The 241679-nt window shown below is 46.3% G+C and overlaps 6 protein-coding genes across 16 annotated transcripts; 3 read left to right on the top strand and 3 right to left on the bottom strand.

Moving 5' to 3' along the window:
* Positions 1-4728: 4728 nt before the first annotated feature.
* Positions 4729-19316, bottom strand: NDUFA8 (NADH:ubiquinone oxidoreductase subunit A8). The gene is made up of 4 exons (XM_019731233.3): positions 19153-19316; positions 12639-12802; positions 9140-9305; positions 4729-5042 (listed from the first exon to the last, which is right to left on the bottom strand). The coding sequence occupies exons 1-4, from the start codon at positions 19201-19203 to the stop codon at positions 4905-4907; spliced, it is 519 nt and encodes a 172-aa protein (XP_019586792.1). The 5' UTR covers positions 19204-19316; the 3' UTR covers positions 4729-4904.
* A 59-nt stretch (positions 19317-19375) lies between these two features.
* MORN5 (MORN repeat containing 5) lies at positions 19376-46564 on the top strand. The gene is made up of 5 exons (XM_019731235.3): positions 19376-19546; positions 22698-22845; positions 24562-24673; positions 27922-28053; positions 46368-46564. Exons 1-5 carry the CDS (start codon positions 19500-19502, stop codon positions 46445-46447), a joined length of 519 nt encoding a protein of 172 aa, XP_019586794.1. The 5' UTR covers positions 19376-19499; the 3' UTR covers positions 46448-46564.
* A 2257-nt stretch (positions 46565-48821) lies between these two features.
* Positions 48822-73978, bottom strand: LHX6 (LIM homeobox 6). Of its 5 annotated transcripts, XM_019731237.3 has the most exons (10): positions 73634-73972; positions 72447-72518; positions 71933-72115; positions 71442-71563; positions 62464-62684; positions 59690-59790; positions 59381-59476; positions 58993-59167; positions 55393-55496; positions 48822-50968 (listed from the first exon to the last, which is right to left on the bottom strand). In XM_019731237.3, exons 1-10 carry the CDS (start codon positions 73715-73717, stop codon positions 50948-50950), a joined length of 1179 nt encoding a protein of 392 aa, XP_019586796.2. In that variant the 5' UTR covers positions 73718-73972; the 3' UTR covers positions 48822-50947. The 5 variants fall into 5 exon arrangements, with proteins under 5 accessions (XP_019586796.2, XP_019586797.3, XP_019586798.2 ...); XM_019731238.3 differs by lacking the exon at positions 55393-55496 and having other exon boundaries at positions 73634-73978; XM_019731239.3 differs by lacking the exon at positions 72447-72518 and having other exon boundaries at positions 73634-73973.
* A 9933-nt stretch (positions 73979-83911) lies between these two features.
* Positions 83912-104642, bottom strand: RBM18 (RNA binding motif protein 18). 2 transcript variants are annotated; one of them, XM_019731242.3, is made up of 6 exons: positions 104505-104642; positions 101479-101607; positions 94036-94162; positions 90962-91048; positions 89153-89238; positions 83912-85877 (listed from the first exon to the last, which is right to left on the bottom strand). In XM_019731242.3, exons 2-6 carry the CDS (start codon positions 101589-101591, stop codon positions 85718-85720), a joined length of 573 nt encoding a protein of 190 aa, XP_019586801.1. In that variant the 5' UTR covers positions 101592-101607; positions 104505-104642; the 3' UTR covers positions 83912-85717. The 2 variants fall into 2 exon arrangements, with proteins under 2 accessions (XP_019586801.1, XP_019586803.1); XM_019731244.3 differs by having other exon boundaries at positions 101479-101597; positions 104505-104622.
* On the top strand, positions 104589-158041 carry MRRF (mitochondrial ribosome recycling factor). Of its 6 annotated transcripts, none has more exons than XM_019731241.3 (7): positions 104589-104727; positions 109716-109927; positions 113265-113420; positions 117416-117534; positions 123853-123944; positions 146097-146256; positions 153948-158041. In XM_019731241.3, exons 2-7 carry the CDS (start codon positions 109744-109746, stop codon positions 154023-154025), a joined length of 789 nt encoding a protein of 262 aa, XP_019586800.3. In that variant the 5' UTR covers positions 104589-104727; positions 109716-109743; the 3' UTR covers positions 154026-158041. The 6 variants fall into 6 exon arrangements, with proteins under 6 accessions (XP_019586800.3, XP_074187064.2, XP_019586799.3 ...); XM_019731240.3 differs by having other exon boundaries at positions 104602-104727; positions 109719-109927; XM_074330960.2 differs by having other exon boundaries at positions 104674-105039; positions 153948-156279.
* A 39869-nt stretch (positions 158042-197910) lies between these two features.
* PTGS1 (prostaglandin-endoperoxide synthase 1) lies at positions 197911-219113 on the top strand. The gene is made up of 11 exons (XM_019731246.3): positions 197911-198041; positions 198133-198222; positions 204847-204963; positions 205342-205482; positions 205676-205819; positions 208415-208596; positions 208688-208771; positions 210470-210716; positions 213023-213309; positions 216597-216744; positions 217975-219113. Exons 1-11 carry the CDS (start codon positions 198035-198037, stop codon positions 218328-218330), a joined length of 1803 nt encoding a protein of 600 aa, XP_019586805.3. The 5' UTR covers positions 197911-198034; the 3' UTR covers positions 218331-219113.
* The last annotated feature ends 22566 nt before the right edge of the window (positions 219114-241679 follow it).

The raw sequence follows: 241679 nt of genomic DNA, 5'->3' as shown, positions 1-241679 counted from the left end.
AATGTGGGAGATGAAGCTAGAAGGTTCTGAGTCAGGCTCTGGAGACCGACTATCACACTAAGGAGGATGGACTTTATCCAGCAACTGTGGGGACACCGGTCAGGATATGTCCCTATCAGGTTAAAGACAGGAGTAAGTAAGCTACCAGGGCATTGGGCTTATACCCACGAGACCACACTCCAGCCACACTTTCTGGAGCACCGAGCTCCATCCTGCCTCAGGGTTTTGTTCCTACTATTCCCTCAGACAGAGACACTTCTTACGTCGGCCTTTAACTGGCTGGTTCCTTTTCACCCTTCAGAAGGAAGTTCAAATACCACGCCCCCTGAGTTTCCATGGCCTCTCTTCCTAAACTCATCCTCACCTCCTAGCTCTTCACTTTCATATTAACCCCATTCCGTTCCTTCACAGGACGATCACAACCTGAAACCATCTTGTTTCTGTGTTTACCTGGTTCGCGCCTCCAGCACCGGCATGGAAACCCCACGAGGGCAAGGCCCTGCCTGTCTTGTTACTCACCCATGCTGAGAATGGTAACGAGCACCCAGCAGGCTGTAAAATATTTGCCCAATGAATTAATGAGGTGATCAAAGAATTTCCAGGGTTCTGGCTGCAATTATATCCCTTTTTCTCCCTCCAAAGAAAGTATTTTTGAGTATAACTGAGCAAGAGTCCTGTCATTTATTACAAACTCTGTATGTCCAGGCCACACCGCAGACGAATTGCACCAGAATACCTGGGGTGGGATCCTGACATCAGCACTTGCAGGTCTCCAGGTGATTCTAGCATGCACCCTCGGCTGACAGTCAATGACCTCAAGGGACAAGTGTGGCCATTGGAACCAGACAACCTCCATTTGTTTCCCAGATGGACCACTGCTCAGAAACAAAGCCTAGGGTTTCTAACTTAATCTCTCCCTAATCTCTTAAACCCGTTCTAATTTATTTTTCCAAAGTAAATAAATTTGCAGCTTTCAGTATCTTATTAAAACAAACTACATGTGACACATATTATAAATGATCAAAACACACAAAGGCATCACAACCCCAAACTGAGACTTACTATGTGGTAGAAGCAACCAGTACTTTTTAAAACCCAAGTATGTCATGATCCATTTCAGGGCAGAAGAACACATCTTTTATTATAGCCAAAGCTTTTCAGCTAGGATTTGATACCTACAAAGATAGCAATTTACCTCAAAGAACTACTCCTTTTTCTACAAAATTAACTCGTTTTTTTGTTTTGTTTTGTTTTGTTTTTGTAGCAAATAGAGGGTTTAGATGTTCTTTGGAAAGATAAATCTGGCATAATCATTTCCTGATGTCTGTCATGAGCTGGACACTAAAATATAGAAATATAAATAAAAGTCCAGATCTTACAATACTGAGGCCAGGAGACATACAATATATCTAGTGCCATGACAGGTGTTACTCAAATAGGGTGCATAACAATGGCTATCATTGACCAACCCTGTACTAAGCAGTTCATGTGTATAATTCATGACATGCTCAGAGCCATCCCAGGAGATATTATTGTCCTCCCATTTTACAGATAAGGAAAATAAAGTACACACAAGTTAAGCACTTGCCTAGGGTCACACAGCTATTACATGACAAGAGCCTGGATTCAGATCCAAACAGCACAACTCCAGAGCCCTCGCGCTCAACCCTCATGCAATAGTGTATCATGGGAACAAAGGGACAGGAAAGACCACTTCTGGCTGTAGGAAAGGGACGCTTCCTGGGGAAGACAGCATTAGTGTTTGCCTTAAGAGATGGGTAAACTTTCAAGAGGCAGAGATGAGGGAAGGGTTATTTCCTTGCAAGTGGACGGTGGCATTAGTGAAGATTTGGAAATTGGAAAACACACTTGAGGAATGATATTTGGGAGTCTGTACCGTACACCATAAGGAGAAGTGAGATAATAGTGGGAAAAAATGGGCTAGGCTGAGGCCAGATTATGGAGTATCCAAACGTCAGTAAGGATTGGGCTTTAGTTAATAGCTATTCAGGAGCCACTGTAGCAAGCTGGAGAATGAACTGGAGGGTGAGATGAACGTAGGAGACCAAATCGGAAGTAGCATTCATAATCCAGGCAAGGGAACAAACACAGGCTAGGACAGTGACAGTGAGATAAAAGAGGAAGTCACAAATGTGAGAGGTTATAGAAGGAACTCAACAGGACTTGGTGTTGGATTGAACACAGAGTGAGCGGAAGGAGTCAAAAGTGCATCTTATGTTTTGACACTGGAAGGATGGAGACACCAGTAACTCAGATAGAGAAGGCAGGAACAGGCTTGGCCAAGGAAAAAGGCAGATAAATTTCCTTTGGGAATGTAAGGAATTAGTCTCTTTATCCTCAAGCCAAACCAGCAGTTAGATTTTCTGACTATCATTTGGAGCCCCGCTCAGGGATCCTTCCCAGGAACTGCTTCCAAATTGTTCTATGACCTTTTACCCACTGAAATTGCGAGATGCGTTTGTTGTGAGAGATTTTAGGAATTTTATCTTCACTTAGACTCTTCAGCCCTAGAAGGCTATGAAGTGGTGTAATTCCATCAGGAATACAGGAAAGCCAAGTCAGTTTCTTTGTTCAAGGAATTCAAAGCAAGGTGGGGAGGAGGGGAAGGCAAGAACTGCTGTCCAACTTGGACAAAAGTTAAAACATCCTAGAATTGAATTTGAAGCCATTAACAGTTCAGGACTTGTTGCTCTAATTCTAAAGAGGTGAATTAACATTCTTGGAGTGCCGGCAGCTGGACACTGCAGCAGGATAGGTTTGTCAGACACAGATCCTGCACTCACACAGGCAGTACGGTTTATCTCCTTGTTACCCAAAGTGTGGTCCACAGACCAGCAACAGTAGCACCAACCGGCAGCACCAAATCTCAGATCCTACTCCAGACCTACTGAATCAGAATCTCCATTTTAACCAGATCTCCAGGTGATTTATAAGCAGTGGTGTATATATATATATATATATACACACACACAAACATACATACATACATATATATGAAGAGTATGGGCTTTGGTGTATCAGGTGTATCTGGGTTTAAATTTCAGTTTGGCACTTAGGTTCTACTCACTAGCACTTCACCTCCTGGGCCTTGGTTTCACATTAGAATAACCTAGGGAGCTTTTAGAAATTCCATGCCCCCACCACACTGCAGACCAATTACATCAGAACTCTGGGGGTGGGATCCAGACATCAGTATTTAAAGGTCTCCAGGTGATCGGCTGCAGCACGCATCCAAGGCGAGAACTACTGATGACTTCGAAGGACAAGAGTACGGCCATTAGAAACACTCTTCATTTGTATCCCATTTCTACCATTTCTAATGTAAGACTGGAGCTTCTTAACCTCTCCCTAAGCTTTAGTGCCTTCATCTGTGAAAGAGGCATGACATAAAGTAGCATCTCTTTCAAAGGGCTCTGAGCATTGAAGGAGACATGGAAAGCACTTGGTACAGTGCTTAATGATTGTTTAGTTATACAAGTCCCAGCTTCCTTTGCAGAAGGAACCTAGGAAGCAACACGCAGCCTGAGGTATCCTATAAATGCCACCTGTCCATACTTTCCCCACCAGAGGCGACTTCCAATTACTTGGCCACTAAGAGGGTAATGGATGTTGACTTCGATGTTTTATAAATGTGAAAACCTATTATTTTTCTTCATTAAATTGGAGAATGAGGCAGAACAGGTGGGAGTAAGTTTCACCCAAAATGTTCCCAACTGTGGGGTCAGGGAATGGGGTGGGGTAGGGGGAACGCAGACCATGCGGTACTTTAACTATCCTGACACCTTGGGCAACAGGCCCTGCACCTCAGCTAACGCCTCACAGCAATCTCCCCACTTAAGCGTATCTCGAATGGGGGTAGGAAAGGCCTTTCCTCTTCACAACTTCACTTTTTAGAGCTCTGCACGAAGGCACCCAAGGCCCAGGGAGTCACGATGACTTACGCAGGGTCATATGCAATTTAATGCCACAACCAGGTGTCAAGTGACCCAGTCAGATGAAGAGGAAATAGCCTCATAGTGAAAAAGAAATTGAATGAAAGGGAAAATGAAGACATAATAGTGCTTTGAACCAGAGCCTTATAAATCCTGCGGCTTTAACCTGCCCAGGAGGTAGATAAGCACGTTCCCTTTAGTCAGTCCTCAAATTCAACCTCTCGCAAGAGGTTAAGGAACACACCCAAGGCTGGAACTGACACTCAGACCTCCCGACTTCCTGGCTTTGGAGCTGAGAGCTCAGCCTCCACCTCTCTCGTCTATCAGGAAAAACATCTGGGTTGTAACACTTGAGGATGGGCTATCAGGGGAAGTGGTGGAAGTTTGGTTCTTTAAGAAACTCTGAGCAAGACCTCCTAACACCGGGCCAGGAGGCACCTCCCATGGCCTGAGTCATGGGCTCAGAGTTTCTTCACTTCTCCTATCCTGGATGCTCCCCTTGTATGACCTTTAGGGAAATCTATTTGTCAGAGAGGTTGGATGGGAGCAGAGCTCCTCCAAAATGTGTGAACACAGACACACCCCGAGGAGCTGCCTCAGGTAACAAAGCCTTTCCTTTACAGTCATTTCTCTAGGATCTAACGGGGCTCCCGGCCACACTGGCGAATGCCTACTTAATGCAAGGAGAGGAACAGGCAGAACCACAAGAAGAAAAGCAAGGGGAAGTCATCTTTAAAGGCCAGAAGGTTATATAAAACATAATAAAATACAACTGTTTCCTTTAAATTTTTTAATGGCCAGGAAATGGTATAGAATAACTGCCAAGTCACATAAATTAACTTTTTTGTTAATGTTTGTGATCCCGGAAAGAACTCTGTCAGTCGATGCAAACCGCATGTGAGTTTTCATCAGTTGTCTGGGCACATGACAGTGTGGGCCATGGGCCCATCTTTACATGGTCCAGAAAAAAAGGCGGCTGCCATGTTTGGCAGGCTTCAGAGCTCCTTCTATCTCAGGGTTGGGCTCTGGTCGTGATCTTGAGTGATAAGGATTATCCGGTAAAGGTCGATCTGTTTTCACTTTGGTGACCTGCGAGGGGTGAAGAGGAAAGACGCAAAGTTGGAAGCTAGATGGAGTAGTCTGTGACCATAAACGCACCTCCCACTGTCTCCCGCTGCCCCAACTTCTCCTCTTCCTTGAAGCCCCAGAAAAATCACATCTAGACTCACTTAACCCTTGAGTAAACATTTAAGACAGCTCGCTTTGTGTCATTCCACATGGCAGAAGTTAGGGATACAGAAGGGTACGGCTCACAGTCTAATGAGGGAGTCAGACAAGAAAATCAACCAAGACTTCCTAAGCAAATTACCATACCTGAGCCGTGAACTGAGTGCTGGGGGAGCAGGGACCCCACACACCTGATCCGTCCTGAAGGCGAGGGGCCTGGACTATTTCTGAGGGGGCAACATTTAGCTTAATCTTGAAGAATGACCAGGAGCCAGCCAGGACAATTGGGGAGGGAAAGACATTCCAAGAAAACAAACAGTACACATGAAAACAGAGGCACGTCTTTAGAATGGCCAAAGCAAGGGCTGCAAGAAAAGGGGCAGGAGATGAAGCACCTAACCACGCACTAGCGCTGTTAGAAACGAGGCTGGGCATGCTATTCCATCTCATCCTCACACCCCTATGGGTCATTTTGCAGAGTTCAGAGGCCACCTAGCTAATAGTAGAAGAACTAGTCCTCAAAGCCAGGTCTGCCCACACCAGAGCCTGTGCTTTTCAGTAACACGCTACGCGGGGGGGCAGGAACCAGGTGAGGAAGGGTACTGAATGATATGCAAAGGTGTTCGGATTTTGACCGATGGTAACCTGAAGCAGGAAAGTAACTCAATTACGTCCGCAGGATGGAAGGTGTAGAAGCTAGACTGGACAGTGGCAAGATCGCAAGTAGAGAGCTGAGCCAACAGGCCTGGCGAGATGGTGGAACACTGAACCGTGGGTATCAGGGAGAGAGCTGGACTATGCCCCGATGGCCACAAAAGTCTCCATCGGAAACCCAGCAGAAACTGTTCTCATTTTAACGATGAGGAAACAGGCCCAGAGAAGTGGAAAGACACAAAGCCAGTTATTAACAGCTGGTTACTTCGTGGTCTGAACTCTGAGTCATCCATGTAGTAATTGGACCAGATTGGTCTTCCTACGTGTACAAATTCGAAAGCCATTTATTATGAACAGCGCTTTCATGTACACAGTTGCACAATTACTGCAACCCCCCCTCTGAGGCATTATCATCTCTGGCTCACAGATGAGGACGGGGCGCTCACTGGTCTCAGGTAAAGACACATAGGAAGTGTCAGAGTTGGAGCTGGAACCCAAGTCTTCTGACTGCAAGTCCAGAGTAGTCTTTTGTATGTTTTTAAAACAGTGTTCTCATCTCTCTGCTATAATTAGAGATCACTATGGTTCCTCACTGCTCGACAGAGTAACTCCAAATGCCTCCAGCAGCCATTTGAAGCTCCTTTAAGGAATTCAAGATATCTATGAAACAAATCAAGAAAAATCTTTCTCAAACTGAGAGTAATAAAAGGACCCCTTTAAAGGACAAACTACTGTGGAAAGAACAATAAAACAACTTCCACTCTGCGTCACACTCAAAAGAGAAAAGGAGCAGAAGCACGTGGCCGAACTAATTGCTGGGTAAACGAGGCCGGACAGCCTGCTTAACTTTCAACTTCCCACCTCTAAAATGACACGACTGTCAGGATAACATACATCCAGTGCCTGATGTATAAATAGCAGATGTTCCTTAAGTTATTTTCAATATTAGTATTATAAGGATGATGGAATTACAGATGGGAGAGCAATTCAGCCTAGGAAAGTCAGAAACGTCAAAGAAGGACATGCCATCTTGAGCGGAGGTTAGACGAGTGAGTAGGAAGAATTCCCCAGGGGAACACAGGAGGACAGGGCAATCCAGAGGAAACAGAACGCAAAGTGAATGAAGCTCAAATTTAGGCTTCATCCAGCTGATTATCACGTTACCAGGAAAAGACTGGGTACTGGTTTTAAGTACACCTAAAACTGACAATCCTCTTAAAGAAATACACTTTTTGAAGAGCTGAAACAATGATATTTTTTTTATTTTATAGGTTTTCTAAAAATGTTAATATAAAGATTCCGGAATAAATATGCTTTCTTAACAGTATGATTTTTTAATTCTCCTTTCATGAGACAGAAATGAGAAAAGGTAGTTTTCATTATTAAATATCTTAAGTTCCACACCACTTCCTAACTTAAGAATTACCAACTATTAAAAATAATTTGTTCAGAGGTGGCCAGATGGCTCAGTTGGTTAGAGCGTGAGCTCTGAACAGCTGGGTTGCTGGTTCGATTCCCACATGGGATGGTGGACTGAGCCCCCTGCAAGTAAAGACTGAAAACTGGACTTGGAGCTGAGCTGCGCCCTCTACAACAGGACTGAAGGACAACAACTTGGAGCTGATGAGCCCTGGAGAAACATGCTGTTCTCCAATATTCCCCAATTAAAATAATAATAATAATTTGTTCAAATACCATATGATCTCACTTCTATGTAGAATCTAAAGAACAAAACAAACAAACAAACAAACAAAACAGAAAGACTCATAGATACAGAGAACAACTGATGGTTACCAGAGGAAAGGGGGGTTGGAGGGAGAGGGTGAAAAGGTAAAAAGAGTAAGTATAAATTGGTAGTTACAAAATAGTCAGGGAGATGTAAAGTACAGCATAGAGAATATAGTCAATAACATTGCAACAACTATGTGTAGTGCCAGGTGGTCACTGTGTAAATTATATAATGTCTCACCACCATGCTGTACACCTGGCACTAATACTGAATGTCAACTGCAAGTGAAAAAAAATAACAATTTGTTCAGTGTAGCAAAAAAAAGGTATCTGAACTGAAATAATTAACCCAGATACAAACATCAAAAACAAATTGCTGAGCCATTCATCTACTTATGACACCATGCTGAAGACCCGACTATCCACAAATACTATACACAAACAGAAGGGAAGGAACATAACTGCGGAACAATATGTCAGGCATAAGGCTAGAGATTCACAAAGGCTCTCCAGCTCACAGAAAACTAGGGATTAATTCTGGTCCCATTCTGTGGACGTGGTAGGATAGGAAATGTTAAGCAATTTGCTCAGGATCCCATAGCAATTAAGTAGTGGAACTAAGATTCACACCTACTGTCTGTCTTCATTCAAGCCCTGGGTTTATCCTCAATGCCTTGGTACCTGTGCTGTCCCAGAGGGAATGGACGGTGATGAGGCTCGAGAAGCAGGGCTAAGTCAGGTTGTAAAGGGCCGTGTATGCCACGGTCTGGGGAGGATGCTTCATCTGGCAAGCTATAGGGAGCCCCTAACAAGCTTTTTAAAAGAAAGTGACATTGGATTTATTTTCCACACAGATCATGCCTGTAGTGAAGATGTAATTATGTCCTGAATTCTTTTTCAATTTCAGAGGATGTGCTGTCTTCTACAATCTGAATTGATCCAGCCTCCCCTCCCAGAAATTCACGTAGCCCAGGTTAAGAATTGTCCAAGAAATGGGGGCAGGGAGAGGATTCAAAAATTTTTCTAGGAGATGCTGATCTATAGGAATTGACAGAATAAAGGAAAAAAGAGTAAGAAGTGAAGAAAAAAGACACTCAAGTTTTCAGCTTTGATGCTTCAACAGATGGTGTTATCACAACTGAGATAGGAAATGTAGGAGGAAGTTAGGAAAACATGCTTTTTAAACTACAGGCATGTACTTCTTTTACCTTCGGTATGTTCCTGAAAACGCTGGCATAACCCTGATCCTATTTCCCCACTGAATTCAACAATTACATCAATGTTTTCAACTGACAGTGTCCCCTGACATTTTGTTTATCCTCATCTACTCCCTTCTGTTCTTCAATTAGCTAATTAACCACAAACAAATCTGCACATGCTGCAAGAGCTATTGAAAGGAGTACCTCCGCTAAATAAACTCCCTTCAGGATTGTGTATAATCGCTCCCTAATTAACCTGTTAGGTAAATTTGGATTTCTCGAATCATACCTGCACTCTCTGACCCTTTTCAGACCACCTCTTGCCTTTACCCATCCCTCAGTGAGCGAGTGAGCCTGCCAGCAGGAAACACTGTTTACCTTGGACAGCTCTCCCAGGTCAGGTCGCACCCAGCCCAGCTTGTCCAGCACACACTCGTCAAACTTTGCCTGTTGTTTGCGACAGCGACGAAATAGCTGCAGGCCAGAATAATCGATGCAGGTCCAGTATTCTGTAAAAGGCTCTGCACAGTGACGTTTTATCTGCCTGGAAAAGAGGGCTAAGTTAGGGGGAGCTCTTCGCAAAACAATGAAAAACAGAAACGTGGGGGAAAAATAGGTACAGACCTCAAATACAAAGCCTTGCTTGCTCTTTGAACAGCATGGAAATAAATACTCTTACCTCACTTACAAGACAAATTGGAGAGCCTTAGGTCGAGAATCAATAAGGAAAAAAAGACTTCTGAGGGATAAGACCTAATTTCTTTATGCAGCAAAAATAAATGAGAAGAAATGCCAAAAGACCGTGGTCAAACATGCATATACTCAGAGGAGAACACCTCATTTTTTCTTCTTGTCTTTAGATCCAATTCTAAAGATTAGCAGCTTAGCAAGTTTAGAAGAGAAGTAGGCATAATCAGAGATGGGCATGCAGACAGAGGTGACCGATAATGGCAAAGAAGGAGACAGAATTATGAAAAGCAAATACACAAACTACCAAGCAGAACATCCCCGGGTCACTCAGTGCATATGCAAACTGCCCTACACTCCTCAAAAGCTCAAGGTCTTCCTTCTCTTAATGCACTGAACCAAAACAGAGATTACCGTTGTCATTAATAACGTTAAATTATTTTGGTGCTCTCTGTTCAGAAGCAAGGTAGCATATGAATTCATTCTGCGACCACCAAAAAAGGCTGAAGAAAAAGTAACTCTTGTGTATCAAAGGGATAAGCCACAATTATTTTGCAGAATTCCTCTTCTCTTACCATTCAACCTTCCTAGTAATCAAATAAATGCAAACTAAAGCAAGAATAAAACACCATTATTTTACATAGAAGCTGTATTTGAGGCAGTGGAAGAAATGCAGAACACGTCCTTCCTCCAAAGGAGTAATTACGAACAGCTTGCTTGTTATATTCCAAGAATCTAGCTACACTCAACACAGGAATCTTATTTACCATGGCTCAGGAAGAATCTCAGAGATGGTCTAAGGAAATACATAGTGAAAACTCTGCCCTCCATTCCTGCTTCGTTCCCCTCCTGGGAGACGACCATTGTTACCCGTTTTTCATGTACCCTTCCAGGTATTCTAAGTATAACCTTGGAGGTGGCGGGGTGTGCAAGAGGAAGGAAGAAGGACTATCAAAGCCGTAGGGGGCTTTTCTGAAATAGCTCTAGCCCCATTGAGCTGGATTTCTATGGTACACAAAATTGCACCCACCAAACCTCTACCTGAGAATCACTCTGGTTTCCAATGGGAGTTTCATATTCTTCCAAAATGTTGCGGCACAAGGCCTGCAGACCAGTACTCTAATACTTAGTCTCTGTTCTGGACCCTGTCACCCTGGCACCCACACCCAACAAGACAGTTACGTACCAGTGCCTACAACAAGCAACTTCAGCAGTGAGAAATTCCTCTCATGGAGGCAGTGAGGTACCTCGGAAGCTTGTGAAATCCAAACATTTCCCACTTAAACGTACCACGTCTGGGCCAAAGGAGAAATGCTTTGCCAAAATTCTCTTAGAAAATAAAAAATTTGGAAGCATTTGAAATCTTGCTTCCTGGCAGTGTTGCCAGTTTTGGCTCAAATAAACTCTTACTTAAAAAAAAAAAAAAAAAAAAGTTTAAATAAAAAATTTAAAAATAAACGGTTAGCAATCAAATCAATGCAAATTCAAGCAAGAATTCAGTGCCATTTTGTATCTATCAAATATTTAAATAATAGGTGACACTGGTACCAAGATATCGTGCTGAAGACAGTGTAACTGACTCAACTTCAAAAAATGGCAACTGTTGTTGAAGAGCCACAAAACATGTTGAAAGCCTGTTATAAAATAACCTCACTGCTGGGAAATCTATGCCAAGGAATTGATGAAAAAATGAAAAAGCTCTCCACACAAAGGTAATCACTGCAGACTTATGCAAAACCATCAAAGCTGGAATCAACAGTGATGCTTAGTAACAGGAATTGGTCAGGTACATGGTTGGTTTACCGACTGATGGAATATTACACAGCCAGTGAAAATGACGATCATGAAGACAATACAGCAATTTGAGAGAATGTTCCCAATAGTTTCAAGTGAAAAATGAATTTTAAAAGACACACTATGACTTTAACCACAAAAATATCTCTACACGTGGACACAGACAGCAGAAGCCAAGAAAGGAGAGCAGCTATTATGCAAAGAAATTTGATTTTTCCCTCTAACGTCATTATGGCAGACATCTGTGGGTTTTGCCTCGCCAGCAGTCACTCCCTATTCTTCTCTAACATCCTTCTCATTTTCATCTGGGAAACAACGCCTCCCAACCTCCCAGCAATGCGGTTCCGATGAATCAAGTCTACTCTCACTTCAGGCCTGACCAATCACAGCATTTTATCTCCTGAAACACAACTGATTCAAAGACGTGCACATGAAATCAACCCACCAGGCCAATCGGACTCAGTCCAGGGACCTCTGCCCACATTACTGGAGAACTGGCACTCTTTAGCTACAGCTGCGAAGCAAGGAGCATAGCAGCTTGGAGTGGCTGGTAACCATTTTTGCTGTAGCAAGGAAAGAGGCTGTCTGAAAAGGAGTCTGACAGAGAAAAGCAGAAGGGGAAGAAGAGGAGAGGCAAAAAGACACCAATCACTGTGAAATTATTTAAGCCCTTGAATCCAGCCCTGCCTGCTACCAGTCCCATTTCTGGACTTCAGAGTTACACGAGCCAATTCCCTTTGAATTGAGTTCCTGTCCCTTTTAATAGAGATCTGACTAATATGGCTGTTAAAACATTTTTCTACAATTATAATTTCGATTTTTTTTAACTTACAGTATCAAGCACAGAGACCTACCCAAAAACTTGGCTCTGAATACACCTTTCTTTCCATAACTGTGTGTTCCGTGGTAATCATAACAACCATGTTTCCCTGAAAATAAGGCCTAACCGGAAAATAAGCCCTACCATGATTTTTCAGGATGACATTCCCTGAACATAAGCCCTAATGCGTCTTTTGAAGCAAAAATTAATATAAGACGTGGTCTTTTTTTCGGGAAAACACGGAATCTAGTGATTTCCACTAGCAAGCACTGAGCTGAGTTGTTTTTAGGTGCCTTTTCAAATTTTTCATAACAACCCTGTATAAGACAGGAATTATTCTAACAATTTGGAAACTGAGATTCATGGTGATGGAAGCACTTGCCAAATAATAAAGGACAAATAACATACCTGTAGCACTTACTGTGTGCTTGCTTTGGTCTACCTGCTTTCCAAGCCTCGCATTTCCTACTAAAATGAGTCACTAAAAGGCCCTTCCCTTTAACTAGCTGGATGTTCACCGCGACACTTACGCCTTGGTGTTTCACCCAAGCAGGTGTGATGTGAAAAGACTCTTACTTGAAGAAGTCCAGAGCGCACTTGTTGACAAGCTTGCCTTCCTCCAAACACCGCCGCGGGTCCTTCTCTTCCCAGCGGCACAGCATGAACTCCTTGTTGGGCTTGTCGCACTGCGCTCCATAGTGATGGGCCGCCGCTTTAAGCACAGAGGAGCTGACCTTGACCTGGGGAAAGGCACGATGGGAGAAAGCACACAGCTGTGTGACTGGGACATCACTTCCCCAACTTCACCTCACACTGGTCAAAACAGAGAGAACACAAAGGTAGCGGCTCAGACGGTGCCGTGAAAAGGAAGGCAGGGGACTGCCCAAATAACCCTTTAGAAGCTTCCGCGCTTTAGAGATCCCCAAGCTCTTGCAAATGGCAGCCCCAACAGAACCCTTAGGTCTTTATGACAGAGAAAGTGGTGCTCCGAAGGAAGATGGCAGCTTCTGGGACATAATGGGAGGAACCAACTCTGGGGGCTTCTTGAGTCTCCTCAACAGGAACAAAAGTAATAGAATATTAGAACATATGAGAATATTAGATAGTACACAGGGTACAAAAAAAATGTATACACATTTTAAGAAAGGAAAAAACTGTATTAAAATTGTACTACAAGGAATGATGCTAGCGTTCATTTGATGAACGCCATCTTTTAAGCAAACGTCATGCTACACATTGCTACCGTAACTCAACTTCGAAAAGTTACATAGGTAACATCTCTTAAAATGTATACAGTTTTTTGGCACCCCCAGTATATATCTAGTATTAGAACAATAAAACATATCTAATAGTTGAAAGATACAATACTAATAAAGTATTAAAATTTGTGACTTTTTAAAAATTACAGTGTATATCCATGGTAGCCATCCCTACAACTATGTCAGTCTCACTCACATTCCAGTTCATTTTCTGGAGAAACAGTGTGGCTACAGCTAAACTCACAGGGAAATGCACACAGTCCCAGGCCTATGGAATCGCTGCTGCAGCGACAGTCCCGCTGGCCTTTTCTGTACATACTACCTTTTCCAGGGTCAGTACCACAGTTTTAATTACTGCAACTTTAACAGAACACTTTGTTATCTGGGAGGACCATTCTCCTCATTATTCTTCCTTTTCAAAATTGTCTTGGCCATTCTTCCAAACGAACACCACCCCACCTCACCTCCCCAAAACAACTAGAGTTGTAGTAAGCTTAGTTATCTATTAAATGAGAAGGGAACAGGGAATTCTACATCACTGGGTCTCTGCTCCAATTTGACCTCCTCAGAGTCTTCCCCTAGTCACTTTATACAAACCAGCATTGGTGCTCACTCCGAGTGCATCCACTAGAACGTAAGCTCCCAGAGGGCAGGGATTTTGTTTTCAACAGCAATCCAATAGTCAAGATGTCAGTTCTCCCTAAACCAAACTGTAATTGAATTAACGTTTACTGTGGTTCACCAGGCAGTCAAATAATACGGAGCACGAGCAGCGGCTGAGCACTGACTCTGTGCCAGAGACTGGGGATATGGCAGTTACAAAAGAGATTAGAATCCAGGACTTATGCCCTCTCGTCCAGAACACGGTGTGCCTCTCCATTTATTTAGGTCATTTTGATGTGCTTCGGTTAAAATTAGTTTCCTTCATATAGGAACGATGCACGTCTTTTTTATTCCTCAAGTATGTTAACATTTTTGATACTATCTAAGTAGGAATTTTCTTCTATTAGATTTTCAAATTGGTTACTGCTTGTTCGTACACTGCGTCTTCTCTCTAGCCATATCTTACTGAATATCTTACTGATCTTGTTAGTTCTGATACGAAACTAATGAGAATTAACGGGAAAACTTCCATTTACAAATAAAACTGTCTCCCTTCCTTTCTGATATTTATATCTTTTTCTTCTTCTTCTCCTTCCTTTCTTTTTGCTCTGACCAAAACCTCCAGGATAATACAGACGAACAGCAATGGCAGCAGGCATCCTTGCCTTTTTCTAAACTTTAAAACACAGTTTTGGAATGACATTTGTTTGGGAAATAGTTGTTTGGCTATTCCTCATCAAGGAAGTTTCTTTCTAATCCTAATTAGTAGTATTTTACTATTGCTATTTTGTCCACCAGGAAAGTCTGAAATGTGCAGGTTTCTTTTTCATTAATCTATAAATGTAGTATAGAGCACTTACACATTTTCTAAAACTGACCAATTATATCTAGAATAAAATCTAGCCTGTCATAGTGTATTATGCTTTAAGATACCACTGGATTTGATTTGCAAATATTTTTCATGGATTTTTATGCGAGAATAATTTTATAATTATTTCTATTATAATAAAAATTTTATTTTTTATGAATTTCACACAGCTTAGGTTAAACTATTAGTAAGATAAAAGGCAAGGAAAAATGAAGAAAGTAATTCATCTCTACACTACAGGAAGAGGAGAATAAAGTTACGACTATGTCTACTAATGTCACACCTGTTATAATTATCAAAGCAAAGGTTAACTTATGATGTAAGTGACATCTGCCATGTCAACTCTCATAAATCTGTTTAAAATCTGTAAAATTTTATATTACAGTTTTTAGTAATAAGAGTTTATCTAGGTTCAATGAGTGGTAAACACTTGTTTGCTATATTATCCATAAAGAGTTGGGAGAATAAAAATCAAGACTTGAACTGATTTAATAACTCAAATGCTTTCACAGCTCTCATGCCCAAAAAGCCAATGACATGCTTTGCTTTACTTTCCTACAAATGTAGAGGTCTTATAAAAATATAGGTATACCCACGTTGCTGAGCATGTAAAATAAACTGTCACAGGGAATTAAAGGATGAGAACCCCACATTGAATCTATCCTGAGGAAAAAGAGAGCCGTTCTCTAGATGACAGGTCAGTGGCAACCAAATAACTGGAATCCAGAGACTGTGACCTCCAATCAGGCCTCTTCCCATTATATCGCCATTACTGAGATGGCAAAGAACTTCAGATGTCACCATCGCCCTTCACCTGCTTCTTCACTAAGACCGATGGATTCCGACAGAAACAACATCTTTTCACAGCTGCTTACCGTGAATACCCTCTCAAACTCATTCAGCTCCCTTTGTCTCAAAGAACACAGAATTTCAATGTCCCTCCTCATTTATCCTCACAATAGCAGGTTGGTATCAGTCTGCAGGTGTAGAAAGGGAGGCAGAAAAGTCTTACAATCTAGTATACAGTCTTCTAGTCCTCTTCTCTCTTTCTTAAACCATGTCTGTACCTCTTTTTATAGGACTCAATTTATGCTATGCCTTATATTTTACTTAATTTATGTAAAAGGGAGGATAATAGTACTTATTCGGTGGAACTGTTGTGATTAAATGAGTTACTACATACAAATATATTAAGAACAGTGCCTAGCACATAGAAAGCACATCCTAAACGTTAGCTCTGGTTTCTGCTGAAAACTGTCAGTGTGTACAAGGAGCTTCCAGCCCAAAGCTCTGCCTACTTCTCCCATCAGGATGTGTCATAACTCCAAAGTCAATGAGTCCCAAAATGTGTTCAACGTGCCCCTCGAGCCTGCTCCTTCTTCTGGCTTCACTCAACCTATCGTCAAGGTGCAAATCTGACATTGATTCCTCAATTTTCCTGCCTCTGATACCTAAGTTGTTGCTAAGTCTGATCAATTCTGAGCAAATTTGTCCTTGCTTCTCCAAGCATAATCACCAGTGATGGTGAGGTCATTAAAATCTTCCCCAATTATTTCAACGGCCACCAAGGCTAGTCTCCCCACTTTTCTTGTCCTCCCTTCAACCCATTTTTCACAGAGCTGCTGGAGTGATCTTCCTGAAAGACAATTCTTATCTTACTCTGCTACCAAAACAAATTAGCGGGGGGCCAGCCCAGTGGCTTAGGCGGTTGGAGCTCCGTGCTCCTAACTCCAAAGGCTGTCGGTTCGATTCCCACATGGGCCAGTGGGCTCTCAACCACAAGGTTGCCAGTTCAATTCCTCGAGTCCTGCAAGGGATGGTGGGCTCTGCCCCCTGCAACTAAGATTGAACACAGCACCTTGAGCTGAGCTGCCTCCCGGATGGCTCAGTTGTTTGGAGCGCGTCCTCTGAACCACAAGGTTGCCAGTTCAATTCCTCGACTCCCGCAAGGGATGGTGGGCAGCGCCCCCTGCAACTAAGACTGAACACGGCACCTTGAGCTGAGCTGCCGCTGAGCTCCCAGATGGCTCAGTTGGTTGGAGCGCATCCTCTCAACCACACAGTTGACGGTTCGACTCCGGAAAGGGATGGTGGGCTGCGCCCCGTGCAACTAGCAACGGCAACTGGACCTGGAGCTGAGCTGCGCCCTCCACAACTAAGACTGAAAGGACAACAACTTGACTTCGAAAAAAGTCCTGGAAGTACACACTGTTCCCAATAAAGTCCTGTTCCCCTTCCCCAATAAAATCTTTAAAACAAACAAACAAAAAAGTTAGCATCAAAACCCTTGACAGATTCAAGCATCACAGCAGCATAAAGCCTAAATGTGCTATGAGGTATTCAAAGCCTTCTGGATCCAGACTTTTCACTCACGACACTTCAAACAGGAATCTCTTGTGGTTCCCAGAACCCATTTTGGGTCCCCTGCATTTCCCCATCTCCTTACCTTTGCTCAGATCCCACCCTGGCTTAGAAAGCTTGTCTCCATCTCTGCCTATAATTCTTACATTATGCCCAAGAAGTGCTTTCTGTTCCCTTTATAGCCTCAGAGAATTATACAGCTAGAATCACTTCATCTTGCAAATAAAACAGTGCCTATAAATGCTAAAAGTGACTAATCAAGGTAACCAAGCAATTAGGTCTAGAATTTAGATACAACTTCAAATCCTACTCTTTTCTTAAGCCATGTCTGCCCCTCTTCCATAGCATTTAATCATACTTTGTCTTGTACTTTATTTATGTAATTATCTGTTTCTCAATTCAACTGTGTGAAGCCTAAAGGCAAATTTATTCCAGATATAGAATACTCGCAGGAAGTAAAACCTCAGATGTTTGTTGAACCAAATTAAAGTTCATGAAAAATACAGCAACTTGAGACTAAGCCAGCTTCACAGTGGGGCAAGAAACAAAAGACTGACTGTTGGCAGCACACCCCCACCCCCCCTTTTAGCAAATGTCAGTTTATTATAAAGTCCATGAGCACAACTAAAAATTTCTTCATCTGAGGAAAATAATAGTTGCCATTCGCACAGGCATATATTAAGTGAAGTAATGCAGGTAAAACACTTAACACGTTGTGTAAGGCGGGGTTTAAATCCCTCGTGAAGATTCTCGTGATCCGTAACCAATGTGTTAATATGGTGCCTGGGATATAATTTCTGGCACACAACTTTTAGTCTTGCCCTCCCTCTCCTCCAATGTCGCCTGATCTTCCCGTCAGGCCATGATACTCCTCTGCCTTAAAACTTTCCACCTTTCCCCATCACCTTACTTATAGGATAAAGTCCAAATTGCTTAGTCTAGCCTTGTGGAAATTGTGTCCTGGTCCTTTTTGAGCCCAAGATACCTCTTCTGGCTCAGCAACTGCCGCTTCCCACCAACACTAAAGTCTCATCAAACAGGACTTGTCTCACGAAGCACAAAATGGTTCTGTTAAGCTTTCCCACTCGTTTGAGCTTTTGTCCATAATACAGTAATTTAAAAGCATGGGTTTTAAAATCAGGCCTGGGTTCACATTGCAGGTCTCCCACCTACCAGCTATGTGACCTTGGGCCAATCACTTCTTCTCTCAGGACCTGTTTCCTTAGGAGAGACCAATCGTATCCTTCCTTACAGTGTTGCTAGGAGGATTTAATGCATGTAAATCCTGCCTGACATCTAGAAAAGGCTTGATCATGCTTGCTGTAATTAGTGTTGTACTGTCTTCATTTCTCAAGCACTAACTACACTGTACTATAATTGCCTCTTTATATGCCTGTCTCCATATTACATTATAAGTTCTGTGAGGGCAGGGGCATTAGCTCTTACTTTCCAATGTCTGTTCACATGGTACTTATTCATATGATATCTCTTGAATAACTAAATGCTTCCAATGTCTTATTACCAAACACCTTCCCAGGGCTGTTAAGCAACTGCACTCTCCAAAATCATATCCTTTTTCTGGGCTTCCCAGTTCCACTCTAATGCACTCTGCACTGACGATGCTTTTTAAGGTAACTGTCCCTCTGTCTCTCGACTGCGAGCACCCCGGGTTGTATACTCACTTCGCAGGGAGGTTGGAGTATTACATGGCATAAAGCAAAGCGTCCCTGGTAGGTGCTTAATAAAAAGTATCACTATCATTCACCTAAAGAAACAGGTCGCTGTGGGAGCAGGGGGCAGTTCTCAAGCCACTGCGGGCTGAGGGGGGGCGATTCCGGAGCTGAGGAAGGGGGTCCGGGGGCTGACCTATACACGTGTTGGGTGGGCATGGGGTAGGGGCATCCGGGACCTGGGGTCCGCTGAGTCGAAGCAGGGCTGGGCCCAGGCCCGGGAACTGCAGTCCTATGCCCCGCTTGCCTGTCCTCCGGACGAGCCTCACCTCCTGCACTTTCAGATCCTCCACAGTGGGCAGCTCCACTATCCCCGGCATGATGGCTGTTGCCCTGAGGCGGACGAGGCACCCGCAGCTGCGTCGCCCCCGTCTCCTTGAACTCCCCTTTCGACCGCCAAGGGCCACCTAGCGCCTGCGCATGCGCAGCCGGCGGTACGCAGGCGCACTGCTCTGCCCCACTGCGAGCCACGGAGCGTGCGCATTGCTAGGACATTCTGTAGACCCTGGGGGCGAGGCTTCGCTTCGGCTCCGCCCACCCCTCCTGGTTGTCATAGTGAGGCGGTATTTATTGACATTCTTGAAAGCCCAACCGCTGGAAGCCAGGGGCAGGCGCCATGCAGTACACCGGGAGCAAATATATTGGGGAATATGTAGATGGGAGGTAAGGGTCTTATTTGATTCACTATGTCTTGAACATCTGACTGGGACAAGACATCTATTTTTTTTTTGCCTTTGAAAAGGACCTGTACCCGACACTTGCACAAACTTTATCACTTTTAACTTTCAGAACAATTTCAGGTAGGATTGTTCATTCCCATTTTACAGTTCAGAAAAATGAGACCCAGAAAAGTGAAGTAACTTGCTCAAGCGGCAGAGCTGAGATATATTCATTCCATATGTCCTTGTGTGTATGTGTGTTTGCTCTCTACCAGTTTTAAATATGGGGATAAGAATATTAAAAATGTCCAGATCCTTGCTCTCATGGAGCTTATAACCTAGTTGGCATATTGCCAACAAATAATAAATGAGGAGATGATTTCAGATAGTGGCTTTACCTGAATCTTTCCCTCCTCACAGCAAACCTATGAGATAGCGTCATCTCCAGGTGGGGAAAAGTGAGGCTCAGAGTAATTACGTAACTTGCCCAAAGTCACCTAGTCCGCATTTAGCAGAACTCTCTACTATAGAGTCTCTGCTGCCGGGCCCTGCAGAGGCTGCACTGAGTTGGGGTCCTTGAAGGCTTCGTGGAGGAGATAATATTTGAATTGGGCCCTGGAGGCTGGGAAGGACTTATGTGGGTGGAAATGCAAGGTGAAGAATGTTTCCAGGCAGAGGGAACAGCACGAGCAAAAACTCAAAGGGTTTATAAGAAGAGTAGGCCGTTCAGTTTGGCTGGAGTGTCGGATGTGCCCAGAGGAGAGTGGGAGCGGAAGCTGGAAAGATGGGTCTGGGCTCTGGCACAGAGGGATTTCAATACTGTGCACAATTCTGTGGGTGAGAGGAGCCACTGATAGATCCTTGGCAGGGCTGGGCATTAGAAATCTAATTTATTTTATCTCTGCATCCCTCATAGTGCCTATGTCTGCTAGGCACTCAGGAAATGTTGGCTGAATAAATAAGAGAATGAATGAATGAATGGTATTTGAGATATGGTCATTGTATCCTCATTATGGATTGAAGTCTTCATGATAAAATAGCTCTCTCTTTGTTCTTTTTAACTTACTTGAATTTAGAGTGACGGCTTTTCGCCTTGAATAAATTAAAGAAAAATGGAAGGGAAGGAGAGAGAGAAGAAGGGAAGGAGGGAGAGCGGGAGGAGGGAGAAGGGAGGGATGCAGAGTGGAGATGGGGAGATCAGGTCAGAGCCCATTGCAGATGTCCTAGTAAGAGGCAGCAGGACCCCAAACCAAGGCAGAGGCAGTGGGGCTTCCGGAAAGAGAAAAATTAAGGAGAAGTTTGGGGATTTCATTGCCAGGACTTGGCAACTGATTGGCTCCCAGTCCCACTGAGAGACTGCTTCCAGTCCCAGCCCAGTGCCCAGCTCCAGGATTTGAACTTGGAGGATTCTGATGCCACTCATGGAAATTGAAAACTCTGAGGAGGGACTGCTTTGGAGGAGGAGAGGAGTTCCATTTTGGGTGAGCGGGCGATGTCTGCAGAAGGTCTGTGGAAGGACAATAATGTCCAATTTGCAGTAAAAAAAAAAAGGGGGGGTGTCTAATTTCAAAGAAGGATTTATATAGAAACTATGCTTAGAAATGATGTGATCTCAAGCAAAGAGGTAGAGGAAAGAAGGGCTACTCTCTCCTCCAACGTCTTGCAGTAGAGTAAAAGCAAAATCGTGTTTGAGCTCAGTATATGCCTTGCATTCTGCTATAGTTTCCCAGCCATTATCTCACTTAATTATCTCAACAACTTTAGGGGATTGTTGTCATTATCCCCATTTTCACAGATGAGAATCTCAGGCTCAAGGGAGGTGAAGGAGCTTGTCCAAGGTCACACGGGCACAGAGAGGTGGAGCCAGACCTGGACGCCAGGTCTGCATGGCTCAGAAGCTGTGCTTTAACCACAGCGCTCTCCTGCTTTGGGCCTGTGCCACAGTGGCATGTGTCATCCATTCAGTCAGTTCACTGGCCTTTCTGTCTCCTTCATTTCTCACTCAGCAGCTGTTTATAGAGCACCTGTTTAAGAAGAAACATGATTCTAAGAGCCAAGGATACCAAAGTAGTTTTTTCAAGATGCTTTGATTAAATAGGGACGGTGAGGTATACAATTAAGATGTGAGGCAGAAGGTGCTAGGCATCCAACAGAGGCACAAACAAAAGCCTAAAGAAGTTAGGGGTGATGACCTCCAGTTAATGGCGAAGAATGGAGAATGAAGGAATGAATGAAAGCACGTTGCTTAAGCGTTCACTATTATGTCAGGCCCTTGACTAGGAAAACTGTTACACGTTATCTGGGTTAATCTTGGGCAATTAAACTTAGCCTTTCACGTGAAGAAACTAGTCAACTGATCAACTGGTTGAAGTGTCTCTGCCCACTGCTCCTGTGGGGGCCTGTCTTGCCCTGGCATGGCACTTACCACACATTATGTAATTGCTTAGTTGTGCCCCCCAATAGACTGTGAGCCTGACTCCAAGGGTAGGGATGGTATTGGCTTCAACACAGTTGTATCCACGTTATATCCAGCAGACCAGACTCAAGAAGACACCTGGCATATAGTAGGTTCACTGTAAATATGTGTTGGAAAAAAGGAAGACACAAAGGAAGGAAGGAAAATAGACAAAAAGAAAGGTTTAGGAAAATCTCCAAGATAGAACATCTAGGAAATGGCAATGTAAGATTCAAACCCATGCATTCTATCCAAATTTCATACTTTTCCACCTATCCCACTCGTGGTGTAATGGGTAGGGGTGAGCTGGTCTTGGCAGGAAAGACACAGAGCCAGCTGCCAGGAAATCTGGCCCTAGTCTCTGCTGCACAGTGCTTACTGTGTGGCTTTGAGCACATCAGTCCCCTCTCTGGGCCATCCAAAGGGTGTTCCTGGGGAAAACGTGAACTCCAGGACAGCCTGTAGGTGTAGGGAAGGAGGAACAGACCAAACTCTGCCCACCCCCCTTCAACAACACAGCCCCTCTTATTTTTGAGCTTTTGAGGGGAACAAGCACAAATTTTGGGTTTGAGCAGAATATTGCTGGGACATGAAAGTCTGAGGCACCTGAGGATGGGGTTCCCACTGGGTCTCCCATGCGTGCCAGTTCTGATCCTCTGGCTGCCATGCAGGGCTCAGTGATGTCCCTTTGTCCCTACAGGATGGAGGGCGATGCGGAATACATCCTCCCTACCGAAACAAGATATGTTGGAGAAATGAAGGACGGCATGTTTCACGGCCAAGGAACCCTGTACTTCCCCAGCGGGAGCCGATATGAAGCCATTTGGGAAAAGGGATTGGTTGTTAAGGTGATCAGCCTGGGGAGGGGGCTGGGGGGGGAGCCTCAGACAGGAAGAAGCCCTGCTGACGCACGCAGCACCCAGGCTGCCCCACCAGATACCCTCTTCTCCCCTCCTCTCCATCTCCAGGGCTCTGGGTCCTCTCCCTCTGGATCCAGAGGGGCCCCTCAAGAGGCCATAATGAGTCTGAATCCTGTTAAACCACTAATTGTGTGACCTTGGGCCCATGACTTCCCCTTTCTGAGACTCCTGTTCCTTGTTTAATAAATTGGGGACAAGAGTTGTATTAGTTTCCTATGGCTGCTATAACAAATTACTACAAACTCAGTGCCTTAAAACAACAGAAACTTATCTTACAGTTATGGCAGTCAGAAGTCTAACATAGGTCAGCAGGGCTGTATTCCTCCTGGAGGCTCTATGGGAGGATCCATACCCTTGCCTTTTCCAGCTTCTGGAAGCTGCCTCCATTCCTTGGCTCGTGGCCACTCATCACTCTGATCTCCGCTTCCGTCATCACATCTCTCTCCCTCTGCATTTGTTATCACCTTGTCTTCTATCACGCTGACTCTCTTGCCTCCCTCTTATAAAGACCCTTGTGATTACATTACCCCTCCCCCAAATAATCCAGGGGAATCTCACCACTGCAAGATCCTTAACTGAATCACATCTGCAACATCCCTTTTGCCACATATAGTCAACAGATTCACAGGTTCCAGCACTTAGAGGTGGGTAAGTTTGGGGACCGTCATTCAGCCTGTCACAATAGTACTCGGCACCTCCCAGGGTGGCTGTGGGAGTCAATGAGGCAGCATATGTGAGTGCTTTGCTCAGTACCTGCTCACAGTAAGCACTCAGCAAGTGTTTGCTTGTACTGTTACTGCCACCACCACCTACTATCATGATACGTCATCTACTCCAAAGATTCTTAATCTTGAATTTGTGGGGCCACGGATAGAATTGACGGAGTCAGTAAAAACTCCTGATTTGTACAGAAAAGTTTCTCTGAGTGTGGGACCGGAGTTTTCTTTGGGGGAAGGATGCATAGCTTTCATCAGTTTCACAAAGGGTGTGTACAGGGCCGGCTCATGACCTAAAAAAGATTCAGAAACACTCCTTGTTTTATAGATTGGAGAATCTAAGCCCCAGGAAGGGGATGTGATTTACCCAAGGTCAAACGGTGAATTAATAGTATTGGAATTTCCACCCATGTTTCCTGATGCTCAGGCCAAAGCGATGTCTGCATCCTGGGCTTCCTCTAGCATGAAGGCAGCAAAAGCAAAATGTACGTGTTTGGACAAAGGGCTGTGAAGGATGATGGCTCTGACCTTTATAGCTATAATAACCTTAAAAGGATGATAGCAACTTAACATTCATTGAGTGCTTACTATATGCGAGGCACTATGCTACATGCTTTACAGGTACTGTCTCGTTGAATCAACCCTATTAAGTAGGTACCATTATTATCCTAATTTTACAAATAGGAAACCAAGGGCTAGAGAAGGTAGGTCACCTGCCCAGAGTCACATAGTGAGTTGCCATTTTTGAGTGCCAGGCACCGAGCTGAGCACGTTATATCCATTCCTTCTCATCGTCAGAGCCATAATAACTATGATGGTATCACTTCTTTTCTGTGACAATGAGAAAGCCACCTCTTCCCTGACGTACATCCATCCTTGGCAAAGGACAGCCTTCCTCAAACACCCCCGTGTGCTCCTTGGCCTCCAGGGCACGTACACCTTCTCGGATGGGCTGCAGTACGAAGGAAAGAACTGGCATTACTGCGACACCTACGATCGAAGGTTTTACACCGAGATGTGCCATGGCCTGAAGCCTACAGGTACCCAGGCACCCTCCCTCTCCTTCACACCCAAACTGAGAGGGAAACGAAAGACGGTTTTAAATAAGTGGGCCAGGGCCTATTAAAGTAACCCAAGGGAGGAGAGGAATGGGCCAGGGGCCACAGAACACCAAAGAGCCAGGTTCTGGAGCCAGAAAGGGCAGACAGTATATCCAAAATGGCAGATGGGAAAATGACTTGGCGAACTGTAAAAATTAACTTATGAGAAAACGTGGTGTAGTTGACAGAGCGTGGAGCCGGAAGGTCTGGGTTAATAGCCAAACAGCCTGAGCAAGTCCACGTCTCTGAAGGCAGAAGCGTCCAGAATGCACCGGGGTTGGAGTCAGGCTCACCTGAGCTCAAGCCCTTGCTGTGTGGCCTTGGTCAGTTAGTTGAGCACGTGAGCCTCCTTCTCTCCCTGTGCTTTCCTGACACTCCACTCTCCGGTTTTGTTCCTATCCCCAGACTCTTTGCCAGCTCCTCCCCCCAATTATTAATTGTGGGGTTCCCCGGGGCTCTCTGGCTGAGGCCTTCTTCTGTAATCATTCTGTACCCTCTCCCTAAACAAGCGGATTTACTTCTAAGCCTTCAGTTACCATCAGCTTCCAAACTGAAATCAAACTCCCGAGCCTCAGATTCCTGCATCCAGTGTCCCCAACACATATATTTGCCCATCAGTCAACTTGTCTGCACTCAATTTGTTACCTCCCCACCAGCCCACTGTCCCCCAGGGATTGTTCCCTCAGAGACCATCACTCCCAGCCCCCCACTCACCAGACAAGCCTAATCCTGCAGTCCAGCACCTGGTCCTATGGATTCTGCCTCTTAAATATATTCCACTCATTGGTTCATTTACTGAGCACCTCCACATGCCAAGCGGGTTTCCTTCATCTTTTCTGCCTCTGCCCTATTCCAGACCTCCATCCCTCCATCCTCTCCCCTCCTTTACCTGGTCTCCCAAGATCCATGCTTGGCCCCCCTCTGGGCCAATCGCAACTCTGCAGTCATTTTTGTCTTTGAAAAACTGGAATCTGATTGCCAACCTCCCCTCCCCCCCCGTCCCCCCCCCACACACACACCCCCTTCGGTGCTCCTCACTACACTGAAGATAAAGTTCCAGATTCTTAAAATGACTTGCGTTCTCTGGCTTCTGATGTCCCCAGCTTCATCCCGCGCTACCCACCCTTCTCAAAGTTTCTCTCTCCTCCCTTGCCAGGCTTGCTTTCTCTCTATTCCTTGAAAAGACCATGCTCTTTCCTGCCATTCCTCTGTCTGGAATGCTCTAACCCTCTCTCTTAACCTAAGTAACTCCTTCCCATCCTTCAGGTCTCAGCTTAATGGCCCTTTTTCTCGGACGCCTTCCCAGACTAGGCCAGGTCTCCCTATGGCATATCACAGAGCAGCCATGGCTTTCGCCCAGAGTTCTATCATGAGTACTCCATGTCTCTCTTCCTGAGCCGACTGTGAGCTCCATGAGGGCAGGATCTCTGTCTCATTCACTGCTATGTCCCCAGTGCCTAGGACACTGCCTGGCACCTAGTAGGTGCTCAATAAAGAGTTGATATCAAACAGGGGTGGTAATATTGACATCACAGTGGGGGGTGATGGGGTGCACTTAGCAGAGTTAAGGTGATGACATTTACATTTCCTGAGCACCTGTTCTGTGTCAGACATTGGCTGGGCCCCCGGTGACCAAGAGCTGAGAGGACAGTCTCTGCCTTCAAAAAGCCGCCAATCCAGATGCCACCTGAGGAGCTTGTAAATGGCTCCTCCTGGGTTAATTATGATGGGGCTGGGACTTTGTCTCAGGCTGTTCACCCCAACCGAGGCCCTCAGATCTCACACAGCGGCTGGTTTTGCCATAGCTGGGCCTCTGCCAGACTTGGAGGCAGTGCCACACCTTCCCTGTACCCTTCCTTTCTCCTTCTGTGACTCCCAGCAGAGCAGCTTGATCCTAGGTACCCGCTTCTTCCCAAGTCACTCAGCACTCTGCAGCAGACCTCTCTAACCAACAGCCATCTCTAGACATTGTTAGGGGAGGGAGAGGGTTATGGCTGCCCCTTCACCTCTCTGAGAATCTGTGAGATGGGCAGGAGCATGAGGCTTTAGGGAGAGAATGGCTGGAAGGCACTTGGCATGGAGTATGTGCTCAGTAATCATTAGCAAATGGTGTATTAGTTATCCTCATTAACCAACATAAGAGCACCTACTATGTGCAGGACCCTGAGCTGTGAGCATAGTGCCGTGTGCTCGGTAGGCATCCAGCCCTCAGTCCAGAGGACAGAGAATTATAGGAACCACAAATTAGAACCCCAGAACTTATTTATTCTAACCTGTACCCTTTGCGCAGGCCTCTGCATTCCAAGATATGTAACACACAGAGTGGCATGGCCTGAAAGGTGCACCGACTTCTCGTTCTTTCATGGTGTTTCCAATGTCCCCAGTCCTGAGGGTGGTGCCCAGGCCCTCTGCTCCCCTGATGTTGGCAGATTAACATATAGGTTACAAAGCTGGGTATCTTCCTAGCTGGATAACCTTGGCCAAGTTACTTGACCTGTCTGAGCTGCTTCCTAGCTGGATACCGTTGGCCAAGTTACTTGACCTGTCTGAGCCTCAGTTTTCTTATCTGTAAAATGGGGTACAGGGTTGCTGTGAGAACTAAGTGAAATAGTAGGAGTCAAGCGCTGAACACAATACCTGCTACATAATAAGCACTCAACAAGTGGTAGCTATGATGGTAATTCTGGTGAGAGTCAAGGTTCTCCATTACCTGATCCCTGTCAGCTGACCCGTTTCTCTCCTACCATCCTTCCTTATATGTGCCCTGCTCCACAGGACTTCTGAGTAAAGCGTGATGGCTCGCGCCTCCGGCCTGTGCTTACACCTTGACTGCCATCCCCTCCTAGACATGCCTTCTATCCATAGACAGGTCCGACTCGGAGGGATGCTCAGGCTCTCTCGGACTCCAGAAATTGTGCCCTTGTCATGGTGTCCCTAGAAATGGAAGATGGCATCAAAGAAAGATGACGGAAGTCTAGTTCCCAAGACCCACCTCACGGAGCCATTTTCAGGAAGCTCCGTCAGGGCGCTGCTCCTGCCGCTTTTGCTCCGCGCCCTCAATGGGGAGCGTTTAGACCGACAGAAGGACCAACATTCACATGGGCTACCAGCCAAAAGTGGGCTTTCGCGGGGACCGGGTTTGAATCTGGCCTTGGTGGTGAGGTAATTCTCCATCATATCCTTTCAAGGTATCTCTCAACTCACCAATGAGGACCCGCCTAGAAAAATCCCTGAGGGCTGTTACGACTGTGGAGACGGCTTCTATAACCCGACCACGAGGATCGTCAAGGACTATAAGAATCGCTTTCTGAGAAATGCAGGTATGTTTCTTCTGACGCCCCGTGACACATGTTCTCCTCTCTCATCCACACACAGGTTTGTGTATGTGTGCACACACATGCATGCATTTGGTGAGAAAAGCTTTTGCTGACGAAAGACAAAAATGGGTTCTCTGACTGTTTCGCTATTTGGAATTCTCATGGCTGTCAAATCTATACATAGTCATAACATTAGTGGTCTATGACAGCACGTAAGGATAGCACTGAAAAGATTAAAATGCTTATTTTTGCATGCTCCCCTTCAACTCATATGTAATGAACACCTACTATGTGCTATATCTATCTATGCTAGATATTAGCACCGAAACCTGGCAAAGCTAGACACGAACCCCCTTCCTTCATGTAGTGGGTAGCAGACAAGTGCTATAAACAGCTGATTACATTCCAGAATAAGCACAACGAAAGGGAGAAACATGGCCCTCATTGGGGGGACGGGAGGAGGGGTTGGCGGGTCCCAGAGAGGTGGGAATGATGCTGTGGCAGCACAAAGAAGGGCTTCCTAATCGAGAATTGGAAATTCAGAAAAGTTTTCAAGAAGGAAATGACAGAGAAGCTGAGGCCCAAAGAATAATTGGGAGTTGACCACAAGGCTGGGGAAGAGGTTTTCCAGCCAGAGGAGACAGCACACCTACAGGCCTAAGCATAAGTGATACATGAGGTCCAAGAAGGCTGGCTGGCCCCTCAGCCAGGAGAGGACCTTGGAGGTTCCAGAACCTCCGTTTGGTGAGTGAACACAAGCTGATTGTGACCAAACTCACAGGAGGCCACTATCCACCTAAGAACATGAACATTTTCCTTTTACATGGTGATTCCTAAACTTTCTCTTTTCTGGAGTCACAGTCCCACTAGGAATAACAAAAACTGGGGACGGTTTTCCTAGAAAAGCGCCCACACATGCACACACAAAAGCATACATGTGTACACACACACACACACACACACACACACACACACACATGAGATCTGCATATAATCTTAGAGGTTAATGGTCCCTCTAATGACCCAGGTCCAGAAACCCTGCTCTATAATGAAAAAGAAACTGCCAGGTAGACCAGAAGGCCGTACTGGCTGCTGAAATCTCTTCTCACTATGCAGAAATTTATGCAGTAAGGTGGTATTTCCTCTCCCACCCACCCCCGTATAAATTAGTTGGGAGATAGGGAAGCAGCATTCCAAGGAACATATTTGGGGAATTTTATGTTAGTATAATCTTTCTTCAGTTGTAGTACAATGCAACTGACTCATTTTTAGCTTTGTTTTTTAGTTTTGAACTGTATTCCAGCCTTGCCTCACTGAGATGACATCCTGGTCCCATAGAAATTTATGGTCTAGTGGGGGAGACAGACACAGAAACATACAATCACAACATAATGTGATGTGGGCCCTGGTGGGCGAAAGGCCGGGAGGATGAGGGGGTATTGAGGATGAGTAATAGATCACCTGGCTGAGATGGAGGGTGTCAGTCAGAAAAAATGGTCCCAGAAACAAAAGTAATGGATTTTAAAGAATGAGTAGGATTTCATAAACAGGAATGGTGGGGAAGGACATTCCAGGCAGCGGTAACAGCATGTGCAAAGACACAGTGTAACTGAGGAATCAGAAATTGTGTTACAAAAATCCTGTGGGCAAAAGCCATGCTTGATGATAAACTTTAAAGTGCATTATGCGAAAGAATAGATGGAATTTAGAGGATTTTTAGGCCAGTGAAAATACTCTGTATACTATAATAGTGGATACAGGTCATTATACATTTGTCCAAACAGAGTGTACACCATAAGAGTGAACCATGACATAAACTGTGGCCTTTGGGTGATTACAATGTGTCAGTGTAGGTTCATCAATTGTAACAAATGTATGGCTCTGGAGGAGATGTCCACAATGGGTGAAGTTATGCATGGGCGGGGGCAGGGGGTATATGGGAAATATCTGCACCTTCCTCTCAATTTTGCTGTGAACCTAAAACTGCTCTTTAAAAAATAGTCTTTAGAAAAATGTGTCATGGGAAGGGAAGGCCATTCTTAGGAAGTTTGGAGAAGGACGGACTCTGGTGATTGGTCCACAGATACTTGCTGACTACTTGCTGTGGGTCTAGCTCAGTGTTAGGCATGAAGCTGGTAGCAGTGTCATAGAATCTTCTCTCAAGGAGCAGGAGAAATGGACAGTGAAATGGATCCTAACAACACAGAGTTGCCGCAGGGGAACCTAGGAGGGATACCTAACCCTGGAGGCCAGCAGGCTCGGGAGGGTTCCTGGAAAAAGCATGATCTAATGTGAAACCTAAAGAACAGCAGACAAGTGCAGCAGGGTGGGGAAGAGTGTTAAAAGCAGAGGAGCCAGATAGCTCAGCTGGTTAGAGCGCGGTGCTCTTAACAACAAGGTTGCCGGTTCGATCCCGGCATGGGCCACTGTGGGCTGCACCGTCCACAACTGAATTGAAACAACTACTTGACTTGGAGCTGCTGGGTCCTGGAAAAACACACTTAAATAAATAAAAGTTAAAAAAAAAAAAAAGAAAAAGGCAGAGGGAACAGCATGTGCAAAGGATTAGAGATGGGAGAGAACTCTGCATTCTAGGGGGCTACCAAGTAGTTTAGGAGACGAGATAATACGTCAGGGGAAGGAGGCAAAGGAGGAAGCCCAGAGGTGGAAAGGAGGAAATATGGTGGGTATCTTTTCATTTGAGGGCAGTGGGGAGCAAGGAAATGTTTCAGGCAGGTAGATATACTGTCATTGATTTGTCCTTTAGAAAGATTTCTCTGGTTACATATAGAGAAGGGGCCAAAGGGGGTAAACTTAAATAGGAGACCCTTCTGGCAAGATGTCAAGCAAGGGGCATCTAAAGGACCCCAGACCCCTGGTAGAAGCAGAGAGACCTGCGTTCCAGGTCTTGGCCCTGGCTCTCTGGCTGCCTGCTCACTGACTGTCCACCAGCGTCTTCCCTCTCTGGGCCTTTCCCTCCGTCTGTAAAACAAGGGTGTTAGACTGAAGAATTTCTAGGGTCCTATGAGAGTCAATGACAGTGGAGAAAGGTAGCCAAGGGGTATTGTGGTCCTGCTGTTATAGGACAGATCAAGTTCAGAGTGTCCTGCAAACCACTAAAAGGGAGTCTCTGTTCAAGGGCACCTAGCCGTTACTCTGGACTCAGCTCACCCTGCCAGGGACTGAGTCAGGCCTCTGGCCACTTACTGTCTTCCCTTTCTCCCCTGCCTTCCGGTCTGCCCCACAAATAGTGCTTCCTGTTGGCATCCTGAAGGCACAAGGGTGCTGGCCAGTGAGGGCCTGAGGTGGGTGACTGGGGCCATCCCACAGTAAATACAGCAGCCTGAGTACGTGCCGCCTGGGGGCTCATTTCATAGGCGTCACGGGCTGCGGCACAAAGAGGGTTGCCTGTGGAGCCTGTGGGGATGCCTCAGCTCCACCCCTGCCTGGCGCTGGCTTCTTTTCCCCACTTGGTCAGCTCCACCCCTGCCTGGCGCTGGCTTCTTTTCCCCACGCAGAGAAGCAGGCTTCAGACCAGACTGGAAATCCCTGGACTGCGAAGCTGCAAACTGCCAGCGTGCTTGACAGATCTAGGTTTTCCAGACCTGGGTTTTCGAGAATGGAGAATGCCTTTCTTAACTGGGGAGGATGGTATCTGCTTGCTGGATTGCTGTGAGAATTTAAATCCATCTTTCCACTCATCCAAAAGTCTTTGAGTGCCTACAATGTGCCAGGCTTTGGGGATCCAGGCAGGCAAGAATTCTCTGGGATTGTGATTGTCAAACCTCTGGACCCTGGCTGGTAGTAAGGAAGGGTTTATATCATGACTCAGTACACACACAGACACACACATATGTATGTATTCTTCGTACGTGTGATGGACTATATTTTCTATTTAATTATTTTAAATGCTGATTGCTATTGCGCTAAACTGATTTTACAACCCTCTTAAGGGTCTGAACCCGACATTGGTAGGCCATTGTTCTAGGCAGCCTTCCCAAACCAACCTCTGCCTCCTTCCCTCCCTCCCTCCCTCCGTCCCTTCCTCCCTCCACTACTCTGTCTGGGTTAGATGGCCCTCCTCTCTGCCTCCTAACAGCACTTAGCCTGTGACAGTAGAAGTAGCTTTATTTGCCTGTCTCCCCCACTAGACTGGGAGCTTCTTGAGGGCAGTCACTCTATGTGACTATGTCTGACTGATCACACTGGGTCCTCTGTACCTCGTACAAGTCCCACAAGTCAGCGCTGATTAAATATTTATGACAGCAGGCAGGGGGGCAAAGGACCTGCCTACCAATCCCTCATATTCTTCAACAAATTACACAAAATTCAGCCCCTGGCACATAATAACTTATTCTTTTGAGTAATAAAAGCAATCCATTACAGTCACGCACCACTTAATGATGGGGACACGTTCCGCGAAATGCGTCATTAGGTGATTTCATCGTTGCGCAAACCTCACAGAGTGCACTTACACAAACCTGGATGGGACAGCCCACCACACACCTAGGCTGTGTGGCACGGCTGCTGCTCCTGGGCTACAAGCCTGTACAGCCTGTTACTGTACAAAACAACATGAGATTAAGTCAAGCACAGGAGAAAATGATGCAATCAAGAGACATGGTAAACACGCGACATATGAGCAAACTCTGAAGTAACGAGAAAAAGTATAGTACATACGTAAACCAGTTAGCACCATTGTCAAGTATTATATACTGTATATAATTGTGTGTGCTGTACTTTTATACAACTGGCAGTGCTGTGTTTATCAAGCATTGCCACAAACGTGAGTTTATGACCTTACGATGGCTGTGATGTCACTCACTAGGTAATAGGAATTTTTTAAGCTCCATTATAATCTTATGGGACCAGCATTGTGTATGTATGTGGTCTCTCATCGACCGAAATGTCATTATGCGGCGCATGGCTGTGTGATTTCTCTGCACCTCAAAATGCTCAAAAGCTTAAGCATCAGAAGTCTCCGACCAGTGGCTCTCATGCACAGTGGTCATTGTGGGGGATTCTTGCCAGGCCCGCGCCTTACCTGCTCATTTCCTCTGTACTTTCCCACCATCCCCAGTGGGTCATTTTCAGGAGCCACGCTTTGCAATGAGGACACCTGGTGTCAGACAGGTTAATGACTTGCTCCAGGTCACAGCTGGTGACAGAGTCAGAGTCAAACCCAACCCTGCCCAAACACCGTTCTTTTCATTCTTGCCAGCTTTGTGTCATCGTTTAGTCTTCCCTCAGCTGTCTCCGCTCCTAGACAGGGCCATGCCTCATTCACAGTTTTGCTCCTCCACCAAGCACAGTTCCTGGCACCCAGTGGGGTCGCAGTGATGTTCCTAAATGAATGGAAAGGTCCATTTTTAGAATTGTAAGACAAAAATAATGCAGTTCCCAAAATGAGATGCTACTGTTTGATAAAGGGTCCTCTACACACTGTGGGCCAATAAAGAAGCATTTGAAGATATTTGGGACAATTACCTTTGAGATTGGTGGGAAACTGGGACATGAACTCTAACCCTTCACCCCTTCATGCCTCTCAGAAAGGATGAGCCAGAGCCATGCTGGCAGCTTGTACGCGTGTGTCTTCGCGAAGCTGTTGCTTGCCTCAACGTTACTAGCAGGAATCATTTGCAAACTAACTGCATCACTAATCCTTACTCCCTCCCCGCAATTAATGACACCCCAGGCGAGTGTCTCAGATGAAAGGCACATTATTAATATTCAAAGGAAAAAAAACCTCGTAACCATTTTAACATATACAACGAACAATGAGCTAAATTTGCTTTGTGGAAGACAGAGAGTGAGCATCCCAAATGAGTTTATGTGAAAGCCGAAATTCTTCCCCGAAAGGTCTCAGTACCATCCTCAAAGAATATCCTGATCATCAGAAATGCCGTCGAGATTCCCGCCAACATTATCCCCTTTGTTGTCTGAAATGCCGAATCAAGCACATCTGGCAAATGTCCTAGAGCTCACAAATCTTTCAAACAGCGTGTAATTCCCAATGGTTAAAGAGATAACGCCACGCTTAATGCTTAATCGCTTAATCGTGCTGCTCTTCAAAATAGCACCAACTTTCCTTCAATCAGAAACAATGGCTTGGGCTTCTTAAAAATATCACATACAAGTGATTATTCGTAGAGGGCCGCTTTGCGTTTGAACCTGTGGGTTACAGACGGAATCTAAAATCAAGATTACAAGTCTCATTTGAATGCATGCTCCGTTAAGTGGACAAGGAAGAAGGGGTGTGAATTGGGGTCCAAAAAGGGGCCTGACCTGTGTGATTTGCGGTCTTTGGGAGGTGACTCTCTGGCCGCCCCAGATGAGGAGAGAGAGGATGAAGATGAGACCTTGACTGAGCATTTACCAGGCACCGGCGACTCAACCGAGGGTGAGGGGAGTGTTCGCACGATCCCTGTTTGACAAGTGAGGAAGCTGAGGCTCAGTGAGGTTAAAATATTGCCCCCAGGAAATTTGGCAGGATTCGCACTCAGGCCCCCGCCTCCAGAGTTTTTCATTTTTGTACTCTGCCAGGCAAGGTCCAAGATTATCTGTCCACAGAGGCAAGGACACGGCCATGACCAGACATGGGTGTCTGTCTGCTCCTATCCAACTGTACGAAAGGTGTGTTGTGAACACCTATAATAGAAACGAAAGACCACGTGGTCTTCTGAAGTCTCTCTTGGATCATTTAAACAGCTGAAAACTGGAAACATCCCAAATGTCCAACAGGAGGGAACTGATTAAATAATAGAGGGTGTGTTCTTACAATAAAATACAATGCAGCTGTTAACGTGATGGTGAAAGAATGGATCTATTGATATGCAGAAGTGTCCATATTTTCTCTCAGGTGGAAAAGCAAGCTAATAATGGTAACCAGCACTTGCTGCGTATTCACTGTGTTCCAGGCACTGGTTTGAGCACTTCACATATTTTATTTTATTTCATTTAGTCCTCACAGCAACCCTGTGAAATAGTAGTCTTGATTATGGTATTTCCACTTTACAGATGATGAAACTGAGGGTGGTCCCATAAAATTATAACAGAGCCGAAAACTGAGGCTCTGCCCACAATTACACAAGCGATGAGTGGGAGAGCTGGACTGTGAACCCAGGTCTAGCTGACTCACAGCTAAAGATGGCGCTTGAGCTGCTTCTGAACAAGAAGCTGGGGTTTACTAGTGAAAGAAACAATGAACTGAGGGCCTTCCTTGCAGACCAGAGATATAAAAATACCCCAGGAGTGTAAGATGGCGGGGCGGCGGGGGGTCTTTTTCTCTCAAGAGTTCTCTGCCCACTTTATTGCTCAAAATCTGGCCAAAGAACAAGAGTCTTTTAACATCACTGACAAACCAAGACTCCTCTAATCTTGAAGCCACTGTCTTCACCTGGCAGGTGAGAAACCAGAGAGCCAGAGAGGACAAAACGCCTGCCGGACCCCACACAGCCTGTCTGTGATAGAGCCCGGGCTGGACCCCCCCTTTCCCACTGCCAGCCAGGCCTGCTAAGGAAAACCCAGGCTGTCTGTCCATGATGCTTCCCTTGCGGGTTCTGCAAAATGGCTGAGCGAGTCTCCTGTACAGCCCCTCCCACCATCATCTCTCCACGAGACAAAAGGCAATTTACCCAAATGTTATAATCACCTGGAGGCTGGCACACAAGAGCATCGCTGCCTTATCTGTGGTATTGTTCGCAGCACCATAATGAAGGCTTTGTGAGGGATAATATCACACTTGTAACTGCCAAATACAATGCCCACACAGATCACACACCCCGCCAGCAGACTTGGGCATCTGCCTCAAGCAAAGGGGGCACAAAAGGAAATGAGGAGTCCTGAACACCTCCACTGTGCCAGGGCCATGGCCCTTCCCCATCCTTTGAGGAATACGTCAGCATCTCTATTTGGCATATGGGGAAACGGAGGCTCAGAAAGTAAGTTATTTACTGAAAGAGGCAGCTAGTACAGGGAGGAACGGGGATTTGAACCCAGGTCTCTCTGATACCAAAAGCCATGCTCTGAACCAACGAGATATGCTGTGGTCATTTCTGAGTCATGAACCTCTCTGAGAAGCTGGGCAAAGCTATGGACCTTCTCCCCAGAGAAGTACACTTGAAGACATGGACAGAATCTTGCTCTAGGAATAACCACCTGCCCCAGCTTGCTGCCTCAGCCTGCTTGACCTGCGGGAATTGCCCCTTGTCCTCCTTTCTGCCCATTCCAGTTCCAAAGGCCCTGGAAATCCCCCTAGCAGCCTGTGCCCATCTCATTCTGGTAACACTACGTCCCCTGCCCCGCCCGCCCCCCTCCCCGTGGTAGCCTCCTGGAGGCATCCAAATGATACAGCTTCCCCTTCCATGGCTGCACCGCAGTGGTTTGTTTCATCTCCTTTAATAGAAGCGAATGCAAGGCCAGAACACAGCGGGCAGGAGTCTCACTTCTATTCCTCAGCCTGAGCTCCGGACCTCAGGGCAGTTGGCTGAGAGCCCCACTCCGCCGCCGGGCCTGGAGAGCCAGGCAGGGTTAGAGGCCCGGCTTGAGAGACAAACATCTGCTGCCAGATCCCAGCTCTGCCGTTTGCCGGCTCTGTGACTTACGCTAGTCTCTTAACTTCTCTGAGCTTCGCTTTCCTCAGCTGAAAAATGGAGGTAGAAATAGGACCTTCCTTCCAGGGTTGTAGTGAGCGTCACTGAGATGATGCAGGGGACACAGCAAGAGTGTGGCTGGTCCGTGACGCGCCTAAGGTCCACCCGCGATCACAACTGGGATTCCTCTGCACCCAGTGTGAGGGTGCTGGTGGAGAAGCAGAGGCTCCCGTAACCCCAAGCCCCAAATGGAGGAGCTAGTGTCGCTTTGGCACACTGCCCTCTGGCCTCCTTCACCTGCTTTTGGTGCGGGTGCCCAGACTGGGCTGCAGGCCGGTGGGTCCCTGACCTCTGTCCAGCCCTAGGCCTTGTTCTGAACGTGTTGCTCATCCTCCTCCTCATTTTCTATCCACCCAAGACCCCCCCAGACCCAGGCCTTCACTGAGCCCCTGCAGGTACCAGGCATCGGCATCTGGCAGCTAGAGGACAGCGGGCCAAACTGCCTGTCTCTTTCAGTCCATTGTCCACATGCAGTGGGAGAGCAGGGGCAGAGGTCAGAGCAAAGGCGACGGGGTCAGGCCAACCGAGTGACCCTGGCCTCGGCACCTTGCTCCCCTGAGCTGCGTGTGTACAGTGGAGCGGTAGGCATCATGCACACGTTTAGAGAACACACATTCAATGATGAAAACTAAAAGCGGGGGTTGGCGAAGCAGGAAGAATAGCAGTACCGGTGTTGGGGTTGGGGACTTGGCATCCTCTCCCACTCAGCGCGCACTAGCTCCGCAGTGAGTGTGGGGAGACGTGAATCAGCTGGTCTCCGGCCCGTGTGCTTCCTGTCACGTGAGCACCTTGCCCCACACAGGATGATTCTAGCATAAAGGATTTTTTTTTTTTTTTTTAACCAACATGGTCTGCATCTGGACCTCAACAGCATTGTTCCAGCAATGTCACAATACTGTGTGGCACTTAATGAGATGTCCTTCTCCAGATCGGGGGCTTTCTAAGAGATCCCCAAGGGTCATTATGGTGATGGGCACTTTTCCCTTTACCTGCCGACTGGAGGACCTGAAACTCCGGCCTGAGACAACACCAGCTGTGCCTTCCGCAGGGTGTTTGTAAGGATTGCACGAGATCAGGCCTGCCAAGTGCAGGGCATGGCGCCTGGGACATGAAAGCGCTTCCTAAAACTGGGTAGCGAGGGTCCTTGCCCAGTCACAGCCCTAATCCAGCCCAGGTCGTTTCAACATATTAAAACAAAACACATCCATACTCCCACAGAAATACATACATATATATGTGTGTGTGTGTGTATTTGCTGTTAAAACTTTCAAAGGATTTTTAAAACTCTGCTTGGTAAATTGTTTGACTACCAGTCTTTAACAATTGGCTGTGATTTCTGGAGAGCCATGTGCACACTGGAGAACGCTTGCAAAATGAGGAAACCAAGCTTACAAATTGGTTTTAAGTATAATAAAATTGTTTTGATTTCTAAATTTAATAATTAATTAAGCCTGAATGCATTAATTATAACATTTATTAATTTCAGCTTTATAGTTTCTCTTTTCATATTTTAGAGTCAATCATTTTTCCATGCCTCTTACATGTGAACAGGCCTTGAAAAGCTTGTGGGTGCTGGGCCCTGCACCTGTAGGTGAAGCAACCTGGACTAATCCACGCCCCACCCCCAAGCCCTCCACCCACCCCGCCCAGAAGATGCTCTTTACAGCAGAAAGCAAGAACAGCCCCAAGGGCCACCCCGCTCCTTCCTTATGGCAGGCTCTGCCTAGACAATGACCCCTCAGTCAATACTGGTGATGCCGTGACCTTGGCCTCTGGCCACCACCACTGGCAGCAAAGTTCAAAGCCTCTTTCTTGTCAGGAGTTGTGACAAAGATGCCAGGGCGTTGCCACCCTCACTACAGTTCACTGGCTCCATTCAGGGTCTTGGCCTTGCCCCAGCAGCTCACATAGTCCTGCATTTGCACAGAGGGTGGGGCCAGGCTTTGGGGACAGGCACCTGTCCACAGGCTGGGGCGCCGGGTTTGCCATGCACCTCCAATCCCAGCCTGGAGCCATGGTTCACACAGGAGCCCTCTGAGAGCAGCCGTGACCCCAGGACAGGAGGGCAGCCCTCACACTAGAGCCTGGCCCGCCTGGCACTTGGAGGAGCACTGGACGTCTCTGGGGGTTGGATGTGCCGCCTCCCTTGGCATCTGATCACACACACACTCAGAGTCAGGTACTCACCCAGCCGCACTGCATGTCACATGCCCGGTGACCATTGCCATGCAGGCACTTTCTCCTCTTCGCCCCACACCTCAGGCACAGCCACTTGCACACTCACAGCACACATCTATTCACATCTGCACACACACGCTCACACTCAAATTCCCACACATGTTCATCCAATTGGATGGAAACAACGCCCATGTGTGCCCATGCACACATAGCCTCATTAAGTGTGACTTTTACACCAGCACAGAGCCCTTCCCCTCTCTGCCCTGGTGGAATGAAGTGGGAAAATCATGTCACCCCCTCTAAGCCTCAGTTTCCTCCTAGGTGCTCAGCCAGAGTGAGCTTCCCGAGGCAAGATGCCTTGTTCCATCTCGGTCCCCTCCCTTTCCCAGTCCCCACCCGAGCCACCCCCGAACCCCGCCACAGGGTGGGAACTGCATAGCACTAGTGACCGCAGGTGTGCTTGGCTCAAAGGCGTGCTGAGAGGTAGCAGAATCCGGCTTATGGGTGCCCATAACCTGAGTCTGCCTGTTTGTCCTCTCTGGGTTCTCCTGCCCTGGCCTGCCTGCCTCGCTTTGAGCAAAAATCATTAGCTGAGCCGCAGCTCTTGATCCTTAAGACGCTGATCCTTTTGTAAAGGCCTCCTCCTCCCCTGCAGGGAACCAGAAGTCCCAGGCTGCTCTGAGCGAGTCCTTCAAGATCTCGCTCTTGATGGCATCCAGCCTGGGAATTAAAGACCCGTCAAAATGATGATCCTAGCTGCCACTTCCGGGGTGCCCGCCAGTGCCCTTCATCCTGGCCAGTCCTCACTCTGCCCTTGCAGGAGTTCTGGTGAGAGCCACTATGTAGACAAGGAGCCCAGCTCAGAGAGGGAGAGCAATGTGTCCCCCATCACCCAGCAAGCTGGCGTCCGGGCTCAGCGCCAGGCCCAGAATTCCCCGTCTATACTGTGCTCTCACACGCGACCTGAGGGCCCACCTCGCAAAGACAACTTCGGGCTTTTCTTTCGGTTTGGGGCATTTCCTGCACACCAAGCACTGTGCTAAGCACTTTTCAGGAATGATCTCACTTGATCCTCACAGGAAACCTTCCAGGCAGGCACCTTCATCGATAAGGAAGAGGCCCCGAGAGGGGCTGTGAGCTGCTGGCGGCCGAGCTCCAGGGCCTATGCTCTTAACTAGTATCACGTCACACTGCCCCTGCCAACCGGCCAGGGGACTGATAGTGCTTTGCATCTGTTGTGAGGTTTGCAGGCTCTGTTCTCCCTTTAGCACTGCATGACCTGAAGACGGCACGAATGTCACCCTTGGTGACCCGGGCCCTGCTTGGTGGCCTGTGCTGGCCTGCTCCTCCCGCCCTCACTGTGAGGCAGGCCCCAGGCCAGCCAGGGCTTTGAGCTTCCCGAGTGCGGTTGGCGCCCAGGTATGAGCCCAGACAACCTATCTTCTCCACATGGTAGGGCTGCTCAACCCATGGCCTCAAGACAAAAGAGGAAACAGAAGCTGGCGGCCTTGGCCCTGCACTTGGCATGTCTGCTTTGCCCTCTCAGGAGCTCCGTTTGCTGAGGGAGGGAAAGAAATTCTTCCTCCTTTGTCCAAATCCCACAGGGTAAACCTATTACTTTTATGTACCCAAATTTACATTACTTCATTCATTCATTCACTTTATATTTATTCAATACTTTTCAAGTGCCAGATCTGTGCTGGGACCTGAAAACCTGAAGTGAATCAGACATGGCTGCTCCAGGCTGGTGGGGGCAACTATGACCGACAACATGAACTTGGCCTGGGTCGGGGAAGGTGACGTCCAGGCAGGGCCCATGGGGATGGAGGACAGCCAGGAGGGCACGGGCCCCAGCCACACACATTCATAAGGGGCCTTAAGTTTGGATTGTGACAGAGCTAAAAGAAGAGAGCGCTAAATTCACACCCCATTTCCTGACCACACAGCCCTTAGTGCACTGTGGATTTATACTTCTTTGAAAGAAATCCTGGAATGGCACACTTACATTTGGTTGTTTATGACAAAAGCGTTAATTTGCCAAATGTACAGGTTTAAAATATACTGCAATTGTCATACTCTTGTTTGAGCCTTTCTTCACTTTTATGTGCACTAAGGCCCAGAAATGGGAGGTGCCCTGGGCCTCTCTGTTGAGCCCCAAGAGACCCTGTACCTCAACCAGGTCCTGAAAGAAAGGGTGTTCCCTTCAGAGGAACAGCATGTACAAAGGTACAGAGGCCCACGGGTAACTGCATTACCTCAGGGTGTCTGCATTTTACAGTGTGAGGCAAGTGGGGGAGGGAGGCAGGCTGGGAAGCAGGAAGGACCAGAGGGTCTTGACATTTAGGTGGAGGAGTGGGGAGCCTTTTCAGGGAAGGCTTCTCAACAGGGGAGCCCATGGTCAGATCTGAGGTCTCTCTCACAGCCAGCTCCTTTTCTCTATAATAATCCCAGTTCTCCTAGTAATTGGTGAGACTCATTGGGGATGGGGGTGGGAGGTGGCTATGCAGGTGGCAGCAAGGTCACTTCCAAAGCTTCAGAACAAGAATAAAGAAATCTTTCTGCCCCAAAGGCAGACAGACCTAAACCTAAAGAGGGCCTGAGTCAAACCTTTGCACAACACTCCCCGCTGAGTCTCAGTCACCTCTGTCCCCCAGAACTGGGCTCAGGGCCCATCACAGGATTGGGTTGTTGATTCATTCGTTCATTCATTCGTTCATTCATTCAACTGGTGTGAACTAAGCACTCCCTACGTGCCAGATACTCATTTTAAACCCTGGTGACACCACAGTGAACAAGCAGACAAGACTCCTGGAGCTTGCAGTTTGCACGGGAAAGGCAAGTGACATATAAACAAAGAATTGCAGAGAGGCGTGCTATGAGGAAGATAAAATGAAGACAGGTTGGAGTGACCGGGAGTGAAGGCAGTTAGATTAGGAATCAGGGAGGAAGTGACATTGGAGCTGAGACCTGGATGCCGAAAAGCAGGTGCTCAGGTTTCCTCAGTCTTGCCCTCATGTCCTTTTTCTCTTTGAGGCGCCCACATTACATTTAGTTGTCATGTCGCCTTCGGTCCTCTTGACTACGACGGCTTCTCACTAGCCTCGTTTTTAATGACAGTTTTGAGAAGTACTGGTCAGGGATTCTCCAAATGTCCCTCGATTGGAATTTGTCTGATGTCTTCCTCATGATTAGACTGTCGTTAACGGTTTTGGGGAGGAAGAACCACAGAGCTAAAATGCCATTTTCCTGATATCGTGTCACAGCTTCAACTATCCACACGGCTGATCACTGTTGATGTTGACCTTGATCACCTGGACGAGGAGTGTGTTTGTCAGGTTTCTCCACTGTCAGGTCACTGTTTCCTTTCCACGCCTTTTCCATACTGTCCTTTTTGGGAGGGAGTCACTATGCAGCCCACACCTAAGGAGTGGGGAGCTATGCTCCATCTCCTTGAGGACAGAGCACACACATAAATTATTTGGAATTCTTCTGCACAGGAGATTTGCCTATTAGGCATTTTTACCAATTTTTTTATGCCGGGTCTTTTTTACTGTTTAGAAGTTCAAGAACCCTACTGGTATTTCTAGGAACCTAGAAATATTTTATTTCAATTACTAAAATGCATGAAATTACCAAGGCATTAAATTGGAGGGTAGGAAAAAAAGCCAATAATTATTTTTATTTTTCCTATTGTCAGTACACATTAATGACAGATTTGGGAAATACTAAAAATAGAAGAACCTCTCCACTCCCACTGCTCACAGCCGACGATTATTCACATTCAATTTATTTTTCTTCATTTTTCTTCTGTGCACAATATTTTTTACACAGATTATACCATCTATGTAATTTTGTTTCTTGCTTCTTCCCACTTTTTTTTTTTTGCTTATTATCGTATCAAAAACACTTCTCCTGTGTTGCAATATAGACTTCCTAACCATATGTTTTCAGTAGCTGCTAAATATTTCCTCACATGGCTCACCCCTCCACCCCCAAAATGCTTAACTCAATGCTTGGCCACATAGTCACTGTTTAGAAATAATTTGTTAAATGAATGAATATATGACAAAGTCATCATTCTTTTGTTTTTAGAAATGTAGGTTATTTCAGTTTTCTTGATTCTAAATAGTAGTGAGACAGATTATTCCCTTAGGACAGCGTCCCAGAGTGGAATTACTGGGCCAGTAGGGTGCAAAACTTTTCAAGATAAATGCACCAAACCAGAAATGTCCCTCCCTTCTCCTGGAACCACTGGCAATTGTGCTGAGGGTAATAATTTACAATTGATTGAAGAGTTTGTGGGGTGGTTCCTCCCCTCTGTCTTTTTCCCCCCTCTGCTCCTCCCCTCCTGCCCGAAAAAGGGGAGAAATTATCTGAGAAAGTGAAGATGTTCTCACACAATCATATTAACATATTCCAACAATTGCAATTTGCAAAATAGTAATCACAACTCCCTGGATCTGGGAGGCATTAATCAAAGCTGCAGGTTTAATTCCATTTTAAATATTGATGAAATGTGCTTAGGATGCCTCACCCTGGCATGGCGGGCCGGGAGCTCCGAGGGCCACGGGAGGCGGAGGGAAAGAGGGGTTGGCGAGCAGCTGCTGGGAGAGGGAGGCATCTGTGATTCAAATTGGTGGCTATGCAGCCAGGTAGAGAGTGAAAGGGGTACTGAAGAGGCTGTTAAGTCCATTGCTGTCAATCTGTAACCATCGGGGAGGGGACCGAGGACTGGTTCAGCACAATAAACCCAGTTTGTCTGGTTTCAGGGGTTACCACTGAAGAGGTTGCAGCTGCACTGATTCGAATAGCCTGGAGACTTCAGAACTGTAATTATCAACCAGGCTGCTTGCGGTGTGGCAAAAGTGGGCTTCACCAGTGCTTAACTCTTTGTGTGCCACTGCTCTCTCGCCCCCGGGGTTGGCAGACATTTTCAGATTCCCAGGCAGCTGCCTCAGGGGAAACTGAGGCCCACCGGCTACTTAGGGCAGTCCTCAAAGCCTGCCAGGTAGCCAGCCTTTTCCCTTAGGTCACATACGAAGAAAGTGAGGGCGGGGGATGGGGCGAAGGAGGCTCTAGCTCTGAGGGCAGCCTGGCCTCTGGCACCTTCATATCTGCCCTGGAATAGGAAGTCGGGCTTTGGAGTCTGACGAGCCTTGGTTTGAATTTCACTGGACGGGGACGTGGGACAAAGCTCATCCCCTCTCTATGATGGGGGTAATCTTCCCTACTCTCCTGGGCCATCACAGATTCAATGAGATCTGGTGTTTGTAAAGCATGGAGCACACAGTAGGCTGTTAGTAAGCCTCCATCTCCCTGATCTTGTGCCTGGTACTTTCACAGAAGAGGAAGGTGAGCAGGGGGATCTCATTTGGAGCACAGGATCTCTGCTGGCGCTCCACATTTCAGCTCTCAGGGAGTTCCCTGGTTCTCTAGCTACCGCCATTTGGCACCCAAGGAGGATGGGTAGTCCCACCCTCCCATCTCTTAGGCGGGAGGCACTGGGTAAGGAGAGGAGGCAAAGGCTCCTCCACTGCTACAGCCCTGAGAACTGCTTGAGGGTAGGGATTTGGGCTAGTCTCTTTGACCCAGGGCATGGCACGGAAGGAAAGCAGGAATGAGGGGGGGACAGCAGGCAGGCAGTGTGGTGCTAAGGAAAAAACACAGGCTTAGCTGGGAGTCATGGGGAATGAAGTATGTATACAATCTGGTGACCCTCCTCCTGGAATATAACCCCAGAGAAATTCTTCCACTTATCTGTGAAGGGCTGTGCCCAATGTTTGTCCCCGCCATTATTCGTGGTATAATACCAGGAGGCAGAAGCAACTTGTGTCTCCACCACTGGGAGGATTGATAGTAAAATGTGATGAAAGCCCACGTGGAATATTAGGCAGCAGTAAGAAGCCAAAAAGAGAAAAAAAAGGACAAGAAGAAGCTATAGAATGGGAGAATTAGGAAAGATCACCAAGAGCAAAGATACGTCACTAGAGACCAAGGTTAAGATCACCCACACCCTCGTATTCTCAGTTACTATGTGCAGATGCAAAAGTTGGACAGGGAAGAAGGCTGGTAGGAAAAACAAAAAAAAAGCTTGATTCACTTGAAATATGATGTTAGAGGAGAGCTCTGCGGACACCCTGGAGAATCAAAAAGATGAACAAGTGGGTCCTAAAGCAAATTATGCCTGAAACATCACTGGAGGCAAAAATGACCCAACGGAAGCTGTCCTACTTCGGGCACATGGTGAGAAGGCAGGGTTCTTTGGAAAAGACAATAATGCTGGGAACTAGATGGCAGAGGAAAAGAGGAGGATGAGATGATTGACTCCACCCAAGAAGCCATGGGCGTGAGTCTACAGGAGCCGAGCAGGGCTGTGAGGACAGGACATGGTAGACCTCAATCATTCGAAGCTGACTCAACGGCATATAACACACAAGAAGCAAACGACTAGATGTACTTGTAGCAACAAGAATAGATCTTAAAAATTCAGTGTTGAGTGAAAAAAGTGAGACAATGAAATTCACAGCACAATGCCATTTGTGTAAATTAAAACCACATTTGCACACAAAACAACAGTACATATTTTACAGAGCTGCATGCATTTTTACGGGTATCTATCCACCATTAGAGTCTCTGTCGTGGTTGGAGGAGGGGCTGGGTGTGGATTCGGGGGATAAAGGGGAAAAATAAAGCCAGTCTGCAGAGGGACCTGGCACAGAGAGACGACGGTGACATGCTACAGGCTGAAGAATGTGTTTCACTCAGCTCTCTCTGAAGCTCAAAACACAGCCCAGGCTTATATTACAGGCAGACACCCCTAGATACAAGTTCTGGGCTTTCCCACGTACTAAGCCTGTGGCTGTGAACAAGGGACTTGACCTCTCTGAGCCTGTTTGTCCATCCATGCAATGGTGAGATCGCTGCCATCGTTTGGTCACGAGGATTAAATTATGGGAGATAAATGCGTGTAGAACATCAGCTCCTACATTCACCATTCAAAGAACCTGAGTAAACAGAGGCTGTCAGCTCCCCGGGGGAACCGCAGGTACTTTGAAGGGTCCAGCGTGGAAAGCCCAGAAAGGAAACTAAGATCTAAAGGGTCTGGCTCCTAGCACTGCTGGCAAGGACTGGACCGCCTGGAGGTGCCGTGTGTGGATGTCACACTGGGCAAGTGCCCTTCGAGTCCCTGTCAGGTCTTCCCAGATCAGAGCGGCCATTCAGTGTCACACCTGCCTCCATCAGCAGCATCTACCATCTGTAACCCCTTTTGTGTTCCATTTCCCCAAGGCCAGGCACTCACAGGCGACTGAAGGATCTGGTTTTAATGAAAGGTCTGTTCCTTCCCAACACGGAGCTAAAGAGACAGGCCACCAAGGCCACTCCCCTATTGAAATGCACCCGCTTCCCGAGACCCGACCTGGGGGTCCCCCAGGGCAGGAAAGGCCCAGCAAGCCCCAGGCATGTCCAGCTCTCCCTCTTCCCTTGCAGATGACGATGAGCATGAATGGATTATCCGGACGTGTCGCAAGGGCTGGGACGAGATCGTGGGTCACAGGCCCAAGCTGTGAGTGCTGCAGCTGCCTCTGCCAGGTTTCCTTCTGCTCCACTGGCATTGGCTGGCCCGGGGGCAGGCTGTAGTTCCAAAACATAACTTTTGACTCGGCAATAAAGGCTTTCTGCATTCAGCGGTCTCGAGAGTACTGTCCATAGACTGTGTCTTGGAGCGGAATCCTGGTTTCACCTGCATCAGAATCCCCTGGGCAACACTGTGAACGAGATATTCCGGGGCCCCACCCTAGACCTGCCAATCAGAATCTCTGGGAATGGGGTCGAGCAATTTTCACTCCCAGGTATGTATGATGCACATGGAAGCTTGAGAACCATCACCTTATAATAGTAGATATATGTAATCAAATGAGCAACTAACCTGTGCAGGCAGTATGTGTATATAATCTCTGCTTCTCACAATAGCCTTGTGAGAAAGGGCTTAGCATCACCTTTTACAGATGGGGAATCTGAGGTTCAGAGAGATTGAGTGACTTACCCTAGGCCACACAGCATTTGTCCTTCTGAGGACAAAGCCCAGACTTGTTTGTTTTACTACACTGGGTTGCCTGCCTTCGTGGTCTTGGTCTCACAGGGCAGTAGGACGGGGTGACTGTGCCCAGACTCACAGCTGGTACCTTCTGGTAGGCCCAGGAATGATTACCCAGGACTGCCTGCCTCTCCTTCTTGGCAGCTGCCCAACTTGAGCTTCATACCCTAAGCACAAAATCGGTATAGTGCATTGAACGAACTTGGCTCTGGCATCATACACGACCGGGTCCAAATCCCAGCTCAACCACAGCTATCATGTAATCTTGGGCAAGTCACTTCACTTCCTGAGCCTGTTTCTTCATCTGTAAAATGGGTAAAGTGCTGCTGAAAACAATAGGGTAGCTGTGTGGATTGAATGAGATAACACAGGAGCTCGCACTTAGCAGGTATTCAATATGTGCTTGTTTTAAAGAATAGTCTTAGCTGTGCATCCAGAGTAATTATTTCTCAGAATCACACCCCAGAGATCACATGTGTCAGCTGAAAGCCAGAAAAGGAAGTGGAGACATATTCTAGAGCCACAGCCTCCTGGATCTTTACATAACTGTCCCCCATTAGAGGCTGCTGGATCCTGTAACCCCCTCCCTGCCCACCCAGGCCTTGTCCCCTGGTTCACCAAGAGCTGCCCAGGAGAGAGTCAGGCCTAGGAGGGCTCTGCTGAGTTCTGGAGCCAGGAAACTGGCGCTCAAACTAGGGAGCCAGAGGCAGCATGCTGGGACAGAGCCAGGAGGCCTGGACCCTCTCAGCTGCGCCATTGAGTTCTGGCAGGGTCACCTCTCCTCTCTGAGGCAACAGTCACCTCCACAGAACGATAGGGTTGAGCTCCATTGGGGGTTTCCAAACTGGGTTTTGAAAACAGAAGGTACATTCATGTAAAGAAACACACACACACACACACACACACACACACACACACAAATACACACACACACAATTAAAACTAAACTACTTTCAAAGATACATATATATCTAGATCGACATTTGATAAATGGATTGGAAGAATGGAGAGGGAAGGGGCAGAGATGGGGTTAGGGATGGGGTGATACAGCAACTAATAAAGAGAGGGGCCGTGGCGGGGCGATGGCCATGGATACCCTGAGCTGAGGTTTACAAGCAGCTCTGCAGGGCCAGGGTGCGGGGCGGGGGGAGGGGTGGGAAAGCCTCTGTCCCAGGCACGGCCGCTGCACTCCCCTCCTCACCAGCTCTGGCTTGAACAAACTGTTCTGCTGCTAAAGAAAAAACTTGGCACCAGCTGACAGGTGCTCTCTCTCTCACTCCCCAGATTACTTGGTGGCTCTGGAACCCCTCGAGGCCAGCATGAGACCCATACTGTGCCAAAACTCAAGCCCAAACGTCCTTCACGTCACGTCAAATTCTCCCCATCTTTCAAACAGGCTCCTCTGTGCCTCACTTGTTGGCTCCCCAATACCTCCTGGTTTGCACTTAGTCTGTGAACTTCTCATCTGATAAGATCCAGCTCCAATGCCCCCCAAACCATCTTCCAGAACATTGAAGGGACCTGTTTGTTTGCAGCATTTGCCAGATTGAGAGCTCCCCTGAGGCAGTCCGCTGGGAGGCCCAAATCCCAGCTCAACCACAGCTCCCCAACTTGAGCCCTTAGCACAGGGCTCAGCCAACCACGCATGTTCAGGAGCAAGACGGAGGATGACAGCTAGCTTGATTTCCTACAAAGCTTAGATTAGAGAAGAAATCCACCCCCACGCCTTCATGACGCTCATTGTACTAACCGGGGAACAGTACCAACTTTCTAGGAAGGAGAATGCACTGGGGGCAGGGGCCTGAGCCCTTAACCAGAGAGCAGGAAAGAAATGGAATCCCATCGCGTTCTGGATGTAAGTGCCAGCACTTCTACTTGCATTAACTTTATTTATTACACAAATAAGACATTTACAAAGCACAACATGAAAGGTATGTAACAAAACAGACATTGGTTTTACAAAAAAGTGCTTACAATTTTTTTCCATGTGTGTGTTTTCCCCTTTTGTTTTGTATTTAAATAAATAGTCTTGATGGCCTGTACATTCCCAGGCTGCTCTAACAGGTTAGTGGAGACATGTCTGAACTGCAACATGCTATGACCACATGATCCACGCAAGGAACAGACCCTGGCGGGAGGCTCAAGGCAAAATAGGTACTGGGTGACCCTGGGCAGGGCTCAACTGACCACCAACTACATGGTTGCACTTGGGACCTCAGGAGCAAAAACCAAAGGAAAGATCAGAGTTCTCCAAGGCCAGGGATCGAGCCCAAGCCACTCCTGTCAACATCAGCCCCTGGCACAGGGCCGGGGACGCCTTATTCACTGGATGAGTTCTGAACTGAGCTGTACTGACCATATCTTCAGTGGTGCCTTCTCTCTGCCCTGAGTCAGCAGGAACCATCTTCAGAAGAGAAAGCGGGAAGGTTTTCTTCTTGGGCTACACGCATCTCTCACCTTTCTCCAGGTCCCAAAGCAAGAATGGCATATAGGCTTTCATTTTAAGTGCCAACTTCAAGCATGTGGATTCTGCAACCTTCTCCAGACTCAGTAAAATGGAGAGTGCTGTCATTGACTAGCAATGTCTGCCGTGGGTAAAAACAGGGACAGCCGATATGCATGTGCCATGGACTTGCTTTCCCTGTCCTAGAGCCTCCTTCCGCAAGCAACATATCAGGTTAACCAGAGCAGAAAGGAGGACTTGGGCTAAAACATGCCTACTAGCAGCCTCTAGTGGGAAATGTATCAGGACACCAAGTACTTATAAAACTACGGGATAAACTCACTCGGGACAAATGGGCATCCCCTGAAAACATAAATCATGGACTTGTGTAGCCCAAGCCCTTTTGTTTGGGGTGGAAGAGCTGCAGCAGGACAGGGTGGATGTCAGCACGGCTGTGTCTAGCCTCCGTTCTCACAAGCGGGTGGGAGAGCCCAGAAGTACCACGTGGAATCCTGGGCTTGGCATGCTCACCTAGGCAGGGGCACCCTCTCTCTACTCAGAGTTACCATGCTGACTGCCATTTCCCTGGGCTCTGTTCCCCAGCCCTCTATAAGCGGTCCTCCCAAAAAAGACATGACCCAAGCACCCCTACCAGGAGTCAACAAGTGACCGACAAGGGCCCCCAATTGTAACCTGCCCAAACACTCGGAAATGTCATCACGCAGATCCAACACCATCTCTGCTATGTCGCCTGTATACATGCTGGATAAGTAGGTGGGAGGAGGGTCTCACACACACCCCCCGAGTTGTCTCTTTCCTCTCACAGCGCAATGTGCCACATGCTTCTCCTTGAACTCCAAACCAATGGGGGTCTTTGTCCCCCCAACCCCCCTCCCCAGCTCCCTGCCTGCTGGTCTAGGCAGGCCTCCATCTCTGCCCTACTGGGCCTCTCAGGGTTGGTCAGTGTCTCTTCTCTTTCTGAATTAACTTGACATAACCAGACAGATGGAAATGATAAAATTAGAACACAGCTTCCCTTTGGGGACACCCCACAGACACTGTAGAGTTTTCCAGACAAAAGCAACAGAGTGGATAACATTGGGGGTTGTCGGCTATTCAGAATTCGGAGACAGTTCCAAGGAAGTAGTGAGTAAAGGCCAACATGGGAGGAAAGAAAACCTGTCAATTAAAAGGCTGTTGGCGTTGCACAATTCAATTCGGCCTTTTGCTATTGTAATCAGCCTAAGCTGAAGACGAGTCCTGTCTAAATGGAAAAGACTGACTGTTGTTTTCACCCTGATTTCAAATTTCAGGGAGCTCTGCCTTCCAAGAGGCGGACTCCAAGGTGCTCCTGGCGGGTTCTGGTTCTCAGCAGGAGAGGGGATGGCCAGGCCCAGGGGCCCAGCTGGTGGCGGGCAGGATGGCGTTTGAGGGGTGGGTGGATCCCTGGCAGTGGCTCGGACACTGGATCTCAGCGGCTGAGGGGCAGCTGTGGGGTGCCCATGGACAGATACGGAAGTGCCGGCAGCGTCAGTACTGGAAAAGGATGACCTGCAGAAGGAAAGCGGGGAAGATGGCTGAGCCCGGAGCCCACTCAGCAGCCCCCAGAGGTCCTCACACGTACAGAGAATGTGGGTGGCTCAGGGTCCAGAGCTGGCTTCACATCCTAGCTCTGTCACTTGTTGTGAGCGTCTCACTTCACCTCTCTGAGCCTGTTTCCTCATCTGTGAAATGGGAACGACAAAACCTCTCTCTCAGAATGGGGAGGCTTCAGTGAGACACAAGAGCAGCAGCAAACGCTCGCTGGCCACCGCACCCTGCGACCGGCACCGCATAAAGTGCCGGACAAGCATTATTTCACGGAAGCCTCGCCTCAACCCGAGGGTGCCCCACCATTACCTCCATTTTACAGGGAGGGCACTTAGGCTCAGAGAGGTGAAAATCAGTGACCCCACGCTCACACAGCCAGGGAGAGGTGATCCGAGCACTGCAGCCCAGGCCTGGGTCCAGAGCGATCTCTCTTCACTGTATCCCACAGCCTCTACCTCTCCCAGGCCGCCACGACAGCAGTCATTGACGCTTCCTAGGCCCCAGGCGACGGGCCAAGAGCTTCATGGGCACTTAGTCTTCAGAAAGCCGAGCGGCAGGTCGGTGGCTCAGACACGCCAGGTGCCTGACACAACGTGGGTGATGAGGGACTGTCTGCCCCTGTCCTTCTCCCTCTTCCACCTAAAGTGCCTGGCTGACCTCTTATTGCCATTAACACAGCCAGTTCCCTGAAGTTCTGGTCGATTCCTGGCTGTCTGGTCAACGGGATGTATCTTTTCACAGTGAAATGTCAGGAGGAGGTTTCAAGTGGTCCAGGGACAACAAGTGGGTACGGCCACATGGCTGTTCCATTTTCTTATCAGGAATGTTACATGCCCAGATCAGTTACCATGAGGAGGAGATGGAGGAAAGCAACGGTGATGGTCTCCATCAGAGTAACCGCCATCTATGGAGCACTTTCTATGTGCCGGGCCCTCTGCTAGGCTCTTTACATACATTACTGTCTTAGCTCTCAGCCACAGGCTTGCATGGGGGGACCTATTATTATCCCCATTTTGTGGATGCAGGAACTGAGGCTCCGAGAAGCTAATTGTGTTCCCAGGTCTCCGAGTGAGAAGGTAGCAGAGGCTGCCTAACTTGGCGCTTATACTGCATTGCCTAACCCACTCCCCTAACCTCGGGCAGTGCTCTCCTCCGGCCTCCTGAATGCCTGGCTTTGGGCTCTTAGTAAAAGAAGCTCTCTTGAGAAGGATGACTCTGGTAAGACCTTCCCCTCCGCGGGCCTCAGTCTCTATCCGATCCGTGACAGCTTGGCTCTGATGTTCTACAAGCCTTCCAAGCTCTGGAATTGTGGGGTCAGAGGCCATGACCAGGAAGAGATGTGGTTCTGGAAACTCACAGGTATGTGTGGCCAAATGATGTGATGGGAGCAGAGGGTGCTACCCCCAAATGCTCAGACACCATTCTCCTGACCAGGCCAGTGCTGGCCTTGATGAGTGGGTTCATGGGCCTGCCCCAGGGGGCTCTGGGTGTCCTCATAGCTAGGCTGGCTCAGGCCTGGAGGCACTTGGGAGAAAGCCCTGCACCGACTGACTACATACACCTACCAGGCCCAATGGGTTTGGCAAGATGTGGACAGAAAAGGTCCCCAGGAGCTGGCAGGAAGGTCAGGCACTGAGGGGCAGAAGGTCACGAGGGGGGAGACATTGTTCTGCAGAGCTGCTGGATGTGAAATTAGGGACGCAGCCCGGCAAGCGAGAACTCTAGCTAAGCAACCAAACCCAGGGGCCAGCAAACTTCTATAGCCCAAATTGCCAGACCCCAGCCTGTCTCATCCTTCAAGCTGAACCAGACATAACCACAAGCTTAGCTGAGCAACCAGAAGGCATGGGCTCAGCTCCAAGCTCTGAGCCCAGCCCTAAATACTTCCAAGACTCCCCCCGCCCTCCAGATAACGCCCAAGCCCCTCACCCAAAGGGCCAGGCCCTTCATTATGTGACCCGTCAGCTCCACCCACCGCCCTGCACCTCAGCCCCACTAAACACCCTCAAACCCAGGTTCCTCTGTGCCCCTGTCCCTAGCATGTTCTCCTCTCCCGAAGCTTCTCTCCTAGAGCTTTAACTCCCTCTTCTGGGTCCTCAAAAGCCATGTTCGCCCCTCACCTCAACTGCCCTGTCACCCTGGGGTGTAGTTGCCCAGCTCCTGCTCTAAGCCACACACGCCCTGAGGACAGGGACGCCCACGCCCACAGGCCTCTGACGTCCCTGTGCCATCTGATAGGATGAATGCTTTCTTGCAGGAGAAAGGCAGCTCCAAGGCAGACAGTCCTAGGATGCAGGCCAGCCCTGCCGTGCTCTCTGTGTGGCCTTGGGTGAGCTACTGCCTTCTGAGCCTCAGTGTCTGCAGGTGTGACACGGAGTCAACAGTAATTACCCTCCCCCAGGAGGCTGTGGAGGGTGAGGTCCGAGAAAGCACTTTGTAAACTGTAAAGTGCTGCACGAAAGGAAGTGGTTATTGAACCAGGTGGCCTTCCGAGTCCCACAGACTCACCGCATCCCTGTGTCACCTCTCTGAGCCTCTGTCCCCTTATCGTTACCATGAGGATGCCATCCTCATGCCCGTGAAGTGTTTGGGAAGTGTCACTCAGTAAAGTGCCTGCCGTGAACAGAGGAGCTGCTCAACAAACTGCAGCTCTTGCTGTGAGTATGGCAGTCCAGAGGGGCCGTTCCTGGGGCCTGCCTGCCCCCCACCAGGTGCTGCACGATTCTGCCTTGAGCACTACCAGTTACTGATAAACCTATCTGTCCAACTAGGTTGTCTGTGCCTCCTCAACCTATACCTTCCCCCATGCAGCCCAGCATTGAGCGTAGCACACAGTAGGTGCTCAATCAGGAGACAGAGTCAGAGGGGCTGTCCCAGAGGAGTGGTCCCCACCCCTGGCTGCCTGCCAGAATCACATGGGCTGGGTATAACACTCACAGGTCCCTAGGCCCCGCCCCAGACCACCCCATCAGCTCTCTAGGGGTGAGGCTGGGGAATCTGTATCTTTACAGACTGCCCAGGTGGTTCTGAGAATCACACCAACACTGTGTTCTGCTGGACTCAAGGGCTCCTGGGGCCCCTTCCAGCTTGAGGGCCCCAGCCCTCTCTCCCTGGCCGACCACACCTGCTGACTCCCGGGGTTTCCCCCACCTGTCTGAGGACCACTAAGTGATGTTTCCTACGCCCTGGGGCAAAGGCCATACTCCCCACCTGGCAGCCCAAGCTCCCTCCTCCACCCCTCACTGTTCTTCTGCCAAATCTGTGCCAGCACACAGCGCCACTCAGTGTCCCCTGCAGCCACCAGGGATCTCATGCCTTCCCTCACAAACTGATTCAGCCTTTGGGCCTGGGCTCAGACCTTGCTTTCCTTCAGGAAGGCTTCCTTTCATCTCTCCTAATTACACCCCTGCCCTTCACTCCCCAGCTCCCTTGGCTCCCCCATCATAGTTTGATCTCACTGTGTTGTAACTGTTGGGAGGTGGCTCCCCCTCCAGACGGTGGCCTCCTCAAGGTCAGGGACCATGCTTTCCTCATCTCTGTGCTCCTGGCAACTGACTTGGGGCCCCTGGGTATAGTCAGTACATAGCAAATGTCAGCTGAATAAATGAATAAGTGAATGAATACACACACAGGTTTTCACTTAGTCTCTGTGACCGTAAGCTACCTGGGCCTCAACTTCCTCTTTTCTAAAAAGGCGGGGAGGTCTTAGAGCTGTGGCTTTTGGGCTAACTGGGAGATATCTTGGAGCTGAGAGGGAGGTAGGGGGCTGACTCCCTCTGCAGTTTCACCCAGATCAGCTCCATCCTCTTTCATCTGCGTTATGGGTTTTGGAAAAGATTCAACAAAGGTGCTTAAAAACAAAGCTCACAAGCCACTGGATTAGCTGATTCCCAAGCACCTTTGTGGACATTCAGTCCTAAAGCTGGAGACAATCAGAGACCCAGATTCCACAAAGGAGGCCTTGCCAGCTGACCAAGGTCACTTGCTGACCTACTATCCCCGAGCCCCACCAGCTCAGGATATGCACTGCCAACAGACAGGAATAAAAAGAAGGAAGGAGGAAGAACCAGGGATGGTGGGAGGCAGGGTGCTGTGTGAAATGAGCCTTCTTTGGGACCACCAAGTAACTAAATTCACAAATCGAAAAAGAGGCCAGCTGTCAGTGGGGATGCTGCAAGGAGGCCTTTGGAGTGCCCATGCACATAGAACACACTGGCACCTGCTAGAGTGACTGCCTCGGAGGCACAGTGGGGGCCTGACTATGCTGGGCAGAGAGGCTCTGCTACAAGGCGGTATGGTGCCTGCTCGGCGACGAAGAATGCTGCCCAATACCCAGCCCCAGCAGGATGGCTCTGACCCATCAGACCCAACCTGGCTCCATTTACCTTCTCACCCCGGTTGGAGAGCGGCCCATCCATATCGGCTTTGAGGTGGACGGGGGGTGCGGTGTAAGGCAGCCGGCAGTGCACCTGCCCGCACTGTACCTGACCTGTGGATGAGAGGATGCTTGGAGCCCATACCCAGCCTCCGTGCAGGATCCCACCTGCCCTGTGCTCCATAGGCTGGAGCCCTGGGACCAGTTTCTCCTCTGCTACTTACCAGTCAGCTGACCCTGGGCAAAATTTCAATAAGGTCGTTTGCAATGGTCTATGTGAAAGTCTTTACAGAGTGCTATATACTATGATAACTGTCCAGCTCACTGATAAACAAACACTCATAAATGAATATGTATTGAACACCTTCTACATGCAAGCACGCTCTCTCGGACCACTCTATTTACAAATGCAACCTAACACCAACGCTCACCTCCGCCCTCCCTGTCTTCTTTCCCAGCATTATTTTATCTCCTTAGTACTTAACCATCATCTGACTTACTATATATATTTTTATTTTTTATTTGATATTATCTGTCTTTGCCAACTAGAACACAAGCTCTAATGAGGGCAAGGATTTTTGTCTGTTTTCTAGATTCTAGATCTTCGTTAATTTCCAGTACAGTGATACCTCGGTTTTCGAATGTAATCCATTCCGGAAGACTGTTCTAGTTCTGAGACGTTGGAAAATAGCCGACAGCTAGGCCTCAGGATCTTGGACTCAGCGGAAGCCCATGTGACATGTTCGACTTCCGAGGCATTTTTGAAAACCGAAGTATTTACTTCTGGGTTTACGGTGTTCATAAACCAAAATGTTCATCAATGGAGACGTTTGAAAACCGAGGTACTACTATACCTAGACTAAGGCATGGCATCTAGTAGGTAGTCTTTAAATATTTGTTGAATGAATCTCCGTACCCTATTCTAACATCTAAAACTGTGGGAGAAAGTCCATTCTTGCGTCTGACCCAAATCTCTCACATTTCCATCTCTTTATCACCACAGTAGAGAAGAAGGCCACGGTCTCTCTCCCCAGCACTTCAGCACCTTTGGTAACAGGAGAAAGAGCCCTCCATAGAGACTTACAGTTGACATGCAACTTGGAACTAGTCATGTGCCTTTCTGAGCCACCGTTCCCTCTCTACAGAATAAAGTGGTTATATAAGATTGGGGATCCTTAATCTGGGGTGTCCTAGGAGTCCACGAACAGCCTGAGATGACATGGAAAACTATGCATGTATGTGCATTTTTCTGGGTTCTGGTTCCAAAGCTTTTTATCAGATTCCAAGCTCTAAGGCTCCAGGAAACTCAGGATCCTGTGAATTTAGTTAACTGCAAAGCAAACTGCTAAGGGGACCTTCAGCCATACAAGAGGCAGAAGGTCCAAACACCCTTGACGCCTCCTGCCCGAGCTGGATTCCACCTCAAGGTGAAAAGGAAAGAGCACCTCAGTCCCTTCTCTAGGCATCAAAGACAGATCTAGGCTCAGTCAACAAAGTATATAGGCAGATTCCTGGCATGACTCTGGAGGCCATGGTCCCCCTCCCAAGAGGGTCACTTAGACCCATTCCCAACTCCACAGTAGAATGCTAGCTGGTAGCCCAGAGTCGTACCTACAGAGCCCCTGGTCCTTGTTGCCTTTAACAGATAAACTAGATCTTCAACGAGCTCTGTGCAGCAAATAAATCATTGTTTAGAAAAGAAAGGGAGAGAAACTCCCTCCTACTGAGCAGATGGTTCAGAAATGGAACAGGACAAAGAGACATAGTTTCCAACTGGCAGCCTGGTGCAGCAGGCAGGACTCTGCACCCCTAGCTCTGCCAGCCAAACCACCGTCACCGTCAAAAGAGCAGCTAATAGTTATCCAGCACTTACTAAATGCTGAAGACGTTAAGTCCATGGTCTCATTTCATGCTCACAATACTGCTTTGAGAAAGGTATTTTTCTTGTCCTTGTTTTTACAGATGAGGAAACTGGTATTCAGGGAAGCTGAGAAGCTTGCCCGATGTCACACAGCTAGGAAGTGGCAGGGATGGGATTTTAAGCCTGATAGTCTGATACAAAAGCCCACACTCAAGTCTTTAAGCTCCCACTAACTTACTGCGGACCCTTGGTGGTTTCATCTGTATCATGGGATAGCTATCTCTGATGTTTAGAAATACGGTTAGGGGCACATGGCAGAGGCGAAGTAAATAGCAGTGTCTGTCTGACATCCCTTCTCTCTCTTCCTTTTAATTGAAGCCAGAGAAGGGAGGATCTGAGTTTATGAATATATTGTAGTGACTTCTATTTTTCTGCTCATGGCCCGCTTTGAGGAAACAACCAGTGAAAACCTCAAAGGGAAAGAAAATTTGTGATAAGCACCTGATCAATAGCAGATTCACTGTATGTTCATTCCCCAGAAATGCACACGGCTACTCCCTCTCTCTTCCAGGTTCCTGCTCAAAGGTCACTATGCCATGACCAACCGCTATCTCCCCCACAGTGCTCAGTCCCCACTGACATGCCTCCCTTCCCTCCTGTATTAATTATCCCTCCACCCACCTCCCACTCTGGAGTGAACCCCAGGAGCACAGGGCTTTATTTAGTCTATTGTCTTCTATGTAGTATCCCAGTGCCTAGAATACAGAAGGCCCTCAAAAGATACTCACTGAATAGGGAGTGGGTTCTCACAACCCTGTGAGGTAGGCGATTAATGTCCCGGGTTACAAATAAGGAAACTGAAGTTCAAGGAAATTGGGTGATTTGCCCATAGCCTCACAGCCCTGGGTATTCCCACCACACTGGCCTTCTTCTGGGATCCTAAATACAGTGGTACCTCGGTTTTCAATGTCCGTTGATGAACATTTCGGATTACGAAGGCCATAAATTTTATGGATCTATGGTATCATTAGATAGTAAAATTCATGCTAAATTTGCAGTTTTAGGGGTTGATTTTAAAGGTCTGGAACGGATTAATCCATTTTGCATTACTTTCTATGGGGAAACTGTGCCTCGGTTTTCCAACGTTTCAGAACTCACTGTCTTCCGGAACGGATTATGTTCGACAACTGAGGTACCACTGTACACCCACTGCCATCAGGCTCCCTCGGGCAGGCTGTTGGCCTGCCTACATTAGGTTTCTCTACCACCCTGCACACCTATTTCTCTCCACTCCTGGTGTCTCGCTAACCCTACCTATGCTTCCAGCCTCAGCTTGCTGAGAGGCGGCACCTCAAACTCCCACCCAGCACCTTTCCTCTAGGAACCATCAGAACCGAAACCACGTATTCATCTACTTGGTTATTGTTCGGCGTTGTGTCTCCCACCATAAGGCAAGCTCCACCAGAGTAGGGACTTCACCCATCTTGCTCCCTCCCTAGTCCTTGGGCCCTGGCACACAGTGGGTGCTTGGAAACTACTTTTTGGAAGGCTGGAGGGAGAGCTTGCTTTTACTGGAGCAGAGCCAGGGAATTTAACCCTTCGTCCCAATCCTTAGGCCCAATGATTGCGGAGTCCACATCTTCACCCACCAGGCTCGGAAAGGCCTCCCCACACCTTCGCCGCCCGCGCGCACTCCTTTGAGCCCCTCTCTCCCGCAGGCAGAGCGGACTGGGTGTCACGGTCACTTACTCTCAATGTAGCCGTGCAGAGTGACCATGCGCGCCCGTTCGGGGCTGCTGAACGGGGAGTAGTGGATGTCTTCGGACAGGGCGGAAGGGAGGCGGGACTGAGGCGCCCCGGAGGGCGGCACAGGATGCTGCGGTGTGTGCTTTTTATGACGCGCCCGGCAGTTTTGAAACCACACCTGGAACGACAGCCTCAGCAGCTTCAGCTTCGCAGAAAAGGGTCGGACGCGCAGCCGAGGGGCTCCAGGCGGGACTGACTCGCTGCCTCCAGAGGAACGCGGCCACGTGCCCCCGAGACCTTGGCTCCGCAACCCGGCCAAGCGCTCGAGGACCCACCCCCAGGCCCTAGGCCCCGCCTCAGACCCGAAGGTCCCTCCCTTTCCCGTCCCCACCTGGATGACCCTACGACTGAGGCCGGTCATGTCCGCAAGCTTCTGCAGCGTCTGCGCGTCGGGGTTGTTGTCCTGCGCGAACTGCGCCTGCATAACCTGGGGAGCGCGGGGGGCGGTGAGGCACAAGTACGCGGAGGTCTCAAAGGCCCTGGCCCAATCAGAGGCTTCAGCCTGGAGGACACGCCCCAGACAGCTACAGCCCCGCCTCGCCACCCAGGGAACCGGGTGGGGCGGGGCCAGAAGGCCTTCTCAGCCCCGCCCACACCAACGCCCCTCCCACACCCGACCACTCGCGCCCTGCCTGGTTACCTGCAACTGCTCCGCGGTGAACGATGTCCGCGCTCGCTTGGCCGGCTTAGGCTGGCTGTCCTGCTCCGAGGGCACTGCCCCCTCCAGCGTGAGGCCGTTCCCTGGGGGCGACAGAAGTGGCTGATCACGCGTCCCCATCTCTTCTAGTGGCAGCCTGGAAAGGACGGGGGTGGGGGGAGCTGGTCCCTGGAAGGGTCAGGAGCGGAATTGGCTGGGAGCGGGGACCCCAGGGTCCTAGTCCCTGAGCTCAGTCTTTGGGAAAGGGGCTTTCATTTCTGGGCATCCCCTTAGGACCAGACGCTTCTCATTCGGTGTACCATTCATGTCTCACAGCCCTGATGACGGGTGACTTTATCCTCACTTTAAAGTTGTGGAAACTGAGGCTCAGAGAGAAGTCCCTGCCGGATCTTTCACTAGTATTCTGACAGCTGGCTGACTCAAGCCCCCCCCAAAAAAACACAAAACAAACAAAAAACAAAACAAAAATAAACAAAACCTGGGCTCCCTCTTACCTAATCTGGGAAAACCAAAGATTGGTGGAGATACGGAGCAAGCAGGTTACAGAATTATGGTCCTAATTTTGTAAAAACTGATGAAAGCAAAAAGGTTGGAAGGTGTTAGCGGTGGTTCCTCCAAAGAGAGCGATTATGGAGACTCTACTTTCAATATTTATGTAACTTTGGAGGTTTTTACAACAATCATATGTTATCTTACTTCTCTAAAGTTTAATTTTGTTAACTGACATACAGGTTAGTTATTCTCTTCCCACTTACCTTAGTTTTACAATCACACTAAATATACTCCCATTTTATTTTGAATACCTCATTTTTCTGAATGCAAAGGTAATATGTGCTCCTTCTCAAAAACTCAAAAAATTCAGATAAGCACAAAGAAGAAAATTAAAATCACTAGCAATTTCACCACTGTTCAAAATTTATTATATTCTTTTAAATTAGAAAAACACTGTGTCGAGGGGGAAAAAAACAAAAACACTCTAACACACATACATAGAAAAAAATCTGGGAACATACACACTAAAATACAATGGGTGGTGGCATTTGCAGTGATCTTTGTTTTCTCCTTTTTGCTTAACCATCTTTGCTAAATTTTCTATGATGGACGTGTGTGTGTGTGTGTGTGTGTGTGTGTGTGTGTGTGTGTGAATGTTTCAGTTTAAAAAGTAAAACAGTAGCCAAAACTGAGGGCTGATCAGTAAAGGAGATCCAGGCCCCAACCCATCAAGCTTCCCCACGTGGTAGAAGTCTGGGGTGAGGCCTGTCTGGGAGAGCAAGAGCATTACTGGCAAGGCTGTGACTAGGGGTTCTTCTGGTTGGTTCACGTGTGGAAAGAGCCTGGGGTCACTGACGGGCCATGGTGGGGGGAACCTCTGACTCCTGAGATTCCATGCCAGCTCTACTGCTGACTTGCCCACCCCCACTGCAGGTAACTTCATAGCACCCCATCTTCACTTGCTCCTCACCTAAGCCCACTCAGCACCAATCCTGGCAGGAGAAAATGATGGCCCTGATGTGGCCATGGCCAGGAACACTCTGGGAATCCCTAACCATTCCCCAGGCTGGAAACCGAGGCAGGGTGGTCCATGCCCCTCTCCAGAAGCAGTAGGGATGGGATACTTTGTGGTATTAATATCTCCTAGGAGATCAGACAGGACAAGGATGAGTGTGTACCCTTTATTTCAATGGGAAAATGAAACTTAAGAGTCAGCCACATCCAAACAGCTTCCTCTGCTTGATGAGGTCTGCTTCAGGGGCCCTGGAGCTTGAGAATGGGGTGGTATAGAATGGTGGTGAAGAGCCGGGGCTTTGGAGTCAGGCAGACTTACTACTATGTAACCTTTGGTAAGTCACACACTGTAGATTACCTCTGCCTGTTTCCTCATCTGTAAAATGGGGATTCGCAGCTACTTGCTAGGGTTGTTGTATGGATTACATCAAATAATCCACATTACAGAGAAGTGAGCAGCTTCCACAGATCCAGATAGGGGGATTAAGAAAAGGGTCCCCTACCTCTGCCCACAGCCGAGCCTCTGATCCCCCTTTCCAACCCCAACCCACCTGTGACTCAGCCCCCACAATCTCTAGACGACCTGGACACTGTCCCTGGACTTACGTGTCTTGGGGAGTCACAGTATCAGAGCTAGAAGAGATTTAGGGATGTTTGTAGTCCACCATGCATCTTGCACAGATGGGGAGACTGAGGCCCAGAGAGGAAAGGAAACTTCATATGTCAGCAATAGCACGCCAGAAGCAAAACTGGAGCTTCGGTCTCCAGACTCAAAGGCCTTTCTCCTTACAGTCCAGGATGAACCCCACTCCCAAGCCTCTAGCTCGGAGCTGCTGGTGCTGGTTGGGTTTGGGAGAATAGAGTCTGTCATCTCTCCAGGACAGCTGGAGGGGATGAGCCGTCCAGCCAACCAGAGCTGTCCAAACAGAAAAGTGGGCCACCCCATTATGAGCATCACCTCTAGGGTTCACCTAGTGCCTCCTGGCTTTACAACACATCTGCTCATCTGCCTTTGAGAAAGTGTCCTATCATTAGCCCCATTTTACAGATAAGGAAACAGAGTCACAGGGAAAGGCACTGACTTCCAACTCCCAAGCAAATGGGGGAGCCAGAAGCTGGCTCCATGCGCAGCCTCCAGGAGATAAAGCAAGCACCTGACCCTAGAGGAGTGTGGGCAGTTCCTGTGGTGCTGGGGTGGGGTAAGGCTGGGGGCAGAGGTGTAGCGGATGCTGGGTGGGCGGGTTGGGTACCGTTCTCCGCGGCCCTCTTGAGGTTCTCGATCATGGTGTCGTAGTGGATGCGGCACAGCACCTTCTCCTCGACCAAGCCAAACTCCTCGCCCGTGGACAGCTGACGCTTGCAGGAGAAGCAGGCAAAGCAGGCCAGATGGTAGGCGTTGCCACGCGCCCGCCGCACCCAGTCGCTGGCATAGATCTGTCGGCCACACCGTGCGCACTTGGTCCCAAATCGGCTGCGGGACACCGGGGCAGGGAAGGGGATGGCGAGGCTCAGACAGGCCACCCCTCCTCCCTCCAAATCCCAGTGGCCAGCCCGCACCCAGGCTCCAGGCCTCAGGGCCTTCACTCCTCACGAATTGCCCTCTACGTGGCTCCACCCTACCCTCAACCCGCTGGAGACGAGTCCCACTTAGAAGGAGAGCTGGTGGATGGATTTTATTGTCTTCTTGTTGCTTTTCTGAGTTTTCCAAATTTCTATAATGGTCACATTTGTATATAACATTAATCTGTCCATCAAAATATTTCATTAAGTGTTAGGGAAATATAATAGTAGTAATAATAGGCAAATCTTTGAGCACTTACCATGTGCCCAGGAAGATTCTAAGTGTTTTATGTTGATTACCCCCAATTAATCTTCATTTTGCAGACGAGGAAAATGGGGACCAGAGAGTTAAGTAACTTGTACAAGGTCACACATCTTGCAAGGACAGGGACCTGAGATGAATAAACTGTGCCCCCACGATAGAGAAGCTCAGGGTTTCTTGGAAGGATAGACAGATATGCACTTACTGGCTTGATGGCCCTGAGCAAACTGCTTAACCCCCGAGTTGTCATGTTCCTTGCTCTGAGCCGAACTAGATGACAATAGCAACGACTACTACTATTTGTCAGTGCTCTGCAGTCTATTAAGTAACCACCTAGTCCCAGAGTCTGGAGCCCGGACATTCCAACAGTAAATGTTAAAAAGACACAAAAGCCCGGATCAAATGCCCTCTCCCCCTTAAGCCTTCCTTGGTGCTGCCTCTTTCCCTCCTCCCTCCCGCTTTGTAGAGTGGCTTTTCGGGTGTGGCTGCCTCCACCACCGGACTGGGAGCCTTCCAGGAAGCAACAGAGTGTGTCCCTGTCCCAGAAGTCAGCCCAAGGCCAGACCACTGAGCACCAGGGAAGGTTTGTGCTTTAGTGGACCCTGTCCCAACCCTCTGAGCCTCAGTTTCCTCTGGCGCACACTCTATTTCAGGAAATGGTGCCACGACTCATCCAGACGCTCAGGCTTAGACACCTAAATCGTACACTCCTCCCCTTCCTTGACCCCACATCCAACCAATCGTGAAGCTCTGTTGGTTCCTTTTTAAGTATGCCTGGGACCCGTCTTCTCTCCACTGCCACTGCCGAGCTCCTAGGCCAGGCTCCCATCATGCACCCCTCTCTGCCAGTCTCAGCCCTGGTCTTCTCGCTGTTTCTAGGGCCATCCCTCGCAATCCATCCTCCACAGAGCGGCCACAGTGAAGGTTCCAGAATGCGCACTGAATCCTGTCCTGCCCTGCTTCAAATCTGGTCCAAGATCCTGGAGTTTACAAAGCCCAAAAGACCAACTCTTCTCAGGCTCCTCTCGTCCCTAACGTTCCTTCAGATCCTTCACCCCACACCCAACCAAGCACGAGTCCAGTCAGGCACAATGGAAGATCTGTCCCCGTCTTTACGGCCACCTCTGAAGCACTTTCCCGCCCCCCCACCCCCAGCCGGCCTTCGCACAGGTTGTTCTTTCTTCCCACACGCCCTCACCCTCCTGGAAGAGTGCCACAACTCCCAGCACGACCCTTTAGGCACTGATCAGACTGCTTTGCAGAAGTCGGGTTCCTCGGCCCTCCCATCCACCCCTGGCACCCCTGGGAGAGGAGCAAGAAGATTTGCTTCTGTGTCCACAGGACCGGCACACTTCCACCCAGGAGGATTCAGAAATGCCTGTGTGTGGAGGAACCAGACCAGCAAACCAACTCTGGTTACAGCGTCGCCTGCCTTGGCAAATGCAAGCAACTGCCAGTTGAATAAATGGTCTTGGGTTGAACTCACTGCGGGAGCGCGGAGGCCTCGGCCAGCCCGGCTCCTGACATAATTCCAACGTCACTGTCTCGGACCAGAAGCTGTTCGCTCAGGCCGTGCTTCGCGCCTTTGCCGGGTCAAATGCTCCCTAAACGGAGGCGGTTCCCGACGTCGGAAACTCGGCTTCCCCTGGGGAGAGCCCAGCATGTGGTCTCTGTTCCCAATCCCTCTCAGTAAATGGGAGAGGAAACCGCTTTGCCCACCCCAGTGTACTCCCTCCGTGGGCCGATCCCAGGTTTCGCTGCGGGTCTGGTAGAGTCCAGACTGGGGGCACTTTCTGGCCTCCTAGAGGAGGGAGCAGCCAGCTGTGTGCTGAGCCCTTGCTGCGGTCTCGGGTCCAGAGATACAATTCCTTCCCTCGGCTTCGCCGCAACCACGAGAGGTGTGGACACTGGCACCCACTTTGCATACGTGGAATCGGAGGTTCAGAGTGGGCAACTGACTTGCCCAATACAACAAAGCGAGCGGGTTCCGGGCTGAGGTCCGCGCGGAGGTGCTAAAAGGACCTAGAGCCTGCGGAGGCAGCCGGACGGGAGGTGAGAAGAGCTGGATCCCGACTGTATGAACAGGAAAGGAGCCTGGTCTGACCACGTCGAGTCCCCACTCGTGGTCGCGGGTCCTGGAAACTCCGGTGCGCAGGGCCGGGGGCCTGCCGGTTTCCGGAAGTGCGATCCCAGGGAGCGGGGGAAGCCGGGGAAGGGAAGGTCCGGCCCTCAGAGGCCGGACGAGAGCTGCTGCGTCTCCCAGCTGTGGTCTCTGTGCGCCGCCGCGAGCGCGCCGCGTCACAGGGTGCGATCCCGGGTCCTCCTCGCGCTTGACTGTGCAGGATTCCTCGTCTTCTGCCAGGGACGCATCCAAGATACCCCGCGCACCCTGACCTTACAGTTCCACGAGTCCGCGACGCCCGAGAGTGTTACGCGCCTACGGTGGCGGCGCACAGTGCCCCCATCCATCCCCTTGATCCCAGGCGTGCGCCGCGAACGATCTCTCAGCAACTTTCTCTAACAACCCCGCCGTGTCACCCCAAATGCCAGGAGCGCTAGGGAGCACCCCAGTGCTACGATCTCGCCGCGCTCGCTGTAGCTTGGCTTGGTCAACCAAATCATCCTCGCGCTGGGTCCTTGGGTGGGGATTGGGGAGCTCATGACGCAGTTTTGGATGCGTTGCGAACCACTCCTGCAGCCTGTTCCCCACCCAGGGCAGGGGTCAGTGGCACAAACAGGGGGTACGAGGAGGCTTACGGATCCAGGCTGTGACAAACCGACAGACTCCTTCCCAGGCGGGCTGTGAGGCCCGAGCTGCCGGATTCCGGAAGCAGCGAAATTGGCGGCGGAGACAACGAAACTTCAAGAAAGGGGTGTTCGAGAGCTGTGAAGGGAGCGCCAAAGGGATTAGGGGGCATAGCTACCGCCCCCGCCCCCAGCCTTGTGCGCTCCCCTCCCCGGGTCCTGGCGCGCGCCTGGGAGCAAAGGACAGAGACTCTTTGGGGATGGAGAGGTGTCCGACAGATGCTGTGCATTTTAGCAACTGCTGAAAGGAGTAGAGTGGGCATCACGCACCTCCTGGCCCTCTCTCCCCCGAGTGGGAGCAGTGGGAGCTGGGTGCTCGTGGTTGTGCGGAGGGAGCTGAACGCCCTCGACGAAGTCAGGCTCACCCTCCCGGCCTACTTTCCGTGGATAGCGAGTAGCCGCTCAGTAATAATTGGTTGGATGAACGATCCTTAACGAAAGAGCCCATCGGAGTTTCACTATGACCCCGTCCCGCATTATTAAGCTACCCTTTTTATGCACGAGGACACCGAAGCTCAGAGCGGGAAGTCCAACGTTAGTTACGAAGTTAGTGAACCAGGGTGCGGAAACAAACCCGAGCTCAATTAGTTTACCTTTAGGATGCTCCCTTGATGGCCTTCGAGTCTATGAGGCCAAACAAGGGGGATTGGAAGTGGAGCCCTGCCTATCCCCTTTTCTCCGTTTCTTCTAGGCAAACTCTTAGGAGAAGAAGCCGTAAAAAAAACAAACAACAACAACAACAAAAAACAGAACCAGCAATTAAGAGGTTAAAACGTCCCGCGCCTCGGAGGTCCCGGCCCAAGGCCCCTCCCCCGAACTCCTCTCTCCGCTCCCCCAACATCTGTCCCCCAACAGCTGGCGGCCACTGGGCCGCTCTCTGCCACGGTGGGGGGCCGCTTCCCAGCTCTGAGCCTCCCCGGGGACCCTCGCTCTGAGGGGAGGAGGTGGGGTTCTCCCGCCGGAGCCAGGGGTGTAAGCTTGGGCTCTAAGCAGAAAGCTCTAGAAGGCTGGGGGCTTGCCCTAAGTCACGTGGGCCAAGTAGGGGACAGGAACACCAAGCAGAGGCCCCTTGGCCCAGCCCAAGGCACTCTCTGAAGTCCATTCTATAAACACCAGCAGCTGTACTTAACCCTTTACTCCCCTCTCTCATGGTCAGGAGGCCAGCGGGCCAGGGACCACGGTGACCTGATCTTGGCAAAGTCAATCCAGTCAGGGTCTCTGAGGAGGTCACTCCTGCCCCAGTGCTCCCAGAAGCCACCCAGGAAGAGTCACACATCAGAGCACACAGCGGGTGCTCCCTGTGTGAAGCCAACCAAACTGGGCAGGGAATCTTAGGGCCAGCAGACAGGGGTCTTTGCCATTCCACAGGCCCCGCCTAGTAGAGAGGGGCTGCTGACATATCTCATCTATAGAGGAAGCATATTGATACAAGGATGGTGAAGTCAGGTAGCCATGGGGCTTATCCAGGCTCTGCCACTTATTAACTGTGTGACCTCACGTCTCAAGGCCTCCGTTTCCCCTCCTATAATATGGGGATTATGAAAGTATCATAATCACTGGGTGGGCCTGAGGATTCAGTATGATAAAGCATGTAAAGGGTTAACACGGTTCCTGGCTTGGAGATGAGCTCCATCCATTCTGAGACCAGCGTCCTCATCCCTGCTCAGCCTCTCTACACTCTCTCAGCTGTGACCCTGGGCTCTTCACTTGCCACTCTCCCAGGATATCAGTCTCCCCATCTATACAATGGACATGATGCTTCCAGGAGGCTGAGGGAACCAGGAGGGCACTGCAGATCAATCCATGCCCTATTTGGGGGGCAGCAGATACAGGTCTGTGGATAGGAAGAAGCTGTCTGGGGTTGTGAGTATTGAAGCCAGTGGAGCTAGGAATGTTCCCGAAAGGAACACTATTTCCTCCCAGGACTTTTCTTTAATTCTTGGAAGAAAATGGGGAGAAAAATGGTCTTTAAAAAAAAAAGTGAAGAAGTTAAAAGCAATATCATATTTCCCTGGTGGTAGTTTTTTTTTTTTTTTTTCCTGCTAGGACTCAGGGAGTGAGGGGAGGTGGGAATCTGGTTGAACCCACAAGGGCTGGTGAAGTCCCTGTTTGGAGGGAGAGTTGGAGAAACTGGGCAGAGAGGTCCAGTGACCTGTGTGCCAAGGGCAAACAGCCAGTGGAAAACCAGTCCCTCCCGATAATGCAAATGAGCCAGGGGCAGCATTGGATCTGGACTACCCCCATAATCCAGCCTCCCTCCCTGGTGAACTTGGGTGCCTTTCTAACTTCTAACTTCCAGCTCTGCCAAAGGTGACAGACTGAAGGAGGTGTCCAGGAGGGGCAAGGTGGGGGATGAAACCCAGCAGAAACCCTTCAACTGGGGGATAAGACCCCAGGGCCCCCTCCACGGGGTCTTGGTCACTTTCTCCCTCCCTCCATCCTGTTGAGAGACTTTGGCCTCTCCTGGGCAGAGTGCTCTGTGCATATCCCACCAGATCCTTGACCCTGGAATTCAGGAAACAGAGGGCTAGAGAATCTCAGAGCACAGCCCCTCCCTGAGCCCCAGCTCTTGAGAGGGGCAATCTGCCTCCCACGCCACCATTCATGCTCTCTCCAGGAAGACCTCCCTTACAACCACCACCGGGAGTTCAGGCTGCTGCTCAGAGCAGACAATAGTCCCTGCCTGGCGCTCTGCCGGCTTTTCCTTTCCCTTTTTGTGGGTTTTATTATTTTTGTTACAGGTGGGGCTACCAGGGATGGGTTATGCCTGCAGGGAGACCTGGCTGGAGGAGAAATGATCAGAAGAGCCACAATTCTTCCCTCCTCCTTGGGAATGTGAGCTTTTATTCCCTCCATTTTCTTAACCAAAAATCTGTTTTAGTTTTGCTTTGGGGGCTCTTGTCACTGGAAAAGGATTAGCGCTCAGATCCTGCAGCCCAGAAATGGCCCAGCCCCATCTCTCCAGGCAGGCCCTGCTCCTCAAACTGCTTGAGGAAATACCATGAGGGGATTGTGCCATGGTGACCATCGGGGCACCCACAGGACCTGCTTTTTAGGGAGCCTCTACTGAGCCTTCCTGTCTTCACCCCCTCCTTCGTAGTTCAGAGAGACAACCCTGGGAGTAGGACACTAAGGGCAGAGAGAAGCAGTGATTTGTCCAAGGTCACACAGTGACTTGGTGTCGGCCTGATGGAGCTGTACCTCCACCCTTCACCCCAGTGCAGTCGGGAGGAGGATTCCGAGCCAGTGAAGGCATTGGACAGTGGGTCGGGATCTGAGTTTTGCGTAATCCTTGTAGGTCTAGTAAGCACAGCATCCAAGGAGGCTCAGTCCAGCTTAGGCATGAACTGGGCTGGAGAAGCAGCAAGGAAATGTGGGCCAGTGGTTCACAGGGCTGTCAGGTCTGTTCTCACCATGAGCGCCAAGACAGCAGTCCAGCCCAGCCTTACTCTGTAGGAGGAGGCTGAGATGTCATCCTGCTGGGTTCCCTAGGAGCCCTGTCCCTGGCCAGCTGATGAGCCCAAGGAACCCTCAAATGACAGCTGGCTTGTTTGTTTGTATGTTTGTTTTACCAACTGGAGTCAGGCCTAGAGCAGGGAGGTGGCTAGACAGGGATTCTAACCTCCATTTTCTGCCCTGGCCAGCCAATAGTCAGGTGGGACAGTGGGGGGAGACATCATACTCGGATTACACACGAAATAATGATATTCCTGCTGTGGCATACACACACACAGCAGTCCTCAGCGACAAATCCACATTTACATCACTCTTGAGCCCTCAGTGCTTGGGTTAAAGCCTTAAGCAGGAATGTCCCCCTCAGAGGAAGAGGGGGTATGTTGAGGAATGACAGGATTTCAGAATTCACACCCTCTTACCTCTGGATCCCTGTCCATATGTAACATTGTCCTGACCTCCTTGCACACACACACACACACACACACACACACACTCAAAGTCCCAGCATTCGCACAGAGACACACGCTCTCCATACTCACACATGCTTGTCATAAGGGGACACAAACATTATCTAGCCACACACCCCTGCCCCTGCTCAGTGATGTAGCCCCTCAGCGCCACTGCACAGATCCCGACAAGACAGACAGACAGACAGACACTCCTTGCACACTGAGGCCGCTTCCATGCACACCCTGGCTGCACACACTTTCACACCCAGACACAAAAGAAGAGTCCACTTCTTGAACTATGCTTCACATGGTTTCCCCAACTCACATCCTACCAAAGTGCTGCCAACTTCCCCCTAGATTCAAGGTCAGCTTCTTCCAAGTTTCAGTGGGCTGCGGGAGGTGGGTGGGTGGCCATTGCCTTCTACCACATCCCCTGACTCTCAGGGGACGATTTCTGGGGTGGAGGGGGAGAGAGGTCTTCCCAGGAAAACTGAAGCCATGGCCTCTCCTGAGACAAGGATGGAGAGGACGTCCTTGGGTAGGTGGGGGGGGGGGTATAGGGAAGTAGCATTGTCTACTTCCTGAGACCCTTGGGAATAGGCATTCCAGGAATCAATCCCACTCCACTCTCTTTGGACTCCGTAGTCCCCGTGGCCCTGCATCAGGCCTGGTTCAGGTTTCCCGGAGGATCAGGCAGGCGGCCTTTACGTCCCTGACCTGGCAGTGACCTTGCCCCCATGACCAGGTCAGGCCGAAGCCGCATGGTTAGGAGTGAGGCGAGCACAAGCGGTGGAGATGCGGCGGTGCGGAGGGAGGATGAGCCTTGCTCCGGTGGACAGCTGCCGGGACGTGGCACTGCGCCGCAGAGAACGCAGCCCAGGTAATCCATCCCTGGTCCCTGGCTGCGGGGCCCCACTTTCCCCTTTCGTGTCCCTGCGGCCCAAAGTCAGAGCCTATACCCGCGCCAGGCTGAAGCCGGGTCCGAAAGATGGAGTTGGGACTGGAACAGGCGTCTGGGACCCAGGCAGGACCCCAGACTGAAAATGCGACATTAGATCGACGCCGGGGTCTGAGTTGAGGCGGAGCAGGAGACCGAGGTTGGGGCTTGGGACGAGGAGCTTGAGCATGGGATCGGATCTGAGACCAATGCGTGGCTAGTGCTCGAGGCCCAACCAGCCCTGAATCCAGAGCGGAGCAGGGGTCAGAGCCGGGACAAGAGTCTGGAGTCCGGGTCAGTGTCAGGCCCGGAAGAGACGCCTGCACGGCTGGAGTTGGAGTAGGGTTGGAACCCAGACCCTGAGCGCACTGGAGATGCAGCCAGATCGCGTCTGGGATCCAAACGGGTCCCAGCCAGAGCCAGGGACATCAGAGCTCGACCGAAGCACTGGAGATCGGAACAGGAGCCTGAGACTCAGGCAGGACCCGAGACGGAGCCAGAGACGCGACCAAAACAGAGTGGGCCGCAGGAACCAGAGACAGATCTCGGGCCCAGGCTCGTGCCGGCTCCGGTGCACGGCCTGGAGCTCCTCGTTTGTGGCGCTGAGAGCAGTGGGCTGGGCCCGCCAGCGTACCCAGAGTGTACTCGCGACGCGGGGGCTCCGGAGCCAGACACCATGCGCCGCAAAGCCGACCTCGGCGCGCGGGTGGGTGGGGGGCCTGCTGCCGTGACACTGCTGTCCCAGCGGACGAAGCCTACCTGAAGTAGTCCATCTTGCAGAAGATTTCCTTATTCTTGATGTAGCAGCTGTTCTGCTGCCTCAGCGACGTGCGACACACGGAACATTCGAGGCACCGCACGTGCCAGATGAGGTTGTTGACCTGGGGATGGGGGCGGGGGGGAGTAGGGGTGGCTCAGCGCTGGCCTCTTTTCACGCTGGTCCCCAGCCTCCCCGGCTCCATTTGCAGACAGAGACGCTGGAGCTCTGACGGTTCATGTGGTTTCCCCACTTTTCTTCTGTAACACCGAGGCTCAAGGAGGTAGAAATAAACCCTTCCCCTTTTTCATACCGGACCCCGGGGGCGCAGAGAGATACTAATACTTGCCCAAAGCCGCGCAACCAGGCTGCAGCTGAGCCAGGATTCGAAATTAAGCGGACCTGGTGCCGGCATTGTTTCCCTGCAGCCCTCTGGGCTGCAACTCACATCCCACCAGCACATACGCAATACCCTGCCCCCCCGGCGTCTCACCTTGAGCAGATACCGATCCAGGATCTCGAGGCCGCAGCTGGAGCAGATGTTCTTGCCGGCGGACGGCACGGAGGAGGCAGCAGAGGGCGGTGAGCAGACAGATGGCGTGCTGGGCGTGCAAGGGGAGGCCCGACCCTCGTCCTTGTCCAGAGCGCCTGCCAGGGTCTCGGCGTCCGACTGAGCCTGCAGGGACAGCCGAGCGCTGAGCTGAGCGCTGAGCCCCGGACCCAGCGCACCAACTGACAACGAAATCCCCACGAGACGCCAGGCCATGGACTAGAGAACAGGAATAGAAGGGCCTATTGGAGAGGAAGGGACGGCTCCAACTTTTAACACTCGCGTCCCGGATGCCGGGAATGGTCAAAGCCCACATTCTCCGCCGGAAAATCGAGGCTCAGAGAGGGTCGGCGCCCTCCGGGAGTCCCCCAGCGCATGGGCCTAGGTTCGGGGCCGAAAGCCGGGCCAGGTCCTCAGGGCCGGACCACAGACCGAAGGCAGGGCCGAACGAACTCACCATGGCGGGCGGCGCGGTCCCTTCAAGGCAGCGGGTAGTCGCTTTGCAGCCGGACCCTGGCTGGGCCATTACCTGGGGGAGGGGGGAGGGAACGCAGGCGGCGGCGGCTGCAGAACTGGCTCTGCGCAGCCCGAGCCCAGCGCCTCCCTGCGCCTGTTATATAAACCGGCGCGGAACAATGAATCCTAACTTTGTAGTGGGCATTTAAAGCCCTTCCCCACAAAAGCGGTGTCTCTCTAATGAAGCAATTTGAATTTGGATTGGATTTTTTCCCTCTCTCTCCCCCTCTCCCTGCACTTAACCCGTGGCTCTTGAAGTAATCGCTTAGTTCCCTTGCAATCCAAGCCTCCGAGGGGGAAAAAAAACACGCGCACACACACAAACTACCTGCAATTAGAAATTGTCGTGAATGCCCAAGATAAGAGGTAGCCAGAGTGTCAATTCCAACTGTCAATCAGTGAGATCCATCAGGCCGCCCAAAGAATTGCAAATTTGATTTTTTAATGGTAGTAATTAAAAATCGAATTTTTTCTCCCTCCATCCCCCCTCCTCACTCCCTTCTCCTCCTTTCGACACAAAATGCAAAAAGGAGAAAAGAGAGAAAGAAAGAAAATAAAAAGGAGATGGGGGAGGTGTTTGAGGAAAATAAAAAGCGGAGCGCTCGGAGCATCAGCCTTTCGGCCCCGCGCGCGCAGCGAAATTGACGCGGCGATATTGACAGGGATTCAGGAGCCTTTCGAGGGCCACTCGGAGGGAAACCAGGAGCAAAATGGGGGCGAGACCCGGGTCGAAACGGGGCCCAAAAGAAAACAGAGGCGTTCAGGAGGAGGAACAGGCACCCTCCAGCCCTTCGGCGCGCCGGGCACGGACCCCGCGCCGGGATCCTCGGCGTTGTCTCCGCACAACCTCCGGCACACGAGCGCTATCAGCGCCCATTCAGACGGACAATACCCGCCTCGCCTCCTCTTGATTCGCCCAAGTCTTTGCTAAATCGCTTTTTGAGAAATTCCTCCAACATTTGCATAATGTGTTCCCACTTTCCGCGACCCCCCCCCCCGCGTTCGCGCGCGCTCTCACACTCACAGGCTCACCCCCTTCACTCCTGCTCCCCCCAGCCGGGCCCGGCTGAGTCCCGGCCCCTGCCCGACCCTGGCCGGGGCCGCTCAGCCGCTCGCTCGCACGCTCACCTGGTCCGCGGCGGGGCCGCCCTCGGCCGGCAGCCGGCAGCCCTCGGGCAGCGCCGGGGCGGCATTCTCGTGCTTCCAGTACATGGGCCAGGGAGCCGCGGGCTCGGCGGGAGCGCGGCGCGGAGAGCCGCGCCAAGGGGGGCCACCGCCGCAGTGGGAACACAGGCTGAAGCAGGAGCAGCAGGAGAGCGGAGGCGCCCGCGCTGCCGCCCCGGGCCCGGCCCCAGCCCCCGCCCCCGGCCCGCGCACAGCCCCGGCCTCCCTGGCTGCCGCCGCCGCCGCCTCGCAAGAAGGTCCCGACAAACTTGGAGAGGCCCCCGCCCCCTCCTCCTCCTCCTCCGTCTCCGGCTGCTCGTAGTCCTCCTCCTCCTCGCCCTCCTCCTCTTCCTTCTCCTCTCCTCCCTCCTTCTGCCCCCCCTCCAGCTGCGGTGGCGGCCGCCCTGCCGCTGGAGCCCCGCTCGGTTCAAGATGAGTCATGCGTGACCAATCCCCTCCCCGCCAAGGGAGAGCGAGACACACACAGCGAGGCAGCGACCCAGAGACACACACACAGTCATATAGACACACAGAAACTCAGAGCTGCTGACAGAAAGACTGAGACACGCTGACATACAAAGGAACCGGCAGGCACGCAGCTCTCACCCTGCCCCTCCCTCAAGGGGCACCCACAGCCCTCAGCCACAGCCCCACTCACGGGTACAAAAGGGACCCATGATCAAACACCATCGGCCTGAGATGGATTCCTATAGTCACACATGGTGATCTGTTGACGCACTCCCACGTCTGGTCCATTTGTATACATGCTGAGGCAAGTGATCGCCCGTCCATATCATTTACAGAGCACAGGCATCCCGGGGTACCCTCACACACCTGCACAGACACCTCTGCTGCATAACAGCCAGAGAGTGCACCAGCTCCTAACCACTGAGGGCGATTGGGCTGAGGTGGGGTGGGCTGGGGTGGTGTTCCCCTCAATTCTCCTGGGAGGGGTTGCCTGGGATATCCTCCTTCCCTTTAGGATGTGCTGAGCTATCTCACCTTCTCGAGGGTTCTACTGATAGTGAGAGAGGTGGGGAAGGCAGGGAGGCCCAGGTATATAGATAGGAGACACAGTCCCCAAACACAGACACAAAGCTCTCAAACTCAAAGACAGAGCCTTCCACACACGAACACCCTACAACACACACACGTGGACACACAACCTCAGCCCCTTCTCCACAAACAAACTGAGCCTCGGGAGACACATCCTCTTCTAAAAACAAATATGCACACGCAGACTTAGACCCAGCCCAGTAGACACGACATGCCACCTCCATGCCATCACACATACCATTACCTCCTAATTGCCCTCATTTACAAATGCAAACACCCCACACAAGTGTTCTTACACTTGTACACACATCCATACTCAGAGTACCGACCCCCCCCCCCCAAGGCTCTAAACCCAGTGCTCCAAACTCCCGTCCTCTACTCAGACACCCACAGCTATGTACACACATCCCCACAGGTGGCAAAATCACCATTTCTAGTCAGAAACAGCATCCACAGACACAGGGATCCCAGTAGTCAATCTCAGTCATGCACATACACAGGCACGTCCGCACAGACACAGGCAGACAAGGGTGTCTGCACACCAACATCCCCCAAAGATACAAATGTCTGTTCTTTTACCAACACCAAAGTACATAGAAATGGCCCCAGCCCCAGCGAATGCCCACCCCCTTCATTCCAGTCATTTATTGCTCTCAGACACAGAAATTCAGAGTGAAAGTTTCTCTCTGAATCCTAATCTTTTATACTAAGAGCACAGTTGCAATGTGAGAGATGGTGAGGTGTATACATCTACACACGCATGTGCACACACATACATATGCACCGTCAAACATCCACATGACCACAGACAAACAACCTCTTTCCCCTTAAACATCTCTTTTGCACATAATAAACCCAGCGACTGCTCCTGGGTACTTTAATCCATAACAGGCTTAGCGTTTTACAATCATGACTTCGTTTTCTTTTCCCAATAACTTCATGAAGTAGTGTCTCATAAATGTACCCATTTTACTGATGAAGAAACTGAGATTCAGAGAGATCACGTGATATGTCCAAAATGGCACCACACGGCTAATCACCAGAGCCAAGAACTCAAAACCAGATTCATCTGACATCAGAGCTTATACTCTTGAATTCTAGGCTGCATACGAGTACATGACCATGTCTGTTCTCTGCATATGCATGCACATTTATTATTATTATTATTATTATTATTATTATTATTATTTCAAAAGACCTGGATATGACTCCTGGCCTCGCCACACACGGGCTAAGCTTTCTCATCTGCAAAATGGGAACAATGATAGGCAAACTTTTATCTCCCTCTTCTTCTCCCATTCTGGGTGCCTGGGGGAAGCGGGAAGTCATGGGACATTATACAGTGCTGCACACCTACCAGATGTGTGAGTGCAGAAGGACCCCAGAAAAGGAGAAGATCATGAGGATGGTACTGGGTTTGCAAAACTTCTCAGGCAAGGGGTGTGGAGGAGGCTTGAGCTGGGAACTAGAGGGCAGATGAAATTTGAATGGATTTGGGGGAGAAAAGGAAGTATTCCAGGCAGAGAGACGACTGCAAAGCTGCAGAAGCTGGACAAACAAGCTGTGGCACTCCTATGAGGATTGTGAAGCATGAACTCTCTGAATGATGACAATGATCTAACTACCGTTTATTGAGAATTTATGTGCCAAGCACTGTTTTACGAGCACTATGCTCTTTAGCCCTCACGGCAGCACTGCAAGGAGGTTGAATACTATATGTATTTTATAGTTAAGGAAACAAGCATATAGGAGCCTCATTTGAAGCTCTAGCACTCAGACTCCAGAACCCAAACTCTTTTTTTAAAAAGACATTTCATTAAAAAAAAAATTTTAAATAAAATTTATTGGGGAATATTGGGGAACAGTGAGTTTCTCCAGGGCTCATCAGCTCCAAGTCATTGCCCTTCAATCTAGTTGTGGGGGGCGCAGCTCAGCTCCAAGTTCAGTCGCCCTTTTCAATCTTTAGTTGCAGGGGTTGCAGCCCACCATCCCATGCGAGAATTGAACTGGCAACCTTGTTGTTGAGAGTTCGCGCTCTTACCAGCTGAGCCATCTGGCCGCCCCCAGAACCCAAACTCTTACCCACTATGCAATTCTGCTCCTGAATTCTGATTAGGTGTTCAGAAAATCAAAACTGGAAGGAGAGGCATTAAATTCAGCAGGAAAGCATGAAGACTCTGCAGCCAGATTGCTGTGGTGCCCATCTTGGCATTGCCCCTGATGACTGGGGTAACCCTGGACAAGTTATTCAGCCACTCTTCAGTCTCAGTTTCCTCATCTGTAAAGTGGGCATGCTAACAGAGTTCACTTCTTGTGCTTGTGAAAATTAAGCAAATGATTCATGTAAAGGGCTCCAAGAACCATCCCTGGCACGCACAAAGCAACCAATAAATATTAGCCATCCTTACAGTATGGACTAGCTGCGCTGTCCCATTGTTATTCTACTCAGTGCCATTTCAAGTATTTTATGGAGGAAGGCAGGGCATAAATCAACCAAATCATCAAATATTTTCCTGAATAACTTACCTAAGGAAGCTGACGAACCATTATTCCAACCTAGGACTTGCCTGACTTCAAAGAGAACAGAAATGAAATTACTTTGGAAGAGAAATCTTTCTTCCAACAACTCCTGACTCCAGCGGGAAAGAGTCCAGACAGGAGTGACCTGGGCAAAATCAGGATTAGCAAATTTAGTACATCCAACCAGGATACTGGATTTCTTCCTGCAGGAGATTGGGCTTCTCTGAGCTTCAGTTTCCCTACTTGCAAAATGGGGATAACAACACTTACCTCTCGGGATTGTGGTGCCATTAACCGTATACCACTTTAAAAACTAATATTTAAGAAGTGTTGCCTTGATTCCTGGCACGGTATAAGCACCTTACACGTGTGATGTCTAGGTAGTCTAGATATGCAGTGTCATCTAGTTCTCACCGCAATCCTTCTCTTGGTCACTAAACAGGATGTGGCCATCTCATCCTCGGAGGTGAATTTTACCATCTTCCTCCACCTGAGTCTTGGTCCAAGGTTTGGGTTTGAAAAGAGGCTTTATTAGTAACTGGATAATTCTGTGGGAGCGCCCCCAGCAGCGGTTCCGCCCCGCCGGGGAGTAATTCTAGGAAGGTAATGTGAGCTGGGGGAGGCTGGAAACCCAGCTTTACATTTATTTACTCTGACAGCTAAATTGGTGAGCAAGGGGGGAAATCAGATGAAAGCCATTTCAGAGTAAATACTAAATACAAAATTTAAACATTCAGGTTGTGACAAATGGGAAGGGGCCAGTGGGAAGAGACACAGGCAGCACACCTCTCCCCACTCAGGATCCTATCCTCGCCTTGTCACCTTCCGAGACATTTCCTATTTGACTAGAGGAATAGCGCACGAACTGGGGTTATAACTGTATGACCCTAGGAAGAAATTTACCTCTCCTGGCCTCAGTGTTCTCATCGGTAGAATGCGTGTGTGTTGTTTCAGATGATGGGGGAAGTGATGGAGCGAGCTTTAGCCTTGGAGTCAGAGACCGGAGTGAAATCCTAGTCCAGCCACTTCCTGGCTGGGTGAACTTGGAAAAGTCACTTATCTGAATCTGAGTTTCCTAAACTTTGGGGATAATATCAACTTCAGAGGAGTAATGAGATAATCAGTGTGAAAGGGCTTTTTTTAGACTTCAAAGTTATTATCACCCAAAATTCCCCCCCGCCCCCCAGTTCTGGCATCCATTGTATAAATGCATGTCAGCAGACATTTATGAAGCACTTTATGCCAGGCTCCCACAAGACAGAGAAAACACAGGGTAAACCATCCTGGTCTCGGGCCATGAGGAAGTCAGTCTGCTGGGAGGGAAAAAAGCCAGCGGGTGCTGTGCAATGGGAGCATAGGTGGTAGAGAAGCAAGGAGGGCATGTAACCTGGCTCAAGACAGGCGGCCTAGAGATGACCTTTCAGTGAAACCTTAAAGATGAGTAAGTATGAGGCAGGCCTCGCCTGAGGGGAGTTGGATTGGAATGGAGAGTGGGTGCCCAGTTAGACATTTGCTGGGGCAATGTCGGGAGATGAGGCTGGGGGGGGGGGAGGGAGGAGCCAGACTGTGGAGGGCTGAGCGCTGCGTTGCGGAGTCTGGAGTCGTCCTGAAAGCTGTGGGTCTAGAAGGCAACAGTTAGTTCTACGGGAAGCAGCATCCTGTGTCTGGATGCAGCGTGGCTCGGTGGTGGTTAGAGATTCTGGGTTTAGAGGCGTTGATACCTAATATACACTGCTTGTGGGACCTAAGGCGAGTGACAAACTCTATGAGCCTTAGTTTATTCAACCACAAAACAGGTATTAACAGAGAACCCAGCTAGTGAATACAAGTGCTGTGATGATTCAAAGGGACCAAGATGCATCTCCAAGAGCTTGTCACTGACCTGGCTTCCAGTAAGCACTGTCATCCAGGGCCATTGTCATCTGTAAGAGGGTGTAATGGGGCACAGGAATCACTAGCTAAGTGAGGAGTTCTCAAGGGGCTAGATGTCCCCTCCTTGGAGAATTCTGCCCTGACCACACTATTTGTAGTAAATCTCTCCTGTTCATCTTTTTGCATCACAGTATAGATAAGGCTTAAAAATAGGCTCGACTGAGATAAGCCTTTTCTACCATGCTAAGGAATTTCAACTTCAAAATATAAAGTGAGGGGCTAGCAAATACTTTTAAGTAGGAAGATGACATGAATTGGGGGTTTGGAAAGATGGCTTAAGCAGTGCCTTGAGAATAGAATTGAAGGGGATGGGACCTTCACCGAGTCCTGAAGATACTGCAATAATCTAAGGGTGAGGTGATGAGGCAGGTGCAGAGACAAAAAGAATGGAAGGAATATAATAAAAATTATTATATGCCACTTTATTATGTTATATATAGTCACATATTATATACATTTATAACTATACATAATCCATAATACGTACCCAGTGTTCTAAATAACCTTTACATATTAAAGCTATATATAATAGAATCATATTCCAATACATATATATTAGACATAACATATGCAATATATGATTCTATACAACATCATCTATAATGTTAATATATAAAGTTGATTATTTAGGAGTCTGGATTTGCGGAGTGGGGGAGCTCAAAACGTCCAAGGTAACTCCAGGGTTCTAATTTATTTATTTTTTCTTCATTATATTGTTTCCAAAGACATGAACTCAGGAGCAATTGCGGGGCAGAGGGGGCGAAGGGGGATAACGAGCTCGGTTTTGGTTCAGTGTATCCAGGGAACATTCAGGTGGCGGTGCCCAGCAGTGGACTGGATATGTAAGTCTGTAGTCAGAAGAGAGGCTGGAGCTGGAGGCAGGAACTTCAGCGACATCCATGCAGGGATGGCTGGAGAGGCCACAGGAGGTGAGATTTGACAGCACCAGGATTAACTCCACATACAGAAGAGAGTTGCCTTGTTTGCTTTCTGATTTTAGGGGGAAGCAACTTGTCCCTGATGTTCATCTTATTTCCAGTGAAATAAGAAAGTCATTTCTTAGATTATAAAGCATAAATACTGGATGGTGATAAGTGCTAAAACAGAATCAAGTATTCAAGAAGCAGAAATGTGACTACTGTGGGGGGGAATGAAGATGTCTGTTAAGACTCATGGGGTGGAGGTGTGCGGAAGGGGACCTGCCAGGTAGAAAGAACATTTTGTACAAGGACTTGGGGAGCTGGGAGATTGCAGTGTGTTTGTGTGGACAAGCGGTTTCATCTGGTTAGGAGAGAATGTACGAGTATATTGGGGTAGATTGTGGGCCTCGTCCACCTGGCTTATCCTAGGGGTATAGGTATTCGGAAGGCTCTTAACTCTTCTGATTAGCTCTCACTTCACTGGGCTTTGTTCTTCTTCCAACTGTTCTTAAACCTTTTGCCTGGTTTGTGTTTCAACATCCTTCAGCGCTCAGCTCTGGTGTTGCTGTCTCTGGGAAATCATCAATGCCCTCACCTCTGTTTCCAGCTCAGGTAAGTGCCCATCTTCTCTCTCCTGCAGCACCCGAATCTTCCCTTTATCCTGGCACATGATAGCACGCAGGTACCATGCCTTAGTACATGCCTGGCACATGGTAGGTTCTCAGTACGTCTGAGGAAGGAACCACTTTCCTTTAGATGAGGTCCCCCACCAGAAAGCTTCTCAACAGGGAGGGGGAGGCCTGTTTCCAGAAGAGGAAAACTTAATTTGCTTTATCTTTAAGGCTAAATTTTAAATTCTATTTCTAGCCTAGAAAGGTCACAGGGCATATCAAAAATAAAATGGCAGCCTATATCATCAGTAATCCTAGCCGTAAGACTGGATGGGGAAGAAGGAAGACATTGCACCATGTTCTGGGATAAATTCTGACAGATCTGTTTTCTTCACCTGAGATTCAAGTCTCTCTCCAGAGACCACTAAGGAAAGCCTGCCTGAGAATGAAACCAACCCAGAGGAAAACACAATCAAGAGACAGACAGATTCCTGACCGTATCATCTGAACACCTGGACTTTTCAGTTACATGAGCCAATACATTTCCTAGGGTTTTTGTCACTTGAGCGAAGCTGGGGTTAGACGTCAAACTCAGGCATACCTGATGCCAGAGCTCTTTGGGCCCGAGTTTCCTCACACGTACAATGAGGGGATTTAGTCTGCAATCAGTAATTTTTTTTTTTTTCCAGAGCAGCGATGCTACTAGGCTTGGATAGCCATTTCTCTATCTCAAAAAACACACAAGGGGTCAGAGACTGATACTACTCATTGCACACCATTCTACAACCTCTGTGTTGCTTTAATTCTGTTAACACCAGAACTTTTGACACCACAGACATTTAGAAAGACATTTCCACTCACAGAATATAGTTTAGTGCAGGGGTCAGCAACCTGATTCTGTAAAGGGCCAAATAGTAAATATTTTAGGCTTTGTGAGCCATGGTCTTTGCTGTACTACTGAACTCCGTACTGTAGTGGGACAACAGTCAGATAATACATAAATAGTCAGATAATACATAAATGAATGGATATGGCTACATTCCAGTAACAATTTTTGGACACTGAAATTCAAAATTCATATAATTTTCATGGGTCACAAAAAAGTATTATTCTTTTGACTTTTTCCTCAATCATTTAAAAATGTAAAAACCATTCTTAGCTTTGTGGGCTGCACAAAGAGAGCGTGCAGGTGTTTGTCGTTGCAACGAACACCAGACTAGGTGTTTGCAGCCCTGGGTTCTACCCAATGCTCGCCCATTAACTCTGTGATCCTGGCCAAGTCACTTTCTCTGTCTGGGTTTTTTTTCCCCATCAAGACAATGAGGGGGGCTATATGGGATACTCTCTCAAGGGCCTTCAGCATTCAAGTACCACAATTCGGATTTTTCCTTAACAAATACTTGAGCAGCTATTACATACCAGGTATTGTTAAATGTTGGGGATAGAGCCGTGAATAAAAGTTCCTGTTAGCATGGAACTTATATTCCAATGAAAAACAAAGAAATTTATACACAATGGGTGCCAAAAAATGTATACACATTTTAAGAAAGGGAAAAACTGTACTAAAATTGTAATATTCAATGTATACCGAAAACAAGACGAATACAAGTCACGTTTGACTTCTACAATTACAAGAGCTGCTCAAAGTGGTTCCCATCAGTGTAATTTCAATCGTTTTTTCCTTTCTTAAAATGTGTATACATTTTTTTGGCACCCACTGTATAATGTTAAGTAATCGTAAGTGCAATTTAGAAAATGAAGAAGGGGAAAAGGACTGGGGAGTGACAGGCTGGGATTTACGAAAAGGAGGTCAGGTGGCCCCTTGCTCATTGACATTGGAACAGAGACCCAATGAGGGAGTGGGCTCTGTGGAACAGCCAATGTAAAGGCCTTGTGCTAGAGGCTCACTTGTGTTCAAGGAACAGCAAGGCCAGTGTGGCTGAGCACAGCGCACAAAGGATAATAGTAAGCTGTACAGTTAGACGGGTGATCGGGGACAGGTCATCTAGGGCCTTGTAAGTCTTTGGATTTTATTCTAGGTGTGATGGAAAGCCACTGAGAGGGGAATGACAGGCTGATTTTAAAAGGTTTGCCTTGGTTAATGTGTGGAACATTGGCTCTAAGGAGGCACGAGTGGAGGCCAGGGGATAGTAGGAAGGTACTGCAATAGTCCAGGCACGGCAATGGCTGGAATAAGAATGGTAGGGAGTGTTCTGGGGGTGGTGAGAAGTGGTTGGATTCAAGGTGTATTTTGAAGGTAGAGTTGACAGGATATTTTGGACTACATAGGAAAAGGAGAGAAAAAAGAGATCAAGGATAAAAATGATGGGATCCAATCATATTTTAGGAACATAACGATTACATACAGGAAATAGCTAACATGTAACTTAGAAGGCAAGGATTCATCCTGTTTTTTATATAGTATTTAAAAAATCAGATGTACTTGCTGATTAAAAAATTAACTGTACATACCTTAGTAAACAAGGGAAAGGGGTCTAGAATATTTGGCTTTAAAAAACTTTTGCTGTTGGTTCTTGACATGCTTTGAAAAATCTTTCCTCATGCCATCCTCTTCCCCAAAACTGAGATACCAATTACAGAAAATCAACTTGTTAGGGTTACAGTTTACATTTGCTAAAACGGGAACTGAAATTAAGAAGATGGTTCATACATATCTCTCTCCTAAATATTTCCCTTATTTCTTCACTCTTACATAAATCAAAATTATAAGTGACATAATTTTAGCAAAACAGTAAACCAACAAATAATTTTAAAGTACGGGCAATTCATAACCAATTAACACTTGTATTTTACAAACCTTTCACCAGACTGCTTTCAGCATATTTATGACGTACACATATTCATTCTTTGGGAAGCTCTACTTTGAAAGAGGGATTAAACACAGTATGAAGCTTCCAGGGACTTTCACTAACAACTTCTTCTCCAATAGTTCAAGCTGCAGTGAGAACAGCTTGTCTCTTTTCTCTCCTCTAATGACAGAAGTAGGCAGGCATAAAGGTGGAGAGAGTTGTCTGAGGTCCTGAGGTCGCCTCTAGCCAGAGCCTTCTGTAGAGAAGGGTCTTAGAAACAGCACCTGTGTCCCCAACCCTGCCCTCCACCCAAATCCTGAGGGGAAACAAGCCCACTAGAGAGCTGCAGTCTTTATTCCAGAAAATGGATGAGAGAAGACACAACCACACAGACACCATCTTACATTTATTCACACAGAGGAATAAGAATCAGTACAAATAATAAACATCGCTTTAAATACAAATAAATAGTTTTGGTTTCTAAAGGAAACAATTCTAGATAATTCAAAGTTAAGTATTTTCTAAGTTCCTGTTAAAAATAGAAGACGATTTTGCATTAAGTAAGTCCTACTCCACCACAACCCTTTGAGGACTTAAGGATCAAATGGTGGATTCCATACTCTAAGAAGTCACCAGAAAAATGGGAGGATGCTCCCACCTCCCTGAACTAGCCCCCCAAGAGGAAGAAGAGTTACTTGCATCATAGACAGAGCTAATAAATGCAGCAAGTATTGAATACCTAAAGATAGCTAAAAAGATTTACCTTGGGAAAGGTGGTAAGAATTTCTCTGAACCAGTTCTGTGAATTCTGAAACCTCACTGTGCTGAAGTTTTGGTTCAGTGCCTTACATTCATTTATGCTCATAGGAAGACTTAAGTTCTTATAATGAAAGTTTTCTCTTGCTACGAATAATGGTAAAAAGTCTGTAATCACTAAGAATGGCACCGAGGGTCAAAAAAAATGATTTACGTGGGGAAGAAGCAATGGTGCTGCCCAGTGAAAACAGTCTGTCAACCCAGCACCCAAATGACCAAAACTGCTGAGAGAAACACACTCCCAAATAAATATGATTTATTTTTCTCTCCCTCTTGTTATAAGTCATGCAGACTTTCAAGCCTCTAAAAACTACATAAGACATGAGGTCATTACAATCTTGGTGCCAGAGCAGTGCCTGCTCCATCAACTGTGTCCATTGTATGTCCCCACCTCACCCCGCACAAGACATTTCAATTTCTTCTACTCAGACCCCTAAACAATTAATAAATAAATCTGTTTGATAGAGATCAATATAGAAGCATTTAGGTTTTCAAAGAAATTTTGCTTTTCTATTTAGATTAACCATGATACAACTCCAAATAGAATAGTCTCATGCTATAAAAACAATCTCATGCAATAGCGTGATTTTAAAAGTCCCACGTTCATAACAACATTTGTAGTATTATCGAAGGCAGGATTATATTTAGATTTTTAAAAAATGATCATTATAGAATAAAAGATGGACTTCCAAATAGTACTTTTGTTGTGGTACAAAATGCTAAATTTGATTTTCCAGTTTTGTTGACACAAACAATTTTAAGATATACACCATATTTTCCTAATTGGGATTTTGAAACAATAAACATAATTCTTAAACAGATTACCACAACATTTGCTCAAACAACCAGCTCCTTTTTGCCAAGAACTTTTTCCTTTTTAGTCCAATTGGAGGGATTGCCATAGTAAATTCTGGAACAACAGTTCTGAACATGATTCAAAATCTCTCACTTCCCTCCCTGAATCTTTTATGTTGTGAGGACACTTTAGTCCCCCCAAAATGCTCTATTATTATTAATTTTTTTAGGACGATAATAAATTTAGTTTCCTGATTTAAACAATAACATTTTTGTGTTTGCCTTTCTCTCTGGAACACTATATAGCGTTTCTGGAGTTACAAATACAAACAAACCAGCCAACTAGAGCATCCCAGTTTTCAAATCACAATTTTGGATACGATCCTATTTATTCTGGATGATGCTCAATTCCACACATACTTCAGGGTAGAAACATCCATAGGAACATCCAAAAATGTTATGCTACCAAATTCTTAACGTTTGATTGTGCTCTGTTGGATAGTACCGGTCACATCTATAAAGTACAAAGGCAGAGGATTTCAGGTGTGAAGACCAATTTGCTTTTGCTGCTACAGTGATTCATAACCATCATCTCCGAGATTTCCAAGCTGTTCTAGAATAAGGAGTAGTCCTTTTTTTATCTGGTGGCTTAAAGTAGGAATAAACAGGCGCTGCTGGATACTCAGCATCCGGATTTTCTGCCATCATTTTTAGCTTGGCTTCAATGGCTTTTATTTTTGCAGTGACACTGGAAAGAGGATAGCAGAGGATCAGAGTGGGCCTGGGTGCAATCGGAAAATCCTCATGCGTTTCATCTTCTGTGCACCTCTTATGCATGTCAGAGAAGCAACAAGATACTCAAGTAGGAACATTTAAACACTTTATATAAGATACACACAAAAACTAACTAATACTCACATTTTAAGAAAGACATCAAGTCTGAACAACCTGTTAAGGTTTAACTATAAGCGCAGACACTGTTAGGAGTCCTCTGCATATTGTTACATTTAATCTGAAGACACAAACACTAATCTGCACCTTAGTGCTTAGCAGGTGGTAGGCACTCAAAAATAATTCATGTAGGAATTGAAAGCAGCGTCTGGAAGAGACATTTGTACACCCTTGTTCGTAACAGCATTATTCATATGTTAAAATGCGAAGTAACCCAAGCGTCTATTAATGGATGAATAAACAAAATGATATGTATTTTAAAATATTATTCAGTCTTAAAAAGGATGGAATTCTGACATGTGCTACAACATGGATGAATCTTGAGGACACTATGCTAAATGGAATAAGCCAGCCATAAAAAGACAAATACTGTATGATTCCACTTAATATGAGATACTTAGTCAAAATCATAGAGACAGAAAGTAGAATGGGGTTTGCCAGGGGTAGGGGGGCGGTGGGAATAAGGAGTTATTGTTTAATGGGTACAGAGTTTGTTATACAAGACGAAAATTATGGAGGTAGACGGTGGCGATGGTTGTACAACATTATGAATATATTTAATACCACTGACCTGTACACTTAAATTGAAAAAAATAATTCATGTACGATTGAAAGCAACATGGTAAGACAGGTGATATTCTTATTTTGCGGATGAAGAACCGAGGCACAGAAAGCTTAACTTGCCCAGTGGTACACAGCTGGTAAATGATACACTTGAGATTTGAACACAACCTGACTCCAAAGCTCATGCTAGTAACTATTACACTGTACCACCTTTTGAGTCACTGAATAATAATGAAAAAACATCCTGGAAATCCTGTGAAGTCTCTCTACTTACAAATGTGTGTTTCTAAAGGCTGCCACTTACAGATGCTATAATGAGCCAGGCGCTGTCCTCAGCATTTGACTTACATTGTTTCTAACTCTTGCAGTATTGTCATGCATATTTTATAATAAAGAAACAAATGCAGAAAGGTGGTGATTTGCCCAGGTTCACACAGCTAACAAATGGCAGAGACAGGATTCAAGCCCAATTGGTTTACCACCAAAGCCCTTGCTTTTTCCTCTCCATCAGGATGGGAGCTGAGCAGCCCTATGTTAGAGAGAAAGGGTGAGGAGACACTGCAGAAGTTGTAAGGAACTCCATTCTGATCAAGGCCACTGCTATCCCTGCACCAGAATGTAAAGCACTAAGGCAGTGGATGTTTTTGGCCCATGGCTCCGTATATTTTCCATTCTTGATGCTGTCAACGGTCTATAGCCAGGGAGAGAACCTTGGAAGGGGATGTATACATGGCCTTTTAGATATCCTCAAAAGGTATACATCTGCCGCACATACTCATAATGCGACATGAACAATGTAAATTAAAAAACTAAATTAGGGTAAAAAAGAACAGAGGTATTTATTACCAATATGCACTCTAGCACCTCTTTCATTAATGGGACAGCCCGCCATTCACCCTGTGTGAGTCACAGGGAAACAACCTTCTCTAATTAGGTACAGATGTTATTAGAAAGATGTAAGGTGAGGTTCTCTGGATTAAAAAATAAATGGAAAACACTAGGTCATCAAGTAAAAAGTACAAACACTGAAAAGAAGAAACTAAAGACACGTTCGTTATAACGTGAAGATCACCAAGCATAAATGCAGTCATTCTTTCCTTAGTTCAGATTTTTGAAAACCTCCACGGACACCAATCTGTGCTCAAGGAGGTACAATCTCAGGAGGAAAACAGCACAGTGGATACAGTGCCTAGTGAATCTAGACAAGTCATTAAAAATAAAAATAATTTTTTTTCTGGAAGTACAAAATAATAAAGGAGCACAAAATTAAGAGATATGAATATTAAACTTAAATTAGTAACTAAAAAATTAATTTTAATTTACCAATTTTATCCTTCCTGAAAACATTTCAGAATCACCATCCCCTATATGTTTAACGGGATATTTATAAATCTGTTTTGTTTGGTATAAATAATATACAAGAAAGGACTTTTGTTTGTTTTCTATCTGGCCCTCCATCCACATAGGCATTGCATTCCTGAACGTATTACTGAAACTTGATTTCTAAACCTTATAAAACATGGATTCGCCTTCACATATCTTCTTCCCCTCCCCTGGAACAGACTTCAGAACTGTATTTACAGTTCTGCAGAATTGATTCCTGCATTTACAGTCTGAGTTTCTCTGAAATAGTAACTGAAAGACTGAATTTTGAAGTCCGGTAGAACTGGCTTTGAATGTGCATTCTGCTGTCTGCTGCCTGCATGACCTTGGCCAAGACATTTCACCTCTCTAAACTTCAGTGTCCTCATACGTAAAATGAGAGGAACAGTACTTTTACCAGAACTTGTATGAGAATTAAATGACACATGGCATGTAAGGTGTAGCACAGTGCCTGCTTCATAGTAAGCTCAATACATCCTGGCTATTGTTATTATTAAAATTTCTCCCTAGGCTACCATGCAAACAAAGAAACAAATAACCCCACCCCAAACTCTATCTGTTCAACTATCCATTTAACTTCCCTTTACTCTGCCCAATCCTTAGTTCCTTCTGTTTTGAATTAACTCCAAAGAAGGAACTGACAATTTGTACATATTAGTTCCAAAACTGTTATAGTTGCTGAAATGGTGCACACAATTAAAGTGCTGCAAACGAAAATTTTGTGTAAAAAAACTCATAGTTGGGGAGGAATTAGTGTGTGATGACAAATGCCAAAGAGATACAAGGCCTCACTAAAATGCTTGCTTTTAAGGAAAAGACTGTGTCTGATTTACCTTTGTATCATGCCCAGTGTCAAGCACAATGGCTGTATGGGGTAGGTACACCCATCCTTTTTGGAATGACTTCTATAAATGGGTGGAAGATGTTCTTGGGGGTACGGGAGGAGAGGAAATGTATCCATTCTCGAGATTAACTGAACACAGCTCTCAACATGTCAAAAGTTAGTTGCTTCGATTCTATATGAAGAGTCCAAACATTGACCGGAGTATGAATGAAGGCTCGGAATGAAGGAACGGCTCAAGCTCCTGAATGACTGTTCGCGCCTTCCTACAGTACCCATCTTACCTTAGGTTAGACTGAGTGGGCTCGGTGCTGGAGGATGGCTCAAGACTGATTGGGAGGATCTTATCATTCTTGTTATGATCGTATCTCTGAAAGCAAGAAAAAGGGAAATTACTTCACCTGAGCAAAAACCAGCCCTTCACTGCAGAGCATGGGCTCACGAACTCCAATCCCATCAGTGTATTGTCAGCATATTTCTAGACAATTTTAGGACTGCTTTACATTAGAATTAATGCAAAACTCCATCCAGTTTTGGCTTAAAAGCTATAAATTTAGCAAAAGAAGTTTAGAAGAAGCCTCCCCTCTAGCTGTTAGTCCTCCTTATTTGGTAGAGAAAGAATTTCAGCTTTCAAATTCACAGATGGTACAGATACACAGCAGGATGGCCCTCTTACATTCTTATTTTAACTGTCACATATCACCTCTTACCATGTTTATTCTGCTTCATCTAAAACACTTCAAAATTTTGCTAGATTTTTTGCAAAGTACCAAGCATAATAGTCAACTCTTAGGAGGCCTGAGTGGAGAAGAAAAGTAGTGACAGCTTTCAGCCACTGATAAAGAAAAAAAACATTCTCCAGTAAAAGCAGTTTAATTTGATGTCAGATGATTATATACTTCTTGTAAAAAGTGAACATAATATTACAGAGCTGTCAGGAGCCTCTGGTCAAAAAGCCTCGTAGGAGAAGAGAACTGTGAGGCACAGAGAGTCTCAAATGAAAGACAGGAGTGAAAAATAATTTCTCTTGCGTGCCTTTTCAATGAGATGCAGAATGAGAAAATGACAGCCAGTTTGGAAAATGAGACTTGATTTTCTTTTGAGTAAAAAAGCATTTGGTAATTTCCCTTGTTGTTTCTATTTTTAAGGCAATGTATCCCAGAAATTGAGAAGACTCTGTGACTACCTGAGATACTCACAAGGATCCAAAGTGTCTGAGCTGTGTTTCAGCTTGGACACTGAGCTCAAATGTTTAGTTTCTGACTCTTTACTGGGAAGCCTGTGGGGTAGAGAATCTCTGATCAAAAACCCATGTTTATAGAGCTGAAGAATGAAGCTCCCATTTTAACTGTCACAAATCTTTTTGTAGGCAAGTCTGCCAAGACCCCACTGCAGAAGGTAGAGAATCAACTCTTGGGATTACTCCAGTCCACATACTTCACCACCTCTGTACTGACTATGACAGAAAGTGACAGAAAGACATTCTGTTTTGTTTTTCTTTTTAAATGGTCATTGCTTTTCCAGTACACTCTCCCAAGGGACCTCCTCCAAGACAAATAAGGCAACATGCTACTTCTCAGGCCTTGAAGACAATACAGACACTGCAAAGTCCCCAAAATAACTCAAAATCTCTGGTGTAATGAGATGCCTGTGCTTTAAGCACTCATGCAAACTACCCATTTCTCAAGCATTTAGAATAAACACATTCAAACTCCTCACGGAATTGAGAGGCTGGGTAGAGTCTAATAATGCCTAAAGCAACTAATTTAAAAAATAAATACATTTTTTCCTCCAAAGAACCACCCCACCAAAAAAATGATAGAGGTCTGAGTATATGCACCAGCCACATGGAAAAATCAATCAAAAACAGAATCTGTGGGTATGTGGAGAGAAACAACGAAGGAACTTAATCCCTCCAGAGATGTTTCTCAAAAGAAAAATCTGGCAACACACATGGTAAATACAAGTAGGAGACCAAAGTACGGCTCTTCCAGATGTGAAGAGACCGGGATACAAACGGCTAAGAGGACAAGTATCTTCCGGCAGACTCACTTAGAATGAGCTGACACTGTCTTTCTAGCACACAGACTCACCTTTACTTGAGCGTGTGCCCACCGCACAACCAGCTTTTTAGACAGCGCCAGCTTGCCATTGAGACACTGGATGGCTTGTTCTGCTTCCTGTTCAGGAAAGGGACTAGTTAGTCAAAAAGTCAAATGCCCAACTAGCTATATGTATTCTCACAGGATCTCACTAGCTTTAATGGCTGAATTTCTAACCAAACTGCTTTTGGTAAACAATCAGCAAGGATTTACAATTAAAAAAAGGCAGAATAATAAAAAGGGTACGAGTTTTTTTAGTCAAACAAAAATTCAAATCCTAGTTCTGTCATTTACTGGCAGTATAGTATTTGGCAGGTTACTGAACCTCTCTGAATATTAGCTTTTTTAATCTGTAAAATATGGATAATACTACTTGTTCTTCATTGGTTGTTGTAAGGAGTGAAAGCGTACATAGAAAGCATGGAACATATGATAAGCACTCAACTAATATTAGCTAATAGTACAGTTCTTATTAGGTGACACCTTCCGATGTATTTCTGGTAGTCAGGGTAGCACCTACTACGGGAAGAAATTGTACTCCCCCAGGGACCTGGAACTCCCTCCTAGACTAGGGCTTGTACTCCCTGGATCCAAAGTGAGCAACAGTCATGGCTTCAAAGGATATGGGAGTGAAGGAAACTAGGCCGGAAAAAGCAGGAGTGAGTCAAAGAAACTCTGAGCAAGGTATTTGTGTGAGCCAATCTGTGCACCTGGCTTTCGGAGCCAAAAGTTCCCTGACCCTTTCCCGATAAGATACAGGAGCAACAAGGTTGAAAGGAATTCCTGAAGCTGGATAATAGACACTCTAGGACATTCCCAGGAAGCCTGGCTGTACTGTTCCATCCTGCCAAACCTTCTCTGCTCCATTTGTATTCATGAGGCATCTGGCCAAGTGTACCCCATGTTTACTGAGGGTGAAGAAGCCTTTAAGGAACAGGAAGAGAAACAAGAAGAGTCTGTCTGAGGCTGCAGTGTAAGACCAGCAGGCTTTCCAGGCTGGTTTGAATGGTGGTTCTTATTCCTCCAGAGCTCGCCAGTATGACATTCGATAATATTTATTGAGTACTCACTATGTGTCAGGCATTGAATAGTCATTGGCACCCTTGCCTCACTATAGCAGACGAAGTTAAAGTGGTAGATAAGAGACATTTTAATTTTCTTTTACGTTTCATTTAGTGAATTAGAATTTACATCGCACTCTCTATAAATTCTGTAGCATCAGCAGTAATAAGATGCCAACAGAGCATAAATGCTTTAAAAAATAATCTCCTACCTCTGTACTTTGTTTCAAAGTTCATGTATTCAACATTATTATTAAATGCCAACTGTGTTTTCAGATATACCCTCATCTATTTGCTCAACTTCCTATAAAGTAAGAAGGGTATGTGTTTTTAATCCCTGTTTTTAGATGAAAACCAAGGCCAAAAGAGGTTAAGAGACTTGCCAAAGTTAGGAAATAAAAGTGCCAGAAATAGAAGCTGGGCTCTGTGACTTCCAGTCCAGTGTTTTTAACCCAACATCCACCCCCAACGTGAGCAATGATTTTAGGTGTCTGTAAGAATCCTCATCACACTCTATCATTGGGGAAGAATAAGTATTTAATAATGCTAACCATGTCAGGCATGCTTTCAGTTTCCTCAAAAAAAAATAAATAAAAAAAATAAGAAAAAACTGAACAATTACAACAGCAATGTATCACTTATTGCCTATTCCATCTGGAAAAAATGAGAGGAAATAAAGAAAATCCCCAGCACTGGTCAGAACAAATAATACCCTCACACGGTCTCAGAAGATACTGATACATCATTTCTTGATGGCAATCTGGCAGCTGTACTAAGAAAAAATATTCATGGCCTTTTGTTGACACCAGTCCATGTTCATGAATGTAGTAAATATGCACATAGCTAGAGATATAAATATATTCACTACTCTACTATTCACGCTTGTGAATCACGGGGGAGAACCTAAATAGCCAACAATTAGTCAAAACACTCATCATAGTTCATATAATGGATTATTATGCAGTCATCAAAAATCATGTTAACTTTTAAACTGAGGTCTAAGTTACATATAATGTAATGTGTAAATATTAAAGATCTAGATCGATGAATTTTTACATCTTTGTATCTATACCAGTGAAACCACAGTATCATGATACGCAATGTTACCTTCATGTGCATTAGGTGACAGAAAAATATTTAGTATACTCTGAGTGGTAAAGAGGATATGATCCTATTCATATGTTATAAACTGTACGTGTGTGTGTGTGAAGTCTTCCAGGGTTGTTTTTTTGTTTGTGTGAATGTGAAGAAAGAAGAAGAGATTAGAAAGATATGTAACGATATATTCACAGTGATTATTTCTGGATATTGGGCTGGTAAGTGAATACCCAAATATAATTATTAATAAAACAATAACTAGGCAACGTTCTCTCATATAACTAATAAAGTTATAGAGAGCACTAAGTAGTATCTCTCTATTTAATAACATTCAAATTCAAGTTCTTTATCAATGCAATCCATTCTAAGGACTAAATTTTAATACAAGATACATGTATATAACATGGTTGAGAATGGATGTTTTCTTCCTCCATATATATTGAAATTCACGTGCATTTACTCTGACACACTGAGAAGAAGGGTAAATTTTTAAGAAATCAAAATAAAAGAGTTTGTGGGTGGCTCACCACAGACAGAGAGGGCTTCTGCACCACGGGGCAAAAACTACTGAAAGAAAAGGAGGCTTTGTTGGTCAGCCGCTGAAGGAAGAAACAAAACAGAAGAGGGAGGAGGACGTCCATGTGCTTCACGTGGGCAACCCAGCGCATTTGGTCAGAAAAGTAGGTCAGCCGTCTTAGTCTGCAAATCTAGGGAGGGCAGATTCTGGAAGCTGGTCCCTAGTTTATTTGTTTACAAGGATCTCCTTTAGGGCTCAGAGCAAGGCACACGGGGATCAGTCAGACCCGGCTCCTGCCCACAAAGAACTGCTATTCTGGGCTTAATAGTTAAGGGAGATGCACAAATACTTTGGAGAGTGAAGGACTGTGGCAGGGGGAGCTCAATTACCTGTTTAGTTTCAAAGTTAACGAAACAGTACCCTCGAGGCTGTCCCTCCAAAGCACCTGACTTGTGGAAGAGGAAGTCAAACTGCTTTACGGTGCCAAACTTCTGGAGGAGCTTCAGGAGGTGGTATCTGTGGAGGAAGAACAGCCTATGAGTTCGCTCTGGGAATTGTTGGCCGCTGAGCCGGGCTGCAGGGAGATAAAAGCAGGAGATAAGGTACCCCAGGGATAAAACCTCGCACCTCCCTCTCCCCCTCGCCCGCCCCATACCCCGTCTTCCTCCAAATGGCTGTGTTAGTTTATTTGGCAAACAGAGTTGTTTGCCTCTATCTGGAATGGGAACTAGAATTGTCATGGCTATGTGTCTGTCCAGCACAAAAATACCAAACAAAAAAACCACACCTAACAAACAGCTGTCTGGCCCACAAGCACCATTTGTTTTTCTTTTGGAGAAAAGCTCAAAAATAGTGTCGATTTATTTATTTTTTAATTTCTTGGCAATGAAACAGTATTTGTGAATAACTAGGACTCCTTCAGAAACACATGCCCACACTCCCAAAGCCAAAGCCTATCCTATCTCAAAAATAAACAAAGTAACAAACACATACACACTCACACAAACACAACAATCCTGGAAGACTTCCTTCCCTATTAGATTTCACAGCCAGGAGCCCAAATTGCTCTTGTAAGACACTCTGCCCAAAACCAAGCCACAGCTAGTGGCACTTCCACAAGTGCTTGAGAGTTTTAATTTGTGATGTGACTGAACGTCAGGACAATGTGGAACCACAGCGTGACTGAGGCTGGTCTCACACAGGGCAGGGGAACCTGGCCAGTCCCATAAATCATCCAGCTGCGGGTAACTAACCAGCCTTAGTTACTTAACAGTTTATACTCTGGAGCATGGCTGAATAAAGAATACAGATGGCCAAGGATGAAATTTATCCTGGCAGGAAGTTCACCCTGAGCTCTTACTTGCCACTCTGCCCCTCATCCTTTTCTTGGATTCCATTCTCTAAAATTTATTTGGTTTCTATAGAGCTTTTAAGTTATTCAAACAGATGTGGCCTTAACAGGTTGCTGTGGCCAATCTCAACTCCGACTTCCTGTCATCTGATGTAAGGGTGAGACAAACCAACAGCTCTCCCATTTCCTTTTCCTTTGGCCTTCCTCCTGGCATCCTCCGTGCTATTCAAATGGAGTCAAGGCTTTCTCTAAACAATGCTGTCCCTGTGATACTAAAAAGGTATCAGCCCACATGCTAAATCTGTTATTACTGGGAATTCTACCCCACAGGGAGTCAGTAAAGCTGTCCTTACAGCCACATTTATATTCACATTGTTTTCTAGGAGAAAACTCATCAAGATTTTATTCTTGAGTAAGACTCTCCTTTGGGAGCAGAAAGATATGAAATGGATCATAAGCTATACTAAATTTGATACTAACGCACACCAACAAGCAAGCCCATTATCCTGGATCAGGTGCCTGACACGGTGGAGCGAGGAAGACATAATACAGGTCTTATACTGGGGCAGGATGCAAGGATCCCAAGGCATATTGTGGATATTCACCGGGTCTTTAGACCTGTTGTGAAAGGAAAAACAACTGTAACCCTCTCGTTTCCAACCTCTCAACTCCTACCAGGAGACCTCAACTGTTAGTGAGAATGTAAGAGGTGATTCTTTAGGGGAGAGGGAGACCCTCAAGTGCAAATTTCTGTTGTACTTGATTTTTTCACTGGGCTTACATTACAGCAAGGGCGAGTCTCTCTAATGCACAGACAGACAGGCTAGAAGAGTCTCCCCCAGGGTCTTTAATTCACAGCTGCATCTTTCACTGACTACATCCATTCAAACCCTAACACTCTGCTAGTTGCAGAATGGTGGGTCAAACCCATTTAAAAAAAAAAGCAAAGAAAAAACAACAACAATCTAAGGACTACTGTGGGTTGGTCATCTTTTCATTAGCTCCATTCAGCTTAATAGCAGGAAGGTAAGGCGATCGGCATTTCCTAGGAAATGAATTTTAATTTACTCAGGGAAAAAAAAAAAAAACCAGATTATTCTTTGAAAAGCTAACAAATACGTTTTGCCCGAGAAGTGCGACCTTAAGATTCCAGGAACATCTGCTTAGGTCTGTGTCTTTCAACTTCTCCAGGATTTCTTTTCTTGTCTGATAATTTCTTGAAATTATCGGAACACCGAAAACAAAAGGAATGAGATGTTTACTATTTTACTTCCTGGAGATGGGGACTGCAAGCTCTGATAGTGAAAAAAGCCTGAAGACTCTTGCTTTCACATCTGCAAGCACTTTCATCTGCTGCTGAAGTATGGGAGAGCTCACTACGCATCAGAGCCTTGCTTCACTTTAGGAAATGTGGGCCCTGCAGCCCTCAGGAGCCAGAGAATTAGTACACTGGTCCCATACACATTCCTGCAACTTTCATTAGCAAAATGGCCTTGCTGCCTAATGGCAGTTAAGTAACTAATCTACACAAATGTTAAAATAGACACCTACTGTGTGTCAACAACTGTATTGGGCACTCGGACTCTCCAGATGACACTTCTCCACTCCTCTTCAATCACTCTTTTCATCTCTCAGACGCACCCACTGGTCTCCAAGTTCACTGTCTCTATCTAGGTGATATTAATCGCAGGTCTATAGCTAATCTTCGTTTTCAGTCTCTGCCCCTCCTATTCATCCTACATATTGATGTCTAATGTCCCTACTAAACCATCACTTTCATGACGTCAGTCTCCTGCTAAACACCCACAATGAGTTTCTTCTATATGAAACTCAAACTTGTCTGAATAAATCGTAAAGATCCTATGTTAATCTGATAGTATTCTATCTATCCAACTATTTTCATTATCATTTAGTATTCAACCTCTTCTTTAGTCTAAACACTCTCCTTGATATTCTGCTCACACATAACCATCTTTCTTATTCCTACTATATAGTTTTATTTATGATTCACCCCATTTGGATTGCTCCTTCTTTTAGAATTTCTCCTGACTTTGTTCCCATTCATAATTCTTATGCATAATACAGTGGCTATTAATTTGGCTTTCTACATAGCACATTTAATACTTGATAAAGAAAGCAGTATTTATCCTTTTAGAGTAAACCACAGTGTGGAAAATAGACAATATCTAAGGACATGAACTTTTTTGGCTTCTCTGTTGAAAGCACTAGCAATGATATTTACAAGTGTTGTTTTACCTTTAGTTAGATTGGTCCCATAACAAATTAAAAGAGGTCCTTACAGTTTAAAATTTAGAATAGGATACTTTAGATTATGACTATTCAGTTATGTGGACTATTAGAATATTTGTCCTAAGAGCACTAAATTAGGCAGTGGGAAAATGGGCCTATCATTAACTACTTCATAAACTGAGTCAACTCAATTAACTCGTCCTATAAAATAGGGAAAATGTTATCTATTCCACTTGCTTCACACGGTTGTTATGAGCTTAAATAAGAGGAATGAATGCAATATTAGAGCTAGAAGAAACATTCAGATCATTTAGTTGAACATTCTCACTTTATAGATAAGAAATATGAGGTACAATGCAGTTGAGAGGAACCAGAAGGCAAGAACATGGGTTTGGAATCTGCTATTTACTCCGTAAATAAGAGTATGTCAGCATTCCCCTAAATCCAAATCCCTAAGATCTGTTTAATCATACAGATATTCCTGGAAAACAAAATGAACACAAATAAACAAGAAGCAGAATATTAGTGCTAGACAGTCAGTTAGCAATGCATCTGCTGTTGAGAGGAGACTGATGGACATCCTACATGTTTCCCCGAAAATAAGACCTACCCCGAAAATAAGCCCCAGCTAAGATCGTCAGCCAGACGGACACATTTAGTACGTTATGTTGATGTTCTAGAAGACAACATGGCTGTATTTGAATAAATGTAGGTTGTTGTACATGAAAAAATAAGATATCCCCTGAAAATACACCCTAATATGTCTTTTGGAACTAAAATTAATATAAGATCTGGTCTTATTTTCAGAGAAACATGGTACTATAACTTGAGCAGGACTCAGATTAGTAACTAACAAGCACGCACACACAGGATGACTAAAATTAATTACAAAATTAACTGAAAAATTGAGTGGAAAAGTTTTTGTTTTTGTTTTTTAATTTATTGGGGTGACAATTGTTAGTAAAATTACATAGATTTCAGTTGTACAATTCTGTATTACATCATCTATAAATTCCATTATGTGTTCACCACCCAGAGTCAGTTCTCCTTCCATCACCATATATTTGATCCCCCTTACCTTCATCTCCCACCCCCTCCCCCCTTACCCTCTGGTAACCACTAAACTATTGTCTGTGTCTATGAGTTTTTGTTTCTCATTTGTTTGTCTTTTTCTTTTGTTGTTTTTGGTTTATATACCACATATCAGTGAAATCATATGGCTCTCTGCTTTTTCTGTCTGACTTGTTTCGCTTAGCATTATACTCTCAAGATCCACCCATGTTGTCACAAATGTTCCTATATGAAAAGTTTTTAATTGCCACTGATTTACATACTGCTGTGACCATTCACAACAGTACATATATACTATACTTCGTCTTCTAACAAGAGGTAAGAAAGCATTTGTATAGGAGGGGCAGTCAGATTAGTTTAAATGAGATCAGGAAGAGGGATGGTAATGAGTATGAATATGTATAGGAAAGAGAGCTAAGAAGGGTTTTGTTGAAGGGAAAACAGCAGGAACCAGTACCAATTTATGGGTGTGGTGTCAGTTTAATTAAGAAAACTGGGGCCGGCCCAATGGCTCAGGTGGTTGGAGCGCTGAGCTCCTAAGGCCACCGAGGTCGCTGGTTCAATTCCCACATGGGCCAGTGAGCTGCGGCCTCTACAGCTAAGATTGTGAACAACGGCTCTCCCTGGAGCTGGGCTGCCGTGAGTAGCCAGAGGTTGGTGTGTGTTGCCGCGTGGGCTACCGTGTGCTGCCAGGAGCAGCCGGTGGCCAGCGTGAGTGGAGCCGCTGTGGGCTGCCATGTGCTGCGTGAGTGGCCAGCAGCCAGCATGAGCGGCCTGCACTCGGCCAGAGCTGCCATGAGCTGTCATCAGCTGCTGTGAATGGCCGACCAGCGACCGACTGCCTCAGCCGGGGGAGTGCAAGGCTCATAATACCAGCCTGGGCCAGGGAGCTGTGTCCTACACAACTAGACTGAGAAACAATGGCTTGAACTGGAGGGGGGTGGGGAAGGGGAGAGGTGGAAGAAGGGGGAATAAGAAAGAAGTTTAGAGATTTGGATTCAAATAATACTCTCTGAGATTGGATTTTCATCAGGTACCACATGTTCACATAAATTTTATCATGTAATCCTTCAATGTTTGGCAGTGACTGTATTTTAATAATCAGTCTAGGCCAATCATTACCCATCTTGAGAGGAACAGGATCCAGAAGTTTATGTACTTCAAAAACTGAGAAGGAAATCACGTATTTCCTCAAGATAAGACCCACCTCACTAAAATGTTAGCTTTCTTTACTAAAATTAAGTAAATTAATATGAAGCATTTCATGCTTATCATAAGCTATGATTGGTAGTTACATCTTTAAAAAGAAATTTATTACTTAATAAATTGGTTTGTTTAGTAGGGAAAATGTTTGAAAAATCAAAATCCATAAAGGAAAAAGAGTTAACATGATGTGTGGTGATACAGAGGGGGGAAGCCACAGGTAGAGCCAGCAAGGACCCGAGCTGCCGGTTAGCGCTTGACGTCCACCTTTGGCCTGATGAAAACAGAGCAGATATACCAATGGGAAAGGTTTGATTCAGTGCTAATGCTCTAACAGAAGAAAACATCCATATACTCCAATATATGACATTAACTGAGGTGGCAGATGCCCATTTGAACCTTCCTGTCAAGCAGCAGGACACATTAGAACAGGCGTCTCATTATAGGGAACTGCAGCCAAAACAATGAACATTGTTTCCACGCTCCAGATTTCCATTCAGACAAGCAGAGGTGGAAATGGAAAGCACTCTTGGGAGAATCCCCTCACAGCTTGCGTTTTAGATGATGGAAACAGTTTCTCTGATCAACCAATATTAACTGAGAGGGTGGGCAGATTCACATATTCATCCTCAAAGCCATGAGCCGTAAAGAAAACCAAAAATCAATGCACAGTCTGTACTCCAGGGCCCCCACGACCAAGCTAACATAATATGGGACAATACATCTTCAACACCATCCTAATTTCCAGAGGGACCCAACGGCATCTACATTTAGCTGATTTGAGCTTGAGCAGGTTTAAGGAATTAAACTTTCTGTTATGATCCCGATATATTAGTTTGTATCCCTTTTCCTCTCTCTTACTCCCCACCCTTACACACACCTCCTCTCATCCCAGGCTCCCTTGCCTCTAACACTGTTACAACAGCACAGTGTTACATCCTCCATGCTTGCTTTTAGCATTGATCTCATACAGCTCAACCCACTCACCCTTTACTATCCTGCCATCAGCCATCACCCTGCCCCTACTGAACAACCGGGGAAGGGGAAAAAAAGGGAACAAAAAACCCTCAAAAAAACCTCTTAATTCTCTTTGCAAAGAAATTCCTTTCCACTATAATGTCCACAATGGAAGGAGTAGGGAGTCAGGACAATTCAATTAGTCCTAGGACTGTGGGCAAGGCACTTCCGTCTCGTGGGCCTCAGTTTCCTCTACTGTAGGGTAAGAGAGTTGGAATATATCAGAGGTTTTCAAGTGTGCACCATGGAGTCCTATAAGTGATTGCCAAAGAAACGGTAGCAGTTGCCAAAGGCTTTGGATGTACCTCTTCCTCTCTTTGATCAGAGCAGTTCTGAGCTTTTATTTTATGTAGGTTCTGATTACTTTAAGACAAATTTCCTCAGAGGTAAAGTTTGAAAACTGCTTAGCATGGCAGTTGGCACACAGTAGGCACTCAAATCACTTGATAAATAAATGAAAACCAAAGTGACTGGGATGATCGCTACGATCCTTTCGGCTCTGACCTTCCGCGGCTGTTTAATGTGAACTAGAGTCAAGTGGTACCTCTCTGCCCAGTTGTTAAGATATTGAGACTTCTTCTGCTTGTTCCTTCATTTCGAGGGAATCATGCCCAAGGCTGATTCTAGAAAATAATTTCCTGGCCAGTGGGTACAAGGATTAAAATAGTTGAAAACAGGAGAACATCTTTGGCAAGAAGAAAAAAAATATACGGTTTAAAGAATATCCAAGTCCATGTACTTACAGTAGAAGAGTCCAAATGTAAGAAAAATGTCAAGATAACAGGATAACAGGCTAATAATAATATCACATCCCCTCCAAAGATAATTAAAACAAGTAAAAGGACCAAAATATATTCCACATCCCTTGAAAATTCTTCTGAACATAATCACCGCAAATATCCCTATTTATAGGTAATGAAGCAAGATGACTTCGACTTACTCTGTGATTTTGGGGTCCAGGTTGCCAATCCATAACCGGTGCCCTTCCTGTAGGGAGCCCTCTGACAGGATGGATGCATTCTCCAGGGGAAGAGTTTTGGTTTCTGCTTCCATCAATCTCTATGAAATACTAAAGGAAAAGTGAACATTCAGGCAGGAGAGGAGCAACACTGCGAACATGAGACTTCAAATTCAGTTCAACAAACATTTATTCGAGGAGGACATGCCCTGGGCAGTCCTTCAAAGGCAGGCCTTGGTTATTCCACAACCAGGGCCCTAGCACCAGTTCCCTTGGGACAGCTCCTCTGGCCGCCAAAATGCAAAAAGCTTCTATTTAAGGTGAAAGGGGTGTGGTTCTGTGTAGAAACTAGAGTTTTCCTCTTCTGAAGCCAGAGGCTGACTGGGCAGGAGGCCAAAGTCTCTATTACTACATGATACTCCAGTGCAACAACTGTTGCCCAAAATATGCTGTGGCAACCCCCAGAAAGAGTCTTAATGACATTGAAGAAGATGAGTAGGGTAGAGCAGCAGTACATCTCTTCCTCATGAAAAGAGGCAATATAGGACATCTAAGACCATAGATTTTGGAGTTAGAACTGGGTATGAAGGCAGGTTGAGTGACCTGGTAAATTACCTGAACAGTCTAAGCCTCTGTTTCCTCATGTATATAAATGGAGATAACAGCTCTTATAGGGTCATTGTGAAGATTAAAGAGTGCATGAAAAATCACTAAACACTGCATCTCACAACAATAAGTAATCAATAAATATTAGCTATTACCATGTTTAATATTTTGGGAGAGACTGGAAGAGACTAACTTCCTTCTTAGTTATTCCAGTTCCATCATTTACTAGCTCTGTAACCTAGGGCAAATTACTTAACCAGGCTGTGCCTCAGTTTCCTCATCTGCGAAGTGGGAATAATACCTCATGAGAGTTGTTCAGATTCAGAGTTAATACACCTAAAGCACTAAGAATAGTGCATGGCACCTAAGAAGCATTCAATTAATGTTAGCTTAAATTATTATTAGGCTTAAATTATTATTATTAGTTCCAGAAATGTCTCATCACACAGCCAAAAAAGGAGCATGAGGGTTATGATGGTGACAGTAGGACAGAGCAAAATCCTTGGTGGCAGGAGATCTGGTTTCAAATTTTAGCATTTCCACTGGAAGTCACTTCTCTCTAAGCTTCAGTTTCCTCATGGCTACATAATAAACCTTGCCCTGCTTACAACTTAAGGTTGCCGAGAGGACCAAAAATGAGATGACAGATGCAAAATAAAGCTCTAACAAATGTATAATGTGGTAGAGAAAGAAAAACGGGTTGAGAAGACTTGCAGGCTGTGCCAGACTTCAGAACTCCCTGCTAGAGAAAATGTGTCCTATCTCCCCTGAAGTCCTCAGAGGCCACTGCTGCAGGAACTGTCTTAGTAACAGCTGACATACACTGAACACTGCCATTACCCTCATCATTTCAGCACAGCCTATAAAGTCCAGCACGCAGTAGCCTCTAGGTAACTGTTAAACGTGTTTCTCTAGCCCCTCACGTGAGGACATTCTTCCTTTCCCACTCATATGCTCAATCTGTTCAGTAATGTGTGACAAGCAACCACCAACTGCTAACCCCTGGGCTATGTGCTCAAAATAGAGAAATGAATAAGCTTTAGCTCTTGCTCTTACCTCCTGAGAGAAAGGTGAAACCGACATAAACAGAATCCCAGGAATGGAAATGAGAGGAAAACACTTAGTCTTCTCCCTGCTTTCCTTTCCTCCTTTCTTACAGCTCATTTAAGAAAAAAAAAAAAGTGGTTCTATTTTTCTAGGCATTGTCTAGGTATTGGGGACAGAGCAGGGAACAAGCAAGGTCTGTGCCCTCAGGGTGCTTGCATTTGGAAGAGGAGCAGGACAAGACAAAAGCAAAATAAACAAACAAGACCTAATTTGTGGTAAGTGCTGCACACACAATTAAGCAAGGTAATTTGACATGGAGCTTGGGAATGGACTGCTTTAGAATTAGTGGGGAAGAACGGCCTCTAAAAGGAGGTGACCTTTGAGATGAGACTTGAATGACAGGACCCTCTGATTTACTCCTGTCTAAAAACAGCAATAATACCAATAGCTACTTAGTATCACAGGGCGCTACCATTTTTAGTGGGAAGAGCACAGGAAATGTGACCAAAAGATCTGCGTTCAAATCCTGGCTTTTGCACCCAGTTATTGTGTTGATTTTCTTAAGTCATGAACTCCCAGTCAGTGCCCTCTCCTCAGAGCTTCCCCTGTTAGTCTCCATCACAGCCATCTTTTCCTTCCCACAGACCACTCATTCATTGTGTCATTTACCGTTTTATCTTCTGTTTCCCTCACTAGAATGTAAGCTACTAGAGGACCGGGCCTGGATTATTTTGATCATGGTTCTATCCCCAGCACTTAGTACATTGCCTGGCTCATGGCTGGTGCTTAATATTTACAGAATGAAAGAATGAATGAAGCCAGCCACTTCTCCACTCGGAGCCTCAGTTTCTTCTTTCTTCCTAGAATGGGCACAATTATGCCTATCTCATGGGTCGTTATGAGGCTTAAATAAGACAATATGCTGACAACTCCGCACAGCACTTTTTGAGGAGCGGTAAAGTGTAACAGGAAATCAAGATGGCATGCGACTCTTAAAATCCTTTGGGTTTGCAATGGCGACAACCCCTTGAATTGTTAACAGAGTTTCATCTCTCCTGCCAGCTGAGCTGCAAACCACCCTGAAGGCCAGCAGTAGTCACTTGGGGAAACTGACGGGCAGAGAAGCAAAGGCACTTGTTCCTAAAAGCTAACAAGAACGGCGGGGTCAAGCCTGGAACCCCAGCTTCCCGATCCAGGCCACGAATTCCCACAGGCGACGGGTCACTACTCGGATTGTTATTTCCGGGCCAGCGGCGAAACAATCCGGGGCGGAGCCTGCGACGCCGTCTCCTAGGACAGCCTCCCCTAGGAGCCCCTCGCGGGGCCGGCGGTGTGGTGCAGGGGCACGGACTCACCTCGTGGCCTCGGCGTCTTCCGCTCGGCTCATGCCCCCAAAGCGGGTCCCCACTCCGCGGTCGACGGCGCTCCAGACGCGTCAGCTTCAACGCTGCCGGCTGCCAGGCCGCCAGTGGCGCACTACGCCTGCGCCGCCGCGCCGCCCCGTGACGTCACGGCGTCAGCGCCGCCGCCGCGGCCGCGGTCGTACGAGTCTTTTGCTCATATCCTGGGCGCTAGCTGGTGAGTGGTCTCCGTACGGCCTCGAGGCGCGCGCGCGGTCCCGGTGCCAGAGACCTCTACTCAAGGACTTCTGAGGGACTTTAGGCAGCGTGACCATGATCCCCTGACACGTTCCATTCGAGTCCGGCTTGACCTTTAAGGCTGGGGACACGACCTGTCGCATCAGAGCGGGCCTCACGGTTTGGGGGCGCGACTCGTTTTTCTCAGCTCGGAACTTCGAGGATGGGGGCGGGGGTCGCTTACTAAATTGTAGCCGCCCTTTAGAAGCCCACTGCCTGGCAGAAATATTAATTTTCAGGACGATCCCATGGGGTAGGTATTATTACCCTCTGTGATGAAGAGACGGAAGCTCAGAGAAATTACCAGTGTCACGTGGCTAGTCATTAGTGGGGCTTAGATTCAAAGCCTCCACTTTTACCCATCACTCGGTGCAGTCCCGTGGCAAAACAGTTGCCATCTCTCTAGCCCTTCTGTGCTTAGAGTGCTTCTGCAGCCCTTATGTCATTCGATTGTCCTGATAACCCCTACACATGATCGTGTCATCTACATGTTACAGATGAGTTGAGGTCCAGAGAATTTGATCTATCCAAGGTCTCATATCTAGGAAGTGCTGGAACCGAGACTTTCCCAGTCTTCTCTCTCAGTTTAGTGCCTTTTTCTTTTCACTACACTATTGCATTTCTCAGACTCTTGGACAAGTTTTATAGTTGGAAAGAATGAAGACTTGGTCTGATCCTTCATTTTATGGTCGAGGAAACAAAACCTAGGTAGCAGAAATGACTTGATACAAATCATAAATCACTGGTAGAGCTGCCACAAATGCTTTCTGGATACAAGGTGGTTACAAATCTAGAGAAGATGGTTGGCAGGAAATGTTAGGAGTATGGAATCCAGACCTAGCTTTTACACAAAAGCTCTTTTTCCACCGGTCAAAGTGTCTCCTCCCTCCTCTGTGCCAGGGACATGATTCTGTGTATAGTCAGACACGATAAATACCTTTACATGGCACTGGATTTAGAGAAGCACGTGCCCTACTGTCTCTAAGTGAAAAGTTGGCAAATCAAAAGATCATTGAAGCAGGGAAGTAGAGCTTAGGTCCTACTGTCGTGAGATTTCGATTCCAGTTTTAGTGCCAGCATTGTGATCTTGGGCAAGGAGTTAATCTTTCTAGACTTTCATTCATGTATCCATCACATTCAATGTCTTCTGTGTTCAGGGACTGGGCTAGGCACTGGGGATACAGCGGTGAGCAAGACGGCCATAGTGCTTATAGTCTCATGGAGGGAATTAGACAATGATCAAATAACTCTACAAGCATTAACTGATAATTGTTAAAGTAAGTGCTATAAAAAAGTATAGAGTATTATGTAATTGGGCTACAGGACATTTGACCTAGTTTGGCTGGGGGAGATAGCCAAGGAAGGCAGTCCTTTGAAGAAGTGATGCTTAGGCTGAAATCTGAAAGAAAAATGGGAGGTCGTTCATTAAAGAGGTGGGGGAAGATCATGCCACGCAAATTCAACAGTATGTTTGAAGGCCATGGAGCAAGAGGACTATGCAAGGAAATGACAGATCAGTTTGCTTATTTGTAAAATGTCGGTGGTAATCACGACTCTGGATGTCGTCGGAATCACGTAATACATGTTGGCGATGTAAGAAACGTCCAAACCTGTATATAAATTTTATTAGAATTTATTTGAATCAAAACTGATGACAGTTGCTGGGAAGCAGGATCTCAGATGCTCCAGAGAATGGCAGTTTGCAGCTTCTTTTTATGGAAGAAGCCATGGAGGTGGGAGAAAGCAAAGCAGGGACTGGATTACAGGATAGTTAGCAAGGAGATCTGCTCTTTTGAGGGTGGCTACTTTGAAAAGGAGACATTTCAAAGGTGTGTTAACATAGATGCACAAAAACAGTGGACAGGGCTTGCTTAAGGCAAAAATAAAACTTTATTATTAAAGAGTTATATGCCTGGGGCATGACTCCACACACACTATGACCTGCCCAGTTAGGAATTTGATCAGTTCTTTCATTAGAACCACGTTTTCATCCACAGTGTGACATTATTTTACATACAAGGGCCTGCATGTGTGCACACCCACATTTATAAAAATGAACATATTATAAGCAGTATACAGGTGGGTTGGGAGGGGTTGCTGGGGCAATAGGTAAGCTAGGACTTTGTGTTGCTCATCTAGTTCCCAAAATTAAAATGCACCTTCTGTGAAAAACAGGAAAATTCAAGTTTTGAGAACCTCAACTTTGGAAAAAGAATGTGTATTTCAAGTACTTTAAAAAAATATCTCGACCGTTTGAATAATAATGCCAATAATTGTACTGAGTGTTTTATGTTCAGTTTAGTATAATGGTTAAGAGTTTAGTATAATGGTTAATAGACTGACTGAAATAAAATCTGGGGTAAATTCTTCATCCATAAAATGGGTATAATAATAGTACTTATATCAAAGGGTTATTGTGAGGCTCAAATGAGTTAATATATGCAGAGTAGCACTTGTTTCTGGTACATAGTTATCACTATGTAAATATTAGCTATTGTTTCATTTTTGTTACAGTTATCTTTTTAAAGTCTCGTTAGTATCACCATGAGAAAGATGCGGTGGAAACTTGCTCAGAGAGGTTAAATGATCTGCCTAAGGTTACACAGCCAGTGAGTAGGGGAACTGAGATTCCAGTTCAAGACTACATGCAAAGCCCACATACTTCTTGTCATGTTTTTTTCTGAGTATAGGTTAATTTTGTCGGATAACACTTGGGCTCCCATAATGGTTCCTTTCCTCGACTTCTGTGCTGAACTGAGTGTTAATATGCAGGTCTTTAAGGTAAAGGGTCCAAGGGACTGCCTTTATTGAACTTCCACTTTGAAATTTCCTGACTTCTGTGCAATTATAATCTACGCCTTAAGCATTTCAGTAATGTGGTTTATTTATAGAGTTAGCTTCCGGTTCACGTGTACTGGGTCTGCATTTGGGTGCTGCGTTTTCTGTCAAAGGTTGTTTATTTCTAACCCAATTTGATTTCCTGTTGCTTTGTGGATTGGTTGTATGACCTGCAACAGGAACACCAGGAAACCTGTCTTAAATGGAGCAGTCAGCTTGAGACCCTGTAAATTAAAAAACAAAAACCACACATTTTTATACAGCCATATTTGGATGTGTGGTTTAGGTATTGGCTATATTAGGCGAAAATCTAGATATAGAAACCTCACTTAGAGCCAAACTTTTGTGAATGATTTTGCCAAATAGAGCAGAGCTATTAGCTCCATGCCCTTGGACCGTGCCAGTCTCTTTGAGCCTCAGTTTTTCCATCTGTAAAATGGAGATCATCATTTTACCTTTTTTTTTGGCATTATTAAGAGGATTAAATGAAATAATATGGATAAAGCAAGCAGTGCAGTCTTGACCCCAGTAGTAGCTATTAATGATAGAGAAGAAGAGGAAAAACTATTCCTTTGATGTTTTTTTTAAATCCAGGTCTGTTTTTACTGACTTCCTATACCAGTCATGGACATGTAGCATCCTTACCATTAAAAATCCCATCAGGAGGAATTATTGCCTTTGTGCTACTCATTTGCTTTGCTTTTAACAGATAACGATAACGACAGCTAGCTCTTATTAAGCAGTACTGTGTTCCTGGCACTGTGCTAGGTGCTTTACACATTCACTATGTCGTTTTAAGATCAGGATTATCTTTCTCATTTTGCAAATGAGGGAACTGATGCCCAGAAAGATGGAGTGAATTGCCCAAAGGTGATACTTACATCCAGATCTGACTCAAGTCTGCCTGTGCATCAGTAATGACATGCAAGATGTCTTTATTGTGTGTCACCCTGTCATGGAAGTTTTTGCAAGGGAAGGTGTCAAAGCTATCCTTTTTGGGGGCTGTCTGCTTGCCCCTCCAGCTGTCTGCTTGCCCCTGTGCCACATATTTTACCTGCATAAACTCATTTATTTTTATTCTTCCCAACCTATGTAAAAACTATAATTATCCCCATTCGACACGTGAGGAACTCAATGGGCAGAGATGCTCAAGGGCATTTAGGAGGTGGTGGAACTGGCATTGGATTCCAGGTCTTCCTGAATGCAAAGTGGATGCTCCTACTCAGTCCGTTAGACTGCATCCAAATTTTAGGGTAGGATTTTTTTTTTAATGCAGCAGGGGACTGATTTTCAAAGATAGTAGCTTCCAGGTATTTGAGGCTAATTGTTCTTAATTTTTTGCTGAGTGATAGCCAGGTTCCTGGCAGAAGCTCCGGTTGCCAGTTAGCTAGGACTATGTGCTCTCAGAGGTAGCTGTCGGCTCTGACATCTCTCCGTAGCCCGAGCCCTCAGAAGTGTCACTTGTGTTAACACAGAGAAGGGTGGCATTTTCCAGAGCTTTAGTTCTATAACATGGAAGGCCCCAAACCTCAACCATGCTTCAGACTCACATTAAAGTGCATTCTAATTGGTAATCAGTGCATAAGGAACCAAAGAAAATTTTAATTCAATGCTGTCGTGTGAATTTTCCAGTCATTTTATGCCTGTTGAAATGGTTTTCTTATTTAGTTCAAAGTCTCTTCCAGGGCTCTGCACCCTCCCTCTTTATAGTTTAACTTTATCAAGACTTTGTTCCTTTTCTCCTATAAGGATTTAATTAGCATCATTAAAGAGTTAGGCTGCTGTGCATTTGCTGAACGCTGTGTTCCTTGTGTACTAAGATGCATTTGGTGCAGTGGAGAAAGCATGGCAATTTGGAGTCCTACAGACTGTGGGCAAGTTACTTAAATCTCTGTGAGCCTCAGTTTCTTTGTGCTGTAAAATGGGACTAATCATATTTCCTTGTACAGCTGTTAGGAAGAGGATTAGAGATAAATTGGGTAGCTTATAGCTCAGTTTATAAGAGTTGTTTGATAATGGGCACAGATTATTTTCTGAAGTTGTAAGAGAGTCTGTTTTACTTAGATCTCCTTTTTGTCTTATTCTTTTTAGTAGGTGTTCACAAGGATTGTCCTCAGTCATGGCCTTGGGTTTAAGGTGCTTCCGCTTGGCCCACCCTGCTGTTTGCAACTCGCTTGCAGCCTTGACCAGACCCGTTTCAGAAGTTATGCTGAAGACAGTGAATGGAAGACAAAATAACCACAGGGAATGCATGGCCTATCCAGCTGTGCCAACCCGTCATTTCGCTACCAAGAAAGCCAAAGGTAGAGACGTGTGACCTCCTCACCCCTTTCTCATATGTAGCCCTTGAATGATCATAGCTGGAAGGATCTCACAGATGTACTGAATTTCTCCCTTTGCCGCATGAGAAAATGGTGTCTCAGATACTACAACTGATGAGCTGAAAGGTTGCAGTGACGGAGAACCGAGGGCCTGTTTTCTCATTACCGTACTGCCTCGTGTGTTACCATGGCTCAGAAAATGCCTAATTTCTTTCTTTGAGATTTACAATGAGAGGAGTAAGTGCCAAGCAAACCAGGATGCTTGAGGCAGGGATCAACATATTTTCTCCTTATAGGAAGATCTGTGTTGGAAGTAAAATTAAAACCAGAAGGTTGTTGGGTAAGGGGTATTAGAGCCGTGGATTTAGATGGATGATCTTAATGGTTTGTGTCATCCAAGAATGAGACTTTGATATACCCCAGGTCTCAGCTTAAATGTCACTTCTCAGGGAAGCCTTCCCTGACCTCTTAGGCTGGGTCAGGTCCCTTGTTACACGCACTCGTGCACATTGTTATTTTACCTTTGATGTACTTAGCACAGCACTCATTAATTATTTAATTAATTATAGGTTTGGTTATGGTTTGGTATATGTCTTCCATGCAGGGCCCAATGAGGATAAGGCCTATGTTTTCTTGTTTAGCACCTAACAGGGCCTGACACATAGTATGTATCAAAAAATTTTGTTAAGTGAATGAGTGACAGAAAATTGTCAAGCAGACCTGCCATTTGCATACTGCAAATGTCCGGAGTCCACTCCCAAGGATGGTGCTAGAAATATGCTATGAATATTTTTTTCCATTGACTTTCCTTTTTTGGTTTTATGCATGTTAATAGGAAAATTAACAAGTTGCTGAAAGAGCATTAATGCTTAGAAGACTTATATTCTGTTAATAGTGACAATAGTAATCACTTTTGATCTGTATGTTGTATTAAATTTTTTTTTTTTTTTAAAGATTTTCTTTGGGAAGGGGAACAGAACTTTATTGGGGAACAGTGTGTACTTCCAGGACTTCTATTTTTTTCCCCAAGTCAAGTTGTCCTTTCAGTCTTAGTTGTGGAGGCTGCAGCTCAGCTTCAAGTTGTTGTCCTTTCAGTCTTAGTTGTGGAGGGCGCAGCTCACCTCCAGGTTCAGTTGCCCTTGCTAGTTGCAGGGGGCGCAGCCCACCACCCCTTGCGGGACTTGAGGGGTTGAACCGGCAACCTTGTGGTTGAGAGCCCACTGTCCCATGTGGGAATCGAACCCGCAGCCTTCAGAGTTAGGAGCACGGAGCTCCAACTGCCTAAGCCATCGGGCCGGCCCTGCATTACATTTTTTAAAAATTGACATTTATTTAATCCTTATAATTATCCACTGAAGAAATTTATAATTTTCCAGGGAAGAAATTCTTATAATTATCTAGTGAAGCACAGGTCTCATCATTTTGCAAATGAAGAAACTGAGGTACATGTGTGACATTTGCCCATGGTCATGTCTAGCTCGTGACAGGACTGGAAACTGGGGGCTTCTGATGCCAGCAGCATTGCAGGCTTCTAGTAGTAACTAGACGTTAGCTCCAGCATGTGAGCAGCATCTGCTCATATTTAACTGGCTATTTAGTGTTTGTCTTGTTTGAGTGCCTCTTTAAAACATTGGTTTGACTTTTCCTTTTAGTTTTATTGGATTTCTATATCAGGAATGCTAATTCTTTGTTGATCTACAGGTACCTATTTCAATTTTACTTCATGGTGTCTTTTGTATCAGGTTCCTTACCTGTAAATTTTTAACATGCATACTTGGTTAAAAAAATCTAAAGTTGAAAAATTATGTCCATTGTTTCTAGCTTCTATTGTTGCTCTTGGAAAGTATGCTATTATTCTGAACTTTGATGCTTTGTGGTTAATTTGTCTGTTCTTGTTAGCCGTTTGCAAGATCTCTTTGTCCTTGCGTTTCTGCATTCACAAGCTGTCTGGGTATGAATTTACTTTTATTATACTATTTGGAAGTTGTGTTTCTGAACCTGAAGATTTGCATCTTTCATCAGTTCTGAAAATTCTAAGCCATTAGCTTAACTTAAGGGCAGTGAGGTTTCAAGCATGATGGTGACGAAAGCAAATAAATGTTTACAAAAGAATCATTCTTCTGCTTACTGGTTGGTTGCATTAGGGAAAACATTTAAATGGCTTATGCCTCAGATTTCTCATCTGTACAATGGGGAGAATAATAATCTCTGTTCTTCCTACCTCAGAGAGCTGCTTTGAGTATCTAATAGAAGAATGTACTTCAAATTCATTACAAATTAATATGCGATACAAATAGCACAGGGTGTAGCTCACTGTAGATGTTCAGTAAATTTTGTTGTGAACGAATCTCAATAAATGTTTGTCAAACATATAGTAAATGAACAACTGTAGGATAGTATTATTTAAATATATTTATTTTTTTCTCCTTCTCCCACCCTCCATAAAAAAAAAAAGCAAGAATATTTGTATTACTCACCAGAGCAATCTATGTATATACACATGACAGAAGGTATGTGAAAAATCATCATGATGGTTTAGACATAACATATAATCTTGCTCAGCTCTCAGTGCTGTTGATTTTCTAAAATGTTAGCCATTGTCACTACCACTGGTGGTGTTTAATGTTTCTGAACTACTGTTGTTTTGTTTGTACCAGCCATTAAATACTTTGCATATCCTTGTCTTGGTCTACCTTTTAAAATGAATTAATGTATTTCCTTTGTCTCCAATTAGATTTTCTGGAGGTAGCCTAATGGAAAGTTCACAGGTTTAAAATTAGGCAGATCTGGGACCAAATCTTGGCTTTACCATTTCACGACTTTGTGACATTAGGCAGGTCATTTTAGTTTTCTCATCGTCTGTTTATTTTTCTGAAAAATAAGGAAATAATTCACTTATGGAGTGCCTGCCATATGAATAGTGCTCTTTTAGGTATTTGAATGCTTAATTTGTATGCTTGTAGCAACCTAGCAATATTGATAGTATCCCTGTTTCACAGGTAAGGAACCTGATACTCAGAAAAGTAGAGTAACTTGCCCAAGGTCATAAAGCAGGTTTGCTTCATAGCCAGGATTTTCCCGTGGGGAATCTCGTTATAAAGCCTGTGCCTTCACTAGTGTCTGAGAAAGTAGTTAGCGCAGTGCAGAGTACCTAGTAGACATTCAGTAAATGGAGGTCTTTTTTTAGGGCAGTGATAATGTTCTATAATTTTCCAGCACTTGGCATTTTTCCCTGCACGTAGTAGGCATTTCTTCCCTAGTTGTTTATTGTCTCTGTTTATGCTGCTGTTCTTTTATTCATTGAATGTTGACTTTCTAGCCAAAGGGAAAGGACAGTCCCAAATGAGAGTGACTCTTAACACTGCCTTGGTTGAAGACATAATCAGCTTGGACGAGGTGGAAGAAGAAATGAAGTCTGTGATGGAATCACTGAAGGATAATTTCAATAAGGCCGTAAATATAAGGACCTCACCAGGTTAGTGACTGAACCAATCTTTGGAGAAGGGCATCGTGAGAAGAACATGGCTTTGGTAGAGCTGGGTTTCAGTTCCAGCTCCGATCCTTATTAACTGGTGACCACGGGCAGTTACTATACTTTTCTGGTCCTCAGTTTCCTTGTTTAATTCCTACCTCATAGCTTTGGGGTGGGTATTAAAATAAGTGAGGGAACATATGTCATGTGGTTCTAGCACAGCGATGGGTTAACACTCCGTTTAGTTATCCATTCAGCAAATATTTGTCTACTATGAACTAGGCATTGTGCTGGTACACAGTGGTGAACAAAAACAGGCCTGGTCTTTGCTGTTATGGAGTCATACTCAAAAAATGGGAATGTTTTACGACTATAATAAACACCGTATATACTTCTAGGTATATTTTTCCTATGTGGCCATTCTTATCCTTTGCTGGGAACCAACTGGCTGCAAACCTGCCCACCCGAGGCATTTCTGTACCCCTGAGCTTGACCAGGAAGATTACGTTTGGGTTAATAACTTCCTGAAAGTGGCTTTCTAAGTGGGAAATGTCAGAACTGTCTAGGAGAACTGTTTGCAGATGTGATGGAAGAAATGAGTTGTCAGCTAATGGTGCAGGCAGGCAGGAAAAATCCAATTGCTGTTAAATTGGCCTTTTGGAAATTGTCATCATCCTAGAGTCAAGCCTGGGACCCCCTCCGAAGGTATCTGTGGGAGCTCGGGCTGTTTCCACTCACGTCTTGGTTTGGATAGTTCGTAAGGAAACGGGAAAATATTTCATGAACTTGTTCTTAAGAAAACCAAGTGAAAAATATACAGCTGCGTTTATAAACACCAGCAGAAACATGCTGAGTTCAGAGACGAGATCCACTGTGAAACCAGAAGACCATTCCGTCATTTGTCAGCCTTTAGACTCGGGCATTTCGGCCTTTGCTGACAGTAGAGCGTGCCATTCAATCTCTCCCAACTGTTTATTTTAAACTTGCTTATTATTTTAGGTATGAAACTGATAAAGTGCTTTGTCTCCCCTGTGCCTTCTGGCCTGTTAACATTCTGCAGCCGAAACCAGAGAGCGGTTTGAGAGGAGCTCAGGGAGAAATGTGATCCTTAAAATTAGCCAGCAAGCTTCACTCTTGTTGAACTTAAAAAGATGATGGGCCTGGAAAGAGGTTGGGAGTGTAATTTGTTAAATGTTAACCTCTGAGAAAATGAGGGGCAGGAATGAGGCTAAGGGAGATTCTCGCTGGGGACAGATTGAGGGAAAGGATTTGATGCATTATGTCGCTATGGATTTAGGGAATGGGAACACCACAGTTGCATACTGGGAAGCCCATGCTGGGGCTTCTGTGGCAGAGGATCTTGTGGCAAACCAGGAAGGCTGAATTAAGACCCATTTTCAAAAGGTCTCCCATTGGTATTTCCTCTTTGCTTCTTCCTCTTTAGGGTTATGTTTGTGTAACGTTCTGTGTAGAACTTGGGGCCATGAAGACACTGGGTGAAATAGGCAGAACTTAGCCAGTCTTTTGTGGCCAGATTCTTCCATATCATCTTTCATTACTATCTGAACCAGCAAGCACTTTTCTTCTTACACCTCCATCTGTCTACCAGCAGTTTCTGTCTCCAAGAGAGTTGATTGTTTTTAATAGTTGTCTAAGATATGGGTTTATTCATTTGTTCATTCTTGCCCTCTCTCATCCATCCATCCATCCATCCATCCATCCATCCATCCATCCATCCATAAATACATACATTTATTTAATACATACATTTATTCATCAAAGCATTATTGAGTTCTTATTTTGTGCTGATTAATAATAGGTGCTATAGATACAGAGAGAAAACACATTGTTTTTACCTTTCAAGAGCCTAGAGCCTAATGTGAAGGGACAGACAAATAAACCAAAATGTATAAAATCATATAGTAAAGCAGAGTGGTGAAGACCTTAGCTTTGGAGTTGGTCAGACCTGGGTTTGAATTCAAGCTCCATTATTAGGAGCTCTTGTGACCCTGGGCAAGTTACTCTCTGTGCCTCAGTTTCCTCATCTGTTAAAGAGTGGAACTGTCTCAGAGTTATAATGGTAATGAAAGCAAATAAATTATAGAAGTGTTTATCACAATTTCTTGCTTGTAGCAAGTGTTCAGCAGCAAATATTGGTTATTATTATTATAGAAGTGTGCGTAGGGGTGCTTGGGAACTCCTGGGGGGTTTGTAATCCAGCCTAGGAGGTCAGATGAGATTTCTGAGATTCGATGCTAATTACAGCGGAGTGTTAAAGAATGAGCAAGAGTTATTTGAACAGAGAAGTGTGTTCTCAGTAGAAGGAAAAATATATGCTAAACATCTTGAGGCAAGAAAGATCAGACTGTATTAGAGAAATTGTAAATAGGTTTGTTTGGTTAAAACATGGGAGAAAGTCAGGAAGTTATAATAGTTAGTGATTGGGCACTTACATATGCCAGGACACAGTTACAAGTGCTTTCCATAAACTCTTTTATTTAATCCTGATCACAACTCTGTGAGATAAGTACAATTTTTATGCCTCGTTTAGAGATCAGGAAACAGACGCACAAAAGGTGGAAGGGATCTGCCCAGGGTCACACAAGCAGGAGATGGGAGAGTTGGTATTTGAACCCAGGTCATTTGTCTTCAGAATCAAGGAAATTTTTACTGTTATACCTCCAGAACGTTTCCAGTTTGAAGCCGGTGGTGTCAGCACCTTCTCTCTTGTGATGGCATTGAGTCCTCTGGTTGAGTACTTCAAATCAGATCTTTGGGCCATAGGATGGTACTGTATTAGTCCAACAACAGTTTTCTGGGACAACGCCCAATTTGTTTAAAAGACCCCTTTCCAACCCCAAACCCCTCTTTCTCTTTGTGTCTCAGCATGAGCCATCCATAAGTGAATCCTACAGTGAATGGTAAGGTTTTTCTTCTCCTTTGCGTTTGAGTGGGAAATCAAGGAGCTTGAATAATGCCCCTTTCCCATCTGCTTGCCTTGTTGGGTTTCTGAAAATTTTGCCCAGGGTTTTCTAGAATTCAGATATGGATAAAGATCAGATCCAAGATAACAGTTACGTGTTAATAGTTGGTATTTGTTTCTGAAGGGGATCTGTGTACCAAAATCAAGATGATATAAGGGGGTGGTTTCAGACCTGGCTGTGTGTCAGAATCGCAGGGTGATCTTTAAAAAAATTATAGGCTCCCCCCAAATCACAGGTTCCCAAGCCCTACAGAATGGGGATTTCTGGGGGGGGCTCAGGAATCTAAATGAAAAAGCTCCCAGATGATTCTGACAACACAGCCAAATTTGAGTTCCACTGGTATAAGGGAAAGAACTGTGACTGGAATCAGAATTAAACAAACCTGAGTTTGGGGCTTGGCTCTTGAGTGTTTTTCCTTTCATAAGCTTTATGACCTTGGCCCATTAAAACCCCACATCTCATTTTTTTTCTCATGTGTAAAGTGAAGATAGTAATACAATGTTACAGAGTAGTTGTAAGAACTAAAAGGGTTAATAAGAGGTACCCAATTTTATATTTATGCTTATTTTGGGTGCTTATTGTATACTTGGTAGTTTATATTTAGCTATAATCCTCACTTTAATCCTGTAAGGTAGTTATTTTTTGACTAAGTTGGAAACCAAGGTATAGAGATGATAAGTAATTTGCCTGTGGTTTCATAGTTAGTAAGTGGCAACTGTGTTGGAGGGGTGACCAACTCTTTTCAGTTTTAGCTCTACAAGTCCTGTGTCACAGGAAACCTTTCAGACCCAGGCAAACCAGGATGGTGGGCCGTCCTGGTTGCTGGTAAAGAATTCTATCCTAGTTCTGTCAACACTTCAAAGCTCTTTCTATCATGTGATACCGTTGCTCCTATGAAAGCCCCTTGACTGGTCTTTCCATTGATAAGGGATCCTTAAATAGTAATCAAATCTGAATTAGATGGGGGCTGCTAAGGTCCGTCTGAATTCTAAGACCCCATCATTTTTCTTTTAGGATCCCTTGATCATATCACTGTGGTAACTGCTGATGGGAAGCTAGCTTTAAACCAGATTGGCCAGATCTCCATGAAGTCGCCGCAGCTGATTCTGGTGAATATGGCGAGCTTCCCAGAGGTAAGGTGGCCTTGCTGAAAGGGTCCTTCTCCTTGGTCTCTTTTGGAATGGAGGAGGTGGGGTCAAGTCAGGAGGAAGTAGTCCCTCCACCTGGGGATGAAACCAGAGAGAAGACATAAGAAGGGAACTTAAGGATAAGGAAAAACTCTTTTCCTGTTTCTAAATTGCTTTTCTGTTAAACTCAAACACTACAAGCCAGGCAAGCAATTTGAATACTGCAACAGACCCCATCTAAGAAAAACAGCAGTGGCGATGCAGTGATTGGCGCTGGGCCAACATGTAGGGGGCTGTGGTGAACTGGAGAGCCCGTGCCCGGTTTGAAGGAAGCAGCCTATGCCCAGCTCCTGGTGCTCTTTTCCAAGCAGAAATGTAGGTCTGGTGATCAGCGTTACCAGATACTAAGATTTTTATTTCCAGAAGAAGCCAGTAATCCAAATTTTTATGTGGGATCTTTGTTAAATGTTGATAACTGCTGTATTTTGCCGTGTGTAATGCACACTTTTTTGCTCAAATTTGTGAGGGAACAATGAGGATGTGCATTATACATGGGTAGTACTAATTCCGTATCTATATAAATGTTTTTAATTCTTTTATTTATGCTTATGAGTTAAAAGTGTAACTCTAGAAATCAATAATGATATTTCGCATCCAAAATAATACCCTGGAATACAATAGGTTTTGTTGAACTTACAACAAACTTGCAACAACGAAGAGTTCTTGGCCCTCTGTGATGCGTAAATATTGTAAATTTGTTATTGTACATAAAATTTCTTGTACCTTGTATCTGTTCTTGTGTTTTGTAATTATTTGTTGCATAAAATTTCTTGTATCATAATATGTTAAAAAATAAATGCTAAAATTCCTTTATAATACAAAAACAAGTACATAAATGTAAACAAATAAAAATTTGAATTAAAAAATTAAAACGAAAGATTTTTTTCCCCTGAAAGTTTGGGCCCAAAACGTAAGTGCACATTATACATGGGAGTGCATTCATGGCAAAATAGGGTAATTCACTTTTTTTTTGTTTAAAGAATATGAGACAAAACACATTAATGGGCCAGATTTGGCCTATGGGCCACCACTTTGTGACCTCTGCGTTAGTATTTGGAGCAGACCCTCTAGAAATTCACATTGCTTTCAAACTGGACTGACCATTGCAGACTATTGCATAGAGCACAGTGCTTTCAGACTGGAAGGTGGGTTGTTTTAGATCTTTTCAGCCTTGAGGCTATGATTTTAAGTCTAGTTGAGGAAGATAAATGCGCTTTTCCTTATTGGCCCAGAAGGAATTAACCTGGATTGGGAGTCCTCGGGGACCTGGAATCTGGCCCAACTCTGCTACCAGCTGGCTATTTAACCTTGTGTAAGTTGCTTCACTCTCTAGACCTCCATTTCCTCATCTGTTACATGAGATGAAGGAATCTGAAGTCCCTTCCTGCTCTGATTGTCTGTTTCAGTATTTCTCTCCCAAAGACATAGACCAAAGTTGAACCTGCTGGGTTAGAGATAAGTAAGGAAAAGCCTTTGCTATGAACACTTTCAAATCAGAGGGCTCTTATAGCTAATGGGCCAAGCACACTTGCCAGGGGGCTGTTATTCACCATTGCCCCATAACCATTCTCCATGCCACAGCCAGAGTGAACTTTTAAAAATACACATTGGATTATGTCATTCCCATGCTTTACATTTGTCAGTGGCTTCAAGTAATCTTTAAGAAAAACACTACTGTGGCTTTGAAGCTTCGCGTGATGTGGCCCTTGCCTGTCCCTCCCAGTCTCTCCGGGCTTGTGTCACTGTCATCCTTGCAGACTGCTCTAGCCACCTTAGCTGTCCTCAGACACACTGCACCATGTGCACCCTCGGGGCCTTTGCACATGTTCTTCCCTTTGCTTGTAATAGTCTTCCCTGGCTAATTACTACTTATATTTGGGATTACAGCTTCAATGTCACTTTCTCAGGGAGACCTTCCCTAATCTACCCAGGCTAAGTTATTCCTCCACACTGACCTCTCCTATAGAGCACAGTTCTTTTTTGTCATTGCACTTATCATTATTAATAGATACACACTTATTTATGTCTTTACTTTCCATCTCACTTTCACTAAATTGTAAGCTGGGAATGTAGGAATCGTATCTGACTGGCTCGTGCTGAACACCTGAAACAGTGCCTGGCACGTGGAAGCACTCAGTGAATTTTCCTCAAAGGGATGAATATATGTTATTAGGTTGATGGAAGGGAGTCACTCATTCCTGGGGTTACTGAAGAGCAGAGAAATGACGAAAAGGGAACTGTCACCTCTTTCCCTTCCTGGCCCTCTCTGAACCGCTGAGGCCTCTCCGCCTGGTTCATCTAATCCCATAGGCACTGCAGGCCAATTTAGGGAATAGCCTCCTAATTACACAGCTTGAAGACCTCATCAGGCAGATTGCTTTTCAGAGCCAGCCACTTCTGTTATTAAATAGCAAATGTCATTCACAGAAGAAACACCTGATTGGCCACCAGAGCATCTCATGAGGCAAAAGAAGATATTAACAGCTTAATTTTTTCTTAGGAAGTTGGAGTATATTGTCATTTTTCAACCAGAGCCATCTTTGCCATTTCTCCAACTTGAAATTCTGTGGGTTTGGGAGGGGAGGGGGCAGCAACCTTTATAGGCATCTCACAGAGATCCTTTACAAGGACAGAGTGAGGAAGTGTGAGTTACATTGTCTTTTGAATTCCTTTATCTCATCTGGTGTATATATTAAACAAATAGCCCTAACTAAACATTTCCTTCCTCCTCTTTAGAAGCTGTTCATAGAGTACCCAGGTTCATAGCTTCAAAATGCTGAGCTAATCCTCTCTGTGTTTATGTAATTCCTTTCTGTCTCACATGCGGCTGGCTTTCTTTCCAAACCTGTGCGTTTCTGTGTCATGCTGTGGTGACACGATGCAGATTTACATGCATAATCTTTTCAAATGCATTGAAGACAGAAAACTGTGTTGCATTTGTTTAACATGTGTCCTGCTTGATAAATGATACACACAGTTGCTGCTTTCCATAAACTTGCCTGCAGCTAGAGTTAATGATGGGAAAGAAAAGAAGGGAGTAAAAAAACCACAGCATGATTTGAACAAGGCAAATGAAAAAAAAAATCTGCAGGCTCCATTATGCCCTTGTGGAAGGAAGAAAGCTAACGTGTACTGAGTGTCTACTGTGCACCAGGCACTACTTTCTCATGTGCTGTTTCATGTGATCAACACAGCTCCTCTATGAAATTAAGAATTATTCCATTTTATAGATGAGAAGACTGAGGTTCAGAGAAGTAAAATATCCCCCCAGTTCACACTGTTGTGATAGAACCAAGATTTGAACATAGATCTGTTTGACACTAAAGCCTGTGCTCCTTTTACCATTCATTCATTCATTCATTTAACAAATATTTTTTGAGTCCCTGCAAATTACTAGGTTTTATGTGAGGTACTGGAATTCACTGAGGATTCAGACAGATAAGGTCCCTGCTTTCATAGACCTTATATTCTAGGGAGTCATTGAGATACAAAGAAAATGGAAGGCCAGTAATTGAAATGTCACTAACACAGTTGACTTGAACACAAATTATCAAGGGCTTGTTTACCTGTCTCCAAAAGTTTTATTATCTTTTGTTGTTTAGCATAGATTATAAGCTTACAAATGGCAATAGCAGACATTGCTAATTGATGACAGAACCCTCTACTGCATGACCCCAGGTGGCGTCTATGATATTTCTCAACATAGTACTCCAAGCAGCACACCAGTTAGTCAGTGTTGCTGTCTGAGAACAGCCCACTTGCCCTGGGATACCGGTGAGCACCCCTTCAGGGAGGGTAATGGCTAAGATAAAAGATGGAAATGTCATAGAAATGCATGCCTTTTTGTTTGAACCATGAGGAGTTCAGAAGTCATATTGAGAAAATGACTGTCATTCCCTGAGTTTCTGCGTCCTATCTATCAAAATGAAATATATATATATATATATATATATATATATATATATATTTAAAATATTTTAGAAGAACTACGTCTTCTAATAGGTTTCTTTGCAAAATGAAACCTCTCTTGATTTATATTTTTTTCTGCATATAAATGGGCACAGAACAAGAAAAATATAAAATAAGGTTTTGGGGGGTTATATACATGAAGTAAAAGTAAGGAGATGAGTTTTTCTAATAGATCTGAGCCAGTTTATTAATATGCTCATCGACACGCTTTTACTGAGCACTTACCATGTACCTGGCACTGAGCCTTGTATTGAGAAGATGTAAATATTGAAACATAGTGACTGCCCAGCTTGGTATCAGCAATGGATGCCCCTCTGCCTACAGGGGAAGGTTGTATGGAAACACTTGGGTCTGATTGTGAAAAGGGAGGTGATGGTGGTCGGGTGTCACCACAATGAGTTATCAGTCATTTGGTGAGAAGCGTCAGAAAAGGATGAGGAGACTTGCGATCAGGCTACCCCTTCAAAGTGGAGCTTCTCCCTTTATTGTTAACTTCAGAAGTCTGCGTTTCATTTTATTAAGGCAGTTCCCTTGCAGAGGAAACTTTCATTTCTTTATCCAGCTCTTTCATTTACCTTGGCCATACCCTTTGTACAGCAGACCTAATTCCAAATTATTTTTGGCAATGTAAAAAACGTCAAATCCCCTTCTGCTACAGTTACTAAGCATATTGAACTAGGAGATCTGGAAGAAAATAGGGACAGAGTGACATCATCGGACTCGGAGTTGAGGAGCCCAGCGTCTCTGCTTAACTCTGCCAGGAAGCGGAAGTGTGGCAGGAGAGGTCCTCGCGCCCCTGCTTAGGGATGTGCTTCGGGATGTGACCTTATCCAACAGGTCCCCGTATACAGAGATCCCTACCAGCTCCAATAGTCTGTGGTCAAGGTACCATTTCAAGAGTTTACTGTTCCAAGCAGTGGCCACACTGTTAGATTCAGTGTACAGCCTCCCTAGATGATTCATCCGCATGTAGAAATTCAGGTTTATCTTTTGATTTTATGGTAACACCCTATGTCCCTGTAGAATTAAGGTCATTTTCATATGAAATAGATAAGCTCTTTAGGCACTCCCTCAAAAACCAAAGCAAACCCTGGAAAAAATGTAAAATAGGTATGCCACACGCCCCATTCTTTTGAACCAGAAATTCTAGGGAGGAACTTAATGCCGAGAATTGTCCCTGTGAATCCAAGGGATGTGCATTGGCTCTGGGCAAACCTAAAATTCTTTGGAAAATGTCAGAGGCCTCATCTTCATGAATTCCACAGTCATGCCAATGAAAGTCTGTCTTTCCCACTGCTATCTTTTATCCTTTAGGATTGCTTGTCAGCTGTGGTGATACTAGTGCTTGAGGTGAGGTGAGGCGCTTTGGGAAATCGGTGTGCCACCTGGCACAGTGGGGAGCAGGACTGTTGAGAAGACCCTGGGGGATGTGAGTCAGGACAGCAGTGCCTCAGCTAAGTGATGACAGCAGCTCAGCCTTGTTTGGGGCTTTTGGGCATTCTTACCTTCACATCCCGAAGGTATATAATAACTCCCCTTGCCTGGGTGTCACTGTGCGCCAGGCACAGAGCAAGGTGCATTGCTCATACTACCTCCTTGACTCGTCGCTGAGGTGTACATGGCAGCACATGGTCTCAGAGGATGAAACGGAGTCTCAGAAGAGGTCAGGCTTGTTGCCCAGGGTCACATGGTAAGCAGAGATGGGGTTTGCACTGAGATCTTTCTGAGTCCAAAGCCCGTGCTTGCAGCCAGTATACCATGCTACCTTGCCTGGAGCACACCCCAGCAGGGATTCGTTGCTCATTCCAAAACATGAGTGAGATTGGTGTAAGTGTAGATGCGAATGAGTTAAATTTATTTACTCATTTCAAGTCAGCACTGGTATATTTTGAGTGTAAAATGTCAACTGGAATTTTTAATGTATAAAATCTTTCATCTGTCTTTACACCAATCTTTGCACAGACCAGCCCCCCCCTCCCTTGAGGATTTATTGTGGTTTTGATCTGTGTTGCCTCAAACCATTGAAATCTTTTCAAAGAAGCAGAGCTGTTTTCTTTTTATTTTTTCCTTCTCTTTGCTTTTTTTCCTCCCGCAGTACACTGGTACCAGGAGTGGACATAGTTTGCTATTCAACTTGATCAAAGCACTCTACACCAATGTAACTTCCTGATCTTACTGGTAACAGAACTAAATGTTTCCATGTTCTGCCAAGATGGGTTGCCAGTTATCGACAGAGGGCTTGCATCTGGTAATAATTATTTACTAATTCTGTTTACCTTTTGATCTGGTTTTCAGTGTACAGCTGCAGCTATCAAGGCTATAAGAGAAAGTGGAATGAATCTGAACCCAGAAGTGGAAGGGACGCTAATTCGGGTACCCATTCCCAAGTAAGTTTGGCGGAAATGTGCATATTTGGATGCAATGGGGACATGCTGTTCGGCTGACAGCGTACTTGACCTGTACCTCTCCTCCTGACAAACTCCAATGTCTTTTGAGGTGCAGTTTACTGATTCAGAAATATTTATTGAGCGCCTACTATGTACGAGGGGCTGGAGAAGTAGCAGTCAACCTGCAGAAGTCCTTGTTCTCCTGTAGTTTACACTCTGGTGGGAAGATAGGACCCACAAATAGATGAAGTCATTCCAGGTGATGAAATGTTACGTGGAGAGAAAAGGCAATGGGACCCAATAGAGTGTGACTTGATGAGGCTCAGAAGAGGTCAGGCTTGTTGCCCACGGTCACATGGAAAGCAGAGCTGGGGTTTGAACTGAGATCTGTCTGACTCCAAAGCCCATGCTTGCAGCCAGTGTACCATGCTACCTTGCCTGGAGCTCACCCCAGCAGGGATTCATTGGTGGCAGGGACAACCTTAGCCTGGGAGGACTCTTTAAGGAAGTACCATTCTGCTGAGAGCTGAATAATAAGGAAGAGCCCGCCCTAGGGGAAGAAACTTCCAGGCAGAGTGAACAGCCAGCGCAAAGGCCCCAAGTCAGAAAACACCTCGATACTTGTAATCTTGAATCCATGTTCCTTGCAGAGTTATTTTTACGTTAGTCCTTGCTTGTTGAAGAATTTTAGGCATAAGAACAAAAATGTACAGTAGACCCTCTTATCTGTGGTTTTGCTTTCAGCAGTGGTCAGCTGTGGCTGGAAAATATTAAATGGAAAATTCCAGAAATAAACAGTTCCTGTTTTATCTTGTGTGCCATTCTGAGTCGTGTGATGAAATCTTGAGCCGTCTGCTCCATCCCACCTGGGAGGCGAATCATCCCTTTGTCCAGCATCTCCATGCTGTGTGTGCTCCCCGTCCGTGAGCCACGTAGCAGCTGTCGGGGTTATCAGATTGACTGTTGGGCTACCGCAGTGCTCGTGAGCAAGTCACCCTTATTTTACTTCATCATGGCGCCAAAGTGCAAGAGTAGTGATGCTGGCAATTTGGAGATGCCAGAGAGAAGCCGCAAAGTGCTTCTTTAAGTGGAAAGGTGAAAGATCGCAATAAGGAAAGAAAAAAAATGGGTGCTGAGGTTGCTAAGATCTATGATAAGAACGAATCTTCTATCCATGAAATTGTGAAGGAAAAAAATTATGAAGAAGGGTGAATACAGTACAATAAAATATTTTGAGAGAGACCAGATTTATATAACTTTCATTACAGTATGTTATAATAGTTCTATTTTGTGATTATTGTTGTTAATCTCTTACTGTGCCTAATTTATAAGTTAAACTTTATCATAGATATGCATATATAGAAAAAAAATATATATATAGGTATACAGGGTTTGGTGCTACCGTGTTTCCCCAAAAATAAGACCTAGCCAGACCATCAGCTCTAATGCGTCTTTTAGAGCAAAAATTGATATAAGGCCCAGTATTATATGATATGATATGATATTATATTAGACCTGGTATTATATTATGTTATATTATATTATATTATATTATACCCAGTATTATATCTCATTATATTATATTATACCCAGTCTTATATTATATTAAAATAAGACCGGGTCTTTTTTTTTATATAAATTTTATTGGGGAATATTGGGGGACAGTGTGTTTCTCCAGGGCCCATCAGCTCCAAGTTGTTGTCCTTCAATCTAGTTGTGGAGGGTGCAGCTCAGCTCCAAGTCCAGTTGCCGTTTTCAGTATTTAGTTGCAGGGGGCACAGCCCGCCATCCCATGTGGGAATTGAACCTGCAGCCTTGTTGAGAGCTCGCGCTCTAACCAACTGAGCCATCCGGCCGCCCCTCCGGAAGCTCAGTGGCAGCTCATTATCTTCAATATAGTTGTAGAGGGCACAGCTCACTGGCCCATATGGGAATGGAACCGGCAGCCCTGTTGTTCAGAGCTCTAGCTCTAACCAGCTGAGCCATCTGGCCGCCCAAGACCGGGTCTTAGATTAATTTTTGCTCCAAAAGATGCATGAGAGCTGATGGTCTGGCTAGGTCTTATTTTCAGGGAAACATGGTATCTGTGATTTCAGACATCCACTTAGGGTCTTGGAACGTATCCCCTGTTGATAAGGAGGGACTACTGTATGTTTATTTTTAAATTTAAACAAAGAAATGACAAGACTTTGACATCTTTGAGAAAGAGAAAGCCAGTGTGTTTGAAACTCAGTGAAGGGGAAGGGAGCTGGACTAGTGAGTAGAAGCTGATGGTTTAGGCTTTATAGGCCATGATAAGGGGTTTGGGCTTTATTCTAATTGTACTGGGAAACCATTGGAGGGATATAAGCAGAGGAGTGACCTGATCTGATGTTGACTTTTTGGGGGGTCTCTTTGTCTGCCGATTAACAAATGGAATGTAGGGGGACAGAGCAGACACAAGGAGAATAGTTGGGAGGCAACTGCCGTAAGCTGGGTGAGGCAGAAACCCTCTCTTTGGGTTTATAGATTCCATAACATGCAGAATTAGTTTCTCCTTCTGTAATCTCATTTCTTAATTATCTTTAAGTCCCTGTTCCTCACACAGTACCTCACATATAGCAACTTCCCAGTAAGTGTTGAATTAATTCATTCCATCATTCAACAGATACTTATCAAGCACTGATTACATGCCAGGTACTTTCCTAGATATTGAGATACAGCAGTAAACAAAACAAACAACAAAAAGCCCCGTATCTTGGGGCTTGCTTACCTTGTAGTTGAGTAGGCCCAGTAAACAGAAAAACAAAGAAATATGTAATGTAATGTCAAGTGATGATAGGACTATGAAGAAAAACAAGCAGGATAAAGGGGAGGGGGTTTTGTTGTGGATAGGGGGAGGTTCAGGAAGGAAGTGACCTTTGAGCAGAGACCTAAGTGAGATGAATGCATGAAGTGTCCGAATAACTGGAAGGGAAAAAGAATGCCACACCAGTCAAGAGTCTTTTTGTACCACGCGTCATCCCGCATTTCTTTATGTATATTGTCTCATTTGTCACACCATCCCCATGAGATGGGTTTTCTCCAGGTATGGAAAGTTAGGCTCAGAGAGGTAAAGTGATATCTCTGAGGTCACAAAGCTTGTGCTGAAGCTGGGACCTAAACCAAGGTTTAGTTGATTCCAAAGCTTTGTGATGCACCCATGCCAACAATAGAGTTAATCCCAACACTGAGAGTCTGGAAACTTTCCCCACTGAACTTTTTTCCTGCTTTATGTCCAGAAAATAGCCATCTTATTCCATTGTGCTTTCGATAATCTGTAAATCAGAATTAATACTCTGCCTTGAAATCATGTGAATTGGGAGCGATACAGCCTCGTGTTTAAGAACCAGATAGACCTGGGTTCAAGTCCAGTACCTGTTTGCTCAGTGACTTCATTGATTTGCTCAGCAAATTTTCTTCAAATGTATCATGTGCCAGGCTCGGTGCTGGGTGCGGGGGTCGTACAGATCTGATGTTTGCCTTCATGAAACTCCCAAGCTGAGCCAAGGCCCCTGTTTAGATCACCTGCAGCTTATTTGTGGAACTTACTATTACCTACAGTTTATAGGTGAAAAAATGTAAATTCAGAGAAAGGAAGGGACCTGCCCAAGACCACATGGTCAGTAAGCGGCAGTCAGGATTTGAATCCTGAATTTTTCTGTTACCAAAATACAGGCTCTTTGTCCTGCACTCTCCTGTACTCATGGGCGTTAGAAGCAAGATTTGCAAGGGGAATGGACAGTAGTCAGCAGATTTATTCTGTAGTTCTTGCTCTCCTGTCTGAAATCTTGGAAAAGCCACGTAACCTCCCTGAGCCTCGGTTTCCTCGTACACTAGATGGAGGGGCTGTTCTCAGTGGTCTGCCAGGTCCCTTGTGCAGCTCCAAAATTCTGTGATGCTATGAATTTATGTTGCTAAATGCTCACTGCTGGCTTCAGCTCCTCGTAGAGTGGCCTGATTGTGTATCGTATTTTTCTTTCAAAGGTCTAGTTGATATAATGTGCACCTCTGCAGCCCCACAGGACTAAATGATTGCCCTTGGTGCATTGTATATAAGTTTGAAGGATCAGGGAGTTTAACTTAACTTGAATTTCCAAAGACATGGGGATCTGTTACATTATATTTTACGTTATTTTATGTTGGTTAATGGGCGTAATCCAAGAGAAAGTTGACGGACCAAAACCCTCTGCTCCTGCAAACCTCATTTTTTATATACTTTCTTCCCTTTGACAAGGTGGTAAGGTCATGAGGCCCCTTACTGAATTATACGTTTGGTAGTTTTCCAGATAAAAAATGAATGATCTGTTCTTTATTATGGAGGCTGTGTCATGTGAGAGGATAAAGGTTGATTTAGACGTAAAAAGGACCAAGGTTTTCATTTGGTTTTGGCAGTGACTTTCATATGACTCTGGGCACGTCACCCTAGCAGCTTGCTGCCTTCTAGTTCCTTATTTGTAAAATAAGTAAAGTAATATATAACGATAGGTTGAGATTTGGTAGGATTAGTAGAGAAAATAGATTAAGTAGTATGATTTCCTTAGAGGAAAGAAGCTATGTAAATATAAGATACTAATATTATTTCAGTTAACTTTGATATACATATATATGTATATACATATATATATGTATATACATATATATGTATATATAAATCTCAAATTTATATATACAAAATTTTACTTTAGGAGAAAAGGAAGGAGGGAGGAAGGGAACTAATATGTTTAGTACCTACTATGTGCCAGGAACTGTTAGGTGCTTTACATATACAGGGAAAGTGGAAACGTACAGTTAAATTTGTTCCTTGGTATCACAGAAGCATGAACTTGAGTTCTGGCTCATTTGCTTTTTTAGCTGTGTGACAATGGCAACTGTCTCCACCTCTCTGAATCTCAGAGCGCTCATCTGTAAAATATTTACAGAACTTGTCTTCTATGGTTATTAGGAGATTTCAGCGAGATAATGTACACAAAGCTTTTGATGTTTAGCAAGCACCCAGTTAACGCTAGCAAATGTTCTTTCATTCCCTTTCATAAGTAAGCAGGAGCGTCATTCCCTTGTAACCGCGAGGAAACAGTTTCTGAGAGGTGAGGCATTGGCTGCAGGTCACACAGCTGGAAATTGGCAAAGCTGTGAGGAGGAAAATAACACGCCAGAGCTTATGTTTGGGAGGTGGGAGGGAATCAGAAACATAAATTCCTAGGATCAGTTTCCTAGATTATAAAATGTTGAGTTCTAGGAAAATTAGCCTTTCCTGATTGATTGTGACTCCTCCTCTGCCAAGTAATAGTTTGCAAGTTTGCTTTTTTGCCAGAGCTAAGTTTTATTGTCGGTTGCGGCAGGTCTCAGCTAGTGCTAACCCTCGTTACACTCCTCTGAATCTTATGTTCCTGTTTAAATGAGTCAGTACTGAGTGTATATCCTACTGTGATCTGCCTCTGATCCTTTTAAGAAGTGGGTGGCAGATAAATCCTAAATCAGTAACCGGTCAGGCATGGGGCCCGAGTGCTCCTTATGACCAAGTCCTTTCCTCACAGCCTCTGGAAATCCAGCTCTGTGTGGCTGTGTGTGCAAGTTTTTCTCAGGGCTCTCCTCAGTAAAATACCATTGCACCTCAGAAGCTCTGAGTTATATCAGTCCCCACTGGCAGTGCGGATGGCTTTTGTTTTCTTCAGTGTCCTTTCATTTAGAGAAGTCAGTCAAGTGGATGGATTCTTTGAACATTCCCATTAATCCAGATTCACTGAAAGAGTTCCTGCCACTTTCCTTTCCTATTTACATAATCAAATTGTGGGTACTATTTATTAACCGCCTGCACTAGAGGTATAGTGACTGGAGGTGCTATGCTGAATGCTTTACAGTTTCTTCCCGAATTCTCACATCAGTGCTATGGGGTCAGGAGACTATTCTGCTGCCCATTTGACTGATGAGCGACCTGAAGCTCACAGAAGTTAATGCCCAATATCATATTGCTAGTAAGTGGCAGAAGGGGGATTCGAACTCAGGTCTTTTTACCGCCTTTTTTCCTGTTCTTGTCTCCTAATAGGTCTCCCTGGAATATCAGTCTTTCATTTCTTAATCAGGGACCCTGACAAGTTTTGAGCAGTTCATTTCGATCAGCACAGATTTTTGCCTCCACCCAATTTGCATTCTCATTATGCCCCAAACAAACAAATACATACTCCCTTACTCATTGCTTTACCAACTGTCAGTGAGAAAACCACACAAAATAGAATGAGGCTGCTTTGGTGTGAGAATACTGAATTCATGTCCATCTTTAAATAAACCTATAAGGAATCGTAAATTCACCAAAGAAATAAAAGTACATACGATTGACTCATTCTCCAGTGAGGTGGCATCCTTCCTTGATTGTCCTCCTCTTTCATTATTTTTCATCAAAGTCTGCACTGGTTTTCTCTTAAGTAGAATTAAATTAAAAGTTAATGCCCCCGTTCTATGCCCCATAGGAAACCAGTTTTAGCATCTTGATTTTCTAGATGTTTTTCTATGCGAATTCAAACACGTCTATATCTCCTCCATTTCCTTATAATGACATGGGATTATGTTGTACATACTGTCCTGCACGTTTTTAACTTAACAAGTGTCATTGCTCTCTGATGAGAGTTCTTCCTTCCTCTTCAAAGGATGCATAGTGTTTGCGTTTAACGTATAGCGTTAGCTGGTTCCCAATTATTGAATATCTTGGTTGTTTAAAGTGTTTCTGTTTTACTAAAGGTGTTACGATGATTTTCTAAGGCCTTGCCTCTTGTTCTGCTGGGAGTGGGGAAGGGTACAGAGGGGACTGTAACTGGGGAAGATGCGAACGGGATGTGGGGGGCCCTGGAGTAGCTGTTGTTGCTTGATTGTCTCAGTGCTTGTTTGTGACAGCGTGTTGTATGTGGGTGAGCTTCCAAGAGACGTGGCCATTTCAGGGCCAGACAACTGTCTGCAACACACCCAGGTGACCCCTCCAGTGGTCCTCAGACCCAAACTTGACTTTACTCTCTTAGGAAACCCCATTGATATTTGAACGGCTCTCCTGGCTCATTGCATGGCAGTAATAAGATTAAGGAAAGTGACCGTTTACTGAGTGCAAATGTATTCTAGGCCCTATGCTATATTATTCAACTCATTTCACTCTATTGTTCCCTATTTTTTTATACCTGAGCTAAGAAAGCCCACGAGAGGTTAAATAAATTGCTCAAGGTCATTTAGCTAATAGAGTTGTGCAGGATTTAAATATGGGTTCTTTTGACTTCCAAGTCTATTCTTACATCTGTGGCCTTCTAAAAGCACTTTTTGTTTTTGTTTTTTGTTTTTTTGTAGCAAGGGGCAGCAATTGGTATTTTAACATTTAATTACATACCAATCCAAACCATGTGGAACAGACTTTCCAAATCTGAAAGTGAATTTGTGTGCCATTTTTTGGTGTGAGAGGCAGCCTGGAATGTAGGGTGTTTGATTGTTTTTAATCAACTTTATTGAGGTGTAATTTATACAAAAAATGAACCCATTTCAAGGGTATATGATGATGACTTTTGACAAATATATGTGTCCCTGTAACAGTACCTCAGTCAAGACAGAACCACCCCCTCAAAAGTTCCCCAGTACCCCTTTGCAAGTCAGCCTTCACCTTCCTCTGGCCCCAGGCAACAACTTAACTGCTTTTACGAGGGTATAAAATTTTTATGCTGCAATTTAAGACTTCTAAGACATTCATACATTTATTTAACAGATACTTATTGAGCACCCACAGTGTGTCAGGCATAGTTTTAGACATGAGGATACAGAAGTGAACAAACCAGACAAAGCCTCTGCCCTTATGGAACTTCTACTGGGGAGATGGATAGGTACAGACACTTACCACTGTGTGTTGGATGCTCATATCTTTCTGTGGAGAAAAATAAGGCAGAAAAAAAGGAATGAAGGATGTCTTGAATGGGAGTGGGGGGGAGTGGTACAACTTTAAATGGTGTGTTCACAGGAGGCTTCAGGGGAAGGTGATATTTGAGCCGAGAACTGAGGATGTGAGAGAGCAAACTATGCCCATATCCAGCACTAAGACAGGAAGCAGCAAGTGCAAAGGTCCTGAGGTGAGAATCTGCCTGAGATGTTCAAGGAAACAGCGAGGGTGCCCACATGGCTGTAGCAGAGCAATGGAGGGGAGAGAAATGGGAGATGAGGTCAGAGTGAAATGGGGAGGCCATAATCACGTAAGGTATTAGTCAGGATCCTCCAGAACCTGCAGGAGGTAAAATAAAGAGATTTATGATTAAGGAATTGGCTCATGTGATTATGGAGGCTGACACATCCCAAGACCTACAGTCCGCAAACCCAGGAGCCCTGGACACACCACTTCAAGTTTGATGGGTCAGGATGATGATGAGGAAAACAGCAGAGGAGACTCAGAATAAGTGGCCAGGGAACTAGGAGAGTGTGGGGTCCTGGGAACCGAGTGCAGTGTATCGAAGAAGAGGCCATCATCAGGTACGCTGAATATTGCTGACGGGTCAAGAAGAGAAGGTCTGGGACTCGGTCATTGGATTTAGCAACCTGACTTATCTATCAGTTCATCTCTGGCTAAAAAGGAAAGCACAGTGCTTGGGGATAGACACACCTCGGTTCGAATCCCGTTCTGTCACTCTTTGGGTACATCTGCTTGGGTCCTCTGAGAAGCAGATGCCAGGACACAATTAGACGTGCAGGAGATGTATTGGAGGAAAGCCCTGTGAAAGAGGCAGGGTGCAGGTCTGCCACCGCTAAAGAAAGGAAAGACAGGACTGGCTGGAAGGACATGCACTGCCGCGTACCTGGGAGAGGCAGCCAGGTGGGTGCCCCCTTAGAGGAGGCCCTCTGCCGTGCGTGGTCATTGGCTGGGCACCCAGGGGGTGTGCCCGCTGCAGGGATCTTTGGCAAGCTGCTTCATTTTTTGATGCTTCAGTCTCCTTATCTGTAGAATGGGAATAATGTTTATGGTTTTGAGGAGTAATGGGATATTATAGTATGTGAGGCTCCTTGTATGATGCCTGGTGTAGCATAGGTACTTAATAAATATTAATTCCTTTATCTTACAGTATTTGTCATTATCTCCTTAACCAGGCATTCTTGGAAACATTTTTTTCTGATTATTTGGGAGTAAGACCCGTGATATTTTATTTCTGTGTATTGATTCATATTTTAGTCCTTAATACACTCTTCCTCTCTCTTGCTCACTATCCCCCTTCCCCAACCCCATGTTAATTCCCCCCTATCTTTTCCTCCATTTTTTAGGGGTGGGAGGGGTTGAGTCATTATGCTGTAATTGTCTTGGAATTTCAGTTGCTCAGGAACACTGTGGTTTGATTGTTAATGAGCACTTGGTTTATTCTTTGAATATGAATATGATGAACAAGACCTCCTGGAAGGTATATCCAAATAAGAAATTCTGATGACTGGTCCTGCCTGTGCTGTGAGATTTGCTTTGTGTTTCTGCTCAGGCTGAGGGACCTTGGCTCTTCTAGACAGCGGCAGCCCACCATTCGGCTCCCCAGGCCTCACAGTGCTTGGATGGTCACCATCATCGCCTCCCACTTTTCCTCCAGGCCTTGTCGGGGATGAGAGACTAGGCTCCCTCCCTCACACTTTGTTCCCAGGTGACAGCATGACAGAGGATTCTACTTAGGATGGACCAGGGACTTTCACAGGTAACAGCAACAAGGCCCGAGTTACAGTTCTCCTAGCCTGAATTCTCTTTCTCAAGTGTTTTTCCCCACCATCTACTGATGTACAGTTCCTCCTAGCTGATGACCAGGTTTTTCCAGGGAGAGCAAGCTGGGTGGGTAAGGCAGAGTAGGATGGTCCCCAGGCTGAGTGAAACCGGGAGGGGTAGCAGCTCTGCAGCCAGGGAGAGCCAGAATTGATGCCTAGAGGAGCCAAGATTACAGTCAGAAAAACTCAAAAAAGAAAACCAATAAAAATAGGTATGTAAATGTTGCTGGTTCTTTCAACACTGAGTCTCAGTTTCCTCATCTGTAAAATGGGATAATAGGAATATTTACTTCGATGAAGAGTTACTGGGAGAAACTCCTGTGAATGATAAAGGGGAGAGGGAGCAGGAGTAGACAGGGAGAGCCTTTAGATCTCGATGAAGGTCTGTCTAACTCTGGTGAAGAAAGGAAAGAAATTCAATGAATGAGAGAAAATGTTATTTTTTAAACTGTCATTATGAAGTTAGCTGTCATTATTGAGTATTCCTGTGACCTTTCCTGCATAGTGATTGTTACCTGGTATGGGGGAGCATTCCTGCTGTTCATAGGTGGGGAAACCAAGGGCGTGCTGCTTGTCATTAAGCTTTCCATCTAGCAGACAAGTACTGTTCAGTGACAAGAACGGACAGGCACATGACATTTGTTAACAACTTTATTGAGATATAATTCACCCATTTAAAGTGTGGAAGTTAGTGGTTTTTAGTATATTCAGAGAATTGTACAACCATCGCCACAATTGATTTTAGGACGTTTTTCATCACCCCGTAAAGAAACCCTGTACCCGTTAGTATTCACTCTCCACTTTACCCGCAATCCCCCATCCCCCATTGCTCTAGGCAACTACTAATCTGCTTTCCATTTATAGATTTCCCTCTTCTGAATAGTTCACATACATGGAATCACACAGTGTGTGGTCTTTTGTGATTGGCTTCTTAGCATCATGTTTTCAGATATCATCCATGTTGTAGCATATATTAGTGCTTCGTTCTTTTTTATCGCTCAATAATATTCCATTGTATGGATATAACACATTTTGTGTATCCATTTGTAAATTGCTGAGCATATGGGTTGTTTCCACTTTTTGGCTAGTGCTATGAGTAGTGCTGCAGTGAACATCATCGTGCAAGTTTTTGTATAAACTTATTTTCAGTTCTCTTGGGTATCCACATATAAGTGGCATTGCTGGTCAGATGCTAACTCCGTTAACCTTTGGAGGATCTGCCAAACTTTAACACAGGGACTCCACATTTTCATTTTCTCCGGTAGTACATAAGGGTTCCAATTTCTCCATCTCCTTGCCAGCACTTGTTATTTGTTTATTATTATTATTATTACCATCCTAGTGGGTATGAAGTAGTATCTCATTTCCCTAGTGACTAATAATGTTGAGCATCTTTTCGTGTGCTGATTTGCCATCTGGCAAATGGCCACATGTGTATCTTTAGAAAAATGTCTTTTCAAGTCCTTCCCCCATTTTTTAATTGTTTTGTTTTTTGGTCCTTTTGTTGAGTTGTAAGAGTTCTTTATATATTCTGGGTACTAGAATTTTATCAGATACATGATTTTAACCTCTGTTGTTTAAATTGTAAAAACGATGCACATTTATGGCAAAAATTCAAATCCCACAGAAAAATGAAAAGTTATTTTACTGCCCCCCAACTTTTCGTCCCAGAGGTAACTGTTGGTAAGTTTATATATCCTTCAGATTTAAAAAGATGCATATACAAACACACACACACACACACACACACACACACACGAACACATATATACATATTTAGTTTACATAAATGGAATTAAATATCTACAGCAACTTGCTTTTTTTGCATAACAATATCTTGTGTACATCTTTTCGTGGTGCTCTCATTGTTTTTATGGCTGCAGAGAAATTCCCTTTTGAGATGATATAATACAGATGAGGAAACTGGGGATCAGTTTAAGTAATTTGCTCAAGGTCACAGATTAGGAAGCAGAGGAGTCATTATTCAAACCCAGTCTGTCTGTTACCGAAGCCCCTGTTCTTGCCACATTATCATATTGCTCTTTGGGCCGCTGACCTGGAACCTACCTCCGTCCAGCTCTGTGGCCTGCTTGTCCAACTGTGGTATCGCTTAGTGGATCTTGTACCAGGGGTCGTGTGTATATTGGGCACATTCCAGGAAATACTGGTAATACCCTTTTCTTACAACACCCACACACATACAGACCTTTAGCCATCTTGAAAGGGAAAAAAGAAATCAGAGAAGAATGCCTAATGACCTAATTTGGGCTGGGGCAGCCACAAACTGCATTTGAGCAACTGCAGCTGCCTTGCTAGCCCTTTCATTCCCGCCGCCTGATGCCATCGCTGCTTTCGCAGGGCCATTCATTCTGCGGGATGAATTCCAGTGCCTTCCGGGCCTGGGCGAGCCTCCGCACAGTGTAGCATGCCTGCCTTCTCCCCTTCCCACCTGGCCTGTGGCTTTTTAGGAGCGCCTCCTACTATTTCAGGTCCCAAGTGTGTGAAATGGGGGCTCCTTCCCAGTACAGATGTTCTGGTTCAAACACAAAAGAAAGTGCAATCTGGACACAAGAGGAGAGCATGGGCGGAGGAGAAAGTTGCCACTAACACCTATGCAAAAGCTACACCCCAAAGGACAGGCTCCCCCTCTCCCTCCTCCTCGTCTGTTCTCCGCCCTCTGTGTCCTGCACCTCAGTACAGAACCTGGCAATTGACAGCTACGGTCACTCGTCCACAGCAGTCCTCCGTAGGTTCCCTTTTCCTTTCTCCCCACTGCACTTGGAATTCTAGGGGAGCTGGAAGAGTCGTAGTGTAGTAGTGAACTATACAGCTACGCAGCCTTAATGTCAGAGCAGAATTAGTAATAAGAATAGTACCACCACTAGTAAGAATAGCTGCTTAGGGAGGTCTGGAATTCAAGAGTCAGACTGCACTGGGCTCACATCTCAGGTCTACCGGGAACTTGTGTGGCCTTGGGTAGGTCACTCAATCTGTGTGCGCCTCGCTTTCCTAATGTGTGTAACCTGGGTAATAATACCGCTCATGTCATGGAAGTGTTGTGAAGATCCACTGAGCTGGTGCTTACAGCGTGCGTCAACTCAGAGCCTGGCATGGGGAAAGAGCTCTGCAAATGTTTATTATCGAAGGTGAGCAGGTGATGCCGCAATCTGATGTCTAGGCAGATGGAAATGGGCCCTTACTGTGATAACAAGATTCCTCCTTCTCTTCCTGTCTTCCTTTCTTTTCTTCATAGCACTTATGTGTCACTTTATGTATTTGTTTACCCTCTCTCTCTACTTCACTAGAATGTGAACAGGAGGAGCTTTGTCACGTTTGTTTCTTGCTGTAGACCTAGCTCCCGGAACAGGTCCTAGCATGTGGGAAGTGTGCAGTAATGAATGCACCCAGGGTTTACGGAATCAGTGAATGTGAGCGCTCACTCTGTGCCCACTGCTGTTCCAGGGGCTATTTGTATATTAATACATTCATAGTAGTCTTTCGAGGTAGGTATGCTGTTACCCCTGTTGCATGCAGATGAAGAAACCGAGTCATGGGAATGGAGTTCTTTGTGGCCACTGTCACTCAGTAAGTGGAAGGTCAGGCAGTGTTTCTCAGAGCCTGGGCTTATAGCCTCAGTGCTATGCGCTCTCCCAGGAGGAGACATCACCAGTATTTTCAGTCCTGATAGGATGAGCAGCTTTAAAACAGTACCTACAAATGCAAAGTTCTTTAACCATCATCTCTCATTTGCTCCTAACACTAACTGTGGAAGAAAGGTATTTATTACCACCCCCCACTTGACAGTTGAAGGAAATAATAATAAATAGTGTTGATTGAGCACATCATCACAGGCCAGCACATTCAGTAACTCTCAATCCTTGTAATAATCTCACTCAGTTACTGGTATTGTACACATTTGACAGATGGGAAAACCGAGGCAAAGAGGTAAATTACTTGCCCAGGGCCATAGAGCTGAGATGGATCTGATAGATCTGCACCTCAAACCCTGGCAGTCTGGCTTCAGGGACTGTTCTGGCGCTTCATCAGACCTCCTCTATGATTCATGGAGGAAAAGTGCACTGTCCACAGTTACCCACTTACTCTAAGTGCAGAGCTGGGATTGGAAACAAGTCTGCTTTGGTCCCCAAACCCCTGCTCTTTTCCTGTACGTGACAGCTGAGGTAAGAGCTGCCTCCACTTACCCCTGGACTTGGATTTGCATCCTCCTGGGGTGACGAGGAAGAAGATGAGTGAATGAATCAAGGTCACTCAGCTGAGAGTGTGGAGCTGTGACCCCTGACCTCAGCCCCCTTTCTCTTTCCATCATGCTTGACTGTGTTTCAGGATGGTATGTCTGGGTTAGCCAGGCCTCGGTCACAGGACAGTCCCCTGAAAGCAGGTGACCAGTTGTATCTCCAGAGAGCGCCATATTTACTGCTGGTGGTAGAAGCCCTTCCAAAGGGCGTATGAGATTTCCTTTGGGCTAAGAGGACACCTGATGTCTTTCTGAGACATTAGTGTACGTAAGACAGGCCTGTGAGCCAAAGGGGAGTGGGGGTGCGAGGAAAGAGGAGAGGGGGAACTGTGTACCTAGAAGTACAGGAAGTCTGGCTGGGCTACACAAACAAAAACATTTCCTTTAGGCCAGCGGCCCCACGGCATCGGGCAGCGCCCACCAGCAAACAATAAAGCAAAGCGTGTGTCTGCTGCTGATTGCAGGCTGATGCCCCTATTGGGAGGAAGTCTCCCGAAGCCCAGTGAGGAGGAGGCAAGGTTCTCTCAGTGGGGCTGTCAGAGATGTGTTTTTGATGAGCTGTTCCCTGGAAGTGCAGCTTCCTTCTCCCGTAGCCTGTCCCCCGCAGCTGCTGGGCCTCCCACCATCCCCGCTGCCTGCTGCCCCCCTTGGTTCCCATTCTTTCCCTCTCTGCTCACCATCCACTCAGTACCATCCACAAGCTGCAAGTGACTAAATCCTTTTGATCCTTCTCTCCCTCACCACTCGCATCCTGTTATCCCCGAGTCCCAGAGATTCTGTAGAAAGAACAAGAATTCAGCCACCCGTACGGAGCATACACACTGTGAGGGTGTCAAGCCCGTGCCACTATCCTTTCACTTAATCCTTGCTTCCGCTCTCTCAGTAACATTCTTACTCCCATTTTGTACGTGAGGACACTGAATCTGGAGAAGTTGGATAGTGTGCTCACAGTTCTGAAACTAATAGCAGCAGAGCTGGGATTCTAACTGAGGCCTTCCTGGCTTTAAAGCATGTCCTTTCCACCTTTTAAAGTCTCCTCTAAGTGACCAAAGATCCTTTGGAAGTTGGGTGCTGACATATTATTATACCAGGTTTTTACTGTAATTGTCCAAGCCGAGAATAGCTCCCTCTGATGTACACCAGGTAAATGGCTTTGGACGTGTGTCCTATCCTCATTGAAACGATGGAAGTATCCTTCTAGTTAGTGGGGTCCTCCGCTGTGTGACTTAGCAGCGGGGCATGCTCTCTGCTTGCTGTCCATGGGAACATGCTCAAGGAATTTGGCAGGAAGGCCCCCATCCAGGATGTTACTGGAAGACCTGCCTGGTGGAGTTTGTACAAACAAAGTGTGACCTTGCCAGCTCAGCCCAAACCGCTGCCTTATGTGAGGAGGCTCTCTGACCCCAGCGGAAAAGGCTGCTGTCTCCATCACCCAGCCAAGAAGCTGCTGCAGGGTGGGTCCTGAGCGTCCTGTGTCTGCCTGCAGGCTCCCGGGCCAGCTTTTGGCATGTGTGCTTAGATCTGGTCTGTGTATTGCTGTCTACACCAAATGCAGATCTGACCACGTTTCCTCTGCCTCACTCAAACATCTGTGATATTGCTCCATGTTCTTAGGAGCAATCTACTAAGACATTTCCCCCCCACTTTTTTTTCCTTTTGTGTATGTGTGTGGTAAGATATACATAAAAAATTTAGCATTGTAGTTATTTTAAAATGTACGGTTCAGTGGTATTAAGTACATTCACACTGTTGTGCAACCAACTCTCCAGAACTCTTTTCAACTTGCAAAACTGAAACTGTATCCGTTAAACAACTTCCCGTTCCCTGATCGCTCAGGTCCCTAATAATTGCTATTTGACTTTCTCTCTCTATGAATTTGACCATTCTAGGTACCGCATATAAGTGAAATCATATACTATTTGTCCTTCTGAGTCTGGCTTCTTTCACTTAGTGTATTGTCTTCAGGATTCATCCATGTTGTAGCACGTGTCAGAATTTCCTTCCTTTCTACGGCTGAATGCTATTCCACTGTATGTATTGACTGCATTTGTCCATCCATTCATCCATCGATGGATCTGCTGAGACTCAGGAGGGCCTGCATGTGTAGCCCTGCCCTTGCCAACCTCCTCATTTGGGACAGTCTTTCGTCTGCGTTCTGGACTGCAGCCACACTGCCTCTTTTCCCCTCAAGAGCAGTACTGCCTTCTAACTTGGAAAAGTGCCTTTACTTTACAGAGGCCATTCCCTCTGGTGGGAGTGAGCTTCCCCTAGCCCCTCCACTCTTACTCATCTTAACTGGAATATCTCTGCATTTAGTTCCTGGAGTCCTACAAGGAGAACTTGGTCAGACTCCCTCCCCCTGCTAATTATATTCATAGAACTCTGTGTCTTTATTGTGCTTAGTATGACTGTGATGTATTGATTGTGCATGTATTTGTTTAATGACTGCTTTTCTTGCCAGACTGTAAACGCATATGTATTTAATGCTGTATCCCTAGTATCTGACACAGTGGCTGGCACACAATAGGTGCCCAGTAAATAGCTGTAGAGTGAAACTGTAAACTGAATGAATGAATGAATGAATGAATACTGAAAAAAAAATTTCAGGGCTATATGCTGGGAACATTTGGATTTTAAAATGTGTGTGAGATGTTAAGTTACTTGTCAGATCTCAAAAAGTCATTTTGATGAAGCATAGATTGTTTGCCCTGCCATTTCTCTGTTGATAAAAGCTTTCACGAAGAAATTCTTCATTATTTAAAGATGCATCAGTGGTTGCCAAAACATAAATAACAATTGCAACAAAGGCAGCTTACATTTTCTGATTGTTTTTTCTCTACCGAGCTTTGTGCTATATGCTTTCTTTTTATTATCTCATCTAATCCTTCCAGTAACTGAAAGGTAGATGCTGTTTTTGTTTGCTTGTATTCAATTTCTATTTCCAGGTGAGAAGAGCAAAGCTCAGAGTTTACATAGCTTGCTTAAGGTCACTCAGCCAGTAGGTGGTGGCCCAGAAGTGGAGGGGAGTCAGGGTGGAACTATGCTTCATAGGCCTGGGATAGAGTGCCAACCCCGCCCCTACTTCCCTTCCCTCATTAACCAGAAGAGCTCTCTTTTTGTATGTTTTATAAATGGGGACTCTTCCTTGGTTTTCTTTGAAGCCAGGGTTTGGTGGCTAAAGAATTCGAAAACTCCAGGTCTGTAGAACAAATTTGACCCTGATGCCCCTTTTAGGCTTCATGCCCTCCTGTCATTATGCTTTTCACCATGCTTCTCCCTGAAATGCCCCTTCCTATCTTCTGCAACTGACCAGTTACTGGGCATCTCTCAGGCATTTTCCACACCTCACGGCAGTGTGACTTGTACTCTGCATGCTCCTTCCACAGAAGGCCTGTCTCTGTCCTAGCAACAGTCGCTCTTTCTAAGTAGTGGTTGACAAGTTTGTCTCCACCACTGGACTGAGCTTCTGGAGAAGTTGGCCCAGGCCTGTCTCCACTCTGGAGCTCCTCAGCCTGGCCCAGGATCTGGCATGGGACGCAGGGGCCTTAGCCAGCGCTTGATGAACAAATGCACACCAAGCGCAGAGTGGCTGCTCAGAACCAACTGGCTGGGTCCAGAAGCCTGGAAGACAAACTAGCATGTACTCACAGAATCCCGCGTATGCGAGATGGAGATGATCGGATGCATTAATCACTGGTTTGGAAAGGAATTAAAATATTTCCATAATATAGTATTTTTTTTTTTTGTAAAACAGATGTGCCCTTGTTTCATGAGAAAGTAATTAAGTGCGTTTGATTAAGACATTCATAAACGCTGTCATTTATTCAAGGCTACTATATGCCGCTATCTTTATTGCTACTTTATAGATGTGTGTCTGCTTCTCCCAATCACTCAGTAAAGTGTTTTTATCATTTTCATTTTAGAGATGAGGAAACCGAGGCTCAGAGAGAATTAAGTAACTTGCCCAAGAAGGGGCAGCTTCTGAGTGATAGATACGGGAATGAAACAGGACTGTCCAACTTCAAAACCAGCGCCTTTCCATCACGCTAACTGCTTCTGGTCTTGGATTTCAGATACCTTTTAGCTCAACACCCCAGACTTAGCCCTTCCTGTGCTAACTGTCCTCTCCCCCTCCTCCCTTCTTTCCTCTTTCTCACTGTACTCCCTTCTACATTTCCTTAGATTATTTATTGCCTCTGTAGATACATCCTGAAACTGAAATATTTTTGTCCATATCAATAATTGGATACTATTATGTGTGGAAACTATCTGATGTTAACACTGTAGTAATGTCACTTTTTTTTTTGAATTGACAAGATGGATTTATTTAGATAATGTAAAACACAAAACTAAATTATGTTTTATTTAGGGAAACATACATGTAGCATGTAATTATTAAATAAATAAAGAAAATAAGCACCAGAAATTTTACAATAGTGAATGGTTAACTCCTCAGGGAGGAACAGCAGTCTGATTTGGAAGGGACATACAGGGGACCTCAACTGTACCGATTGTTTCAGTTCTTTTTTTTTGTTTTGTTTTTAATGAAAGCTTATTGGGGTGACAATTGTTAGTAAAATTACATAGATTTCAGGTGTACAATTCTGTATTACATCATCTATATATCCCATTGTGTGTTCACCACCCAGAGTCAGTTCTCCTTCCATCACCATATATTTGACCCCCCTTACCCTCATCTCCCACCCTCCTTCCCCCTTACCCTCTGGTAACCACTAAACTATTGTCTGTGTCTATGAGTTTTTGTTTCTTCATTTGTTAGTCTTGTCCTTTTGTTTTCAGTTTTATATACCACATATCAGTGAAATCATATGGTTCTCCACTTTTTCTGTCTGACTTATTTTGCTCAGCGTTATACTCTCAAGATCCATCCACGTTGTCACAAATGGCACTATTTCATCTTTTCTTACGGCAGAGTAGTATTCCATTGTGTATATGTACCACAACTTCTTTTTCCAATCATCTTTTGAAGGACACGTTGGTTGTTTCCATGTCTTGGCCACCGTAAATAAAGCTGCAATGAACATTGGAGCACATACATCTTTATGGATAAATGTTTTCAGATTTTTTGGGTAGATACCCAGGAGAGGGATTGCTGGGTCAGTAATGTCACATTTACATTAATAAATACAAAATATACTTTACTAAGGCCAAATTACATGTATTATGATTTTGTTTTCTTTATATAACCTTTTACTCTTAAGATTTTTTTGAGCCCCAGTTTATTTTTTTCTTCTTCATGTAAAATATAAACCAATCTAGTGGAAAGGAAGTTGATTAGATAAAAAGAAAAATTTTTTTATTAAAGATGATCTAAACAATAGGATACCTATTTCAAATTACATATGAAATGAAAGATTGAAATACTTATTGTTAGAGATGTTTAAGAGGTTTCTTACAGACTTAGATTCATTTATTTTCTGCCCCTCCTAGTATTTCAGCAGGATTAAGTTTTTTGAATCAGTGGATCAAGTTTTAATTTTCCTGTTCCTTCCTTATACTGACATGTGCTTTGGCAGAACAAAAAAGAGACCTAAACATGTCAGCATGATTTTTGTTCAATGAATTAAAAACCATAAAAGTAACAAGATCTGATCCAAATCCCTAAACTCCTGACATGGTGGTTTTGTCCTTTTCAGTCCCAAGATTCAAATTACTGACTTTGAAAAGCTTTCTGCCTGGAAGCAGAAGTAACAGCAGCAGTGCATAATTTATTTGAAATAGATTACAAGGGGTAGGCAGCCTGGAGTGGTGGAAAGAATACAGGCCAGAAAGCTCTGGATTTGAATCCCAGTTCTCACTCAAGTTACTTAACATCTGTGTGCCTCAGTTTGCTCATTGCAGAATGGGGGTGTTGGAATCTAGTTTGAAGAGTTGTTGTGAGGATCCGTGAGGTAATGTACTTAAAGTACTCACCTGGCATACAGGAATTTAATAATGGTAGTAATCAGCATCATTTTTATTTCGAGAATACCTTCAATTAGCTGAATCCAGAAGGATTTATTTATAAAACAGCTGTCTACTTTGTCTTCGGAGCTTATCCTCTCAAAATGAAAAAAAAAAAAAAATTCTCATCCTATCAGGGAAGATAAACATCAGGTAGATGCCACTAAATCTTTAACCCCTGCTTGCCACTGTTTCACATGGAGCGTAGACCCAGAGCTTCGGATTGTCCTTACTAGACAAGAACCACATTGATTTGAGGGTCAGGAACCACATGCCAGTGATGTCCATTTCAGGACCCAGGGGCCAGAGGAATTTTGTCCTACTCAGACCTTTGGCTTTTGAGACAGGCCAGTCTGGGTTTGACTTTGTGTAAGACACCAATCTTCTTTGGGCCTCATTTCTTAATCTCTAAAATGGAGCTTATGATCTTACAAGACGCCCCGTGATGAGGCTTTCCGGCCTCTTTTCTTGTCACTCTCTTCTTTGTTATCTGTGCTCCAGTTAAGTTTTCAAATGAAACGTGGTCTCTGTGTAGCTCAGAGCCTCTCTTCATCCTGGAGGTCTCTCTTTGCCCTGCCAGTACTGGCAGCTTGCGTTCATTCTTCAGATCCTTGTGTGGTATTAGTCAGGATAGGGTGGGCTGTGCTGTAGTAACAAGCAATTCCAACCTCCATGGCTTGTAACAGCAGAAATTGATTTCTTGCTCGTGCACGGTGGGTGCTGTCACTCTGGGACCCAAGAATGTCCCAGAGTCATAGTCACTCTGGGACCCAAGCTGACGGGCGCCCCACTTATACTGTGGCCAAAGGAAACAAATGTGGTGGAGCACACCCTGGCTCTTAGAGCTTCTGCCCTAAGGTGATACCCACCCTTTCTGCTCACGTTTCACTGGCCAAAGCAAGCTGTACAGCCACACACAACTTCAGAGAGGATGGCGAAATGCATTCCTACCGGAAGGAATGAGAACCAGACTACTAGTGAACAGACCTAATGAATACCACATTTGGATACTATTTCTGTAGGAAAGTCTTCCCTGACTGCCCCCGCCCCAAACTCGGACAGCTCCTGACGAGTTCGCTGAGCTGCTTTTGTGCTCCGCTGGCACCTTGTACTTCCCCATTTCCTTTACCACAGCACTTCTCGCACTCTTGGAAATTTCTCTTTCTCGTCTCTCTCCTTAGCTAAGCTCCTGAAAAGCAGGACAGAGCTCTGTGGTGGTCATCGTACTGCCCTCGGTGCCCACCCTTGGTTTGGTAGGTAGGAGGCCCTCAGTGTGTGCATGACAACGAAACAAAGGCAGGGCTGCTGTGCTGCGTTGCCGTGATGCTTAAAGGTGAAATAGGGACAATAATAAGTGCCTCATGTTGTTGCTGTAAGGACCAGCCTGTAAAGTGTCGGTCCTCGTGGTTTATAGTACACCCTCAGTGTGCTCGTTCTGATTACGATGAGGATATTAATAGTAAAAATCAGGGACAGCCCTTAAGCTTTTATAATGGGGTGGACACTCTCATGGGTTCTTTACGGAAGTTAACTTGTGCAGTGGTTCTCACGTGTTATGTTGTGGCTCGCGTTATAGGTCAGTTTTGAGATGATTAACAAGTAATTTGCTATAATAATAAAGATTCCAAAGGTTGCTGCCTGCTTGTTTTGGGTGATTTAGAGCTAGCTATAGCATCATCACTCATTTGCATTGCTTTCTTTCGTGGGAGAGAAGCGGGTGGCATTATAGCTAATTATTGCTTCCTTTTATTGAACACTTAAAATGTGCCAGGATCGGTGCTAAACAACTTAACATGCATCGTCTCATACTCTTCACACCACCGCCTAAGACGGGTGCCGACAATCCCCATTATAAAGATGGGTGCTCTGAGGAGAGGAAGTCAGTTATGCTTCTGTAAGTTGGCATGGCCAGGATCTGAGCCCGGGGCTGCCTACACTCCCTGGCCTGTGCTTTTAGGCACTACTTACTGGCTCTCCTCAGCTCACTCACCCGGAACTTCACTTGACCCTGAGCATACCCACAGGCATGTGTCAGAATGTGAGGGCCAACCACCAAGGTGAGTAAGGTTACAAACTGCCAAACTAGTGGACAGTGTGATGTTAAATTCTTGGCGAGCAGCTAATGTGTGTAGGATTGTTTTGTTGATCATTCTTTTGTTTTTTATCAGAGTAACCAGGGAGCACAGGGAAATGCTCGTGAAACTGGCCAAACAGAACACCAATAAAGCCAAAGAGTCTTTAAGGAAGGTTCGTACCAGCGCAATGAATAAGCTGAAGAAATCAAAGGACAAGGCATCGGAGGACACCATTCGGCTCATAGAAAAACAGGTACTGTTCCCAACAGACGTAGAGTCTATGTATCTGACCCAGAGAATCACTTGTTCATGTCTAAAGGGAGGCAAATGAAAACACAGTCGCTCGGTCTTTCACTGACAGTCTGTCCTGGGTCTCGGCTGTGTTGGACGCTGGGGATGAGGAGGAAAGCTATGGCCCTTTTCCTGTGTGCCGGGCTCTGTGCTGAACACCGACCTCCCTTCATTTATCCTCATCGCTACAAAGCTGAGAGATGTAGGGAGTAAGGAAGCAGGTCTAAAGAAGCTGAATACCTTGCCCAAAGTCACACTGCTGCTACAAGGTAGAAATGGGACCCAAACACAGGCAGACTGATTTCCCAGGCCCTGTGCTGCTGCTCTCCTGTCTGTGGTTGGTTGTCTGGGTGCTGACAAGGGAGGACGTAAGTGTTCTCAGTGTGCCGGCTAGTGGCACTTAAATCTTAAAGGAGCTACTGGAGGGGAATAGTGAGAGACGAGGGGAACGGTAGAATGGCACGTACGGAGGTATGGTGATGTCAGAGAACGTCGTTCAGTTAGCCAATCATGAACCTAGGCTGAGATAAGGGAGTGGAGAGAGAAGCCAGAGTGGCCAGCCAGTTCCCAGAAGGTCCTGTATGCCAGGTGGAGGAGTTTCCATTTGGACATGGCCAGAGATTCCCACATTGGCTCTGCCTCTTATCAGTCATCTCTGGCTACAATGACACTGCAGAACAAACTGCCTCAAAACTCAGGGATTTACAGTAGCAACCATTATTTCTTATTCTGATATCTGTGGGTCAGCTGGGATGTATCTGTTCTGTGTTGGGCTCAGTGGGCTTGGCTTCATATCTTTGATTGGGTTTAAGTCAGCTTTATGTATCTCTCAATCTTCTGGAATCAACAAGCTTCCCACGGCATCTTTTCGTGGTAGCAGTAGATACCCAGAGCATAACCCCAACCACTCAAGTACACATTAAGCACCTGTTCCTGTCACATCCCATTGACCAAGCAAATCAATGGGCTGAGCCAGTTATCGCTGGGGCAGGGAAGTATTCATATCCATGGAGGTCTGGGGAAGGGAGTGAATATTTATTGAATAATAATTTATCACAGCATTATAATCGCTTGAGGAGCTTATAAAAATCAAGTATCTGGGGCCCAACTCCCAGATATTGAGTCAATGAGTCTGAAGTGGGGCCTAGGAATCTACATTTTTATAGTACCTACCTTGAAAGATGTTCTTGCAGACAGTGGGGGATCACATCTGTGTTTATGAAAAATGGCTATGTTAGCTGGGTAGAAAACAGACTGTAGGAGACAAGACTGGAGGGAGAGAAGCCAGGGAAGCTATTGTAGAAATCCAGCCAGGAAATGACGATGGCCTGAACCTGAGTAGTCCAAGTGTGATTAAGATAGGGAGATGAATTTACTGGTATTTAGGGATAGAATTTATAATGTTTAGTGTACTGTAAAGGGCTTAGCCAGAGCCACCTCATCCACAATAAAAGCACTATTTTAGGAAGATTGAACAGGAGCGTGAGCAGGATGGGGGAGTAAAGAGATAAGAAGCTGGAGGCATGGATAACCATTAGGGGGACATCTGGAAAAGGCCATAAATTGACTGACTGCTCCCCTTCTAGACCAACAGGTAGAATGCTAGTTGTAGACCAGACCAAGTAATCACCCAGAGGAGAATTTTAGATGGATTCCTGGGCACTGTTCCTGCATTTTCTGATTCAGTACATCTACCCAAGAATGTATATTTTTTAAAAGTTCCCTAGATAATTCTGCAAAACAGACATGGAAGGTAATGACCAGGAAGCCTTCCGGTGTGCCCCTGGAATGGCACCAGAGTTAGGAAGAGGCTGTTCTGTACTGATGCCCTGTGACCTTGAGGAAGTTAGTGACATACTCCTTGGGGTCGGTTTCTTTTGTAAAAAGCATTTGTAATTCCTACCTTGAAGGGTTGCCCTGGGGCTGCTAGAAGCACCATTAGAGTGGCTGACACCTAGACCCACAAAGCTCCCTTCTTGCTGTCTTTGCACTCCCCTCTCCCTGTATCAGCTCGAAAGGCCAGAGACTAGGATGGCCTTTTCTGAGCCCTGATCAGGCCTCAGGAGAGTCTGGGCTCTGGCCCCAGCTGGGCCAGCTCCCTGTCCATCTCCCAGGGGGTTCCATCTCTATACTGACACTTGGCCTCTTCATTGCTTCCTGGTGGTAAAGCCTGTGGACCTCCAAGACCTGCCAGGCTCGCCTCACTCAGCAAGCCTGGGCATCTGCCTCAGGGACCGGAGCCCATTCTTGAAAAATGAAGAATGAACAGATAACCAGCTCTCTAGATAAAACCCCCTGGACAAAAACCTTGCTGGAAGCCTTCACTCATTCACACCTGGCTTTTCACCTTCCTCTTCAGATTAGATTTTTTTATTCAGTGCTTATTACTGTTATGATTATTTTTCAAAATGAAAATAATGTTATTCTCTTTTTTCTGATATTAAATTAACCCATGTTTAGTGTAAATTTTTAAAAAATTGAGAAGTAAGTGAAATTTCGTCATCCAGAGATGACCATTGTTAACATTCGTGTTGTCTCTCAGCGTACTCATGTATGGAGTAATTCAAGAAAAAAGGTCATACTGTATTTCAGCATTCATCCCCTGCAACAGTCTTTATTAAAGGTGTTATCACTTAAGTATTAGTTCTTACTATTGTTGATAATAACTTAATTTACTGTCATATGTTTCAGTAAGAAAACATAAAAGTTTCAGTAAGAAAATATTCAGGAGACAGCCTTGTGCATACTTCGTTTTGTTCTTCTTTCCTGATAGAGGCATGGTTCTGTAGTTTTGGTGTGTGTTTTTGTTTAAATAAACAAGGCAGGGGCTGATTGTTGCTTTATCAAGCAGTTTTTAAAAATGTATTTGTTTACTTTGTTCCTGATTATCAAAGTATCGTGTGTTCATTGTAGAAAATGTAGAGTTCAGAACACTGTTTTAAAAAAATGGGGGGAAATTAACCATCCTCCCACATTTCAGAAGCAACTGCTATTAGCATTTTGGAATAGTTCTTATTTCCCCCTTTTTAACATGATTGAGAACATGTAGTGTACATACAATTTTGTATCCAGCTTTTTATTTTCTGTTCAGCATGAAAACAATTAGCATTTAAAAAAACAACACCTCTTTGTAAACAGCCATTTCTAACGGTTACAAAATAGTCTCTCTTGTGATTATACCATAGTTCACTTTGATGAGCCCTCTCGTTGGACATTTAGTTTGTTTAAACTTTTTTGTTATTATAAATAAGGTTGTAGTGAGTATTTTTATACAAACGTCTTTGTTGAGATGATTTCCCTAAGATACAGTCCCAAGTGTGGAATTATAGCACAAAGGGAACGCATATTTTTAAGGTTCTTAGTACATACTGCCTAAATCACTCAGAGGGTCTTTAGAATATGTATATTTTTTTTAAATTTGCCTTTTCTAATCCCTAACATTTGAACCTAAAATTTTTAATGTGAGCTTAAGATCTTGCTTATGTTAGAAGCATTGCTTTTACTTCCACACTCCACAGGAAAGATTAAGTGATTCTTTATATAAATCCATACAATTTTTCTAGAGGATAATATGGCAGGATATGCCAAAACCCATACATTTCTGATTCAGTGACTTAGGAATTTATCCAAAATAAATTGTCAAGAATCTTATCTGTAGAAGTGTCTGTTGATGTATTATGTATAATAGTAGAAAACTACAAACTGTCTAAATTTCTGACAGTGGGAAAATAAGTTGTTTTACATCTGTGTACTAGAATCTTTATGTATATAGATAGTTATGACAATATTTTACAGACATAGTAAAATTTCTTTTGGAATTTATTTTTTTAAGGTAGATTACATAACAGTATTGTGATTTCATTTTTATAATGAAAAGCTTCATGTACATAAACAATTGGCAGCTTATTCACTTCAAAATGTTAATGGTGGTCATTTCAGGTAATGGGATTATGAACAATTTTTATTTTATTCTTTGTGAGATTTTTCTTAATTTTTAAAAAATTTTCCAAGTCTTTTGAGGTCAGATTTTAAAAAATGGAATTATAAAAATGTTTCATCTTTGGTGTGTGAGAAGGAAATGATTGTATTGTAGGTTCTATCCCTGCAATCACATCTGACCCCTAAACCCTCCCCCAACAACATCCCAACCCCCAGCCCAGGCCAGCTCTGCTGAAGGACCGAGGTCTTCCCACCCGAGACTCTGACATCTGTCAGCCTGCTGTTTCACCTTCGCTTGAGTTTGCTGTAAATGGGCCTGCTGAACATTAAAGCACTTGGCAGAAACCACCAGTAAATCTGGCCAAGATCCTTTCACTGCCGCCTTTTTCTGAGAAACTGCTCTGAAGTGAAGCTGGGTGCTAGTGGCGCTGAAGGAGGGAAAGACTGCTAGCAGACTGGGCAGGCAGGGTGCCCTAAGTGAGCAGCGGAGCAGCACCCAGTGGCATTGTGGGTGTTCTGAGTCAGGCCGCGGGGAGGCCTGCCGCGGGGCTGTACCCTGTGCTCTGCCATCCCCCTCCTCTCTCCACCTTTTGTTTTCCTGAACTTGTAAGGAGCAAGTGTGATGATGCTGTTGCTGATATGACATGTGAGGATGACAACGAGGACAACTACGGCCTCGATGATGTTGATGATAGTTTTACAATCATTATGAGGCAGCACATTGTAATGGAAAGGGCTCTTGTTTAGAGTCAGACTGTCCTGGATTCAAATCCTCACTATTTCAATTGTCACCTGTTAAGGTCAGCACATGGCCTCACCTTTCTGTGCCTCTGTTTCCTCGCTGTAAAGTGGTGGCAGTGGTGCCTGTCACACAGGGCTGCAGGAGAACGAAACGGCACAACATCCCTAAAAGTGGCCAGCATGGGTGCTGGGCCTCAGTAATGTTTGCCTGTGTGTCCCTCCCACTTCGTTCCCCACCTTGTGACTTTGAATATGGATTGACTGTTTTCATGAGCCTAACACAGCCTACCTGGTAGGAGGAAGGACTAGGCCAGGTGCTGTGGACTCCCCAGAGGGAGGAGTGGCACCAAACTGGCAATTAGGGTGGGTGAGTTCTTGGCTCAGGCGCACCACTGACTTTTTATGTGGTCTTGGGCCCTGGGTTACTGCTCTGTAACACCTGCCCCACCCACTGCATAGACGTTATGTGAGGTTATTGGATGTGAATAAAATAACAGAGGACAAAACACTTTTGCGTAGTATGAACTCTACTATGTAACTGTCAGGTGAAATAATGAAGATTCATAATATATTAAGAGGAGGTGATAATGGTGTTTTGTATGTTTTGAGGATTATGTGAAATAATGCACCGTCAAGTTTCTAGCCCAGTGTCTGGAACGTAGTAAGTGGGAGATGTTGTTGGTGTCCTTGCCATTGTTGTTAATCATTATTTTAAGAAGTCTGATAAAGATTGAAAAGATGAACTTGCAGGCAGACTGTCCCCAAGGGCACGTTGTGCCTGTAATATGATAGAAACTTAGTAAATATTTTCATTAATTCATTGATTTGAAAAGAAGTCAGGAAGTGATGTAAAAATCAGAGTAACACAAGCAGCATTTGCATAGCAAATAACCAATTTATAACCTACTTGCATATTCATGACTTTAATCCTCCCAACTACTTACTCTCTGAGGAAGGGACTAACATCCCCATTTGATAGATGAAGAAACTGAGACTCAAAGTGGGGAAATGACTTGCACATTGTCACCACACCGAGAATTTCACCCAGAACCAGCATTATCAAATTGTTGCCCTAGGTACCCTTCCTCTCCTGACTCCCTGTCTGTGTCCCCAAACACCACTCTTCCAGAGGAGGCTTGCCACCCTCGTTCCTGGCCGGCCCAGGCTGCCCGCCTCCTGGTGCTGGAGTGCTTCTGGCACCCGCCACAGCCCACGTAAGGCAAGCTGCTCAGGTGGGGGCAAAAGAAGCCGATGGAGGGTGTGCAGCCCGCTGAGAGACGAGGGACCAAGCAGCCGTTCGGCACCAAGTCGCTCTCCCAGAATGCCCAGCAGCCCCTTTGCTTTTCCAGCTGAAAAATGTATAGCTGTTGCTATGGCGAAAGCCTGACTGTCTCCATGCCTGGGACCAATTGCTCCAAATCTTTTTTAGTCTCTACCCTTTCTAGTGCATTTATTTCGCAGTTTCTGGCCAGGGCCTGTGGTCTGCAAATAAAGATGTCAACAGCCGCTGTGCCACTGAACACACAGATCCTGGGCACCACTGCCCCTTTCAAAGCTTCCTTCCGGAGGCTTCCGGCCTTAGGTCCCTCGTAGACCTGGGAGGGAGACTGCAACTCTTACTCAGTTCTTTTGTGTTTTTCATTCTCAGAGAGAGGATATGTTTATTGCAGAAAAATTGGGAAAATATAGAAAAGCACAGTAAACCTTAATATTCATTTAGTAAATATTTCCCAAGCACTTACTAAATACTAGGTCTTCTGGTAGATGTGACAGATATCGACACAAATAATATATTAGCTATCTTCCCATGACCAAAAGGTAATTACTATGAATATTTTGACAGGTTTCCTCCCAGTTTTAAAAACTATGCATTTTGAAAAAAATCATATTTGAGATTATTTCTGCTGCGTATATGTATACACGATTTTGTGTCCTGCTTGTTCTTTAATTCGGGGGTAACATGAGCATGATTCCATAAATAGTATCTTGAAACATCATTTCTTTTTTTTCTGATTACAAAAGCAATCCATGCTTGTTATAAAACATTCAAACATTCAAATGTTTCAGAACTAGACACTGGAATGTACTCATTTATACCCTCTGCATAAGAAATGGATAGTCTTAACCAGTTTTAATGGCTCTATGTATTCAGCTACTTCCTTGTACTATCACGTTAGATTTTCTGATTTTTCATTATTAAAAATAAAGCTTAGATAAATATCTTTGTATACAGAACTTAAATATTTTTCAGAGTCCATTCATGTGGTAATTTCCCAGTTGAGAGATTTAGGGGTTAAAAATGGTATGAACATTTGCATCAATTTGAATCTCTATTGATGATATATGACCTTATCCATTTCACCATAGCTTCCTGGCATTGAATATTGTAATTAAAAACCACAACATCAAATTTTGTTAACTATGATGACTGAATTATATCTTGTTTTAATTTCCATTTCTTCAGTGTCTGTTGAATTTTCCATGTTTGTTAACCAGATGTACTTCATCTTTCTTCAAGACATTTTTTTTCTGCTTAGCTATTGGGATCTTAATATTCTTATAAATTAATATGAGGGCTTTATATAGCAGAGTGTAGGAAATTCTACAGGCTCATTAAGAGACAGATAAGCCTGGCTTGTCTGTGTTCTATAATAATAAGAATTTGGGGTTGTGGAATCAGATTACCCAGATTAAATTATGTTATTCCTGCTTTCTAGTTGTGTACCCTGAACAAGTGATCTGTCTGCCTCAGTTTCCTCATCTTTGAAATGGGGATAATAATAGTGTCTAGCTGTTAGAAATCAGTAAGAGTTTGTATAGAAAGTTCTTAGTACTGTGCCTGGCTGGAACTCAATGACTGTGAGCTTTATCACCATATTATTTCCCAGATAACCTTTTCGTAGTCCTGGAATATTTCTCCCCCACCCTTTTCCAGCCCCAGTTATCAGGCTGTCTCATTTTATGTTTCTGCAGATCAGCCAAATGGCCGACGACACGGTTGCAGAGCTGGACAGGCATCTGGCAGTGAAGACCAAAGAACTCCTTGGATGAAAGTCCGCCAGACCCAGCAGTTCTTCAGAGCCCAGTTTCTGGTGGATCGCCCGGGTGGCGAATTGGCATCTGTCACGCGTCCACACAGAAGGCTGTCACCGTGTACTTGTCCGTCCTTGCGAGGCCCAGCCTTCCAGTGGGACACCCAGAGCTGTTCATCCTCTTCCTCCTGTGCCCTGTCCACCCCATCTGCTCTGGGCCTTCTGGCATGAGTGGCTCTCGGAGAATATCTGTTGCTGACAGAGGGCCTTTACTTGGGCATTTGCCCTGAGATGTTGCCATTGGCAGGCTTAGCACCAACTGCGCTTCATGTCGGGAGCCTCCTTTTGAAACACTTAGTTGTGCCCTGTCCCCAACTCTAAACTTTGCTTAGGCTGATGTGGGCCTTCACCTGTGACTGGATAACTTTGCTAGAGGCCCATTTTCACAAAACAATAAAATTGAAAGGATTGGAAAGAATAATAACCACAAAGGAAACAGTAGAGTCGGTCTGGATGAGTGCTCTCTGAGGAGCTGTGTGTAAAGCAGCCAGAACAATACTTTTGCCTCTGGGTCATCTTTACACATGCTCTTTTCTCTGCCTCTGCGTTCCTCCACTCCTCACCTGGCCAGTCCTGTTCACCCTTCACATCTCATCTGGGAAAGCACTTCCTCTGGGAAGTCTCCTCCCCACCCCCCAGGACCCTTATTATTGGCTCTCATAGCACCATCTGCTGTTTTTATCGGAACCTTAATTGTTCTTTTTGATAATTAGTCTGCATATCTTCAGTAGCCTCAGAATTTGGCATAATGCCTGGGACACAGTAGGCACTCAAATGTGTTGTGAATGAACTGTACATAGTAGCTACTCAGCAAATGCTGGCTGCTTTTCCTTTCTTTCCATCTGAACATGTTCCACACTTGCTCCATCCTGAACGTTTGCTTGGTTATGAGATACCTTTCCCCAGGGTCTGCCTGCGATTCACAGATAAGAGGTTTGCTGTGGCTCATTTTGGGGTACTGGGTTAAGTTAGTCCTCCCCCCCACAATCATTTTTCTTCTGTTCGTTCGTTCATTCATTCATTCATAATAGAGCCATCATGCGCCAGACGCGGCTCGAGTAAACTTGCAGGATTGTGTTATCTCCACTTTACAAATGGGAAACCTGAGACTTGATAGTATTAGATCATTTGCCCAAAGTAATAAAGCCAGTGACAGGGTTTCACATTCACCGTCATTCACATTTTACAGAGAGGGAGGAGCTCAGAGGTAAAGTCTCTGGCCCAGGGTTACACAGCTGGCACATGGCAGAGCTGGGATGCAAACGGGCCTGACCTAAAGCCTGTGCTCTGCCCACTGCATCCTGCTGCCTTCGTAAACATGAGTGAGCACCAGTTGGAGTTGGGTGTCACGTACTGTGCTCCACGCTGGGCACACAAATGGGTAACACCCCTGTCTTTGAGTGAGGGGTGTGTCGGGCACCGGACTGAGCCGCTATTTATGTCTTGGGTGGAAGGTAGGAAGTTCGCTCCAGTCCTGCCGAATGTCTGCCTGTAGGACGGCACCCACCTCGGCAGCAGCAGGGCCTTGCCGTGTTCCTCAAAGCAGCACCCAGCTTCTCTTTGTTGTTCAACTCCTCTCGGCTGTCCCGTGCTAGAGGTGATGGGGTGCACTTCCCCTGCTTGTCCTGGTGGGACATGCTGACGACAGCCAGGGAGACTCAAGGTCAGAATTGGCCGAAGGTGGAAGAAGCGAACCATCTCCACCCTGATTGCTTGTTCTCAGTCAGAGCCCACTCACCAGCCCTGAGTAGCTGTCGCACGACTGGAAGTCAACTGAAGGAAGAACAGGGATAGAAAGAGCAATCAAGGAAACTTTTTGGGGGTAAGCCACATGGCGAGGGCTTTGCAACAGTTTTTCATGAGTGGCCGAAATTCCCCACTCACTGCAAATGTGCTTCTCAAAGATGCAGGATTTTTTAATAAACAGAGGAAATGATAAATTATGTTGTAACTCCACTCCAAAGGCATTTGGTTCTTAACAGCCAAATCCTCTGTAGTCTTTAAATAAACAAAAACTTATTTGGTGAACAGACGGGGGGGAAATTGAAAGATTTTCTGTACTTGGGTTCCACATGTCAACAATTTCTCTCCTGTGTGTATGTTGGCCAAAGCTGTATATCATGATAAATGAATAAAGGAAAACCTCGGGCCCAGGGCAGTCAGACAGCTCAGCAAATGGCTTTCAGCTGATTGCTCTATTTCAGTTGACATTTATCAAAGAGTTTCTCTGTTACTCTGTGTGTCAGGGCTTAGGTGGTGGCAGGGACGAGAGTAAGACTACCTGTTTGGATGTGCTGAGTAATGAGTAATGCTGGAACCATCCAGTCTCCCTCTCTCCCTCCCTCAGTGTCTCTCTTTCAAAAAGAAAAGCTGGGTATGGAAATTCTCACACTTGCCAGAAGAATTAACCACCTCCTCTATTCAATTCAACAGCTTTCAAAGTCCCATGAAAAATACAGCCCAAAGAGAATTCAAGAACTTTTTTCCTGTTTGTTATTTTCTTCTTTCTTCCATGTGTGCACACGTGTGTGTGTGTGTTGGAAATTACAAAAGAAACTAGAATGTCAAAAATTCGAAGAAACTCCTCAAAAGTCCATCCCCAATCTTACTCCCTTTAACAATTAGAGGTGTAGCCTTCCAGACTTTTCTTTATACATACATCATTTTTAAAAAGTGAGGAGGGAAGCTATTCTGTTCCTATTCTGAAGCTTGCTTTCTTTTTTTTGGCCAACAATATATGGCCATATATCCATGCATCTACATACAGACACAATGCATCCTTTTTCATTGCAGGGCAATATTCCACGATATGGATGTACCATGACTTATTTCACTGTTACCCCTACAATATTTTTTAAAAATTAATTCAAATGCATTAAGGATGTTTGTAATTGAAGACTATTTTTTTTTAAGGGGAGAAAGAACCCTATTCTATGTTTATCTGTTTGGTAACTTTGTCTTCAACCTCAGACTAAAATTTACTGAATGCCTAGTGTGGACCAGGTACCATGCTGGACACGTGTTACTACATTCAAACTTCCGAACAATCCTCATTGGTGTTTGTATTACTCCTCTCTGTGTTTACATATGAGAAAACTGAGGTTCAGAAAGGGTATTTAACAGCCCAAGGGCACACAGGTTATAAGTGCCAGAGTGAAGTCTGAAACTTCTGTCTGACCTTGAAGTGGGTCCTTAATCACTGGGCTTTGGTTCAGAAGTCTTCATCGAGTATTTAACTCGAAATGCACCTGGCATTGTCCTGGGCCTGACGGTGATCTAAGAGAAGCAGAAAGCTTGCTTTCATAAAACAATTAGAAAGCTACTTCCAGTAAAGGACAGCATGTAAAAGAGCACACCTGGCACGTAGTAAGCACTGAAGACATGGTAGCTCTCATGGAGACAGGAAAGATTCTATATTTGTACCTCACCTGTTTGGCAGACTCTTCTAGAATGTGTCAGATAACCAGGGAGTGAGCAGAAAGACCACCCAGCAGTGAATAACAATGACAATGACAATAATAGTATTGACAACATTGGAACTGATACTGGCTTGGTGCTTTTTAGTTTTCAGAGTGTTTCTACATCCTTTATCCCACTGAAACCACCAAGCGAAGCTTTGTGGTTTCTTTTGGCCTCAGAATGATCAGTTTTCATGATGTGCCTGACAAGGTATATTCTCTCTTTGGAGAGGTACAAATTTTGACATGTAGTTTATAGATTGTGATGTTTAGGTTTTCTGCATTGCTTATTTTTGACCCTTCGATGCATCTTGGACTGAAAGTGGTGTGCTTTAGTCCTGTTACTAGAGTTTCCATTTCTTCTCGCATTTCCTGTCATTTCTGCTCTATGAACGTGCTGGTGTGTTTGATGCACAGATAGCATGACTCTCATATCTTTGTGTCATTCAGTGCTTGGAGTCCGAATTCTGTCTTCTCCTATATGAAGATTACAGGTCTATCTTTCTTTTTGTTTTCATTTGCTTGGTGTATCTTTCCTGTTCCTTTATTTTTAGCCTTTTCAAATCACTGTGTTTTAGGTATGTTTCTTTATTTTAGAGTTGGGTTTTGTTTCATGAACCATTGTGAAACTCCTTTTTAAAATTATCTTTATTTTTAATTGTTGTGAAATGTACCATCTTAACCATTTTTAAGTGTACAGTTCAGTCGCGTTAAGTACATTCACACTGTTGTGTGACCATCTCCAGAACTCTTCACCCTGAGAACTGAAACGACACCCATTCAACAGCTTCCTACAGGCCCTGGCGACCACCATTCTACTTTCTGTTTCTATGAATTTGACCATTTAGGTACGTCATACACAAGTGGAACCATAGAGTATTTTTCCTTTTGTGACTGGTTTATTTCACTAGCATAATGTCCTCAAGGTTCATTCATGTTGTAATGTGTGTCAGAATTTCCTTCCTTTTTAATGTCAAAAAATGTTCTTTTACAAGTATATATGAAACCCCTTTTAATAGGTGACTTAAACTCATTCATATTTGTTAATACAGGCAGACCTCAGAGATAATGCGGGCTCAGTTCCAGAGCCCCACAATAAAGCGACTCATAATCCTTTTGCTGGTGGAGGGTTCTGCCTTCGATTTAAAAAACACAAATTCTGTGAGGCACCGTGGAGCGAAGTGCAATAAGACAATGTGTCTCTATGCTGACATGCTTAGAGCCTGTTTACTCTGACGTGCAGCGTCGACACTAGGTGATTGGGGGTCTAAACCCTTAGCAGATGAGGGGCTGGAGATTAGATTGAGGAGAAAGGCTTGCTTCTGTAGAGAGGGACTTCACTGTTTGCTGACGGAACAAATAAGTGATGGTCCCTGTTTCTTGTATTCCTTTCTTCTGCTGTCTGTTTGAATCCCTCCTGTTAGGTTAGAGCAACCTGACATGTAGCCTTTATCTCCACTCTTCTGCTTAAAAACCTTCCGTGGCTCCCCATTGCCTGCTGAATTTGTACGAACCCATCACCCCAGGATCTAGTACCTTCTGCAATCTGGTCTTGTGATACCTGTCTCACAATTGCCCCAGTGCAACCAGTGCTTAAGCTATTAGGTTGGTGCAAAAGTAACTGTGGGTTTTGTAATTATTTGTTAAACTTTCAAACTGCAAATACTTTTGCACCAACCTGATACATAGAATTACTATCTTTTCTGGTTTCGTGCTGCTTTCTTTCTTCCACCTCCATGTCTTGTCTTAGGCTATTTTCTTTTCCTGGTCTGTGCACCCTTAAACCCCTGCCCCCTCAATAGGCAAACTTTCTATCTAGCCTTCAAAACCCTTGGTCCCGTGTCCTTTGTACTAGTACAGGCATTTCTTTATCTAGATCTGCATATGCCCACTGAGCATCTCCACTTGGATGTGCCTCACACAACCCAAACTCAGCCAGCGCCCCCTGGAATCCGTGTTCCCACCAAGGTGCCGAACCAGGACACTGGGAGCCACCTGTGCTCCCTCACCTCCACCCCCTTCATCCAGTAAGTCCCCAAGCGCTGCCAGTTTTACCTGCAAAGTGCTCTCCTCTCCTTTCTGGGCACACCCTGGAGAAGTGTGTACCCGGGAACACGTGTGGCAGATGGTCCCGGCTGGCCTCGCTGGGAACTCTGGCCCTGTCTCCGAGGCAAAACACCCTAGCACTGGGTTAGCCTTGTGTGAGCCCCTTGCAAGAAAGTTCGCTGCCCTTGGAATCTTTGCATTCCCTGACTAACTGGGGCCTAGCAGGTGCTAAGGAAATGTCCATTTGTAACGGGCCTACCGGGCCTACAATACAAATGAAGTCAATTTACATCAATAACCCAAAGTCTCTCTCATTCTCACCTGCTCGCTCAGACCTCCAACCTCACCTGCCAAGTGGGCCTTAGGAGTTTCCAAGCATCTCCTAAAGGCTGCCGCCCATGCCGTCCACAATAATGGCGCCCACCACAGGCTCAGCTTGGCGTCTGCAGCCCTATTCAGGGAGCTATTCAGGAATGCCCTATTCAGGAATGCCCCTGGGGAGCTGTGCCTGTGTTCCTACTGGAGTCAGTGTGAGCAACAAGAGTGCTGGTTCCTGGGCTTCGGCGGCCTGAGCACGCTGGCTGGTCTCTTCCCTAATCCTGTGCCACCCTTGGGCTGCTGAGTACACAGCAGCCTCACCTGGGCCGAGCCTCTGCCGCCTCCCCCCACAGCGGCTCCTCCACAGGCTGAGTTCTGCCCCTGATGTGGGGCTCTGCTGGCCCAGGGGGCAGGGCACCCGACTCTTCTCTCCCAGCTCCAGCCTCAGCCCAAATTGCCCCCTCTTCGCGGATAATAATAGTGGTTAGCATGTCCGGGGCCTTTGCTCTGTAGAGGCAACTCTAGAAGGTAGCTATTATTTTGCTCGTTTTACAAATGAGGAAGCTGAAGCAGAGAGTTAAATTACTTGTTCAAAGACAAGACCCGAGGAAGCTCGGATCTCAGGGAGCCTGATGTCGGACCCCCAGCTAGGCGGCCTCAGTAAGTTGTTTTTAACTCAGAGACCAGAGGGGCTGGAAACAGCCTGGTGAGGTGCTGAAGTGGCCATGAGAACTCATGGGGCCTGTCCACGTTTTGCCCTTTCTATCCTCAATAAAGGTCACTCCATTTTCCCATGGTTACCAAGGAAGACCTTGGACAAGATCAGTGGTGTCCAGCTGAGCCAGAGAAACTGGGCTGGTCCCTGACAACATTTTCACGCATTTAGGGCAAAATAAGTACAATAAAGGTGAGGTAGCCAATGTTTGCACACATTTCAATGTGTGGAACCTAAGGGACTATTCTGTATTCCTGGGTCTTGCTTTCTCTACTTCTGTTTTTGGTGTTCAAATATCCTTTCTCTTATGATAAGAAGTTAGTGATTCTTAAAAAAAAAAATCCTCATTTAGAGAAATAAAATCTGGTTACCTTCTGTTGGTCCCCTCCATTTTTTTTTTTTAACTTTACTGATGCATGAATCCCAAAGTCTGGGAGCTATGGAACCTCACGCCTACTCCTAGAGCTGAGGTCCCCCAGGCTGTCATCCCAGGGAAGCTGGAACTGTAAGCAGGGAGAGAAGCAACAGAGGGAGGCGGTTTGACATGTGTGGGTGTCAGGGATCCAGTGGGTGAGCAACGGGTGGGGGTGAGTGAGGCAGGGTCCGAAACAGGACAATAGCCAATCAGGAGGGTTCAGAGACCCACAGGGAGGAGGGAGAGGTAAGTCAGAAGAGAGAGGCAGGGATAGAGACAAACAGGGGGAGAGGGAGATACACATGACCAGAGGGAGGGGGAGAGAGGCGGAATCACAGGGAGACAAAGACAGAAACACACCCCCACAGGCACATGTACAAACAGAGACCAGCTGGTAGAGACAGAGATAGAGACGAACAGTCACAGACACAGAAACAGGTGGTGACAGTGAGACAGTTAACAGCCCGAAAGAAACACCTAGAAATAGAGACACTGAGATAGACACAGTGACACAGAGGGAGATAGAGAAATACACACAAAGAGAAAGACAGAAATCCAGGGAGAGAGACTCACAGTGTTAAAAAAAAAAAAAAAAAAAAAAGAATAAGAGAAGAAAACGAAAACTGGAAAGAGACACACATGTAGATGGAGACAGAGTGAGGCAGCCTGAGTGGGGTGGGGTGGGGTGGGGTGGGGGGAGAGTGAGTGACCTGGTGGCTGTGTGGCCCCTGGGGCACAGGGTGTGGGTGGAGGAAAAGGCCACATTGGAGGGGCCGGGGCTGCAGGGACCAGATAAGGACGCCTGCCAAAGGAAAGCAGGGGAAGGAAAGACGTTTGCAAATCCCAAGGGGGGGAAAGCTAGGGAGGCTGCCCCAGGCCCAAAGAACAATGGGTACTTGACTTCAGTGGGTCATTAATGAGACAATTAATGGAAAGAGTAACAGAGGCCTCCCCAGAGATGCCTTGGAGAGTGGATAAGTGGAATTATTGTGGAGGGTGTGCGGTGGTTCTAAGGGGGGTGGTGCTGTTCCCCACAGTCCCAGATGTCCAGCATGCCAACTGCAGATTCCTGGCCTGGGGCATGGGGCCTCCCCCAGCTCCCCCACACATGCCCTGTACTCCCTCCACCCTGGATCCTTGCCAGCCCCCAGATGTGCCCTGGCTTTCCTATCTCCTCCCTTTGCTGCCGCCTTCCCTCTACCTGGAATGTCATCCCTTGATTATCTCCATCCAAGGAAACCCTACCCATTCCAGGGGTAAATAAATGTGGTGCATCCATAGGAGTAAATGCGTTTTAACAAGAATAGAGCCCCCGAAACATAACAGGCCATGGAAAAAGCAAGTGGAGTCTTACAGCCAGTGTGGTACCACTTACATAAATTAGAATGACATAAACAAAAAACGATTCTTTTAAAAAGTTATTCCTGACTCTATTTTGCATTATAAGATCATTTAAAAAGTGTGTGTGGGGAAGGAAGTCGTGAAGCGATACTTACCAAATTCGTAATGGTGACTGCCACTGGGGAGAGGGGGGAAGACATAAAGTGTACCCTAAATTCATTTCATATACCTATGTATACATATATATAAAAACTTGACAAAAATGTTTATTTTGGGTTGTGAAAATAGGAATGATAGGAATGGTTGTTACCTTGTTTACTGTTTTATTTTTTCCCTCTGTTTTAAAATTTGTCCCAGAGAGAGAAAGAGACAGAGACAGAGAGAGAGAGATCCTAGCTAACCTCGACCCAACTCAAATGCCACCTCCTGCAGGAAGTCTTCTGGGAACACACCCACTAATCAGATGTGGTTCTTCTTCCTGGTATCAAATTCTCAGGGCTCAAAGCACTTTCCCCCTTGTATTTCCCTTTGTGATGTTCATGGACTGTCTTCCCTGCTGGATGGAACCCTTTTGAGGACAGGGACTTCCTGCACAAAGCTGGCACAGAGGTGGCGCCCAAGGATGACTGAACTTACCTCTCCCATCCCACCATGGTAGGAGGCAAACTACAAGGCTCTAATCACATGTCAGATCCAACACACACAATCATTTTGGGGGGAGGGGAGTGAGCTCCTGAAATTCAAAGTATGGCGTCTGGAATGGGGGGGATCTAGAAAAGGGGAACAGCTGCTATTCACAAATGTTCTGGGAGGAAGGAGGAGGTCTTGTTGCTGTGACCAGGAAATCATCCCATTGCTATTTAGCTGGTTGTTTCTGAAGCTACTTCCAGCAAAATTCCCCTCACCCATTCTAGTAGGGCACAGAGGCATTTAGCACTTTCCACCCAAATCTGCCTATTAAGAACCCCCGAGTTCACTAGCCTCCAGTGAACCCCAGTTGCTGGTAAAATGGCGCCACTGTAGAGGTGGAAAGAAGGGGGACATAGTCCCAGCCTACACATCCAGGCAGCGTTGGTCCCTCCATAACCACAGCCTGTGCTCCGTGCTCTGCCCTGAGCTACCTTATCTGATTTACTCCTCACCATAGACAGCCCTTTGGTGCCTAACATTTGGTTAAGCCCATGGATTTATAACCTTATATAAGTTTCAGGTGTACAACATTATAATTTGACATCTGTGTACACTACAAAGTGATCACCATCAAAAGTCTACTTTCCACCCGTGACCATATAATTGACCTCGTTTATTCATTTGGCCTCCCTCCACCTGCCCCTTTCCCTCTGGTAATCGCCGATCTATTGTCTGCATCCATGAGTTTGTTTTCTTTTGTTTGTTTTATATATACAGTAGTACCTCCGTTTTCGAACATCTCCATTGATGAACATTTTGGTTTATGAATGCTGTAAACCCGGAAGTAAATGCTTCAGTTTTTGAACACGGCTCGGAAGTCGCACATGTCACACGGCTTCCGCTGAGTGCAAGATCCTGAGACCTAGCTGTCGGCTGTTTTCGAACGTTTCAAAACTCGAATGGTCTTCCAGAACGGATTACGTTCGAAAACTGGGATACCACTGTTCATATATACATATATATATGAGGAAGGTCATACAGTATGTGTCTTCCTCCCTCTGACTTATTTCACTCAGCATAATACCCTCAAGGTCCATCTATGTTGTCACAAGTGGCAAAATTTCATCGTCTTATGGCTGGGTATTATTTTGCGATGCATATAGTTTATACACCACATCTTCTTTATCTATTAATCTGTCAGTGGGCACTTAGGTTGTTGAGGATTTTAAGACCTAAAGAAAGCAAATGGGGCCGGCCCGGTGGCTCAGGTGGTTGGAGCGCCATGCTCCTGATGCCCAGGTTGCTGGTTTGATTCCCACAGGAGCCAGTGAGCTGCGGCCCTCTACAGCTAAGACTGTAAACAACGGCTCTCCCTGGAGCTGGGCTGCCATGAGCAGCTGGAGGTCGTCGTGAGCTGTGGCTGGCTACTGTGTGCTACCATGAGCTGCTGGCGGCCAGCCTGAGTGGCCGGCAGCCAACATGAGTGGCCGGCAGCCTGCAAGAGCTGCCGTGAGCTGCTGTGAGCGGCCGACCGATGACTGGTGACCGACTGCCTCAAGCCTGGGGGAGCGCAAGGCTCATAACACCAGCATGGGCCAGGGAGCTGTGTCCTACACAACTAGACTGAGAAACAACGGCTTGAACCGGAGTGGGTGGGGGGAGGTGGACGAAGGGGGAAAAAAAAGAAAACAAATGAATCACAAGACCGCTTCGATGCCAGTAAGTCCTTGCCAAATAAAACAGCCTTGTGACCCAGAGAGTCCCTTGAATTCTCAGAACCTATTGAACCTATTAGATCCCATTTATTTATTATTTATTTATTTATTTATTTATTTATTTTTCAGTAATTTTTGTTTGTTTGTTTGTTTGTTTTTAAGGAGGGCACAGCTCACAGTGGCCCATGTGGGGACTGAACCAAAAACCTTGGTGTTATTAGCACCACACTCTAACCAGCTGAGCTAACTGGCCACCCAAGATCCCATTTAATAATAGGTGACTTAGTTGCCAAACTCAGAGCAGATTGGAAATTGTGAGTTAGAATGTGGAAAAGGGCAGCTTCCACGCTGAGAGATCTGTTGAGTGCTGAATACATGAATGAATGAGTGAATGAATGAATGAATGGCTGCCAGCCTGATTTCTACCTTGTACCTGATTTCCCTTCCTCTGCTCCATCTCTTGCTGTCAGATGAATCATGTTAAAACAGCCCTTTGCTGTGACATGGTAACATGGTCACTGGTAACGTGACATGGCCCTGCTCATAAGCCCTCCACGGTTCCCCATTGCCTGGATAACTGAATAACCACCTAACCAATTTCTGTTCCCCCATAACTGGCCCTTCTGACCCTTCTCCCCATGGTGACCTTTTCAAAACGCACATCATGCCACTCCCCTTCCGAGGCTCTCTATCACCCCCAGGAAAAAGCCCCAAATTCTTACCTTAAGGTCTTCACTGCAAAGTTTGACCTGGACTGGTTTCTAACCTCATCTCACACCAGACTCTCCCTTGCTCTGGCTCCAGCCACTCTGACTTCTCTCAGGTCCCCACAGTGTCCCTTCAAGGACTTCGCACATGCCATCCCTGTCTGGGGCTCTCCAGACCCTGCTCTGCCTGTATATCCTTTAGATCTCAACCCAATGTCACTGCTTTGGGACAGCCTTCCCTGACCTTCCCAGGTTGGGTTTGTACCATCTGTCCCCCAGCACCACACTGTCCCATTTGATTATGTGTAATGTCCTCGATGTCTGTCTTCTGCCCAAACTGTGAGCTTCAGGAAGGCAGAGACTCTTATTCCCCATCACATGTTTGGTGCCCCAAATGAAGCCTGGCATCCACTGTGCACTCTACAAGTATTTGCTGAATGACTGAATACGTACATTTGGCTGCTCATTGAAATTGATTTATTCAGTCAACAAATATTTATTGAGCATCTACTAAGTGTCAAGTCTGGTTCTCCACACTCCACAGAAGTGAATAAACCAACTCTGATTCCCTGCCCTGATGGAGCTCACAGTCTACTTGGAAGAGGCAGATATTAAACAGATAAAGAAGTAAGGCAATGCCAGCACGGCTAAGTGCTATGAGGAAAACAAAGCAGAAGGGAAGAGCAGTGTGTCTGTGTGTGTGTGTGTGTGTGTGTGTGTATGTGGGGGCGGGGGGGAGGGGGTGGCAATTAAGATGGGGTAGTCAGGGAATGCCTCATGGAGGAGGTGACATTTCAGTGCTGAGCCAGAGTTCCTAAGAAACACAGGACTCTCTCCCACTTTGGGGCTGGCTGGGCCCCAGGTATGTCCCTGTATAACAGTCACTGATCCCCACACCCTCCCTGCCTCCCAGGACTCCAGCAAGGACTCCAGCAGAGGTCTTTGGCGAGGCTTTGGGGCGGGAGCGAAAGCCTGAAACTGCTCTTCACAACAGCTGTGGTTGGGCTCTTTCTGCTAGGCGAGAGGCAGCGATTGCTTTGTGCAGTGAGGACTCACTGATTGTGGCCGGGCGAGTAGCACCCACAGACCTCGGCCGCCAGGGTTTACCGCGCACCCCCAGCGCCTTGGCGGGCCGTGCGCAATGCGTCAGCCCAATCTCGCCTCCTATATTCAGAGTTGATTAGACGCTATTTCTGCCTGGATTTTCAGAAGGCTCAAGAGCTTTTTTAATCACTACAGTGGCTCATTACGGTTTTGCAGTGACACTCATGTCCTTCAGTTCTCTTCTCAGATTAGATTCTATAGTCAGATGAATATTGGATGATTTCATTACATACAAATGCAATCAACAGTTTTGCATAAATTTCTTCTCTTTTTCTTGAGTTTCAATTGACCCCAGCACCCATGGTGGCAGGCGCGATCCACATGCAAATGAGCTGGGTTTGCAGCAGCGGAGAGGGGCCGGGATCAGGTGGGCACTTGCACCAGCGGGGAGGGGGAGGGAGCGAGCCTTGATTGCTCAGCCTTTGAGAGAGGCTTGGAGGAGGGGCGCAGCTCCCGGACAACCGCTGTGGCCGAGGGCACGCCCGTGCGGGATGGTGTTCCTGAAGATGCACTGAGGCACAGGGATGCCCAGGGCGGGGCAGGCTCTCTCTCTGGGCAGAGAATGGAATGTGCAGCTTCCGCCCTGGCAAGCTGGCCAGAGTGGTGTGCTTAGGTGGATTGGGCCAGAGCTATTTAACAAGTGGTATGGACATGTGTCAATATTTTAACAACTGGTCAGGCCTGAACAGTGCATTCCTGCGGTTGTTGTCTGTCACTGCCCTCGGTTCCCCAAGTCGGAGTTACAGAGATCCAGACTCTGAACTGAAGCAGGGGTGCCCGGTAATGCTCCCACGTTGGTGGTGGCACCACTGAGTTCCAGAGGGGGCGAAGGTTGGGCATAGAGCCACACAGCACTGAAACCAGAGCCTCCTGCTGCAGTCTGGGGGCTGCTTCCTGGTCCTCTGGTTGCCCCTGAGGACCACTCCTTCATCATTCTGTCCTGTGCGCAGTCATGAGGGTCCCTGCCTCCCCAGCTGAATGGACCCAGCCCTCACGGGCTGTGTGTCTGGCTTCTGCTGCCTCTCAGCCTCCACACACTCCCCCTTCTGTGCATCTCTGCGTGTGTTTCTCTCCTTGTCTCCATCCTTGAGTCTGTCCCTCTGTCTCTGTGTCCCTTCCTCTCCTTTCTCTCTGCCCCCATCCCTCTCCCCATCTCTTTGTCTGACTGCCTGTTCCCTTTGCCGGGCCACATTTGCTCCTTGCTCTCCGTGCCTGTGTTCCCAGAGCTGGCCTCTGAGGGGATTGGTAGATCTGAGGCCCCAGGCTGCAACCCCCGCCCCCCCATAGAGCTCTGGTCCCTGGAAGGAGGTGGTGGGGGAGGGGCTTGGTGTCTGAATTCTTCGGAGTCTTCCTACAGTAGCCAGTACTGGGCCATCCATTTTCTCTCCCAGTCAAGGACAGCAGGAAAGCAGCCATGCCTCTTTCATCACACACCTATTCTCACTCCGGCCTGGAGGAGGGAGCTGAGCGGTGGGGGTGGGTACGGGTGAAGAGGGCTCCCACTGAGCAGACTGGGTCATCCTGTCTGGCTCAGTCCAAACCTGCTGCTGTCGATGGCAGGCTCCCCATAGGAAACTCCCCTCCTGCCCACCCTCCCTTCAGCTCCTCCCGATAGAATGAACCTGTTCCCCCAACCCAGTGGAAATCTGGTCTGCACCCACCTCACCACATCCTTTCCTTTCCCTCCTCACCTCTCTCTCATCCAGGCAGAGGACTGCTTTCCTGGGATTCCCCTGCTTTCCAACCCCAGGCCACAGCACATGCAGGGTAGAGAGGAAAGACCTGGGCTCTAGAGGCTGGCAGCTCTGTGCCAAATCCCAGCTCTGCCACTCGCTAGCTGGGCCATCTCAGGCAAGTGACTTAACGTCTCTGAGCCCAGTTTCCTCCTCTGTAAATGCAGATAACACTCCTTCCCTTGTAAGGTTGGCATGAGGACTGTGTGAGGTAACATATGTAAAAGTACCTGGCGTAAAGTAGACATGCAATAAAGCGTTTGTTATGAATAAACGAATGGGTAACGATGAATGAGTAGTAGAATTTAGACATGCACAAATGGGGCTTGGAGAAGGAATTCCAGGGTCAGGAGTGACACAGGCAAGGGCATGGAGGTAAGAAATCTTGACGAGGGAACAGGGAGCCATGAGTGCTTAGCATGAATGCAGAGTCCAGAATCCCAAAGGGAAGTCTCAGGTAGCAGGGAAAGGACTGGTCGGAGAATAAGGAATTTACTCAGTGTCAACGATGCACCAGGCAGCTAAGACTAATTGTGGCAGCAGCTACCAGGAGTGGAGGCCCCGTGCTGAAGCATCTGCAAACATTATCTCATTTAATCTTCACAACAACCCTCTGAGGGAGATACTATTATTATTCCCACTTTACAGATGAGGAAATTGAGACCCAGGGAAGTAAAATGGTTTTCCTGGGTCATACAGCTAATGATTGTCCCAACCGGGATTTGAACTCTGGTCTATCTGGCTCCAAAGCTGGTCCTCCATCCCCTTCCAAAGGGAGGACCCCCTCCACTCCTCCACCCCCACCCCCACACAATTTCTGGTGAGGTCATGTGAATAAAATGGCTTAAAAACACTTAACGGTTAGTGAAGGAGAGTAAAGAAAGGCATAATCAGAGGGCCCAAATATCAAGAAGATAGAAGCTTGGCACAAATGAATCAGGGAAGGCTTCCTGGAGGGGCTGGGCACAGAGGCAGAGACACGGCCCAGAAGTGAGGCTGAGGCAGCCCTGGTGAGGGTAGAAGTAGGGTGGGTACTGTTACCCTGAGTGACACGGGAACACAGTGGCTCAGCCTGGGGCTGAGGCTCTTGACCTCGGTCTGCTTTGCACTGGGGTCGATTTGCTTGGCCCCAACTGGCCCAGCTTGTACTTCCTTCTTCCCAGTTCCTAGAAAAGCCAGAAGGGCAGGTTCCCAGTGACTCCAGATCTGGGCCCCATTCCCAGCTCTGCTGCCCTCTTGCTGCAGGACTTTGGCCAAGCTGACTCCCTTTTTTGATCCTTGCTTTGTCCACCTGTGCAATGAGGCTAATGGTGCCCACAAGCTGGGTACAGCTGAAGGTCAAGGGCAAACAGAGCCAGCACAGAGCCAGGTTCAGAGCAAGATCTGAGCAGTGCTGGCTCCTCCCTTCCACAGGGCCCCTTCCCCTCCCAGCCGCCTCAGACCCCCATTTCAGAGCATCAAAATCTGAAAGACGGGATGTGTGCGACAGTTGTCAGACTCCAAAGCCAGACTGCCCACTCTTTCTTGCTTCATGATCTTAAGTAAGTTATTTAACCTAGTTCCATAGTTTCCTCATCTGTAAAATAAAGATGACAATATAAACCCACAATCCCTTATCTAAAACCTGTGAACTTAGATGATTTCAGAGCTTTTCTGATTCTAAAGTTTAATTCAGAATATATCCCATAGGCTGACTGCACAGCCTCCCCATGAGGCCTGGGGCATTTCTTATAACCAAACTTATTCATATTTTTTTCAACAAAACGTGAATGTTTGTACAAAGTAGTGGAATGAAGACCCAAAATAGCTTCTCCTTAGTTCAGGTCATTTTTGACACCACATAATTTGACACCAAACCTAAGTAAAACTTTTTAGTCACCAAAGCTCTTAGGATTTCAACATTGTGGAGAAGGGATTGGGGGCCTGGGGTACTTGCCTAATGGAGCTGACATGCGGATAAGATGAGTTAGTACACGTGAAGCATTCAGAGCCATGCCTAGCACATAGTGAGTGCACAAGACATACTCTACAACGGGTCCCTCCCCTGCTCAAAACCCTCCATGGCTCCCACATCCTCAGGGGCAAGTGCAAGCGATTTTGAGCGAGTTCCTTTATGGCTGGAGTCTTGACTCCAGCCTCAGGTCTTACCTCTGCCTCGCACACCCTAAACTTTAGCTTTGCTATCTTTCTTCAGTTCCTCAGACACATTGAGATCTCTCTCTGCAGGCTGTTGCACTAGCTGTCTTCTGCCTGAAATGCCCTTCTCCCCTACTCCCCTTTCTTAACTGTTTCATCCTATAGGTTTCACGGCCCTCACCTAAGCACAAATCACGTGCTAGGAAAGTTGCCGGTCTCCTCTGCCAGACTGCGTGATCTCTGGGAAAGCAATGGCCTTGTGCATATTCTCTCTGGCATACAGTAGGTGTTGAATGAGTGAGCGTCCTCACCCATCAATGGCGCTGTCATTAGCTCGGACTAAGTATGTGTTTGTTGAGTGAATAAAAGAAACACAGCTCTGGAAGGAAGATCCCACCACCCTATGCACCCCAGGAGAAGATTCTTAGAATGTTCTTCTCTCCCTGATCACTCCCTCTCCAAATTCCTTAAGCGATTTTTCAGAAAGGGACCCAGTCCATGCAGGGGGCCAGTGGGGCCTCCAGGATCACAAGCCCTAGGGGAGGTGGCTTTAGTACATTAGGCAGAAACCACTTGTCCAGGGTTAGTAGAGGCCTCTGGGGCCTGGGGAGCGGGGGGTGGGGTGAAGGGGGCCTCCAGCATTCTGGACAATTGCTATAAAATAAACTCCATAATCAGGTAAATGCATTTGTGCGGGGGATGGTTCCCGTGCAGCTGTGGGCGTCCTCCTGGCTGGAGGGGACCTGTCTAATCTCAGGGTAATGAAAACGTGGGTCCAATTATGATGGAGGGACGAGGCCTGGGCTGGGCCGGAGTGGGGGACCTGGGCCCCTGGCAGTGAAATTAGAACATTTAAGCTGTCAGGCCGAATCCGGGAGAGGCCTGATTACCTGGTCCGCGAAGGGGCCGCTTGGTTTGGTGTCGACTATAATTTCCTGGCCGCCAGCTGTGAAGCCAGGGGCCACCTTCTCTCCCCTGCGATGGGGGTCCAGGCCCTGCCTCTCTGACCTCCAACCCTTCAGACCCACCCAGAGGGGCTGGCCCAGGCCTCCCAAGCTGCCCATGTGGGGCAGAGACAGGAACAGGTACATGAGTGACACATGCTGAGCATGTGTAATGTGTGGACACAGGTTAAGGAAACTGTGTACACCAGCCATGTGTGAATGACGTGCCCAGGAGGTGGATATGGTACATGTGGTATGCATACACTGGGTATGTGTCAATGATACAAGACACGTGTCTACGTGGATTATGGGCAGTTGATCCAACAGTGGGGCATGCAGGGGACTCCTGCACACGACTGTATGTACAGTGTACCTGCGCGTGGACACAGGCACATGGCAGGGCCGTGTGGACACAGGTTAAATGTGCTGTGTGCTCACACTGTGTGTGCTGGTCTGTAAGGGCCATGAGAGCAGAGATCAAGTCCGGCTTGCTGACTTCTGGGCCCACAGCACCTCGCTGGGTGCCTGACCAGGTGGGTAGGTGTTGGTTATTAAATATTGAAGGAATTCATATCTCTGTGATAGGAGTTATGTAACGTATGTATTACAGGTAGGAGTGTGTGGAGTCTTCATGGAAGGGGCCTGGTGTGTGTGTGTGTGTGTGTGTGCTCTTGTCCCCGTGGGTGAGATGGGGGCATAAGCAGTGGAATTCTTCAAGGGCCTGAACTGTGTGGTCACACAGACCTGTGCTCGAAGCCTGTCTCCTCTGCTTACAGATTGTGGCAAGTCATTCAACCTCTCTGAGCCTGACTTTTCTCATCTGTAAAAGGGATACTATAACAATCACAGCTAGCATTTACTGAGTACTCACTATGTGCTGGTACTGCACTATATGTGTCTCATGTATTATCTTACTGACTTCACAATAACCCTAATAGTAAGAACTACTGCCCCACTTTAAAGGTAGGGAGACTGACACTCTCAGAGGTTAGATAGTGGTGAAGCCAGGATCCAAGTCAGGCAATCTGACTGCAGGGTGAACTTTTAACTGTCAAGCTAACGGGACAGTGCCTATTGCATAGGGTTGTCCTACAGACTGAATGAGATAATCCAAGTAAAACACCTAGCATTGTATCTGGAACAAAGTAAGCACTCTGTTAATGTTACTATTATTATTTGCACATAATACATGTATATGGGATCTATAAACAGGTACAAGGGAATATGTGGGAAATATGCATACAGTATATTTGTATAAGAGAGAGACACACATGTAGGTGTATTTGTGGGTGTGTACAGTATAGGCACACATTTACACAAAGTTTATGATATATGTACTTGTGTATATGCATGTGATATATTTTACATAGTGAACACAAGGTGTGTAAATATATTATGATATTGGTAAGTGGCTTATGAAATTAGAAAAAAATGCATACACACTTGAAGTATGTGATATATATGAGTCTACACTGGCCCTGTACTTGTGAATTGAAGAATATACGTAAATGGGGTAATGACAGATATCTGAGGTGCAGGCATGGTCATAAATATGCACATTTGTGTGTGCATAGAGGTGATACATACAGATACACAGATACACATGGGGGGTGGATATACCATGTTTCCCTGAAAATAAGACCTAGCTAGACAATCAGCTCTAATGCGTCTTTTGTAGCAGAAATTAATATAAAACCCAGTCATATTTTACTATAAGGCCGGGGATAATATAGTATAATATAATATATAATTTTTGCTCCAAAAGACACATTAGAGCTGATTGTCCAGCTAGGTCTTATTTTCGGGGAAAAACAGTACATACCATACTATACAATGCATTGTATGTGGTCTGGTATGTGCACATGTATGTAAAGTGCTTATGCAGGGGGTATATGTACGTAGGGACACTGATGTAAGCAGCGTATGTTTGCGTAATGCACATACTTGGGGTATATTGTATATCCTTTTGAGATGTATATGTGTATTTGTGATTCATGTTTTGTGCGTCTTTGCTTAAATGTCACCTTCTTGGTTAAAATATCCATAACCACCCTATTTAAAACAGACTCAATTTCCCATGGAGTCCCTTCTTTCTTTTCTCCAAAAAAAGATCACTTTTAAATAATACATATAATTCAGTAATTTATGATGTTCATTGCTTTCTCCTTCACTGGAACGTAAGCTTCAGGGGGCCAAGGGCTTTTTCTGTTGTTCACTGAGGGCCTGGCACGTTGGAGACGCCCACCCACGATTTGTGGAGGGGACAAGTGGGTGTCTGCGCCTGCAGTGCCGCTCCACGGAGTCTACACAGGATGCAGCCAGGACTCAGGTGCACAGACAGCACAGCCAGGCGGCTGAGCCCAAGGGCAGTGCGACCGACCTCAGGTATTGGCCCGCACGTACACACGCGCTTAAACAGAGTGCTCTGTGCACGCGTAAATGACAGACATACACCAGCTGCCACCGGGCCAGCGCTGGGTCACCTCCGCCTCTGCCTGTAGCCCTGGGTCAGCACCGAGGCCCCTCCCGGCCCCTGCTGTCTCCCGGGGCGCGACCCGGTGTACCGGCGCTGCAGGCCGGGCTCCGGCCCATTTCCCGGCGGCTCAGGGCGGGGAGCGGGAGCAGGGCCGGTGCCCCGAGGGGCGGCAGGAAGCAGCACATTGTTCACGGGCCGCAGCCCGGGGCAGGGAGTTCCCGGCCCCGCACGGACATAAAAGGAGAAAGCAGCGCCCGCGCAGCGGCTGGCCGACCCGCGGCCTGGGCGGCCGGAGGAAACGCAGCCCGCGCTCCGCTGACCTCGGCATCCGCCCCGGGCCCCCAGCCCGGAGGGTGGGACGCGCCCGGCCCCTAAGGTCTCCGAAACACCGGTTCGAGTCCCGACTCGCCGCCTTCGGAGCCTGCGTTTCCTCACCTGTAAAATTCAAACAAGCCACCTTTTAATTTAAAAAAGTAAATGGAACCCCTCCCCCAACTGAATCCCCCAGCCGCCCCCTTTATCTCACATCCCCACTCCACTTTGCTTGTCCCACTAAAATCCTAATTGCGTGCTGCAGTTCTCAAGGAAAAATGTAGATAGTAAAATCTAGGCTGCAGGGGGGATGTTTTACCTACAAAGGAAACCCACCAATGTAGCTTGATGGACCTCTTTGTGCAAACGGGGCTGCCCATGACAGGGGCCCAAAAGACCCTTTTTGGGGTGGAACTTTGCAGGCACCTTTATTGATGGGGAAACTGAGGCATGGAGGGGGAAAGACTTGCTCAAGATCATCAATCACAAACTGTATCATGAAGACTTTGTTTTTTTAAACAAATCCAGGGTCTTTCTCCCAAGGCTTAGAAGTACAGCCACTTTTGTGGTTGTTGTTGATTGTAAGATTGATCAAATGAACATGGTTACTGATGTGTATCTTTTCAAACCAGCTTTACACTTGTTACTCATTTGATTCTCACATCCCTCTGGAGGTGGGCATGGGTAAACTGAGGTCTAGAGAGGTGAGTTGTCTTGCCCAAGCAGGATGGGGATCTTCTCCCTGGTCTGTTTTAGAAGATATTAACCTGACAACTCCAGCATCACAGTCTTGGGCAGGGAAGTATTTGCATGAGGATTAAGATCTAACCCAGGCAGGAAAAAGTAAGGGATTAGCAGCTGCACCCCATTCCAGCCCATCCCACCCCACCCCAGTGCAACCCAGGGTACTGAGCTTTGCTCTCCAGGCCTGGACTGTACTCTTGCCTCATCCGGAAGGAAAAGGCAGATTCTCCCCCATTTCCACAGGGGACCAGAGAGGTTAAGTGACTTGTATCAGGTCACATAGCAAAACAGCTATAAAGCAGACGCCCTCTACCCACAGCCAGCCCTCTTCTTCTGGGGAGAACCCCCTCTCTGAGTCCTAAAATTTGGGGGACCTGTCCTGGGATTGCCTTCACCCCCTGGGCCAGGATATTCCGAGGGTGGGGAAATGGCCTTCCCTCCACCCCTGCCCCCGCCCAGCCCGGGAACCCTACACCGGGGGTAATTGAGATCAGATGCGGCTGTGACCCACAGAATGCTCCCCAGGAACCTGGAAGCATTTATTGTCTGGAAGGGAATCCAGGGCCCACTCTAGGCTGCCCTCCCTCCCTTGCTGTCTCCTCCCCAGGCGGCTGAAGGTGGATGGGGGCCCTGAGGAGCCTCTGGTGCTGCCTGGGGGTTAGTGCAGCGGCCTTGATGAATACAACTGCTGAAAGCGCCTTCCTGGCTTCCTCCTTCCTGGGGATACAGTTACAGGGGTCCAGACTTCCTGCCCAGCCCGCCCAACTTCTCAGTGTGGATCTGCAGGCTCTCCAGGCCGGCAGCTCCACAGCCCCTCTGTCAGCTGGGGCCACAGAGGGCCCCATCTCATTCAGAGCTCAGCTCAAATGTCACCTCCTCAGGGAGGCCCTCCCTGACCACCCTATATGAACTAGCCCACCTACTGGCAGTCTCTCCCTCTCGCTCTGTTTCATTTCCTTCATATCACTTTATCTCCAGCTGGCTGGTTCCATTTTTTTCTTTTTTTCTTATAATAATGTTTATTTCCTAACAACACTCCCCTCCCCCCATCCCCCCACAAGAATGTGAGCCCTGTGAGGGCAGACTTTGTCTTGTTCACTGCTGTATCCCAGAGCCTAGAACAATGCCCAGCACATAGTAGGTGCTCAGTAAATACCTACTGAATGAACAAAGCAATGAATAAACGGCCACCTTTGGCCTCTGAACTTGAAACTTGACTTTGAATCTCTGCTCTGAGCTGAGATTTACCATCCCTGATCTCCACCCTCTGGTTTCTCTCACATCTTGATTTCACATTTCTTGTATAAAAATCCCGTTTCTGATGCTCATTCTTCTGCCTGCATTTTATTGCCTCAGGTTATCACCTGGAAGCTCCCAGCTCACCTCTGGCCTCACATCGCTGATCCCTCTTTTTTGCTCTTGTCTCCCCAGCCTCTGCTGAGTGACTGTGGGCGTCTCTTACACTTCCTGAGCTAGCAGAATTCTTCTTCAAACAAAAGTGTAGAAGCCCAGTATATGACAGTGAAAGGTGGGAAGGGGGCCTGATCCTTGAGTGCCTGGCTTTTCCTGTGTCCCCTAGTGCTATCCCCAACACACCTTTCCAGATCCCTACAGCTTTAAAGAACATTGTTTGAAAACCCTAGATTTGGTGCTTTCTCAGTCTCTTGTAGCTCCGTAATTCCCTAGTGCCATTTCTTGGGCATCTGGTCTTAAGCGTTCATCTAGTCATTCATTTACTCGCTTATCAAACATGAATGGGTCACAATTGTGTGCCAGACTTTGCTCTAGTCCCTGCTCTCCAATTTCTGTGTCCCATTTCTGGTCCCCTTTCCTCATTCAACAAGCAGTCTGAGAGTACAGACAGTTCAGCTGCCAGGGCCACGAAATCTGAGCACAAACGATTAGGAAAAGGCGCCCCCTACTGGGCAGATGCAGCCTTGCTGGACTCCAGCTTGACCAGCAAATGTGCCCTTGAGTGAAGAAAAAGGCGACTGTCTTCCTGGGGGATGAAGCCTCACATTTGGGGATGCGCTGGCTGGATTTCAGACCCCTTTAGTGTGCACAGACTTCACGGGTGGCTCCATAGGTATGCGACCTGTGTTTGGTTTAATGCTCTACTATCATTGTCTTGAAATTTAAAAATATTTTGGAACAAGCAGTTGTACATTTTTATTTTGCATTGGGTCCCACAAATTATGTAGCCAGCTGTGATCCTACACACAGTCCTGTGTAGCAGCCCCCCACTATACAGAGGGGGAAGTGGAGGCCCAGGAAAGGTGAACTACATGCCAGTGTGGCTCAATGAAGCCTGCAGGGGCAGAGGCTGGTCTGCCAGCTCCCAGCTGGTTGAAGCTGGGCACTCTAGGCTGTGGGGGTATCAGGCTTGGTCCCCACCTGGAGCAGGTGGGAGAGACATGTGAGAGCCTATTAGAACCTGAGACCTTCAGAGCCAGAGGAAGTGTTGTTGGCTGATTGGAAGTGCCCAGCCACAACCCTACCAGGGGCTTTAGAGAAGGCTTCTTAGAGGTGGTGACAAGGGACTTGACATGAAGGGTGAAGAGGGCTTGAATCAGGAAGGGAGGCACAGGGCCTTCCTAAAGAAGAGCCCAGCATAGGCAGAGACAGAGAAGCCAGGAAGAGTGTGGTCTGGGTGGGAGAGTGGGGGTGGAGGGGGCAGTGGGAATTGGCACTGGAGAGGGAAGGATGTGGGATTTGGCCTTTAACCTCTGTGTGGGTTTGGGAGGGTCCCCAACCCCCACTTTGACTAAAGCAGGTCCATATAAATCTAGTCTGTTTTATACATGGGGTGGAGAGGGGGGAACACTTAAGATATTGTTTGTAAAAAAAAAAAAAAAAATGTTGCCTCTACAAATATGTTTGAAAGCCACAGCTATTGGGGTGAAAGCCAGAGAAGGGGTTCAAGTCCCTCTGCCAGCTTCTGGCTCCCTTGCAAGGCTCACACTTTTTGCAGGGAGGGGAGAAAACCGAGCCTCAGAGAGGGACAGGTGCTGGCTCCGGGTCACAGCAATACCTAGAACTCAGTAATCCTGCCTCCTAGAGTGGGACTCTTTTGACGCTGTACCTGCGGGAACTCACACCCATAGGCCCCTGGGTGGGACTTCCCCAGTGGGTCTGCCTCCCCGGCTGAGAGATTCCCTTCCTCCTCTAGTCAGCCTTTCTGGAAAAAGGCAGCCTATGCTGCCACCTGGTGGCCACTCTGAGGTAGGTGAGGGCACCACCTCTTCTCTGCAGCTCCAGCACTATTCTGGCGCAGACAAGGAACCCTGCGCCTCAGTGGGGACATTCCTGTTCTGGTGTATCGACCCCTTGGGGACTCTGGGACCATTAACAATGGTATAGCCCACCCCGAATCTGTTCCTCCTTCTGTCTTCCCTGTCTCAAGGACTTAGCACTCAATTGTCTAATTTGGAAGTCTGGGCGCTACCTTTGGCTCCTTCTACTTCATTGTGCCCTATATCCAGACTGTCCGCAAGTCCTGTCAAGTTGACCTTTTAGGCAGACGTGCGGGAGACCCTGCTCGCTGTGCCATTTGTTATGCAGGGTGTCAGGTCTCTGCTCCGGCTCCCCACATAAGAACGCAGGATATGCTGAGGCCAAAAAGGAATACCCACGGAGCCATAAGTAGGGGAGTCATATCACTATATTCTCTGGCGGCATCAGCCTCTCTGCAATCCGCTCTTGTTAGCTCAGCCACCATCTTCTTGCCAGCCCCCATTTTTCTGCTAGCATAGCCACAGCAGTTATATTAGTGGCCAATGGCTCACTGGTTACAGCTGACGGCCAACTAGCCACAGCTGATGGCCATCCAATCACAGTTGATGGCCATTTACTACCTGAGCCAGCACCTTTCTATGTGAGGCCGAGAGCCTGGAAACTGCTTTCTGGGGCTCTGTCCCCACACCCCACCCCTACAGGCTCTCACCTCACAATCTACGCGACAAGCATCTTCCGCGAGGGGCCCTGTGCGAGGAGCCTGGAGGTGAATGCAATATCCTGGACACAGCCAGGCTCTCTGGGCTCAGCCAGGGCTCTCAGGGCACTGCCACTCTCTCTGGGCACAGCCAGACTTCCTGGACTCAGCCAGAGCTCTCAGGGCACTGCCACTCTCTCTCTCTCTCTGGGCCTCTCAGGGTACCCTGCTGGAACAACAGCGGCTCACAGTCAAGGTGCTTACATATTCTCGATGGCTGCCAGTCAAGATGCAAAAGCAAACATTTGTCAGTTCCACTACATGGTGGTATGTTCCCAAGCAGTCAAGCTGTCCATTAAATTTGGGATGGAAGGCAATTCCCCATAGTCCAGTCATTCGCCAGGGCTGTCCTGGGGGTGAGGGACGACCTTGACCTCACCCTCATCTCCCATGGAGGACTCAGCAAGCCTTTCCTCCTGGGACTACAAGTCCTGCATCCGGGCTGCCTCAGCAAGCACTTCCCAGCCCACAGGGCCACAACGACCTTTGCTTTCTCAGGCCTGTGCTGGTTGGGGAACCGTCCATGTCTTCCCACCCCTCCACGGGGGTCCAGTTCTCTGGCAGCTGCTCCTCCTGGTCTTCCTGAGACTGAGCGTTCATACACACAAATTGCTCCACCGCCCTTCAGGGAGCTTTGGCCGGCACCGTACCCTGCTTATGAAACTGAGTTTTTATACGTGTAAACTGCATCAGTACATTCCGGAGGGTTTTGGCCAATACCACACCCTGCTCGCTGCGCCATGTGTCGGGCGGAGGACCCTGCTCGCTGCTCCATTTGTCATGTAGGGTGTCAGGTCTCTGCTCCCGCTCCCCACAAGAGAATGCAGGATATGGTGAGGCCAAAAAGGAACACCCACGGAGCCATAAGTAGGGGAGTCATATCACTATATTCTCTCTGGCGGCATCAGCCTCTCTGCAATCCGCTCTTGTTAGCTCAGCCACCATCTTCTTGCCAGCCCCCATTTTTCTGCTAGCGTGGCCACAGCAGCTATATTAGTGGCCAATGGCTCACTGGTTACAGCGGACGGCCAACTAGCCACAGCTGATGGCCATCCAATCACAGTTGATGGCCATTTACTACCTGAGCCAGCACCTTTCTATGTGAGGCCGAGAGCCTGGAAACTGCTTTCTGGGGCGCTGTCCCCACACCCCACCCCTACAGGCTCTCGCCTCACAATCTACGCGACAAGCATCTTCCGCGAGGGGCCCTGTGCGAGGAGCCTGGAGGTGAATGCAATATCCTGGACACAGCCAGGCTCTCTGGGCACAGCCAGGGTTTCTCAGGGCACCACCAGTACTTCTGGGCACAGCCAGACTTCCTGGGCTTCTTAGGGTACCACCAGTCTTCCTGGCCACAGCCAGGGTTTCTCAGGGCACCACCAGTACTTCTGGGCACAGCCAGACTTCCTGGGCTTCTTAGGGTACCACCAGTCTTCCCGGACACAGCCAGGGTTTCTCAGGGCACCCCCAGTGCTTCTGGGCACAGCCAGACTTCCTGGGCTTCTTAGGGTACCACCAGTCTTCCCGGACACAGCCAGGGTTTCTCAGGGCACCCCCAGTGCTTCTGGGCACAGCCAGACTTCCTGGGCTTCTTAGGGTACCACCAGTCTCCCTAGGTACAGGCAGGGCCTCTCAGGGCACTGCCACTCTCTCTGGACACAGCCAGACTTCCTGGGCTCAGCCAGGGCTCTCAGGGCACTGCCACTCTCTCTGGGCACAGCCAGACTTCCTGGACTCAGCCAGGGCTCTCAGGGCACTGCCACTCTCTCTCTCTCTCTCTGGGCCTCTCAGGGTAATGTGCTGGAACAACAGCGGCTCACAGTCAAGGTGCTTACATATTCTCGATGGCTGCCGGTCAAGACGCAAAAGCAAACATTCGCCAGTTCCACTACATGGTGGTATGTTCCCAAACAGTCAAGCTGTCCATTAAATTTGGGATGGAAGGCAATTTCCCATAGTCCATAGTCATTCACCAGGGCTGTCCTGGGGGTGAGGGACTGACCTCACCCTCATCTCCCATGGAGGACTCAGCCAGCCTTTCCTCCTGGGACTACAAGTCCTGCATCCGGGCTGCCTCAGCAAGCACTTCCCAGCCCACAGGGCCACAACGACCTTTGCTTTCTCAGACCTGTGCTGGTTGGGGAACCGTCCATGTTTTCCCACCCCTCCACGGGGGTCCAGCTCTCTGGCAGCTGCTCCTCCTGGTCTTCCTGAGACTGAGCGTTCATACGCACAAACTGCTCCACCAGTTTCGGGGAGCTTTGGCCGGCACCGTACCCTGCTTACAAAACTGAGCTTTTATACGTGTAAACTGCTCCAGCACATACCGGAGGGTTTCGGCCGACACCACACCCTGTTCGCTGCACCATTTGTCATGCAGGGTGCCAGGCGGGGTCTCTGCTCCTGCTCCCCACATAAGAACGCAGGATATGGTGAGGCCAAAAAGGAACACCCACGGAGCCATAAGTAGGAGAGTCATATTCTCTCTGGCAGCATCCTCCTCTCTGCAATCCGCTCTTGTTAGCTCAGCCGCCATCTTCTTGCTAGCCCCCCATTCTCTGCTAGCGTGGCCACAGCAGCTATATTAGTGGCCAATGGCTCACTGGTTACAGCTGACGGCCAACTAGCCACAGCTGATGGCCATCCAATCACAGTTGATGGCCATTTACTACCTGAGCCAGCACCTTTCTATGTGAGGCCGAGAGCCTGGAAACTGCTTTCTGGGGCTCTGCCCCCACACAGACCTAGAACGTGTCTGTCATGCAGGGTGTCATGCGGGGTCTCAGCTCTCGCTCCCCACATAAGAACGCAGGATATGGTGAGGCCAAAAAGGAACACCCACGGATCCATAAATAGGGGAGTCGTACCACTATATTCTCGCTGGTGGCTGGGTTGGAGACACAGGAAGCAGGAGCCACACTATCCGCAACCTGCCGTCCACTTCTCTACCAACCGACCCCACTTGCTAACTGCAATCCCCACTTACTACCTTAGCCATGGCAGTTATATCAGTGGTTAATGGCTGACTGGTAACAGCTGATGGCCAACTAGTCACAGCTGATGACCATCTACTACCCGAGCCAGCACCTTTCCACATGAGGCCGAGAACCTGGAAACTGCACTCCTGGCTCTGTCCCCACAGTGTCCATTGCTCTCCATCCCCAAGACTATGGCTCAGGTCCAGCCACTATCATCCTCACTGGTCTCCCGTAGGAGCCTCACATTTGACCTTTTCCCCGCTTGGTCCTGTCTGCAATCCAGCCTATGTGCTGCACCCAGAAGGACCTTGCTAAAACCCTCAGCTATGCACATCACTCCCTATTTAAGACAATCAATAACAAGACAAAGCTCAGCCTCTTTACTGGAGAACCCCATTGGGAATTGTCCCCTGTAAATCCCTGTCGTGCGGGGTGGCCTGCAGGGTCTCTGGTCCCGCTCCCCATACAAGAACGCAGGATATGGTGAGGCCAAAAAGGAACACCCACGGAGCCATAGGTAGGGGAGTCATACCACTATATTCTCTCTGGCGGCACTATACTCTCACTGGAGGCTGGATCCACACTGTCCGCAAACCGCCATCCACGCTTGCCAGCCCAGCCGCCATCTTCTTGCTAGCCCCCATTCTTCTCTCTCTTTTTTTTTTCCTCTAGCATAGCCACAGCAGTTATATTAGTGGCCAATGGCTCACTGGTTACAGCTGACGGCCAACTAGCCACAGCTGATGGCCATGCAATCACAGTTGGCCATTTACTACCTGAGCCAGCACCTGTCTATGTGAGGCCGAGAGCCTGGAAACTACTTTCTGGGGCTCTGCCCCCACACTCCACCCCTACAGGTTCTCGCCTCACAATCTACGCGACAAGCGTCTTCCGCGAGGGGACCTGTGCGAGGAGCCTGGGGGTGAATGCAAAATCCTGGACACAGCCAGGCTCTCTGGGCACAGCCAGGGTTTCTCAGGGCACCACCAGTGCTTCTGGGCACGGCCAGACTTCCTGGACTTCTTAGGGTACCACCTGTCTTCCCGGACACAGCCAGGGTTTCTCAGGGCACCACCAGTACTCCTGGGCACAGCCAGACTTCCTGGACTTCTTAGGGTACCACGTGTCTTCCCGGACACAGCCAGGGTTTCTCAGGGCACCACCAGTACTCCTGGGCACGGCCAGACTTCCTGGACTTCTTAGGGTACCACTAGTTTCCCCGGGCACAGCTAGGATTTCTCAGGGCGCTGCCACTTTCTCTGGGAACAGCCCGACTTCCTGGGCACAGCCAGGGTACCTTCAGGGCTCAGCCAGACTTCCTGGACTCAGCCAGGGCTCTCAGGGCACTGCCACTCTCTCTGGGAACAGCCCGACTTCCTGGGCACAGCCAGGGTATCTTCAGGGCTCAGCCAGACTTCCTGGACTCAGCCAGGGCTCTCAGGGCACTGCCACTCTCTCTGTGCCTCTCAGGGTACCCTGCTGGAACAACAGCGACTCACAATCAAGGTGCTTACATATTCTCAATGGTGGCCAGTCAAGAGACAAAAGCAAATATCCCCCAGTTCCACTAACAACAATTCCCAAACAAACAGTCAAGCGGTCCATTAAATTAGGGATGGAAGGCAATTCCCCATAGTCCATAGTCATTCACCAGGGCTGTCCTGGGGGTGAGGGATGACCTTGACCTCACCCTCAGCTCCCATGGAGGACTCAGCAAGCGTTACCTCCTGGGACTATAAGTCCTGCATCCGGGCTGCCTGAGCAGGAACTTCCCCGGCCCACAGGGCTGCAACGACCTTCGCTTTCTCCGGCCTGTGCTGGTTGGGGAACCGTCCACATCTTTCCACCTCTCCACGGGGCTCCATCTCTCCAGCAGCTGCATGGCTTTTCCTGTGCTGGTGGGAGAAACGTCCACGTCCTCCCACCCCTCCACGGGGGTCCAGCTCTCCGGCAGCTGCTCCTCCTGGTCTTCCTCAGACTGGGTGTTCATACACACAAACTGCTCCACCGCTCTTGGGAGAGCCTTGGCCGGCACCATACCCTGCTCGCTGCGCCATTTGTCGTGCGGGGTGGCCTGCAGGGTCTCTGGTCCCGCTCCCCATACAAGAACGCAGGATATGGTGAGGCCAAAAAGGAACACCCACGGAGCCATAGGTAGGGGAGTCATACCACTATATTCTCTCTGGCGGCACTATACTCTCACTGGAGGCTGGATCCACACTGTCCGCAAACCGCCATCCACGCTTGCCAGCCCAGCCGCCATCTTCTTGCTAGCCCCCATTCTTCTCTCTCTTTTTTTTTTCCTCTAGCATAGCCACAGCAGTTATATTAGTGGCCAATGGCTCACTGGTTACAGCTGACGGCCAACTAGCCACAGCTGATGGCCATGCAATCACAGTTGGCCATTTACTACCTGAGCCAGCACCTGTCTATGTGAGGCCGAGAGCCTGGAAACTACTTTCTGGGGCTCTGCCCCCACAATCCCCAAGCTCCACCTCTCTCCGTCCCCATGTGGGTAGTATAGCTCAGTGGTTACAGGGGTGGACTCTAGTGTCTGGGTATCTGCTTTCAAATTACACTTTTGTCATTTGTCAAATGTGTGACCTCGATCAGTGGGTTATTAGGAGGATTCCATGAGTGATCATGGAAACAGCTGTGTTAAGTTGGTGCCAATTATAAGCATAAAGGCGCAGTCTGCACCTGAGGCCACCCTTGCTCCTGATACGAACTGCAAGTTCAGGAGGTGCCCCAAACTGCCCTCAGGTTTGATAATTTACTGGAAAGACTCACAAAAGTCACGAAAAGCTCTTACACTGACAGGGAAAGAATAGAGATTCGGGTCAGCCACGGGCAGGGCTATCCAAGGCAGATCACATGGGTCCCATCGCTAGACGGGCAGAGGCAGGACTCGGGCCTCTGGAAGCACTCATGCTGCTGGGGAAGGTGACTGCAGCTGGCCTGTCTCTGAGGGGCCACTGGGCAGAGGAAGTGACCCTTGCTGTGAGGTCCTGAGGCAGCAACACGGAAGGAGATTTCAGTTTCATATGTTAGGACCTTCCAAGAATGAAGACTGCTTGGTGGGTTGGGTGTGAATGAGTCCAGCCCTGCAAGGTCGGCCACAGGGATGGGACCTGGCCTGTCTAGAGGTCCAGGCAGGAGCTTAGAGGGGGTAGAAGCAGGAGGCTCAAATCCTCCCTCCCTGTCAACCCCCAGCTCTGCTGGACCCAGAGTGGGGATGGGGAAAGGAGAAGGAAGAGCCAGATCTGGCCGAGGTCAGTGGGGGTGGGGCTGGAGGAGGTGGGGAGGGTCCTGCCTGGCCAAGGCCATTGGAGGGAGCTGGGATTCCGGCTGAGCTGAGGGTTCTGAGGAACAGGGAATTCCCGGGTCTGGGGCAATTCATGTAGGGTGAGAATTTGGCCTCTTGGGTATGTGGGGCAGATTCAGGGGCCCAAAAGAACTCCTCCTAGAGAGTCTACAGGAGAAAGACCCAGTCAAGGGCCAGGAGCCTTGAATTGCTGCTGCCTCTCTGCTACGTGTCCTTGGGCAAGCTCCTTCCTTCTCTGGGCGGTCTCCTCATCTGTTCCTTGGAGGTTTGGGCCCAATGAGTTGAGGCCCCTTCTACAGAGAGGCAGGAAGCAGGGGGTTTTGAGAGGTGGTGTGAGGGTACTGGAGGTCAGGCTAGGACTGGTCCTGCTGGCGTCTGTCTGTGGGTCTAGAAACTAGTTCTGCTCTCACCCCACTCCCTCCAGCTTCCCCTCCGCCCCCCACACTGACCACAGCCTTTGCTTCTCCTTTTCTATTTTCAGACATCCTAGAGTTCTGAGAAAGGCCCAGTGCAGCGCCTGCCTTGGAGCCCGAGCTGCTGAGAGAGGCATTTCCTGAGGAGTGAGACCTTCAGCGAGTCAAGGGCTTAGGAAGAGAGGGTTGGGTCCTCACTTCTGGCTGGAGAAGGGCCTTTTGCCTGGCTTGGTTCTGGCTCAGCCCCCTGGGGGCACTGGTTCCTGCTGGAGCCCGGACTGCTGGTGGGTGGGGTTGGGGAGGAATGCAGTCCTGGCCCTGGGCCCTGAAGGCTCAGCCTACCTAGAGCTGGAGAGTCTTGTGGGCCTTGGGGGCTGGGTAGGGAGCCTGAGGCTAAGGGCTCCCCTGGTGGATTCTGGATTCAGTCTGGCTAAAACAACAGCCCTGCCCCTCACAGGCAGCTGGCTTTGTTGCAGGAGGTCAAGCCCAGGCTTCCTCCTCCCCCTGAACTATGAGGGCTTCCCCTTGGGCTCTCAGAGTCCTGCTTTCATCACATGTTGGGTCCTGACCCCAAGAGGTGGGAAGGGTCAGGTTGAGTGGTGAATAACCCTCACCCAAAGGGCACCCAGAACACTTCTCTCCTTTTCCCCCCACTCCCCAGAGAATACCTTTGACTAGGAGTGGGGGAGGCACTGCTCTGAAATGGTGGCAAGGCAGGTAATTCTCGTGATCATGGAGATGGCCCGGGGCGGGGGTACACTATTTCGGTCTGGTACCCAAGCCTTCCTACTCTGGGTCAGAGTCTGGGGTCTCCAGCTCAGGAGGCCTCATTCTCACTCCTCTAACTCTGAGTGACCTTGGGCAAGTGCCCTGCTGTCTCTGGGGCTCAGTTTCCCCATTCATAAAATGAGAAGACTGACCTAAATTCCCTTCCAGGTCTAGTGTGAATAATTCTGATTTCCTGACTGGGGAAGTACTTTTAGCTCCTGGGCTCAGGATGGCAGGCCTGGTTTAGCAGCCTCATGGGGTTCTCAGGCAGCCTGGGTGACTGTGGTTCCCTTGGTAGGATAGAGGTGGGGGGAACGCAGGGGCGGAGGCTTCAAGCAGATTATACCAGAAATAGACAGCAATGGAAAGGGATAGAGTCAGTTTCTGGGAGATAGCACAGAGATAGTGAAAGAGGAAGGAGCGTCCAAGACGATAATGACAGAGAGAGAGAGAGAGAGAGAGAGAGAGAGAGAGAGAGAGAGAGAGAGAGAGAGAGAGAGAGAGATAAAGGCAAAAAAACAACAACAGGGAAAGTGTTCTCCTGTCTGGGAGTCAAGCCAGATCTTGCTTTTGTCTGTAAGGTGCCCAAGTATGCTGGTCCCTCTTCTGTTCATCAAATTTCTTCTAGGATTGGAACCCTCTCTGTCCCCAATCTGAATGTCCTCCATACCTCACCTCCCTGAGGCAGTGTGTACAGAAATGAGAGCCCACACAGGATTGGGGTCTCTGAGGCTTCATGGCCTTGGGGTTTCATTAAAGGGAAGGGGTAAATGGTGGGGCATCAGAGATGAATGAGGGTTCTTGCCTGTAGGGGAATATGGTTAAGATTGGGAGAAGAGCAAGGAGATGACAAGCCCAAAGAAAAATTTCTTCATCTTTCTTTAAATCTGACATTAACTTGGAGTCTCACTATTTAGGGAGTGATAGGGAATCTGACAGTGGAGAGAGGGTTGGGAGACAGGTATTTAGTGTTGGAAGGAAGGAGGCAGTATGAAAGGTGAAGAACAGCAGGGCAAGGATGGATTTAGTTGAGTTGAATTATGTTGACCTCGGTTGAGTGGCGTTGGTTTGGTGTGTGTGGAGTGCAGTGGAGCTGTGTTATGTCATGTTGGGGTGGGTTGGCTTGAATAAAATTTAGTTTGGTTGAATTGAATGGAGTTGGATTTGGGTTTCGTTGGGTGGAGCTGAACTGAGCTGGTTTGTCTTGAATTGAATTTAGTAGAGTTAAACCAAGTTGGGTTGTGTTGAGATGGGTTGGGTTGGGTTGAGTGGAGTGAAGTTTGATTGAATTGAGTTAGGCTGGATTGGTGTGGGTTAAGTAGAAGTAAGTTGAGCTGAGTTGAATTTAGAGTTGAGGTGGGTTGAGTTGAGTTGAATTAGATTGGGTTGGTCTGGAGAAGAAAGTGAAAGATTCCAAGTAGGAAAGAGGGAGGGAGAGTCCAGATCCAGCATAATCCAAGTTATGCTGCCAGGAAAAGAAGGTGGGGTGAGATGCCATTAAGGAGAGACCTGGTGAGGGGAGATGTCCAAGGCTGACACCTAGGCGGATCCACGAGTTTGAGATGGTTTGGCATATAAATGGTCTAGCTCAGTGTTTCTCAATCTTTTTACCACTTTACTTCCACTGGTGTGGAGGCTCATACAGCTGGGAGTCGCATCTTGGCATAGGATAAAGGGAATATCAGAATCTCCTTACTTGTATGTACGTGTGTGTGTGTGGGTGTGCGCGCGTGTTACGAGTGCTCTTTCTCCATCCTTTGTCTCTATTCCGCTGAGGCTCACCTCCTTGTCTGAGAGCTTCTTGAGAGCAGAAGCCTCCAGCAGCCTGTCTGGAGGTTGGCCCAGATGCTATCTTCACGAGTGTTTATAGGAAGGGGGGAGTGGAATTAAAAGGAATCACAGCAGTGAGGTCACTCCTGTGTGTTGGGTGCTAGGTGCCCCTCAGAGACGCCCAGTTCCTGTCCTGAGGGTGGCTTGGGGCCGGGGTCCAAGTTTTGTGGGCTCTGAGGTGTCCACAGAGGCACTGCTCCTCCTCAGGGAGTGGGAGGCTGTGGGCAGGTTGCTGACCAGTCCTCACTCACCACCCACTTCTTTCTTTGTGGTCCTGTGGTTCTGGCTGCACGGCTGGGCCTGTGCCTTCCCCAACCCCTTGGTGAATCAGACACACACACACGCACGCACACCAAACACAGCGCTGGCAGCCCCATCAGAGCCCCGGCTTGGATGGAGGGGCGATCGGACAGCCCCTCCCTGTCCAGGCACTCTGATGGTCAAAATCACTGCAGCTCCTTCATTCACTCCTTCATTCTTGGCTTAAAAATTTGTATCTGCAGGTGGCAGGGGATGGAAAATGCAGAGAAGCCAGTCTGGGATTCTGGAGCTGCAGATGAGCAACCAGAAGACTTCAGCCATGTCACCTCACCTGCTGAGTGAGTTTCTTCAAATGTAAAGTGCACATAATGCTCTCTTACAGGGTAATGGGGACAAATGAGATAAAAATGAAAGTCTTTGTAAATAGAAAGCTCTTGTTTGTGTGTGTGTTTGTTTCACGTCCACATAAACAAGTCATTCATTCATTCATTCATTCATTCATTCATTCATTCATTCATTCATTGGCTCATTTAAGAAAGACTGATATGGTGCTCTTTAGACGTCAGACGTGTCCTAAGCGTTTTACAAGAGTTAGCTCATTTAATCCTCAGAACAGCTCTATTAGAACGGTACTAGTATTGTCCCCATTTTAAAGACAAGGAAACTGAGGCACAGAAGGGTTAAGTAACTTGCTTAATCCTGAAACCAGAGGCCAAAGGAGTCCAGGGGCTCATGCTACCTGCGCCACTCAGCCAATAGACTAACACAGGAGTTGGGCCATAGAATAAGCGTTTATTATCAGAGCACCAGTGGTTTGAGAAGGCAGCGGGTTAACACTTCCAAAAATTGCCTTACCATTCTCAGACCGGCTGGGGATTTTTAAGGGACAATCTGGGTGTTCCTCCAGAGGCTACGTGAGGGTTCCAGGGGTCTGCATAGAGCCTTCCCTGTGGCCACATGATTCTATGGTGGAGTCAGGAACCCAGGAACTATGATGAGATTAGCCCTGAACAGAGCATAGAGATTGTGATCAATAAGCCTAAGGGCATTAATCATAAGTTTCAGGGTAATTTTCTAAAACAGGGAACTGGTCTAAATTTTCTAAAACATGGACAGGGGACATTCTGAGCTCCAGCCCCAGGGGGTTGATCTACTGTTAAGTAAAGGTGAGGCCAGTTCAGAGAGGTCTTTACTATGGGGGTAAAGACCCTGCTTCAACACCTTACAGCTTATTAGTGGTAGAGCTGGGATTCGCACCCAGGCCTGTTTGACTTCAGAGTCTTCCTTTCTTTTTTTTTCATTCATCAAACACTTATTCAGTGCTTTCTCTGTGTCAGGCCCTGGGTCCACTGAAAGGAACCAGAGTTGGTCAGCATGGTGTGGTGGTTCTCATGCAGGGATAGACTGTAGCCTCCTGGAGCGGGGTGGGGTTTGGAAATGCATGGGCAACTTTTGGCTGTTGCCATGACTGCGTTTACTCTTAACCAGCTAAACTTCCTGCCCTGTGTGCGGTAATCCTACACAACATATCAATGGCACCCCATGGAGAAATCATTCAAGAAAATAGCACAGGTGTTGGAGTCATTTCAGGCCTGGATTGAGTCCCAGCCCTGCCATTTGCAAGACTGCGTGGCTTGGACAAGTCGCTTTACCTCTCTGAGCCGCAGCTTCTACCTCTGAAACACATGATGGGAAAAATTATGTCTGTGAAGTGCACAGCGAGATTTGCCAGGCCTTGGTTGTTCAGCAAACATGGCCATCTTTTCCTGCTCAAGGAAATACCAGGAAGTACACAGGAGAAGCAGCTTGGATCCCAGCATCCCTCCAAACCCTTCTCCCTCCAGCCTGGGGAGCCTCTGCCACCTGCTAGGCTCAGAACAGGCAGGGGCCCTGTCACCCACACAGCCCTTCCCTCTTCTCTCTCCAGGCTCATGGCCAAAAGGCAAGAGAACCTCCCTTCTTACCAGCCCTGAGGCTTCAGGCCAAAGCCACTTCACCTCTCTGAGCCTTGTTCATCAAATAGAGAAACGGAACATGAGTTGTTTCCACCTGCCCTGCACCCCTTCCCTTTTCTTTTGATAACAGTACCCAGTTTTCTTTTGGGGAACATCCCTCTTCCATTCTGAGGTGCACGTAGACACATGTCTAGGACTGGCCAGTCAGAATCAGGACATTCCATTTTCCTGGTCACAGCATTTTGTTCAGCAATGGGCACATGAGCTAAGCCAGAGAAATCAGAAGTATCCAGAAGAGAGACATTCTCTTTTTACATGGGACTGGGGCACTGGGACAGTGCAAGCCTGGAGCTGCCTGAGTCCTTGGGGAGCACCTACCTGAGAGAGGCCAATAAGAGGGAGAAAGGATGAAAGAGAGAGAGAGAGAGAGAGAGAGAGAGAGAGAGAGAGAGAGAGAGAGAGAGAGAGAATCTGACACCTGGATGCAGCCATACCTGTCACCAGTTTTCAGCTTGGGAGACAACACTTCCCCTTTTTTTTACCAAAATATGTTGGAATTCATTGTCACTTGTAATGGAAATAATCCTGCCTTATTCAGGGGCTAAAAACATCTACGTCAAAAGATTGCCAGTGGATCAAAAGAGATAATAATGTAAGTGAAAATGTTTTTCTAAGCTGTATCGAGGCACTGAATGACGGTAAGTTATTAACGAGGCGTTAACGCAGGAACACACATTCCAGGCAAACGATGAGTCAGTCCCATTCTATTTGAAAGGCTCAAGAAAATGGACTTTTAAGGCTCTAGCCTGAGAACTGCAGAGTTGTTTGGAAGTGTGAATCCTTGCTCACTAAATTTTCAGTTCATAGGGTGTAAGTTTTCAAAGGATGAGACGTCCTTGCACTGGGACACAACTGTTTCTCTAATGTGACTTGTTCAAAGGTTGGTCATTTTACAAGAGGTCACAGGACACAGAGTAAAGATACCTGGCCTGTTTGGGCAAGTCCCTGCCTTGCTCTGAGTCTGAGTTTGTTACCTGATGGGGGTTGGGTTGCACCTTCTCTTAGCTCCTGGCTCTGAGCTGCTGTGGTCCTATGATCCTGACCCTTTACCCTGGAACGAAGAAGGTCTGCTCACCTCTGGAGTCTGCAGCATATATTTGCTCCTAGAATCTCTGGAGAAGCCACACATCAGAAACCTCATGCTAAGAGAGGCAGTGTGCAGGTTCCTCAAAAAATTACGAATAGAATTACCATGTGACCCCGCAATCCCTCTCCTAGGTATCTACCCAAAAAATCTGAAAACATTTATCCATAAAGACAAGTGTGCTCCTATGTTCACTGCAGCTTTATTTATGGTGGCCAAGACATGGAAACAACCAAAATGTCCTTCGATAGATGACTGGATAAAGAAGTTGTGGTATATATACACAATGGAATACTATTCAGTGGTAAGAAAAGATGAAATAGGACCATTTGTGACAACATGGATGGATCTTGAGATTATAGTGCTAAATGAAACAAGTCAAACAGAAAAAATAGAGAACCATATCATTTCACTGATATGTGGTATATAAAACTGAAAACCACAAACGAATAAGACAAACAAATGAAGGAACAAAAACTCATAGACATAGACAATAGTTTAGGGGTAACCAGAGGGTAAGGGGAGAGGGTGATGGTCGATGAGGGTAAAGGGCATCAAATATATGGTGATGGAAGGAGAACTGATTCTGGGTGGGGAATACACAATGTGAGATATAGATGATGTAATACAGAATTGTATACCTGAAACCTTTGTAACTTTACTAACAATTGTCACCCCAATAAACTTTAATTAAAAAAAGAAAAGGAAAAGAAAAAAAAAAAAAAAAGAAAAGAAACCACAGCCCAGGGGGGAGGGGAGTGGTAGATGAGGGTAAACGGGATCAAATATATGGTGATGGAAGCAGAACTGACTCTGGGTGGTGAACATACAATGTGATATACATAGATGATGTATTACAGAATTGTACACTTGAAACCTATGTAACTTTACTAACTGCTGTCACCCCAATAAGCTATATAATAAACTTTAATTAAAAAAAAGAAAAAGAAAAAAGGAAACCACAGCCCATACCAGAAAGAGACTCTCCAGAGTCTGGCAGACACCAGAGATAGACTGGCCCAATCTCCATTTCCAACTCCCTGTCCCTTCCTGTTTAATCCCAAAACTCAATTTCCCAATCCCCTTTGCAGCTAACTGAGGTCACATGACACTGCTCTGGTGAAAGAGATGTAAACGGGACTCTGCTGGGGCCACCTCTGAGGGTGATGGAGCAGAGGTGCTGCAGAGGCCTGGGCTGGTTACCTCTAGACTTTCCTTTGAGAAGAAGAATCTCCTCTCCTTTTTTTTTTTGGTGTGTGTGTGTGTGTGTGTGTGTGTGTGTGTGTGTGTGTGTGTGGTTTAAGTTTCCATGTTTGGGACTCTGTTATATGTAGCCAAATATATTCCTGGTACTCTAAGCTAGCACTTGCCTGCAACGCATTCTCTCAAATTCTTTTAAGGCACCTAGTACAAGGTTTTTCACATCTAGGCTCACACTGACAGAATCAGATTAATTATTTGATTATTAATTGTAATAACTCCACCAATAATGATCATTAACCAAGTGCCTCCTGGGTGCCAGGAATTAGAGCTAAGGGGTCTTATCCTCACAGTGGCCCCAGGAAACAGGTATTATTATTATCCTTATTTTCAGATGAGGAAACTGAGGCTCAGAGATGACGTCTGACTGGCTCCAAGTCACACGCTAGAATATTGAAGCTGGGCTCCAAAGCCAGGTCCTCCTCATTCTGAAACCTCTGCTCCCTGTCTTCAGCACATCTAACGCAGCAATCTTATTTCACAAGTAGGGAAACTGAGGTTCCAGAGGGCGATTGACTTGCCCACACAGTGAGTTCAGGGGGTCATGTGACTAGAAACCCAGATCTCTGGGTCTCCATACCAGGGCTCTTTCTATGACATCCTGCTGCTCGGTCAATGCTGCGAGGCTTGCAGGCCAGGCTAAGGTTTGGGGGCGTCGGGAACTACGGCAGGTTCTGAGCAGTGAGGAGGGAGACAGGTCCTCTTGCTTCAACTATGGTGGAGAAGGAGGTGGATGTGGGGCCTGACATTTGATAGACCCAGCAACCTCCAGAGCAACTACTATCCCTTAGCAAGACAATGGCTCTTTCCCAGGGTCCTCTGGTTCCTTTGTCATAGGCGGCTGGGCCCCCAGATCCCAGGAGCTGCTGTGTGATGCTCTGCAGATTGTGCTGCTGGGGTGGGGGGAACGTGGGAGAGGGCGGGCTGGGGAGCATGCCAGTGGCATGTGTTGGCCATCCCATGTTGATCAGATGGCGCCAGCTGCCTAGTGATGAAGGCTGTAGGACAGGGGACCCTGCAGTGGAAACTCCCCAGATGAGCTTGGGGACTCTCCACTCACCAATCTCCTGCTTGTTTATCTGCCTTCTTGGCTAGCCTCCACCAGGATTTGGGTGTTTGTTTTAAACGCTCAGGGTTTGGGATCCAAGAGACCCAGGGATGGAGCGTAACAGGGAACTAAGCTCGTAGACATTGACATCAAACAGACCAGGGCTCAGAGCCCAGCTCTACCACCTTCTAGCCTGTGGCCTTGAGCAAGTCAGCTTTCCTGTTTACAAAACTGGGGACAAGTAGGAGACCCATCTCGTGGGGCTGTTATGAGTTACAGAGGACACAGTGCACCCAAACCCCTTAGCGTAATGCCTGCCACACAGCAAGCTTTCCAGCAGTGGGTCAAGCTCCGCCTCTACCTCTTCACAGCAAGGTCTAGGGAAAATCTTTGAGCCTCAGTTTTCCCTTTCGCATAAAATGGGGATAGTGATACCTTCCTCCTGGAGTTGCCATGAGGATTTCAATGAGAAAGGGATGTAACACTATTTTATGACTCTCAGCTCTTAGCTTCCTAGCGGAAGTATGTTGTTCATATTGGATCCCCCGCCCCACTGCCACCCCTAACTTACCACCACCCTAACAGTGCATTTCAGTCTCCACTTAATTAACGCCAAACACCAGCTGCCTATGCTGGGGCTGAGGTACGTGGTACCTGGTATTACAGAACAAGGGGATTGGGCCTTGGAACCTAACCCTTACTAGCTGTGCCAACTTGGGCAAGTCCCTTCAGCTCTCTGAACCTCAGTTTCTTACTCTGTAAAATGGAGGCGAAAATACTCTATAAGGCTGTTGAGTAATTACATGTGATACTGCATGGACAATACAGAACACTCTGCCTGGCATGTAGTAGATATTCGAGAAATAGTAGCAGTTATTATTCTCACCACCATGCCCAACCCTAGCCTGGAATTGACTCGGTAAAGAGGAGGAAGAAGAGAACTTTGCATGACACCCTGCTGCTCAGGTAGGGACCAGAAGGGAGAGCAGGTAAAGAACTAACATTAAGTTCCCACTGGAGGCCGGGTGTGCTCACATAGACCATCTTGTTTCGTTCTCACAATAACTCTTGCAAGAATAGCATTAACTCCATTTTACAAATGGGGAAACTGAGGCCCAAGAGGGGCATCTGGCTGCCTAAGGTCACACTGAGAGCTGGTCAGGAATGGGGGGGACTGGGATCTGAAGAGATGTTCAGTGGATTCCGGAGCTTTCCTGCCTGGCTGCGAAGCTGCCTCCAGAGGTGGGGCTGGGTGGGGCTGGGTCATTGCGTGATTCAGGTAAGAGTCAGCTCTGGATTTCCAAATAGTGGGTGGGACCCAGCAGGTGTGAGACCTCTTCAGGGGCATTAAAATCCAAGCCCTTGCTAGGGCTTCTGGTAGGGTTGCCAGGAGGGCATGTGATTGGGGTGGAGCTGGGGGTTGGGTTAGGCAGAGAGATAAACCCCACCCCATGTCACCAGCTGGGTATAGGGAAGACAGAAGGAGGCAGGTCCTTGCTGCCTATCCTGGGGGTGGGGTCTCAGGATCTAGGGTAGAACTGAGTGTTGGGGGTGCTGGCCAACAGGCCCAGCCAGGGAAGGCAGGGAAACTGAGGCAGAGCACTGCTACTTCCGGTGTTGATCACAGCAGATGGATGGGTTGGCAGTCTCCTCGATGAGACTGGGCATGGACCCTCACTCACTTACAGAAAGTTTATACATTTTTTTCATGCATCAATCACTCATACAGACACTCATTTCTTTTTTCAACCAACCAACATTTGCTGGATGCCTTCTATAGGCTCAATCTTGTACTTGGACCTGGGGATACAAGAGTGACCAAGATGCCTGCAACTTAATAATGGAAATCCAGCATGCTACCTGCTGTGACCAGGGATGGCGCAGAAGTTTCCTCAGAGGACAGAAAGAGGTGGAGCCTTATCACAGGCTTCCTGGGGGACACTGGAGCTGGCTTTACCCAACAGTAGAAGTTCACCATCCTGAAGATTAGGAAAACTCCCTGGATGTTGAAGCTCTAGGCTTTGGAGCAGAGGAGCAAGGAAAGGTGACCCTGTGTTGTGGCCTTTTCCAAGGGCTGCGGCAAGCGCTAGCCTAACCCTCTCTCCCGTGTGTATCCAGCTGCTAGACGCTGCTGCTGAGATGGACCAGACACAGCAAGTCCAAATGGGAACTCCACCTATCCCAGCCTGCTCCCCGTCCCTCATTCCTTCCCGGGGTATTATCGCCAGCACCAAGCCAGAAACCTATGTGTCCTCCTAAGACCTCTCTTTCCCTGACGCTCCAGGGCCAATCAGTCACCAAGCCCAGGCCGCTCTCTGGCACCGTTTCTCTCTTCTTCCTCTCCGTCATCCACGGTCTCGGTGACTGCACTAGCACCTCTGGGCTCTCCTTCACTGCCTGCATCTTGACATCTCCAGCACCAGTCACAGAGCCCAGCCACAGGCGGGGCTTGGTCCCTCAGGAGACCATCTGACTTGGCCTTTCTATCATTCAAACGGGGAACCAGAGGCCTGGAGAGGAGCAGAGACTTATCTAAGGTCAAACCACTGGAGAAATGAGCCTCAAACTCCGTTTTTCTGACTTCCTACCTAAGGCTCTTTCTCCCAATGCCAGGGCCACACAAGTGTTTGGGGGTGACTTGGGGTTAAGGAGTCAGCAGGGGATATACAGTGTGGTAAGTGCTAGGCCTAAGGCTCGAAGGGAGGGGGGACCTGGGAGTGGAAGATACGGCCTCATTCAAGCTCTTCTCTCCTTTCTTCATCACCAGAAAGTCCCCTTTTCTTTGTGTAACTGGGTCCCCGAATCTCCACCCTGACCCCATCTCTCTGGCTGATAATCCGTGCCTTATATCTCCTCACCCTGACTTTGTAGATCTGGGCTTGGGGGGGAGGCTGCAACCTGTCCCAACACCTCAGGGTCCCAGGCTGCCTCACCCAGTCTGCCCTGGCTTGCTCTGACTCCCTGGGGCAGCTGGCTTTTGTCCCATTGGATCGTGGGAACAGTTTGGGTGGGGACGTAGCAGAGCTTCCAAGCAGGTCTCATCTCTCCCACCTGGCATGGTTCCCCCTTCCCCCCACCCACCCCGCACCCAAGGATGCCTGGGAGTGGACACAGGACCGCTAAGCCCTCCTGCCAGGACTTCCCCGCTTCAGGGCCCACAAGATGGCTGGTGTGCTGGGGAAACTGAGGGAGAAAGCCTGTGGGTGTGGGGACCAGGAGATTTGGTGACATACGATGATCCCTTCCACCTTCTAGGATCAGTTTCCTCAGCTGTAAAAAAGAGGAGCTGGATGCTGGGATTCTGTAGATTCGGTAGGTAGATGTGAGTCCAGCTGTAGCACTGACCCTGGCCCCCAGTCCTAGAATCGGAGTTAGATTTTTGAAAAACATGGCTCCTGATAATGGAGCACCTACTATGTGCTTGGCACTACATCAGAAGATCTGTGTGCATCATCTCATTGAATCTCACAACAACCCTCTGAATGGTTCTTATTATCCCTATTTTATAGATGAGGATGCTGAGGACCAGAGAGAGTAAGTATTTGGTCCAGGTAACATAGCCAGTAAACTGTAGAGTCTGGATTTGAACTCAGGTCTCCTGGAATTGAAGCCTGTGTGCTCTTCTTTTCTGGTGGCTGAGACTCAGTCAGAGACATATGGCCTCAGAGGGCAGAGTCCAACCCCTGGGGGGAAGTCAGTCTTTCTTGTTGGATCTGTTTGAAGGTAATAGGTTTTTGGTCCAGGAAACCATGTGCGGGCCAGGCTGTACTGCTCCTTTTCCAGCCCCTTTCTTCTCTGGGCCGCAGGGTCTGTGATTCAGACCAGCAGCTTCCAGCCTGAGATACTCTCAGTTCTGCCGGGAAGCCCTCTGCATTGCACATTATCCCTGGGCTTCACTTTCCTATCTACCAAATGGACACAATTCTGACACCATCTTGCTTTCAAAGCTCAAGTGCCTCAAGAATCTCGGGTGCAAAACCACTTTAGTGGCAATCATAGAATAATTAATAGAATGTCTTGGCTGGGGCGGGAGCAGAGGAAGTAAGTGGGTGGTGGTGGCCGAGGTGACAGCGGCTGGAGAGGTGGAGCCAGGGAATGGGGTGGGGAGCGAGAGCGCGAGGCTGGCCAGCTCAGAGTTAGAGACGCTTGCAAGATTCCAGAAGTCTGTGTATCCCGCACCTATCCGCCGCCCCATGGCACCATGAGCCGTGAGTCCCGCCCCGTGCCCCAGGAACCCTCTTTGCCTCCTGGAGGAGCCTTGAATGCCAGTCTCAGCCCTTCATCTCTCTCCCCCTGCAGGGCGGAGTTTCTCGCTCCAGTTCCCACTGCTCCTGCTGTTGCTGTTGCCGTCCCCGGTCTTAGCTGCGGACCCCAGGGAGCCCCCTCCGGGTAGGCGGCCTCCCTCTTTGTGCCCCGGGGAGCCCCGGATCCTGCGCCCCTGGCAGGGCCCCCTCTCCCTCCTCTCCTCTCCGCTAGCCAAGCTTCCCCTTTCTGTTCGCGGTGCCTGGGAGGGGGGAGGGAGCGTAATCTATTGGTGGGGTGGGGGCTCTCTGAAGACCCCCCCTGGGGAGTGTGGCCTTGGCTAGGGGGAGCTCCAGGGCTCTTTTTGGGGTAAGGCAGACCGGAACTCTTGCTCACTTTGGAAGAAGGGACAGACCCTCTCCAGACCCCTCTACCTGTTCTGGGTCCCCTGTTCCCCAACACTTCCTGTGGGGGCCTCTTTTAGAGGAAGCAGCAGACGCTGCTGTGGAGAAAGTGGCTGGTGAGTTCCCTTTCTCCAGCATCTAATTTTCTGGGGACCCATCCGGATTCCCAGCCCTGGTGGAGAAGATCTCTCCTGGTGATGACCGAGGCACATCAGTCATTCTGGGAAGACGGGAGGTGGAAATACATTTACAGAGCTGGGTGCTTCCCTGGACCTATGAGGCCCCCACTGGGCAGATGAGGAAACTGAGGCTCAGATAGATGCCGTAACTCCCCCAAGCTTAGGCTCAGGTTTTGAATTTGGGTCTATCTGACTTTAGGCACTTTGCAAGGTCTTTGCACAGAGAGTTGCCCCACTCCCAAGTGGACCCTGGTTTCATCAGCCCAAAGATGATGGGGAAAGTCAGATCCTGTAAAATGCCAACACCCCTGCCCACCACCATGCATATACCAAGTTTGAGGTGAAAGAATTCAGCTCCTCCCTCAGCCAACCTGCCTTCCCCAGCTTACTGCTTCTGTGCGTGTGTGTGCGTGTGTGTTCACGTGTGTGTGCATGTTTGTGTCTGTGTGCACGTGTGCAATGCCTAGACACGGCTTCCTCCACCCCTGTAAGGCCCATCTGCCTCTGAGTCTCCTTTTCCCATCTGTAAAATGGGGGCAAGAGAAGGTGGGAGGCGGAGGGGTCTGAGCTTTCTGTTGTGATGCTCTGGGGATTTGGGGCTCAAAGGAGAGAAGAAAGGAATCAGACCAAGTTTCCTGGGGGAGAGGGTTTGAGTGGGTGGCTTTTGGGGAAGCCAGGGAGAGGATGGAGGGCGTTCTAGGCAAGAACAAAGGGTATGAGCAAAAGTCTAGTTCCTGGGAAGAAGAGGAGGCAGACTCATGTGGCCAGCTCTTCAGTTTACAAAGCCCGGCTGGAGGTGTTCACTTCTTTGGTGCTCACTACAGCCCTGCCAGAGAGATGTGATGGGTCCATTCTACAGAAGGGGGCTCTGAGGCCCAGAGAGGTGAGCCCACTTGTCTGAGACCCCAGTAGCAGAGCCAGGGCTGCCTAGGCTGCCCCAGTGATGGGTCTTGTCAGCTCCTGGATCAGCGCAGCACTTCCTCTGAGGCTCATTTTGGCCCCATCCAGGCCCCTGGGGTATCCACAGCTCACCCTGCCTGGCTTTCTGTGTCTGTTCTCTAGCCAAATGAGCCATAGGCTGTGCCATTTTGTTTTTTGCCTTTCTACTTATCTTTACATTGTTATATGTTTAAACGGAATGGTTGTTTTCACTCCACAAACATTCCCGCAAGTTTTCTTTATGCTAGTGTTTGGCTGGTCTCCGAGTCTAGAGACACAGAGTTGGGAAGAGCTCCCAGTCTGATAGGGGAAACAGAAAATCCAACAGACTGTCATCCAAGGGGGTCAGGGCCATGATGGAGGGATACACAGGGGAAGGAGCAGTTGCCTCTGAAGCCTGAGGAATTGAGGGAGGCTTGTCAGAGGTGGTGACACGTCACCTGGACCCTGAGGAGGGGGTGAGTGAGCAGAAGCACTGTGAGAGTCTGTGAGGGTCTTCCTGGTGGAAGCAATGGCAGGAGCTGAAGCACGAAGTCTGAACCATGGGAGGCAGATGGAAGCGTAGGGAACAGTGGGGCAAAAGGCGGGTGCTGGCGGCCAAGGTGAGGACCGGGCCTTGGGCCTGAGGGTAATGGGCAGAGTGGATGGGAGGGATGCCTTAGGGGTGAGACTGGAAGTGAGAAACCGTTAAGGAGGCTTTTTCAAGGGTTAAGGAAAGAACGGTGACAAGTTGGGTATGGGGGCAGATGTTTGGGCTGCACTTCCAAGTCTTTGGGGGAATTGAGGTCCTAGGCACCTGGGTACCTCCCACGGGAAGCTAAAGCCTGTGTTTGCCCCCAGAGGAACAGCAAATGCCGATCCCCTGGGAAATGAGGGCTGTACACGCACCTGAGGGCAGGCGGCGGGGGAGGATGTTGCTTCTGCCTCTTTTGTGGTGGAAGAGGTGGACTCCATTTTGGAGGGGAAGGTGATCCTTACTGCTCAAGTTCATCCCCTCCAGCTCCTGAACTTGGCTTGGTGCTCTCTCCCTGGCTAAGAATAGGGCACGACCTCCGTGCCAGGTGGAGAGGCCTGAGGCCAGCTAACCCTGGCATATGGGGATGCTAAGGCCTCCTTGCTACCCGCTGCAGGCTGCCTGTTATTTATAGCCAGCTGTGTCTGTGGGTTAGGACACAGCTTCCTCTCCAGTTGTGCTCTTCCAGCTGTGGGCCCAACTGTCGGAGCCTGGTGTGGTGGTGCCTGGCCTCTGGCTGTCAACCTGGCTGGGTGTAGGGACTGGGGCCCAGGTCTGGCTTGTCAGGGCCCCCCTTTCTTTCTTTGTGGCTGCCAAGTCCCTGGAGCTTCTCTAAATATTATTCTTATGGGATTTCAGTCCAGCCTCTTGTTGCCTGGTGCCTCTGCATCCTGGATAATTTGGTGTTCCCCCACTGTGTCCGGAGCCTGACTTCTGGGCTGGGGGACCTTTCCTTGCCTGAATCCTCAGAAACTTCTGGAGGCAGGCGCTCCTGGACAGTCGTTGTCTGTGGGAATGTGTGCCATATGGGCATGCTGATCAAGCCCACCGATGGGGTGGCTTCTTCAAGTGAAGGCAAGTTACAAGGTTGTCTGCTGGTGGGGCTGGGGAGTCTACAGTGACACAAATAATGGAGAGGGATAGACGGTCTTCCCTCAGAGGAGAGAAGAAGTGGGGGCATAAAGGGAGGTCTCCTTAGAGCCTGCCTGCTCCGCCCACTTCTGGGATATACAGAAAAACGAGGCCCAGAGGGTAGAAGGGACTTGCCCAAAGACACACAGCCAGTAAAAGCAGCCACTCTCTGGCACATCTTTTCCCAGCACCTACTTGGTACCAGGCCCTGTGCCGGGTGTGGGAACTCAAGACACACTGGCCTCGGTGCCTGCATCTCCCCAGTTCTCTTTCTTTTTATTTTTTTAAAATTAATTAATTATTTATATTTTTAAGTGTGTTTTTCCAGGACCCATCAGCTCCAAGTCAAGGAGTTGTTTCAATCTAGTTGTGGAGGGCGCTGCTCACAATGGCCCACGTGGGGATCGAACCAGCAACCTTGTTGTTAAGAGCACCGCACTCTAACCCACTGAGCTAACCAGCTGTCCCCCTCTCCCATCCCAGTTCTCTTTCTTGATGGCTTATTATACAAGGTGCTGTCCACTGAGCCCAGAACTGGGCTGGCATGAAAGCATGCGGGATTTAAGTTAGACTGAAGGAAGGCCTTCTTTTGTGAATCGTTCCCAGAGCTCTGGTGGTGGCAGGGGATGGTGATCCCTCTGGAGTGCTGATTTCATTCATGTAGGATTTTCGGGTTCACCTCAAAGGAAGGGTGACAAACCTTCTTCACCTGGGATCATTTCCAGGCTGTGGATCAAAGTGACTCTCCCCCCACCCCCACCCCTTCCCCAAATCCAGGCCTGGAAATCTCTAGGAGGAGGAAGGGAGGGGAAGAGTGAGACTTGGCTCTGGGATTTCAAAGCAGTGAGGCTTGGGTGAGTCTCCTGCCTCCTGAACCTCGCGTGGGGGGCGGAGGAGGGTGTGGAGGGCACCCACGTCTCCTAGGGAATGCTGAGCAGATAAGCTTGAGTGGTGGCTGTGCAAGGCTGTGGACAGGTCAGCTAGAGCCCTGGCTTCCCCGCTGTGGTGAGGCTCACCCCCAGGATAGCAGCTCCGAGTCTCCTCTCTGACACCCTGGGGCCCTCAGACAGCTGTTGTCCTTGCTGGGGAGAACTTTTCTTGCCCTGGGGCTGCTGGTGTTTATGGAAAGATTGTGCAGGAGGAGGGAGGGAAAGTTGGACAGCCGGTCCGGAGGGAGGGAGGGGCCTCCATTGGGCACACAGCCTCTCTTGGCAGGAGAGCGACCTCCGCTGCCTGCTGGGGCAGGACTCCGGGCTAGGACCGGAAGCCTTCACGCTAGACTTGCGAGCCAGTGGCCCAGGGCTGGGAAGATGAGAGGTGTCTTTGCCCAAGCTAGAGGTGGCCAGTCTCCTCGCTTCATTTTATTAATTCCACAAACATTTGTTGAGCTCTGGCCACCCTATCTGGATCCTTTGGGTGGCTGGTTCTCTCCAGGACCTGGGTGGAGCCCCAGCTGCATGCATGGAGGAGAAAGTTGGGGAAAGTGTGGCTCCTTTACTTGGGGGCTTATGGTGGAGAAGAGCAGGTTGAAGTGGGACAGGGAGCTGGGTTGCGAGACAGAGGGAGCAGTTAACATTCCTGAGATGCTTTCTGGGGAGGCAAGGTGTGAGCTCAGGGGGGAGGATCAGGTCGATTTGGAGGAAATTTGTTAGGGAGGAGAAGCAGTCTGGGTAAAGGAAGAAGAGCTTTCTGACTTTGGGACAAGGGAGGGTCTGCCACAGAACGAGCTGGAATGACTTCTTGAGATCCTTTTGAGATCCCCACTGCGGGAGGGGTAGGGAAACTTGGCCTGCTGGGTGGTGAGAGGGCCTTGTGTGCCAGGGTTGGGATCTGGACAGTGGGGCTCTGGGGCAGGTGAATTAAGCAGGTGAGCAGAGTGTCCTGAGTGGGAGGGATCAATGAGGAGAGTTTCAGACTCCTGAGCCAGCTACGGGCATGGTCCTGAGGCTCCTTGGCGTTGCTGGGCCTGTGGTTGTGGGAGGAGGAGGGTCCTGCCAGGTCCCTGCTCTGGGTCCTGCCTGCCTGTGTCAGCCTGATAAGGCCTTTCATCCAGCCTGCTTTCCGTTGGCCCCTCCTCCCTACCGAATGGCATAAAGATGCCATTGTGGGGGCATGGGGAGCCACCAGGGCTTAAGCAAAACTATTTGCATGATTCTTGTGATTTGCTTCTTGTTTGTTTGTGTGTGTAGGCAGATGGGTGGGGGTGAGGGTGTGGGGTATGAGGGGTGGTGGGGGTGGGGGTGGTGCTGGGGGCCCTCTCTCAGGTGGGGGCCAGGAGGACTCTTGCCCAGGACCGCTGCTGTGACGTGAGGGGCGTCAGGCTTTGCCCAGGGTCATGCTCTCTGATCACAGCACCCTGAGCTGACTTCCCAGGCTTCTCCCGCCTCTTGCTACCCTCTTGACCCTTTCTAATCAGTTGCACAAAGAGGAGAATTTCCCTATACCATTGGCTCTGGGCCTAGATAAGGAAGTATGTTTGCAGAGGGGAACCTGGTGTTTTCTGTGTGAGGCCGGGGAAGCAGCCCGTGCCAGGAGCCAGGAGCCCTGGGTCTGTAGGAGGCCCGGCTCTGTCCTGTGTCCTTGGCCAACTTGCCAGCTCTCTCTGAGCCTTGGTTTCCCCTGCTGAGCAGTGAATGAGCACGGAGCGAGCTCTGAGGAGTTTCTGACTTTGCTCTTAAAGAATCACTGAAGCAGTGCAGATATGAGTAAGGGGGCTGTGGTCGGTGAGGTCAGGGTTAGACATAAGGAGGCACTTCCTGGTGGGGGTTTCTCCAGGAGGCGGGGGTGGATACTCAAGCTCCATTCACTCTCTCAGGAGATTTTTCCCGCCACATGTCTCGTGTTCCCTTGGTCCCTGACCTACCTCAAGATCCTCAAGCCCAGACCCCCTGACGTGGGCCAAAGCTGGGCCTGTCAGGGATGGGAGCTGAGGAAAGTGAGATGGCCCTAAAACTAATACTCTGTATTCAGGGTTCTGGGAAACTTTCCCACTGGGACTTGACTGCTGAGTCTGTGAGGTGGAGTGGAAGTAGAGGCATGGGCAGTTGTCTGCTGTGACTTGCTGAATGACCCGTCTGGGTTTCCTCTTAGCTTCAATTCCCCATCTGCAAGTGCTCATTATGATACCCACTCTTCCTTCTGCTTTGTAAAAATAGAGGGCTGTTGGGTGATCTCCTCTGCCTAGTATCCAGATGCCAAGAGACTGGGGGCTGGTGTGAGAGAACTCCCCACTTGGTCCCTTTCTGAACTCCACAAATCCTGCCGTGGTGCTGGGCTCTGACTTGGCAGGAAGTGAACATTCTAGAAGCCTGTGGCTGCAGCATCTTATCAGCTGTTTCCCAGACTTCAATGTCACAACCTGGGACCTGGACGCTTCCCCTGTCCCCTTTTGGTGGCAGCAAGGAGGGAGGGGGGACTTCCCCTGGGGGCCCAGATGAGGGCCACGCTGAAGATCCAGAGAAGGGCCTAGAAACGGCGGGGCTATGGGAACAGACAGGGCCCTTAGGGGAACCCTGAAGTCCAGTGAGTTAGGACAGTGCTGTCCCTTGAGTCCATGCCTCTGGCCCCAGCGAGAGATTTCCTCTGATCTGTTTCTTATCCACAGTGAACCCCTGTTGTTACTACCCGTGCCAGCACCAGGGCATCTGTGTCCGCTTTGGCCGTGACGGCTACCAGTGTGACTGCACCCGCACGGGCTATTCCGGCCCCAACTGTACCATCCGTGAGCTGGGCTCGTCCTCTGACTCCCCCACTGACTGCCCTTGTCTCTGGCCATGGCCCCATTCTCTTCCTTGCCTGGCTTTGATCTCTGACACTGTCCCTGACCTCAACCCTCACTCCCTGGTTCTGGGCTCTGTGGTGAGTCTTCACTACCAGCCTGACCTCATTCCCTGGCCCTGGCCGCTGTCCTCATATCTGGTTCTGGCTCTGTCATGTTTCATCACCCCCAAGGTCCCATCCTAACCGCAGCCCCCTGACCCCAGCCCCGTATGTTCTGCCCTGTTCCATTCTGGCCCTCGTTCCCAGTTCCCATCTCCCACTGGCTACTTCTGGTCCTGCCAGGAGGGCCCGACTGAGCGGCTCCCATTGTCCCCTGCAGCTGAGCTATGGACCTGGCTCCGGAATTCACTGCGGCCCAGCCCCTCTGTCCTCCACTTCCTGCTGACACATGGGCGCTGGTTCTGGGAGTTTGTCAATGCCACCTTCATCCGAGACATGCTCATGCGCCTGGTACTCACAGGTGGGTGGCAAGTAGGGCCCCCTAATCTGGGGGAGCAAAAAATACTGCTAGTTCTTGGAATTCTTCTGATAAGGGCAGTGGGTGGGGAGACTCTCTGATGCCAGATGAAACAAGTCCAACCCAAGAGAAGGTGGGGAAGGGGTGTAACTGGGGGTGGGAATCCCCTTGTCACCATTATTTTTGCCTTCTACAGCACGTTCCAACCTTATCCCCAGCCCCCCCACCTATAACTCGGCACATGACTACATCAGCTGGGAGTCCTTCTCCAATGTGAGCTATTACACTCGCGTTCTGCCCTCTGTGCCCCAAGACTGCCCCACGCCCATGGGGACTAAAGGTAATGGAGGTGGGGTTAGGGGCCTGGGGGTCACAGGGGGTGCTCAGTTGTCTTTTTTGGGAAAAAGCAGGCAGAAGAGCCATTATTGACCCATTTTACAGACGAGTAGACCAAGGCAAGACACATGACTTATTCAGACGAGGACAGGGCTGGAGAATGAGGACAGGAAAGGGTGATGGGAGGTCTTGCCTGAGGTTCCCTAGAATGTCAGTGGCAGTCTGACTAGTATTTCTATATTTCCAGAGTGCCTCTTTGCCTGAACCTTGTCTACTGAATGGGTAGGATCCTGCGGGGATGGGAGTGACTTACAAGTTGAAATGTAGGAGGGGAGTAATAGTGCGCTTTTTATTTGGTTCTTCACTAATGTAAATAGTTTTACATGCTTCATCAGGGCAGTTTACATATAAAGTCCTCTTTCTTTTTCATTCGTTGCCTGCACCCCACTTGGTCTCATTGGTAGGGGTCTTTCTCCTAAGGCCTTCTTCCCACTTCACTCCTGGTTGTCCAAACACCTGAGAGTTTACCCAGTTCAGAGCCATCAATTCAGCAGCAAGTACAGAGGACAACAGAGGTGTCAGTCCACTGCTGCCATCACTTCAGTTCCCACCACATGGAGTCACTGTTGAGCACTGGTCCTGTGCAGTCCCAAAGTCGCGTGCTTTCAAAGGTTTCAGAACTTTGCGGGACCAGTCCTTGCTCAGTGTCGTTCTGAGTGATGATTCCAGATTAGGGAGTACAGACCACTCCCTCCAACTTCCCTTTTAGTGGATTCCATTTGGAGTGCTTGATAGCCTTTCCTGCTAGAGGAAACCAGTCAGCCATTTCTTTTTTATTATTATTATTAAATTTATTGGGGTGACAATTGTTAGTAAAATTACATAGATTTCAGGTGTACAATTCTGTATTACATCATCTATAAATCCCATTGTGTGTTCATCACCTAGAGTCAGTTCTCCTTCCATCACCATATATTTGATCCCCCTTACCTTCATCTCCCACCCCCCACCCCCCACCCCCTCTCCCCTTGCCCTCTGGTAACCACTAAACTATTGTCTGTGTCTATGAGTTTCTGTTTCTCATTTGTTTGTCTTGTTCTTTTGTTGTTTTTGGTTTATATACCACATATCAGTGAAATCACATGGTTCTCTGCTTTTTCTGTCTGACTTATTTCGCTCAGCATTACACTCTCAAGATCCATCCATGTTGTCACAAATGTTCCTATATCATCTTTTCTTACCGCTGAATAGTATTCCATTGTGTATATATACCACAACTTCTTTATCCATTCATCTATCGAAGGACATTTTGGTTGTTTCCATGTCTTGGCCACCATAAACAAAGCTGCAATGAACATTGGAGCACACGTGTCTTTATCTATAAATGTTTTCAGATTTTTTGGGTAGATACCCAGGAGAGGGATTGCTGGATCATATGGCAATTCTATTTGTAAGTTTTTGAGGAACCTCCACACTGCCTTCCATAACGGCTGCACCAGTCAGTCAGCCATTTCAATCCCAAGAGATGTTGATCTCGATGGGCTTTCAACACTGAGCCTCACGTGAGGTATTGGAAAAGGATGCCTTTACGAGAACACAAAAATTTAATTGTTCCTGTCTGCGAGCCAATTCCTCTGGCATTGACGTAATTAAGGAACGCCTCGTAACACGTATTCTCATAAATGATACAAAGACCTGCTTCAAGATGTCTTCTTGTCTTTACCCCAGACGTAGAAAGACTGGCACCATTTAAAATAGGTTGGCAAACTGTAGCCTGCAGGTCAAATCCAGCCCACCCCTGTTTTGTAAATAAAGCTTTATTGGAACACAGTCACATTTACTAAGGACTGCCTATGGCTGCTTTTTTCCAACAAGAGCCAAACTGAGTAGACGTGATAGAGACTGTGTCTTGGCAAAGCCTTAACTATTGACTAGATGGATTTGACAGAAAAAGTTATCTGACCCTTGATTTAAAAGATACCCTGTCACCAGTTCTCTGTCATGCTTACAGGATCTCATGCACTCCTCAAATTGGCTGCATAAAATAGGTTAAATTTGCCCTATTTCGTAGATGAGGAAATTGAGAGATGAAATGAGTTATCTCTGTTCACACCGTGTATGGCACAGCCAGTTTCAAACACAGGCTTACATTGCTCCAGGGCCCAGGAGTACACGTTCTTTTCTTTTTATCCCCTTTCTTCTTTCTTTTTGTTTAACTTCTTTTCTTTTTTTGTTTAACTTTTTCAAAGGCGCAAACATACACAAAAGTTGAGAGGAAAGTATAACGTATCCATCTCTGGGTTTCAAGACTTGTCCACAATGTGCCAATCTTATTTCATCTGTCTCCTCTTACCTTATATTATATTTTATGGAGTAATTTAAAGCAAAGTCCAAATATCATGCCGTTTCACCCACATATACTTCTAGGGGTTTCTTTTGGTAGAGAAGGTGCCAGGGCCACCTGTCGGGAGGGAGGTGGTCCTGTGGAGGCCTCTCTGGGCTTCCTGTGTGGACCAGTTTGGTGTGGTGAGCCCAGGAGGTCCTGGGTAGGAAGATGCAGACAGGAGGCAGCCACTGTTCTTTCCCACTTGCCATCCAGGGAAGAAGCAGTTGCCAGATGCCCAGTTCCTGAGCCATCGCTTCCTGCTTAGGAGGAAGTTCATACCTGACCCACAAGGCACCAACCTCATGTTTGCCTTCTTTGCACAACACTTTACCCACCAGTTCTTCAAAACTTCTGGCAAGATGGGTCCTGGCTTCACCAAGGCCTTGGGCCACGGGGTGAGTACCTAGAAGGACCTAGCTTGGCACATGCAGGCTGTTGCCCGTGGGGCAGCACCCCGTGATCTGAGTGGGCTCTCTCTGTCTACAGGTAGACTTCGGCCATGTTTATGGAGACAATCTGGAACGGCAGTATGAGCTGCGGCTTTTTAAGGATGGGAAACTCAAGTACCAGGTAACGCTGGCCACGGGGATGCGACACTGGGAAGGGGCTTCCACCAGCTTCCTTGGCAGAGGCTGTGGGGGGCCTGGGTGGTGTCCTGAGAGGGGCAGCTGCAGGAGCTGGAGGTGTGTGCAAGGAGGAGACACAATAAACCCTGGATAAGGTGCCAGACAAGAGAAGCAGGCGGGGAGCAGAAGTGGCCTCTCCTGTCCTCCTGGGAGATGGATTTTAGGGCATCAGGAGACGGGCATTTCCAGTTTCCTTTTGTTCATTTAATTATTCTGCTGTATTAATTGGGAACGACCATGTGCCTGGCACAGGTGACTGAGCAGAGGCGGTGATAATTATGGGCCCTGCCCTCGAGGAACTCACAGCCCATCAGGGTCTACAAACTAAGATGCAAGTTCCATGAAGCCTTTTTGTCTGAACTAGTACTGTCTCATAGAAAAATCATGTGAACCACATATGTAATTAACATTTTTCTAGTGGCCACATTCAAAGGAACATGTGAAAGTGATTTTAATAGTACATTTCATTTAACCCCATATATACCCAGAATATTATCATTTCAACCTGTAATCAATATACAATTAACAAAATAGCTCACATCCTTTTTTTTTCATGCTAAATCTTAGAAACCTGATTTATATTTTACACTTACAGCACACCTCAATTTGGCTGCCAAATTTTCATTGGTGATATATGATCTGTATTTAGATTTTATAAACTTTACAGTTGAAGAAGTAGATCCTCATGCCCCAGTTGCCCTAAGTGCGCTTAAAGCTTTTTCCAGTAGCGAAAGGATCAGTTTTAAAATTTAAATCTAAGTGAAGTAAAATAAAAAATTCAGTTCTTCATTCACACCAGCCGTATTTCTAGTTGCTCAATAGTTACACGTGGAGTGGCTACCATGTTGAACTGTGAAAATATAAACAAATGAAAACTAAACTAAAGACTTCATGGCTGAATCCTTAGGGCTAAGAGCAGTACTTGGCTTATAGTAGGTCTTTGGTGTGTGTTTATTGAATGAATGAAGAACGTGCCATATAATCAATTACACTTGTGATAACCACCACCAGGGAGAAGCCACGAGAGTGTTCAGAGGATGGGGAAGCCTTCCTTAGGAGGTTGCAAATAAACCAAGAGTTGCGTGAAGGTTGAGGAGGAGTTGGGGGGGGTAAGAAGGGGAGAGGGCTTTCCAGGCAGCATGTGCTGAGGCTGGGAGAGGGGAAGGGGCTTGAGTGCCTCCGAAGGAGTGATGAAGGGAAGTGTTGCTGGATACCTGAGTGATTGTGGGTGAGGACGGAGACATCTGTGGGGCCATGATAAGGATTTCTGATTTTTACAAGAGCAGAGAGAGAGGACTTGGTGTAAAGCCAGGGTGTGATATTAGATGTGGGTGTTTTAAAGGATTGCTTGGGCTGCAGTGCTGAGAATGAACTGTTTGGAGGCAGGAAAAGACACAGAGAGCCATTTAGAAAGGAGTCAGGATGGAAGATGAGGGTGGCTTGGAAGCTGGTGGTGGTAGTGGGGACAGAGAGAAAGGGACCCATTTTAAGAGAGATTTAGGAGGTCGAGTCAACAGGCCTCGGTTAGGAAGGACGGGCAGTTACCCTGTGTGACACAGGAGACTGTAAGTAGGAGTGGGAGGGTGTCAGCTGTGTCAGGGTCAGGTGCTCTGCCTCATTGCCAGGTGGCCCCATCCCACAGATGCTGAACGGAGAGATGTACCCGCCATCGGTGGAAGAGGCACGTGTGGTGATGCGCTACCCACGGGGCATTCCGCCCCAGAGCCAGATGGCTGTGGGCCAGGAGGTGTTTGGACTGCTTCCTGGGCTCATGCTTTACGCCACCCTCTGGCTGCGTGAGCACAACCGTGTGTGTGACCTGCTGAAGGCTGAGCACCCCACCTGGGGCGATGAACAGCTTTTCCAGACGGCCCGCCTCATTCTTATCGGTGAGGACTCCAAACCAGCCCTGTCCTGGAAGGTCATCCCCACCGTCCCGAGAAGCAGGAGATGGAGGACTTGCGGACAGAGAGCTGGGATTAGAATCCTATCTCTTCTGCTTACTAGCTATGAGACCTGGAGCAGTTCCCTTCCTCTATGTGAGCCTCAGTTTTCAAATCTGGACACTGGGGATAATGATGGTTGTAAGGACTTGTTGAAATGAATGAGAATGCCCTCAGCACATAGTAGGCCTTCAGGAAATGGATGGCTGTGGTGGTTGAGGATTAGCTGGGTAACTCGCAGCCAATTCCATTAGCCATCCTGAGTCTCAGTTTCCCCACTATTGCACTCAGATGCACAGCACACAGTGCCACTGCCGGTATGTGCAGGTCAAACTCCAGCTCAGCTTGCCCAGCCTCAGGAATCCTCCCATTTCCTGCCCTGCGTGTGTCTGCCTTCCTGGAGCTCGGTAGCTTCTGTGTGACTCATGGACAGGATATTTTTGTGTCCCCTACGGGGGCGAGTCTGCAGCCTAAAATGTCAGATGGTTTCCTGCCTGGGAGCTTGGCCCCTGACACCGCTGTCCAGACCGTGTTCCCTCTGACTCAGTAACCCCCTTTCCCTCACCTCTGGGCATCCCTGGCCGTGGCTGGTCCCAATTATAGTGCTTGATTCCCTGGAGCCTGGAAGAGCCAACTATTGGGGATAGAAACAGCTTAAAGAAGAAGAAGGGGGTGGTTCTGAAGTCCCGGCCTCGCAGAGACCTTGATCACAGAGGGCAAGTTCATGGCAGGAGGCTGCTCAGCATGCTGACTGGTGAGGAAGCTGTGACCAGGGCAGATGCAGCTGTACACCCAGTACTTCAGTTAACCCTCTCCAACAACCTTATGAGCCACATATGACTACCCTGGTGAAAATTAAGATTCAGAGAGGTTAAGTGAATTCTCCAAGACCACTCAGCAGAGGAAGACTTGACTCAGGTCTGGCTGCCACCCAGGTTCATGCTACTTCTACCACATCACCAGGGGGGCTTGTTCCTGAGTGGGGAGGGGTTGCATGCCTTAGTCTGAACTTTTGTGATGTGCGAACATGGGGAGGAGATTCTCCCCTCACACCTACACTTGGGGCTCCTGCTTGTCGCCTACATGTACTGACACTTCCTATTGTACCAGGCCCCGTGCCAAGCAGTTTAGATGCATTTGTTCTCTACTCCTCCCAGCCACCCTATGAGTCTGAACTGATATTATTATAAGACACATTTCTCAGATAAGGAAAGTGAGGTTCAGAGAGATTAAGTAACACGGCCCAAGCTCAGGTGGCTAGAATTGGTGAGGCCAGGATTTGGACCCAGGTCTGCTGATTGCAAACCCAGTGGCTCCAGATCAATTTGCTGAAAGCCAATTTATCTAATGGCTGATTGGCCAAAATATCTGTTTCTTTTAGTATCTAGATGATCGGTTTTAATTTTGTTGTGGAATGTTCAATTTGCTTCTTTCCTGACTCTTTGCTTTGTAGCTGGTTACTGAGGGAGCAGAGGGGGAAAAAAATCTATGCATAGGAATTCTGATATATAAGAACATGTAAGAAATACATTTGGGACTAGATTGACCTTCTGTCCTCAGTGTCCCTCTCTTGCTGCCACAGCAGCTGACAGAGGGGTCTCTCCGAAGCCCCCGCATTACCCTCCTGGGCATGCTGAGAACCCTAAGTTCACCTCCATTTTTCCATATTTTGTGGCCTCTCTAACTTTTTATTTTTTTATTTTATTGGGCAATATTGGGGAACAGTGTGTTTCTCCAGGGCCCATCAGCTCCAAGTCGTTGTCCTTCAATCTAGTTGTGGAGGGCGCAGCTCATCTCCAAGTCCTGTCTCCATTTTCAATCTTTAGTCCACCATCCCATACGGGGAATTGAACTGGCAACCTTGTTGAGAGCTCGCGCTGTAACCACCTGAGCCATCCGGCCGCCCCTCCAACTTCTTTTAATGGGTTATGGGAGGGTGGCCACCCAAGGCTCACAGAACCAGTTCTCAGACACTTCCTTTGCATGTTCTGGTTAGTGGGGCCCACAACCTCCCTTCGTAATGTAGGAGCAGGTGGCGGTCCTAATTTGGGACGTAAGTCCAACCTGAGGCAGAAAATTCTGTTTTCACACCTCCCTACAAAAAGCCAACGTGAACGTGGCCGAACGAAATGAAACAACAGTAACAGCAATGAAGAAGCAAAAGCAAGCATTTTTCAGGAACTGGCCTGCTTGCCACGCCAGGTGACTAAATGGCTGTGCTCTGCTCACCCTTCCCCCATACTCCCCCCCAGGAGAGACCATTAAGATTGTGATTGAGGAGTACGTGCAGCAGCTGAGTGGCTACTTCCTGCAGCTCAAGTTCGACCCAGAGCTGCTGTTCAGCAGCCAGTTCCAGTACCGTAATCGTATTGCCCTGGAGTTCAACCAGCTATACCACTGGCACCCGCTCATGCCCGACTCCTTCAAGGTGGGCGCCCAGGAGTACAGCTACGAGCAGTTCCTGTTCAACACCTCCATGCTGGTGGACTATGGGGTCGAGGCCCTAGTGGATGCTTTCTCTCGCCAGATAGCCGGCCGGGTAAGTCTCAGAGGAGCCTTGGTGAGGGCAGGTGGGCTCTGGGGTCCAACAGACCTGGATCCAAACCCTGGTTTTCTTTTCTGTAAAATGGGGACAGTGTCGCTCCTACAAGGTGGTTGTTAGCATTCCTTCGTTCATTCTCTTGTTCTCTTGTTCATTCAGTAACACCAGGCATTGGTCCAGCTGCTGGGGATACAGTGATGTGAACAAAACCAGTGTGCTCTTTGGGTCTTTGTCCTTTTAGCACTTCCACCTTAGAAGGGGGCACTTGTCACATGACAGCGATCATCATTTGAGTACTTACTATGTGGTAGGCACTGTGCCAAGTGCTTCTCTGATGTGATCAGAATGAGAAGAACATGTTAGGAACCACGAGAAAGCCTGCAGTGCTCTGGGAACTCGGAGAGGGTCTTCCGAGCCAGAGTTAGGGACTGTGGAGAAGGAAGGGAAGTTTGAGCAGAGATCCAAAGGATGGATAAGATTCTCCCGGGGAAAGAGGTAGTGTTAATGGTGAGGGGTGACTACGTTCCAGGTGGAGGGGACAACATGGCAAAGGCCTGGGGGTCAGAGGGCATGGCAACTTGAGGGCCAGGAGGACATTCAGGGTATGGTAATAGATGTGAAAGTGCCTGCACACAGTAGGTCTATTAAATCACAGGCCTCTGTTTGGGGCTGAATGTTCCCCCTACTGATCCATATGTTGAAATCCTAACCCCCAGTACCTCAGAATGTGACTGTAGGTGGACACAGGGTCTTTAAAGAGGTCATTAGGTTAGATGGGGTCATTGGGTGGGCCCTAGTCTGACCAGTGTCCTTATGAGAAGCCAAGACAAGGATGTAGACATGTACAAAGGGAAAACACTGGGAGAACATGGCCATCTATAAGCTAAGGAGAGAGGCCTCATGAAACCAAACCTGATGACTCCTTGATCTTGGACTTCTAGCCTCCAGAACTCAGAGGAAATACATTTCTGTTGTTTAAGCTGTCCAGTTGGTGGTACTTTGCTATGGTGGCCCTAGCAAACTAATACAGGCTTTTCCCCAGGAATTCCTACCCAACCCCCTCCTCTTCCCCATATTTGGAAGCTCCCATCTCAGCTCCCCTCATCCCGTTTTGCTCTAATCCTTGTCCTATCACGAAGTTGTGGTATCGTATGAATTGAGGTTTCTTCCTGGTAATTTGACTGAAATTGGCATATGCTGCCACCAATGGGCAGCTGCTGGCTGCTTTGTGGGCACTCTTTTCTGTGGGGACACAGACAAGAACAGAGACAATAGCTTTTGTTTGGAGCTACGGTTTCCAAAGAATTTTCAAGGAATGACCATGACGATGCGTGTGAAAAGCCCTGCTATTTTCTGACACAAGGGAGAGAAGGGCAACAGAAGAGTGTTGACTCTCCGGATTTTAAAGAGAGCATGAGAAGTGATAAAACACCATACATGGCCTCCACCTTGGGGTCATCATGTGACAACATTGTGAGATCTGCTTTGCATACTTTATCTTGCTTATTTCACCACAACCGTATCAAGTGGATGCTCTTACTTCCCCCATATTTGCACAGGAGGAAACTGAGACTTAGCTTCAGTAATTTGCCCAAGGTCCCTGTGTTAGTTTCCCAGGGCTGCAAAAGGACCACAAATTCGGTGACGTTAAACAGCAGAAATTGATTCTTTCACAGTTCTGGAGGCTGGAAGTCCAAAATCAAGGTGCTGGCAGAGCTGTGCTCTCTCTTAAGGGGAGACTCTGTTCCACGCCTTTCTCTCAGCTTCTGGTGTTGCCAACAAGCCTTGGATTGTAGGATAATTGTACCAAGATGGTGCTCTCCCTGTGTCTCTGGTGTTTCCTCTTCTCAGGACAATAGTTATTGGACTAGTGCCCACCTGAATGGAATATGACCTCAACTTGATTACAGCAATTTCCAGATAAGGTCACATTCGTAAGTGCTGGGAGTGAGAAGTTCAACATATCTTTTTGGGTCACCCAGGTCAACCACAACAACCTCACAGCTTGTAAATGGTTGAGCCGAGACTGGGACCAGCCTCTGACAGCTTTGATGCAAGGTGTATAATTTCACCCAAATATGCTCTTCCTCTTTCCCACGCAATTGTATATGTTCTATCCAAATTCTTTCTTAAGCATTAACGTTTTCAATTCATCTGAACAACAGAGTTTTCTTTAGACTAATGCTCCTTAATAGTTATGAATCAGAGTTTTTTTTTTTTTCTTTCTTTTTTTTTCTAGAGCTTTCTTTATCTCACCCCCAGGACTTATGAATGTGACCCAATGGCTTTGAGACCCATTGTCCCTTCATTCACAAGATATTATACCACCTATTAGTCTTGGAGTTAAACTCCAAGTTTAGTTAAGCTAAATTTGTTTATATATATTATAGTTTTCCTGGCAAGATTTTAGCTCCCGCCTTGCTAGCTTATGACGGTTCCCTTCCCAGCAGGAAGGAGAAACAGATATAGTCACTTATGCTCCTGTGAGTGGCTTTATCTGGCCTGAATGGAGTGACTTGATACTCTGTTTTCTACTTTCTAGGCCTGAGTTTCTGTCCTAGTGGTGGCTGGTTACTAGGGGTTCACTTTTTAATACTAGATGCTCAGTAAATTTTGTTGAATCTCAATATGATGATATAGGGAATGAAAACAATAGCAATAGATTCCTTAGTAGAACCCCTTAAAAGAGTAAACATCTCTATTCTATGATAAGAACTGATTTGGAGAGTGACAGACACATGTTAGTTCTGCCAGGTATAATTTTAAAAATATCGTGGGAAAGCCCTAAAATTTTGGCCTCTCAAGAGAATATTCGTCCATCCTCCTGTTTCCAACCCTTGCCAGCTCAGAGAGCCTTCTGTCCCTCCAAATTTCATTTCCAAAGCTGGAATACCTGTCCCCTCTGCTTGAGCTCTTGGCTGTGACCATACTGGCCATCTCCTCTGCAGAGTCCTAGTTGCTAAACCTAATAGTTCCAGAAGCTTCCTTAACAACATGTTGGGGGTTCTCACCTAAATTCAAAGGGCTTGGGAACAGTGTGGCTGGTGAGCCACTACAGAGGTCCCCTTGGCCCACTCCACACTTTGAAGATGAGGAAGCTGAGACTCACAGGGGGTCCCTGAGAAAGCATGGAGTCGCAGGCCTGATGTCAGGTCCCCAGCATGGTGAGGGTTAGGCTGACACATGCTCTCCGTCCTAGCTCAGGAAGGACTCCCGACCTGAAGTTCTTCTCCAGGACAGTGTGGCCCGGCTCTCAGACCATAGCTGTGTTTATCTCTTGGCAGATCGGTGGGGGTAGGAACTTAGATGAGCATGTCCTGTACGTGGCCATGGATGTCATCAAGGAATCTCGAGAGCTGCGGCTGCAGCCCTTCAATGAGTACCGCAAGAGGTTTGGCATGAAGCCCTACACCTCTTTCCAGGAGTTCACAGGTGAGCAGCTGCTTCCTGGATGTGATCCCTGCCCTCCAGGGACTTGCACGAAAGTGAGGGAGACATCGAGGAAACACAATGGGCCAATCCCTGTCGCCAGCACTGTGATTAAGACTACGGGGGTGTGGGATGACAAATAACCTCACCTGGGGAGAGAAGGTGGCTTCTCAGCTGGGTCAGAAGGATCAATAGGGATTTTTCCAGATAAAGAATAGAGGGAAGAGCATTCTAGGTAGAGGAACAGAAAGTACAAAAGCACAGAGGTCATAAAGAATGAGTCTACCAGGGAGAATAGCCATAGGTTGGCTGGAGTAAGGGGCTTATGTGGGGTGGGCGGGGGTTAGTGATGGAAGGTTGGGAACAAATTGTGTAGAATCATGGATACTATGCTAAACATTTTGGGTTTTACTCTGTTTAGTGGTTCCTAAATACCCATTTATGGACCAGCTACCTAGAATCACTTAGGTGATTTTAACTGATGAAAAATACCAAATCTTAGATGTGTCTCCCAGAGATTCTGATTCGGTAGAGCTGGGTGGTGCCCAAGACTCGTGTGTGTGTGTGTGTGTGTGTGTGTGTGTGTGTGTGTGTGTACTGTTGTTATTGTTATTGTTGTTGACAATCCCCAGCTGTTGGGCAGCAAGTTTGGGAACCCTTGTTACAAACAATGGGGACCACTGAAGGGTTTTGATGAGGGTGTGACACAACCCATGACTGTGTACATACTAGTGTCCTGCAGAAGGTGGATTTGAGGAAACAGGTAGGGAAACTCAATGACAGTCTAGAAGGGTGAAAAGAACACTGTCACTCAATCTCTGTGTGAGCTCGGACAAGTTACATTACATCTCTGAGTTCCAGTAGAATGCAGGGTCTTAGACCAGGATAAGACCTTAAAACCTTTCTGTGAAGGAAACAGATGGGTCGCTTCTCCCTGCTATAATGATCAGCTCATTAGGGCACAAAGAAGTGAGATGAGTTGCTCAAGGTCACACGCTGCTTGGGGCAGACCCAGGCCCTTGACTCCTTCTTCAGTAGTGAATTCCTTCCCTAGATGCAGCCCTGGAGAAGGGTTGATTAGCCAGGCCAGATTTTGGGGTATGTGTTCCATTGCTTAAATTGTTCTGAAGTCTCTTATTCTTCCCAGAAAAAGATGGACCTGGAAGTTTCCCTCCCTAGATTAACCTTAATGGATGATATCGTGATTCTGACTCTAGCTTCTCCACCTTGTAGGAGAGGAGGAGATGGCAGCTGAATTGGAGGAGCTATACGGAGACATTGATGCCTTGGAGTTCTACCCGGGACTGCTTCTTGAGAAGTGCCATCCAAACTCCATCTTTGGGGAGAGTATGATAGAAATTGGGGCTCCCTTTTCCCTCAAGGGCCTCTTAGGGAATCCCATCTGTTCTCCTGAATATTGGAAGTCAAGCACATTTGGTGGCGAGATGGGCTTCAACCTTGTGAAAACAGCCACACTGAAGAAGCTGGTCTGCCTCAACACCAAGACTTGTCCCTACGTTTCGTTCCGTGTGCCCGACGCCCACGAGGATGATGGCCCTGGTGTGGAGCGGCCATCCACAGAGCTCTGAGGGGGCAGGGCAGCAGCATTCTGGAGGGGAGAGTTTTGTGCTTGTCTTTCCAGAATGCTGAGGCCAGGGTTGACCGTCTGAAGCGTTCGGTTTCTAGTTTGGCACCGAGAGTATCAGGGTTGACATTTCAAACTTCGTGTCTTTCCCCCGTTGTCTGGAATATCATGGTCTTGTTTGTCATTCTAAAGTACTGAATTCCTGGTTAACCATCTAGAATGTGAGGAGTGGGTCTCATTGGCATGCCCAAACACTGGGCTTCTGGCCGACACCTAGAATGTCCGATATCTGGTTGATGTGGAATATAGGCATTCTAGGATGTGGAGCTCCTGATACAATCATGTAGAAAGTTAGGGGGTTCTAATTTTGCATTCTAGAATTTTGGGGGACTGTCCAGAATGTTGACTTTCTGATTGGCGATCTAGAAGGTTGTGTTGCTGGTTGTAGATCCAGAATAGTGGCTTGTGTGCTAGATTAGTCCTGGGCTGAATGTCTAGAATGTTGATTTGATTCATTTTCCTGTTCAGTGAGCTAGCCACAGAGCCGGAGAATCTAATGAATGTCTAAGGAGAATGTGTTGCCTGAATCTGTGCCTGCACTGAGGGGCCAAGGAGGTGGGGTGTTCTTCTTGGGGCCCCAACTTAGACCTTGGTCTGAGGATACAGAGGGAGAAGGTGGGCTTTTTCCAGGCCATCGGTTGGAAACAACTGGAGCTCTGTCTCCATCCAGGTCTTGACTCACGGCAGCTGTTTTTCATGAAACAAATAAAATTCTTTTTCCAAATTGCCTGCTATGTAGCTCTTTTGATTCCATCCCTAGAAGCAGAGGCAACACTGACATGACCTTTCTCCTAGCCACAGCACAGGGCTTTCCACTGGGACCCCTGGGGCTTGTGACTGTCTAGAACTTCTACCATTGATGCTTCATGTACCCCCGGGGGCTAGGCGTTACCTCCTCCAGGCTCGCCTAAAACACACAACTCCCCAACTGCAGGACTTGCAGCATTCAGCTCCCACCGTCTGACTAAAACAAGTCCCTCTTTTACAGAGCCTACAACAGAGATGAGGGGCATCTTTGTGCCAACTTTACACATTTAATTCTCATTTATTCTCACCTCAGCAGTAGATAAGAGGTGTATAAAAATCCCCATTTCCAAACAGAGGAAACCGAGATTCAGGGTGGTCACGTGACGTGCCCCACAGGTGCCTGAGCCAGGTGGGGACTCAGGTCTGGCTGAGTCTAGAGCTGTGCTCTTTCTCCCATCCAGCTTCCTCTTGCTTCCTGGTTTGACTCGGTTCCAGGCCCGAGCTTGCCTGTCTGACTCAGGGTCAAAGGCAGAAGTTGGGGTGAAGCCTCCAACTTGCTTCCGTGCTATTCGTTCAGTCACAAATATTTATTTTCCTCACTGCCTACTACACACCAGTTATTGTCACAGGGTTGGGGTTGCAGCAGTGAGTGATCAAGACAGACAGGCTTCTGCAGGTATGGAGCTCACATTCCAGTGGGGGTAGAGCAGACGAGAAACAAGAAAATAGTAAGTGTGATCTCCCTTCGAACTCACTTTTCTCTGCCCTCCGAAGCTTAACACCTGAGCACATGACCCTTTCACCAGCCACACAGACCCGCATAGCCAGCAGAGAGAGAGGAGAGGTAAGGGAAGAAGTTGGGAAAGGTCCTTTGTGCTCTGCACTTTGGGCTTTGGGCTTTGGAGATCCTGGGGAAGAACAATGGCCCAGAAACAATGGGGGGCGGGGAATTGGAGTCCAGGCTGAGGGGCCCTTGTCTTATAGTCCAGAAAGCCCTTCTTTCTCTTTTGTTGGCTGTTCTCTTTTGTTGGCCATTCCCTCCTGGCCTTGTTGGATGCAGAAAATGCAGTCTTTCCCTGCTCCCCTAGTTGCTCTGATTTGGAAGGATTGTTGGGTGCTGCAAGTGGGGATGGAATGCTTGTGTCTTGTCTTGCTTGCCTGTGTCTATCTCCTCTCTTCTGCTAATACCCCTACTTTGCCTGAGAATCTTCCCTCTCTTGTTAATTTCAGTCTTGGTGGCTCCATCATGAGTCCCATCCAGGCCAAAGGGTGGGCCTGCGACTCATTCCCAGCCAGCCAAACACCCTCTCCTTACAAATCGTCCCTGAGTGGAGACTGAGATGACTGACTCGGATCTATCCCCATAGCTGTGTTCTGAAAAGCCTGTGCATTTGTTCCCGCTTCCAAGTTCCCCAGGGAAGTCTGGATTCCTAAACTCAGGACTTCAGCTTTTCCTTCCACCTGGGGGGATGTGCTATGAATCTCCATTTCACTGAAATGGATCAGAGTGTGCGTCTGCTGCTTGCAACCAAACCTTAATGGCTTTGAGGGGACAGAAACACTATGATGGCTCTGGAGGGAATTGTGATCAGCAAATTGTGATCAGCAAAGACACAAACAAGCTAGTGCGTTAGAAAGAGTACCCTCGGGTAGGGTGGATAATAGAGCAGGAAGAACCAGGGGCTGCAAGAATGGTGGTGAGAAGGCTGTGGCCCTGGTCCAGCAGAGAGATGATGGCTGCCGGGGCCAGGTGAAGGGCTGTGGACAGAAGGATGGGGTAGATTTTAGGGGTAGTCTTTTCTTGAATGCAGCTGCCTAGATTGGATGGACTTTGTTTTGTACGGACAACTGTGTATGAAAATTTTGCAAATAGAAACTTAGGTCAAATGCACCAAGAAGCCTTTTTAAAGTCAAGGATCTTAATGCTCATAATATGAATGCCCATTCCTGGGAGTTTGCTTTGGTGGGTGTGATGGTGAGTTTTACGTGTCAGCTTGGCTGGGCTACAGTTCTTTAATCAAACCCCAATCTAGATGTGACTGTGACTGTATTTTGCAGATCTGGTTAACATCTCTAATAAGTAAATGAGATTACCCTTGGCAATGCGGGTGGGCCTTAGCTAACCAGCTGAAAGGCCTTAAGAACAAAAACTACTTCTAGATACACAGAAGACAGCATCAACTTATATAAGACAGCATCAACTCCTGAGTTTTCAGCCTGGTGGTCTGCCCTGTGGATTTCATACTTGCCAACCCTGACAATTGTGTGCGCCAATCCTAAAAATAAAACTCTACACACACACACACACACACACACACACACACACACACACACACACACACAGACACACACACACACACACACCTCTACACATACATGTGTCCTTTTTATGTTCTGTTTCTCTGGAGAAGGCTGACTGATACAATGGGTGATCGATCCATTCAAGGCTCTCAGCACAAACAACAGAACATCCTCTAGCCCATTGACACAGGAAGCAATTTATTAACGGACATGGCGCAGCTCACAGAAACCCTGGGAGGATGAGAGGATTAGGCTCTAAGGCTTCATGTGCAGGAGCAGCAGCCACCACGCACAGGCATCCCGGACTGTCCCATCGCTGCCACCACGCACAGGCATCCCGGACTGTCCCATCGCTGCTACCACGCACAGGCATCCCAGCTGTCTCGCTGCTGCCCAGGCCCTACTACTGCTGCCCATGAAAGCTGGCTGTTCTGCAGCCACCCTGGCTAGAAAATGGGTTCATTCCACACAGCGCCCACTTCCCCACTTTTCTCTACTTGGAATTAAAGTTATTCTTGTTTTGCATCTGATTGGCAGAGCCTAGCTCATGTACCTGCATTCCAACTCCAAGACAGGGTGGGAAAGTGAGTTTTCTGGCTTTCACCTTGGACAGGAGAGACCCATCATGTGAGAAATTCTACCCCCCCTGGGGAGGGTGTTCAAAGGGCCTGGGGCACATGGGTGGTCTATCTCAGTGGGTCTGCGTTTTCACTTCTGTTTTGCCTCTGTGGGCCTGCACCCTAGAACACCACCAGAACAGCACAGTGGCACCACAGTTGACCTGGCAACCTCTCAAAATAACTGCCAACGAAGAACTTGAGAAGTCGAATTATGGAAGTACGGAGTAGCAGAGGGCAAAGACTGCAGAGCACACTGCTAACAACGTCTGAGTAAAAAAGTGTCAAAAATGTCAGGCGGGCCTACAACCCACTTTTCTACTGAATCCTGCTTGCTCGTAAAAATGGACTTATACTAAAATAGCTTTGTGTGAATGACCAGAAGGAATATTAAAACTTTAAAGGTGCCTTTACAGGGCACTATTCAGGGAATCACAATGAAACACTTTTCCTCACTATCTTACCTGTTGGTTGTTTGTGTTTGATTTCCTCCCAGGTTAGGTCTTAATACTTTTTTACTCTCAATCTCTATACTTTTGGTCAAAGGACTTTTGAGCCATTTGCACAACTTCAGGCTTCGTATTTTGTGTTTCAAGACCATGGGACAGGACATTTTTGCAGATTTCTGTGGCAGGTCTCCCCACCCCTTGGAATATAGCATACGACAAAGTGCACTAATCTTAAGTGCATATATTTTTACATAAGTATAAACCAAAATAACCACCAAAGAAATCAAGATACAGACTATTTCCTGCACTCTAGAAGGCTTTTTTGTGCCCCTCCCCAGCAAAAACCTCCACTATACGCGTATAACCCCTACCCTGACTTCTGTCATCGTTAATTAGTTTTGTCTGCTTTTGAACTTCATTTGAATACCGTCACAGTGTGTCCTTTTTTGGGTCTGACTTCTTTTCCTCCACATGTCTGTTGACATCATGTTGCTGTGTGGATGAGCAGTTTGATATTCTGTATTGCTGTGTAAATATTTAACGTATACCACCATTGATTTTTCTCGTCAACTGCTGGTGGACATCTAGGTTGTTTGCATTTGTTTGACCAGGATGAACACAGCGGCCTCTTTGGCAGATTTTAACCCTTATAATAAGGGCTCTATGTAAAATGTCATCTTTTATACACATTCGTTATGGGATATGGTTCCTGTTCTCTATTCAAAATCCCCTGCTGTGTCTCCTCTTGCTTGATGGTCCCCTGGAAAGAGAAAATGTGTTTCCTAGTGTGACCTGCACCATTCGAGAAGGGAAAGGATACATATATTTATTAAGAGCTTACTCTGTGGCCTGTACTTTACCTGCCTACTTCATTAACTCTTACTCACAGCCCTGTGAAAGATTTCCTGTTTCACAAAGGAGGAAATTGAGCTGCAGAAAAATCAGGTGACCTGTTCCGAGTCAGACAATTACGAAGTGTGGGAGGCAGCAGTGACTTTCCAGTGTGTGGCCGATTTCCACCATGTACCCTGTTCAAGATCCCCAGAACCAGAACCACAGCAGGGTCGGGAGAACGGAGGGTGGAGGGGACAGCGGTGGGCGGGTACTGGTGATGTTAACACACTTCTAGATGGTTCTGTTAAGAAGCCTTGAGTGAAGACCTCTGTACTATATCATGCTGTCTTCTGGTCATTCGCTCCCTCTTTAGATAAGGGACGTTTTATTTTCTCTCCATGACTCACTTTTTCCAGGCTTGCTATCTCTTTTCTGATCTGTAACTTGCACTCTGCCCACCACAAACGCTGTTCACTGAAAACTGGTTCCCTGAAGCCTGAAAAGCTGCTCCCATTTATTTCCCCATCTGCTTCTGACTCCCCCCTGCCCCCAGCCACACTCAGTGACCCTCCAACCCCAGGCTCCCCCCGACCCCCATGGGGATACTCAAGTGCCTGTTCTTGTCGTGGTTCTCAGTTCCTGCCTCCAAAACAGGGACTCAAGACAAATCCATTTCCACCTCCTCCTCACTCACCCTATGGGAGGCAGTAGGGGGTCTGGCATTTTTTTTAAATTGTGGTAAAATACATGTACATTGGGATTTTCCCTAGCATTTTATAGATGACATGACAGAAGCTCAGAGACAAGAGATTTCTATGAGGTCATAAAACTTGTAAATGGCAGAACCTGGACCCGAACCCACAGCCAAGTGCTGTGACCAACACGTGCTGTCTGATGACGAAGATCCAAGTGTCCTTCCTGTGATGAACAGAGCGTCAGTTAGCGTGATGCCTACGTTCATGTTCTTTCCATTCTAAAGGTCATCGGTCAGAAAAAATGCGGTCAACACGTGTTCAAATGACTTCTGCTCTAGGAATTTTCCAGGATCTGGGGTGCTGGGTGGAGCGAAGTAGCTCGATGACAGAATCCCAGATAATGTGACCCCACACACTGTCGGTGGCCTCCAAAATTTTGGGATGGTGCTCAGGGCAGCAGAATAAGAAATGGTGTGAATCCAGATGTGCCCCAGGCTGAGGGGCAGGCAGGGAGAGTGCCAGACGTCTTGGTTCTTGTCCATTGGTCATTTCCCTAAATGGGAAATTTCCCTTCAAGAGCTTGGGCTCCTGGCTCCCAGGACCATATCCACTGACTTCCCTTGTGGTTCCGGAAACGAAAAAGCAATTGCAATTTCCTTGTCCACAAAAAGAAAGGGGGATTTCTTAGACTTAACAGGAAAATTACAATATGACATGTAATCAAGGAAATATTTTCTTGGCTTATGTGCTGCTGTTAAGGCGACTCTTTTTTGGATACCTCATCTTACATCATACTAAACGTATTAAAATGCATCCATACATCACATTTAACATAATTTACCTATGTATCATTTACCTATATGTTGAGGTGGGTTTTAGTTGACTAGTTAACATATTGCATTTTGTAGACATTTAATTAAACATCTATAATTTCAATTTTATCATTTTATTTTAGCATTTTGGGTAATACATTATTTCTTCCAAGTCTCAAATAATTCCAGAAGCCCTTGGAAAGCTTGACCATCAGGTGCTGTGCCCATGGGTTTATTGAGTAACCTGGCTTTGCCGCCTCTCTGGGTGATCCTGCGTCATCATTGGCGAACCTTCTCCTTCATCTAAATTTGACTGTTCTTTTCATGCAGCCAGACAAGAGATCAGTGGTGAGTTCTCTGCTGATTTGGAAAAATATGGACATAAGTTCCCCAACTAAATGTCTCCAATGAAATATTTTTACATAGCCTGCTTTATAAATATAGCTGAACTGGTAGCTGCCATTCAAAATGGCAACTGTCTCTTATGCATTAGCTGGTCTGGACCCGACTAATTGCTGTCAAACCAGAAAGCAGGGGATCTTATGCGGAATGGGCTTTGAGCAGTGTAAAAGTTTGCACCGTGTAGGAGTGCCTGTGGACATAACCTTGCCAGTGGAAGAGCAGGGACAGATAAATCACCTGTGACTACTATTCTGACTGCCAGCACCATAGATTAGCTTGTGGTTTTTTTTTTTTTTCCTTCTTCTTGGTTTATTTATTTATTTTCCATTGTATTTATTCCCACTTTAGAAAAAAATGAGGTGGGGGCAGCCGAATGGGTCAGTTGGTTAGAGCGTGAGCTCTCCACAACAAGGTTGCCGGTTCGATTCCCACATGGGATGGTGGGCTGCACCCCCTGAACTAAAGACTGAAAACAGCAACTGGACTTGGAGCTGAGCTGCGCCCTCCACAACTAGATTGAAGGACAACGTCTTGGAGCTGATGGGCCCTGGAGAAACACACTGTTCCCCAATATTCCCCAATTAAAAAAAATTTTTAAAAAATTGAGGTATAGTTTTAGGTACACAACATAATAATTTGATATTTGTATATATTGTGAAAATCTTGTTCTTGAACTTCATATGAATGGCGTCATGGTATATATAGTTTCTGTTTCTGGCTGCCTCTGCTCAATGTAATATAAGATTATCCATAGTTTGCATTTTTTTAATCCTGGGTGGCTTTCTATTGTGTAAATATACAGAAATTTGTTTATCCTTTTACTTGTTAATGGACATTTGGATTGTTTCTAGTTTCAGCTATTATAAATACCACTATTACAAACATTTGATACAAGTCATTTGTGGATATATGTCTTTATTTCTCTTGGATAAACATTTGAAGTAGAATTTCTGGGTCATATGGTGAGTGTATATTTAACTTTATAAGAAACTTCTGAACAGTTTTCCAAAGTGGTTGCACCGTGTTGCACTCCTATCAGCAAGGCATGATTTGGTTGTTCTGAATCTTTGGCAACATCTGGCTATTGCAAGTCTTTTAAATTTTAGATATTCTCCTTGATATCTCACGGTAGTTTTATTTATTATTTTATTGGGGAATATTGGGGGACAGTGTGTTTCTCCAGGGCCCATCAGCTCCAAGTCGTTGTCCTTCAGTCTAGTTGTGGAGGGCGCAGCTCAGCTCCAAGTCTAGTCGCCGTTTCAATCTTTAGTTGCAGGGGGCACAACCCACCATCCCATGCAGGAATTGAACCGGCAACCTTGTTGTTGAGAGCTCACACTCCAACCAACTTAGCCATCCGGCTGCCCCTCCGGAAGCTCAGTGGCAGCTTGTTGTTCTCAATCTAGTTGTGGAGGGCGCAACTCACTGGCCCATGTGGGAACCGAACCGGCAACCCTGTTGTTCAGAGCTTGTGCTCTAACCAACTGAGACATCTGGCTGCCCCTTACTGTAGTTTTAATTTTCATCTCCCTGATGATGAATGATGTTTAGAGTTGTTGATCATTTGCGTATCTTCTTTTATGATGTGTCTGTTGAAATTTTTTGCCCACTTTTTAATAGGTTGTCTTCTTATTACCATTATAAGTTACAGCTATTGCAAATATTTTCCCCTTATCTCTGGTTCTTTCATTTTTTTAACATAATTTTAAAGAACATAATTTAAAAATATTTTATAAAGTCCAATTTACTGTTTGTCCCCTTATGGTTAATGTTTTTTTTGCTTTTGTTTTTGTTTTCCCTGATCCAATAAATTTTGCTAACGGCAGTCACAAAGATATTCTCCTACTTTTTTTCTAGAAGATTTATAGATTTTAGGTCTAAAGTCCACTGAGCTTTTCTGTACTGCGTGAGATAGGGTCAAGGTTTATTTATTTTTTTTGCATTTAAGCATCTAGTTACTCTAGCATCATTTGTTTAATAGATTATTTCTTCTGCCATTGAATTGCACTGGCACCTTTGTAAAGAATTAAGTGACGACGTATATATGTATGCGTCCATTTCTGGACTCTCTGTTATGTTTCACTGATTTATTTATCCAACAACAGTCATGACAACACCACACTGGCTTGTAGCTTTATAATAAGTAGCTTTTCGCTAAGCCTTGAAATTGTTTAGTGCAATTTCTCCAACTTTGTTTTTCTTTTTAAGATTGTTTTTGCTGAAAAAGACAAAACAACAAAGATCCTTTGTATTTCCATTCAAATGTTAGAATCACTTTGTCAATTTCTATAAAAACGCCTGCTGAGATGTTGCTAAGGACAGTGTTGAATCTATAGATCAAGTTGGGAAGAACTGACATCTTAATATTGAGACTTCCAATTCAGGAGCTGGTGTATCTCTTCATTTATTTAGGTCTTTAATTTTTATGGGTGTTATTTTGTAGTGTTTAGTTTACAGGTCCTGCACAATTTTGTTAAATTTGTCCAGAAGTATTTAAAGGTTTTGGATGATATTGGAAATGGAATTATTTTTAAAATTTAACTTGGCTTGGATTTTTCCCCATGCATATGTGCTTTATTCATGACAAAGGTGGTACTATAGACTAGTGGTAATCAGACAGTATTTTTAATAAATGATACTAGGCCAAATATGCAATTGTATATTCATATGAAAAAAAAGAAACTTTTTCCCTACCTTACACAATATACAACAATAAGTCCAGGTAGATTGCAGATCTAAACAGGAAATCAACACAGCTTTGAATAAGTAACACTATCTTAGAATATCAACAGCATTAACCACAAAACAAAGATTGATGAATTGGGCTGCATTAAAATTAAGAATTTCTGTCCATCAAATGATAACATTAAGAGAATGAAAAGTTATGGCTTGATTTTATTTTTTGCTATTTTTTTAAAATTGATTTTTGGATTCTATAATCTTGTTAAATTCACATGTTGGTTTTAGAAGATATTTTTGCAGATTCCTTAGGCTTTTCTATGTAGCTAACAGTGTTATCTTCAAATAAAAACAAATTTACTTCTTCCTTTTCAATACATTTGCCTTTTATTTCTTTTTCTTGTTATGCTGTATGGCTAGGACCTCTACTACAATATTTAATACAATTAGTAAAGGATGGCTACCTTCCCTTGTCCCCACCTTAGGGTGACTGCATTTAGTGTTTTACCATTAAGTGTGATGTTAGCTGTGAGTATTTTGTGGGATGACCTTCATCAGTCTGAGAAAGTTCCCTTCTATTCTGAGCTCACCAAGAGGTTTTCTTTTTCAGTTGTTGATTTTTTTTTTTTTTTTTTTTTTGTCAAATGCTTTTTCTGCATCTATTGAGATGATATTTTTTCTTTTTAAATCTGTTGATATGGTGAATTGCATTGGTTGATTTCTGAACCAGCTTTGTATTTCTGGGATAAATTATCCTTGGTCATGAGACCTTATCCTATTTATATAGTATTGGATTCAATTTGATAATATTTTAAGTGGATTTTTGTGTCAATACTCATGAGAGATAGTGGTCTTCAGATTTCTTCTCTTGTAATATCTTAGTTTTCTTTAAAAACCAGGGTAATGCTGGTCTCATCAAATGGATTGGAAAGTGGTCACATCTCTATTTTCTGAGTTTATGTATAGTTGGTATTATTTCTTCTTTAACTGTTTGGTAGAATTTATCAATGAAACCATTTAGGCTTGGAGGTTTTGCTTTGGGGAGGTTTTAAATCATGAATTTAATCTTAAAAGAGATATAAAATAATTTAGATTTTCCACTTTTACTTGAATTCGTTTTCATAATTTGTGACTTTCAAGGAATTTGTCTATATGTTGCTGAATTTATTGAACTGTTCATACTATTCCTTTATCATACTTTTAATGTCTGTAGGATATGTAATGCTGTTCCCCTCTATCATTCTGGATATTGACATATTGGCTTTTTGCTTGAGTTTTAGCCACTCTGCTTTCTGCAATCTGAGTGCTCTTAGGAGAAAAGCTAATTAAGTATGAATCTCACTCAGTGTGGTCTCTGATTGCAAGGTTAATTGCTCTCCATTTTCTACCTGCTTTTGCTTACACTCCAAAGCTTTCAAACAAATATTTTTTCCCAGAGTGTCCTTCCCAATAATTTATAATTATTAATATAGGAGGGTTAGTCTCAGACAAGCTGCTTTGCCATTACTAGAATCAGAACTTTACCATCTTGCTATATATTTTCTATTTATCCTGCATGTTTTTGTTCTTTTTTCTCTCTTTGCTTTTCTTCTTTTGGATTATTTTTTAGTATACAAATTTTGCCTTTCTATTAACTTGTTAGTTATAGATCTTAAACTATTCTGTTAGTGTTTATTTTAAACATTACAACATACATCCTTATTAAAGTCCAATACATAGTTGTATTTTTAAAAATCATATCCTGATAAATGCAAGAACACTTGAATGCTATTTCCTTCCTTTTTGCCTTTTGAGCTATAGTTTTAATTCAACGTGTATTTTAAATCTCACAAGACATCCTTACTATTAATTTAAACAGGGAATATTCATTTAGATTTACTCATAACTTCATGTCATTCCTTCCTGCATTTTGTGCTTCCATCTGGGATAATCTTCCTTCCCTTTTTAGTGTTTCCATTTAAGGCAGGACTTCTAGTTATATATGATTATGGTCTTCACCAATTACTCACTCTGCTCTCAACATCCCGGGCTGTTAGGTAGCTAAACCCTCACTGGTATCTATAAGGGGGAGGGTCTCTCAATTTTTTGTTTTGGCTAGTCTTACAAGTTCTATTTTTTGTCTTCCTGTTCTCCTGCAACAATGTCTACTCTTTTTGTTTTCCTTTTCCCACTAGAGCACCAATACCATTCTTGTTTGTGGCCTGTCTTCTCAGCCCACCCACTAACAACTTCTCTCTACAAGTTATTCTTGCACAGCACCTGAACACCCCAGATTAGTGAAATACCTGCAATGATAAGCTTATGTTAAAAGTGGACCCGAGGATAAGGAAAAATGCTCAGAGAAAGATATAGAGGAGGAGTCAGGCCTTGAAGGACGGCAACGAGGCATTAACTACATGGAGAAGAGAGGCAAAGATATTACAATCACATATGAAAACATGGAAGTGTGAAGAAGTGTTAAGTGTTTGAAAAATGCAACATGGTTCGGAATTTGGTACAGAGCATGGACGGTGAATACAACATAGCTGGCATGCTACCATCCCTCCCATTCCATATCCATGGCAGACATTGCTAATCTATCACAGAGCTTTATTTCTCACTGGGATTGAGCAAAGGTTTTAAATCATTCTCAAATTACCACTCCAGGCACTTGATTAAATGGTGGCATAAGAGATGAAATCTGTTTGTTATTCTGGGAATAGGAAGATGTTAAGTCATGAAGAGAAATGAGGCCAGGGAGTTAGGTAGGACCCAGATTGGGGAGGTGATTTTGATGATGGCTTTAGTGATTATAAACCCTTGAGGAAGCCAGGAGACTTCCAATGTGAAATATCAAGAAAGTTTCAGTGCTCTTGGAGCTGCCTCTGTGGGGACTGGTCTATTCTATGACCTTATTAATGAGGCCCCAGAGAAACACCACTTGAGAATCTCTTGGCTACCCTGCTTTGGCACTAATTAGCCACTCAGGGAAGTTCTTTATGGTTTAATTAAGTGGTATCTCTGTTTAAAGTTTGGCTTTTCCGAAATGAGCAGTGATCAGGAAATAAGCATGGTCGCTCAGTGGATCGATCTCTTCTTCGGAAACATAACCTTTGGCTATTACCAAGTTCAAGTACTGCAGGAACAGAGATCCAGTCTTAGGCTCATTGGTCCCACTTCCCAATCAGACAAGCAGGCCTACCTAGGTTTGGTCTAGAATTACACCTGGAATTGATGCACCAAATTGTAGTGTGGGTTTTGAGTGGCCGTAGTCATCCTTAATAATTTCCAAGTGCTAAAAGAGGCATGTACAGTATAAGATGGGATTGGTGAAAGCTCTGAGGCAGAAGTGTGCCTGGTATGCTTGAGGAAAAATAAAAGGGTGAGTGGACTGGATTGAATGAGCAAGAGAGGTAGGACATGAGGCCAGAGAGGTCAGAGGGCCAGTTCATGTGGGCCTTATAGGCCATTGCAAAGATTTTGGCCTTAATGCTGAGCCAGCTTTATCAATATTTTCTTGTCAATTCATTTTGATCTTATTGAGAAATATTTTCTTAGCCCAAGGTCTATATAACTACCTTTAATTTCTACAAAGTATTTTGTTTCTTAAAGTCAGGTTTTATTGTACATGATGTATAATTTATGTACAATAAAACTTATCTGTGTTAAATATTCTGTTAGGTGAGTTTTGGCAAATGTATGCTGTTATGCAATAAGCACAGTGAAGACACAGCACCTTTCCATTACTCTGGAAAGTTCTCTCCTGGCCCTCTGAAGTCATTATGCTTTTCCCACCCCCAGCTCCAGGCAAACACTGATCCGATTTCCTGTTTCCTTTTCCTGAATGTCATATAAATAGAATTATATAGCATGTAGTATTTTGTGTTTGCTTCTTTCACTTTGCATACTGCTTTTGAGATTTATCTAAGTTGTTGCACATATCAGTAGTTCATTCCTTTTTATTACTGAGTAATATTCCATGTATGGATGTACCACATTTGTTCATTCATTCATCAGTTGCTAGACTGTCTCCAATTTTCGGCTACTATAAATAAAGCTGCTATCAACACTGGCATACAGTTCTTTGTGTAAACATGTTTTCATTTCTCTTGGGTAAATACCTAGGAGTGGGATTGCTGGGTTGTATGATATGTGTTATGTTAAATGTTTTAAGAAACTTCCATTTTAAGCAACTGCCAAAATGGAAAGTGGCTATTCCATTTTACAACAGATAAGAGTTCCAGATGCTGCCCTCATTAAGACTTGGTATTGTCAGCCTTTTAAATATTAGCTATTTTAGTGGGTGTGTAGTGGTATCTTGTGGTTTTAATTTGCATTTCCCTATGACTAATGATGTTGAACATCTTGTCATGTGCTTGTTTGCCATCTTTTGGTTAAATGTCTGTTCAGATCTTTTGCCCATTGTTTAATTGGGTTGTTTGTCTTATTATTAATTTTGAGAGTTGTTTATCTGTTGTGGATACAAGTCCTTATCAGACATTTACTTTTGCAACATTTTCCCCCAGTCTGTGGCTGTCTTTGCATTTTCTAAAGAGTGTCTTTCAAATAGCAGAAGTTTTAAATTTTGGTGAAGCTGAATTTATCAATTTTTTTCTGTTATGGTTTGTGGTTGTTATTTCTTATTGAAAAAAATCTGCCCAGTTCAAGGCTGCAAAACTTTTCTCTCTGTTTTTTTCTTCTAGAAGTTTTATAGATTTAGATCTTAAATTTCAGTCTATGATGCATTTTTAATTAATTTTTGAATATGGTGTGAGTTAAGGATTGAACTCTTCTTCTTCTCCTTCTTTCCTTCTTTTCTTTTTTCTTTTTTTTCCCTCACTTTCTCAATTGAACTGTGTTGGCACTTTCTTCAAAAATCAATTGACTATATATGTATGGATGTATTTCTCAACTAGTCTGTTTCTTTGATCTATATAACTGATAGCAAGCTGTTTTGATTATGGTAACTTAGTAAGTCTTGATGTTGAGTAGTGTAAGTCTTTTTTTTCCCCAAATTTATTTTGGTTCTTCTAGATTCTTTGGCATTTCCATATAACTTTTAGAATAAGTTTTTCAATTTCTAGAAAAAGGCCTGGTAGAATTAAAAATCTTTTTTTTTTGGCTTTTGATGTTTCTATTTACTTTTGACAAATAAAATAACACATTTAAGATGTACATTCTTACAATACTAATGTGATAAAGTTTGATTGAGATTGCACTGAACCAATAGATCATGGGTTGGCAAACTATGACCCATGGCCCAAATCTTGACCACACCCTTTTTGTATAGTCTGCAAGCTAAGAATATTTTTCACATTTTTAAAAGGTAAAAAAATAAAATAAAAAGGAGAATAATATTTTGTAACACATGGACATTATACAAAATTCAAATTTCAGTGTCCATAAAGCTTTATTGGGACACATTCATGCTCATTTGTTTATATATTATCTTTGGCTGCTTTGTGCTACAATGTTGGAACTGAGTAGTTGTGACAGAAACCACATGACCTATCAAGCCTAAACTATTTATATAATATGTAGCTCATTATAGAAAAAAATTGCTGACTCCCACAATGGATCTACTATCGGATAATTGAAATCTTAACGATATTGAGTCTTAGGATCCACTAACATGGTATATCTCTGTATTAGTCAGAGTTCTCCAGAGAAACAGAACCAACAAGATATATGTATATATATCTTTAAGAGAGATTTTTAAAAATTTTATTTTAAGGAATTTGGCTAACATGATTGGAGGCTTGTTAAGTCCAAAATCTGCAAGGTAGGCAGGCAGGCTGAAGACTGAGGAAAGAGTTGTCAGTTCCAGTTCAAAGGCAGCCTGCTGACAGAATTTCTTCTTGCTCTGGTGGTGGGGGTGTCAGTCTTTGTTCTATTAAGATCTTCAATTGATTGGACAGGGCCCACCCACATTATGGGGGATAACCTGCTTTACTCAAAGTCCGTTGATTTAAATGTTAATCTCATTTACCAAATATCTTCACAGACACATACAGAATAATGTTTGATCAAATATCTGAGCATGGTGGCCCAGGAGAGTTGACAAATAAAATTAACTATCACAGTTCCCCTTTTCACACATGTCTCTATCTTCACCTTCAACCTCCACTAATGGACTACAATTTCACCAATATTCAAAACAAAAACATTGAGTAGAATTTTACAGTTTGTCTATAATTTTAAAATATATGAGGTGTGACAATTAAGTTCACGAACTCACCCTAGAAAAAGTGCCACATACCTCATTGCTGAATATCACTATGGTCACTTTTGAAGGATTCCCCTTGGGAAGCTATGCACCGATGCCCTTCAAAGCAATGTTGGAACTCTTTTTCTGGAATGGCCATCAAGTTGTCATCGTATTACCCCTGATGTCCTGAATGTCATCAAAATGTCTTCCTTTCAATATTTCCTTTATCTTTGGGTAAAGAAAGGAGTCATTGGGAGCCATATCAGGTGAGTAAGGAGGGTGTTCCAATACAGTTATTCGTTTACTGGCTAAAAACTCCCACACAGACAGTGCCCTGTGAGCTGGTACATTGTCGTGCAAGAGCTCCTTTGGGACCATTTTTGCACACACCTTCCTCACGTCAAGATTTTCAGTTAAGATTTTCCTAACTGTGTCTCTATCAATTGGTCTCTATCACTTGGTCTGCTATGCTTCTCACAGTCAGCCGACAAATTCTGATGCACAATTTGATGAATTTTTGCAATGTTTTCATCAGTTTTGCTCATTACTGGCCACCCTTACCTCTCTTCATCAGTGACGTGTTCTCTCTCCTTAGAAAAATGTTTAATCCATTTGTACACTGCCGTTTTCTTCATGGCATGATCCCCATAAACTTTAGATTAACATGTCCCTGATTTCACTTCCACTCTTGCCACGTTTAACAAGAAATTTAATGTTTGTTCGTTGCTCTAACTCAAGCTCAGACATTCTCGTGATGTCACACAAAAACACGCAACAATAGTGAACACCACTCAGCAAGACACCGCCACATGTCGACACGAACACAGCTGTGAGACACTGATATACCAAGGTTATGAAACCTTACTGAGCTGTTTGTACAGTGCTGCTGCCAAAGTAAGCACACAGCGGCAAGTTCGCGAACTTAAAGATCAGACCTCGTATTTTCGTATTTATAAAATAAATATCGTTTATGGTCAGAGAGTTGGGACATTTTATGAAGAAGCAAATTTTTAAAATCTATACTTGTCTTACCCAGAAATAATCATTGTTTCTACATTTTGGTGGATTTTCTTCTTTGACTTAAAATTATCTATATTTATACTAAATCTTATTTCTGGAGAGTTTAAGAAGGCTTGAAAATAATGTATAAAATACAAGATAAAATAAACTGGACAAGGAAAAAAAGAGGGAATAAACAAGGGTGGGGATGTAATATTGAGCCAGGAAAGATTCTGAAAATGCAGATAGAAATGACCCTTGTTATGGGTGTGCCTCAGATTTGGCTCCAAGTTTTCTGGCTGGAGAGTTCACAGTGAACAAAGATTTAAAAAAAAGAAAAACGGTATTACTGAAATACTAACATCTGTGTTCTAAGAACAGACACATTGCATGGTCTTTCTTTTAATAAGCCTCAATATAGGCTTTTGGCATTCATATTGTACATAAAAATACACATAAGCAATAGTTTGTAAGCAAAAATAATGTTGTCTAGGTATTCAGGTGATCTGGGTTGACAAAATATATTGGATTTTAGATTTTTAGGGAAGTATGGATGGGCTGCATGTCCTTTGGGCAATTTTCCCTAAATAATTTCCCCTTTAATTAAACTTTTGATAAATACTGTCAGTGAGTTCTAAATATGATTCCCTAGTTGGTGCTTCAGTTATGGCTGGTGTTTATTGTTAATTGCCTATAGATGAGTTCTCTTTTGAGTTGGTAATCAATTGACAGTTTGTAGTACTGAGAGCAGGGTTTTGGGTCAGACAGATGTTTCAAACCCTAATTTCATAACTCTATTAACTGTGTGTTCATAAGCAAGTTATAGAATGTAACCACATCTCAGGGTCCTCATATGTAAAATGGGAATAACATTAGTATTTATCTTGTAGGGTTCTTGTGGAAATTAAATAATACACGCAACGTATTTAACACAATAACTAGTGCCTAGCAAGTGCTCAGTAAGTGATAGTTACTATTATTATTATCCCTTTATTAAGCTGATGGTCTGAAGGACTTGTGCCTAGAAAGAATGCCATCAGACTTCTGCTTCAAGGTGAGCTGAGGTGGCACTCATCAAATCTGCTCCAGGACCAAAATAAAATTTTAACCTTAGACTACACAGCTTGTGAACTACCTCCAAGGTTCCAGTGTATTCCACACCAATGTTTCTCAAAGGTTAGCCTGTAGACCAGTGTTGGTCCATGATGAAGGCTCCATGGGTCTTTAAATAAATAGATAGATAGATAGATAGATAGATAGATAGATAGATAGATAGATAGAACTGCATATTTGCATTGGCTATATTCTCTGGGCCTTTCTCTATCTTTATGTTTAAAGCATATTTCTTGTTAAAAGCATTTAGTTCTTTCTAGAAAGAAGTAAAACTGTCATTATTTGCAGATGACATGGGCATATATGGACAACCCCAAAGATTCCACCAAAAAACTACTAGAACTGATACATGAATTCAGTAAAGTAGCAGGATACAAAATTAATATTCAGAAATCAGTTGTATTTTTATACACCAATAACGAACTATCAGAAAGAGAAATTAAGAAAACAATCTCATTTACAATTGCATAAAAAAAATACCTAGGAATAAATTTGACCAAGGTAAAAGACCTATACTCAGAAAATTATAAGACATTGAAGAAAGAAATTGAAGAAGCTACAAATAAATAGAAGCACATACCATGCTCATGGATAGGAAGAACTAACATAGTTAAAATGTCCATTCTACCCAAAGATAGATTCAATGAAATCCCTATCAAAATACCAATGGCATTTTTCATAGAACTAGAACAAATAATCCTAAAATTTATATGGAACCATGAAAGACCCCAAACAGCCATGGCAATCTTGAGAAAGAAGAACCAAGTTGGAGGTATCATACTACCTGATGTCAAACTGATAGTACAATGCCATAGTAATCAGAACAGCATGGTATTGGCACAAAAACAGACACATAGATCAATGGAACAGAATGGAGAGTCCAGATATAAACCCATGCCTGTATGGTCATTTAATCTATGATGAAGGAGGCAAGACTATACAATGGGGTAAAGACGTCTATTCAATAAATTGTGTTAGGAAAACTGGACAGATACATAAAAAAAAAAAAAGGAAACTGGACCATCTTCCTACTCCATACATAAGAATAAACTCAAAATGGATTAAAGACTTAAATGTAAGACCCCAAACCATAACTCTCCTAGAAGAAAACATAGGCAGTAAACTCTCAGACATTGCTCTTAGTAATATTTTTTCTGATATATCTTCTTGGGCGAGGGAGACAAAAGAAAAAAACAGACAAATGGCAGTACTCAAACTCAAAAGTTTTTGCATAGCAAAGGAAACCATCAACAAAATGAAAGGCCAACATACTGAATGGGAGAAGATATTAACAAATGATCCATCTGATAAGGGATTAACATCCAAATTTACAAAGAACTAATACAACTCAACACCAAAGTCTCCCTGCCCCAAACAATCCAATTAAAAAATGGGCAGAGGAATTTTCTGGTGAATAGTATGAGATCCGCTTGGACACCACTCTGGAGCCTACAAAAAACATCCTGGGAAAAACTGGCAGAAGCCAGCAAAGGGAAAGAATTCTGACCAAAGCCAACAAAGTCCATTCTCTTAGATTTCTACCTCTGATTTTCCTGGTAGAGAGAAGGTAAAAATTCCCATTGTCCCTTCCTTTTCCATAGTCAGATTGACAGGAAAAAACATTGGCTATTGATCCTTTCTCTCCCTGGAGACAGCTATTGCCCTCTTGTCTCATCTGTGCCCTGAGAACTTGGCTTGACAACTGGCAGGTCGGGGACCCCAAAATATGACCACACAGAAATGTCGGCTGCACTCCACTTGCAGCTAGTATCCTATTGCCAGCTGTCAGGGAGAATTGTCTCTGTCTTTTATTTGCTTATCTTTGGAAGTAGCTCTGGAATTTGGGGAGGTAGTATCTTTTACACCCGCTTTGAGGACTTCTTTTGTGTCCATGGAGTTGTTCAGTACTGCCAGTGATGTTTACTGTTTGCCCAGGCTGAAACTTGACAAGATATTCGAAAGGGGTTTTTGTTTGTTTGTTGTTTTGCCTTTTTTTTTTTTTTTTAAGTAGCTCTATGATCAGAAGTTACCAAATTGTAAATTTTGATAATTAGAGCATGATAGGAACTATTTTTAGGCTTTCCCCCCTAAGCTAAAATGAAACTATTTGCCCAGGAGGAAAGACAAACATTGGGAAGCCATGTGGAAGGATTTAGGAAAACATTTCAAAGACACACAGCTCTAAATTTAAAACATAGGATTCTCTTGCATTTCCATCTTAGTTGAAGATTTTTCTCCCTGAAGGAGTCTGTACCCATAACAAATATCTCCTGCTGCACCTGGATCAATACCTCTGGTATTGTAACAAAATACAAGAAATTCACAAACAGGTCACTTGGCTAAAATAGGTTGTTGCCTCTTTGGGTACATTCTGTGATTTATTTTATACCAACTGGTTTGGTTTATAAAAATAAAATATAAATAAATAAATAAAACCACAATTACGATGTTATTACTCCATATTCAAATTGGCACCCTTTTAGCCATAATCCTATATCCAATGTCAGTGAAGGTAAGTTTGTAATACTTACAGAAGCTTTAAAAAGAATATATTTTGATCCAGAGATGCTACTATAGAAACTCAATCCAAGATAAAAATAAAATATACACATAACATATATACATAAGAATGGCTGCTGGAAAATTATATCATATACTCAAAACTGAAAAGAAATTCAATATATAAAGAAACAACTAATTAAATAAATCTTCACATATCCGTGAACTAGAGTACTCTGCTAGCACTGGAAATTACATTCTATAAAAATACTTAATGACACAAGAAATGTCATTTACTAATGAATTTTTAAATTTAAAAAGTCATGCTATAAAATAGGATTATTGTAAGATTAAAATGATAAATATATAAAACATGTTTATAAGTAAATAATGTAAATTTATATGTGCATTCACATGAGGGATATTAATGTCAAGGTTTTTTTCCCAATTGTATTATTTTCCTGATTTTTGATCTAATTTAAAACAATTTGGGGAGATTACTTTCTTTGGAACCTTTGTTTAAAGTAAGATTTTTCAAACTTGCTTCATTTATAAAACTCAGGAAAGGTCTCCTACCTCCTTTTCCACCTCAGCTTAAGCCTCAAGCCTCAGAATACACAGTGGGATCAGATCAACATCATGAGAACAATCTGGGAGCTTGTCTTAGGCTCCACCCCAGGTGGACTGCGTCAGGTTCTCCATTTTAACAAGATCCCGGGTAATTTTTAAAGACTAAGAAGCACTTCTCTAAAATATCGAGAGGAAGTTAATATACGTGATACTTCTCATAAAGACTTGTCAGTAACAGAATCATTTCAGAAAAAAATTCAAAGTTTAAGATAACATGAGATTGGAATACTAACTGGTACAATCCTATTGACAATTTGGTAATAGTATCAGGAATCTTTTTTTTTTTTTTAATTTTATTTTAATAAATTTATTGGGGTGACAATTGTTGGTTATACTCTCAGCCCTAGTAACAGTTCTAGAAATGTATCCTGAAGAAAGGATCCAATTAAGTTGATAAAAGCTTTACGTATAAAGATAATCATTGTAGCCTTATCTAAAATAGGAAAAAAATTAGAAACAAACTAAATGTTCAACGATAGAAATGTGATAAGTAAATTATGGCAATGTACAGCACAGAAGTTTCAAAATTGTATATGTATTTTTAAAAATTAAAAAAAAAAAATGGGCAGAGGACCTCAACAGACATTTCTCTAAAGAGGACATACTGATGGCCAACAGATGTATGAAAAGATGCCCTCAATTACTCATCATCAGGGAAATGCAAATTAAAACCACAATGAGCAAGAAACTCTCTGTAACTAGTATGGATCAGTCATGATTGTGGGGTGCTTTGTGGAGGCATGAGAGATAGGGAAATTGGAAGGCTGATGGGGGCCATCTTTATTATTGATAGAGATGGCACTGGAGGATGTCGTGAGAGTGAAAGTCATAATTAGGCTGTCTCACGTCCAGGCATAGAAAAGCAGAGGAGAGTGAGGCCTGAGCCAAGCAGGGACCAGGGCGGTCTTACCCCTTCCCTCAGCTTGACTAAACGTTAGGCTTCTTTCTGACTCTAGCCCCTGACCTCCCTTTTCTTAGAAACATATAATTGTAAATCCTTTTTCTGCCTCTCTAAAGTACAAAATTTTTAAAAAGCCTCTTGCTAGTTTTACAACTTAGCAATGTCTTTCTCAAGGATCTGGGAGCCATCCCTTTGGAAGGTAAAATCATCAAGGAAGTTTGTGCCCCTCCGCACCATTTCCCAGGGCTTCAAAACCCCCCTACCTTTTGTTTCAGTGGAGTTGAGTTCAGACGGAATTTTGGCCTCTCTATTGCAATAGCCTTGAATAAGTCTCCCTTGTCTGTTTAACTTTGCCTGGTGCAATTTTTGCTTAGATCGATGCCAAACATATGCTTCCGAAATTTATCAGTCAGATAAGACACTTATCTTTCCTAGAACAGAAACAGTAGTGGGTGGGGGGTGGGGGGAAGAAAGGCTTTACAGTAACTAAACTCTCTTCATGTGGAAGGAAAGATTGAGACTAGGAAAGAAGAGTTCCTACCAAACAGTGATTTAATCTTTCTATTTTTAGATGTTCACTTATAATATCAAATTTTCTACCACATTCTGAGTTTTCATTTCTTAACACAGTATCAATATTTTCCCAAGATAATTGAGAGAGTGACAACCCTATAGCCCAATAAAATGATAACAAAATATCTAAAGCTAGTACATTTTCTAGAGACTGTCTTTTTGGACGTATACCTTACTACAAAACGTTAGTGTTGTCAGTTTTGAAAATGAGGCATCTGAAGCTGTTTAATATTAAACAATTTCTCTGAAATGGAAGTGATCTTAATATTATCTAGTTCAACTCCTGCCTAATAGGAGAACTGTTTTTATAATACCCTTCTCTAGTGGCTGCCACTTTCAACAACTCTTGCTTTTGCATTTCTTCCTTATTCTGTGACAAGAATTACCTTCCCAATTCTTACACATATTGGGTCTAGTTCTGTCTCCAAAAGCAATTCAGAATCAACTTCATGACAGAGAAATGATCTTCTCTCCTTAGAAAATAGGCAGACCAATGGGTGATAATAATTTTGCAAATATAGATACTTCTAGGGTGAATGAAACCAAAAAAAGGCTCAGGAAAAGGGATGGACCAAGAGCTGTCAGGGGGACCGAGGGAAGGAAGCCAGGGCAGAGACACAGAAGTAGACTTTATTCCTACTGTGTATGGCTTATCATCTGGGGTGCTGGATCTGAGTTGCTAAGTCAAATAGCTCTTGAAGGCCAATTCTTGATTATCTGCTGTGTTCGGGACCCAGGACACTGTGCTGAGAAAGATTCCAAAAAAAGGAGCAGATGTCATCCATTTTCTGCTCAGTGGGCAAGAAACTGTTCCTGCTGTTGGGCAGGTTCTAATGTTATGGGGAGGACAGCAAA

The sequence above is a fragment of the Rhinolophus sinicus genome, chromosome 16 (genome assembly GCF_057876585.1).
Source record: "Rhinolophus sinicus isolate RSI-liver-muscle chromosome 16, RSI-T2T, whole genome shotgun sequence".
NCBI classification, from domain to species: Eukaryota; Metazoa; Chordata; class Mammalia; order Chiroptera; family Rhinolophidae; genus Rhinolophus; species Rhinolophus sinicus.
The sequence above is the reverse complement of the archived record's forward strand: the minus strand, read 5'-3'. Positions and strand labels throughout refer to the sequence as shown.

Bases quoted from the DNA above. Each gene is read 5' to 3' on its own strand.
- NDUFA8 (XM_019731233.3), bottom strand. From the start codon at position 19,203: ATGCCGGGGATAGTGGAGCTGCCCACTGTGGAGGATCTGAAAGTGCAG. The intron at 12,803-19,152 runs GTGAGGCTCGTC...GCCTTTCCCCAG, and splicing joins AGGATCTGAAAGTGCAGGAG to GTCAAGGTCAGCTCCTCTGT. The intron at 9,306-12,638 runs GTAAGAGTCTTT...CCTCTTTTCCAG, and splicing joins TGCGCTCTGGACTTCTTCAA to GCAGATAAAACGTCACTGTG.
- MORN5 (XM_019731235.3), top strand. From the start codon at position 19,500: ATGCAGTACACCGGGAGCAAATATATTGGGGAATATGTAGATGGGAG. The intron at 22,846-24,561 runs GTGATCAGCCTG...CTTGGCCTCCAG, and splicing joins AAAAGGGATTGGTTGTTAAG to GGCACGTACACCTTCTCGGA. The intron at 28,054-46,367 runs GTATGTTTCTTC...CTTCCCTTGCAG, and splicing joins TCGCTTTCTGAGAAATGCAG to ATGACGATGAGCATGAATGG.
- LHX6 (XM_019731237.3), bottom strand. From the start codon at position 73,717: ATGTACTGGAAGCACGAGAATGCCGCCCCGGCGCTGCCCGAGGGCTGC. The intron at 71,564-71,932 runs GTGAGACGCCGG...CCCCATCCCCAG, and splicing joins TGGATCGGTATCTGCTCAAG to GTCAACAACCTCATCTGGCA. The intron at 59,477-59,689 runs GTAACCAGGCAG...CGCGCTCCCCAG, and splicing joins TCACCGCGGAGCAGTTGCAG to GTTATGCAGGCGCAGTTCGC.
- RBM18 (XM_019731242.3), bottom strand. From the start codon at position 101,591: ATGGAAGCAGAAACCAAAACTCTTCCCCTGGAGAATGCATCCATCCTG. The intron at 91,049-94,035 runs GTAATTGAGCTC...TTTCCTGAACAG, and splicing joins TTAACTTTGAAACTAAACAG to GAAGCAGAACAAGCCATCCA. The intron at 89,239-90,961 runs GTGAGTCTGTGT...TCTTGCTTTCAG, and splicing joins GGGCACACGCTCAAGTAAAG to AGATACGATCATAACAAGAA.
- MRRF (XM_074330960.2), top strand. The intron at 109,928-113,264 runs GTAGAGACGTGT...TTGACTTTCTAG, and splicing joins CGCTACCAAGAAAGCCAAAG to CCAAAGGGAAAGGACAGTCC. The intron at 117,535-123,852 runs GTAAGGTGGCCT...TCTGGTTTTCAG, and splicing joins ATATGGCGAGCTTCCCAGAG to TGTACAGCTGCAGCTATCAA.
- PTGS1 (XM_019731246.3), top strand. The intron at 204,964-205,341 runs GTGAGCTGGGCT...TGTCCCCTGCAG, and splicing joins CGGCCCCAACTGTACCATCC to CTGAGCTATGGACCTGGCTC. The intron at 213,310-216,596 runs GTAAGTCTCAGA...ATCTCTTGGCAG, and splicing joins CTCGCCAGATAGCCGGCCGG to ATCGGTGGGGGTAGGAACTT.